This window comes from Canis lupus, chromosome 23 (assembly GCF_003254725.2).
Source record: "Canis lupus dingo isolate Sandy chromosome 23, ASM325472v2, whole genome shotgun sequence".
Lineage (NCBI taxonomy): Eukaryota > Metazoa > Chordata > Mammalia > Carnivora > Canidae > Canis > Canis lupus.
Window position 1 is genome coordinate 1,377,673 of NC_064265.1, and position 243,793 is coordinate 1,621,465.

The 243,793-nt window shown below is 45.0% G+C and overlaps 4 protein-coding genes and 3 pseudogenes across 18 annotated transcripts; 5 read left to right on the plus strand and 2 right to left on the minus strand.

Annotated features, from left to right (window-relative positions):
• Positions 1-17,079: 17,079 nt before the first annotated feature.
• Positions 17,080-19,025, minus strand: LOC112668894 (tigger transposable element-derived protein 1-like; annotated as a pseudogene).
• Positions 19,026-51,164: 32,139 nt separating this feature from the next.
• On the plus strand, positions 51,165-51,255 carry LOC112668947 (U4 spliceosomal RNA; annotated as a pseudogene).
• A 4,484-nt stretch (positions 51,256-55,739) lies between these two features.
• On the plus strand, positions 55,740-101,593 carry ENTPD6 (ectonucleoside triphosphate diphosphohydrolase 6). 9 transcript variants are annotated; one of them, XR_004808750.2, is made up of 15 exons: positions 55,802-55,937; positions 72,190-72,510; positions 74,339-74,415; positions 77,595-77,738; positions 78,859-78,934; positions 79,603-79,638; positions 80,536-80,624; positions 81,363-81,442; positions 82,061-82,125; positions 94,635-94,736; positions 97,227-97,367; positions 99,018-99,074; positions 100,266-100,378; positions 100,490-100,662; positions 101,139-101,593. XR_004808750.2 is itself a non-coding variant. In XM_025461511.3 (14 exons), exons 2-14 carry the CDS (start codon positions 72,219-72,221, stop codon positions 100,586-100,588), a joined length of 1,371 nt encoding a protein of 456 aa, XP_025317296.1. In that variant the 5' UTR covers positions 55,740-55,937; positions 72,190-72,218; the 3' UTR covers positions 100,589-101,593. The 9 variants fall into 9 exon arrangements, 8 of the variants coding, with proteins under 8 accessions (XP_025317296.1, XP_035561195.1, XP_025317297.1 ...); XM_025461511.3 differs by having other exon boundaries at positions 55,740-55,937; positions 100,490-101,593; XM_025461512.3 differs by having other exon boundaries at positions 55,787-55,937; positions 97,230-97,367; positions 100,490-101,593.
• A 19,954-nt stretch (positions 101,594-121,547) lies between these two features.
• Positions 121,548-175,291, plus strand: PYGB (glycogen phosphorylase B). 2 transcript variants are annotated; one of them, XM_049100043.1, is made up of 20 exons: positions 121,548-121,841; positions 136,881-136,982; positions 144,803-144,881; positions 148,100-148,203; positions 152,660-152,791; positions 154,618-154,729; positions 155,104-155,186; positions 156,525-156,668; positions 157,245-157,337; positions 158,496-158,642; positions 159,875-160,038; positions 160,908-161,022; positions 161,996-162,097; positions 162,808-162,955; positions 166,213-166,271; positions 167,995-168,136; positions 169,821-170,028; positions 171,394-171,528; positions 172,715-172,781; positions 173,979-175,291. In XM_049100043.1, exons 1-20 carry the CDS (start codon positions 121,599-121,601, stop codon positions 174,039-174,041), a joined length of 2,442 nt encoding a protein of 813 aa, XP_048956000.1. In that variant the 5' UTR covers positions 121,548-121,598; the 3' UTR covers positions 174,042-175,291. The 2 variants fall into 2 exon arrangements, with proteins under 2 accessions (XP_048956000.1, XP_025317290.1); XM_025461505.3 differs by having other exon boundaries at positions 174,071-175,291.
• On the plus strand, positions 157,742-157,867 carry LOC112668946 (U4 spliceosomal RNA; annotated as a pseudogene).
• Positions 175,292-176,908: 1,617 nt separating the features above from the next.
• Positions 176,909-243,429, minus strand: ABHD12 (abhydrolase domain containing 12, lysophospholipase). Of its 6 annotated transcripts, none has more exons than XM_035705305.2 (13): positions 243,354-243,429; positions 199,181-199,305; positions 193,479-193,584; positions 190,645-190,764; positions 187,850-187,880; positions 186,252-186,297; positions 184,150-184,279; positions 183,004-183,041; positions 182,500-182,579; positions 181,276-181,358; positions 179,401-179,479; positions 178,352-178,479; positions 176,909-177,457 (listed from the first exon to the last, which is right to left on the minus strand). In XM_035705305.2, the coding sequence occupies exons 1-13, from the start codon at positions 243,389-243,391 to the stop codon at positions 177,418-177,420; spliced, it is 1,044 nt and encodes a 347-aa protein (XP_035561198.1). In that variant the 5' UTR covers positions 243,392-243,429; the 3' UTR covers positions 176,909-177,417. The 6 variants fall into 6 exon arrangements, with proteins under 6 accessions (XP_035561198.1, XP_025317291.1, XP_048956001.1 ...); XM_025461506.3 differs by having other exon boundaries at positions 243,082-243,427; XM_049100044.1 differs by lacking the exon at positions 243,354-243,429 and adding an exon at positions 243,082-243,333 and having other exon boundaries at positions 179,401-179,497.
• Positions 231,876-232,267, plus strand: LOC118352144 (ubiquitin-conjugating enzyme E2 L3-like). Its single transcript, XM_049100047.1, has one exon. The coding sequence runs from the start codon at positions 231,902-231,904 to the stop codon at positions 232,265-232,267; it is 366 nt and encodes a 121-aa protein (XP_048956004.1). The 5' UTR covers positions 231,876-231,901.
• Positions 243,430-243,793: the final 364 nt, after the last annotated feature.

Consider the following 243,793-nt stretch of genomic DNA (forward strand, 5'->3'; position numbering starts at 1 on the left):
AGACTTCTTTATAGCCACAATGGAAGCCCAAAAGACAGTGAAATGATATCTTCAAAATCTGAGAGAGAATAATTGTCACAGAAAAATCTAAAATGGAGGTCTTTCCCAGAATAAGGGTTATTAATAGGGAAATTTCATCTGAGTGACCCATCTATATGGTTGGGCAAACATCTAATTGCCAAGCGTCTGCCCCTCTTATTGTCCTGTAAAACGCATTCCTTTTCTCTGAAATTCCAGAGTTCTCCTTAGTTCAGAATGACATATATAGCTCATTTTGCCTGACTGCTTTTGGAATTTCCATGACCATGTGGATTCCCCATATATACGCCTATTAAATTTGATTTTCTCTCGTTAAAACAAATAGTTGTCAGTCTAGCATTCTATCCAATTGATATAATCTTTCAAGAATGAGGACTGATTCAAACTGACATGATATTATATATATAAAACCCTGAAGATTACACATACACACACACATGTACACACATGTAAACACACATAGCAGGATAAAAGATCCAAACACAAAAATTAGTTATGTTTCTATTCACTAAAGATGTACATCTGAAAAGGAAATTAAGAAAAAATTCCATTTACAATAGCATCAAAAACAGTAAAATACTTAGGAATAAACTTAACCAAAAAGATGAAATGAAAACTTATAGATGAAAACTTATAAACTGAAATCTATAAAACGTTGCTGAGAGAAATGCAAGAACAAATAAATGAAAAGACATCCTCTGTTCATAGGCGGGAAGACTTAATATTGTAAGGTGTTCATACTACCCAGAGGGATCTATAGACTCAATACAATCTCCATCAATATCCCAATAATGTTTATGGCAGAAACAGAAATCCTAAAACTCGTATAGAATATCAGGAGACCTGGAATGGTCAAAAAATGATATGGGGAAAATTGGATATCCATATTCAAAATAGCAAAGTTGGATCCTTACCTTATATCATATAAAAAATTACCTCAAAGCGGATTGAAGATCTCAAACTCTAAAATTCTTAGAAGAAAACATAGGGGGAAAGCTTTGAGACACTTGATTTGGCAATAATTTCATAGCTATAACACCAAAAGCACAGGCAAAATACATATAATTCCCAGCCAGTTTAACATAAAACTTCACACTGAAGCCTATTTATTTATTCAGTTCCTATTCCAATCTCACTACATGTGGCAACTGATTACTTGTTTCTTAAATTTTCACCAAAACAAATTTGATGTGAAACAAACTTAGATCAATTTTTAAATTAAAATACAGATGATACATAGATAGATCAATTGCATTATTCTTAGATGACTGCAGATACACAGTCTCAGTGTTGGGAATGGATAAGGAGTGGTGGGGACTGGGATGAACCAGAGCACACATGCCTCTCCCAAGGGAGTCACACTTCTCAGCTAAACAGTTCATCATGGCCATGTGGAAACAAGGGCCTTGAGTCTATAGCTCTTCTGATCTCTCTGTAAAAAGCAGAAATCCATATTCTCACATAAAATCAACCTATTTTTCATTGTAGCTCAAAGGTTTGTTTTAATACACTTTGTATCAAACAAAACATCCCTGGAAACTGGATAGTTGCTGAGGGATGCCTCTGGGAAAAGGCATCCCTACCAGGTGATAGCTGACAGGTCATCTTGTTCCACACACACCTGTATAGACACACTCCTCTAATAAAGATCATAGCAAAGCTCCTATCATTGTATCAATCAAGTGTCTGCTGAAAACCTCAGAATATTGCTGACATCCTGTCACTGAAAACTTTGCACTGTACACTTAACAGAGGTGAATTTTATGGTGCATGAATTATACCTCCAAAAAGCTGTTATGTTTTAAAAATCCAAACAGGTGGGACGCCTGGGTAGCTCAGTGTTTGAGCATCTGCCTTCGGCTCAGGGCGTTATCCTGGATCCTGGGTCCTGGGATTGAGTTCCACATCGAGCTCCCTGTGGGAGCCTGTTTCTCCCTCTGCCTGTGTCTCTGTCTTCTCTCTGTGTCTCTAATGAATAATTAAGTAAAATCTTTTTAAAAATCCATAAAAATCCAAAAATGCTCAAATCTAACCCCAAACTTGAGGAACTCAGGTGCCTTCTACCAACCACCAGTCAGGCAACATCCAAGGCTTCAGTCTTTCCTTCTTCCTATGTCACATGGCACACTGAGTTTATACTGAGTTCCCATTAATTATTGATTTTTTTCCCCAGATAATATCTGTTAAAGAAGAATTAATACTATTGTTTAAGAACAAATACTGCCCAAATGCTGTCTTTAGTGGATTGTAATCAGCTTTACCCACTTTCCATCTAATCTGATTGAAGCAGATTTCGTATGAAGTCTTTTTTCTTTTTTTTTAATTTTGTTGCTATTAAAAGGTCACCTATTTGGATCTGCCTAAAACTCTTAAGTTCCTGGGATCAATTTATAATTATAAGTTCATAGACGACCTAACCAGGATTGAATTGCTATACTTTTAATTAAAATAGGAAAAAAAAGGGGAAAGGGGGAAAGCAGAAAGAGACACATTTTCACATATAGTGGAATCTGTGGGGAAATGTTGGGTGCATTTACTGAATATACTGAATATATTGTAGACTATTTTTCCTAGCTCTGTGTTATAAGTCTGTTCATCATAATGCCTTTTGACCCTCTGCACTTACTCCATCATAATTATCCTTTAATACTCTTATAAATGAACTTTTAGCTTATCTTCCATTAATTCTCCAGAACAAGCAAAGCCATCTAAATAAAGTGTTTAACCCTTTTGTGGTCTTCCTGTTCAGAGTGTCAAGAAGGAAATTCTCATCACACTCCTGTGTGGACGTGAACATGAACATGAACCATAGCTACCTGCCTCTCCTCTCAATCCCAAGCAGAAATTCACAACTTGTATGAGGAATCCAGTGAGTATCAACACAAAATGAACAAATCTTTTTTTTTAATTTAAAGAGAAAGGAATTTTATTCCAGCCCAAGTAAAGACAGCTGCCCAGGGTATACAATATTTACAAAGAAGAGGATGCTCCAGAGAAGGAACAGAGGTATAGGATTATATACTTTTTTACATCAAGAGTTATAAATCGTCATGACAAAGAACATTCTAGAAAGTTATAGACTTTATCTTATGTTTTAGTTTGTGCAAGGCTCTAGGACTTTATACTTATGGGAACCAGGGAGGTATCTTTATTTTTCTTATCTTTATGTTTGGAGTATTCCTTTTTGGTTGTTTTGTTTTGTTTTGTTTTGTTTTAAGAGCAGACATACAATGTGTGCTCAAGGCAGAAACAGAGCTCATGCTTTGAGGTTTTGTCAAGTCATTTTGACCTTGGTAACTGTTAAAGTATAGCTTCCCTGGGAGCCCAGAAGCAGGGCCCACAGACATTAAAAGTTGAACATTTCCTTTATCATGAATGAGGAAGACCTCCTGGCACCAGGTGTGAGGAAGGCTAACTAGGACAAGTGAGAACATGGAGACATTCAGCCACAGGTCATACCCCTAGGAACAAGGCCACTGCAGGCACGCAGTGGCCCCAAGATGGGATGGACTTGTCCATAGAGGGTGGAGACCTGCCCTTGCCTTCATAACATGTGGGAAAGCTCTGATTTAGACTCCAAGTAACTCAGCGGTGGTAGGACAAGAGCTCTAGGTGGGGTTGACTTGAGTCTCCTCTCTGCAACTTGGGGCTCTGCATTCCCCAGCAGCCAATGTGGGCTCTCACAGCCTTTATCAGTGTCCTCACCTGTGAAATGAGAGCAGTCTAGTGTACTCCACAGGTGATGGTAAGGATTAAAGGAATGAGGTGTTAAGACATAAGGCAACAAGCTCAAAACAGAGTCACTCATGCTAAGTCTCACATCACCAAACAAGACCTCATTTCATTACAGCTTCACCAATCCCATAAATGGAATCTTAAACCAGTCAGTCAGGAATCACCTGATTGGCACTAGCTGAGTATCTGCCTGACAGACGCCTGCCATCCCCTATAGGAAAGTAACTTTGCAATAGCCAACCTGCTTTTTGCCTGCTGTAACTTCTTTGCTCTTGCCCCCTTCTTCCTAAAAGCTTTTCATCTTGTGCAGCTCCTCCAATCTGGATTGGATGCTACCCTGTTCAGATTGATTTTTACTCAAATAAACTCTTAAAATTTTTAATATGCCTCAGTTTATCTTTTAACACAGGGCGGGTAGGACACATTATCAGTAGGATTCACCAGCCAGACCCCCTCCATTCCTGTATATGCCACAGGTGCTTCCTACCTTCAACCAAGAAAAGAGGCAGAGGTAAGATAAAACAAAAGCACTTATTTAGGGTCCCAGAATTGCAAGTTAAGGAGCACAGATAAGGGTAGCAACCCAAATTGCATCTCCCTAGGGGACAAAAGTAAGCCAAGGATTTTATTTTTTTTTATTTTTTTTAAATTTTTTATTGGTGTTCAATTTACTAACATTCAGAATAACCCCCAGTGCCCGTCACACATTCACTCCCACCCCCCGCCCTCCTCCCCTTCTACCACCCCTAGTTCGTTTCCCAGAGTTAGCAGTCTTTACGTTCTGTCTCCCTTTCTGATATTTCCCACACATTTCTTCTCCCTTCCCTTATATTCCCTTTCACTATTATTTATATTCCCCAAATGAATGAGAACATATAATGTTTGTCCTTCTCCGACTGACTTACTTCACTCAGCATAATACCCTCCAGTTCCATCCACGTTGAAGCAAATGGTGGGTATTTGTCATTTCTAATGGCTGAGTAATATTCCATTGTATACATAGACCACATCTCCTTTATCCATTCATCTTTCGTTGGACACCGAGGCTCCTTCCACAGTTTGGCTATCGTGGACATTGCTGCTAGAAACATCGGGGTGCAGGTGTCCCGGCGTTTCACTGCATCTGTATCTTTGGGGTAAATCCCCAATAGTGCAATTGCTGGGTCGTAGGGCAGGTCTATTTTTAACTCTTTGAGGAACCTCCACCCAGTTTTCCAGAGTGGCTGCACCAGTTCACATTCCCACCAACAGTGTAAGAGGGTTCCCTTTTCTCCGCATCCTCTCCAACATTTGTTGTTTCCTGCCTTGTTAATTTGCCCCATTCTCACCGGTGTGAGGTGGTATCTCATTGTGGTTTTGATTTGTATTTCCCTGATGGCAAGTGATGCAGAGCATTTTCTCATGTGCATGTTGGCCATGTCTATGTCTTCCTCTGTGAGATTTCTGTTCATGTCTTTTGCCCATTTCATGATTGGATTGTTTGTTTCTTTGGTGTTGAGTTTAATAAGTTCTTTATAGATCTTGGAAACTAGCCCTTTATCTGATACGTCATTTGCAAATATCTTCTCCCATTCTGTAGGTTGTCTTTGAGTTTTGTTGACTGTATCCTTTGCTGTGCAAAAGCTTCTTATCTTGATGAAGTCCCAATAGTTCATTTTTGCTTTTGTTTCTTTTGCCTTCGTGGATGTATCTTGCAAGAAGTTACTGTGGCCGAGTTCAAAAAGGGTGTTGCCTGTGTTCTCCTCCAGCATTTTGATGGAATCTTGTCTCACATTTAGATCTTTCATCCATTTTGAGTTTATCTTTGTGTCTGGTGAAAGAGAGTGGTCGAGTTTCATTCTTCTGCACGTGGATGTCCAATTTTCCCAGCACCATTTATTGAAGAGACTGTCTTCCTTCTAGTGGATAGTCTTTCCTCCTTTATCGAATATTAGTTGACCATAAAGTTCAGGGTCCACTTCTGGGTTCTCTATTCTGTTCCAATGATCTCTGTGTCTGTTTTTGTGCCACTACCACACTGTCTTGATGACCACAGCTTTGTAGTACAACCTGAAATCTGGCATTGTGATGCCCCCAGATATGGTTTTCTTTTTTAAAATTCCCCTAAGCCAAGGATTTTAAAAGACAAAAGGGAATGCTTGTTGCACAGTTTTCAAAGAATTTTGATTGGTGGTGGTGATAGAAAATTAATCTTGGCTAAATATGATTGGTTGCTGAGACTAACACTAAGTAAAGTCTGAACTATAGCAAGTTGCAGATGTTACTGCATAGTCCCTGGAATATTTGCTGTTTGGTCCAGTTCAAAGCTCAAGTTTCCACACAATAAGGTTGTACATGAAGCCCATTTCCTTAATGGCCCCTTGACTCCATTTTAAAACTCCTTGATATAAGTGATTCCATTTCATTTTTCCTTTCACACTGTGAACACCTCCTTGGGCATTTTTTTCTGGCCTGGGTACTTACCCAACTACTAGGAGTGCCAGAGACTTAATGGCCCCAGAAATAGCCCCCAGACAACAAGGGCAGGAGCTGATGAACAACTGCTCCACCTTCCTGCCCTCAGGTCCCACCTTTCTCACTGGTCCCCAGAGCTCCCCTCTGGGAAGAAGCTCTAGTCATTCACAGTGTATTGTCCCCATTGCCTGCCTCACTTCTCTGCTCCCTGACTGGGGTTTTCTGGAATCACCAGCAATAGTAACATGGCTATTTTGTCCTGGCCCAAGTTTCCTCTTCTCACTAACGCTGAGCCCTGCAAGTTTCCTCTACCCCATTTTCCAGCTTCACATCTGGTTTGCATCTATTATGCAGCCACCAATCAACCACCTTTGATTAACCTGCTTACCTTGGTCACCACCAAGTGAATTGCTCTGTTCACTGGAAAGGCTGAAAGCATCCTCTACCACCTTCTCCAGGTAGGTATAGCCACTGTCTAATGGGTATCTACACCATCTCAGCTCTACAGAGCCCCCACTCTGTGCCTGATCCTCAGGAGTTGCCAAAATTGTCCCTGGCCCCAGGGAGCAGGAGAAACCAGAATGTCTCAGAGTGGATGTCCTAAGCTAGGGTCCACAGAAGCAGCGCCCAGACAGGATCCACATGTCCATAGTTCAATAAGTTGTAAAACTTAGAAAGGAGGGAAGAAGCAGCGTAGGGAGCAGAGAGAAGCAGGAATGTGATCTCAGATGAAGTCTGGCTCCAGCCTAATCCCACAAGGACTCTGGAGCAGGGACCATGCTATTGGAATAGGAGGCAAGGGCTTTGTACTCCGATGGCCCCCACCGGAGCCAGGCAGTCAGAGGCTATAGGCAACCAGGTGCCAGGGGGTAGAGGCAGCCACTCCCGGGCAGGCAGCTTCAGCTCCCCCCAGAAGGTTCCACCGGCAGGTAGCAGGAATGAGACCCAAGCCCCAAGAGCAGCTGAGGAGGACACACCCTCTGACCAGAAAAGGAGATCCCAAGGGGTCTGGGCACTCAAAACATCTGCTATAAAGCCTTGAAGGTTCAGATAATAAGAGTTTGTCCAAGAATGCTGATGCTAAAGGTCTGGAAGTTTCCAGAAGATTCACAATTATCAGATGTCCAGATCAAAGGATGATCTAGCAAAGGAAACTTTCTGATTCAACTGTTTTGTTCATATGAAAACATTGCTTGTAAAAGATTACATGCAAATAAATCACACTTAGTTATACAGTTAAAGAACCCAATCTTACTGAACTGTTAAACTTCATGGAAGTAGGACTGTTCCAGGAAACCCCAACCAGCTGTGACTACCTGAGCTGGCAAGAGGCTTCCATGGAGAACCTGGGCAATGTTCATGAGAGGGGCACCTGCCTGGAGGGCTGAGACATGGGTGATCTCTAATGCAGCTGCCTGCTAATCCCAGGAAGCCAGTTACCCCAGTCAGGTGCTCCCTCCTTTTGATCATTGCTCACCACTCCTTCCCCTTGGAAAACCTCAGAGAAGCCACACTCTCTCCCACCTTGAACCATCTACACAACTATTCCCACCACTGGAGACACCCTCCTCTTCCTTACTGGCCAGCCCCCTCACATGGTTTGAACCTCAAGGTAGTCTTCTCCTTAAGAAAGCCTCCCCTAGACCAGCTGAGCTAGGCACCTTCCTCTGAAACCCCTTCTAACCAGAGAGTCTCCTAATCAGGTGCTGTGGAAGCATGAACACACTGCAGGGAGGCAGGCTAGTGTGATGATAGAGACAATGACCACCATAGGCTTATGCTCTGTACAAGCTGCGTGCACTTTGAGCGGTTCACTCAACCTTTCTGAGTTCCAGTTTTCTTCTCTGTAAAATGGAGGCAATAAATGTGCCCATTTTTGTTTTTTAAAGATTTTATTTATTTATTCATGAGAGATGCAGAGACATAGGCAGAGGGAGAAGTAGGCTCCCTAAGGGAGCCTGATGTGGGACTCTATCCCAGGACCCTGGGATCACTACCTGAACCAAAGGCAGACGCTCAACCACTGAGCCACCCAGGTGCCCCAAATGTGCCCTTTTTTGATATGCAGGCATACTTTGTTCTATTGGGCTTCACTTTATTGTATTTCACAGAAACTTTTTTTTTTTTTTTTTTTTTTTTTTTTACAAATTGAAGGTTTGTGGCAATCCCGAATCAAGCAAGTCTGTTGGCACCATTTTTCTTTTTTTTTTTTTTATAAAGATTTTATTTATTTATTTGAGAGAGAAAGAGAGAGAGACCACAAGTAGGGGTGGGGGCAAGGAGGGAGGGAGAGAGGGAGAATCCCAAGTAGACTTCCTGTTAAGTACAGAGCAGGATGTGGGGCTCAATATCACAACCTTGAGATCATGACCTGAACTGAAATCAAAAGTCAGGCACTCAACTGACTGAACCACTCAGGAGCCCCAGAACCAATTGTTTTTGTTTTTGTTTTTAATAAATTATTTTATTGGTGTTCAATTTGTCAACATACAGAATAACATCCAGTGCTCATCCCATCAAGTTGGCACCACTTTTCTGATGGCATTGTTCACTTTGTGTCTCTGTCACATTTTGGTAATTCTCACAATATTTCAAACTTTTAAATTATTATTGTATTTGTTATGGTGACCTGTGATCAGTGATTATGCCTGCAGGAGGCTTAGATGGTGGTTAGCATTTTTTAGCAATAAAGCATTTTTAATTAAGGTATATACATTGGGGTTTTTTAGACATAATGCTACTTGGTTAGACTACAGTATAATGTAAACACTTTTACATGCACTAGGAAACAAAAAAAAAATTCATTTGACTTTCTTTGTTGCAGTTGTCTGGAACTGAACCTGTAATATCTCCAAACATATGTCCGTATACATTGTTGTTAGTGTGTTTAGCACAATGCCTGGGTATTTAGCACAATGTCTAGACCATATAAATGACTGATAAACATGAAATGGAGTAAGAAATCACTAAAGGTACCTAAGACTTTCATTTGCAAAAGCTGAAAACATAGAACTGAGAAGAAGAAAGTTGTCAGAAGTTTTAAGTTAGCAAGTTTTATAGCTCAGGTAGGTAATCATGTCCTGGACTTTAGTTCCTCAGCACCACCACCACCACCATCCTGCAATTATTTACTATGTTTCATGTCATGTAGATAATGGATTCAAGGAAGGGAGGGACCTAAGGAAAGAGATACTTGGCCAGGTTGATGACCCAGAAGACAAAACCATGAAAAGGTCAGTAAGGGTGACAGCATCTAAATCCGTCAAACAGTGGTTACTGAACTGGAAATGGAAGCAAACGGAAAAGTGTAGGAATGATAGTCAGATGGACATGGTCAGATGGCTTCAACAATGTCTCTACAATATATCATATCTGAAACCCTTCTTAAGGGCACAGCAAGAATCAACCCCTGCAGATGAAGAATTTGTTCTTAGTGTGTGGAATCAACAGTTTCACGGATGATGGCTTATGAAGGCTTCACAGAGAGCCCTCTTTCCAGCCTAGCCTGTGACCTCTGCCCCCACATCCTATCGTTGGGGCATTCCCATAGAAAATGGGTGCAAAGAGCTGGCAGATGCCTCAAAAATCCCAACAAGCGATGACCAAATACAATACAAATTGGAAGAGAAATACAAAGAGAAATACAAATTGGAAGATCCAGATTACAGTCCCAACCTCATGATTCGCAGTCTGATCCTTCTCTGGCCTCCATTTTGAACATCAGTAATAGGGAAGTTAAATTAGATAGATTTGTACACTGTGTGTTTTAACTTTATTTTTTAAAAAGGAATAAAATAGAGATGATTCAAGCTTAAAATTACAAAAGGATATTCTGTGATAATCTCCCTCCCACGCCAACCCCACTTGTGCCTGTTTCCAGAGGTAGCTCATGCATTTACTAACAAACGCATGGGCCACTTTATTTATACAAACCTCCCACAGTGTGCATTTTTCTTTCATGACACACCATGGATTATGCCATGCCAGCTCACAAGTGCTGTGTCATTTCTTTTTCTTCAGGCAGCAGAGTCTCCCACTAAAGGGAGGCATTATAATTTTAGATAACTTTTTAGGCTCCCTTCCAGCTCAAAAATCCAAGTATCCATACAAACCTGCCTGTCACCCTGCCCAAAGTGGGCAACAGGAAGTCTGCCGCCCAGGAAGACTCACCTGTCACCCTCCCCAGAGGTGGTCTGGGGAGGACCCCTCCTGTTAACCAGCCCACTCCTCTCTTCAGGCCTGGGACTGTCATTGTATAGCTAGATGGCATGTTGATGGCAAACCAGGCCTGAGGAGGCTTTATCTCTGCAGGTGTGCTAACACACAAGAGGCGCAGGCTTCCATTACCAAACACTCAGTGACTTGGCCTCATTAAAAACTCGAACACATTCCAGAAAATGCCTAACCTCAAAAGACAGCCTCTGCCTTTCTCCAAAGCTGGTTTGGCCCCATGTGCCAGGATAATGTTCCCACTAGTCTAATTCATCCCCTAGAAAAGAGAAAGAGAATTGATTTCTGAAGACAAAAGAGTCTGCATCCTCCTTGGACCCCCTGTCCAGCTACAAAGTTATACGAGTGTTGGCCCACAGAACGTGTCCAAGGGGGAGGCTTGAGCACACCACAAGCATGCTGATGGCCTTACCTTCATCCTGGGAGACAGGCCAAGGTGGGGGGCTTCACAGGCAGGTGGGTGAAGAGGAATGGTCAAAGAAGACTGAGCCAACATCAAACACAGATGCTGGCATTGGATGCTGATTGGAGTAATGGAGAGGTCAAGGACAGCTGGAACCATCATGCCTGCAGATGGAGGGTGGCAGGAGAATGCCCCAGAATGCTGTGTAACAGATCACCACATGACTTTATGGTATAAAACAGCAATAATCTTTTTATTATCTTTCATGATTTCTGTGGGTCAGAAATTCACTAGGTGGTTCTCATTCTGGGTCTTTCATGAGGCTACAGTCAGACATCTGCCTGGACTGCCATCATCTGAAGTCTTGGCTGGAGCTTGAGGGTTCCACTGGGCCCCTCACATGGCTGCTGGGCAGTGCTGGCTGTGGAAGAGGCCTTAGCGCCTCCATGGGCCTCTCCCTTGAGCTGCTTGAGCATCGTTAGACCATGGCTTCCCTCAATGGGAGCTTTCCAAGAGAGTAAGATGGAAACTGCTATGCCTTTTCTGGTGGGCAGGTGGAGCCCAGCCCTGATTTGGTGTGGGAGGGACTGGCTGCACAAGAGTGTGGCTCCCAGGAGACAAGGATCACTGACAGCCATCTTGGAAACAGGCCACCACAGACGGAGACACAGCAGGCACCCAAAACAGGAGATCCCATGTCAACTGCACGATGTAACATTCCAGACTTGTCCTTTATAGTTTTCTTTGTATTACTTATGTGTGTATATAGGTATGAAATGGATTTCATTTCACAAGAAAGGTAGTTTCATTTTGTGGTTTCTTTCATCAACTGTATGTAGTGTATCATTGTTCTTCAAACTACTTTTTCATTTATCAACATCTTGAACATCAATCCATACTTATATATATAATAAATCTACCTCACTCTTTTTAACCACTGTGTGGCATTCATATTGTGGATGTACCATGGTTGTAACCATTTGCCTAATGAAGGGGATTTAGGTTGTTTACATTTTCCTATTACTAACAATGATAAGCTTTGTATATGTATCTTTGTTCAACATTTACTTTTATGCAGTTTAGTTCTGAGTATATATATATGTATATCTATATATATAAGCTTCAGTTTTCAGTTCTTAATTTTATTGTGTTGTGATCAGTGTGACCTATGTCATGGTTTCTATTTTTTAAATTTTGTTGACAATTTCTTTATGGCTTAACACATGCCCAGTCTCTGTGACCATGCTGTATATGCTTGAAAATAATGTAGATTCTCTGATGAGTCCATAGACCTAGTATCTTTTTTTTTTACATTTTTTAAAAATTTTTATTTATTTATGATAGTCACAGAGAGAGAGAGGCAGAGACATAGGCAGAGGGAGAAGCAGGCTCAATGCACCGAGAGCCCGACATGGGATTCGATCCCGGGTCTCCAGGATCGCGCCCTGGGCCAAAGGCAGGCACCAAACCACTGCGCCACCCAGGGATCCCAACCTATTATCTATCATATGAAGAAAGTCATCTGTCTTATTCAAATGCTCTGCTTATAATTTTATATTCTTGATCTCTGTTATTTTGAGAGATGTCCATTAAAAAATCTCACACATGATGGCGAATTTGTAAACTGATGGTTCCCAGAGGGAATAGGGTAGGGACAAGGGCAGAACAGGCAATGGAGATTAAGGAGTACACCTGTGATGAGCACCGGGTGATGTATGAAAGTGTTGAATCATTATAATGATCACTTGAAATGAATATAACACTGTATATTAACTATCTGGAATTAAAATTAAAACTTAAAACTAATAAATAAATTTCTCTTTGTATTTCCACCGGTTTTATGTTAGATATAAAAGTCATTGAAGTTTATTCACCTTCTGGTATGTGTCAGACCCCATGGTGAGGACCTTCCATACATTATTATTTCATCCTGTCCTCACAACCACCTAGGAGGGAAGCATTATTGTTATCCTTGTTTCTCAGGTAAGACATCCAAGGCAAAGAAGGACTCTAGATCATAAACATAGAAAACAGCAGAGTTCAATTGCTGGGCCATAGGGTAGCTCTATTTGTAACTTCTTAAAGAACCTCCACACAGTTCTCCAGTTTGGCTGCACCACTCACATTCCCACCAACAGCGCAAGATGTTTCCCCTTTCTCCGCATCCTCTCCAACATTAGTTGTTTCCTCTCTTGTTAATTTTCCCCATTCTCACTGGTGTGAGGTGGTATCTCATTGTGGTTTTGGTTTGTATTTCCCTTTCTTTGTATATTTGCTGTTATTTTATACACTACTGAGGGGGGAAAAGCTACCAATTTCTATGACACACTACTTTGTCATTGGAGAATTTTTACAATCATTTAAAGAGTTTTAAGACTTATTTGTAAATCATTTTTATCATACATTATGCTGCCCCTGAGTTCTTGTACATCTCATCCTTTGTTCCCTGAGGAGCACTGGCAATTTGGGATTTCTTTAGAAGTAAATCACTGTGGTCTCTAAGGTTTCCTTCCTAGGCATTTGCATCCATTTACATCAAAGCTGCTGCTTTGTTGATGTGCTCCCAGAAGGTCTTCGGATGATGACCTTCCCCAGTGGCCCTCATCTGGTTTGCTGATGGACATGGTGAGGGTTGCTGTCATCTATCTAGCCATTAGGAGTAACAGGTCAGCTTGTGTGTTCACAGGCAGTGACCACTGACTGGCCAATAGCCCTTGGAAGACATTCTAATCATGGCACATCCCCATTTTGGAAATGATAAGGATGAAAAGACATGTGTCTTGGACACATGTTTCAACTATAGTTAGATACATGAGGTTTGTGATATATTCTCTGAGTGGCTTGTACATTTATTAGTGTGAGATAGGTCTTTTACTGCTTTCCAGCTTAAACTCTAAGTGGAAAATATCATGTAAGAAATGCACTAAAGTTTGGTTTCAGTTTTTATATTCAGCCTAAATCTGATGTCTGTACCTAAACCTAACATGTGTCAACTGAAATGTGGACATGCAGTTAACCGGATAACTCTTATATAAGTCTGTCCACAAAGTGCATTTACTATGTTTTAAGCTCTCCTTCTGCTCTCCTGAGTCTCCCACAGCTAATCCCACATCATGTTTGAGTCTGAATAGTGAATCTGACAGAAGAAATATTTACAGAATGGGAAATCAGCCAATGAAAGTGCCATGCCAATTGCCACATAGAACAAATATGACCAAATTTCTGAGTGAATTATGAATCACAGACGTACGTTTTGCTCTCACTCTTCAGCTGTGCATTGAGGGAGGCCTTGGAGCGGCTGTGTCTTTACAAGCTGTTCAGACCAGATGGGTAGTTGCCCTGGGATGGCCTATGGTCCTTTGAATTGTGGAAAGGGTAACAATGTTTACACCAGACTAGCAGGACCAGGGGATGCCACCAAGGAAGACTTACCTGCAGCAAGTCAAGGCAGACACCACACTGTTTTGGTCCTTCATTAGGTTTCCAGTGCAAAGCGTGGTGTAGGAGACAGTGGCAAGAAACAGACACAGCATGAGCAAGTGCCCGAGCCACCCTTGAATCGTCGTTGTATATATTCCTGCTGCCCATGTGCCCCTGATGTAGAGAGAGAGCCTCACAGAGCTGTGATGGGCTGGACAGCTGGGATACATTAAGCAGGTACGTGAGTCCTGGTTCTTTCAGTGGAATGACTGGCAGCAGGGCACGTGTCTTCAGAGTTTTCCAACCATTGGTCCTCAAGCCTTCTATTTGAAGTCATTTGAGATCCACACTGCAATGGCGCAGCCTCGCAATCACTCTCCACAGCAGTTGGAGTGTTTATCCTCAGTGATTGCAAATAATGAAGACCACACAGCAATTCATGGGTGAGTACTTCAAGTATTTATCATCCTCCAGTTTAGAAATTCCTTGAGTCTAATCTAGTTTCTGCCACCTGCTCTGTCCACAATAGAGATGAGTAGATGAAGGTGTAGCCAAAATTAACAAGCTCTGGGAATGAATTGCAGAGAAGCAACTGCTTTGTCGTTTCATCTCTTCCCATCCGCCAATGCCTAACATCGTGATTTTGCCAAGGAGAATGCCTCCATCATTACAGAGATGTCTAAGATCTGTCCACAAATGTTTGAGTATGCACTGTTCCGGCCTAGTTCCATGGCAGGTCACAATGAAGAGAGGAAAATAGCCTCTGCCTCAAAGACAGTATGTTAGAATGTCAAAACTAAAAAGCATCCATAAACAGCATTTTAAGAAAAAAGCCAGAGTCACAATCATATTATTTAAGTAAAGTTTAATATTAATACTAATACAAAATCATAACTGCACAAATCATAAAAGTACCGCTCATTGAGTTTTCACAAAATGTTTACACCCAGATCAAGAAATAGAAATTATTAGAACCCTAGAAGCACTCTCCCCAACCTGCTAAGGATACCACTCTCCTGACTTCTTCCACCACAGATTAGTGTTGTCAGTTCCTAAATATTACATAACTGGAATTGTATGATGCTAACTCTTTTTCTTTCTGGATTCTTTCACTCATCATTATATTTGGGAGTTCATCCATATTCACGTGGGTAGTTGTGGTTCATTCATTAAAACTGTTGCTGTAGGGCAGCCCGGGTGGCTCAGGGGTTTAGCACTGCCTTCAGCCCAGGGCGTGATCGTGGAGACCTGGGATCGAGTCCCATGTCAGGCTTCCTGCATGGAACCTGCTTCTCCCTCTGCCTCTGTCTCTGCCTCTCTGTTTCTCGAATAAATAAATAAAATCTTTGGGATCCCTGGGTGGCGCAGCGGTTTGGCGCCTGCCTTTGGCTCAGGGTGCGGTCCTGGAGACCCGGGATCGAATCCCACATCGGGCTCCCGGTGCATGGAGCCTGCTTCTCCCTCTGCCTGTGTCTCTGCCTCTCTCTCTCTCTCACTGTGTGCCTATCATAAATAAAAAAAAAAAAAAAAAAGTTTAAAAAAAATAAATAAAATCTTTTTTTTTAAATAAATAAAATCTTAAAAAAAAAAACTGTCGCTGTATATTTCACAATCTATTTGTCCATTCTACTGGTGATGGGCATTTGAGTTTTCTCCAGTTTGGGACCATTACAAGTAGTGCTGCCATGAAACACATAGTGAACATAGATATATGTCTTTGCATAGCTCCCTAGCAGAGAAATCACTGGGTCATGGAGGATACACATGGTCAGCTCTCATGGATACCTGCCCAAAGTGCTTGTCCCATTAAATGATTCTTTGACTTTAGATTTAAATGACACTACCCCAATGGATGTGATAAAATACACATCCATTGAGCTCCTAATCATCCAGCCATGTTCCCAGGCTGAGCTTCCTTTCCTCCTCACAACCAGCCTTTTACAAGGCAGTGCTGGGAGTCATGGCTCACCGCAAAATGGACTTCCAAAGGGTTTAAGGAAAGTGAGACATTCATATGGTCAGAACTGCCTTTGAATATCCCATAGGGAACCATTATGTGGAAGACTTATATACCATCTTTCAGTAAACTAACAATGGAGAAGATTGTATGTCTAAGAGTATTGAAATTCTCTCAGAATGTCTCATGTATCTAAGAATATTAGGCTCACATTCAGCAATAACACAACTGCTGAGAATAACCAAGGGAAAGTGCCATCTCTTTGAGTCATGTGATCCTTTGGTGTAGTGCTGATTAAATGGCCAACATTATTTAAATTGTTGTTTCTAATTATTTCTGTCTTCCTCTCTCTGTCCTTCTCTCTGCCCTTCTCTCTCTCTCTCTCTCTCTCTGTCTGAAAACTTGTGTAACTGTATTTACAAAAGTCATATAATGTGACTCCATTTTATTCTCTTCTTAAGGATGACATACATCTAAGGCTCAGAGAGACTAAGTAACTTGCCCAAGATCACACAATATCCAAGTACAAGACATTCTAATCTATAAAAAATATACATATTAAAAAAAAAGACATTCTAATCCCACATAGCATGATCTTTCAGGCACACAAGCTCTCTTACAAAGCAGCTAGAATCATATTACAGGCATACCTCAGAGATCTTGCAGGTTTGATTCTAGAGCACTGCAAGAAAGCAAATATCACAATATAAAGAGTCAAATGAATTTTTTTATTTCCCAGTGCATGTAAAAGATATGTTACACGATAATGTAGCCTAATAAGTGTGCAATAGTATTGTCTAAAAAAACAATGTACATACCTTAATTTAATAACACCTTATTGTTAACCATCACCTGAGTTTTCAGCGAGTTGTAATCTTTTTGCTGGTAGAGGGTCTTGCCTCAGTGTTGGTGGCTACTGACTGATCAGGATGGTGGTTACTAAAAGGGAGGGTGGCTGTGGCAATTTCTTAAAACAAGACAACAATGAAGTTTGCTGAATCAATGGAGTCTTCCTTTCACAAACAATTTTACTGTAGCAGGGGACACTGATAACATTTTATGCACAGTAGAACTTCTTTCACAATTGGAGTCAATCCTCTCAAACCTGACTACTGCTTTACCAACTATGTTTATGTACTATTCTAAATCCTCTGTTGTCACTTCATCAATCTTCACAGCATCTTCACCAGAAATAGATCCCACCTCACAAAGTCCCTTTCTTTGCTCATCCATGAGAAGCAATTCCTCATCCATTAAAATTTCCTCACGAGATTGCAACAATTCAGTCCCATCTCCAGGCTCCACTTTTGATTCTAGTTCTCTTCCTATTTCCACCACATCTGCAGTTGCTGCCTTGACTGAAGTCTTGAACTCCTCAAAGTCTTCCATGAGGGCTGGAATCAACTACTTCCAAACTCCAGTTCATGTTGATATTTCAACTTTTTCCAATGAATTGTGTTATAAATAGGATCTACAACGGTATATCTTTTCCAGAGGATTTGTTTACTTTGCCCAGATCCATCAGAGGAATCACAATTTTATGGCAGCTATAGCCTTACAAAGTACGTTTCTTAAATAAGACTTGAAAGTCAAAACAACTCCTTAATCCATGGACTACAGAATGGTTGCTCTGTTAGCAGGCATGAAAATAACTTTAATATTGAGGCACCTGGGTGCCTCAGTCGGTTCAACATCCAACTCTCAATTTCGGCTCAGGTCATGATCTCAGGGTTGTGAGATCAAGCCCAGCATTGGGTTTGGCGTGGATCCTGCTTAAGATTCTCTCCCTCTGCCCCTCCCCTGCCTTTCTAAAAAACAAAAATAAAACAAAACGAAACAAAAACAATATTAATCTCATTGTGCATCCCATCAGAGTTCTTGGGTGGTCAGGTTCATTGCTAATGCACAGTAATATTTTGAAAGGAATCTTTTCTCTGAGTGGTAAGTCTCAACAGTAGACTGAAAATATTCAGCAAACCATGTTAAAAACAGATGTGCAGTCATCCAAGCTTTGTTGTTCCATTATAGATCAGAGGCAGAGTAGATTTAGCATAATTCTTAAAGGACTCTAGGGTTTTCAGGATGGTAAGTGAGCATTAGCTATGTCACCAGCTGCATTAGCCCCTAACAAGATGGTCAGCTTGTCCTTTGAAGCTTTGAAGCCAGGCATTGACTTTTGCTCTTTAGCTATGAAAATCTTAAATGATATCTTCTTCTGACAGAAGACTACTTTCATTTACATTGAAAATCTGTTGTTGAGTGTAGCCACCTTGCTTAATTATCTTCACTAGATCCGGATAACTTGTTGCAGTTGCTACATCACCACTTGCTGCCTCACCTTATGCTGGTATGATATGGAGATGGCTTCTTCCTTAAATTCCATTAACCAACCTTTGCAACTTCACACTTGTCTTCTGCAGCTTCCTCTCCTCTCTCAGCCTTCACAGACCTGAAGAGAGTTAGGCCCTTGCTCTGGATTAGGCTTTGGCTCAAGGGGATGTTGTGGCTGGTTTGACTTTCTATCCAGACCACTGAAACTTTCTCCATATCAGCAAGAACGCTGTTTCACTTTATCATTCATGTATATTCACTGGAGTAGAACTTTTAATTCCCTTCAAGAACTTTTTCTTTGTGTTCATAACTTGGCCAAGTGTTTGGTGCAAGGCCAACTATTTGGCCTATTTCAGCCTTAGACATACTTTCCTCACTAAGCTTAATCATTTTTAGCTTTTGAGTTAAAATTAGAGGCATGCAACTCTTCCTTTCACTTAAGCACGTAGAAGCCATTATAGAGTTATTAATTGCCCTAATTTCAATATTGTTGTGTCTCGGGGAACAAGGATATCCAAGAAGAGGGAGGAGGATGGGAGAATGGCTGATTGGTGGAGCAGTCAGAACATAAACAATATTCCATCAATCAAGTTCACTATCATATGGGCTCAGTTTGTGGCCAAAATAATTACAACAGTAACATCAAAGATCACTGATCACAGATCAACACAGCACATATAATGAAAATTTAAAAAGTTTAAAATATTGCAAGAATTACCAAAATGTGACACAGAGACACAGGTGAGCAAATGCTGTTGGGAAAATGGTGCTAATAGACTTGCTCCACACAGAGTTGCCACACACCTTCGATTTGTGAAAAATGCAGTATCTGCAAAATGAAATCAAACAAAGTATGCCTATATGCAGCATGTAAAGAGACTCTTACCACCAGTAAGTCTCATATATGTGAGCAAATCTCTTAGACCCCAGAAAGATTTTTGTGAGATCTGCATAGAAATTCTTTGTTCTTTCAGTGCTCATAATGGAAGAACATCTAGTTCTCACGCATATGCTTTCCCCAGTAAACTGTAAGGGTAGATTATACTCACCAGCACCCAGCAAATCAAATTGTTTTTTTTTTGTTTTTTTGTTTTGTTTTTTTTGCACCCAGCAAATTGTTAAAGAAGATTTTATTCAATGGTTTGTTTGTGAAGGTACACAGCTCACAGCTAACTTCTCTCATATGGCTTATAGGTAAAAAGAACCACAACATAATATTTTTAGTGTCCAAGCTATGGCTTTCCCCTGTCATATTATTTACTATCTGGCCTGAGTAAACATGTACCTTTCAGTTCTGAACATGGAGCTACAAGTAGATTTTTTCTCCTCTGAGTGGGTCTGGATCCCTAGATCTAGAAGAGTCCCCTAGAAGCAAGCAGGAATGCCTGCTTATCCTCTCAGCCTCCCTGGAAGCAGAAGAGAGGAGCAGAGAGGACTACTTTCTAAGCTGCTGCTGCGGGACAAGGTTGCTCCTGCTGACTTTCTTGGCTAGGAGAGGGGACAGCCATTGTTCCTGGGAAGTGGGGTCCTCCCCTCTGGGCAGTGGCATGGGGATGGCAATTCCACCATTGTGTTGCAACAGTATAAGTGCAATGGTATGAAGCATGGGAAATATCCTGATATCTCCAGGGACCCCAAAGAAAGGGTAGAGTTAAGTGGGTGTGATCTAGGATCTTCTCCCTGGAAGCATTCAAACCTTCAGGGGCTGGGCAACCTGGTAAGTACCAGCTTTTCCAATTTACATTACCAAAAATAATTAAAGATACTCTCACCTTTCAAACACAGAACTTGCACTTAAATCAAACTGTTAAAATATAATTAAGTTGCATAAATTTGATTTTAATTTAAGGCTTAGGTTTCTCAAATAGTCAGAGAACACTCTGTGACGAATGGTGGGAATTTTGTCACCAACTGACATTTGTTTGGAAAATCAAAGTCCCCAAAAGTGACTGTGACAGGAAACCTTCCAATATATCATCCTTAGCTTTGAATGCCGCTTATTCAACCTTTTCCTCTTACAAATTATTTTTCCTCCATGAATCCTGTGACATTCTTTCTTGTATCTTTCAAAGCAAAGGAAACCATCCTATCAAGCCTTCTGTAGGCTTCACCTGCATGAGCAGGTCATACAGTGTTTACTGCAACTTTAAGAAAAATTTTAATAGGAAAGGAATCTTCCTAAAAGCATTTCCTGATCATTGTTAAAGAATTCAATCCCTTCTTTTAGCTTAGAGATAAATAAAGTCCTGATTACCAGAGCAAAGTACCTTGAGAATTTTGAATTTATTCCCCTGATGACATAATCCTCCTGCCAATGAATTGACCATGTGATATACACGCTCCTGTAATGCCCACGTGTTAATGTCAGGGAACAAAATCACAATCTGATGTGATTTGGGTTTTGTTTTGTTTGTTTGTTTTTAAGGAAGAAGAACATGAAACAACATAATGCAACTACATAATCTTCGGACACAAAATAAGCTCTTTATCCGATTTTACATATGCTCACAATAGCATCTCACTTTTGAAAACTATAATTACTTTTTTAAATGATTCGTCTTTTTCTGATTATAAATGTCTGCATACTTGTTATAGGAAATATGGGAAATGAGAAAATACGATCACCCTAAGCCTGTGATCCACAAATAAGCCCTGCTAACATTTTTGGTACATTTCATTTAATACTTTTCAATGTTCACGTAACTTCACCACTCAATATCATTATTGACACAACTTGTACTGATTTTTTTTCACTTCATATCATTTATGTGTTTTAACTGTCATTAAAACATTTCAAAATCTGCAAATATACATGCTATACATACATTTTCTGGCATGCACATTTATTATTACAAAGAGATTATTTTTAAAATGAAAAAGATTGTTTTCCTGGCTATACAATATTCAGTCTTACAGATACACTCTGCTTTATTTAATCTTTACCAAAATGGCAGAAACCTGCCCTTCCCAAGGTCTTGGGAGGGGTTCCAGCGACATATTCACACATGGTCATATGTTTTTGTAAAATCTCCCACAATAAACTAGTATAACTGCAGGCGCTTGAGAACACTCCAACCTGCCTCCCTTACATCCTTATGTGTTGAATGGCACTGGGTGGTCAGAGGCATTTGGGGGAAGTTGAGTTGGGGACGCATCTATGTGACTCACATCACTCTAGTTGCAGCTAAGTTACTGCAGTCATCCTAGCATGGGGATGGCTTTCAGTAACACGCCAAATGTCATCAAACACACAACGACTTAAGAGGCTTCCGGGAAGCCAGCAGCAGTGACAAGTTTTGAATCTCTTTGAATCTTACACAAAAATAATATGGCAATTAGAAAGCAAAACAAAAAGCACACAGACAAATTCACAACAAAACTAGATGATAAAGTATCTGTCCTGAAGCCCCCAACTACAAACAAGTAGGACATCCACTGTGTGGCCAGAGCCCTGCCTAGTCTCACCACTGTTGGGTGGGGGTAGGAGGTGGAATGAAAGAAACAAAGGACTTGGGGAAGAATTCAAAATGAAAGAAAATCATCTGTGAAATGAAGGCAAACTTCAAGAAAATAAGAGCGAATAACAACAGTTAATGTCTTGGAAGAAATAGGAGGAATTTTTTTTTAATCATAAGGAAATTTTTAAAGAGGCAAAAAGGATTTTTCTAGAAGTGACAAGTATGCAAAAAAAAAAAAAAAGTCAACGTATGAGTAACAGGAATACCTGAAGAAAAAAAACAAGAGTAAAGAAACAGAACAAATTTTGAGCTCTGTAATTGTAGAAAACTTTCCTGAAACATAGGGAGTAAAAGAGATTTGGAACTACATATGGAAAGAGCACAGTGTGCACCTACAAATATCAATCCAGAATGACCAATACCAAAATATATCCTAGTAAAAGTACTGAACTTCAAAGCCAAATAAATAATTCTTTTGTGCAACTGGGCAAAAAGGGCATGAGAGGACATAATATAAAAGACACTGAAAATCAGATCACCATCAGCATTGACAGCAATGCTTGCTCCAGAAAGAACTGAAGAAATCTGTTTAAGATGCAAAGCAAGAGGAGGTGTCTGGGTGACTCAGTCATGTAGGCCACCAGCTCTTGATTTCAGTTCAGGTCTTGATCTCAAACCCCCATGAGGCTCTGTGCTCAGCAGGGAGTCTGCTTGAGGATTCTCTCTCCCTCTTCCTCTGCCCCTCCCCCTACTCCTGCTCTCTCTCAAATAGAGTAAATGTATCTTTTCAAAAAAAAAAAAAGTGCAAAGCAAGAAAATTTGAGCCCAGGATTTCAGTACAGCCAAATTGCTTCTAAATAAAAAGGTCACAATGCCAGGGACTTTTCTGGGTATCTCAGGAACCTTCTCAGCCCACACCCAGAGAAAGCTTGGAATCAGCAGGTGTACCCTCACTGAAGAGGGCAGGGAACCTGAAATTCACTCAAATGGCCGCTGAAGATCCTTGTTCATTGGCCATCTTCCTGTTTGTCTCACTTCCTTGTACTTCCCAAGCCTGTTTAGGGAAACACAAATGCAGAGACAAGTCCTGAGGGACTGAGGTCAGAGCACCAAGTACTCGTAGTCCAAGGAGCTCATCTCAGTGAATTCCATGGGGCTGTGTCTACAGAGGAACACAAATGGACCTTATTCAGGAAAGAGGGTTGAGGAGGGTCAAAAGGAATCCAGCCCACATTGGCCTGGAGCCACCACACAGAGTCTGACATCTGCTGGGGGGAATATGAGCCAAGAGGGAATTCCCTGGGGAGGCGAAGAGCCAAGCCAAGCAGGTGCCGGGAGGAGAGAGCCAAGTCAACACTGGAACAAGCTGTCTGTGGGGACTAAAATGTGCCCTTTCTACAGAAACACTAACATCCAGGACAACCATCTCCAAATGCTTCCTATTGCTGCATATTTTCCCAGGAGCACCCTTCCAGCAACAAGAGTGCATCAAAGCACACGTACATAGGAAATCAATGACATTTCATTCGTTTCTAGAAGTCTGACAATTTCACTGTGCTGCAGACAATGCAGATATCCTTGGGTCTTATAAAGTCGGGTCTCACATACCACGATGCCCCAAACCATCACTGTGTCTGCACAGTCACAGGAACAAAACAGCCAAGCTGGTTGTCAGCCGGCTTCCTATTTTTTTATTTTTTTATTTTTTTTTTAAATTTTTATTTATTTATGACAGTCACAGAGAGAGAGAGAGGCAGAGACACAGGCAGAGAGAGAAGCAGGCTCCATGCACCGGGAGCCCAACATGGGATTCCATTTTTAAATTGATAAACATACTTTTCAAAAGTTTGAAGTCATGAAAAACAAAGAAAGACTGAGAAACTGCCACAAACAGAAGATCAAGGCAACACAGTAACTAAATGCAAAGTAGTAACCTGGATTGGGTTTTGAAACAGAAAAAAAAGTGTTATTAGTGGAAAAAATGGTGAAATCCAAATAAAGTCTGTAGCTTAGTAAATAGTCTTGGACCAGCGTGAAGCTCCTAATTTAGCTACATGTAACATAGTGACATACGGGCTCCCTAGACTTGCCCCACGAGTCCCTCGGATAGTGGCTGCCAGTGATGGACAGTGGTTACGGTGCTGTTTCACGTTGTGGACCTGAATTCCAGGACAATGAGGGAAAATAAAGAGGTGACACTTTCCTGAACTTTCTCTGTACCTTGGAAAGAAATGCCCTCAGCAACAATCCTCAACACTGTTCTGCTCTCCACCTACTTCTGAACATGGAGACGTGATTGACACATTTGAAGGATTTCCCCCATCTTATCAGACCTTGCTTGCTCTGCAGGTCAGTGGTCATGTGCTTGGTCCTCCCACAGAGTTTTCTGACATACTCACAAAGCAAAGTCCCCACCCTGCTCTATAAACATGCAAATACAATAGTCTCCTTCAATCTAATATCAAGGCAAATGGTTGGTCCACAGAGAGCGGAGACTGACACAGGCTGGCATGCAGGCCTGGTTTGGGGAGCCATCCCAGGGAACAGGTGTACAGACTGGGGGATGACAATACTGGGATGCATTACTGAGTGGGTCACCCTGTCTGTGAGGGTGTCTAAAGGGTCTTGGGGACTGTGTCTGAGAACTGTCCTCCAGGAGGAAGGGCCCTGTGTGTCAGTTCCCCATAGGCACTGCACACCATGCCCAGGGAGCACCTATGGGAAGGCCAAGGCCTCTCCAGCACAGGGCCATGGGCCAGCATTTCAATTGCTCCTGGGCCAAGAATCACAGAGGAGAGAAGAATCCAAGAGGATGGACAGTGGAAGAAGGGGCACCAGCACATCCTCCAGACTGCAGGGCAGAGCGCTCATCCTCTCTGCCCTGGCTGCTCTTGCAGCTTTCAACCAGGGCACCATCAGGGACCTGATGGCAGGCAGGAGCACCAAGGAGCTAACATGCCCAGGCACAGCCCTCAGCCAACCAGGGATACTATTAGTGCATAAGGACCCCAGCTTCCTGCAGGCCAAACTGGCCTTCCCAGTCTCCCAGGGGTACCCTGCAGGCTTGAGGCCATGTGCCCATGGGAATGTGCTGGTCGTTACTGTGCCTTGCCTTGGCTCCCTTCCCTGTCTCACTTTCCCCATCCCTCACAGAGCTTCCCAGAGTCACCTCCCAAATCAATGCCTTGCACTAAATCCTTGTCTCAAATCTGCAGTGACTGACCAGAGTTTGAACCCAACACCACCAGATTCAGGGCCACCATCAGCTGCTGATGGAAAGGTCCATTACTGGGGGGGGTCCCACTCGGCATATTGCATCCTGTCACAGGACATTGGCATGCTCCCCTGGCCACTGAAGCCATCTTTCTACCCCCTGCTCCAACTGACACCTGGATGTAGTAGTCAGAACGGACATGGAGATCCTGGGCACCCACCTTGCTTCTTCAGACCCAGTCCCCATGTAGGAGGGGGATTGTTACGTCTCCATCCTGTATTTCTCAGTTAACCATGGCCCTGCTCAGCTTTTCCATGCCACACACCTTTCCTTTGGCTGCACACTGCTCTCGGCCCTTGCTTTCTTTATTTCCCCCAAAGAAAAATTACTTGTAGAGTTGTTTCCTTCACATGCATCTGGATTCAGTGTGACAGCCTTAGAGGCACAGCAAGTATGCAACAGTATCAGGAGGATGGCAACTAGACTCCAGGGCCTGATGGGTGTGACCTGCATGGCCAGCCCAACCCTCCTCAGGAGACTTGGCTTCTGGGCCTCTTCCTCCAGCAGGGGCTCAGCTTACCCCCTGCCAGGAATCAAGCGTATCTCAGGGCAGGGCAGCAAAGGGGCTTGGCAACCCCCAGGACAGAAGTGGTACAGTGCAGTGATGGCTAATTTCACTTTTTGTCAAGTGGCCTCAGCAAATTATGTATTTGTGAAAAACCCGAGGATGCTATCATTGTTCTATAAATGCTACCAGGGGCCCTTCTGTGATCCCCCTCCTTGAGAATGGCCACATGCATCCTAGCCCGGGCATCTCCCCTGGGAAGGTATACACCAAGGACACCAGAGTCCACTTCAGCCCTAAGCACCATGTCTGGATCCCCCTCACAGCTGCCTGAGGTGTGACTATTTCAGGGTCACAAATGGTGCATTGGGAGGCCCTGGGCGTCCAGCCAGGTGTCAGGTGCCTCCTGACAGAGGCTCGGGAGCACAGCCCCCCAGCACTTCTACCCATGCCCATGTCTGTCTTGCAACCGCACCCATCTGTCTAAGCAGAGCCCCCTGAAGACCTGCTCTCTGGGGTGCCTGCCCCTGCCTCATTTCCAGAGCTCTGACGCACACCATTTCTTCCCAGCTCTCCTACCCCAATTTCCCCTTTTTCATCTCACCCTTTTTGACAAGACACTCCTAAGGCCAACTCTACGGGATGAGCTCCCTCCACCACCTATGCCTGGCTCTCAAAATTGTTCTGTGATCTCATCCCCAGAAGTACTCTTGATATGTAGCCTTCTGGAGAGCTCTTCCTGGCACATTATGGGTCTTTGTTCATAGCGCTCTACTGGCTGGACCTCAGATGTCGGTAGCATGAATGGACTGGAGCCATGCCTGCAGTCCGCTGCACGCTGTCCAGCCTTCCCATGGCTTGGGCAATGTCCCCCAGAGGAGACTTCCAGGCAGTGCTTGGACGGCTGCTCTGCCACCTGCCCCAGGGAACAGACAAGTGAAAAGCCAAAGCTGGCAGAGAAAGAAGAGCTGCCGCTGGGGAGCCAGTGAGGAGGATGTGCAGCCCAGGCTTGGGCCCAGGCCACCCTGGGTCTGAGTCCCCATGTCAATGTGCTGGGTCCTTAGTCCTTTCAATGCCCTGGTTCCCCTGTCTCTGAAATGTGGGTAATAATATCACCTCGCAGAGCTGCTGTGGGGATGCAATGAGAGAAGTGTAAGCACTCAGCGTGAAACCCGGCCTGTGATAGGGTCTGTAATGATGCTATTGTCATCATTAACGATCATTTTTCATGTCTCTGAAGCCTCTTAGACAGAAAGCCAGCTGTTATTAATGAACACTTGAGAAAGGAGAGATTTTCGAATCAGCATGATTCAAAGAATTTTTGTCCAGCAAAAGTTGTTAAATACAGGAAGCCTCACAATTTCTTTTAAAAGAGCATTCCGGGGATTCCTGGATGGCTCAGCAGTTGAGCATCTACCTTTGGCCCAGGGTGAGGTCCTGGAGTCCCGGGATCGGGTCCCACATCGGGCTTCCTGCACGGAGCCTGCTTCTCTCTCTGCCTATGTCTCTGCCTCTCTCTGTGTGTGTCTCTCATGAATAAATAAATAAAATCTTTAAAAATAAACAAACAAACAAAAACAAACAAACAAACATTCCATAGCACCAGATTTGTGGTTTCTGAGAAAGAAGGGGAAAAGGTTTAGATTATTGCTCACGTTCCCCTGGAACCTCAATATCTTGATTTTAAGATTCCTCAAATCGCCCTAATTAAATTGTCTGGTTAATCCAGCTCCTCCAGCCCTCCCCCTGGCCTCAGTCCATCCCGGGCATTGCAGCCACTCCATGCACACATCCGAGCAGGGGACAACTCACAGCTGCCTGTTTGCAGATTCACCGCCCTTCGACAATATGCTGCACAGACAGACTGCCCTGCTCCACAGCCACCCCCTTTGTGCAAAGGCCAACTGGTAACAGGCAGTTGGAATGTCTTTTCAGCAGACAAAAGAGCTGCTCAAGTGTGCAAGTATTTGGGAACAGCCGCCACACCCCCGGCGGGTGGTTAGGGTCTGCGCTGCCCAGAGCCAGCTGCTGAGACCTAGGAGAAGAATAGACTGGGCATGTGGGCCGGACAAAAGCCACCGGCCCTGTGCCCTGGCCAACCTGCTGCGAAGAGCATCCTCAGCATATGGGTCCCCAGGGCTTCCCCTCATTTGACAATCATGACTTCCCTCTTCAGGAGACAACAATATTTGGAGACGTTAAATGGGCTGTGTGAGTAGCTTAAATTCCCAAGGCAGCCAGAACCAAGATGCTAATTGGCTTGGCTCAAGGTTCTTCCCCTCCATGAAACAGATTGGCTCATTTTTCAGGCCACTAATTATTAATTGAAGCCATGAATAGAAAAAGTGGGGAGGACCTGTCACCTCCCACTTGGTAAATGTTAAAGCTTTGTTATCTGCAGGCACAGTAGAGGGCTGGTGAGGTAGGGGTGAGGGTGGCACAAGTCAGGGATCCAGTGTGTTCGATGCGTCATATTGTTGATTTTCCTCTGTAAAATGTGGTGACAAGGCTGTTTGTGATGAACCGTCACCATCAGACAGGGTAGAGGGGCAAAAGGGAATAACGAGGCCATATCATGTCAACAACTTCTGACTTTGGAGACATCACCAAAGACTGCAGAGAAGTCTGTGTAAAGTAGAGTGTAATTCTGACTTATATTGTCAGAATTTAAAAATTAAAAAGTCGTTCATACCACTTTCAACCTGTGTCCCATTATGAGAATCTTTGATACTATAACATTTTTAACAAATCTAACAGTTATCTTTTTTCTTTTGTAAAACATTTCATTTTCAATATATTAACTATAAATATATAAGCTTCTCATGATATATATCTCTTGGGTCATCTAGTAAGCTATAATATTGTCCTGTTTGTTCACTAAGAATTCAAGAGGATGTAAAAAGGTTTTCTTCATTAAAACAAATCAAAGAACCCCACAAATAAAAACTATGGTACTTTTCCTGATAGCCTTTCAAACTACAATCATCATTTATTTTATTTATTTATTTTTGCTTTTTTAAAGCAACTTATCTTTGATATAATTCCATTCCATTTCTTTTTTTAATTAAATTCAATTAGCCAACATATAGTAACAGTTATCTTATAAATAGTACAACTTTCTTGCCCTGTATTTTGGTGCATTAAACGCATTTACTTGTTAAATGCAAACAACTGAAATATATATAGCTTTTTGGTAAACCGTTTTCCTCCAACATTTCATAATGAAAATTTTCAAATATACAGAAAAGTTGAAAGTTAATCCTTATTCAACCACCACATACATTCTACAATTGATAAAATTTTGCTAGACTTGCCTTATCACAAATCTATCCCTCCATCTACCTATCTATCAATGAAGTTGGAATCTTTAAGTTGCTGACATCAGTGCCCCTCCCCTAAATGCCTCAGCATGTACATTGTTAACCAGAGTTCAGTATGTGTTGGTGAAATTTTTAGGTAAAACATATAATGTTACACTTGACTCCAAAGTATACTACTCCACATCGAGGTGCACACATTTCATTACCTTAAAGATCTCTCTGGCCATCCCAGGCAATCTCATCCACCCCCAGCTCACCTTCACCCTCACCCCATAGACGGCAACTATTGATTTTTTTTTCTACCAGAGTCACAACCCACTTTTGCTAAGTATATTTTACTATTCCTGGAATCTCAACAAATAAAAGTGGTCTGGGACCCTCTCAACCTCTGTGAAGTACAAAGAACTACCTCAGTATTCTTTGTAACAATCACCAAACCGTCAATGCACCCCTCCAAGTCTAAGAAGGCAGAATGCAAACTCCAAAAAATTAACTGCTGTTAAGCCCCTGGGTATAAGACATCCTTGTCTTCTCTGCAAATAGAGAAAATCAAGCCTGGCTGATTTGGCTGTGGTTATGTACTACTTCAGAACAGGCAAGCCAATGCTCGATTGTACATGTTTTAGAGAACATAAAGCTCTTTGAATCTTTTGAATCAAAATAAAACCCTCCCAAACAAATAAAGGAATTTATGTGAGTCCGAATTTTTTAGGCAAAAATCATCAATTCATGGGCAGCCTGGGTGGCTCAGCGGTTTAGCGCCACCTTCAGCCCAGGTCATGATCCCGGGGTCCTGGGATCGAGTCCCACATCCGGCTCCCCACAGGGAGTCTGCTTCTCCCTCTGCCTGTGTCTCTGCCTCTCTCTGTGTCTCTCATGAATAAATAAATAAAATCTTTTTTTAAAATCACCAATTCCACCAAAAGGGGTGGAAGTTTGAGGATATTTACATAGTCTCAATGTATTCCCCTACAAGATACATATTAATTTTACAAGGAAATATAATACCTTGACAGCAGAGAAACCAGGCAGACATCACCCTACATCACCAATGAGTAGACAACCAACCCCACCTGCCTTCTGATAGCATACACAGAAAAGAAAGGGCATATCACCACTCTGTGGTTTGCCTGACAAAAATGCATAATCTGCAATTAATCATAAAGAAATATCAGAAGAAGCATAGGGAGAAGCATTTTACAAAATAATTTACTCTTAAAAATGTTCAAGGTATGAGATGAAAAACTGAAAAATTGTTCCAGTTTAAAGGAGATGATTGCAATACATGATCAAAGACTTTCTTTTGCTATATGAAGCATTAATGGAACAAACGGCAAATTCAAATTATGATATATATATGATAATTATGATATATAATAGTATTACATTAATGTGTTAACTTCCTGATTTTAATTATTGCCCTTGGTTGTAACGGAGAAGATACTTGTTATTCTATAAAAATTTTATTGAGATATAATAGATATAATTATTTATATAAAATATTATGATACATATGATATCAGATGATAAAATTCACAAACTACACAATTCTCCCTATTAAAGTGCAGTGGTCCCTAATGTATTCACAGAGTCTTGCAACCATTACTGTTATCTAGCTTTAGAACACTTTCATTACTCCAAAAAGAAAGCCATTAGCACTCACTCCCCATTCCTCCCTCCTACTAGCCTCTGGAAATCATTAACCTACTTCTTGTCTTCATGGATTTGCCTATTCTGGACATTCCATAAAAATGAAAACTTCCAGTATACTATGTAGTCTTTTGTGTCTTCTTTCACTTAACATTATGTTCAAGGTTTATCCATATCATGTCATGTACCAATACTTCATTCCTTTTTATGGCTGGGTAATACGTCACATTTTTTTCATCCATTTATCAATGGATAGACATTTGGATTGTTTACACTTTTGGCTATGGTGAATAGTACTATTGCGAACATTCACAAATAATTTTTTTAAATATGTGCTTTCAATTCTTTGGGACCTCTACCCAGAAATGGAATTGCTGGATCATTTTCAAGATATATTTTTAAATTTTTGAGGAGCTACCAGCCTGTTTTCCACAGAAGCTACATCATTTTACATTCCAAACAATGATATACAGGGGTTCTATTTACCCTACATCCTCATCAATATTTCCTTTTCTTTTTTTTTAAATTCTATCCATCCTAGTAGAAATGAAGTAGTACCTCATATGGTTTTGAGCTGCATTTCCCCAATGTCTAATGATGTTGAGCATATTTTCGTATGCTTGTTGGCCATTAATACAATTCTACATCTTCTTTGGAAAAATGTCTATTCAAATCCTCTGGCTATTTTATAATTGGTTGTTTAAGTTATAAGAATTATTATTATTATATATTCTGGATACTTGACCCTACATAAATATATGATTTACAAATTTTCTCTCATTTTGTGAGTTTTCATTTCACTTTCTTGATACTGTCTTTTGATGCACATTTAAAATTTTTATGACATCTAATGTATTTATTTTTTCTTTTGTTACCTCTGCTTTTGATGTCATGTTTAAGAATCCATTGCAAATTAAAAATTATGAAGATTTTTTTTAAGATTTTATTTATTTATTCATGATAGTCACACAGAGAGAGACAGAGAGGCAGAGACACAGGCAGAGGGAGAAGCAGGCTCCATGCTGGGAGCCCGATGTGGGATTCGATCCCGGGTCTCCAGGATCGCGGCCCGGGCCAAAGGCAGGCGCCAAACCACTGCGCCACCCAGGGATCCCAAAATTATGAAGATTTAAATCTATGTTTTCTTCTAAGCTTTGTAGAGTTTTACTTTACCTCTTACATTTAGGTCTTTGACCCATTTTGAGTTTTTTTTTTTTCCATTTTGAGTTTTTATACAAAGTATGAGGTAAGGCTCCAACTTCATTTTTTTTCTGCATGTTGATATCCAGTTGTCCCAGCACCATTTGTTGAAGAGATTTTTCTTTCTCAGTGAGTGGTCTTGGCACCCTTTCTGAAAATCAATTATCCATAGATATATCAATTAATTATTGGATGCTCAGTCCTGTGCCATGATCTATGTATCTATCCTTATGCCAATACCACACTGTTTTGATTACTATAGCTTTGAAACTGGAATGTGTGAATCTTCCAGTTTTGTTCTGTTTTTCAAGATTGTTTTGGCTATTTTGGATCCCTTTCAATATCAGATGAATTTTAGGATAAGCTTTTTTTATTTCTGGAGGGGGAAGGCTGTTGGGTTTTGGTAGGGATTACACGGAGTCTGTAGATCACTTTTGAGGCGTATTGCCATCTTAACAATATTAAATTTTCCAACTCACAATATTTACCCAAAAATACAAAACTACTAACTTAAAATAATATATGCACCCCTATGTTTATAGCAGCATTAGTTACAACAGTGAAACTATGGAAGTATCCCAATTGTCCTTTAATAGATGAATGGATAAAGAATATATGATATATATGTGGTATATATACACCATGTATATATGTATATACATATATGTACATGTACATATACATATGTGTACATATATGTATATACATATACATACACACAATAGAAAATATATATACACACACACAATAGAATACTATTCAACCATAAAAAAGAATGAAATCTTTCCATTTGCAACAGCATAGGTAGAGCTAGAGAGTATAATGCTAAGCAAAATAGGCCAGAGAAAGATAAATACCATATTTCACTCATATGTGGAATTAAAGAAACAAAACAAATGAGCAAAGAAAAAGAGAGAGAGAGAGAGAGAAGCCAAGAAACAGACTCTGAGCTATTGAGAACAAATTGGTGGTCACTAGAGGGGAGGAAAGTGAGGGGATGGGTTAAATAGACGATGGGAATTAAGGAGTGCATTTGTAGTGATGAGCACCGGCTGATGTATGAAATTGTTGAATCACCATATTGTACACCTGAAACTAATAAAACACTGTATGTTAACTGTACTGGAATTAAAATTTAAAATAAACTTCCAATCCACAAATACCAAATGGCTGCCTATTTATTTAGATGTTCTTTAATTTCTTTCAGCAATGTTTTGTGGTTTTCATTGTACAAGTCTCACACCTCCTTGGTTAAATATATACCTAAGTATTTTATTCTTTTTGCTGCTGTTGTAAATAAAATTGTTTTCTTAATTTCCATCTCAGATTGTACATTGTTAGTATCTATAAATTCAACTAATTGTGTATATTGATCTTGTATCCTGCAAATTTATTGAACTTGTTTATTAGCTGTAGTAAGATTTTGTAGATTCCTTAGGATTTTCTATATATAAAATCATGTTATGCACGAATAATGATTATTTTACCTTTACTTTTTCAATTCAAATGCCCTTTATTTCTTTTTCTTCTAATTTCTCTGACTAGAATGACCAGTGCAATGTTTGAAGTATTGAAAGTTGGCATCACTATTTTCTTAATGATATAAGGAGAGCTTTCAGCCTTTTGGTTTAAGTATGATGTCAGCAGTGGAGTTTTTCATCAACACCCTTTATTATATTGAAGAAGTTGTTTTCTCTTTCCAATTTGTTGATTGTTTTTATTATGAAAGGGAGTTGAATTGTGTCAAATGATTTTTCTGCATCAATGCAGGTGTTCATGTGGGTTTTCTCCCCTTCATTCTATTAATATGGTGTACTACATTAATTGGTTTTCATATATTGAATCACATTTGCATTCCTGGAATAAATCCCACTTGGTCATGGTGTATAATCCTTTTGAATTATGCTGTTAGCACCCAAAATCATAAGATACATAGGAATAAACCTAACCAAAGAGGTAAAGGATCTATACTCTAAAAACTACAGAACACTTATGAAAGAAATCAAGGAAGACACAAAGAGATAAAAAACCATTCCATGCTCATGGATTGGACGAAAAAATATTCTGAAAATGTCTATGCTACCTAGGGCAATCTACACGTTCAATGCAATCCCTATCAAAATACCATGGGCCTTCTTCACAGAGTTGCAGCAGATAATCCTAAGATTTGTATAGAACCAGAAAAGACCCCATTCAGGGTCTGAAAAGATTTGATAATCTAAAAGATAAGATAATCCGAAGATTTGTATAGACCCAAAAAAGACCTTCCAGAGGAATGTTTAAAAAGAAAGCCAAAGGTGAGGGCATCACAATGCCTGACTTCAACCTGTATTACACAGCTATGATCATCAAGACAGTGTGGTACTGGCACAAAAACAAACACACAGATCAATGGAACAGAAGAGAGAACTCAACTCTATGGGTTCTCAACTCTATGGTCAACTCATCTTTGACAAAGCAGGAAAGAATACCCACTGGAAAAAGGACAGTCTCTTCAATAAATGGTGTTGGGAATATTGGACAGCCACATGCAGAAGGATGAAACTGGATTATTCTCTTACACCAGACACAAAGATACACTCAAAATGGATGAAAGATCTAAATGTGAGACAAGAATCCATCAAAATCCTAGAGGAGAACACAGGTAGCAACTTTTTTGACCTCGGCCACAGCAACGTCTTGCTAGACACGTCCCTAATGGCAAGGAAAACAAAAACAAAATTGAACTGTTGGGATTTAAGATAAAAAGCTTTTGCACAGCAAAGGAAACAGTAGATGAATCCAAAAGACAACTACAGAATGGGAGAAAATATTTGCAAATGACACATCAGATAAAGGGCTAGTATCCAAGATCTGCAAAGAACTTATCAAACTCAATATCCAAATAACAAATAATACAGTCAAGAAATGGGCAGAAGACATGAACAGAAATTTCTCCAAAGAAGACATACACATGGCCAAGAGACACATGAAAAAATGCACAAATCAAAACCACAATGAGATACCACCTCACACTTGCAAGAATGGCTAAAATTCTTCTTCTCAAACCATGAGAGGTTAACAAGACAGGAAACAACAAATATTGGTGAGGATGTGAAGAAAGGACATCCCTCTTGTACTGTTGGTGGGAATGCAAGCTGGTGCAGCCACTTGGAAAACAGTGGAGAGGTTCTTCAAGAAGTTAAAAATAGCTACCCTATGACTCAGCAATTGAACTACTAGGTATTTACCCAAAAAATACAGATATAGTGAAATGATGGGACACCTGCACCCCAGTGTTCATAGCAGCAATGTCCACAATAGTCAAACTGTGGAATGAGTCATGATGTCCTTCAACAGATGAATGGACAAAGAAGATGTGGTCTATATATACAATGGAATATTACTCAGCTATCAGAAAGGACCAATACCCACCATTTGCTTCAACGTGGATGGAACTGGAGGGTATTGTGCTGAATGAAGTAAGTCAATCAGAAAGAATTATCATATGGTGTTACTCACATGGGGTAATATAAGAGCTATTGAAAGGGATTATAAAGGAAAGGAGGGAAACCAAGTGGAGAAAGCTTAGATAGGAAGACAAACCACGAGAGAATTTTGACTCTGGGAAACAAACAAAGGGTTGCAGAAGGGGAGGAGGGGTGAGGTAATTGGGTGACAGGCATTAAGGAGGGCACATGATGTGATGAGCCCTGGGTGTTATACTATATGTTGGCAAATGGAATTTAAATTTTTAAAAAAACTGATAAACAATGTAGGTTGGACTAATGCCATCTTAGCTTCAATAGTATCCAAAAACTCTGCTCCTATGCAGCTCCTTCTCTTCTCCTTTATGTTGTTAGTGTCATAAATTACATCTTTGTTTTTTTTTAAATTACATCTTTGTACATTGTGTGTTCATTAACATAGATTTATAATTATTATTTTATACATTTGTCTTTAAAATCCTATAGAATAAAAAATTACCAACAAAAAATACAATAATACTGGCTTTTATATTTCCCTACATGGTTATCTTTACTAGCATTCTTTATTTCTTCATGTGATTTTGAGTTACTGTTTAGTGTCCTTTCATTTTGGCTGAAGATTTCCCTCTAAGAATTTCCTGTAGGGCAAGTATACTCACAACAAACTCTATGAGGTTTTATTTATTTGGAAAAATTCTAATTTTCCCTTCATTTTTAAAGGACACTTTTTTCTGGCTATAGAGTTCTTGTTTAACAAGTTTCTTCTTTTAACACTTTGAAGATATCATCCCACTGCCTTTGGCCTTCATAATTTATGATGAGAAATCATATGTCAGTCTTATTGAGGAGCCATAAGAAGTTATAGGATTCAGAGCTGCTCAAGGAAAAGACAGGCCCAGAAGATACCAATATTTTTCAACAAGTTGTTTTGGACACTTGGATAGAACTGAATGAGAAAGGAAGTCCCTCATAACAGGAGACCTTCCAGAGACAGTGGCATGAGAACCTCCCAGAAGGAGGAAAAGGGTAAGGGAAACCCAGGAGAGAGGGAAATGTGGGACAGGGCATACATGATGACTAGGTGATGTTGTACAGCAGCAAGATGGAATCTCTGGGTCAAAGAGTTCTGAAGAGCAACAGTAGTTTGGGGACTTATATATACAAAGAGTTTGTCTTATCTTTGGTTAGCAGATTTGGGTGCAATTTTATGGGATATGCAAAGGTGACAGGCTCGACAAATGACTTTGGGGGGTTATACATAAAAGTGAATGTGACAGGGGCACCTGAGTGGCTCAGTTGGTTGAGTGACTATCACTTGATTTCAGGTCAGGTCATGATCTCAGGGCTGTGAGATAGAGCCCTGCATCAGGATCTGCGCTGTATGTGGAGTCTGCTTCAGATGCTCTCTCTGCCCCTCCCCCCACTCACATGCATGGTCTCTTTCACTCTCAAAAAAAGTGAATGTGACAAACAAAAAACAAAACGACTCACGACAATTAAGCCAGCTCTGCAAGAAATGTTAAAGGGAATTCTTTGGGTGGGGAAAAAACAAAAGCAACACAAACTAGAAAGGAACAGAGAACATCACCAGAAACACCAATTTTACAAGTAACACAGTGGCATTAAATTCATATCTTTCAATAATCACTGTGAATGTAAATGGAATAAATGCTCCAATCAAAAGACATAAGGTATCAGAACGGATTAAAAAAGCAATACCTATCTATATGCTACCTATAAAAGACTCATTTTAGACCTAAAGACACCAGCAGATTAAAACCATCCACCATGCTAAAGGAAATCAAAAGAAAGTCAGAGTAGCCATACTTCTATAAGACAAACCAGATTTTAAGCTAAAGTCTATAACAAGAGATGATTTATGTAATAATTATGGTCTATTTATCAAGATCTAAGAATTGTAAATATTTATACCCTTAACGTGGAGCACCCAAATATATAAACCAATGAATAACAAACATTAAGAAGCTCATTGATAATACAATAATAGTAGGGCACCTTAACACCCCACTCACAGCAATGGACAGATCATCTAAGTAGAATCAATAACAACAACAACAACAACAAAAATTGGCTTTGAATGACACATTGGATGAGATGGACTTAACAGATATATTCAGAGCATTTCATCCTAAAGCAACAGAATACATATTCTTCTTGAGCGCACATGGAATAGTCCCCAGAATATATTACATGCTGGGTCACAAATTAGCACTCAACAACTTACAAAAACATGTATATTTTCAGGCCACAATGCTATGAAAGTTGAAGTCAAGCACAAAAAACAATTTGGAAAGGCCACAAATACATGAAAATTAAAGAACACCCTACTAAAGAATCAGTAGGTTAAACAGGAAATTAAAAAAGAAACTTTTAAAAATACATGAAAGCAAATGACAATGAACAAAACGCCCAAAACCTTTGGGATGCAGCAAAGGCAGTCCTAATAGGGAAATATATTGCAATACGTGCCTACCTCCAGAAGAAATAAAAGTCTCAAATGCACAAACAAACCTTACACCTAAAGGAACTAGAAAAGGAACAGCAAATAAAGTCTAAAGCCAGCAGAAGAAGAAAAATAATAAAGATTAGAGCAGAAATCAATGATGGAAACAACAAAAAACAGTAGAACAGATCAATTAAACTAAGCTAGTTCTTTGAAAGAATAAAACTGATAAACCTCTAGCCAGACTTATGAAAAAGAAAAAATAAAGGACCCAAATAAATAAAATCATGAATGAAAGAGAAGAATGAATGAAATCACAATCGACATCACAGAAATAAAAACAAGAATAGAACATGATGAAAACTTACATGCCAACAAACTGGAAGAAATGAATGTATTCCTAGAAACATATAAACTACCAGAATTGAAACTGGAAAAAAATAGAAATTTGAACAGCAAAGAAATTTAGTAAATAATAAAAAATCTCCCAACAAATTTTCTAGGAAGTTTTGTTTGTATGGGGTGGGGTGTTCATTGTTTTTTTTTTTAACTTCTGATTACTAATTCAATCTGACTTATAATAATCTATCCAGATTCTTTCTTTCTTCTTAAGTCAGTTTTTGTAATTGTGTCTTTCTGGGAATCTGTCCATTTTATTGCATACCTAACATGTTTACATACAGTTGTTCATAGTATTCTTATAACCCTTTTTATTCCTGAAATTTGGTCATGACAAACATCTATTTATTTATTTATTTATTTATTTATTTATTTATTTATTTCAGAAGAGAGAGATAATGCACATGCCCATAGGGGAAGGAGTACAGGGAGAAAGTGAATCTCAAGCAGACTCCCTGCTAAGCATGGAGCCAATGTGGGGCTTGGTCCCACAACTCTGAGATGATGACCTGAATCAAAATTAAGAGCAGGATGCACGCTCTACTGAGCCACTAAGTGCTCCATGGTAATTATCTTTAATTTCTTATTTTAATAATGGGAGTCTTCTCTCCTTTTTCTAATGAAAAGGAAATGAAAGGCTAGTCTAATGAAAGGTTTATTGATTTTATGGCTTTCAAAAAATTAACTTTTGGTTTCCTTGATTTTGTCTTCTGTTTTTCTAATCTCTATGTCATTAAGTTCTAATTTAATGTTTATTAATTTCTCCCTTTTGCTTGCTTTGAATTTGATTTTCTTTCTCCAGTTGCTCAAAATGGATAGCTATTCATTTGAGATCTTATTTTTTAATACGAGCATTTACAACCACAAATTTCCAAGCACTGTTTTAGCTGCATCCTATAAATTTTTGTATATTGTGTTTTCCATTTTCATTCATCTCAATTTCTAATTTCTCTTGTGAGTTCTTCTTTGACCCATTAGTTGTTTGAGTATGTTGTTTGATTTCCACATATTTATAGATTTCTAATTTCATTCATTCCATCAAAGTCAGATAATATACCCTGTATGATTTCAATTCTTTTAAATTCATTGAGACTTTATGGCCTACCAATGGCCTATCCTGTGCATAAGAAGAATATGTTCATTGTGTGAAATAGTCTATAAATACCTAATGGACCTAGTTGGTTTGTAATGTTGTTCAAATTTTTTATTTCCTTTTTGACCATATGTGTATATGGTCCCTATTCATTATTGAAAGTTGAATATTAAAGTCTCCAATTATGTTGAATTGTCCATTTCTCCTTTCAATTATTTTAGTTTGCTTCATGTATTTTTTTTTATGATAGTCACACAGAGAGAAAGAGAGGCAGAGACACAGGCAGAGAGAGAAGCAGGCTCCATGCACCGGGAGCCCGACGTGGGATTCGATTGCGGGTCTCCAGGATCGCGCCCTGGGCCAAAGGCAGACGCCAAACCACTGTGCCACCCAGGGATCCCCTGCTTCATGTATTTTAAATTAGGTTATTTAGTTTGCTTCACTTATTTTTTTTAATTTTTATTATTTATTTATGATAGTCATACAGAGAGAGAGAGAGAGGCAAAGACATAGGCAGAGGGAGAAGCAGGCTCCATGCACCGGGAGCCCGACGTGGGATTCGATCCCGGGTCTCCAGGATCGCGGCCCGGGCCAAAGGCAGGCGCCAAACCGCTGCGCCACCCAGGGATCCCCTGCCTCGCTTATTTTTAACTGTTCTTAGGTACATTTATATTTATAATTCTTATATCTACTTGGTGGACTGACCCTGTTATCATCATAAAATGTCTTGTTTCTAGTAAAAATTTTTGTCTTAAAGTCTATTTTGCCTGATGTTAGTGCAGCTATTCCAGCTTCCCTTTGGTTACTGTTTGCATGTAACCAAAGGGAAGCTTTGGTTCATTATTTGAACCATTATTTTGGTTAAATTATTCCTACTCTTTTACTTTCCACTTATTTGTGGTTTTGAATCTACTATGTGTCCCTTATAGACAACATACATATTGGATTGCTTTAAGATTTATTTATCTGAGAGAGAGAGAGAGAGAGAGAATGAATGATGGGAAGAGGCAGAGAGAGAAAAGCTGACTCTCTGTTGAGCAGGGAAGCCTGACATGAGGCTCAATCCCGGGACCCAGAGATCATGACCTGAGCCAAAGGCAGATGCTTAACCAACTGAACCACCCACGTCCCCCACTTTAGATCTCTTTTTGATTACTTGAAATGGACTGAGAGATTACTGGTTATCTTCCCATTTTGCACATCTGATTCTACAAGGGTTTTTCTCCTTTGACTTTGAAATATTTAACAATATAAATTATGTGTTGAAATGCACTTGGATATTGTGAATATTTTTTTAAGTTTTAAGTTTTTACCTCTCTTTTTAAGCGTATTTCAGCATTTCATATTTGACTACATAAATCTAATTAAAATCTGCCTTTAAACTGGTTGTAAGATTTTACTTACAGTCTCTTTCATTCATTAATGAGTCAAATAGAGTGTTTGGAATGTGAACAATTTATATGTCTTTGAGAGTCATAATATTACCTTTCTTAAAAATCCTTTAACAATTTGGGATGTATTAACTGATACGCCCAATGGATTTACCCGAAGCCAGGTAAAATACCTTGCTAAAAAAATAAACTACATGGGAAACTTAAGCTCAGGCACCACTTTTGATGACTTCCACAGGTGACTTTCAAGCACAAGAACTTGAACTTTGCTGATTTGTCGTTTCTCTAATAATTTCCCCCTTCCCCTTTGATTTTATTGTGTTTTTGTTTCTGCTTTACTTATATCTGATAAGTGATTCCCCAGTGGTAACAGCAATAATTATGAATTAGTATTTTGGTCTGATCACATGGTGATCTATAAATGGGTTAATGGATTTATAGAGCTATATTTTCTATCGGGTTAGAGATGATAGAGAATTTAGCTTATCATTATTGATTTTTTTGCATATTTGTATTGGGAACACAGTAGCCCACTGGAAAATGCTCTTTGACATCAAGACCTATGAATTTTTATATCTTGTATTTTTTTCCTGCAGTTAAAATTGTATAAAGCTATCTCTGTGTGTTTATGTATCTGTGACTCAGAAAGACCTTTTCTTCTCATTATATGATTATACAATGTTGCCCTATCTTGAGAGAGTATTAATAAATAAGCGGGATCCCTGGGTGGCTCAGTAGTTGAGCGTCTGCCTTCGGCCCAGGGCATGATCCTGGAGTCCCGGGATCAAGTCCTACATTGGGCTCCCTGTATGGAGTCTGCCTCTCTCTCTGCCTATATCTTTGCCTCTCTGTCTCTCATGAATACATAAATAAAATCTTTTAAAAAAATAAATTATCAAAAAAATAAATAAATAAATAAAATAAAAAAATAAATTAGCTTATAAAGGAACTCTTCCTGTTTGGCTTATAGAGCAATTGGATCATTTTTAACCCATTCCAGCAATCCTTGCTTTTTTATTGGAATATTTAGTCAATTTATACTCCAAATAATTATTCATAAGGTAGGATTTACATCTTCCATTTTGCTATTTATTTTCTACATTCTTAAACCTTTTTGATTCTCCCATTATTCCTTGACTGTCTTTTCCATTAGGGTATTTTCTAGGGACACCTGGGTGGCTCAGCGATTGAGTGTCTGCCTTCAGCATAGGCCGTGATCCCAGGGTCCTGAGATTGAGTCCCGCATCAGGCTCCCTGTGAGGAGCCTGCTTCTTCCTCTGTCTATGTCTCTGCCTCTCTCTCTCTGGGTCTCTTATAAATAAATAAAATCTTTACAAAGAAAAAAAATATTTTCTAATATATCATTTAATTCCTTTTCTGTTTATTTTATTATATTTTTGGATGATTTCTTAGCAATTGCCCCAGGGATTATAATGAACATATTAATTTAAAATAATCTAGTTTTGACTAAGGCTAATTAATTTTAATAGTACACAAAAACTTCACTACAATATAGTTCTGCTCCCTGCTCCCTCATTTGTCCTATTATTGTCAAATAGATTACATCTTTATACATTAGGAGTTCATAAACACAATTTTATAATGATTGCCTATGGAGTGATCTTTTAAATTATATATGAAAGGAAAACACATACAAACAAAAATACAGAATAATCTATTTTATTTTTACCTGTATATTTATCTTTTTGGTATTCTTTTCTTTTTCATGTGGATTCAAGTTATTGTCTAGTGTCCTTGTGGGCAACTTGAAAGGCTCCCAAACATTTCTTGTATGGTGGGACTACTAGTGACAAGTTCTCTTGGGTTTTATTTGGAAATGTCTTAATTTCTCTTTCATTTTGGAGGATATTTTTGTTGAATATAAATTGTGTGAGGTTTTTCTTTTCACACTTGGAAGGCAGCGTCTTTCTGGTCTCCATGGTTTCTTTTTCTTTTTTTAAAAAAAAGATTTTATTTATTTATTCATGAGAGACAGAGAGAAAGGCAGAAACACAGGCAGAGGGAGAAGCAGGCTCCTGGCAGGGAGCCCGATGTGGGACTCGATCCCCTCACCCAGGATCACGCCCTGGGCTGAAGGTAGATGCTCAACCACTGAGCCACCCAGGTGTCCCAAAGTCTCCATGGTTTCTGACAGAGAATCCATTCTAGGTGATGAACCACTTCTCTCTCTCACTACTTTCAAGATTCTCTCTTTGTTTTTGGCTTTCAGCAGTTTGTTTATGTTGTGTCTTGGTGTAGATCTCTTTGACTGATTCTAATTGAAATAGTTTAGTTTCTGGGATACCAAGTGGCTCAGTTGGTTAAGCACTTGCCTGGTCCTGGGATGGAGTCCTGCATTAGGCCCCCTGCTGAGCAGGGAGTCTACTTCTTCCTCACCCTCTGCCTGCAGCTCCCCCTGCTTGTGCTCTCTCTATGTCAAATAAATAAATAAATAAATAAATAAATAAATAAATAAATAATCTTTAAAAACAAGAAATAGTTTAGCTTCTGAAATATGCAGATTAGTGTTTTTCATAAAATTTGGAGGTTCTTTTTACTATTGTTCCTTCAAATATTTTTTGTGCCTTTTTACGCCCTTTCCTTCTAGAAATTCCATCATGTGTATGTTTATAGGGCTGATGGTGTACCACAGGTCTTTTCAACTCTCTTGAATTGCCTATTTTTTCTTTCTGATCCTCAGACTGGATAATATCAATTGATCTATCTTCAAATTTGTTGATTCTTGATTCCATTAGTTCAAAGAGCTATTGAGCTCTTCAGCTGTTGAATGAGTAATTTTTCACTTCAGATACTGTCCTTCTCCAATTCTAGAATTTCTATTTGGTTCTTTTAAAATAATTTCTGTTTCTTTATTGATATCCTATATTTGGCAAGGCCTTGTTCTCATTTTCCTTTAATTCTTTAGTCATATTTTCATTTAGTTCTTCAAACAACAGCCGATTTAAAATACTTGTCTAATAAATCCAATCTCTTGGCTTCTTGAAGGATAATTTCTACTACTACTACCTTTTTCCTCTGTGAATGAGTCACACTTACCTGTTTCATCTCATTCTCTTTTATTGAAAACTGTACATTTTAGGTAAGATAATGTAGCAACTCTGAATACTTATTCCAAATCTATAGTTGCTTATTTGTTTATTGACTTGTCTACACTTTTTCACTGATGTCTATGTCCCCTCCTAGATGTAACCTTCTATGTCATTCCTCAGAAGGCACAATGTTCAGCACTTTCACAGTCACTTTGATCTCTCCCCTGTCCAGGGATGACAATGGTCTTAGCTGGACTTGCTTTGACTTCTCTTTCTCTGAGGAAAGGACTGTTGCCTTTTATATTTCTAGATCATCTGTCTCTACTGATATTGTAGCTAGAGTTAACCTCCACTAATTGCTAGCTAATTGTTCTATTGCTTTTGACAACATTCTCAGGCGTAAGTTGCTCTATAGTCTGATCCAATTAAATTTGGGGCCCTTTAAAGGAGTAGTCTTTGAATCAATATTTGAGATTCGTTCTGACGCCACTAGGGCTCTCCCTAGTTAACTTTTCCCCTAGTTCTATTGAAAGTATAGCTGGCCCACCATTTCCCTTGTTGCTATCAGTCTCCTCTTAATTGCTGACCACCAAAATCTCTATTGCTTTTGACAGTGTGATTAGGCTTGAGCTTCCCCCATGCTCTGTCCCTTGTAATCAGTCTCCTTGGGGAGAACAAAAAGCCCTTGTTATTCTTATGATCTGTCTCTTTCCCTCACTGAACTTCTGTACCACTACGTTGATTCTGGGAGAAGGGACGGTGGTCCCTTTCTCTTAAAATGATGGCCTGGCTTTAGTAGCATGGCACTAAGCAGAGACATAGCCCCTCAACTTTTTCCCAACTTGCCTTTTGGTATGGAATATCTATCTTATGAATTAGCCTTGGGTGAAGGTAATCAGACAGGTATTGGCCTATCATACCTGGAATATTGCTTCAGCCCATTGTGTGGGTGCTCATAGGTGTAAGAAGGTAGCCACAGGCCTCTTGGCCACTCTTGGTGGTATCCACCTAGAATAGAGCTTCAGGGAGTGAGAGGGGGCAGATCATGGTTCAGTGCCATAAACTCTCACTGTTCTTACCAAGAGTTAGTAGAGTTTCTTGAGTAAGTTTTTCCACATGCTATAGACCATTAGGATTTTCAGACTTTACATGGCTATTTCTCTTAAATAATATTTTCCAGTTTTAGCTGTTTTACTTGGGAAAGGGTCCACAGAGCTCATCACACACCATTTCAGAAATGCTTCTACTCTGTGCACTAAGTTTTGGGATGGTTTGTTATATACCATTACTGTGGCAAAGCTAAGTAGTACAACAAGCCTCTTTATCCTAAAATAACACCTAATATTTATTGTTTACTTTGTGCTACCCAAGGGTTAGGTATTACTTTTAATCTTCACTTTACATATGATAAGAGTGAAGCTCAACAGGTAGTAATTTCTCTGACATTGACATAGCAACTTTTTTCGAGATAGGTCTCCTGAGGCAAGGGAAACAAAAGCAAAAATCAACTATTGGGACTACATCAAAATAAAAAGTTTTGGGGCACCTGGATGGCTCAGTCAGTTGGGCATTTTGATTTCAGCTCAGGTCATGATCTCAGGATTGTGAGATTGAGCCCCACATCAGCTTGAGATTCTCTCCCTCTGTCCCTCCCCCCTCGAGCTCACTCTTTCTTTCTCAAATGGATAAATAAAATATTTTTTTAAAAAATAAATAAAAAGCTTTTGCACAGCTAAGGAAACAACCAATAAAACTAAAAGATAACATACTGAATGGGAGAAGATATTTGCAAATGACATAGTCAATAAAAAGTCAGCATCCGAAATATGTAGAGAACTTATATATCTCAACTCACACACACAAAAAAAACAAATAATCCAACTTAAAATAGGCAGAAGACATGAGTAGAGATTTCTCCTAAAAAGAACACAGATGACCAACAGACACATGAAAAGATGCACAACATCACTCATTATCAGGGACATACAAATCAAAACAATGAGATATCTCTTCACATCACACCTGTCAGAATACTAAAATCAACAACACAAGAAACAACAGGTGTTGGTGAGGATGTGGAGAAGAAGGAACCCTTGTGCACTGTTGGTGGGTATGGAAACTACTGCAGCCACTCTGGAAAACAGTATGAAATTTCCTTTAAAAAATGTAAAAAGGGATCCCTGGGTGGCTCAGCGGTTTGGCGCCTGCCTTTGGCCCAGGGCGTGATCCTGGAGACCGGGATCGAGTCCCACGTCGGGCTCCCTGCATGGGACCTGCTTCTCCCTCTGCCTGTGTCTCTGCCTCTCTGTGTGTGTGTGTGACTATCATGAATAAATAAATAAAATCTTTAAAAAAATGTAAAAGGAACAACCTTACAATCCAGTAATTACACTACTGGATATTTACCAAAAAATACAAAAACACTAATTCAAAGGGATACATGCACTCTGATATTTATTGCAGCATTATTTAAAATACCAAAATTATGGAAGCAGCCCAAATGTGCATCAATAGATAATGGACAAAGAATATGTAGTATATACATACAATGGAATATTATTCAGCCATAAAAAGAACAGAATTTTGCCACTTGCAATGATATGGATGGATCTAGAAAGTATGATGCTAAGTGAAATAAGCCAGACTGAGAAAGACAAATATAATATGATTTCATTCATATGTGTTCTTTAAGAAACAAAACAAAGAAATAAAAGAAAAAAAGAGACCAACCAAAAAACAGATTCTTAACGATAAAGAACAAACAGATTGTTACCAGAGGGGAGGTGGGTGGAGGGATGGATGAAATAGCTGAACAGAATTAAGAGTACACCTATCTTGATAAACACTGACTAATACATGGAACTGTTGAATCACTATATTGTATACCTGAAACTAATATAACACTGTGTTATCTACACTGGAATTAAAGTTTGAAAAAATGAAAACAAATTTAAAAAATTAAAAAAATAGTGAAGTTCAGAGAAATCAAGAAAATTCAGGAAATTTTCCCATCTGAGTTTCCTCTATATAAATACACTGCATAATCCTGACTCCATTGGGGGAGAGGGAGAAAGTTGACTAGATTGTTTCTGAAACCCCCTATCTACTCTAAAATCCTAAAAGCTCATGAAACAGGTTGGCAGGGCTCTCACTGATCACCCTCAGGCCTTACCTTTCCAGTATCAACTATAGGCAACCTCAACTGCCCTATGTGATCCTTCTGCTTGAGAGCTCTTCCAGAGCCTACATGCACAATAGGCCAGATATGCAGGGAAACTAAAGCTTAACAAGTGGCTGACAGGTGCTGAGGTATTAACACCTCAGGTCCCCCTGCCCCAGGTCCTTCTGGAGGACCTAAACCAAGACTGAGAATCTGGAAATACTACTGCAGAGGAAACTTGACCAAATGAAAGCTGGAGCTGTGCCAGGTGTACAGAAGGAGTATATGGCAAAGTATATGTTATGAACAGTTGGGGAAGCAAGGCATTGGTAGACCAAGAGCTTTTTAAGGGTTAGCAAGGGTGTGAGGGAAGACAGGTCAAAAGAATTGGAAGGAAGAACAAAGGATCAAGCATAAGTCTGCTCAGACAAGGCTTGGTGCCTGGGGGTGTCTAGCCCTCAGTGAACTTGGACATAATAGATAGGGAGTTATCTGTGAAATAGGTCTGTAGCTCTTGTTCATATGGCATTCCAAAATACAGACCAACTCTTTTTGTTCACGACTCAATTATGACAACATTTTTACTATGCTTCCACAATGCAAATCATGGATGCAGCCAAGAAACCAAGATTGGGGGTACATCAGGACCTCTCAACAAATACAAGGAACTTACTCTCAGAATGGGGATTTGGAATGATGTTAATCTCTTCTAGAGAACGAGGGCCAGGTCAGCACAAACTACCTCGGGCCATCCTTCACAAAATTATTCACAGAGTAATGTACCCAGCTCCATGCCGGACATGCTGATAAAAATGCTTAATCCATCACACCTCACCCTTCTAGTCATCCACATATTCCCAGCCTTCCAATGGTTTCCACAGGCCAAGCACATCAAGTCTTCCAGCCCTAACAAGCTCCTTCCAGTGTGGCAGCTATTGAATGTTTGCTTTGGTGCCAAAATAGCTGGGTTGGGATCCTGGCATATGGATATGACTTTGAGCAAGTTATTCATGTCTTTGTGCCTCAATGTGCTATCTGTAGAATGATGATAACAATAGAATCTGAGGAATTATTTTAAAGAGTGTCTGTAACAAAGTGAAGAAACCTAGCAGATACTATCTCAACCAAGTGATTAAAATTAACATCACCAATAATGAGCTGTTGTGGGCTCCTAACACAATGCGGTGAGAAGAACACAACATCACTTCTGTGGCATCACTACCCTAAACACACAATCTGAACTGAATCATGAAGACACATCAGACAAATCCAAATTAAGAGACACTCTACCAAGTAACTAGCAGATATTCTTCAAAGATGACAACATTATAAAATATAAGGAAAGGCTGAGAGATTGTTCTAGATTGAAAAAGACTGGGAGAGACAACTAAATTCAGTACACGATCCAGGATTATATCTTGGCCCAGAAAGGAAGAAAAGTAAAGGAAAGAATTTCTTATTCTGTTTTGTTTTTGCTATAAAAGACATTATTGGTACGATCAGTGAAACTTGGTCTGTATAGATTCCACAGTAGTATTGCATTAGTGTTTTCTAATTTTGATGAGTGTGCTGGCTATGTTGGAGAGTGCCTTAGAGCCTTAATAAGAAGGCTAATTACAGCTATTAAATTAAGCAATTAATCTACCCCATTAATCTACTATTATATATCATTTTGTTGCTTATCTGTTTAGCAGACAGATATTTGATCCTTGAGGGTGTTACACATTTGTAACAATCCTAAGATCTAATATATCAGCATACAAATGTGTTTACCCAATAGACACTGAATTAGATCTGAATTTGCTAGCCACTGGGCCAAGGACAGGAATGCAAAGACATGAGTCCCAGGTCCAGGCCCTTGGGATGTGTCTGTTCTAGTGGGAGAGGCTGAAGGTTGCCTTAAAGGGAAGAGCAGGAGGATGCAGGATACTAATTGGTGAGACAAGAACAATAGGAATTCAAAGAAGGGAAAGGAATCTGTATAAAGATAGAAATGAAAGGAAGACATAGCAAGATCAAAAAGGCCCTGTTTAAAATTACCTTTATGTATATAAGGGAAGGGAGAAGAAATGTGTGGGAAATATCAGAAAGGGAGACAGAACATAAAGACTCCTAACTCTGGGAAACGAACTAGGGGTGGTGGAAGGGGAGGAGGGCGGGGGGTGGGGGTGAGTGGTTGACGGGCACTGAGGGGGACTCTTGATGGGATGAGCACTGGGTGTTATTCTGTATGTTGGTAAATTGAACACCAATAAAAAATTAATTTATTTTAAAAAAATGAAAAAAAAATTACCTTTATGTGTTTTCTAATGAGGTGAGTTTGGGCTTGCCTATAAAGGTGAAAAGACAAGAGGTGGCACGTGTTCCAGGATAGTCAGTGTATCCTCATTTGTAATAGCAAATAGTGGAAATTCATGGCTAAATAAGTCACTTCCATACATCAGATTACCATGCAGCCATTAAGAAGAGTTGATCTTCTCCCTGTAAGTCACAGTTGTGGTAACTTGGAGGAGGTTGTGACTAGGAGGGGCAAGAGAGGCAGGCTGGGAGCTGGGATGCATTCTATGTCATGAGAGATCGGTGGTGACACGGGGCTGAACATCTGCCAAAAAAGCATCAAAGCCCCACACTTATGATTGCCCTTGACTATATGTAAACTATAGCATAATTTTTTTAAAGCTTTAACAAATTATCCTCTTTATATATTGATAAATAACTATTCCAGGGTACATTGTTAAATGAAAAATGTATATACAATAATGCCTGTAGAATGCAATCTGTGATGGGGGAGGGTTTTCAATAAAGGAAACATATACACTTAACCCTAACTTCATTAGAAGGGAGGAAGTGAGGGAGGCATTGTCACTAGAAGAGAAGAGAGGGGGTGGCCATGGACCTGGGGCTAGGACCACATGTAGAAAAAGTAGTCAAGGGAAGGGAAAATCTTAAAGAATGGGAAAGTCAGGATGCCCCCATTGTTACTTTAACACCTCAGATTATGTATGTTGTGTGGGTTTAAATCATTTGAAGAGAACAATTCTCAGGGATGAGATTTAGGCATATACATGATCTTGGAAGGCACGTCAAGGAATCTAGATTGGGAGTGGCTTTAAAATCGTGGTTTTTTTCAACAAACAGAAGTCCTATGTCAGATTCTATGGCTGCGTTTTGTAATAGATTTAAAATTCAACCAAGGGCAGCCCCGGTGGCTCAGCGGTTTAGCGCCACCTTCAGGGCCTGATCCTGCAGAGCCTGATCCTGCAGACCCGGGAGCAAGTCCCACGTCAGGCTCCCTGCTTGGAGCCTGCTTCTCCCTCTGCTGTGTCTCTGCCTCTCTCTCTCTCTCTCTCTGTGTGTCTCTCATGAATAAATAAATAAAATCTTTAATAAGAAAAAAAAAAACTCAACCAAGAACTCATTTATTAAAATTGGGTAGGCATTTACCTACACACCTATGCAGACACACATGGCCAGGAGAGCTCAGGAGACCTGTTGTACAAAGGATAACTATGTGAAACTGCTGTTTATTTTTGGAAAGACTCCCTCTCCACACACACATATACACACACAACCCACTCCTACCCCCACCCCCAGCCCACCTCTGTCGTCTGGTGGTATACTGCCACCTAATGTCCCTTCAACAAACTGACACCAGGGATCCCTGGGTGGCGCAGCGGTTTGGCGCCTGCCTTTGGCCCAGGGCGCAATCCTGGAGACTCGGGATCGAATCCCACGTCGGGCTCCCGGGGCATGGAGCCTGCTTCTCCCTCTGCTTGTGTCTCTGCCTCTCTCTCTCTCTGTGACTATCATAAAAAAAAAAAAAAAAAAAAAAACAGACACCAAACACATTCTCAGAAATGTGAATTCAGAGCAACGATGTCCACAAGTAGCCAAAATATGGAAAGAGCCCAGGTTTCTAACGACAGATGAATGGATAAAGAGGAAGAGGAATATATACACAGTAGAGTATTACTCAGCCATCAGAAAGAACGAAATCTTGCCGTTTGCAATGTCATGGATGGAACTAGAGGGTATTATGCTAAGCAAAATAAGTCAGAGAAAGACAAATATATGATTTCACTCATAGGTGGAATTTAAGAAACAAAACAGATGAACGTAGGGAAGGAAAGGAAAAATAAAACAAGATGAAAATTGAGAGGGAGGAGCTTTGCGCAGTGGCAATATCACAGCCAATGAGATTTATCTGAGGCGCGATTATTGCTAATTGAAAATTGAGAGGAAGGCAAACCATAACTCTAGGGAACAAACTGAGGGATGCTGGAGGGGAGGTGGGTAGGGGATGGGGTACTGGGTGATGGGCGTTAAGGAGGGCACTTGGTGCAATGAGCACTGGGTGTTACATGCAACTGATGAATCACTAAATTCTGCCTCTGAGGCAAACAAAAAATCGTGCTTTCTATTGGGAGTCAGGAGTGATTCAACTTTAAAATTTGACTTCCCAAGTTTACGAAATAACGAAGAAAATTCAGATAATTGCCTCAGTGGATTAATAAGATGCACAAAATAAAATTTGACATCCATTAACGATTTTTTAAAACTCTTAAACCAAATTTAAAACTCTTAAAAGAAAGTTTTCTTGGGACTCCTGGGTGGCTCAGTGGTTAAGCATCTGCCTTCAGCCCAGGGCGTGATCCCAGAGTCCCGGGATCAAGTCTCACATCAGGCTCCTTGCATGGAGCCTGCTTCTCCTGTCTCTGCCTCTCTCTCTGCCTCTCTCTGTGTCTCTCTTGAATAAAGAAAAGAAAGAAAGTTTTCTTAATCTGATAAAGAGTACTTTCATATTTAATGATTAAAAATATCATGGAAGGGAGAACACCAAATACACAGCTACTCAAGGAGAGAAACAGGAAAACCCATTAGTCCACACCAGTCCACCTCTACTCTGATAATTAATGCAATCCCCCAGAACACTACTCACCCTTGTTATAGGCTCATTCTTGCGGTCCCATAGATTGTCACTATGGTGCAGGTGGCCTCTGTTGACTATATATCAGGAAGTCAAAGGAGACCTTGTAATGGCCAATGTAGCCGCCAGAAATAATAAAAGCCAACCTCCTTGAGGCCAGAGGAAGTTTTCCCTCACATCTTCCATGTGTGTCTATATTTTGGAAAATGAAAGGCTAGCCGTGAGTGCAGAGGGGCTGACTTTTCTGGAGATTTTTTAAAAATAATTTGAATGGGAAGGCAGTAATTTGTGGTTACATTCTTCATGGAATCAAAAATGACTGAGATATTTTATTATCAAAATATCAAAACCTATGAGCAATGGGTGTCTTAGAACAAATCCCCCCAAGACAAATTCTGAAAAAGGAGTGTAAGTAGTTTACTTGGTATGTAACCCCAGGAAACAGTAGTAGAGCAGAAAAGTAAGACAGAGAAAGGAAGAAAGCCAATATGGGTCACCACTTTGGGCAACTGGGGCTCAATTCCACTGTACAACTTGCCAGAGTGTTGTCCTACTTGAGGCAAAGGATCTAGGGTACCCACCTGTCATTGGCCGAGGGAAAGCATTAGCTAGCTCCCTGGCACTTCCAGTTGTTGGGCATGCTTGGGCCAAAAGAAAGTTGTCATGGGGAAAATTTCCACTGATTGCACCTTGAAGGATACAGGTAGGGAGGGCACTTGTACCATCTGCTACCAGGGCACTGTGGAGTCCATGTCATCCTGTTTCATCAAACAGATTTGCAGCTGTCCTCCTGGACTGATGTGAGCAGATGGACAAATCTGAGCAAACATCTGCAAAATATAATGGGCTTCCTCTACTCTGTCCTTAGTCACATTGGGTAAACTGAGCAACTGAGTAACTCACCTACCTCTTCTAAAAACTTCCTCACCTCCCAAAAGCAGAGTCAGTCATGCCTCCCTGCTGTCAGAGCACTTACACACATTTTCTGCCATAGCCCATATTGTTGGTATCTGTCCCATTTCCTGCATGTCCAGACTAGGTGCCAATTGGTTTCCATCATGTTCCACCTGCAGAACTAAGCTGCTGCTTCTTAGCTGACCAGTGAGAACTGCAAAAGCACTGTAATTAACCTTTGCATTCCTTCAATAAATATTTATTGGGCATTGTCTTGGCTTGGGTTTCCCCAAAGGCAGTCTGAGATAGGAGTTTAGATGTAAGTAGTTTATTTGGGAAAGGGGGCCCAGGAAGAAGGAATAGTCCACCCAAGGGGCTGGGCATGACTGAACTGGTTACCACTGTGGGCAACTGATGCTCAATCCAACTCCCATAAAGCATGGAGGGCTGAAGCATTCAACCCCAATGAGTTAAGGGGTAACTTGCCTGAACTTCGGCTGTGCCTGCTCTCAGGGCTGCCAAAGTTCTAAAGCAAGCTCTATAAGAGGAGAGCAAAGAGCTACTTGAGGTGGCAGCATTTATGGGAGCTCTCCACTACCACCAGAGAGCTGAAGATAGAAGTGGGCTGAGGGAATAAAGTAACAATAGAGTTTCCTGCAGTTACCTACCACATGCCAGGCAGAGTGCTAGGGGCTGGCCATGCAACAACCATAAGGACAAAACACTTCCTTGCTTTCATAGAACTTACCTTGCAGTATGATATGAAGAATATACCAATGTACAAATCAGTAAATAAATAATGATGGGTTTGAAAAGCACTATGAAGTAAACAAAGAAAAGAACTACTCTAGATAAAATTGAAGAGATGACATTTGAGTTGAGTCTTAAATGATGAGTAAGAAGCCATGTCTCAGTCCATTCAGACTGTTATAACAAAAATACCATGAACTGGGTGGTTTATAAATAGCAAACATGTATTTCCCACAGTTCTGGGGGCTTGGGAGGCTAAGATCAAGGCACTGGCAGATTCTGTTTCTAGGGGCTGGCTTCCTCAGAGGGCTGCCTTCTCACTGTGACTGCACGTGACAGAAGGGGCAAGGAACTGTCTGGGGTCTCTTTTATAAGGGCACTAATCACATTCATCTCCCAAAGGCCCACCTCCTAATACTATCATCTTCAGGGGTATGATATGAACATATGAATTTGGGGAGTACACATTCAAACAATAGCAGTTTTTTTTTTTTTTAATAGCAGTTGTCTAAAGAAAAACCTGGGGGAAGAGCTCTCCAAGCACTGAATGGCATATGCAAAAGTCCATGTCAGTAAAATTGACAAATTCTAGAAACTCTAGGAGTGAAATATGGTGAAGGTGATGTTATTTTTGAGTGAGGAAGACAGAAGCAAGGCCACCACAGTTCCACGAATAGAGATTTCAAATGTTAGAATAAATGTAAATTGAAACTGTATATGAGAATTCTTAGAACAGTTGAATTGGCAAAGATCCAAAGGTTTGTAAAGATCTCACTGGTGAAAACACGGGGAAACCACGCTCCTATACATTACTGTGGATGTGTCAGTTAGGGCATTGTGTAAGGAGCAGTGTAGTCACATGTATCTAATATTTAAAGAAAAAGGGACAGAACATGAGAGAGAGAATCCTAACCCTGGGAAACGAATTAGGGGGGGTGGAAGGGGAGGTGGGGGGGGTGACTGGGTGACAGGCACTGAGGGGGCACTTGATGGGATGAGCACTGGGTGTTATTCTATATGTTGGCAAATTGAACACCAATGAAAAATAAACTTATATTGAAAAAAAAAAGAAAAAGGGCTGAGGGGACACATCCTTTACCACAGAAATTCTAAGAATTTCTCCTATAAGATATACCCACACATGCACACAATAATAGTCCTCCAGGATCCTGTAGCATTATTCATAATAGCGAGCAACTGGAACAAAGGACCACATGAGCAAACTGCTGTATAAAACAAATTTCAGCGGTTTGGCCCGGTGAAGGAGGGTAGCATCCGACCAGGTGCTCACGGTGACCACCTGCCGGGCGCCCACTCCTGGTATGTGCCTGTTGTCCCTCCATCCCGTCTGGTTGGTATCCACTCTGGTTAGCATCCACTCACTCTCACAAGTGCCACCATCCTGAGCACAGACAGGAGCAGAGAGTGGGTCAGGAGCCCGCTGAGTGGGTCAGGGGCCCAGGGGCCGGCTGAGGACCGCCCCAGGGTCTCCCCCCTCCTCCGCCTGCGAGTCCGAGGCCGGCCCACAGGAGGCACAAGCGCTGGCCACGGTCGCAGGCAGCCCAGCCGCAGGGCAGCGGGCACGCAGCTCCCGCCGGGGCACAGCCGCGGGGCCTGAGTGGAGGACATCTGGGAAGACCCACTCCCAGGACCCTTCAGTAAGCTGGGGCCTGCGTGGACGACTGACCCAAGTCAGGACCTGGCCACCTCGGCATCTCCTGTTAGAGTTAGGAGAATGGGGGTCGAGAACAGGAGATTCGCCGCGCACCTGTTCTGCCGTAGTTGCATTTTCTATCACTACCACCTTGTGGGGAGTGGGGGTGCTCCAGGTGTGCAAGGACCCCAGGGAAGTTCACGGCTGCTCAAGGTCGGGTGGTGAGGTCATGGGGGTAAGCACAGCACGCTCTGCCGCGCAGAGGGACCCCTAGAGCTGGGACAGGAGCGGAACGCAGCCGGCGGGGCCGCACTGCGGCACTGACGGCCCCGCCGGCCAAGACCTCAGGCCCAGCTGACCCCAGCAGCCGCCCCCTGACACTAAACCACGCCACCCAGCGGCGCGAAAACCACGGCCGCGCCTGCGCACCGGGGCTCCCCAGGCCCCGCCCACACGCCGCGCCTGCGCACCGGGGCTCCCCAGGCCCCGCCCACACGCCGCGCCTGCGCGGGCCCCAACGCCCGGCTCCGCCCTCCCCGGGACGCGCCGTGCACGTGGGCGGGGCCCAGGCTCGGGGATCCGCGGGCTGGCGGCCTGTGGGCGGAGGCCGTGGTGGCGCCGGCCCCGAGCTGGAGCTGCGAAGGTTCTTCGGTCGCCCTCCGGCTCCCGGGAAACGGAATTCCCTCCGCGGAGGGGCGGAGGGGACTGCAGGGTAAGGGCGGGCCGGGGGCGCGCGGGGCTGGCGGGGTACGCTGCGGGAGAGGGCTCGGGTGCGGCGGGTCGGGGCCGCGGGGTGCGGAGCCTTCCACCTGCCGGCTCCTCCGTCTCCAGCAGCGGGGCCCGCAGGCGCCTCAGGGTCGTTCCTGCCGTCCCGTCCGGGCTCCTGCAGTCGTCCCGGACCCGACTGTGCCGACCCGTGAGTGTCCTGGAGGCGGTGGGGGGCCGCAGGGACCCTGCTGACCTGCTGCTGCGCTCCTCCCCTCGGCTTGGCCGACCCGTTCCCAGCGCGGGGCCGGTTGCACGAGGTCCGGGAGGGAAAGGACGGGCGGCCCAGTGAGGGAGCCCGGGTAGCGGACAAGACAAGACCGTGTCCTCTGACAGGGCAGCACATGCAGGGACAGTAAGCTCTGGGATTGCTGTGCGACCAGGAGAGCGCACGGGGCGCTCGAGGTGGGCGCCAGCAGTGCTCCAGGGAGGGGCCCTGAGTGGACACAGCTGGACGCTGGGCTCCACGCCCTTCAGGAGAAAGCCCTGAAGAGTCGAGAGAGTAAAAGGGAAGGGAGAGATGAGCAGGGGGCCCTTGCGGGAAAGGTAGTTTATCTTAAGTCCAGCTAGGAGCCATAGAATGGTTTTAAAGGCTGGAAGAGGGGACCCCTGGGTGGCGCAGCGGTTTGGCGCCTGCCTTTGGCCCAGGGCGCGATCCTGGAGACCCGGAATCGAATCCCACGTCGGGCTCCCGGTGCATGGAGCCTGCTTCTCCCTCTGCCTGTGTCTCTGCCTCTCTCTCTCTCTCTTTGTGTGTGACTATCATAAATAAATAAATAAAATTAAAAAAAAAAAAAAGGCTGGAAGAAAACCTGGATTGTTTTTGTAGATCATGACGGGCACAGCCCCGCATATCCCGGGCATCCACTCAAAAGAGGTAAGTCACCCAGAAGTTCAGGGTAGCTCCAGTTGTCCTTCCAGACACATTCCAGGATCATGCATACCAAGCCCCACATCTTCCATCCTTCAGGATCCTGTGTAGGTCATAGCCCATAGCCCCTCAGTGAGGGAATCTGAAACTTTAGGTTCCTTCGGACGGGTGAATAGCAACTGTGATTACAAGGGCTTTCTGACCCACTGCAAGAGCCATGATGGATGGGGGATGAGGGTTTGTCCTGGGGAGGTTGTTCTGTTGACCCTACCAATACATGAACAAGGTTGGGGGCGGGGAGCATAGTAGTATAAATCCAGGAATTGTTTTCTGTCCCACTCCCCCTGCCCTCATAAGCATCAGTTGTCTAATATGATGTCTCTCCCTTGTGGAACCTCACATGAAAAACCAGAGGGGGACAGCCATGTAAAGAGATCTGCAAGAGCTTCCCCGCCCACTCTGTCTTGTGAAAAGGAAACAACTGGTGGTGTTAACTGGGCTGACTCATGTATGTATCCTTTCTCCCCCCCCCCCCCCCCCCCCCCGGAGAAAGAGATAAAAGCCCATTTAAACCTACCAGGAGAGTAAGTAGTGGTTTGTTAATGTTTAATTTTGGATAGGTTTTTAGCATATGTGGTGGTCATTTTGCATATATGGCTCTTTTATGTACTTAACTGAAAACCTTGAAGAAACTGGCCAACAGATTAGCCACTGATCCAAATCAGATAGAGCTTATGTTCCAAGAGCCACCTACCTTCCCCAGCTCCTAGAAAGCTAGCTGGGAGCAAGGCTTACCAAGCCAAACCTCTGTTGACCTTTGTGCCCCAGCCTACTCCCTATTCCCTGCCTGATAGCCTTGTTCTAGACTCTCTCTCTTTAAAGGACAAAAATCAAACTGAATAACAATTCAGGTCCTGAGTGGACCTCTAGGGAGGACCTGATCGACATATTTAGACTGTGGTGTTAGTGGTGCCCATGGAAATGCGATTTGCCCCTTCGTAAATTATCTTATAGTCTTAGTAGGTGAAACTGGCCTTTAGGTTTGGGCCTCCAGGTCATGGAGCCAGGTTGTTCCTGGCTCTGTGCTCCCTAAATGTTATTTTCTGTTTGGACTGTTTATGTTATGCTGAGCTTGTTGGTCTATAACTGTAACGATTATAGGCATGTAACTTCATGTATTTTTTTGGTTGTCTGAAGTAGTCTTAACATTAATAGAGAAAGTGAAGTGATGGAGCACATTTGATGTGGAGACAGAAGCCAGAAAGTCTTGTCTGTACCTTACCACATGCCAGCTGTGTGATTACAGACAAGTCTGTTTTCAAATATTCCTGGGCCTTGGCACTGTTGTATGATAATAAGTTGTTGCCTGTTGTGTGGTATAAGTGCCAGCCTTGTAAGCCTCTGCTAACAGGATATAGCTTATGTAAAGGATAATTTTTTTAGTTTAATAAAAAGCAACCTTTGCCTCAAAATTTGGTATATCACCTGTTAATCTGATCATGTAGGTCATGGTTCTTAAACTAACATTGAACAAGACAAAAGTTGATTATGTAAAAGGGTCTTAACAACTGTGCTGCACTGGCCCACTGGTTGCAAGGAACAGGAAAGCAAGCAAAAAAAAAAAAGAAAGAAAAAAAGAAGGGTCTTAACATCTTACACTGTCAGAATTGTAAGAAACATCTTACGCTGTCAGAGTTGTAAGATGTTAGTATTACTTTTGTGTTCTCATTGTTCATCCTTAGAAATAGCTGCTTTCAAACATTGTCTATAAATACCTTTTTGTTTAATGATCTCTTAGCGATGGAAAACTCTGGGATACAGTAACCTAATGAAAGGAGGCCTATGAGAGGACTAGTTCTAGAGTGAGTGCTAGATGCCTAGGATTGAGCATTCCCCAGGTTACATCTCAGACTCTGCTCGTTCCTGGGTCTTCTCTCTGTCCTTGATTTCTTCACTCCTGACCTTAGCTAATACCCCTTCGTGCCCAATTTCCCAGGTCCCAACCCCAAACCTGCTATCTCACAAGGGTCAGCTCCATTTCTGACCAAATGTCCTGCTGTCATTTCAAACTTAACATGCTGAAAACCTGGTCATTATTGTCTCCTGCCCAAATTGCCCCTTCCCAAATGCCTACTTCTGTTGGTGGCCATCATCTGGATCCTGAAGCATTGTTGATGGTTCCATCTTTCCCCGACTACAAGTGAGTTGCTAAGCCATCAGCTAGCCTCCTTTAACAGCAACTATTGACTGAATGGCTGCTGGGCTCTGGCCTTGTGTTGGGGTTGGAAGACCCAGGATGATGGAGCTGGCCCCTGCTAAACTAACTAGAGGGAAGGCTCAAATAAATAACTCCACATACTGCTTACTCAGGGAGTAGAAGTTTGTAGAGCACCAAAGAACCCAGGAGAGAAGCCTTTAGTTGCCAGGGTTCAGAGTGGCAGTAAGTATCTTGGGTAGATTTTATAGCGGTATGAAGAAAGAACCAGCAGAACACGATCTTTAAAAATATATATATATATATTTAAAGCAGAAGGAATCTCAGTAAAGCATGATCTGTTGCTGTTGTCAAGAGAGTGAGACAGGACTGAAACTTTGAAACCTTTGATGTGATGAGCGGGCTTCATCCTTCTCCTTCTCCCCCAACACTGCCTTTAGTCCTGTGCCCACAGAACTTATTTATGTTACCTACCTGGCCTCAGAGCCATTAAAGAATTTTTTTCTTGTGATAAAATATACATAACATAAAAATTACCATTTCAAATATACAGTTCAGTGGCATTCATTATATTCACATTGTCATACCATCACACTCCTCCATCTCCAGAACTTTTTCAGATCTTCCAAAACTGAATCTCTGCGCTCATTAAACTCTTCATTCTTCATTAATGCTCTTCATTCCGTGTCTTACCCCAACCCCTGGAACTACTATTCTCTCTGTCACTGTGGATTTGACTACCCTAGGTAATTCATATAAGGTGAATATTTATTGAGTTGTGACTGGCTTATTTCATTTAGCATAGTATCTTCAGGTTCATCCATGTTGTAGCATGTGTCAGTTTCCTTCCTTTTTAAGACTAAAAATCCATTGTGTGTGTACACCACATTTTCTTTATTCATTATCTATCAATGGACTTTTGGGCTATTTCTGTCTCTTGGCTATTATGAATAATGTGGCAGTGAACCTGGGTATGCAAGTATCTCTTCAAGACCCTGCTTTCAATTCTTTTTCTGATATATACCCAGAAATGAGACTGTTGGATCAATATGGTGATTCTATTTTTAGTTTTTGAGGAACCTCCATACTATTCTACAACTGTTTTATAATCCCACAGAGGTTCTAATTTCTCCACATCCTTTCCAACACTTGTTATTTTTGTTGTTGTTGTTTTTTTTAATATAGTGGCTATCCTAATGGGTGTGAGATGATACGTCATTGTGGTTTTGCACATTTTTTTAAAAGATTTTATTTATCCATGAGAGATGCAGAGAGAGAGGCAAAGACATAGGCAGAGGGAGAAGCAGGTTCCCTATAGGGAGCTTGATGCTGGGACTCTGGGATTCACACCCTGAGCCGAAGGCAGAAACTCAACCACTGAGCCACCCAGGTGTCTTGTGGTTTTACACATCTAATGATGAGTGCTGTTGAGCATCTTTTTATATTGCTTCTTGTCCATTTGTATATTTTTAAAGAGGTGTGTATCCAGATGCTTTGCTCACTTGTGAATTAGGTTGTTTGGTTTCTTTTGTTTGTTGAGTTTAAGTTCTCTGTATTCCAGATATTAATCCCTGATCAGATAAGATTTGCAAATATGTCCTCCCATCCTGTGTTGCCTTTTTTCTTTCTGTGGTTCGTGTCCATTGATGTATAAAGTTTTTAATTTTTTTGTCCCATTTTTCTGTTTTCACTTTTCTTGTCCTGTTCTTGCTTCTGGTACTCATCCAAAAAATCATTGCCAAATTTTTTTTTTTTTTCATTGCCAAATTTAATGTCACAAAGCTTTTCTACTGTATTTTCTTCTAGGAGTTTTATAGTTTCAGGTTTTTTTAGTTAGGTTTTTGATCCATTTTGGATTGATTTGGGGTTAATTTCTGTATATGGTGTAAGATAAGGATTCAACTTCAGTCTTTTGTAAATGGATATCCAGTTTTCCCAGGAGTATTTGTTAAAGAGACTGCCCTTTCCCTCATGAACAGTCTTGGTACTCTTGTCAAAGATCATTTTACCATGTACGTGAAGGTTTATTTCTGGGCTCTCTGTTCTGTTCCATTGGTCTTTGTGTCTGTATACCAGTACCACAAGTTGTAGCTTTATAATATGTTTTGAACTCAGGAAGTATAAGGCCTCTAACTTTGTTCTTTTTCAAGATTGATTTGTAACTTGTGGTCCCTTGAGATTCCTTATGAATTTTAGGTTGTTTTTTTGTTTTTTTTTTTCCCTGTCTCTGCAAATAAAAAAAAAGGTTGTTTGGATTTTGATAGGAATTGCATTGAATCTGGGGACCACTATAGAAGTATTGCTGCCTTTATCAGTATTAAATTTTCCAGTCCATGAACAGATGATATCTTTCCATTTATCTGACACTTAATTTTCTCTCAGCTATGTTTTGTAGTGTTCAGGGTATAAATCTTTCACCTCCTTGGTTAACTCTATTCTTACGTATTTTATTCTTTTTGATGTAATTGTAAATAGAATTGTTTTCTTAATTTCTTTTTCAAATTGTTGATTATAATGGATAGAAACGACTGATTTTTGTGTGTCGATATTGTATCCTGTAACCTTATTGAATTTATTTGTGCTAACAGTTATTTTCCTTTCCAATGGAATCTGTAGGGTTTTCTGCATGGAAGATCATGTGATCAATGAATGGATAAGTTTACTTCTTCCTTCCCAGTTTGGATGCCTTTTATTTCTTTTCTTTCCTAATTGGTCTCCCTAGAACTTCCAAAACTGTGTTGAATGGAAGTGTTGGAAACAGACATCCTTCTTGTTCCTGATTTTAAAGTAAAAGTTTTCAGTCTTTCCATTGAGTATGATGTTAGCTATTGGATTTGCATATATGGCCTTTATTATGTTGAGGTAGTTTCCTTCTATCCTGTTTGTTGTTTTCATAATGAAAAGGTATTGGATTTGGGATCCCTGGGTGGCGCAGCGGTTTGGTGCCTGCCTTTGGCCCAGGGCATGATCCTGGAGACCCGGGATCGAGTCCCACATCAGGCTCCCTGCATGGAGCCTGCTTCTCCCTCTGCCTGTGTCTCTGCCTCTCTCTCTCTCTGCGACTATCATAAATAAATAAATAAATAAATAAATAAATAAATAAATAAATAAAAGGTATTGGATTTTATTAAATGTTTTTCCTGCATCAACTGAAATGATCATATGGATTTTCCCCCTGTATTCTGGCATTTTTTTAAGATTTTATTATTTTTTTTGACTTATTTTCTTTAGAGAGAGAGTGTGTGTGTGTGTGTGTGAGCAGGGGGAGGAGCAGAGGGAGAGGGACAGGCAGACTCCATGCTAAGTGCAGAGTCTGATGCAGGGTGGGATTTCATGACCCCAAGATCATGATCTGAGCTGAAATCAAGAGTTGGGATGCTTAATCTACTGAGCCACCCAGGTGTCTCCTTTATTATGTTAATGTGATATATTTGCTTTGATGGGTTTTCAAATCTTGAACCATCCTTGCATTCCAGGAATAAACCCCACTTGGGCCCTTTGCTATTGAATTCAGTTTGCTGCTATTTGTCAAGGATAAATTACTTTTCATCTTGCATCACTATTCATAAGGAATAATGGTCTGTATTTTCATTTATTTATTTATTTATTTATTTATTTATTTATTTATTTATTTATTTATTTTTTGTATTTTCTTTTAGTGTCTTTGTCTGGCTTTGGTTTTAGGGTAATGCTGACCTCATAGAATGAGTTAAGAAGTGGTCCTTTCTTTTCATTTTTTGGGAAGATTTTGGAATTCTTCAAATGTTTGGTAAAATCAGTAGTGACCAACAAATCAGTATTCATTTGGTCCAGGGCTTTTCTTTGTTGGGAGATTTTTGATTACTGATTTAGCCTCCTTACTAGTTATAGATCTTTAGATTTTTTTTTTATTTCTTCATAATTCCTCTTCGTAGGTTGTGTGTTTCTAGGAATTTGTTGATTTCATCTAGGTTATCCAGTTTATTGGTTTACAACTGTTATAATACTCTCATTCTATAAAATCAGTAGTAATGTTCAGTCTTTTCATTTCTGATTTTAGTTAAATTTGAATCGTCTCTCTTTATTTCGTAGTGTAGCTAAATGTTTCAGTTATGGTGATCTTTTCAAAGAAACAACTCTTAGTTTCATGGACTTTTCTCTATTTTTCTATCTTCTATTTATCCTGCTTTAATTTTTATTGTTTCCTTTCTTCTAGCTTTGTGTTTAATTTGTTCTTTTTCGGGATGTCTGAGTGGCTCAGTTAAGCATCCAACTTTTGAACTCCACTCAGGTCTTGATATCAGGGTTGTGAGTTCAAGCCCCATTTTGGGCTCCATGCTGGGCATGGAGCCTACTTTAAAAAAAATAAGTAAATAAAAATTTAACATTTTTTAGCATAAATAAATCATTTGTTCTTTTTCTAGTTCCTTAAGGTGCACAGTTAGGTTGTTGGTTTGAAATTTCTTTTTTTTTTTTTTAAGATTTTATTTATTTATTCATGAGAGACACACAGAGAGAGGCAGATACATAGGCAGAGAGAGAAGCAGGCTCCATGCAGGGTGCCCCTTGTGGGACTCAGTCCCGGGACTCCAGGATCACACCCTGTGCCGAAGGCAGACGCTCAACCCCTGAGCCACCCAGGCATCCTGAAATTTCTATTTTAATGTAATCATTTACAGGTATAATATTCCCTATTGGTACTGCTTTCACTGCATTCCATAAGTTTTGATATGTTGTATTTTCATTTTCACTTGTCACAAGATATTTTCTGATTTCCCTTTTGATTCCTTTTATGACCGATTGGTTGTTAAAGAGTGTGGTTTTTAGTTTCCATATGTTTGGGAATTTTCCAGCTTTCCTTCTCTTGTTGACTTCTAGTTTTATTCCATCGTGGTCAGAAAATACACTTTGATTGTGATCTTTTAAAACATATTGAGACATAGTGTGTTGCCTGTTATGTCATCTATCCTGAAGGATGTTCCATGTGCATTTGAGAGGATCGTGTATTCTGCTGTTGTTGGGTGGTCAGTATGTGCCTGTCAGGCCCTCTTGGTCTTTATACTGTTCAAGTCTCTTATTGCCTTATTCATTTCTGTCTGATTTTTCTATCCTTTATTGAAAGCAGGATATTGAGTTCTCCTACTTTTATTGCACAACTGTCTATTTCTCCTTTCAGTACTGTTTGCTTCATATATTTAGGACCTCTGGTGTATATGTTTATAGTTATATTTTACTGGTAACAACCCTTTTATCATTATACAGTGTCTTTATTTTTTGTGATAGTTTTTGACATAGGCTCTGTTTTGTGTGATGTTAGTATAACCATTCTGCTCTCTTTTGGTTACTCTTTTCATGGAATCTTTTTTCATTCTTTTACTATAAGTCTCTATGGGCCCTTAGATCTCAGGTCTCTTGTAGAGGCATATGGTTGGATCTTGTTTTTTAATCCATTCAGCTACTCTCTGTATCCTGGTTGGGGAGTTTCATCCTTTTACATTTAAGTATTAACAAGAAAAGACTACTTTTGCCATTTTATTTTGTGTATGTCTTAGCCCTTTTTCCTCTCCACGGAAATCTTTAGTAAAAGGCGAAAGATTTATTTATTTTTATTTTTATTTTTTTTAAGGCGAAAGATTTACACTATGTGTCTTAGCCCTTTTTGTCCTTCATTTCCTCCATTATTGCCTTCCTTTGTATTTGTTTTTTTTCGTAGGGATAGTATTGATTCCCTTCTCATTTCCTTTTGTATATATTTCTAAGTTTTTTCTTTGTGGTTACAACAGATGTTACCTATAATATCCTTTTTTTTATATATTTTTAAAATTTTTTATTTATGATAGTCACACAGAGAGAGAGAGAGAGAGAGAGAGAGGCAGAGACACAGGCAGAGGGAGAAGCAGGCTCCATGCACTGGGAGCTTGATGTGGGACCCGATCCCGGCTCTCCAGGATCGCGCCCTGGGCCAAAGGCAGGCACTAAACCGCTGCACCACCCAGGGATCCCCTATAATATCCTAAAATTATTACAGTCTATTCTAAATGTTATCCCAGCTTAACTCAAATTGCATATGATAACTGTTCCTATATATCTGTATGGTCTCCCTAATTTATGTTTTTGATGTCACAGCATTTGTCTTTTAAATCTCGAAGAAAATAAAAAGTGGAGTTACAAACCAAATGTATAGTAGTACTGGTTCTTGTATTTGTTCATGTATTTAACTTTACTGGAGATCTTTATGTTTTCTCATGGCTTTCAGTTACTGTCCTGCATCCTTTCATTTCAGCCTTTACCATTTGTTATAGGGCAGGTCTCTTGGTAATGAACACCCTCAGCTTTTATTTATCTGGGAATGCCTTAATTTCACCTTCATTTTTGAAGGACAGATTTATTGAATACAAAATTCTCAGATGACAGATTTTTTTTTTCTTTCAGCAATTTGAATATATAATTCCACTGCTTTCTGGTCTCCAAAATTTCTGCTGAGAAATAAGTTGGTAATCTTATTAAAGATCCTTTGTACATTTCTCTAGCTGCTTTCAAGATTCTCTCCTCCCCCCAGCGGCCCCCCCCCCCCCCCCCCCCCCCGGCTTCGCAGCCCCCCCCCCCCCCCCCCCCCCGGCTTTCACCAATTTGATTATAATGTTTCTCAGCATGAGTCTCTGGGGTTACCTTTTTTGGAGTTCAACCATTATTTCTGTTTCTCTTCTCTTCTGAGACTCCTATAATGTGCCTGTTGGTCCCTTATGGTGTGGCATAAATCCCTTGGGCTCTGTTCGCTTATGTCTTTTACTCCCTGCACAAGCAGGGGGAGCAACAAGTAGAGGGAGAGGGAGAAGCAAGCTCTGTGCTGAGCAGGAGCCTGATGTGGGGCTTAATCCTAGGACCCTGAGATCATGACCTGAGCCGAAGACAGACACTTAACCAACTGAGCCACCCAGATGCCCCTGACTCAGTAATTTTAATGACATATTCAAGCTCACTCATTCTTCTGCACAGATTTGCTGTTAAACTCCTCTCATGAATTTTTCAATACAGTTACTGTACTTTTAAGCCCCACAATTTGTTTGGTTCCTTTTTACAATTTTAATGTCTTCATTGATATTCTTATTTTGTTGTCCTATATCATTTCCTAATTTCTTTCAATTTTGTGTTTTCTTTAGCTCTTTCAGCATACATAAGACATTTGTTTTAAGTCTTCATCTGGTACATCCAATGCCTGTGTTTCTTCCAGGACAGTTTCTGCCACCTTTTCTTCCCTTTGAATAGGCCATCTTTTTCTGTTTCTTTATATGCCTGGTGATCCTCTTTGTCATTGAAAAATTGAGCATTTGAGAAAACAGCCACCTCTCCCAGTATTTGCAGACTTAGCGGGGTATATCTGAGCCTTGGAGTCAGCCCAAGGCAAAGGCTTAAGATCTTCTCAGGATTTTTCCTGAACATGTGTTGTATGGGCCTATGTGTGTTAGCTTCAATTCCCTCCGTATATTATGGCTGCTTTTATTATTTTAAAGATTTTATTTATTTGACAGAGAGCATGAGCAGGAGGGAGGAGCAAGGGGGGGAGAGAAGCAGACTCCCTGCTGACCAGGGAGCCCGATGCAGAACTTGATCCCAGGACCCCAGGATCATGACCTGAGCTGAAGGCAGATGCTTAACCCACTGAGCCACCCAGGTACCCAGTAGCTGCTTTCAAATGCCTTAATTTTTCCAGCGGTTTCAGTCATGCTCCTTCTGTTGTTTCTTCCCTCACACACACCCCCAGCCTTTTCCCCAAGCATGTGTGGGTCTGTGGTCACACTCTATCACAAGAAAGTCTGCCTTCCATAGTTTTCCCCCATCTGAGCTCTGAGTTCTAAGTAAAGCAAAATAGACCTCTTTCAGGCAGCCCCAAGACAGGTTAGGATGTTGCCCTGTTCCCTTCAGTTTGATGGAAGGAGATGGACACTGGGCTGCTGCTGCCATTAGACCGTACTGTGTAGGGAGGAGTGTGGCAAGGGTAGATGAACACCACAGAACTTCCTACCATTCTGAATGTGACTTCTTGGTTAGGTATTTGCTTACAGATCTATAGGTCTTTGTTTTTCAGAATTCATAAAATATTTTAGCCAGTCCTAATTTTTTTTAACATTTCCATAGGGTAACAAGGAACCCCCCCCCCATTCCACCATCTTGCTGACATCCTCTCCATTAAAGGATTTGAAATGGGGACTTTTCTGTGTGTCTGGAAACAGTATGGGAGGTAGACGGCGGTAGAGGAGCATCCTCTACCCTTCTAGATTAGGGCCCGTGTTCTCAACTGAGTTACAGTGGCACAAACAGGGTAAGTCTCTGCCTTTGGAAGTTCATAGCCTAGAGGGTGACATGGACCTTTAGGAATTAATCCCACAAACTCTGGCATTGTTAGAGATTGTAGAGATGCCAGGTCAGAGGGGGGAAGGAAGTACAGAGAAAGCATAATGGGGTTGGGAGCTGTTCAAGTTGTGAGTGGTTGGGGAAGGTGGGGACAGTAACATTTCAGGTGAGCCTTGGGTAGGGGACAAGTTTGGCCTGGTTGGTGCAAGAACATTCTGGGAATGGATAACAGTGTGTGCAAAGGGCCTGAGGCAGAGAGGAGCTGCGTTCTAGGGACGGAAGGAGACACTAGGTTCTCAAAGCACTGTGAGCAAAGGCTAGAGAGGTGACAAAGCTATAGAGGCTGCTAAGGAGCTAGGCCCAGCCAGGGGTACGACATGATCCTGAGAGCAGTAGAAAGCCCCTACTATGTTCGGTGAGACCCAAGAAAGGCCCAAAGTCTGGTATGAGCAGGTGCAGAAGGAAGCTTACTGCATGGTCTTGCCAGCAGAGCCATTCCCCCAGCCTTGTGCATAGCAGATGCTCAGGGAGGGATGATTGGTCCTACCCCCTGTCCTAGTTCGAGGGGTAGGCCACTGGAGAGGCCTGTCCCGTAGGTAGGAACACAGAGACAGCCAAAGGTTTGGGCAATGCTGGTCAGGTCTGAAAGCATCCAAATATGCTGCAGGGCTAGATCCTGGAAAGGAACAGCCACAGAAGGCCTGGACTCTCTTCTCCCTTGCCCTTGCCCCAGGGGCTACTTTCATTCCATTTCTCCTCCGCCCAGGTGCCCTTGGGATTGACATGAAGAACCACCACAGGCGTGACCTCTGCACTTCTAGCCCTGACCCTCCACAGAGAGTGCAGTCACACTATCTTCCAGCATTCCTGCCCATTGCTGTCCCTGGTTCCAAGGGGATATATTATTTCCCACTGCCCTGCTGTCAAGCCAGCATTCAGTATATTGTTCTGTGTGTCCTCTTCTGGGCACGTGACACATCTCGTTATATCTCCAAACACTGTCACATGGTGGCTTTCAACCTTACAGATGAGGAGACTAGCCCCCTGTGAAGGTTAACTTGCCTGTGGTCACATGCTGCTGTGGGCAGAGCACGAACCCCTGCCCTGCTTTTTATTTTATTTTATTTTATTTTATTTTATTTTATTTTATTTTATTTTATTTTATTCAATTAATTAACATATAATGTATTATTAGTTTCAGGGGTAGAGTTAAGTGATTCATCAGTTGCATGTAACACCCAGTGCTCATTACATCATGTGCCCTCCTTAATGCCCATCACCCAGTTACCGCATCCTTCCAGCAACCCTCAGCTTGTTTCCTGTCATTAAGAGTCTTCTATGATTTGTCTCCCTCTCTGATTTCATCCTGTTTTATTTTTTCCTCTCTTCCTCTAAGTTCCTCTGTTTTGTTTCTTAAATTCCACCCATGAGTGAAATCATATGACAGTTGTCTTTCTTATTTCGCTTAACATGATACCCTCTAGTTCCATCCATGTCATTGCAAATGATCTCATTTTTTTGATGGCTGAGTAACATTCCATTGTGCGCATGTATGTATATGTGTGTGTGCATGTGTGTATGTACATATACATACATACACATATATGTACCACATCTTCTTTAGCCATTCATGTGGACATCTGGGCTCCCTCCATGGTTTGGCTATTGTGGACATTGCTGCTAGAAACATTAGGGTGCAGGTGCCCCTTCAAATCACTGTGTTTGTACCTTTGGGGTAAATACCTAGTAGTGCAATTACTGGGTCATAGGGTAGCTCTATTTTCTTTTTCTTTCTTTCTTTTTTTTTTTTCTTTTTTAAGATTTTATTAATTTATTCATGAGAGACACAGAAAGAGACAGAGGGAGGCAGAGACACAGGCAGAGGGAGAAGCAGGCTCCATACAGGGAGCCCGACGTGGGACTCAATCGCCAGCCTCCAGGATCACACCCTGGACTGCAGGGGGCGCTAAACCGCTGTGCCACTGGGGCTGCCTGGTAGCTCTATTTTCAACTTTTTGAGGAACCTCTATACTGTTTTCCAGAGTAGCTGTACCACCTTGCATTCCCACCAACAGTGTTAAGAGGGTTCCTGTTTCTCCATATTCTTGCCAACATCTCATCTGTTGTTTCCTGAGTTGTTAATTTTAGCAGTTCTCACTGGTGGGATCTCATTGGGGCTTTGATTTGTATTTCCCTGATGCCGAGTGATGTGTAATATTTTTTCATGTGTCTCTTGGCTATCTGTATGTCCTTTGGAGAAATGTCTGTTCATGTCTTCTGCCCACTTCTTGACTGGATTAGTTATTATTTGGGTATTGAGTTTGATAAGTTCTTTATAGATCTTGGATACTAGCCCTTCATCTGATGTCATTTGCAAATATCTTCTCCCATTCTGTAGTTGTCTTTTGATTTGTCTACTGTTTGCTTTGCTGTGCAGAAACTTTTTATCTTGATTAAGTCCCAACAGTTCATTTTTGCTTTTGTTTTCCTTGCCATTAGAGACATGTCTAGCTGAGGTCAAAAAGGTTGCTGCCTGTGTTCTCCTCTATGATTCTGATGGATTCTTGTCTCACATTTAGATCTTTCATCCATTTTGAGTTTATCTTTGTGTATGGTGTAAGAGAGTGGTCCAGTTTCATTCTTTTTACATGTGTCTGTCCAATTTTCCCAGCGCCATTTATTGAAGAGACTGTCTTTTTTCCAGTGGATATTCTTTCTTGTTTTGTCAAAGATTAGTTGACCAGAGTTGAGGGTCCATTTCTGGGTCTCTCTTATGTTCCAGTGATCTGCGTGTCTGTTTTTTTTGTGCCAGTACTACACTGTCTTGATGATCTCAGCTCTGTAATACAGCTTGAAATCTGGCATTGTGATGCCTCCAGCCCTGGTTTTCTTTTTAAACATTTCTCTGGCTATTCAGGATATTTTCTGGTTCCATACAAATTTTAGAATTATTTGTTCCAGCTCTGTGAAAATGTTGATGGTATTTTTATAGGGATTGCATTGAACTTGTAAATTGCCTGGGTAGTATAGACATTTTCACAATATTCATTCTTCCAATATGGATTGGAATGTTTTTCCATTTCTTTATGTCTTCCTCAATTTCTTTCATAAGTGTTCTATAGTTTTCAGAGTACAGATCCTTTACTACTTTCATTATGTTTATTTCCAGATATCTTATGGTTTTTGGTGCAATTTTAAATGGGATTAATTCCTTAATTTCTCTTTCTTCTGTCTCATTGTTAGTGTATAGAAATGCAACTGACTTCTGTCCATTGATTTTATATCCTGTCACTTTGCTGAATTACTCTCTGAGTTCTAGCAATTTTGGATTGGATCTTTTGGATTTTCCACATAGAATATCATGTCATTTGCAAGAGTGAGAGTTTGACTTCTTTGGCTGTTTAGATGCCTTTTATTTCTTTTTGTTGTCTGATTGCTGAGGCTAGGGCTTCTAGTACTATATTGAACACAAGTGGTAGGAGTGGACATCCCTGTCATATTCCTGACCTTAGGGGAAAAGCTCAGTTTTTCCCCCTTGAGAATGATCATTGTGGGCTTTTCATAGATGGCTTTTATGTTATTGAGATATGTTCCCTCTACCCCTGCACTGTGGAGAGTTTTCATCAATAAAGGATGCTGTATTTTGTTAAATGCTTTTTCTGCATCTATTAAGAGGATCATGTGGTTCTTGTCCTTTCTTTTATTAACATGGTGTATCACATTGATTGATTTTCAGATGTTGAACTACCCTTGCAGCCCAGGAGTAAATCCTATTTGGTTGGGGTGAATAATCCTTTAAATGTTGTAGCCAAATCCTATTGGCTAGTATCTTAGTGAGATTTTTACATCCATGTTCGTTAGGGATATTGGTCTGTAACATGTCCTGCTTTCAACCTGGCACTTTCCTGTCTCCTTATTCTAGGAGTATCCACTCCACTTACCATAACTGACAGAGTGAGGGATGGACAAACAGATGGACTTTCCCCAAGAATAGGGGATCCCTGAGTATCAAGTACCCTGCTTCTTGTCCTTTGAAGCCTCAGGTTCCAGCATGGTTCCAGAGGCTGCTAAGAAAGCTTGAATGAATGTTTTCTTTTGGGGGTGTGGGGGGCATTGAATCAAAGTTAGTGGTGCTGAGTTAGTTCTTTTGCTACTCGGGTAGGATTTTCATAGACTTGGAAAGCATACAGGCATCGTTTCCTCCTTGGCAGAGTATGCTACATGAGAGAAAAAAGACATCTCCTGTGAAACTTCCAGGAAAATGAGCTGCGTTTCTCAGATGTGGCTGGGCTCTCTGTCGTCTCCAAGGGATGAAACTTGAAGCCTTTTAGGAAGTGAATACCTGTCATAGAAGAGAAAGCAAGAATTGAAAGAGTGGATTGGACATGTGTTCTTGTACCTTAAAAGATTTGGGGACAGCATTTAGATGTGGCTTTTTAAAGTGGCAACAAGTCCCAAAGCAGCTTGTCTGTAACACCACTTGTAGGGGACCAGGCTCAGGCCTTGGTTGTGGGTCTGTGCCCCAGGTCAGCCCCTCGAGGACTTAACACCTCAAACAAGTTATCTACTCTTTGTAAACCCCGTTTCCTGCTCTTTTCTGTAAAATGGGCTCAAACCTTCTGGAAGCATTTTGAGGATCAAATGAACCTTCTGATTCCAGGGAGAACATCCAGACCTGTTTCTGGCTGAATGTTTTATCCCTGAGCACAGGGACTTCTGACTTGCCCCAGAAGCTTATAGCCTGACATGTTTTTCCTGCTCCTCCTCCCTTTCCACCAACAGCTGCGACACAGTCCTCAGCAGACAGAGAAATGAGAAAAATACCAAATAATGGGAACCTGAAGATGACAAAGGTGGCGTACCCCCTGGGGCTGTTCATTTGCCTGTTCATCTATGTTGCCTACATCAAGTGGCACTGGGCCTCCGCCACCCAGGCCTTCTTCAGCATCACTGAGGTGGCCTCGGGGGCCCGGAGGGGCCAGCAAGCTCACAGCCTCCCAGGAACAGCTGCACGTGGTCACGAGGTTTTCTATGGCATCATGTTTGACGCAGGAAGCACTGGCACCCGTGTCCATATCTTCCAGTTCACCCGGCAGCCTGGAGGTATGCTGGGCAGAAAGCCTTGGCCATTCACTACTTGGTTCTCCTGGCTCATGGCAGAGCTCTTGGGGTCTCTTCCACTTATAGACAGTGGTTTCTTAGTGGGTGGGCTGGGTGACCTGCCTTGGACTTACTTGGGAGCTTGTCAAAAATGCAGGTTCCCAGAGAGGCTGGCTCAGCCTTGGGTTGGGGCCCAGGAATCTAAATATCTCAGGAGCCTCAGACTGTCCTTACTCACACTAGTGTCTGGTGACTGCCTAAGGCCAGCTGAGATCCCCAAGGGTGTTCTGGCCTGTCCTGTCCCAGCATTCAGCAGCAATTCAGGTGGCTGGGATCATAACATAGGCCGGAAGCTGCACTGGGAGAATTTAAGGCAGGAAGTTGCCCCGACTAAAGCTTGTATGAGGCAGAGTCTGGGAAAGTCATGAACTAGCAAGGACCTGGGACCTAGGCTGATGTGGTGCTGCCCAGTGGGTCCAGTCAGAGGGGGGGTTGACAGATGAGAGTGGCCTCAGCAGTGAGTGGGGAGCTGGAGCTTGAGCCTCATTATAACCTGAAGGTAGGGGCAAGACTTCTGGCAGGAGGGAGGAGGGAGTTTGTATATGCTCTCCTGAGCTGCTCCTCTGGAGACATCCAGCCACTGCCCTGCTTTGTATGTTGTCCCTTCTCCTTTTGGTCTCCTTTCCTGGCCCCTGGTACCCTACAGCCTTGAGGGTCATCCTCTGGCTTCTGGCCATGAGTGTCCCACCCCCGCTCGACTGCTCAGTAGGTCCACTGGCCGCAGCTGGTTCTTTGTCGACCCTCGATACCTTTTGAGTAGACACTGAGCTGGTGCAACAGATTCCGTTAGTCACTCTCTCCTAAGCTGTCATACATGTCTTATTTACTTTTCATCTGCTTTATTTTTTAACTCAGTCCACTAGTTAAATTTTTTTTAAAAGATTTATTTATTTATTTATTTATTTATTTATTTATTTATTTATTTATTTATTTATGATAGACATAGAGAGAGAGAGAGAGGCAGAGACAGGAGGAGGGAGAAGCAGGCTCCATGCTGGGAGCCCGACGTGGGACTCGATCCCGGGACTCCAGGATCACGCCCTGGGCCAAAGGCAGGCGCTAAACCACTGAGCCACCCAGGGATCCCCCCACTAGTTAAATTTTTATATGCCAGACCTACCTACTTTCAAAAGTGATTTTTAAGCTTTTAAGACAACTTGTCAGCATGTAATCCTTTAATAGCTGTGTTCTGATGTTATATCTCCAAAGAAATGTCCTTTCAAAAAGTTCTGTCCCTGATTTTTCCTCTTGGGTCTTCATGTCCAGATTTGGGTCAGCATCCCTTGGCCACCAGTGTGCCTCTGAACACTCCCGTGCTGTATGCACATGGATTCAGGCCCCTCATAACTTAAGACACTTCTTTAAAAAAAGAAGAGAAAAATACATGTTCTTTAGAACATATACTATGTCCATCCCAGGATAGAGAAATAACTTTTATATTTGTGGTTTGGATCATCTACCCTGCTCCTCTGTTGATTTAATGAGAATTAACCATGTTAAAATTTAGCAGTTTAGATGGCTATAATTTTGTATGTAAATCATAGCTCAGTAAAGTTTTTTTTTTTTTTTTTTTTAACAGTTCTGACAAAAGCATCGGGTAGAACACTCATCGTGTTTATTTGAGCTAAAGAGGCAGCATTCCAGTCATGCTAGGATTGGTCTGATTTCAGATGTCTGCCTTTCAAAAGGGTCTAACCATAATTGCATTTATTCACATATTCATGTATATGTTCATAGCTGTACTTTTTTTTTAAACATGTTTTCTCCTTAGAAACTCCCACTTTGACCCATGAGACCTTCAAAGCACTGAAGCCAGGTCTTTCTGCTTATGCTGATGATGTTGAAAAGGTAATAATTTTGTCTCATGTCTTTGTGTTCTTCAGATTTGTCTTCCAACTGTGCAGTTTGTTAAAGCCAACTCCCTTTCTCTTGAGTACGTAGGCCTTCTTCACAGAGGAAAACATCTCTGATGGTGCTGCTCTGGGACATTTCCTGCTATTTAGGGTGGTCACATGAGGGAAACTGGTACAGTGCATGAGGCACTGACTGCTGTCTCTACACCAGGCATGCCACCCAGAAGTCTCAGTGCCATTCAAAGCACAAAGGCTACAAAGTGGCAAAAAGCAATATTTGAGAGTTGAACCTGTTTTTGTTTCAGTTCCTCCAATTGAAGATGACAAAAGTGACTAAAACAAAAAAATTGAAGTTAAAAATGTATTATGGAAAATCCACAAAACCAAATAAGTGTAAAAGTAATTTACTTAAACTGTCAAATAATGATTTTCATAAGTTTGTAGCTTTTATACTTCTCAAGTCCTTAAAGCTTACAGCTGCACTAATACAGGACACCTGTATTAGTATTTCTGCTAAGGCACTGATCAAACAGACCAGGTAGTAATATAGCTATAAGTTCCTTTTGATTCAAGCGTGTCTTAAAAGCCAATACATCGGGGTGCCTGGGTGACTCAGTTAAGCATCTGCCTTCAGCTCAGGTCATGATCCTAGGGTACTGGGATCAAGCCCCACCTTGGGCTCCCTGCTCAGTGGGGAGTCTGCTTCTCATTCTCCCACTGCTGTCTCTCTCTCTCAAATAAATAAAATCTTAAAAAGCTAGTACATCTTTTTTGCCCACAGGTTCATCTTGATCTCAGACAGTGAAGTCATGGCCTGCTTACCTGTGGCTTGGTTAAAAAACAAATTGGAAACAAAAATCGTGGGATGCGTGGGTGGCTCAGTGGTTGAATGTGCCTTTGGCTCAGGGCATGATCCTGGATTCCCAGGATCAAGTCCCACATTGGATTTCTTGCATGGAGTTGCTTCTCCTCCCTCTGCCTGTATCTCTGCCTCTGTTTTTGTGTCTCTCATGAATAAATAAAATCTTTAAAAAAAAAAAGAAAAAAGAAAAATTGAAATGAGTGATGCTAGAGTAACTATAAGGTAACACATGAGTAAATTAGATAGCTTTAGAATAAATTCATAGGATTTTTTAAATTATACTTGTAGGCAGTACACATTCAAGTGGGACATATTTCACAGCTTCACAAAGCAGATGGTGTGAAGTCCCCTCCTGTTTCAGTCTCCCCAAAGAAGGCTGAGGTCCCCAGTTTCTTATGTGTCCTTCAAGGGTTAGTTGACATACCTGTGAGCAAATGCATCTAGTCTTCCACCTCTTTATCTTATATACATAATAGAGTGGCATTCACATTGTTATGTTACTGGGCTTTTGTCACTCAACAATATAACAGATTATTATCAGAATGTGAAGAGCCTCCTTGATTTTTTTTTTTTTTTTTTGGCAATGATATTGCAGTGTGTGCGGGTTCATTGAATTTATGGAACCAGTCCCCTCCTGAAGGATGTTCAGATAATATCTAATGTTTTACTGTTAAAGGTATAGCAAAGGCTATAGTTGGTCACCTTATATGAACTTCATTACCCACACATGCTAGGGCATCCATCTCAGATGAATTCTTAGAATGAGATTCCTGAGTAAAAGAAATGTATGTTTTCTCCTTGGACAGACATTGCCAAATTGTTCCCATAGCATTGTACCTGGTGGTGATGTCCAGGGGAGTCACAGCTCATCTTTACCAAAGTTGTTACTCACCTCTGCACTGACACACAGGTCTTAGCCAGCTTTAGGATCCCAAGCGTTCTGGCAGGTATAAATGATTCCTCTGGGATTTTCACCGTGAGGAACCCCAGAATTCATTCATGATGTCCAGGGGAGTCACAGCTCGTCTGAGGTCACCAGTGGGGTTCTGGTTGCCAGAGTGTAGAACAACAGGACTCTTCTCTTTTTTAATAATAAATTTATTTTTTATTGGGGTTCAATTTGCCAACATACAGAATAACACCCAGTGCTCATCCTGTCAAGTGCCCCCCTCAGTCCCCGTCACCCATTCACCCCCACCCCCCGCCCTCCTCCCCTTCCACCACCCCTACTTCGTTTCCCAGAGTTAGGAGTCTTTATGTTCTGTCTCCCTTTCTGATATTTCCTACCCATTTCTTCTCCCTTCCCTTATATTCCCTTTCGCTATTATTTATGTTCCCCAAATGAATGAGAACATATAATGTTTGTCCTTCTCCTATTGACTCATTTCACTCAGCATAATACCCTCAAGTTCCATCCACGTTGAAGCAAATGGTGGGTATTTGTCATTTCTAATGGCTGAGGAATATTCCATTGTATACATAAACCACATCTTCTTTATCCATTCATCTTTCAAGGACACCGAGGCTCCTTCCACAGTTTGGCTATTGTGGACATTGCTGCTAGAAACATCGGGGTGCAGGTGTCCCGGCATTTCATTGCATCTGTATCTTTGGGGTAAATCCCCAACAGTGCAATTGCTGGGTGGTAGGGCAGGTCTATTTTTAACTCTTTGAGGAACCTCCACACACTTTTCCAGAGTGGCTGCACCAGTTCACATTCCCACCAGCAATGTAAGAGGGTTCCCTTTTCTCCGCATCCTCTCCAACATTTGTGGTTTCCTGCCTAGTTAATTTTCCCCATTCTCACTGGTGTGAGGTGGTATCTCATTTGGTTTTGATTTGTATTTCCCTGATGGCAAGTGATGCAGAGCATTTTCTCATGTGCGTGTTGGCCATGTCTATGTCTTCCTCTGTGAGATTTCTCTTCATGTCTTTTGCCCATTTCATGATTGGATTGTTTGTTTCTTTGGTGTTGAGTTGAATAAGTTCTTTATAGATCTTGGATACTAGCCCTTTATCTGATACGTCATTTCCAAATATCTTCTCCCATTCTGTAGGTTGTCTTTTAGTTTTGTTGACTGTATCAACAGGACTCTTCTTATGTGTCCCACCATGCTCCACAGCCAGGGGTGCTCTGTGCCAGCCTGGGCTCTGGGCCCCTCCAACACGCAGCACCACTTAACTCATTTTCTGCCAATTTGGAAAATTAGAAGAAAATGTATTTATAAGTTGATAAAACCAAAAGAGTTGGTAGAGCATTTGTGACCCTGTATGCTGAACTTTGACAGACCCTACTTTTACCATATTCACAGAGCACTTCAGGAATTCAGGAATTACTGGATGTTGCTAAACAAGACATTCCTTTTGACTTCTGGAAGGCCACCCCCTTGGTCCTCAAGGCCACAGCTGGTTTACGTCTGTTACCAGGAGAAAAGGCTCAGAAGTTACTGCAAAAGGTGATCTTACCTGTTTCCCCCTGGGGTGGGTAGCTTCTGATACCTGAAAACACCAAAGATTCAGCCAGTGTCTGAACAGTCCAACAGGCTATGTAGAAGCTTCCTGAAGAAGAAAATACATCAGAATGTTAACAGCAGCACCTTTAGCTCTTCCTGTTTTCTAGAACGAACTGGTGTTGTGTAATAACAGCAACTTTGTTTTAAGAATACACTGAAGCCTTTTGAAAGGCTTCCTTCGGTGCAAAGACTAGATGCTTATAGAGGGCCATGGAAGCCCAGGTTCCTGCCGCCTCATCTCCAGCTCTCCGTGTTCTCATGGAAACTTCTTTTGGTTTCTGGTTCTTCTTTTGCTCTGATGCACAAATATAACTACTGAGGAGGCCTTTGCCCTTCTTCTGCCCAGGTCTAGCCCTCACCTGGCTGGGATTGACACCAGGCAGCCCTGCAGAAGGGTTCTATTTCTTACAGGTGCCTGGATAGTTCTTACTGTCAGGCAAATGAGGGAAACTGCTTTCAAAAACACGGTCCCTCTCATGCTCTGCACTGTTTTTAAACTATGCAGCCGCTAAATGATGTATTGTTGCATATTGATCAGGATCCCTTGTGAGAGTTACCCTTACATGCTCAGGTCAGAGCGTGGGCCATAGTGCGATTGAGATGTGCAGATACCAAAGGTTCTTTGTGTCAGTACTTGCTCAAAATGGGGAAGCAAAGGCACCCAGAGGCAGCTGCTCACTGCTTTCACCTCCCTGCTGCAAGGTTTTCCTGGGTCCCAGGCTGAGCTCTGCCTTGAGGGGTTTCCAGTGCCTCATCTCCAGTCTAAAGCAAGGCAGTGTTTGGGGGCCCAGCACACTCAAGGTGCCCCTGAGCTCTTCCAGCCCAGTGTGGCTCTAAGGCAGGGCTCTTCAGAATAGCATCTACCTCTGCCAGCACAGGCAGTAGATAAGGATACCACTTGCATAGGACTACAGAACTATAAAAGAAAAAAATGAGCTTTGTTATTTCACAGCACCAGCTAACGCCCTCTGCTGTTTTGTTACGATCTGCTAAGAGCACAGTGTAATTGGGAGCCTTGAGTTTAGATTGTAAAATATAAAGATGTGTCTCCCTTTACATCTAGGTGAAAGAAGTGTTTAAAGCATCACCCTTCCTTGTAGGAGAGGACTGTGTTTCCATCATGAATGGAACGGATGAAGGTAGGATCTCCAGAAGCTCTCTGTTGTGATGAGGCTGACCTGGGAGATGGACTGTGTGCAGGGCTGCTGTTGGCATCCCAAGTGGGTGCTTTCTCCTTGGTCAGAATTGGGCAAGCAAGAACTAAAGTGATGGCCCTACTCCATTCACAGTTTAACTGTCTCAGAGGAGCTTTGGGGGACCAATATTAGAGACAGTGTCATCTTGACTAGCTCCAAATCTGGCACAGGTGAAGTTTCTGAAAACAGATGTTTTCAGCTTTAAGAAAATTTAGGGAGAATCTCCAATTGCTATACATTTAGAAGTTTGCTATTGCATTGTTAATGCTGAGAGAGAGATCATCAGGTTCTTCACCAGCCCCTGATTTTTCAAATATGACGAAGGAAGGGGAGAGCAACATTTGGTTCTCTTCAAAAAGAGGAAGTTCATGATAAAGAATAGGAAGTAGAGACATTTGGCAGAGTGCTGTAGTGTTTTAGTTTGGCATCTTCTGGAACAGTCTGCCAGAAACTGTTGGGTGACTTGACGACTGATGCCTCTTCTGTAGCTGGTCTGAGGGAGGAGTGAAGGACACTCACTTCGAACTCCTAGAACCTAAAAGTGGTCATTTGAGTGCATGTGTCCTTTACAGCATCTCAGGTGGTTCATTTGCTGTGACCTTTTCTTGTAGGTGTTTCAGCATGGATCACTGTCAACTTCCTAACAGGTACATTCTCCCCACCCCACCCCACCCCCAAAGCTAACAGTTCACAGGTGCCATTCTTGACAACAGAGGTCTCATATCCACTCTTTAAAATAACCCGCTGGGTTTCTCCAGTGTTGCTGGCCCAGTGTAGGGCAGGTAGGGCACACATCAACCTTGCAGATAAAAATGCTAGGAAAAGTAGATTCTCAGTAGGCCTGATTTTCTCCAGCATAACTCCTGCCCTTTCTTCTGCAGCTTCCTCTGCCAGGGACCCCATCCTCTCCTGTCTGAGGGAAGTCATGAATAAAACCAGTCATACCTTAGGTATTAAATGTGGTAGGAATGCTCGTCACTAGAATTGAATTCCTCTGCTCTAGGTAGAGCAGGAAACAGAAACTTCTGTTCTTGGAACAAGGTGGTAAGGAGTCATTTTTCTTAGATTATTCTCAGTATTGGTTGATTTTTGTCCCTTTATTGTAATCATGGCAAAGAATAATGTGTGTGTGACATATGTATGAAAAAGAAGCTTTGTAGCAGAATTTGCCCCCTGTGGGTTGGAGAGCCACGTTAGGGGACAGGTTAGGAGTGCGGTGCTGCAGAAGGCATACCTCTGGGCATGAAGGGACATCGGGGAAGTCGGTGTCTCTGGGGGTGAGCCGTGATATGGCAGGTCCCACGTCTCTGCTAAAGGTCAGTGTTGTCCTGTATTGTTTAAATTAAAGCCACAGCTGGTGGAGCCACGTTCATGTCCCTTAAACGTCTGTATCCTTCCATGAAGATTATTAAATACCCACAGCTGTTCTGTTTTTCTTTCCTCTGAGGTGGGGGGTTGGCTCCTGAACTCTTCACTTTTTCGGCTATTCTCATCTATTTATTAAAGTGACATTACTGTGTTGGTTTCTACTCACTGTGCTCCAGGCAGTTTGAAAACCCCTGGAAGGAGCAGTGTGGGTATGCTGGATTTGGGCGGCGGATCCACGCAGATCACCTTCCTTCCAAGAGTTGAGGTAACTGGCCCCTGCCTCTCCACTGTGGCTCCCCACTGTGGCCCCACCCTCCAAAGGCCACCTACCCCCCAGGAGTGTAGTCCCTCAGGAGAAGCCCGTTGACCTGGTGCGTCTAGACCTGTGCAGTCAGTTCTTGTCCTCCAGGCCAGATTCATTCACAGTTAATACGTTTCCACTTGATTTTAACTCTGCCCGGGGGAAATAAATGGACATTTTATTTTTAGTGGGGTGATAGATTAGATACTACCTGGAATCCTCAAGGCCATAGGATGTGAGATGCCCCTCCTCCCCCAGGGAAAGCCAAAGAAGGGGCCTGGCTCCTAGTCTGGCTCCCAGAAGAGGAGAGAGCCTCAAGCCCTGTGTGATAGGACATTGTGAAGGAGATGAAAACACTTCTAATCTAGACCATCTGCTGCTTTAAGCACAGTGCCTTCCTCACCCACCACTTTTTTATTATTATTTTTAATTTTCAATGGAAGAGCATTTAAATTTACTCATAATTGTCTTGCTTGGGCCATATTTGTCAGAATGGTAAATGTTACTTATAAGAAAAAACATTTCATTTTGGACACTTTTAGGTTTTCATTTTAGACATTTTATTTTTCATGGCTTGTTCAATCTCTTTTGCAACATGTCACTCAGTGAAAAACTAATTTAATTGAATACATCTATGAATATACTGGTGTTTTCAAATGAGAGGCCAACAGGAAGGATAGCACCCCCCATGTTCTTCCTCAGGACACCCTCCAGACCTCCCCACCTGGCTACCTGACGTCACTCCAGATGTTTAATCGGACCTACAAGCTCTATTCTTACAGGTTTGTTTTGGGAGTGGGGGTGAGGGGCTGCCCATACAGGAATGTGGCTCAGCTAGGCCTGTGCAGTAACCAGAGCCCCTGGTCAGGAACAGGCCAGTCCCGGAAACCCCCTTGCTTGAGACTCTTCCTCCAGCACTTCCTTCTCCCTTACGATACCTTCCTCCTCCTGCCTTCTCCCTGCTTCATTTTTCAATTCACCTACAGTAAAATTTCATTTCTTATTTTGTGTGTGCTTATTTTGCTCTGCTTTGGAGAAGGTTTCTCAAAGGTGGGAAAGAGGCCATGGATTGTGCAGGAATTTTCTGGGCCATCTGTTTACCACCTGGCACCTTCAGGACATTCTTGATGTAAAGCATACATACTCCATAAAGATGAGGGAGCATGTGTCCTTCACTGGCATCCACTGCTCCTAGGCAAGCTCCTGTCAAGTAATAAATGCCCAAAACTCCACAAAGGGAGGCTTCTAGAAACAGAAAATCTGCCTTGCCACAGGTTTCCCCTCTCTCCCACTTGTTTTGGATTCAGGCCAGGTGAACATACTTGAGGCAGAATTGAAGATATTACCAGGCACTTCCCATGACAGGCCAGCCCCCCTTACCCAGGATTTTCTTTCTACAGCTACCTGGGGCTTGGACTGATGTCAGCACGGCTCGCAATTCTGGGTGGCATGGAGGGGAAACCTGGTGAGTAGAATGAGAGTTCAGAGCCCTCCCTCCTTGCTCAGCAGGCTTGAGGAACCCCTCAGGAAAGATGTTCCTGCCTGCTACCGTCCCAGCAACCCACTGGGCCCTGGTTCACAGGACTAGGGGAGCCCAGGGGGGATGTGTGTGGAAGAATGTGCCCCACAGCTCGTTGCCACTATGATGGTGACAGATGGTAATGTTTTACCTGTGTGTATATGCTAAGTTATTTTTTAGAAGGAAGAGATGCTAGAGAATTCATTTCTCAAACACTGAGCTCTGCAATTTTAGCTACCAAGTAACTGTGTTTAGTCGTCTGCTGCATTTGGAGTGGACTGGTTCTTAAGGATCCAAAGGAAACCTTATTCTTCATGACAGTACAGGATGGGGCATGATTCTGTGGCTGCTGCCATGGAGCTGGGGATTGTTTTTCCCTCATTACAGTTATTCTAGTGTTGTGAGAATGTCCCTCCATTTTCTCTTGCTCTGTGAAAGGATCATTAAACATGGACTTGGCCCTTTCTACAGAGAACTAGACTAGAGACAGAGCCTATATCAGGTTAGGATGTTTACTTCCAGGTCTTCTCTGATCTTTCCTGACTGGCCTGGCTGAGGAGATGGTGCTGGCCACCAGGGTACATGAACTCGTAGGAGGTATTAGGGGATCACCGTGCCCCAATTTGGGAATAGGGAGCGCTGCTCTAAGGCTGGCATTGGCCTGTCGTTCCTGATAATGTCAATCCAAAGACTTTGACCCATGCCCCTGGTCCAGACATGAGCATGTGAGCCCATGTGTACCCTCCAGCCACATGCCGTTCCCTCAGGCCTGACTCTCCTTGCCGCACACCTGCTCCCCTCCACAGGCCTAGCACTTCCCTGCACTTCTTCCAAGGGCCTGGTGGTTCTGACAAGGTAGTAATGTTCAACCGGAATTTTTGTTTTTCATGTATATCTTCACTTATCTTCATGTATATGTTCACTTATTTCAAATCCTGGTATTTAACCTCATTATGGAATTCCCTCTGTTGCAAACCAAAAATGTCCATATCTCAGAAACATCTGCAGCCTTCACTCTGGGGCCAGAAAACCCCAATTTAGCCAGCAGGAAGAAGGCAGGTACCCATTTGCCTGTCCATGGCTAACCTTAAAATCCCATCAGCTGCATGAACACATGGGGCTGTATGTAATACCTGCCAAGAAGGGTATGGACAGCTTTCTGCCCCAGAGGAAACATCTCCCTGTTGTGTTATCTGTTGTTGCACAACAAATACACACCAAACTAAGTGGTTGAAACAGCAGTCATTTTATTACAGTATCTTGTGAGGGCACAGGCTTGAGCTGGGCAGTGCCTCTCCTGGGACCCCTAAGGTCTTGTGTAGTGACAGCTGGGGTGGCTGGGTGAATGTCTTATACTTCACTGCTCCTCCACGTGGCCTCCTCCAGCAGAGCAGCCTGCATTTTCCCTGGCAGCTTGGGAAGGAAGACTGCCCTAAAGTCACGTGCCATCATATCCCTGTACATTCCGCTGGTGAGAGCAGGCCCAGGCCAGAATCAAGTGCAGGCATAGGGACTCACTTCTCAGCATGCACGTCCTTGAGAGGTAGCATTGTGGGGCCAGCCTTGGAGGCCAACCAGCATGCTTCCTTTGTTATTTGTGGGGCCCCAGATTTTGTGTTGTGGGGTAGCACAAAAACATGGCATGGTGACATTGTCCGGGGCCTGCCAGGTTATTTGCAGCCTCATTCATCTATAAAACTGGGTGCTGTTGGCTCCCCTTCTATTAGAGTGGTTGTGACAATTGACCAAACAGCACTTGGCCCAATGACTGAACCCTGAAGCCCCCTCAGTGCATGTAAGTTGGAATTGGCTATGTCTCTAGAACTGAAGAGGCTGGGGTAGCTTCTGTGATAGAGAAAGGTTTGCCTCTACTAGTTGAGCTGGAATGTTTCCACAGGTCAAGTCTCATCTGGCAAAAAGGAAGTGTGTTCCTTTGGGCCCCCCCAATCTCCAGTACCTTCATTACTAGTTTTCGGGAGGAAATAATTTTCTCCTGCCCTTCAAGATTCTTTTGACCTGTCTATTAAATTGACATAAGACAGATTAATATAAGAAAAACAAATTTAATTCTGTATGTACAGGAGCTCCATAAGAATATGACACCCAAAAACAAGTCAGGCAATTGACGCTTATATGTTGTCCTGAACTAAGGGGTAGAAGAGGGGTCTAGGGCTTTAAAGGGGAGGAGGATAATACATAGTACAATAAAAAGAGCAGATGTTTGGTCATTAGATATTTGCCCTTCCATATAGAGGTCATTCTTAAAAACTTCTCTCTGGTAACAGCTGTCTTTCTGGGCCAAACCCCATATTTAAATTCTTTTAGGTAGTTCAGAGAAAGGTAAATGTTTTTCTTGAATCAGCTGGGTCTTGATTGCCTTTAGCTCAAAATAGTCTGCATCCCAAAGTGGCATATTTTGGGATGATGTATTCTACTTCCTCTCAGTCCTGTCTTTGAAATTTCCCTAAGAAATTTCACAGTCCAGGCACATGGGTGGCTCAGTGGTTAGGCATCTGTCTTTGGCTCAGTGTGATCCCGGAGTCCTGGGATCAAGTCCTGCATCAGGATCCTTTCAGGGAGCCTGCTTCTCCCTCTGTCAATGTCTTTGTCTCTCTTTCTGTGTCTCTTATGAATAAATAAATAAAATCCTAAAAAAAAAAAAAAAAGTCACAGTCCAGAAGTCAAGCTGCCAGATTGCTCCATCTCACTGAACCAGGCTCCTAGTCCCGATAATAGATGGGTTCATTTAGACCGTTGTGTCTCATTTCAGGAGGTGGTGATGCAGGAGGGTTCACAAAGTTAGGCCTCTGGTACAAGAAATCAGGTATTTAATAAAAAAATAATGGTTAATGATTGGAACAGATTATAATCCCAGTTACTGTGTTCTGAAGGCAGACATTTGGAAAGATTTCTAGATGTCTGGCTTGAAGCACCTTCAGACAGAGTGAGGGTAGGCAGTGGCAAACTGAAGGTTTTCCTGTTGCAGTTTGAATGTCTGGTGATCTTTCTGATTGGTCCATACAGCAGTAGGCATGAAGATTATCCATACATGAGCTGTTGTGGTTTCTCTCAGGTGAATATCAAATCATCCAGCCTAGGTTGCATGGCTTTGAAAAAAAGGCAATTTTAGTTCTCAGTGATTCCAAATCAAAGGGGAGGGAGAAAAACTGGAAATGTTAGTTTGGAGAGTTACAGCCAAATACCAGAGGAAAGTAAAATAATGAGGATCCAGTCCAACTTACAGGCAGAAAACAAAACCTTGAAGACAGCAGGAGTAGAATCTCATACCTATAGTGTATACTGTGGTTTCTACTGAAACAGTTTTTCTTTGCACAGTCACCCCATTTCTACCAAAGATAAGTAAGTAAGACTAATTTGTTTGCAGATTAAGTCTAGTTTCAATAAATTTGGTCTGATTACTTGCATAAGTGCAGCAAGAATAGGGATAGACTATTTAGGCTCTTTTAATCCTCTTTGCTGGAACTTTTCATAAGGAATCTCCAGTTGAAGTTTTTAAAAGCCTGTTGAAGCTAGAAAGTCAAACCTAGGCCATTAGACTTTACCTCCAATACCTGTAGATTTGAGTGAATTCCTTTCTTTAGATCTCCAAAAATATCTCTTGTGCCTGCCAGGAAACAACCTTTTTAACTCACCTGGTAAGAATGGTAGGAACCCTGCAAGCAAGGTACCAGGCTGGTTTTTCCATGGTGCTTCATTGGCCTCATAAAGTCAGCCTTGGTTCCTTCAAGCTGTCTGGTCATTTCTGAATTTACACATATCCTTCTCAAATATGACATTCCAGTCAAAGCCTTTGCAGTATAACCAGTGTTTCCAGTTGTGTGTGGATACACAAGAACAGATTCTTACTAAACTCATGCACATAACTGCGTTGCCAGGAGAATAAGAATATTCACTGAGTTTTCTTTTTTCTTTTTTTTCTAAAGATTTTATTTATTTATTCATGAGAGAGACACAGAGAGAGAGAGAGAGAGAGAGGCAGAGGCAGAGGCAGAGGGAGAAGCAGGTTCCATGCAGCGAGCCCAACATGGGACTCGATCCCGGGTCTCCAGGATCAGGCCCTGGACTGAAGGTGGCACTAAACCACTGAGCCACCCAGGCTACCCTCACTGGGTTTTCAAATTGTGGAAGGATCAGATAGAAAAAGTAAAAAATTTCCTTAAATCTGGAAAAACAAAACATAAAAGAACAGGCAGTGTTTCAAACAACTCATAAAAATTATAATCTTCCTACTCAGTTTGATCAGTTCTATGTACTTAATAATTGTTCCCCTTAAATCCAGTTTTCCCTTTAGTTCTAGAAATTCATAGCCAGCCAAGTTTTATGGTCTTTAAGGTTTTCAGAAACCTCCAGGTTTCTGACAAATTTTTGACAAGTTCACCTGTCCGAAGTCCTTTTCTTGAATCTCCTTGAAGAAAAGTGCTTTTGCAGGAACACTTTCACAAAACATCAGCGTGAAACAGTAACTGTAAGTTACAAAAGACTTAAAATGCCCATTGTAAAAGATCTGATGAGAGTTCACTGTAGCAGACCTGACAAGTCTGGTTATTTCTGTGGTATGCAATATTTTAAGTTAACAGCTAGAATTATGACTGATAACATTATACCAGGGCATATCAGAATTTTAGGAATTTCATAAAACTTCTATAATACTTATGCTAATTGTTGGACTGGTGAGACTGGGGACCTCAAAATGGCTGACCCAAGGCCAGCAACCTCCCAACAACTCCGCCCTACCCCCATCTTCCCGCCAACGCCACCTTGCTGCCCCACCCCCATCTTCCTGCCAATGGCGCTTGCCACCCTACCCTAACTTAGCTTATGAAACCCTAACCCTTGCCCTAACCAGAAAAAAAAAAAAAAAGACGGGGGTGGGGGGACACCAAAAACCTGAAAAACACCACCAAATAAGGAAACCTCGCCCCATATTTCCCTACCAACCCTCCCGCCAAAAACTCCTCATAAACCCTCCTGTGACCTGCCTGGGGGTGACTCTCCCGAGACTCCCCTGCTCTCTCTCTCTCCCCTGCGGGCTGCGGAACCTCGCCCCAGAGTGTATCCCATTAAAAGCCTTTTTCAATCAACTTTTGCCTGGCCTCTCTCATTTCACTACTAATCGAATTAAACCTGACACTAATAACGTTTACCTATATAGTATAACCTAAAATTTATCATCACTTTCTTGACATGCTTAATAGGTATTTAACATACTAGATAAACTCAGTGTAACATCTCTATAAAGAGAGAGCATATTTTTTATTTTTTATTTATTTATTTTTTTTTAAGAGCATATTTTTTAGATGTCCTAGGGGCCCTCTTGAAAATCTCAAACTGAGTTTAAGGCCATAAAAGATTTCATTTAGAATTTGATTTTGGAAATTTATCAAAAATTTCACGAGATTTAGACACTTGACTAAATAGGATCACAGATCATTATGCTTATCTATTTAACCAAAGTAACAAAGGATTTTTTTTTTGTTTATTCATGAGAGACACAGAAAGGGAGGCAGAGACAGAGGCTGAGGGAGAAGCAGGCTTCATCCAGGGAGCCTGACATGGGACTCGATCCCGGGTCTCCAGGATCACACCCTGGGCTGAATGCAGCGCTAACCCACTAAGTCCCCAGGGCTGCCCATGAAAAAGGATTTTAAGGGCAAATACAAAATGTTACACAGCTGTGAACAAAACTATTCAAAGACCTGATAAAACACAGAAAATTATTTTGATGAAATATCTGCTTTTTGAAGAATGGTTACTTACAAGGTGACAAAAAGCCTTTCACAGGTAGTCCCAGAAAACTGTCCTTTCAGCAGGTGAAAGAACATTTAATTTTGGCTTCATATAAGTACACTACTGATTGTAAAGCTTCATTTGATAACCAATGAAATAAATTCATTCAGTTTTAGCCAGCTTACCCACACAAGGTAAGATTTTTCTGTCTTTCCAGCTTTCCTTTTTTTTTTTAAAGATTTTATTTATTTATTCATGATAGTCACACAGAGAGAGAGAGAGGCAGAGACACAGGCAGAGGGAGAACCAGGCTCCATGCAGGGAGCCTGACGTGGGATGCGATCCCGGGTCTCCAGGATCACACCCCGGGACAAAGGCAGGCGCCACCCAGGGATCCCTCCAGCTTTCCTTTTAATCAGTCTTTATTCTCCTCTTTCCCATCTGGAAATAACCAGTTTTCTTGGGACAAATTTATTTCCTTAACAAAAATCCTCTTTAGGGGTGCCTGGGTGACTCAGACAGTTAAGCATTGCCTTCAGCTTGGGTCATGATCCCAGGGTGCTGGGATTGAGTCCCACATCAGGCTTCCTACTCAGCAGTGAGTCTGTTTCTCCCTCTGCCTTTGCCCCTCCCCCTGCTTGTGCACATGTGCATGTGCACGCTCTCTATCTCAAATAAATGGATAGAATCTTAAAAAGAAAGCCTCTTCACACCTCATACCTCTTCTTACCAAAAATAAATCTTTTGCATACAGAGTTGTTTCTCTTATATTACATTGTTTTTATTAATTTTAGTTACATATATTAACTAGAATTAATTCTAGAACCCTGGACTAAGAAGTAAACAGTAGTGAACTGTGTCACACCAGCATTGTTTAGAATAGCAAAATTAATTAATACATTTAATAATTCCTAGAGACATGCTTACTCATGATCCCAAAACCTTTCAGTTATTCTATAAAAGGAAGTAATAGTGTATAAATCTATGTTAAGCAATTAAAAGCGTATAAATCTATATCCTGTGCTTTATCTTATTTAGAGATGGTCTGGATATTTAGTGAATTTAACTTAATTCATCAGTTAGCAAAAGTTTAAAGTTTCAGTTTAGGGCAGCCCAGGTGGCTCAGTGGTTTAGTACCGCCTTCAGCCCAGGGTGTGATCCTGGAGTCCCCGGATTGAATCGCACGTTGGACTCCCTGCATGGAGCCTGCTTTCCCCTCTGCTTGTGTCTCTGCCTCTCTCTTTCTCTCTCTCTCTCTGTCTGTCTCTGTCTCCCTCATGAATAAATAAATGAAATCTTTAAAAAAAAAAAAATCTTCAGTTTATCTGAAAGATTTGGGAAAACCATTTTTAAGTACACATACCATAAAACATAATTATTGCTTTTAAAAAGTTCACCTAAGAAGCTTTTATACTAATGTCTATTGAATTTACTTATTCTTTTTTTTTTATATTTCAATTATATTTTAATGTTCTTTGGGGTTATTTTTTTTAATTTCTTTTTTATTGGTGTTCAATTTACTAACATACAGAATAACCCCCAGTGCCCGTCACCCATTCACCCCCACCCCCCGCCCTCCTCCCCTTCTACCACCCCTAGTTCGTTTCCCAGAGTTAGCAGTCTTTACGTTCTGTCTCCCTTTCTGATATTTCCCACACATTTCTTCTCCCTTCCCTTATATTCCCTTTCACTATTATTTATATTCCCCAAATGAATGAGAACATATAATGTTTGTCCTTCTCCGACTGACTTACTTCACTCAGCATAATACCCTCCAGTGAATTTACTTATTCTTAACAACTGTTAGACTGATCCGTGAGACACTAGACAGAGTCAGCCATTATCCCAAGCTATGTTTCTTGCTGACAAATTTTTGTAAGAGATAGCTTGAACTCATTTGACCGTTAGTAAACTGAGGTAGAATAAAGTATTATATTTCATACTGGTAACTTCTGAAGACATGCCTATCTTAAAACTTAAACTAGTTTTTATTTACTAAGGATTAATACTTGGAGATGGCTGGGTGGCTCAGCGGTTGAGCATCTGCCCTCGGCTTAGGGCATGATCCCAGGATCCAGGATTGAGTCCCACATCAGGCTCCCTGTGGGGATCCTGCTTCTTCCTCTGCCAATGTCTCTGCCTCTCTGTCTCTCTCTGTCTCTCTCTGTCTCCCATGAATAAATAAATAAACCTTTACAAAAATAAGGATTAATACTAGATCACATGACTTGAAAAACATTTGGGTTAGTTTCTTTTTCAAAAATACTTCACTTTTTCATTTTTTAAAGTAGACTCTATGCCAAAGTAGGGCTCAAACCCAGGACCCTGAGATCAAGAGTCACAGGCTCCACCGACTGAGCCCACCAGGTGTCCCTGGTTACTGATATATTCCTGAGAATTCAGTTTATATAAGCACTTAATTTCTTTAAAACAAGTACAGCTTCTTTTTACAAATTAGTTTTGTTGATATCATTTGGACATAGAAGATTGTACCCAACTTCAGTACATATATAGAATACATAAACATACTGACAGATGCAAACTGAGATCTTACAGCTTTTCCATACACTTAAAATTTCCCTTGAGGCTCAGTTCTAAGTAACCATTCCCTCTTTTTTCTTCTGATAAGAATTATCACCCTGAATTTTGTATTTTAACTTTTAAATCTCAAAGGCACAGGAAGAGAGCAAGTTAGAGGTCTTTTAAGATAAATGGGGGGGGGAGGAATTGGAACAGGTGAACTTTCAGCTGCCTCTAAAGCTGCATTTTTAATTTTGTAAAAATTTGTAAGATAAAGACAGTTGCTCTCAATTCCTTAAAAGAATAGGGTTGCAGCCTAAATGACATACGTTGATCCACTCATCCAACTACATTATCTTCAATGTGTTTTGTTTGTTTGTTTGTTTGTTTTAGAGAGTGTTGGGATGTTTTAGTCAATCCTTTTACAGAGGCTTCAGAAGGTTTTTCTTTCCCTCTGGGTACATGGTTTCATTTTAGCTTAAAGGAGGAGACCTAAAAAATCCTATCAGGCTCTGAATATCAGCTTCCAGTCTGGCCAGTCTCCAACCACAGAGCTATTTAAAAAACTCTTAAATATCTTGTCATTTTTCAGTCAGGACAAACGCAAATGTTTTGGGGGATTAATGCAGTATGTCTTTGTAAAGTATGTATAAAGCATTTTAACAAAGGCCTCGTTTTGAGTGTACATTTTAACCTTAGACCTTAGCCTTAGGAAGAAAAGCCTTTTTATCAGCCCCTAACATCAGCTTTCAGCTGATCATTTGTAGGAGGGCCTAGGAGAAATGCTAGTCATCTGTTTCCTCTGGAGTGGATGGGGGCGGGGGTAGAGGATAGTGTTGGTTCCAGAGGGCTGTCTGGCTTGTCTGATAACTACAATATAATCATCATCATGGATGAGAAGAACACACTCAACAAGGTCTCTATGAGTGGGGTTGTGATGGACATTGTTTAATTCCTCTTTTAAATTGGTAGGATCCTCTGAAAGTCAAGGTTTTTATGGTCTTTTAAGAGCTTTATAATTGAAAAAATCCACTGCTGTCTAGGTGACAGGAATTATTCAGGCCTAGGATATAGCTGCAGAGGACATTACACAGGAAGGCCTGAAGCTGGCAGAGCCTAATTATAGAGACCTGCAAAATGAGCCTTCTATGTAAACCTTATTCTCCCCTGTGGGTGCTTCTGTTAAATTTGCTCCCTGGCTTTTAGTAATTACATGAGTAACCTGTATATCCTAGGCTTAGAGGTCAGGCTGCAGTATTCTCTGTAAATCTTGTAGGGAAAGGGCAGCTAAAACAAGCAGCTAGGTGTTTAAGGAATTTTCTGGGGAAGTTTGGGAGTTAAGAGAATTTGCTGAGGAGACAAGGTGAGATTTTAAGAAGGGAAATTGATGTTGAATGGGGACTTTAATTTTTGTTCTGAGTCTAATTTGTTTTTCCCTCCCCCATCTTACTAAGAAATGAGTCCCTAAAGCTTACCTGTTATATCTCTCTATGTCTATTTTTTTTTAATTGGTCTTTCCATAGGTACCAATAAGACAGTTATTTAGGACGAGAGCTCTCAAACATATTTTTCTTTCTTTCAAATACTGTCAATTCAAAATATCCATTGTCTGGCCATTGGTGAGCAGGATCTTACATTAATCTCAAGAGTGGCACAAACCAGTAAGCCTTTTTATGGCTTAACCTTGAATTTAAGAGGTGTCCCAGAAGAGGGACAAAAAGATGCAACCCTTACAAGATCCAGAAAGTTTACTCCCAGAAATAGTCTAAGAAAGTAAAGCCCTTTGTTGTGATAGGCAATAAGAATGGTGTAGTGAAAACGCTCTCTCCAGTTTCCTTTTTTTTTTTTTAATATTTTATTTATTTATTCATGAGAGAGAGAGAGGCAGAGACACAGGCAGTGGGAGAAAGCAGGCTCCATGCAGGGAGCCCGACATGGGACTCGATATCGGGACTCCAGGATCACGCCTGGGCCGAAGGCAGGCGCTAAACTGCTGAGCCACCCAGGGATCCCTCTTCTCCAGTTTCCTGTGAGAATGTGAAGCACCTCTAGTCACAGACCTGCGAATCTGACACCAGGCAGGCACTACTAGAATGAGACTTCTTTAGCACTAACAAAACAGTGAAGGTTGAGATGACAAAAACCCCTTATGGACCATGACCCCTGTAACAAACTCCTGAGAGTTGGCCCAGAGTCAGGCAGAAGGTGCTGCTTAGGACTTAAAGTATTAGAATCCCAAGCTATTCAATTGGCCACCGAGATGCATATGATATGTACAGATAGAACATTCTCACTGGTCGTAAAGACAAGCTCTCAAGACATGAACAGGATGAAAGGAAAACCCCTTATAGGCATATTAACAGTTTTATTAGCTGAGCCTTTGGTGTCTCAGAGCCAAACTATACTGAGGAAGGATATGCTACTGGGTTGGAGATTGTGAGGTGTTTTACTGAGTACCTTGCATGGAAGTTTTCTTGAATTTGACAGGTGACCCAGTATCAGTCTGACCGGTTGTGTGACTAACTCATCCTAACACAGAAGTCTTTGGGTTAGGTAGGGAGCACTCTAACAGCTTTTAAGTGCTCAACCCATGCCCACCAGTTTTGCGGCTTTGGCTTCCAAGATGCCCCTTAGTGACTGCCCTCACCTCATGTGCACATTAACCCAGCAACATTTGTCTAAACAGTGGCCTGGTGAGAAATGTGCACTCATCAGTCTGTGAGTCCAGCTTGAACAGAAGGTTTATAGGACCTAGGCCTGTGTTCTATCCTGTGGTTTTCATTCTTATGACAAATAACACAACAGACAAGAGACAAAGCGGTGACCATCTCTGGGATGAAAAGCATCAATAAAAAAGTAAAGAGTGCTCACAACAAATCTTTACTAGAGTCATTATACCCTAGGAACTGGTCCCTCAAATATCTTCTGCTAATCTAAATTTAGAAGAGGGGAAAAAAAGATTCTCACCACTTGCTTCCACCAGACCCTGCAGGCAGAGATCCAGGAGTCTCACGTGGTAAGAATTCTTACCTTCTGTTAAGTTTTCTTTTAATGAACACGGAGAAAATTAAAGACAGCAGAGCCAGGTGGTAGGTTTGAGAGTGCTTTAATGGGGAGCCCTCCCGGGTGAGGTTCCGTGACTCGGAGAGGAGGCCTGAGTCAGGGAAGTCGCACCCAGGCAAACCACAGGGGGATTTATAAAGAGTTTTCCATGGGAATATGGGGGCAGGGCAGCATTCCAATTAGGGCAAGGGTTTCAGGTCTTTGTAAGCTAAGTTAGGTAGGGAGGTAAGGTGGTGTTGGCAAGAGGATGGGGGTGGGGCGGCAAGGCTGCGTTATTGGGAGGTTGCTGGCCTCCAGCCATTTTGATGTCCCCAGTCTCGCCAGCCCAACACCTTCTGCCGCACCTGTCAGAGGTCTTAGGCTCTCTCAGCTGCAGCAGCCCCAGAACAGGCAGTATGCAGCCAATGAAGTTTCTCCTGGCTGGCTCACCAACTGTTGAGGAGAAAAAAATTTTCTCCTACCCTTCTAGATTCTTTTGGCTGGCCTATTAGTTAAATTGACATAAACTTGCAATTAAACTTGCTTTTCTCCTATTAATACATACATACACACACACAGGAGCCCGAGAAGAGTATGACACCTAAGGGCAGGTTGGGTGATTGAGGCTGTGAGTCATCCTGAGCTAAAGAATAGGCTAGGGGTCTGGGAGCTTTAAAGGGGAGGAGGGTGATTCACAGTACAAAAGAACAGATGTTTGGTCATTAGATGTTTGCCCTTCTATACAGAGGTCATTTACATAGAAATTTATCTCTGGTAACACCTTTCTTTCTGGGCCAGACTTCCTATTTAAAATTTTTTTTTTTTAAGATTTTATTTATTTATTCATGAGAGACACACAGAGAGAGGCAGAGAGACAGGCAGAAGGAGAAGCAGGCTCCATACAGGGAGCCTGACATGGGACTCAATCCTGGGTCCCCAGGATCAGGCCCTGGGCTGAAGGCGGCGCTAAACCGCTGAGCCACCAGGGCTGCCCCTATTTAGATTCTTGTAGGTAGTTAAGGGAGAAGTAAAAACTTCCCCTTCACTAGCCTACAATCCTCTGTGCTACAGGCCTCCACTCAGCAGAATCCACATGTGTGCCTCACGTCATGGTAATGTGCCTCCTCCTTCTCTGTTTATTTCAGCTGAGGATGGAAAAGAGTTGGTCAGCCCTTGTTTGTCGCCAGGCTTCACAGGAGAATGGGAACATGCTGAAATAACATACAGGATTTCAGGACAGAAGGCAGGTACGGTGGAGTTCTCGTGTATCCGTGGTACGTAAGTCTTAAGAATGGCAGCCTGCCATCTCTCCCATACATTCAAAACACTTCTGAGAAGCAGGGAGACCGTTGCCAAACCTCATTCGCAGAGAAGCCCGTGTTTGCCCAGGAAATGAAAGTAGCTCTGGGAATTGTCAGGGCTGCAGGGGGCCCTTGCCAGAACACATTGAGAACCCCTGGCTCCCAGGGGGTCTCTGCACAAGGCTCCCTTGTCTGTTGCCACATACTTTATTCCAAAAGACTGCATTTCCTAACAAGCCTCCAATGAGGAAGGACCTGAACATCCTGCTGCTCCAAGACAAATGGCCAACTTAAAGCTATTGGCCCAGAAGCAGCATGTCAGTGTGAACACATCTCTGAATTGAGGGAGAAACAGTTTCTCCATTAGTGGAATCAGCGTCCCTCCACCCGTCACCTGAGAATGCCTGGTGAGCACAGGAAAAGCTGCTCTGCGCTGTGTAGCCCCCACCTGTGACACTGGATGTGCTGTCCCACTAGCTTGGCCCCTCTCACCCCACCTGGGTGGTCTTTGTTGCCCTGTATTCCTTTAGTTTTTGCTAAAAGAAACATTGAAATGTTTCCAGGCTGGGCACATGAGCAAGAGGTTTGTCTGCCTTTGGTAACAGAGCTATTTCTACTCACATTTCTAGCACCAAATGTGTGAGAGTTTCCCCACACCAGCCAGTTGTCCATCCCTGAATAATCCTGTTCAGACTCTCCCTGGAGTTAATGCAGACTGCATAGTTAAGGGCTCAGTCCCACAAGGCTCCCCCATCCCACCCACCCTCTACCTCAGAAACAGATAGCAAGTCCTAGGCCTCCTATATTTCTGACCAGCTGACTACAAATTGGGGGTTCCCACAAACACCCCCAAATAACTTGCCAGAATTGCTCACAGAACTCAGGAAGGCACTTTACTATCACTATTTTATTATAAAAGATATAACTAGAACAGCCAAATGGAAGAGATGCATAGAGCAAGGTGTTGGAGAAGGGATGTGGAGCCTCCACACCCTCTCTAGGCTCTCTAGGAACACCACTTCCCAACACCCTCCATTACCCACAAAGCTCACTGAACCCATCGTTTAAGGGTCTGGGACGCTTCACTACACAGACATAATTAATTAAATCACTGGCTCTTGATTTAACTCAATTCCCAACCCCCTGCTCTCCCTAGAGGTCAGAGAGTAGGGCTGGAAGTTTCTAACCCTCTAATCACATGGTTGGCTCCTCTGACAACTAGTGTCCATCCTGAAGCCACCTGGGGACCCACCAACAAGAATCTGCTCATTTCCATAAATTTAGGTATCCTTGAAAAGGTGCTCCTCCCATCCCCATCACTCAGGAAATTACAAGGGTTTTGAAAGCTCTGTGTCCAGAACCAGGAACAAAAACCAAATATTTGCTTCTTACTATCCATTGACCATGGAGGTCACTCTGACTCAGCCAGCCACTTGTGCACTTGTTATGCATCAGGCCCTGCTACAGCCACTGGCACACAGCTGACATTTCTGTGGGAGGAGTTGGTAAAACACATGAGAAAGTAACTTGAAAAAATAGAAGGGGGAGGAGGGCTGTCAGGAAGATTACAGTTTTAATTATAATGGCCGGAGAAGGCTTCATGGGGTGGTATTCGAGCCAAGACATGAAGAGATGGGGAATGAACCACCCAGATACAAATTAGCACTTTTCCAGACCAGAGAAGCAACATGTGCAAAGGCCCTGAAGTGCCGTTTTTAAGGAACAAGGAGGAAGTTGTGGAGCTGTCCAGACAAGGGAGAGTAGAGGGAAATAAAGCCCAATAGGCAAGGGCAAGGGGAGAAGTGGCTGGAGCTACCTTCAGACTGTGGGCAGGTCTGCTGGGGAAGATCGGAAGCTGAGTCCGGGGTGGGTCATAGCATAACAAAATCTGTTTACCTCTTGGGCTCTCTTTGTTATTCTTCCAAGCAGGTGTTTAATGACCATCTGTGTGAGCTTGACAAGCTGCCTGTTAGGCCTCTATTTCCTTAAAGGCCTTTCCATAAAGAGGGTGCAGGCCTCACCTCTAGTGTGACTGATGGGATGGAGTAGGGCCTTGCACATACAGAGCTCAGCAAGGGCTGGCAGAGAGTAAACAGTGTGAAGCGAACCCATTGGCTATCCCTCCTCCTTGTTCCTACCTGTGCACAACTGGAGGCTGGCATCCTTTAGGGTTGAGGGCCATGCCATCTCTAGCCCCCTTCACACTTTGGGTTTCTTTCCCTTGACCTGGGCCCGCAGTGCCATGGCTCCTAAAAGGTTGCTGTTGGCATGTCTGGTGTTGATGAGCACCAAGACACGGGGTAGGTGCTCTGCAGGCTTCTTGTCCCACCTCACCTTCCATGTGAAGTTCTCAAATCACTGGGAAGGGCTGTGGGGGCTGTGTGGCCCAGGGCCTGAGCTCCCTACCATTGTGTTTATGCTTTTCTTTTGCCCCAGTAGTGAACCTCCATGCGCTGTGTGCCAGCAGAATATCAGAAATCCTTCAAAACAAAGTGCACAGAACAGAAGAAGTGAAGGATGTGGACTTTTATGCTTTTTCCTACTATTACGACCTTGCAGCAAATGTTGGCCTCATAGGTAAGGGTGGGGCCAAGGTGTAGATTCTCTGGACACAGGGCCCACAGTAGAGAGTGATCATGTTGTCAGTCACTCTCAATAATGGAAGTAGAGGAGGGCAGGTATCTTGTCATCCATATAGAAAGTAGTAAGCCCTCTTTTTATAAATAATCAGGTCTTTGAGCCAGTTAATAAAGTTACGTTGTCACTGCAGGAACAGTTACTTGCTGTCGAGTTGTTCTGCTCTAAGGTAGAACTGACTCACCCATGTAACTGACCGTCGTGGTTCCTGCCCTGACCCAGGCCTCTGGCTGACATGGTCACATGGCCATCTTTTCCCATGTGGCACCCAGGTTGGCATGGGGAGGAGTCAGCCCATTCCACAGACCACCCTCAGGAGCTTATGGGCACTGTGGTGTCTCAGAGCTTACTGAGCCACCTGCTGCCTGGGCCCAGTGTGGAGTGCATCCAGCCAGGGGTGGGTAGGCCAGGTGGAAGGTGACCTGTTCATCCCTTGCTCAGGCCCCAGGTCTCTCTGGCACAGAGCAAGGTCCCTGAGGTGCCTTCCAGTAGCTGGCCCAGTAGCTACTTGGCCTGCCAGGCCTAAGAGCCCCTGTGGGGTTCCCATAGCTGGAGCAAAGATCTATTGATCTGTACTTTCCGGACTGTGCCACCAGCAATGGACGTACAATGCTTAGGGCCTGCTACACCCAGACTTGGCCTGGCAGCATGCTGGGGGCTCCAGCCTTTCAGGCTAGCTCAGAGGGACCCCTCCCCAGTATCAGCTCAGCAATTTGCAGCCCCTCCCCCTGGCTGAAGGTTGCCCTACTCCTAGGGGACTGACATCCTCCTAGAGTGACTTCAGGAGATAACTAGGCTGCTCAGAAAAGCTCTTCCAACTCCCTTTTGTGGTCACACGTGGCTCTGAAAGAGCTGCTTGGATCTGTTTTCAGAAATTAAATCCATCTTCAAGGATGACATTTGCTGACTGAGCAAATATCCAAAGTCAAGGAAAAGTCAGCTCACTGAGCAGCAGCTGCCTTATATGAAACATTAATATGTGGGACAGCTTGAAAGACCCTCTTTCAAATGAGAGTTTTTGGGGTGCATTGAAGAAACCAGTCTTGAGAGTTGGGGGACACTGCTTTCATGCCTCTCTCACTGGGAATGTCACAGAAGCCTAGGGCTCACCTTCTGGAGAGCTTTGTAAAGACCCTACCCATTAGATTTAAGACCTGACAAACTACTTGGCTTTTTTATAGAATTTTTTTTTTCCACATTCAGAAAATTGATGCCGGAATACCATTGCTGAACTCAGGGCCACAGCTCGAAGAAACATATCCAATTCTGTACTTTTGTTTTCTTAACTTAGAATTAAGAGATTATTCAGTCTGTGGGGTCCAGGGATCCTGGTGACTTTCCTGTTAGGGACCTAAGACCCATGAGTGTGGTAATGATCCCTGTGTGGTACTGCATGGAACACTTGCCCACCCCCAGCCACATCACCTCAGACATGTGATCAGTGCATATGGGGCTACTGCCCCACTTCCTGCCAGGCTTGTGGCCAGTCTGGACACACTACCCCAGGTCATCCTCTCATGGGTGCAGCCTTAGTGGCATTACTGCCCCAGGAATGCTGGTGCAGACCAGGTGTCTGTTTTTGTCCTGCAGATGTGGAGAAGGGAGGCAGCCTCGTCGTAGGAGACTTTGATATTGCGGCAAAGTATGGTGAGTGGCGGCTGCACTGCCTGGGTAAGAAAGGCCAGGGTAAGAGGCTGGGACCCTGTCCCACTGTGTGGCAGATGCAGCTTGGTGCTTGTGAGGCAGTACTGGGAGCTTCTGGATTTGGTTTCTGATTCAGCCAGCCAGACGGAGTGTTGAGAGGTGTGAGAGGGTACTTGGGGTCATTTGCTGGGCCCAGACCACAGAAATGCCATGTCCTTTGTGACCACAGCAGGGGAGGGGAAGCCTCAGTGTCCCAGCTCTAAAAGGGCACATTTCTAATCCTAGGGTAGTTAGGAACAGGCTCCCTTGAGTTCATGTTTTCTGATAACCTCTTTGCTTATAGTTCAGGTCACCATAACAGGGATTTCCCCTGAAAGTATCCCAACAAATGCACAGTCGTCACACGAACAACCCCTGCACAGCAGAGCCCAGCGTGTTGGGGGGTGAAGAGCTCTTACCCTTTGAGTTTGCAGGTGGCTGACTCAGCAGCTCCAGGGCTGCCCCTCTTCTTCTCCTTTGTCCAATCACAATTCAGCCAGATGGGGAATGAAATGAAGGCTGGTTGTAAACATTCTGCTCCTTGGTTGCTGTTCCCAATTACAGATCAAAAGAGTTAAACTTCATGTGTTTCTCTATAGAAAGTACCCCCCCACAAGTGGCTTTTTTTTTTTTTTTAAGCTTTCTTGTCACTTACAGGTTTGTCCCATGGACACTGGGTGTCATGACTCTTCAACAGGAAAAGGTTCTGAGCAGAATTTTGGGTTTATTCATCTGCCTCAAGAATAAGAGTAGAATCTCCTGAGATAGCTTTGTTGGTGTTTACATTCCCCAGAAAGCCCAGAGTCACACTGGGAGGGGTGTCCCAAGTCACAGATGCAGAGCTATGTCCTATGAGACTGGCTTTCGACTCATGACACCAAAACAAGACCTATGTTCTTGGTCTTGGAGGTCAGGCCCAGTGGAGGCTGGTTGGCCTTGAGACCCTACCTTTTGGTATACTCTTGGTGAATCACCTTCCTATTGTAGGCTGCAGTCCTATCTGAATCAGTGAGGATCTGGGGCTAACACAGAACCTAGCACAGGTTGGGCACCTGGAGTGGGTAGAGCCTGGTCTGCACAACACCCCTTCCCACTGCCCCAGCCCACGAGTGAACCACCTGGAATCTGACTGGGAAAGGGCTGTCTTACCCTCAGTGTGCCGCACGGCAGAGACCCGGCCGCAGGGCAACCCCTTTCTGTGCATGGACCTCACCTACATCAGCCTGCTGCTCCAGGAGTTTGGCTTCCCTGAGAACAAAGTGCTGAAGGTAAGGACAGTGTCTCGGGTGACCCTGTGCCTTTTGTGGCCTGACAGGCTGGGGGCACTGTGTCCAGCCTCCCAGCTATGCCCACTCCACCACTCCCTTTCTGTTTTCAAGCTGACTCGGAAAATCAACAATGTTGAGACCAGCTGGGCTCTGGGGGCCATTTTTCATTACATCGACTCCCTGAACAGACAGAAGAGTCCAGCCCTGTAGTGGTCGAGCCACTCTAGCCATCCTCGCAGAAGCGGCTCCATCTCCATGAGAACAGACCTTCGTGGAAGCCCATGGCAAGTTGGGGGGAGGCCGCTGTTCAGGCTGCCACCCCTCCCCCTTTGACCTTGCAGACCTGCCTCTGGACAGGCAGAGGGCTGCAACGTGACCCAGGCCCAGCGCCTCCTGCGTGGCTCCAGATGGGCAGTGAACCAGACAGGGCAAAGGTCACGTGCCAAGAGTGATGCAGTCTCACCGTCCCTGACCTGTCCCTATGTGCAGGGTTGGAGTGGCTGTAACATGTGTCTTTGTGATAGTCTTGTTTTATCTTCCTGCCCCTGTCTGGTCTGTCCTTGCATCCCCAGGACACACCTCACCTTCTCCCCAAAGACTCTGTGGGGAGGTTGTACAGGGAGGCTGTCCTGGCTGCTCTCAGGGTGGGCCGAGTGGCAGCCACCACACCCTCTGGGACAGTGGGTCTGGTGGACTTGAATGTGTTTGCCACCTCCTTGAATGTGGATGTGTAACGTCATTGAGAGGTTTGTTTTTTCAGGTTCTTGGATGACTTGGAGCTAACTGACAGAGTTGGCCCTATGAATAGGAAGAAAGGCTGGGGAAAATACCTCTCATGTGCCCCAGCTCTTCAGAGGAGGCCCAAATGTGAGCATGAACTGCTTACAATATTTATGGCTTTGCTGTGTGAGTGATGTCTCCGTTGTGCGGTGCTGAGTGTTTGTGTAGCTACTGTGTTCTGAGCCCCAGTGGATGTATAGCTACCGTGAGCCATTGCAGCCGAGCAGTGTTGAAAACGTACACCACCCCCTGTAGGTCAGGCAGCCTGTAGTCCCTGAAACTGCCTTCTCCTAGCTCTGCTGGGGTGCAGGTCCACACCCACTCCCACCCCCCCAAGATACAAGGAGCTGCACAGGACACTGGGAAATGGGAAATCTCCTGTGGGAAATGTAGGGTACATCGTGTGTTCTACCCAAAATAAACGGTTTACAAGGCTTTCTGCTCTGAGGACTCCTCTCAGTGAGTGTCAGCAGTGTTCATCCACCCCAGCACTGACAGGAGGAAAGCCCCTCAGGGCCCTGTTTACTGTAGCTGAAACAAAGAACCGCCCAGGCTGGGTAACAGGTGGCCCAGTAGGTCTTCTCAGCATGCTTCCTGAGGAGACAACCACAGAAGGGCCCACGGAGGACACCACATCCCTGTGGTGGCAGGTTCTGTGGAGGCTGAGGCTGTTCAGGGGAGCCCGTCAACTTCCCACCGAGATCCCTCCTCCCTAGGACTGTGACCCGCAGCTTGTGCAGCATGGTATTCCCCAGCACATGCCCCTCTCTTGCTCGCAGTGTGCTTGGTGGGGACTTGGTTTTAATCTGGAACAGCTGGAAAGGGGTCGTATGTCAGAGAAAGACTGGGTAGGAGCACAGGGTCTGGCCCTTTGACCACTTGGAGCTGCAGCAGGACTAGGGCGGATGTGACTGCCAAATGAGCCCACGAGTGGAGTCTGGTGGGGGAAAACGCTGGGCAGAATGCTGCAGGAGGTTGGTTTTACTCCTCCCTCCAGGGGTGGAAGCGGGGGGGGGGGGGGGGGTCCAGGCCTAAAGCCTTTTATATTGGAGAGGTGCTATGTGTACAGGACACAACAGGAGCAGTTCCCCCTCTTTCCTGAGGGTCCTCATCTGGAGGTCTGATCATCACTGCCCCAATTCCAGAAGGCTGGAGACCTCCCAGGACAAAAACCACTGACAAGACGAAGCCACCCACCCTCCGTTCACTGGTTTCCCCAAAACTTAAACCCTAGGGCAGATGTCTGGAGGTATTTATGTAACATAAGTAGAAACAACAAAGCAGGAAAGCTGCTTCCTCTAAATAAAAAGCCACCTTTGGGCTACAGCTAGGAAACCTTCGCTTGACAAGGGCAGGAGAATCCAGCTTCTAGCTCCTTGTCACTCCTGCCTTGACAGGGTCTCGCCAGCCTTTCCTTCCATAATATCTAACCGTTTTAAATATTTAAATAACTCCGGAGGCTGGGAATCAAATATGCATGAAGGTAAAAGTGAAAATTGATTTGGTCCATTTATAGGTTAGTGATCTCACGTCTGAAAAAGTGGAAACAACTGGAAGTTTCCCAAAAGTTCACCAAATAAGTCATGGAATATTTTCAGGCCCAGCAAAGTATGCAAATCGTTTAGTTCTGTCTTTTGTGATTATAGAGTAGGCTCTTGTTTTTTAAAAAAGTAGGTGCATATGCATATCCTAGCATGTAAAAGATGCCAACTAGGAATACAGTAAGAATTTTGTCACCTCCGTGTACCTCACAGAAGACATGTGCATCTGTGTGCTCAGGTCTTCCTGGCATGCCCCCTACACATGTGTCCTGCACCTTTCAGCCCTCAGAACAGCCACACTGTCAGTGTGCGCACTGAGCTGCCTCCACCTTGCCATGGCTAAATGACAGGACCCCACGGCATTGGGTTGTTTCCAGTGCCACGTCCATGTGCAGGGAGCCATCCTCACATTGCCAACGCCAAGAGCTGGAACATTTTAAATGGTGACTATGTTGTCAGTTTTAACTTCAACCTCCTGGCAGCTTCGGTGCCAGCTTCTCTGAGCCCTCCTCACCAGCAAAGCTACAGCCACACTGTTTGCTCTGCCTTAGGCAGGTAAACAATAACTGGTAATTTTACTATGCACAGATCTAATTCATCTTGTATGTAGGTTTAAGAGCATTTCCTTTTCAATGAAACATCTGTGTCCCATACTGATTTTTCTGAGAGACTGTGGTCATTCTCTTCTGGTTTTAGGAGATTTTTATATATTAAAGAAATTAGCCATTGTGATAGAATGTGTTGCAAGTTTTTCCCCATTTTATTGTTACTTTTTGACCTTATGATTTTTTTGCAATGCACAATTATTTTTATGTACTTAAATTTATTTAGTTTATATTTTTATACAAATTTATCATGATGACTTCCAGGTTTTGTGTCATAATTTAGAAAGGCTTCCCCACTGATAAGTTTTAAAAGTTAACACACTGTTGGTTTTTTTTTTTTTATGGTTTTGTTTTTATTACTTTAACAATTCCCAGCATGTGCTTATGAATACCCTCAGGCACAGCAAATCATTGTTTCAAGGTGGATTTGACTTGTAGGACCGTTTTAGAGTCACTGGAAGGCAAATGTGATATTCAAACTGAGATAATACCATTTTTAGATAAAATCATGGCTGGCTATAAAGTAATGAGGCAGTTTCAGAAGGGCTGTTTCAGAAGTGTGCAGAATCCTAGCCACATCAGGAACAGCCTAATAGGGAAGCCGCACTGCAAGTGCAGTGAGATAAATTTGTTTTAGTAACTTGTTTGGAGAGCATGAGGTATGAGGAATGATTGAAGCCCCTAGGGCAGTCAGTTCATCCTTGTGGAGAAAAAAACCTCTTCCTCCTCTGCTGCCCACTCAGCCCTCTGCTCTCAGGACCTCCCTCTGACACTAGACATGCAGGATCTGCCCCATGCCCAGCAATGCTGTGACATCAACTGGATGGCCTACAATTCAACCTGACACTGTCCACCTGGAGTTAGTGCAGGCCACACAGGTGCCCCTAACCCCCACTTCAGGTACCAGGCACAAGTCCAGGTTGGTTCTGTGTTTCTGACCAACTGGCTCTAAGTCAGTGGTTTCCACGACCCCCTTCTTAGATTCCATAATTTACTAAACAGGCTCAAAGAATTCAGAAGAAAAGTTTACCTTCTATTGTTGATTTATTGCAGAGGGTACAAATGAATAGTCAGGTGGAAGAGACACACAGGATAAGACATGGAGAAAGGGGTCCAGAGCTTCTATGTCCTCTCTGGGTATGCCATCCCTCCTCGCACCTCCTTGTGTTAGTTTTTTTTTTTTTTTTTTCCTTGTGTTAGTTAAACCAGAATGGGGCATCTGGCTGGCTCTGCTGGTAGAGCATGCAACTCTTAATCTCAGGGTTGTAAATTCCAGCCCCACACTGGGTGTAGAGATGACTTAAAATCTTAAAACAAAATCCAGAAGTTCTCCAAATCTCTAATTGGGATTTTTATGGAGGCTATATTATGTAGGCTTGATTAAATCATTGACTGTTGGGTCAATCTCCAGGCCCTCTCCCATCCCAGAGGTCAGGAATAGGGGAGGCTGAAAGTTCCAAACTTCTTTTTTTTTTTTTTTTTAAGGTTTATTTATGTTAGGAAAAGTGTGTAGGAGAGAATCTTCAGGCAGACTCCCCACTGAGCTTGAAGCCTGATGCAGGACTCCATCTCAACAGCCTATAAGATCATGACCTGACCGAAACAAAGAGTCAGACACTCAACCGACTGAGCTTGAGCCTTCTGATTACCTGAAGGCAGGTAATTCCCCTTGGCAACTGTCCTGCCACCCTTTGGTCACCTAGGGGCTCTCCATAAATCACCTTATTAACATAAATTCAGGTGTGGTTGAATGGTCCCTGAGACAGAAGACTAAGTATTATAATAAAAGCTGCTCCCTTTCCTCTAAATGCTTAGGAAGTCCCAAGGGTTTGAGGAGCTGAGAGCCAGGAACAGGGATGAATGCCAAATCTGTGTTTCCTATTCCGAATCACATGCAGTCCTGGAAAGAGGTTTTCGGGTGGATGGGACTCTGACAGCATCTTCAATATGATAAGGATTGTGAGACCCTGGCCTTGGTTGTGTTGCTGAAGAGGCTGCAGCTCAGACATGTGGACATAAGTTACAGGGACATGTTTTCAGGTTTCCATCTAACACAGAAAGGTGTCCTAAAAGACAGGGTCTGCATCCCTGCCCTGTCAGCACTGAAGGGTGCTTAGGAGGAGATTCCTCCCTAGCTGAAAGGTTAGAATCAGGCATATACAAGGCCTCTCCACACTCAAGATCCTTGGATTCACCTTGAAAATTATCTGGAATGTCATGACCAGGTAAGCATACTGGCAGGTAATATCCCTGAATTTTGAATTGAAATGACAGTAGCCTATGTTGTGGAGTGCACAGGTGATTGCATGGCACAGGTACTGATCTGGGGGGCCCCAAAGAGCTCAAGTTCAGCGAGTGAGGAGTGGATGGCCCCACTCAGACCCAGATCTGGAGGCTTCCAAACCCCAAACCAGTGTGCTGCATTGCCTTCAAAGTCAAAGATGTTAGAAGATTAATTTTTCCTGATGTGTCAGGCCTTGCACAGAGCTATTTACCAGAAGCAGGTCTCTCTGCTAAAGAATCGTTATCATGGTACTGTGCTCTGAAATATTTAGGAAAAGTAGTTACGCAGTCAAGAGAAATTAAAACTAACTCTGGGCCTAACTGCCCCTTATCATTTTGACAGCCTGATTCCTATTTTTCTGTGTTACTAATTGGTGGGTGGATAAAGGTTTCCGCTTAAGAGCTTAAGTGCAGCTCTGTAAATCTGCATGTCCACCTCAGGATTTATGTAGTTCGAAGCAGACACTCCCCTATATGGCATCCTGTGTGGAGAAGCCTCTCAAGGTCAGAAAAGTGCCAGAGCCACGTTTTATAGCATGGAATAGAAGGCAGTGGGGTGGCTCAAAACAGCTTCCAAAGTGTGAGGTGCTCAGAAAAATAAAACAGCTGCAGGGTTCCCCAGATCCATCTGGAGGTCACCTAAGGATCAGATCATTTTGCAAGTAAAAATGCCAAAGTTCAGAGGCCTACAGCGCTTGTCCTACAAGACGTGAGACTGTAAGCCAGGGTTTTCAGTTTGCTGGGGATAAAGAGATTTTAAGGACTATCCATACATTGGAACGTTATTTGGCAGTAAAAATGAATGTGCCAAACAAGAGGACTGTTGGCTGCCCAAGGAAATTTGGAGGGTGGGGAGGAAAGGTCAGTGTCCCCTTTCTCAGGGTTTTTCAGTTCTCCTGCTTTCTTCCAGGCAACCTTTAATTATTCGGTAGGCAATTGAGAGCCCCTCTTCAGGAGCCCAGAACTTGCAGGCCCCTGAGGTTCCACAGCAGACCTGACCCCTCTTGGCCCACAGGTCCAAGGGGTGGCCATGATGAGACTGGGAAAAGTCTAAGGCTGGCCTATTTTGTTGAACCCCTTTGCTCTGAAGAAGCCCTTTAGTTCAACGTAGCCCTGCTTGTTAATTTTGCTTTTGGAATCAGATCCAAAAGATCATGGCTAAGGCCAAGGCCAAGGAGCTGATCAGGCTGTTTTCTCCTGGGAGTTTTATGGTTTCAGGTCTGACACATGCTGCGACATGGATGAACCTTGAAAATACTAGGCTAGTAAGTGAAAGAAGCCAGACACAGAAATCATAGTATTACATGATTCTGTTCATATAAAATGTCCAGAACAGGCAACTCCATAGTACAGCAAGCTCATTGGTGGTTTCCCGTGGCTTGCATGAAGGGGAGAGAAACAGGGCACAGGGTTTCGGGGGGTGATGGGAAGGTTCTAAACTTAGATTATCTTGATGGATGTGCATGCACCTTTGCAGATGTACTAATAATTATTGAATTGTGCACTTTAAATGGATGACTTTATGGTGTGTAAATTATATCTTAATACATACAGCACTTTAAAAAATAAGGACTGGAGGGGCACCTGAGTAGCTCAGTTGGTTGAGCATCCAACTCATGATTTCAGCTCAGGTCATGGTCTCATGGTTGTGAGATGGAGCTCTGTATTGGGCTTCATGTTGGGTGTGGAGTCTATTTGGGACTCTCTTCCTCTCCCCTCCCCCACCCTTCTGTCCCCCCTCTCAAATACATAAATACATATCATAAAAATATAATTAAAAATGAGGACCAAGGGATCCCTGGGTGGCGCAGCGGTTTGGCGCCTGCCTTTGGCCCAGGGCGCAATCCTGGAGACCCGGGATCGAATCCCATGTTGGGCTCCCGGTGCATGGAGCCTGCTTCTCCCTCTACCTGTGTCTCTGCCTCTTTCTCTGTGACTATCATAAATAAAATAAATTCAAAAAATATTTTTTTAATTAAAAAAAAAAAAAAAAGACCAAGGAGTACCTGGGTGGCTCAGTGATTGAGCATCTGCCTTTAGCTCAGGTCATGATCCCAAGGGTCCTGGGATCAAGTTCCGCATTGGGCTCCCACAGGGAGCCTGCTTCTCCCTCTGCCTATGTCTCTGCCTCTCTGTGTCTCTCATGAATAAATAAATAAAATCTAAAAGAAAATGAGGACCAGAACTCCAAAAGGGCAAAAGCCTAAAACAGCAGGTTTTCCTTAAGTGGGTATAACTGACATATAACGTGCGTTTCTGGTGTGCATCATAATGATTTCATATTTGTATACATTGCAGAATGATCACACTAAGTCGAGTTATGATCTGTCACTATACATAGTTACAAATATTTTTTTCTTAAATTTTTTTCTTATGAGGGATTTTGAAATTCTCTTAGCAACTTTCAAATAAATAATACAGTATTATTAACTGTAGTCACTATGTTATACATGACATCCCCAGGACTTGATTATTTTATAATTCTTTGACCATACTCAAAGGTGGCACAGTGGTTGAGTGTCTGCCTTTGGCCCAGGACATGATCCCAGAGTTCTGGGATCAAGTCCCACGTCAGGCTTCCTGCATGGAGCCTGCTTCTCCCTCTGCCTATGGCTTTGCCTCTCTCTCTGTATCTCTCATGAATTAAAAAAAAAAAAAAATACACAGAGCCACACATACCACGTCTTCTTTATCCATTCGCCCATTTATTTATTTTTTTAATAAATTTATTTTTTATTGGGGTTCAATTTACCAACATACAGAATAACACCCAGTGCTCATCCTGTCAAGTGCCCCCCCCAGTGCCTGACACCCAGTCACCCCCATCCCCCACCCTCTTCCCCTTCCACCACCCCTAGTTCGTTTCCCAGAGTTAGGAGTCTACATGTTCTGTCTCCCTTTCTGATATTTCCCACACATTTCTTCTCCCTTCCCTTATATTCCCTTTCACTTTTATTTACATTCCCCAAATGAATGAGACCATATAATGTTTGTCCTTCTCCGATTGACTTACTTCACTCAGCATAATACCCTCCAGTTCCATCCACGTTGAAGCAAATGGTGGGTATTTGTCATTTCTAATGGCTGAGTAATATTCCATTGTATGCATAAACCACATCTTCTTTATCCATTCATCTTTCGATGGACACTGAGGCTCCTTCCACAGTTTGGCTATTGTGGACATTGCTGCTAGAAACATCGGGATGCAGGTGTCCCGGCGTTTCATTGCATCTATATTTGGGGTAAATCCCCAACAGTGCAATTGCTGGGTCGTAGGGCAGGTCTATTTTTAACTCTATGAGGAACCTCCACACAGTTTTCCAGAGTGGCTGCACCAGTTCACATTCCCACCAACAGTGTAAGAGGGTTCCCTTTTCTCCGCATCCTCTCCAACATTTGTGGTTACCTGGGATCCCTGGGTGGCGCAGCGGTTTGGCGCCTGCCTTTGGCCCAGGGCGTGATCCTGGAGACCTGGGATCGGGTCCCACGTCGGGCTCCCGGTGCATGGAGCCTGCTTTTCCCTCTGCCTGTGTCTCTGCCTCTCTCTCTCTCTCTCTCTCTCTGTGTGACTATCATAAATAAAAAAAAATAAATAAAATAAAAAATAAAAAATTTGTGGTTTCCTGCCTTGTTAATTTTCCCCATTCTCAATGGTGTGAGGTGGTATCTCATTGTGGTTTTGATTTGTATTTCCCTGATGGCAAGTGATGCAGAGCATTTTCTCATGTGCATGTTGGCCATGTCTATGTCTTCCTCTGTGAGATTTCTCTTCATGTCTTTTGCCCATTTCATGATTGGATTGTTTGTTTCTTTGGTGTTGAGTTTAAGAAGTTCTTTATAGATCTTGGAAACTAGCCCTTTATCTGATACGTCATTTGCAAATGTCTTCTCCCATTCTGTAGGTTGTCTTTGAGTTTTGTTGACTGTATCCTTTGCTGTGCAAAAGCTTCTTATCTTGATGAAGTCCCAATAGTTCATTTTGCTTTTGTTTCTTTTGCCTTAGTGGATGTATCTTGCAAGAAGTTACTGTGGCTGAGTTCAAAAAGGGTGTTGCCTGTGTTCTCCTCTAGGATTTTGATGGACTCTTGTCTCACATTTAGATCTTTCATCCATTTTGAGTTTATCTTTGTGTATGGTGAAAGAGACTGGTCGAGTTTCATTCTTCTGCACGTGGATGTCCCATTTTCCCAGCACCATTTATTGAAGAGACTGTCTTTCCTCCAATGGATAGTCTTTCCTCCTTTATCGAATATTAGTTGACCATAAAGTTGAGGGTCCACTTCTGGGTTCTCTATTCTGTTCCACTGATCTATGTGTCTGTTTTTGTGCCAGTACCACACTGTCTTGATGACCACAGCTTTGTAGTACAGCCTGAAATCTGGCATTGTGATGCCCCAGATATGGTTTTCTTTTTTAAAATTCCCCTGGCTATTCAGGGTCTTTTCTGATTCCACACAAATCTTAAAATAATTTGTTCTAACTCTCTGAAGAAAGTCCATGGTATTTTGATAGGGATTGCATTAAACGTGTACATTGCCCTGGGTAACATTGACATTCTCACAATATTAATTCTGCCAATCTATGAGCTTGGAATATTTTTCCATCTCTTTGTGTCTTCCTCAATTTCTTTCAGAAGTGTTCTATAGTTTTTAGGGTATAGATCCTTTACCTCTTTGTTTAGGTTTATTCCTAGGTTTATTTGTCTTTTTTGCTATTGAGTCGTATGATTTCTTTATATATTTTCAATATTAACTCTTATCAAATATTATTTGCAAATATTTTCTCCCATTCAGTAGGTTGCCTTTTTGTGTTGTTGATGATTTCCTTTGCTGTGCAAAAGCTTTTGAAAGACCTATACAGAGAAAACTGTAAGACATTGATGAAAGAAATTGAAGAAAAGAAATAAATGGAAAGATATTCCATGTTTATTAGTTAGATTAATATTGTTAAAATGTCCATACTATAGATTCAATGCAATGCCTCCAACAAGATTTCTCACAGAAAAAACAATCCTCAAATTTGTATGGAAACACAAAAGATCCCAAACAACCAAAAAGCAATCTTGGGAAAGAAGAACATAGCTAGAGAACAAAGTCCTGATTTCAAACTATGTTACAAAGCTATAATAATCAAAACAGTATGGTGATGTGGTTTGAACTGGTGGGATTTGGAGCCAGTAGCCAAGAAAGCATTCTTGAGACATCTTTGGTGCCAGAAGATGGTTTTATTAAAGCATGGGGACAGACCTGTATGCAGAAAGAGCTGCACTGGGGTCATGAGGAGCGGCTGATTATATACTTTCAAGTCAGGAGGGGGTTAGTTGTAACACAAGCCTCCAAGGTATTTTGAAAACAAGGTTTTCAGGATCCTGAGGGGGCTAGCTATTGTTAGGAAAAAGTCATCTATTACTGTTTAGGAACCCCTCACTCTTCAGATGGTATCAGTGGGCCATATGTTGGGGGATGATTGCTAACATTTATCAGGGTGGGGGTGGCAATGGGTAGAGATAAAGGAAGTTGCCAAATGAACTAATATATTAAAGTAGACTTACAGGATCCTGAGGTGTCGGGCTAAGATTGCCTTTTGCCCTTAGTGAAGTGGCAACATGGAGGCAGCTGAGCTCTAAGAGGAAGGTCACGCTCCCTGTTTCAAGGACTTGTCAATCAGCTGTGAGTAGGAAGGAAATTTAAAATGTCCATACTATCCATACTCCTTTCTTTTGCCTTTCTTTCCCACATCATATGGGACTGACACAAAAACAAAGATCAATGGAGCAGGATAGAGAGCCCAGAAAGAAACCTCCAATTATATGGTCAATTAATCTCTAAGCAAGGACAAGTCTATCCAATAAATGGTGTTGGGAAAACTGGACAGCCACGTGCAGAAGAATGAAAGTGGACTATTTCACAAGACATAAAAATTAACTCAAAATAGGCTAAAGACTTGAACAGAAGACCTGAAACCATAAAACTCCCAGGAGAAAACATAAGTCTGATCAGCTCCTTGGCCTTGGCCTTAGCCATGATCTTTTGGATCTGATTCCAAAAGCAAAATTAACAAGCAGGGCTACGTTGAACTAAAGGGCTTCTTCAGAGCAAAGGGGTTCAACAAAATAGGCCAGCCTTAGACTTTTCCCAGTCTCATCATGGCCACCCCTTGGACCTGTGGGCCAAGAGGGGTCAGGTCTGCTGTGGAACCTCAGGGGTCTGCAAGTTCTGGGCTCCTGAAGAGGGGCTCTCAATTGCCTACCGAATAATTAAAGGTTGCCTGGAAGAAAGCAGGAGAACTGAAAAACCCTGAGAAAGGGGACACTGACCTTTCCTCCCCACCCTCCAAATTTCCTTGGGCAGCCAACAGTCTTCTTGTTTACTCAATGGGAGTGCCTGACCAGGACTCCACCCAAGCCAAACAGTGAGGTTAAACTGTCAGCAAAGCAAATAGGCTTTCTGCAAGACTTCCTTCACTTCCCTCTTGAATGGTGTCTTCACAGTTGGCTCATTACTTCAATTGGAATACCTCTGCACAAAATGAATCTTAGAAGGAATTTGGTGCTGCTTCCTAGAGATCTAGGTTTGCAAAAGGCTGCCTATGTGATGGAAGCTATGTTTGATCCTGAAGATCTCTTTAGCTTTTACTTCTGACCAGTGAATTTTTTTTAAGAATATTTTTGTTGAGATATTTTCACGTAGTGGGATATACAAATCTTACATAAACAGTTCAGTTTGGCAAGTACACCCATATGGCCCATATCCCTATTCTGTTAGCCCAGAAAATCCCTAGACAATCCCCCCATCCTTGGCCCCTGGCAACCAAGGTTCTCATTTCTATCACACGTATTTTTGCCAGTTCTGGTATTTCATATAAATGGAATCCTACAGTATGTGCTCTTTGTGTCTGGCTTTCGGCTCAGCATGTTTGTGAGATTCACCAGTTATCAGTGTACAGATCAGTTCATTCCTTTTTCTGGGTGAACAGTAGTCCATTATTTCCATATACTCCACTTTACTCCCTCCTTTTCCTATTGATAGTCACCAGCACTGTTTCCAGCTTTAATGACAAGACTGTGAATATTCTTGCACAAATTATTTTGTGGACATGTTTTTATTTCTCTTGGATGAATACAAGCACACTTCATTTTATTGTGCTTTGCTTTATTGCACTTCACAGATGTTTGTTTCTTACAAATTGAAGGTTTCTGTCAACCCTGTATCGAGCACATTTGTTGGTATCATTTTTCCAACAGCATTTGCACACTTTGTGTCTCTGTCAATTTTGGTAATTCTCGCAATAATTCAGACTTTTTTCATTATTGTTAAATTTGTTATGTGATCTGTGATCAGTGATTATGACACACAGCTCCGATGGTGGCTCTGACTTTTTAATTAAGGTACATACATTTTTTAGACAATACTATTGCATACTTAATAGACTATAGTATAAGCATAACTTTTTTTTAAGGATTTATTTATTTGAGAGACAACAAGAGTGCTCAAGCAGGAGGGGCAGAGGGAGAAGGACAGACAGAATCTCAAGCAGACTCTGCCCTGAGACTGGAACCCAATGCAGGGCTTGATATCACAACTGAGATCATGGCCTGAGCTCAAACCAAGTGTCAGATGATTGACTGCACCACCCAGGCCCACAGACTCACAGAGAACAAGGCCCCAGACTTCCTCTTGGAGGACCAGTTCCTGAGACAGTCCTTGGGAGCTTGGGGGAGGAGGTGCCCACCAAACCTTTGTGGTATTAGCACCTGATCTGGAAGCAGGCAGAAAGCCACTGGCCTAAAAAAAGCCTCTGGAGCCCTAGTGGCTCTGGAGGGAGGAAATAGGATAAGCTGGGGAGGTAGCTGGTGGAAGGCCACAGGCTGCAGTGTGACACACACCCCCCCGTCACTGCACCAGGTCTGTGGGGTCCACCACACCCACAGATGCTCCCCACGTGGGGCTGGCTCCTAGTGTGCACATGATGAACTTTCACACTTGTTCACGCCACACTGCAATAGCTTTTCTAGACCCCACAGACTCACATCATTCCCAGTGGTATCTATCCCCAAAATTCAACCACTGTTCCTGGGGCTAATGTCCTAGAGGTGTGCCTGTTCTAGAACATCATGTAAATGGAATCATACAAGATGTGCACTAGTGCCAATTCCCTCACCCAGTATCATTCACCCAAGTTACTGGGTGTGGCTGACCATTCTCATCACTGTAGACTGTTCAGCTGTGGGAATATGCCACAATGTATTTATCCACTGCAATGTTCATGGACATTTGCATGGTTTCCAGTTTGGACTGTTTTGAATAGGGCTGTTACATTTTTGTACATGCCTTTTGGCATTCATTTCTCTTTAGTATTTTTTTTGGACTAGAATAGCTGGTTCTGAGGCAGGTATTTTTTTTTTTAACTTTCAGGAATACTAACAGGACACCTGGCTGGCTCAGTCAGAAGAGCAAGCAACTCTTGATCTTGGGGTCATGAATTTGAACCCCACGTTGGATGTAGAGATTATATAAATAAGTAAACTTAAAAAAAAAAAGAAGAAAGAAAGAAAGAAAAGAAAGAAAGAGTATTCCTAGTTTTTAAAAGTACCAACCCGTACGTGTTCTTGATGTAGAAACTAGAGACAGAGATGAGGTCAGCATCAGTAGGACCAGGGCTGAAGCCAGGGACCTGATATGGCCTTGAGGAACACCACCAGTGATGTTCATGGGTGTGTTTCTGGTAAGAGTGAACAAGGGTCTGCAGATAGAAACCAGGTGACCCTGGCTTTGGGCAGCAGGAGGAGCAAGAGCAGAGGGGTCCTGAGACAGTCCCACAGCATGGAGAGATGCCTGCAGGAATGTGGACTACAAATCCAGGACTTCATCCTTAGCTCTGCACGTTGAAAATCTCAGCTTATTCATTTATCCAGGGGTAAGGAGACAGCAGGAAATTGTCATGTAGCAGATCTCAGGAGACGCTAGTTAAGAAACAATTTAATGAGGGTTCCTGGATGACTCAGTCAGGTAAGCATCAGGCTCTTGATTTCATCTCAGGTCTGGATCTTAGGGTCGTGAGGTCAAGCCCTGTGCTGGGCTCCATGCTGGTCATGGAGCCTACTTTATTTTTTTGTTGTTGTTTTTTTTTTTTAATTTTTATTTATTTATGATAGTCACAGAGAGAGAGAGAGAGAGAGAGGCAGAGACACAGGCAGAGGGAGAAGCAGGCTCCACGCACCAGGAGCCCGACGTGGGATTCGATCCCGGGTCTCCAGGATCGCGCCCTGGGCCAAAGGCAGGCGCCAAACCGCTGCGCCACCCAGGGATCCCATGGAGCCTACTTTAAAACAAAAACAAAAACAATTTGATATATTTATGGTGTGGCATACCTGGTCCCCCAAAAGGCACTGGTTGTCCCTAACAGCCCCAGATAAGCTCACTCAGAATCATAGCACAGTCTGGAAATTCCAAGTCTGCAATGTACTGGAGGGGCACTTCCATTTAGCCCCATCACCCTGAGAAACTGCCCTCCCCCCTCCCTGCTCAGGACAGTGGCAGGGAGTGTGGGAAATTGTGATTCTTCACAACCCCCTTTCCAGTAATTTCCATCATTAAAAACTCTGAGCTGCACTTATGCCATAAGGTCTTGCTTCCTAAGGTGTGTTCCTAGAACACAGGAGCCTGTTTAAAATACATGCTGCAGCCACATCCCACACTAGCTGAATCAGAGCCTGTCTTTTTTTTTTTAAAGTAGGCTCCTCGCCAAGCATGGAGCCCAGTGCAGGGCTTGAACTCAGGACCCTGAGATCAAGACCTGAGCTGAAATCAAGAGTCAGAGGCTTACCTGACTGAGCCATCAGGTGCTCCCAGAACCAACCTTCTGACTTGACTCCCAGATGATTCTTGTGTACTTTCCAGGAAGCACCACCTCAGGGGCCCTGCTCTGACTGTAACCCAGATGAAGTGGGCTTCCTGGAGGCATGCCCCCACCTGACAAAGTGGAGATGGGACAAAGTGGAGATGGGACTAAAGGAGCCTTTACCCTTATGGGATTTTTACATAGCCCATCTCAAAGCATCAATGTTTGCCTTTGGCCAGCCCGTCTCCTTCCAGCCCCCCTCTTTGGGTTTCCTGTGGATGTGGGATACTTGTGTGGCCTGACTTGTGCACAGCAGGTGTTAAGAGTGCCAGAGACTTTGGGAAGCTACCACTCCAGGAGAGCAGGTGCAGTGGACCAGGTGCCTCCTTCTGCAGCCTGAGGGGCACCAGCCTGGCTCAGCCCCACCTCGAGTCTGGCTCCTCTCAGCCTCCCCTGTGGCAGCACATGGATTCACAGGGACATTTCTTTTCCAGGATGACTTCCACAGGTGGCTATTATCCCTCATTTTATATTAATTCAACTGTGCTGAGACAGACCCTCGCTGTGAGCTTAACATATTTCCTGGCCACAACCAGGACCTACCTGTGGACTGGAACCTTTCTCCATATGATGCCAGGAGGTCTGTGCTAAGTGACAAGGAGTAATCCTGAGACCCAGGATCCTTGAAGGGCTGATTTCCTCATGGGAGGTCTGACTCTGGATGAGCAGGAGTTGGCAGGTGCAGGTGTGCACATCAGACTTGCTCTCCTCCTACCTGGCCCTCTGAGCCATCCAGGATGATGGTTTGCCTAGCCACATGGATGAAACTGTGGTCCCCTAGCTTACTCTAGTGCAGCAGAAAGCCCATCTAGTACTCAATTCCAAGCTAATCCTAAAAACCACAAGGGCTTGTCCCTCAAAGTGAGGGAATGTTTCTGGCTTAGAGGATGGCAGTGCAATCACCCTGGAGTGTGACCAGCTTCCTGTCTTTAGCATGTTCACCACCCTATCCCTCACCAACACATCTGTGCCAGAGGAAGGGGCCCCTGAGTAAGAAGAACATCTTAAGCTGACCCTTGCTGACTTTAGACCTTCTTTAGTGATCTCACGATCACTTAAGAAGTAGCAAACCTTAGAATGGACAGCTACATGCAAAAGAATGAAATTATTTTCTTATACCATACACAGAAATAAATTAAAAATGGATTAAAGGGGCACCTGGGTGGCTGGGTTAAGCTTCTACCTTCGGCTTAGGTAATGATCCTGGGCTCCTAGGATAGAGCCCCATATTGGGCTCCCTGCTCAGCGGGGAGTCTGCCTCTCCCTCTCCCTCTGCCCCTCCTCCAGACTCATCCTCTCTCTCTTTCTTTCTCAAATAAAATCTCTTAAAAAATGGATTAAAGGGGCAGCCCCGGTGACCCAACGGTTTGGCGCCACCTTCAGCCCAGGGCCTGATTCTGGAGACTGGGGATGGAGCCCCACATCAGGCTCCCTGCACGGAGCCTGCTTCTCCCTCTGCCTCTGTTTCTGCCTCTCTCTCTCTCTGTCTCATGAATAAATAAAATCTTTAAAATAAATGGATTAAAGACCTGGGCACCTGGGTGGCTCATTTGGTTGAACATCTGACTCTCGATCTCAGCTTGGGTCTTGAATCAGGGTTATGAGTTCAAGCCCCATGTTAGGCTCTATGCTGGGCAAGGAGCCTACTTAAAAAAAAAAAAAATGAATAAACTGGATTAAAGACCTAAATGTGAGTCCTGAAACCATAAAATCCTAGAAGAGAGCACAGGCAGTAATATCTCTGACATCAGCTACAGGAACATTTTTTTAGACATGTCTCCTGAGGTAAAGGAAACAAAAGCAAAAATAAACTATTGGGACTGCATCCAAATAAAAAACTTCTGCAGAATGAAGGAAACAAAACTAAAGGCGACCTACAGAATGGGAGAAGATATTTTCAAATGATATATCTGATTAAAGCTTAGTATCCAAAGTCTAAAAACTGATACAACTCAACACCCCAAAAACAATTTAAAAATGGGCAAATAACATGAACAGACATTTCTCCAAAGATATACAGGTGGCCAACAGAGAGATGAAAAGATGATCAACAACACTGATCATCAGGAAAATTCAAATAAAAACCACAATGAGATAACACCTTACACCAGTCAGAATGCATAAAGTCAACAACACAAACAGGTATTGACAAGGATACGGAGAAAAAGGAACCCTCTTGCACTGTTGGTGGGAATGCAAACTAGTGCAGTCACCCTGGAAAACAGTGTGGAGGTTCCTCAAAAAGTTAAAAATGGAAGTATCCTATGCTGTAGTAATTCCTCTTCTGAGTATTTACCCAAAGAATACAAAAACAGTAATTTGAAACGATATATGCACCCCTATGTTTATTGCAGTGTTATTCTCAATAAAAATTGTGGAAGTAACCCAAGTATTATCAACTGTTGAATGAAAAAAAAAAATACACACACGCTGGAATATTACTCAGCCATAAAAAAGAATGAAATTTTGCCATTTTGCAGCAACATGGATGGATCTAGAAAATCTAAATACTAAGTGAAATAAGACAGAAAAAGACAAATGCCATTATTTCGCTCATATGTAGAATTTATGAAACAAAACAAACAAACAAACAAAAAAACAAGAAAAAAAACTCTTAAATACAGAAAACAAACTTGTGGTTGCCCAGAGGGGCACATACAAAAAAGATACCCAAAAGTTAGTTGGAATTCTGGATTTGGGGCTTTGGGAATGTGCTTGTAACAAACCCTACAGGGAATTCTCATCAGCAGGTTTGGGAGACAGCCTTAGCTATTATCTGTATCTCTAGAGCTGGGTCTTAGGTGTCTGCTATATTACCATGATATTCGTAGTGTACTATATTATATTCCTATAAGTGATGTTGAGTCCTTCTCAGTGCATTGGATCAGAAAGCACATAGTATCATTTTACCCCCTTATTGGTAATAAGGGGACAAGTTGGATCACTTCATGAAGTTTTTTCCACTGTAAAATGCCTTCCTTTTTTTTTTTTTTTTTTTAACTATTAAGGTCATCCGTGGGGCGATACTTAGAACCTTTGTCTGATAGTTCTAGCATCCACTCCTACATTCATTTGGTATTCTGTAGAGAAGAGCTCCTTTTTTTTTCTCCACATTCCCGTTTTATTTCCTTCTCATAGCACTCTGGTCTCAGATCTCTTATTAACATCAATGTGTTACAACACATGAATGTCACTGCGAGTATCTGCTTCATACCCTTGTGAAGGGAGAGCCCCCATTCCACAATATCATTCTAGCTGGGGGTCTTAATTCTACTGAGGTTTATAATTACCTACCTCTCAAAAATAATGCATTTATTGTTTGCCTCCTATTGTTTACCTCCCTGAAAGACCAGGTGTATGTTCATCTGCAAATACTCAATAGACCCTCCGAGATAGGCCAGTGCTGTTGCTGGGGTCCCAGGCCATCTTAACGTTAGCTTGTGCAGTCTCAACAAGGACTGGCAAAGCTTCCAAGTCACTCACTTAACCAGTATTTATTGAACTTTTATGATCAATGAGAGAGTCAAGAAGCTGAAGTAGGCCAAAAGTATCTATTTTCCACACATAATTTTTTCTAACTCCCACAGCATTTCATTCCACACGAGATATCTTTTGTTTCTGTTTCCAAGGCAGGGACTATCTATTGACAGTCTTAAATACCTATTTGAAAGAACTGTGAAGTTCTCCAACAATACAGAATAGCTCAGTACAAAAAAGTAACAGAAACCAGATCAATATCTATCACTTCTTAGTAAATGAATATTTAAAATGGTCTCCAAATGGGGCACCTAGGTGGCTCAGCAGTTGAGCAGTTGCTTTTGGGTCAGGGCATGAGCCCAGGGTCCTGGGATCAAGTCTCACATCAGGCTCCCTACAGGGAGCCTGCTACTCCCTCTGCCTGTATCTCTGCCTCTCTCTGTGTGTCTCTCATGAATAAATAAATAGAATCTTTAAAAAAAAAAATGGTCTCCTAAAAATAGGGAACCAGACAGTGTGTTACAAGGTGGCCTGACTGGTCTCATGACCATCTCCTGTTAAGTGAGGAGGTGCTCCCACCCAGTCATAGCTGAGGCCAGACTGCCAAAAAACCAGTCCTTTTCCTTGGAGAGGCAAAGCTGAGCTCACTTTCTTTCCATTTTGTCTGTTCCAAAGCCCTACAGTTTTGTTGGAAGATCCAGATTCCTCATCGAAGCTGATGTGGCCCCTTGACCTGGCTTCCCACTTCTAGTCTGAATCTACCCATTGTGCTGGGGAAGAAAAAAATCTTTTCTTCTACCTATCTCACGCTCTCGAGGTGCAGCCCTGTGAATTTGGCTGGCCAAAGACAGATTAACAAGAGAAAAACAAACATAAGCTTATCAGCATGTGCATTACAGGAGTACCCAGAGATGAGTAACTCAAAGTGGCGGTTAGACCTTGAGTTTATATATCCTCCTAGGCTAAACCAAACGAAAGGCGTTGGGGCTTCTAGCTAGGGAGGCAAGTTATGAGAAGGTGACCAGAAGTGTGGTAAACAAAAGTTGTTTAGTAATGTTTTATAGTCAGACCTGTCAGGAGAGGAAAGATTTCTACAAAGGGAAGTGCCCTTTTAAACCTAAGTTTCCTTTACAAAGGGAAAACTTGTACCCTATTTTTAAAGCTTTTCCTGCTTCTGCTGTTTTCTCAGTGCCCTTTAGCTCAAAATCATCTATAGGCCAAGGAGGCATTTTGGCGGCAGGGTGTGGGTGTGTGTGTGTGTGGGGGGGGGGGTGTCAAATTCTAATGCCCCTCAGCAGCTCTCTGCTCCACCTGCACTGGACTTGCTATTCTGTGAACTGTCCAAGTGGGTACCTACCTACCTCAGAACGTCTGTACTTTCTTCTCCCCCAGATTCATTACTCATTAGTATGTTTGTGGTCTCAGCTCAGATACCCTGTCACTGGTTGCTAAACGTGCTCTTCTTCGCAGCACTTGTAACTATCTAAAAATTACTTATCTGAAAGTGGCTGAGATGACCATTGGGTTCATTATCTATCCCAGTAATATTAGTGGCCACCTGGAGCAGGTGGGTTTGTGGATACCTGGGGCAGAGAGGGCATTCCCCACTTAGTGTCCTCCAAGAGGTATGCAGCTCGGAGAGGGTCCCGGTCAGAACTTTGGAAGCATCACACCAGAAGACTCGTGCATCTACTTTCAGGGCGTGTCCCGCGGGCAGATCTGACCTCCGTGTATTGGGGGATCTTCACAGCCCACCAGCCAAAGACTGCCCAGTGCAAACCTGCAGGGGCACAGAATTAGGGTTGCTGACCCACTGCAACGACCTAACTGCAGGCAATGGGGCCACCGGGCAGCCGGAGGACACAGGAAACGGGGGTCAGGATGAGGCTCCCCTGAAGCCGTATCCGCAGGCTCAGAGCACAGCAGCGCCGCGCGCCAGGCGGGCCCGGGGCACTTTCCTCGGGCCCGGGCAGCGCTGTCCGGAGGCCCCGTCTGGGCTCGCTGCACCCGAGAGGCGCGGAGGAGCCGCGTCTGTCGTTGTGACCCAGATCCTCGGCCCGAGTCGGGGGGGGGGGGCGGGGGGGCAGAGGGAGGGCCTGTGGCACAGGGAATGAGGGTTCGTCGAGACGCTCGCGGGAGGGCGGCGGCGGGCACTTCTCCGTGAGTGGTGCCTCCGGGGCCTCGCCGCCCGGGTCAGGACGGGGCCCGCTCGGCGTCCGCGGCTCCCTCCTCCTTACCCGGCCCCGCTGCGCCCCAGCCTGGGGGCCGCACCTCGGGACGCCGCACGGCCTGGGGCAGGGGCTCGGGGATCACGTCCCGCCTCCGGCCGGGCCTGGCCGTCGTGGGGCCAACCTCGCCGCTGCTTGGCACTTCTCCGCCTGGCTCACCCGGAGGCGAGGCTGGAGCCGGGCCCGCGCCTCCCCGCCGCCCGCAGGCCTCGCCCCCCGCAGGCCTCGCGCCCCGCCGCCCCGCTCCGGCCGCGGCCCCGGAAGGCGGCCCCGCCCCGGCTCACTGCGCAGGCGCGGCCCGTGCCAGCCGCAGCCCCGCGACGCCCGGCGGCAGCGGCGGCGGCGGCGGCGTCCTCCCCTCGGCGCTCGCGCGGCGGCCCGGCCCGCAGCCCCCTCGGCCGGCGCGATGGCGGCGCCGCTCACGGACAGCGAGAGGCGGAGGCAGATCAGCGTGCGCGGCCTCGCGGGGCTGGGCGACGTGGCCGAGGTGCGCCGGAGTTTCAACCGGCACCTGCACTTCACGCTGGTCAAGGACCGCAACGTGGCCACGCCCCGCGACTACTTCTTCGCGCTGGCTCACACGGTGCGCGACCACCTGGTGGGCCGCTGGATCCGCACGCAGCAGCACTACTACGAGCGCGACCCCAAGGTGAGGCGGCCGGGGGGGGCCCGCGGGGCGGGGCGGGGCGGCCTCCTGGAGGGGGGCCGGAGGGCGCCCGGGCCGCCCGCGTCGCCGGTGACCGCAGACCCCTTGCTCTGAGGGCTTGGGCTCGCGGGGCCCGGCCCGCGGCGGCATCTTCCGGCCGGTGGCCGCCCTGCGCCTCGGCGCTCGCTCTTCCCCGCCCCCGCGCCCCACCTTGTGTTCTCCCGCGGCTCTGGGGGAGAGAAAAGGGGACGGGGACCAGGCCTGGGCAGTTTCGTGCTGGCAAGGGGTGAGCCCAGGCATTCGCAGGGGATCGTGGGGCCTCTTCTGGCTGGGCAGCGATCGGAAGACCGTGGAGGATGCCTGCTCAAGCGGCAGGGCTCAGGGGCCGGAGGAGCAGCCCTGCGAGAAGGCGGCGTCTTTAGGGGTCCCACACATTCCTGACCAACACTGTTGGGTTAAAGTTCACGGAGATCACGTGATGGATCATGCAGATTGATTGTTGCTTTTCACGTTTTGCAGAAATTTATGCTTATGGCAGAAAGAAGCAGAACAGGCGAAAGTCTCTGATGTGACCCCATTACTCTAAACTATATTAAAATAAAGGTGCATGTCCTCAGATCCAGATTTTTTTTTCCAAATCCTTTTCTATTCTTAAATGTACATACATATTTTGAAAAGTATACCGCATCTACAGCTTTGTGATTTTTCCGTTTCATTCATGGACATTTGCAACTTTTTCAGTAGCTCCCCAAGTTAGTAGATACGCGTCTCCGATACCATTTGTAGTTTGATGGACCTGTCATAGTCTTGGCCACCCACCTTCTGCCCGTTTGTTTGGGGTTTTACTTCTTGCTCTTGACATACAGAAAATTGTCCTTTCTACGATACTAAGGTAGAGTGACTGGTGAACAAAGGACATACTTGCGTGCCTGGAACCAGTGTGCAAAGATTTGATTTGCAGTATACACGTAGGCAGTGGATAGTTGCTTTGTTGATAGTATTTTAGAGTATTTTCATGAGGAATTAAGAAATCGTTTACTAATTGCTAAGAGTGAGATTGGTTGCTTTTTCCAACTTACTCTGGGGTACTTTTTTTTCTTCAAAAACAGAGATGGTGAGAAGGACAGATTTGTTTAGAGCACCAGCTGGGCTGCGTCACCTTTAGTATGCAAGACAGCATAGAACGATGTGGCCCCAAATGGATAAAGCACGTTTTTACAGTAGGCGCTTAGGATGACTTTGCCAGGGACACTGGCCGAGAGGCAGTGAGTGGCTCCCCCAGAATTCCCTGCTGATGGCAGAGCTCTGGTTTGCAACATCATTTTTCTTGTCAGTGTAGCAGACGACAAGGGTACATCTGTGCCTGCACATTCAAGGACATTTCCCTGGACCTGGACCAGGACACACCCCAAAATCTTGTGGTTCCCGTTAGAGTGTTTATGTATGATTAGATCCTGAAAAGGACAGTGAGGCTCAGGGAGTACAGAAATGATCTTTCATGAACAAAATTAATCCCTCTAACAAAACGACTTTCCCAATCCTCAGTGAGAGGTCTGAGTGATTGTTTGCTGTGGTGGCTACAGGCAGAAAATTTTGTCTTTTAAAGAAACCACACAGCCTATTAGGGGAAGGTGGTTTGTCTGTTCTGGATAGGAAGGCCATTTTAAAAAGGAAAATTGGAAGTTAAGTGCTTCAGTCTGGCTGATTCACTTTGAAAAATAAGCTCCTCCTCTCCTTTTTCTGCAGAAGTTACATGTTTGCTTGGAAAGGACCAAAAACAAGCCCCATAAGGGTCAGAGCCTGATAGGAGGTAGGCTCTCAATAGAAATCCTGCAGAGCTGCACCCCAGCGTGGGAATGACCTCAGCGACTTGTACCACTGCACTTCTCATTATGGTAGCTGAATGATCAAAATTTAATAAATTAGAGTGCGTTTACTTAATTTTTTCTCTTTCAGGCAGTTACACAAGTTCTCATGATTATTGGAGGAAAAATTGGAAAACAGATAAGCAGGAAGGAAATACTTCATTTTAATCTCTCTTGACAGCTAGTAATAACATGATAAATGCTATAAACATTTTGTGTCCTACATCTTTTTTCTACACTGATAGAAACACCATTTTTATTGTACAAAATAGTATCATGCTGTACCTATTATTTCAGAACCTATTTAGCCTTCTATTTTTGGCAGTAGCAGAAGCAAATGAAACTTGTGTTCAGGGGAAGATTTTTCAGGCAACCAGCTTGGCAAATCAGGTAAAAAAAAAGAAAACCTGGCCAAATTGAAAGTTTAGTACTTGGCAGGAGGCAGTGCTTAGTTAATAAAGATGGTTCAAGGATTCTCTGAGGTGATGGCAAGGTCAGGAGTCTGGGATGATACTCTAGAGCTGGAACCCCACTCTAAATTCAGGAACGGAAGAGAGCTGGATGGTGAGGGATGACTTAATGACTAAAGCTCCTTATAGTCCTGTCTGTATTGGTTTAAGGATTTGGCTGGATTTCTTAATCTTGCTTGGCTTCAGTTTTTTCATCTTTAAAATGAGGGCGGTGGAATAAGGTAACCCTTCCTCCCTCCCTCCCTCCCTCCCTCCCTTCCTTCCTTCCTTCTTCTTCCTTTCTTTAGATTTTATTTATTTATGACAGACACAGAGGCAGAGACATAGGCAGTGGGAGAAGAAGTAATCCATTTCTGAGGTCCCTTGCCATGCTAAAAAGTTATGGCGTTGTGTTTGCTTACAAAATGTTTCCATTTTATTTTGACATTCCACCTGTACCCCCAGAATCAAAAATGCTTAGGCAAGTCATGACACAGAAGGTTCAAAGTAATAGAAGACCTCAAAGAGAAGGCTGGGGCCAGAGAGTAAGGGTAAGGAACAGGTTGCATTTGAGGGCAAGGTCAGGACACAAAGTGCAGACATTATGTTCTGGCAGCCAAAGCAAATGGCAGCTCATGTCCACTTGTGGGAGTCATGGGATCTCTGTGATAATTGCTAGAATGAGCAGGTGTGAGATATTTTCTGTGGGACTTTAAAGGGGATAGTATAGAATACGGACAGCTGGCCTACTACATTCCTGCAGTGGATGCAATAGTCTGCTTACCAAGGCTTTTTCCCATAAGCTCATGGCATAGCCATGGTGGTAGATTAAGGAAAGACAGCTCCACTGTGGGCTCAAACTGCAATCTGAAATCTTTCTTTTCTTTTTCCTTTTCTTTTTCTTTTTCTTTTCATTTCTTTCTTTCCCCTTTCTTTCTTCTTTCTTTCTTTCTCTCTCTTTCTTGCTCCCTCTCAGGTGTCTGATGCAGGACTGGATCATAGGACCTCGGGATCACGCCCTGAGCCGAAAGCAGACGCTTAACTGCTGAGCCAGCCAGGCATCCCTGAAATATTTCTAAAAAGATAATCATAATGAATATGATTAATTTTATGGCTTGGCTGGACCCACGAGTTAAAGGAAGGTGATCTAATTTAGAGCAGCATTTTTGCAACCTTGGCTTGCCCACACTTAACAAGATTTTCTTTTAGTAATTGGACCAGCCAGTGGAATCTTTTTAACACACCCAGTTTTGATGTTTCCACTTGTCTTGTGAAATTAACCTTGTATCCCATGAGCAGACTTCCCTGACAGTAAATAGTTATTTTCTCTGGCTAGAAGCTTGATGACAGATGTTTTGTGTTGCTGATTAACCTGACAGCTCACCAAGTGGAAGGTAGGATTAAGCCATCATTTTACGAGATTAAGAAGCCTCTCAGACTGTGTGCCATGATTTTTCGAACAAGACAGTATAGCTCTCTTCTTAGGAGCTGTGATGGTTTATTTACTGTGTCACCTTGTCTGGGCCACAGTGCCCGGTTATTTGATCAAATACTATTCTAGATGTTTCTGTGAAGGTGTTTTTTAGATGAGACTAACATTTGAATCCGTGTTAAACGGGTTACTCTCTGTAGTGTGGGTAGGCTTCGTCCAATCTGTTGAAGACCTTAATTGAACAAAGACATACCCCCTACCCTCCACTCCCACCCCTCCCCAGCAGGAAGGGATTCTGCAGGCTACTGCCTTTGAACTGCAAATAGAGTCCTCCTCCCTCATCAGATTTTAGTCTCAGACCTCCACGATTGTGTGAGCCAGTTCCTTAAAATAAATCTATATATACATATCCTGTTGATTCTGTATCTCTGATTAATATCCAGGTGCTATGGATGGCTGCAAGGACCCTTTGTATTTATGAACTACCGTAACTGACCTTGCTTCTGAATCCCAGCCCTTTTTAAATGACTTTTTAAAAAATTCTATTTTATATGACAGCAGACTTTTTTTTTTTTTAATTTTTATTTATTTATTCATGAGATAGAGAGAGAGGGGCAGAGACACAGGCAGAGGGAGAAGCAGGCACCATACAGGGAGCCCGACCCGGGACTCGATCCCAGGTCTCCAGGATCACACCCTGGGCTGCAGGCGGCGCTAAACCGCTACGCCACCGGGGCTTCCCAACAGCAGACTTTTAAAAATTGCAAAAATAATACAGTAAATTCCTGCTATTCATGCAAATTCCCAAACATTAAACATTTTAACACGTTTGTTATGTTATGTTTCTATACATATTAGTACATTTTTTTCTGTGAACCATTTAAAAATAAGTTGCAGACTTGATGCTCCTTTACCCTTAAAAATTTTGAGTGTGTGCTTCTAAAAATCAGGGAGACTCTTGGACAAACACCATGAATGCTTAAACCCAGGACGTTCACATTGACATGGTGCTTCTACCTACAGATCTCCTATAGCTTTGCTAATTGCCCAAATAATAAGAAATACAAATAGGAAAATTAAGAGAACTTTCAGATTGTACCTAATTCTTCATTAAAAAAAAAAAAAATCAAAGCTTTAAGCTATTTAGAAATCTGCAGATTCTGAGATGTGAAGCAGATAAGCAACAGGCAATAACTGGCTTTTTTCTTTACCTTATACAGGACAGGGTTCTTGGGACACCATAAAGGGAAGAGAAATGAAAACAAATTTAGGAAGATGATCAGATCACAGGAAAGTTTGGTCAGCAGTATCTTGGACAGGATCTCCTGGAGTAGGAATTAGATGTGATTTCAGTTTGAGCTGAGTATCTTCTCAGCCTCGAGACATCATTTAGAATGAAAGGTGAAAGTAGCTCAGTTAAAACGCTGACTAGGACCACACAAGTCCTCAGTCTACTTTGACATAGTCCAGGTCACTTAACATAAATTGATTAGGCTCTGGCTTCTCTGGCGGTGATACGGAGACTTCCATGATTGGTACAGGCCTGGGAGTGAGTAGATATTTTGTAGAGCTTCACAGCGTGGAAGACAGAAGGCAGAGGACTAAGAGCGCAAAGTAAAGCTGTTCCCTGCAGAGCTGAGTGATCTCTATGTTCCCTGTAAATTCTCAAATTCCATTATTTTATTACATTTTACATTTTCTAGGTTGACTTTGGGCAAACAGACCTGTGTCCTAGTCTAGGTACCAGTACCTAAAGTGAAAAAGGAAATCTGTGATCCACATTGAGATAAAAATCTGCCAGTTACTCATAAGAAGCCAAGGTTCCCTGGCACTTAATCCTGAAAGAAAGTGCCTGAGTGTGCCTTCATAGGTTGGGAGTTTAAGAGATGAGATAATGGGGATGCCTGGGTGGCTCAGTGGGTTAAGCATGATCCTGCCTTTGGATCAGGTCATGATCTCAGGGTCCTGGGATCAAGTCCCACATTGGGCTCCCTGCTGGGTGTGGAGTCTATTTGCTTCTCTCCCTCTGCCCCCTCCCCCTGCTCATGGTTTCTCACTCTTGCTCAATAAATAAAACCTTTTTTTAAAAAAGAGAGAGATGAGCTAATGCTCAGCATCCTTATGGCAAACACAGTAGTGGTTTCATAAAGCTGTTGTCAGTGTGAGACTCCAAAAAGCCCCTCAGAGCAGAATGGATGCTGTGACATGGCCAGTGAAGACAAGGATGAACCTCAGCTGTATGGCAGATGGGAGGATGGCTGTCCCCAGCCATCTTCTCTTTGGACTGGCAAGGGCAGGGTGGCCCTGGTGCCTTTGGAGAGGCTGGGGTGCCCAGCAGAGCCGACCTCTTGTTGGTCAGTGGGCTCTGTACCTGTGTCCCGTGAGGGCTGGCTCTGTCTGCCAGGGAGCTGGCAGTGTGCTGTGGCGGCCGCTCTGTGCCTGCTTAACCACCAGGAGAGGGCAAGGGCAAACTCTGATAGAGAATCAGAGTGTTGCTGCCTTTTCCTGGAGGCAGGATGACACGTCTCTGGCCAGAATCCCTTTCTTGGTGAAAACAGTTGCCCCAGTCTATGTTTTGTTACCCTGAATGTTGGAGAAGTTCTTTCTTTCCTTTTCCTGCAGAGCGTTCAGAGCCTTCTGTTAAACAAAGACTCTAAACAGCCTTTTTTGGAGAGGGAAAAGAAATCAGAGATCTGTAGGAGCCCAGTTCTGATAATGAATCTGTTGTGTAAAGAGCAAAATGAGGCTCTGCCTGTTGCTGTTAGGCTCCAGCGCCACAATTCGAGTTCCTTAACTCCTAAAATGTCTTTAGGAGATTACTGTGTTGTGTAGTATTTGTGTTGGTCATCTTTTCGTCCCTTTGTGTCAAAACAAATAAACCCAATAAAAAATAAATAAACCTGCCTTTAAGCCGTTTAATATGTGTGACAGTCGTATTGCAAGAAGGGACTGCACGAGAAAGATCCATGGCCCAGTTGAGCACCCTAGACACCAGGCCTCCAGGCTGCTGTAGAGGGGCTAGAGGAGTCCCGGTCTCTCTGAGGCCGAAGCAGGAGAGTGTCTGGTTTTTCAGCCTGCATTCCTTGAGCTGGGAGGCCCTGTCCACAGTTGTACAGATGCTGGCTGGGAAAGCCAGCAGGGCGACAGGGGTGGAAAGAGGCTGGGTCAGGCCTGGGATGGCCCTGGGCCTGTAGCAGCAACAGAGTTTGGGGACACCGAGGAGCTGGCCCTTTTGCAGGTGAGTCCCTACACTTACACCAAGCCTGTGTCCTCAGGTGGTTTTGTCCAAAATTGCCACCCTGCTAATTAGATTTCCTTACTCTCCCTGAAAATGTGGCCTGCAGAGGGATCAATATTGCCTCAGTCCAAAGCTAACCGTGTGTTGCACCCCGAGGTATACATGGTGTTTCTCAGAGGGGTGAAGGGATCCAGGCCACCCAGTGTGCGTGATTCAAAAGTGTTTCTATCGGGATCCCCGGGTGGCTCAGCAGTTTAGCGCCTGCCTTCGGCCCAAGGCGTGATCCTGGAGACCTGGGATTGAGTCCCACATCGGGCTCCCTGTATGGAGCCTGCTTCTCCCTCTGCCTGTGTCTCTGCCTTTCTCTCTCTCTCTCTCTCTCTCTCTCTCTCTCTCTCTGTGTGTGTGTGTCTCTCGTGAATAAATACATTTTAAAAAAAAAGTGTTTATATCTCCTTGGACTGTGACACTGGCAAGCCTTCTTGTTTGGTTTTACCCTGGACCATCTTTAGGAAACTGGGGAAAGCAATTTCAGCACATTTGAAGAAACTATAAATGTTCTTAGAACAAATCACACAGCAACAGAAAACAGCACAGGCCAGGTAGCAGAAGCTGCAGCAGTGCCTGGCAGGGCATAGCCAACTGTTGCCAGTCTACGCTGAATGGGTAATATCCAGGAGAGTGCCCCTATGTCACTGCTTCTTCTCCCCTCTTATGCGCAGGTGCATCGGGAGGCTCCCTGAACTTTCTGCAGAATTAAATAAACTACTGAGCCCTCACCAGCTGTGCTCAACTGGGAGGAAAAGCAAAAACAATGATTTTAAGACTGGGCCCAGTGTTTTATGCCTTGGTACCCATCCTTTACAAAAAGATAATCCAGCTGTTTTCATAGTGTTAGTTATAAGGTAGAAACTTTAGCAGAGATTGAAATACAGCTTTAAAAATATATATTTCCGGGATCCCTGGGTGGCGCAGCGGTTTGGCGCCTGCCTTTGGCCCAGGGCGCGATCCTGGAGACCCGGGATCGAATCCCACGTCGGGCTCCCGGTGCATGGAGCCTGCTTCTCCCTCTGCCTGTGTCTCTGCGCCTCTCTCTCTCTCTCTCTCTGTGACTATCATAAATAAATAAAAATTAAAAAATTAAAAAATTAAAAAATAAAAATATATATTTCCATGGGATGCCTGGGTGACTCAGTTAAGCATCCGATTCTTGATCTTTGCTCAGGTTATGACCTCAGGGTCTTTAAATGGAGCACCGTATGGGACTCTGCGCTGGGTGTGGAACCAGCTTGAGATTCATTCTCCCTCTCCCTCTTTGCCTTCCCCCATTGTGCATGCTCTCTAGAAATAAATAAATAAAATACATATTTCTCAATTAAAGGCAGCATAAACATAAACATAAAACATCTCGATCATATTCCTGAGCTGCCAGCTTGTTCTAAAGCCTCTTGGGGAGGACCTCAAAAGTAGCTGTGTAAGGAGACACAAGCCTTTGTGTGTACATAGGAAAAGGACATGGTTGTGCTTGAAACCTCACTCACGCGCCCTGCTGAAACAGCTGGGTTTCCTTGGGCTCCGTGTGTTCTCACGTGGCTGAGCCCAGTCTGGAGGGAGGGGCAGCACAGTACTCTGGAAACTCCATATGACAATAACTCAGTTCAAGTGCAGAGTAAATAGCATCCAAGAAGAAGCAATGGGCCATGAGCAGTGGTGACAGCAGCTGTCCTCAGCAAGGCTGTGGAATCACTCACTGCCTTATTTGTAATTGAAATGATACTGAAATTTAGGCCATAACTGTGAAGGCATACATTCAAATGATTGAAAAAGTGAGGGTAGCCCGGGTGGCTCAGTGGTTTGGTGCTGCCTTCAGCCCATGGTGTGATCCTGGAGACCCGGGATCTAGTCCCACGTTGAGCTTCCTGGGTGGAGCCTGCTTCTCCCTCTGCCTGTATCTCTGTCTCTCTCTGTGTCTCTCATAAATAAATAAATAAATAAATAAATAAATAAATAAATAAATAAAAACTTAAGAAAAAGAGTGAAAAAGTCTGTCAGAGACTGCACTGCGCATGATTTTTTTTTTAAAGATTTATTTATTTATTTTATGATAGACAGAGACACAGGCAGAGGGAGGAGCAGGCTCCATGCCCGGGCCTGACGCGGGACTCGATCCGAGGACTCCAGGATCGCGCCCAGGGCCAAAGGCAGACGCCAAATCGCTGAGCCACCCAGGGATCCCGCGCATGATTTTTTTGTACGAGTGCATTCTCTTTGAATTTGTAGAGTTAGCGATGTATAGAAAGTTTTCTTCCATTATATACTGAAAAATTGTTTTTAGTGTTTTATTTGGGTCCTTTACTTCGGGGATGCTAATTACGCAGATGTTAGGTAGTCTTTGTCTTGCGTATGGATGTTTTCCTCTCCAGTCTTTTTCATGCCTGTCCCCCATTTCGTTCACTTTTCCAACCAGGTGTTTGTTTACAGCTTTGTCCCTGTTTTGCAGCCAGTGATGCCTCCATTTCTGTGGTGGTTTTATCTCTTATCTATTTTACTTTGCCGTGTTCAGTGCTGTCCTTTTGTTACCTCATCAGTGTTTCTTGACATCTTGGATTAGTCTGTGTTAACAAATTTTATTTGTCCCTTGATAAATAGATGCTGGGTGTTCTTTGCTCATTTTATTTCTTTTTCTGTTTTCCTGTTGTATTTTTTTATTTTTATTTTTTTCCATGAAGCTCCAAAGGGACAAGTTTTCCTGTTTTAAATTTCAGGATGTAGATCCTGAGTTCCATCTCCCTGAGTGGAGGGAATTCTTCCTGAACCAGCTGTTTGCAACTGGATAATGGGGCAGAGGCCTGGAGAGTGTGTGCAGCCTGGAGCAAGCAGCCCTTCCTTGATTCCCAGATTTATGTGTGGGTAGGTGTGTTTGTGTGTGTCCACACGTGTGAGTGCATGTAAGTGTGCAGGTGTATATGAGTGCAGGCATCTGTGAGTGTGCATGTGTGTGAGTGCTTTATCCATTTCTCCCCTTCAGAAAAGCAGAGACCAGCAGTGGACAATCACCCTTGTCCTCCCTTTGCAGCTTGGTGGTAAAGAGGTATGAGGGCCAGTTTTCTAATTTAGTTCTCCCTGTTCTGACTTCCCATTAGTGTGTTTTAGGGAGAAGTGGGCAGAAACATTTTCATTCTATCATCTTTACAATTGGAAGTATTCTACTTGATGTACATTTATTTTATTGTAATTGTCAAAATTTTATACATTATTTTTACTATTTTTTATATATATTTTAAAGATTATTTATTAGAGAGAGAGAGACCATCACACACGGGGGTGGGGTTGAGAGAGAGAGAGAGAGCGCGAATCTTCAAGCAGACTCCCTGCTGTGTGTGGAGCCCAACACAGGGTTCCGTCCCATGAGCCAAAATCAAGAGGTGGATGTTTAACTGACTGAACCACGCAGGTGCTCCTAATATTTTATATTTTTTTTGGTAACAGCTTTGAGATAAAATTCAGAAAATTCAATTGAAAATTACCTGCAATTCACCCATTTAAAGTATACAATTAGGTGATTTCAGTATATTCACAGATTTGGGCCATCATCACCGCAATCAACTTTAGAACGTTTTCATTAAAAAAAAAAGAACATCTTCATTACCCCAGAAAGAAGCCGAACAGCTTTTAGCTGTTACCCATGCTAAACTCCCTATCTGCCCCTAGTTAAGCAGCTACTAATCTACTTTCTGTTGTTTCTATAAGTTTGTCTATATTTTATAAAGGAAATCATACAATATGTGGTCCTTTGTGACTGGCTTCTTTTTTTTTTTTTTTTTAAGATTTTATTTATTTATTCATGATAGGCACAGAGAGAGAGAGAGGCAGAGACACAGGCAGAGGGAGAAGCAGGCTCCATGCTGCGAGCCCAATGCAGGACTCGATCCCGGGACTCCAGGATCACGCCCTGGGCCAAAGGCAGGTGCTAAACCGCCAAGCCACCCAGGGATCCCCTGTGACTGGCCTCTTTTATCTAGTGTAATATTTTCTAGTTTCTTTTTTTTTTATTTTTATTTTTTTATTTTCTAGTTTCCTTCTTATAGCATGTATTGGTAATTAATTCCTTTTTATGGCTGAATAGTATTCCATGATACAAATGTACCACATTTTATTCATTCTTCAGTTGATGGACACTTGAATGGTTTCCATCCTCTGTCTATTATATACAAATTTTTGAGTGGACATAGAATTTCATTTCTTCTAGATACATGCCTTGGAGTAGAGCTGCTGGACCACATGGTAACTCTTTTAACTTTTTGAGGACCTGCCAGACTGGTTTCCAAAGCAGCTAAACCATTTTACAGCTCAATCTCCATACCCCACATATGAGGACTCTGATTTTTTAAAACTCTAGCTAACATTTGTTATCATTTGATAGCTTTTCTATTATAGTTGTCCTATAGTGGATGTAAATTGAAGTCTCATTGTGGTTTTGATTAGCATTCCCTGATGATTGGTGATAGGGTAGATTGGGTATCTTTTCATGTGCTTATTGACACTATTTTCTTTACTGAAACGTCTGTTCAGATTCTTTGCCCAACCAACCATTGGGCTGTCTTTTTATTATTAAGTTGTATATATGTTTTAGATATAAATCTCTTGTCAGTTATATGATTTGCAGATATTTTCTCCCATTCTGTTTCTTTCCATCCTTTTTACTTTCTTCAACTTATCAGAAGGTTTTTTTTTTTTTTTTAAGATTTTATTTATTTACTCATGAGAGACACGGGGAGAGAGAGAGAGAGACAGAGAGGCAGAACACAGGCAGAGGGAGAAGCAGGTTCCATGTGAGGAGCCCAACGTGGGACTCGATCCTGGGACTCCAGGGTCACGCCCTGGACCGAAGGCAGGTGCTAAACTGCTGAGCCACCCAGGGATCCCCTTATCAGAAGTTTTTAATTTCGATGAAGTCTACTTTATCTGTTTTTTCTTACTTGGGCTTTTGATGTCATACAGAAGAAACCATTGCATAATTCAAGGTCGTGAAGACCTCTTATGTTTTCTTCTCAAAGTTGTATGGTTTGGGCTCTTGTATTTCATCTTTGACCTACTTTGAAATAATGTTCATATATGGTGTGAGGGATACAACTTCATTCTTTTCCATGTGGATATCCAGTTGTCCCAGCACCATTTGTTAAAGAGATTATTCTTAGGACTGAAATATCAGGGCATGCTTGTTAAAAATCAGTTGACCATAAATGTGAGGGTTGGTTTCTGGACTCTGTTCTGTTGTCCTGTGTGTCTATGTTTATGCCAATATTACACAGTCTTACTATAGTTTTGTAATAAGGTTTGATATTAGGAAGTATAAGTCCTCGAAGTTTGTCCTTTCTTTTTTTTATTTTTTTTTATTTATTTTTTATTATTTTTTATTTTTTTTAAGTTTGTCCTTTCTTGTTCAAGATTGTTTTGACTATTCCAGATCCCTTGCATTTTTATCTGGTTGATCCACCTAATGAATCAGTTTATCAATCTGCAAGGAAGCCAGCTGGAATTTTGACAGGGATTATGTTGAATCTGTAGATCCATTTTGAAAGTATTGCCATCTTATCAATGTGAAACCTTCCAATTCACTGACATGGGATGTCTCTCCATTTTCTTAGTTCCCTTGCCTGTGTATTTTGTGAAATGGGAGCCCCTTTCTACCTTGGCTCACCCTTTGAGGATACTCTTGGTTCTAAGGGGAATTGTCTAAAAACTGCTGCATTAAGGGATCCAGGGTGGCTCAGTGGTTGATTATCTGCCTTTGGCTCAGCTCATGATCCTGGGGTTCTAGCATCGAGTCCCACATTGGGCTCCCAGCAGGGAGCTTGCTTCTCCCTCTGCCTCTGTCTCTGCCTCTCTCTCTCTGTCTCTCATAAATAAATAAAATCTTAAAAACAAAACAAAACAAAATCCTGCTGCATTAAAGTGTGAAGTAATGGTATGAACAGAGCTATAAAAACCCAGAGGACAACACTGCTGAAATAGTAGATGGCTGGCACACGGCCACAGAGTTTTCTCAAAAGATTTCTGGTCAACTGCTGGTCAGAATTCTAAATGGGGTATAAAAATACAGTTTAAGAGTGTCACTGCATAGAATGTGAGTCCCAAAGTGGCTCAGGCAGGTCACCCTACATGGGCATCCCAGTAAAACCCTGGCCCAACAGGCCCCACCAGCAGTCTATGAAAAGTGAATTCTTTCCCTGTATTCTGCAACCAGTAGGAAAGATGTTTTTTTTTTTATTGTATTTTGAAAATCTTAACCTGCAGGAAAGATAAACCATACATACCATAGTACAGTCCATACTTCCCTATGGATTCACATCTGAATCTGAGACACACACACTCATCCTTGTGCATGTGCACACACTCACAGACACACCCCTTTTCAAGGCCTGGTTTTGCTTTTTAACTTTTTATTTAGCAGCAACATTAGATTTGCAGAGGGTCACACAGATAGTGTAGAGTACTATGTAGCACTCACCCAGCTGCCCCTAATATTAATACCTTGCATGACCATAGCAGGGTTATCAAAATAAGTTGGCACTGGCTCAGCACTTTGTTCAGGTTTGTAACACTTTTTCCTCTAATATCTCTGTCCCTGGATTAGATTCAGGGTCCCCTAGTTATTATGTCTGCTTAATCTCCTCCCATCTGTTACAGTTGTTGGTCTCTCCTTGTCTTTCATGACCTTGGCAAATCTGATGAATACTGGCCTGGCAGTTCATAGAACAACCCTTAGTTGGGGCCTGTCTGAGGTTCTTTCCTGATTAGTCTGGGCTGAGGGCTTAGAAAGAATACCGCACAGTACCTTCTTATCACAGCGTATCACCACAGCTTGGCACTGGTGATGTTATCCTTGTCACCTAAGCAGGGTGGAATCAGCCAGGTCCCTCCCCTGCGAAGTAGTTTCCCCTCCCAGACTTTGTTTAGTAGATGGGAGTCGCCCCGGTTCAGCACACCCTCAGGGGTGGGCATTGGGACCACCTGCTGAGGGGAAGGATATCAGAGAATTTTTGGACATTTGTTAAAATCACCGTGGTAATTAATATTTTGGGAAACATATTGAAGGCTCTGCAGATACCCCTTTAGTCTAGAAAGCTGTGCCCACTGGTTTCAGCATTCAGCAGTGGCTGTTGGCCATGGCAGTTATACTCTGCTGTTCTCGTGATTTTCTGTCCTGCTCATTCCATCTGCATACATTCGTTGGAATTCTTCTGAAGGGGTATTTCTCGTTTCTTCCCCATTTATTTTACTAGGCCTTACTTTTGATGTCAGGAAGCAGCGTAGAGTCCTGTGTAAGAGCAAGACCGAAGGCCAGAGTGTGCCTCAGCAGCTGCCATCCCATGGCCCCCTGGGTTGTTGTGAGGAGTAACTGGTACCATGTGTGGGAAGGGCTTAGAACCCCACTCGGCTCCCAGTGAGTGTGGGTGGTCCTTCTGCTTGTTTATACAGACTGTTGCATATCCCAATCCCCCAGAGCCAGCCAACAGCCAGGAGTCACAGTTCAGACGTATACCCAGTGGAAATGGATATGTCCATCCATCCATCCAGTTGTGTTGACTGATGCTTACTGAGTACGTAACATGGGTGTCAGAAGCTGTTAATACTTGAAAGTCTCATAGGGGTTGTTTTATCCTGTGTTAAAGATGTAAAGAGGTCAGTTGCTCAAGGGCACATGGTTGGGGAGAGGCCAAGCTAAGTTCAGACCTGGCTCTGTCCATTCTGGGAGCCTTATTCCTCAATACTGTCCTGCTTTGCCTCCTGCTATTTGGGGGAGGCCACCTTATATCCAGCAGGGCAGTGAGCAGAGGCTCTGCTCTATATCAGAAGGGTCCTCAGTGGGCTATTCTTGGAAAGCTGAAGATTGGCCAAGATTTGGCAAAGAGAGTAAGTCCATTTGGGGGTGTATGTGAGTGGCCTAAATGAAACACTTAAATAGGTGCTCTTATGAATTTGCTCATCACCCTAATCCTCCTCATGTGCAGGAATGGAATGAGAAATCTAAGATGCTTTCTTTTGCCTCCTTAGCGCATCTATTATCTTTCCCTGGAATTTTACATGGGCCGCACACTGCAGAACACAATGGTGAACCTGGGCCTTCAGAACGCTTGTGATGAAGCCATTTATCAGGTATGGGACCTTGGGGCTTAGCTACTGGGTAGCTTGTTGTGGCACAGTAAGTTTTTTGTTTTTTATTTTTAAAGATTTTATTTATTCACAAGAGACACACAGAGAGAGAGACAGGCAGAGGGAGAACAGGCTCCACGCAGGAAGCCCGATGTGGGACTCAGTCCCGGGACCCCAGGATTATGCTGTGAGCCAAAGGCAGATGCTCAATCATTGAGCCACCCAGGTGTCCCAGCACATTCAGTTTTAATCCAAGGCCCACAGAGGTGAGCACTGACATTGAGATTTGCCACCATCTGGAGCCAGGAATGACTTATGGCATATTCTTTCCTACATGGGGGAGAATGAGTCTGGGTGACACTCCTTCTCAAGGGGAAAACGTAAGGATTGAATAGGAAGCTAATGCACGAACATGTGAGCACAGGCTTGTGTTGTGATGCTAAGGTTTCTAGGTTTCTAAAAGCCTTTGCACTCCTCACTCCCACCCCAGGGACAGATTTACCACAGGGCGGAAGTGGTTGGTAGTGTCCCATTTCTCGTCAGCTTATTGAACTAGTAACCCACCTCTGGTCCCCTCTTCCACTTCTAGGCAACCTCTTATGTTCATCTTACCCTCTTAGGCATAAAATTACCCTTTCTTTTCAACCAGAATAAAAACTCCTTTGCTTAAGGGTTCTTCATTAACAGTTATTCATTTGGATGCTAACTCCCATCCATAGTTTGTGGTTTTAGAGCAGAGCCAGAATCCATAATACCTGTTTTCTGTCTCCATACCCTTGTACCTGGACACCATCTTTGTCCTACACTGGACACTGAGTATACAATCCCTGTGGTGTGAATGTGCAGCACTACTCTACTCCTGCATGAGCATAGTAGGGTCCTCACCAGAGTCTTCCCTCCCCTAGCATCTTTCGCTGCTTTTGCTTTTGTTCAATTTTGTCATGGGAGGCACTCTCAGGGACCATGTTGGTAGTAGTATGGTAGGGACCTCACGTGTCTCAGACAGCCTCACATTTCTAGGGCTCCTGTATCCCCCTCTACAACTTAGTAGAGAGGTAGTTTCAATTGGCACAATAAAAATTTCGAAAAAAAGTTTAACTTCCCCAAATGGGAATTGTATTCTCAAAATTATCTAAAAAGAGACTGGAAAAAAAATAAAAATAAAAATAAAAAGAGACTGGAAGGGAAGATGGTTTGGAGTAGGAGGATCCTAGGCTTGTCTTGTCCCATGAACACCTAAATATTCCAGAAATCGACCTGAAGACTGACAGAACAAACTCTACAACTAAAGGGAGCAAAGAAGCTATATCAAAGAGGGTAAGAAGTGCAGAGACATGAATGTTTTGGGAGAGAAATTGGATCATGGCCACTGTGGTAAGGAGGGAGCCATGATTGCCAAGAATGGTAAGAGACAGGCTAGTGCACGGGGGAGCACACAGGGAAGATGAATCCCCACAGCAGTTGACTTGGAAAGTGAGAGGGACCGAATCTCATGACTTCTTGCAATCAGTGGGGCTTAAAGCCTGGAGTTTTAAAGGTCAGCAGGCTTGGCTAGGATAGAACTCAGAGGCATTGCGCTATCGGAGGCAAACAGCCTGCAGACGTACAGCATGGAAACAACTTTCTAAAGAGCACCTGGGGCATATAGTGTGGAGGTTTTTTGCTCATCTGGGAGTATGTTGCAAAGAGGCAGCACAGACTCTCCTCTGAGAACAAAGGAAGTTGGAGGCATCATTTCTGTCCCCTACCTCTCAGCATGAGCACAGGGCCACCTGTGGAAAACAGTACAGTGCCGACACTCACCAGGTAACTTGCTGACACCAGGTCCTCCCCCTGCCCTGCCTCCAATGGAATTGCCCTTCCTGGTCATGCTTGTCTAAGTCCCAGAGTGGTGGATCCCCTCTCACAGAAGACTGGCTCAGATCCCTGCTCACACCATGTCTCATGTTGTGGGAGTTTTAGGGGGCCACGATTTCAGCACTGGTGGAAACAGCTATCATTTCAAAAGCAGGCCAGAGCACACTTAGTCAAAACTTGGCACATTAAGGCCAGAGACTAAACACTACCCACAACAAAGAGAGCCTCTGCAGATGACTGGCCTGAAGGATAAAGTGGCCAGGATACAATTGCAGAGCACACACAGTGCACATTGGAGACAGTCCATGAAGTGCCAGGTTCTGGGACTATACTGTGGAACACTATAGAACCTCTTCTCCATAAAGCCATTACCCTCAAGAATGGGAGATGTAGCTGACTTTCCTAACACACAGAAAGAGACATAGACACTTAGACAAAATGAGAAGATAGAATTTATTCCCAATGACAGAACAAGATAATGTCACAGCCAGAGATCTAAGCAAGACAGATAAAAGTAACATGCCTGATAGAGAATTTAAAGGTATGCTCATAAAGATACTTGCTGGACTTGAAAAAATGTGGAAGGCATCTAGTGACATGATTAACACAGATAAGCAATAACAGACATAAAAGGTTCAGTATGCAAAATGAGAAACATGCACAGTGGAATGAACAGCAGGCTGGAAGAAGCAGAGGAATGAACTCAGTGACTCCATCAAACATAACATATATGGATCCCAGCAGAGAAAGAAAAGAGGGCAAAAAATTAAATTGAGGAAATAATTGCTGAAAACTTTTCTAATATGAAGAAGGAAACAGACATCCAGATCTAATAGGCACAGGGAAGCCCCAAGAGAATCAACAAAAGCAGATCCCCACCAAAACATACTGTAATTTAAACGGCAAAATGTAGGAATAAAAAAAAAAAATTAAGGGATCCCTGGGTGGCGCAGCGGTTTGGCGCCTGCCTTTGGCCCGGGGTGCGGTCCTGGAGACCCGGGATCGAGTCCCATGTCGGGCTCCCGGTGCATGGAGCCTGCTTCTCCCTCTGCCTGTGTCTCTGCCTCTCTCTCTCTCACTCTGTGTGACTATCATAAATAAATAAAAATTTAAAAAAAATTAAGCAGCAAGACAAAAGAGGAGAGTTACATACAATGAAAACCTGATAAAGACCTTCAGCATAGTTTTCAGTAGAAACTCCAAACTTAGAAGGGAGTGGCATGATATACTCAAGGTGCTAAAAGGAAAAAATCTGCAGCCAAGAATATCCAGCAAGGCTGTCATTCAGAATAGAAGAAAATAAAGTTTCCCAGACAACAAAAGAAGAATTCATGACCACTAAACCAGCTCTGCAAGAAATATTAAGGGAACACTTAAGAGTGGAAGGAAAAGACCAGAAATGATACTGTGAAAGTAGGAAACACAAAGCAGTAAAAATGAACATTTATGTAAAAAAAATCAGTCAAACTCACAAAGGATGTGAAATATGATACCATATACCCAAAACATAGGGAAGAAAGGAATAAAGAATTGGTTCACACTTAAACAACCATGAACTTAATATAAACATATGTGCAGAAGATGTTATATAAAAACCTAATAGTACAGATGCCCAGGTGGCAGTGGGTTAAGTGTCTACCTGGCTTGGGTCATAATCCCAGGGTCCTGGGATCGAGCCCTACATTTGGCTCCCTGTTCTTTGGGGAGCCTGCTTCTCTCTCCTTCTGCCTGTTTCTCCCCTTGCTTGTGTTCTCTCTCTGTCAAATAAATAAGTAAAATCTTAAAAAAACAAAACAAAACCTGATAGTAACCACAAATCAAAAACCAATAACAAATATGCAAAAAATAAAGAAATCCAAACATATTACTAAAGAAAACCAGCAAACCATGAAAGAGAAGAAAGGATCAAAGAAAAACTAAAGAAACAACCACGAAACAAGTAATAAGATGGCAATAAATACATACCTGTCCATAATCTCTTTGAATGTAAATGGACTAAATGCTCCAATCAAAAGACACAGGGCAGGGGTGCCTGCCTGGCTTAGTCAGAAGAGTGTGGAACTCTTCATCTCGGGGTTGTGAATTCAATCCTCACATGGGGTGTATTGATTATTTAAGGACTCAAATAAAATTACTTAAGGACTCCAATAAAATTACAAATGAAAGAGGAGAAATAACGATCGACACCACAAAAATACAATGTTAAGAGAATATTATGAAAAACTGTATGCCAACAAATTGGACAGAACAGAAGAAATAGATAAATTCCTGGAAACATAACTTACCAAAACTGTGAAGCAGGAAGAAATAGAAAATTTCTTTACCAGCAAAGAAATCAAATCTGTAATCAAAGAACTTCCATCAAACAAAAATTGAGGATCAGACAGCTTCGCAGACAAATTCTACACAACATTTAAAGAAGAGTTAATACCCTTTCTTTTCAAACTATTCCAAAAAATAGAAAAGCAAGGAAAACTTCCAAATTCATTCTATGAGGCCAATATTACCCTGATCCCAAAACCAGATAAAGGTACCACATAAAAAGAGAACTACAGGCCAATCAATATACCTGATGAACATGGATGCAAAAATCCTCAATAGAATACTAAGATCTCCCAACATCAGCCATAGCAACATATTTCTAAATATGTTTCCTGAGGCTAGGGAAATAAAAGCAAAAATAAACTATTGGGATTGCATCAAAATAAAAAGCTTTTGCACAGGAAAGGAAGCAGTCAAATCTAAAAACCTACAGAATGGGAGAAAATATTTGCAAATGATGTATCTGGTAAAGAGTTAATATCAAAAGTATATAAAGAACTTAATATTGCTCAACACCCAAAAAAACAATCCAATCAGTATGGAAGTTCCTCAGCAAATTCAAAATAGAACTTCCCTACAACCGAGTAATCACACTATTAGGTATTTACCCAAAAAATACAGAAACACTAATTCAAACAGATACGTGCACCTCTTATGTTTATAGCAGCATCATTTACAATAACCAAATTTTGGAAACAGCCCTAGTGTCCATTGACATATAAATGGATAAAGAAGAGGTGGTAGTATGTACAATGGAATGTTACTCAGCCATAAATAATCTAATCTTGCCTTTTGCCATGACATGGGTGGAGCTAGAGTATAATGCTAAGTAAAATAAGTCTGAGATAAATACCATACGATTTCACTTATATGTGGAATTTCAGAAGCAAAACAAACGAGCAAAGGGAAGAGCGAAAAATCAAGAAACAGACTCTTAAGTATAGAGAACAAACTGATAGTTAACAGTGGGTGATGAATGAGATAGGTGATGGGGACTAAGGAGGGCACTTGTGATGAGCACCAGGTATTGTATTCAGTTGTTGAATTACTATATTGTACACCCGAAACTAATACAACACAGTATGTTAACTATAGTGGAATTCAAATTTTAAAATTATCTGAAAACATAGACATTATCCTGGCAGGTGATTTGTCATTTTTTTTTTTTTAAGATTTTTATTTATTCATGAGAGAGAGAGAGGACAGAGACAGACAGAGGGAGAAGCAGGCTCCATACAGGGAGCCCGACGTGGGACTCCATCCTGGGTCTCCAGGATCATTCCCTGGGCTGAAGTCAGCACTAAACCGCTGAGCCACCTGGGCTGCCCATGATTTGTCATTTGAATTCTGTTTACTATGAACGTCAGAATGCATTTATAAGGACCACTGAACATGTTAAAGTCTCAGTCTTCAGTGGAATTTATTGTGTAGGAAGTGTTTTTTCTTGAATCTTTTTTTCTTTATATAATTATTACAGGTAGTAAAAATTTTAGGAAATGTTTATACCATAAATATGCCATATCTGTTTATAATTTTTATTTGTGAACTTATTAAAATAAATAAATTTATAAAAAATAAATCAATAAATAAATTTATAAAAAATAAATAAATAAATAAAGATTTTGTTTGTTTACTCATGAGAGACACAGAGAGAGAGAGAGAGAGAGAGAGAGACAGGCAGAGAACTAGGCAGAGGGAGAAGCAGGTTCCATGCAAGAAGCCCGATGTGGAACTCGATCTCAGGACTCTGGAATTACAACCTGAGCCAAAGGCAGATGTTCAACTGCTGAGCCACCCAGGTGTCCTTGTTTATAATTTTATTACACAAATAACATGTTAATTATGGAAGCTTAGAAAATGCAGGGTAGCATATATCCTTTTATATGTACATTTTTTTCTTAAAGGTGGCATTTCACTCACTGTTAAGCTTTTAATTAATCTTGTATTTGAAAGGTTTTCATGATGATCCAAACTTTAGTGTCTCTAGGTGCAGTTGCTGGGCCCTTCTTGTTGTAAGGTGGAGTGCCAGATGTTTTGAATGGGAACCAGATGATGACGTGCAACTTGGATGGGCCTCCTCCTCCAGACCCCCCATTTGTAATGTAGTGTGAAAAGTGAAACATGCCACTACTCTATTGTATGGGGCTGGAAAGTAGTTCTGAGGAACAGGTTACACTAAAAACTGGATCTTCAATAGAAGCAGCTCCCGGGCAGCCCGGGTGGCTCAGCGGTTTAGCGCTGCCTTCAGTCCAGGGTGCGATCCTGGAGATCCGAGATCGAGTCCCATGTTGGGCTCCCTGCTTCTCCCTCTGCCTGTGTCTCTGCCTCTCTCTGTCTCTGTCTCTGTCTCTCTCTCTCTCTCTTGAGATTTTCTCAAGTGGTCCACTAGGTCAGAACTATTTATTTTTGCTCTTTTATGACTATGCAATGAAGTTTTCCAGAGGCTCTATGAAGTATGGTATTTCAATAGGTTGAATGCTAAAGCAGAAAATTTATTGAAGAAATTTATAAAAATGTAAAACACTATTCTCAGTAACTTTGTTTTAAAAACTGTAGTTATATTTCATCAAATTACATTGTTTATGTTAACATTAATGGGTTTATATTTTTTTAAAATGAATTCACATAATACTTAAAAAACCTGAATCTATTTTAAATTTCTAACTTGATAAACAATTGATAAATGTAATTCCAATAAAGAATAGCTCTTGGATTTTTTTTTTTTAAGATTTATTTATTCATGAGAGACACACAGAGAGAGAAAGAGGCAGAGACACAGGCAGAGGGAGAAGCAGGCTCCATGTAGGGAGCCTGATGTGGAACTCGATCCCGGGACTCCAGGATCACGCCCTGAGCCGAAGGCAGAAGCTTAACCGCTGAGCCACCCAGGCGTCCTGCTCTTGGAGTTTAAAACACATTCATCAAGATAATTAACGTGAGCGGTTTGTGAAGTTTAACGCACTAAAGCCAGGTTAATGGAACAGTTGCCTATCCAAACCATTCTGGGATGGTTTCGAGTCAGGTGAAGAAGTTGGGACTTTGTTCCTTTCTTTCTGGTTTTTAACATTCCATACCTGTTTCACAGGATTGTGTGAATGCAGTTGGAATGCCACAGGAAAAGTCCTTTTAGGTTTTGGTTTAAAAAGATGTTACATGGGAGTTCCATGGAAGATGGCAGAGCAAGAGGACCCTAAGCTCACTTCGTCCCACAGACGCACTTAGCTGACTTGCACAGCAGTGTGAGTGACCCAGAAAGTGACCCGAAGCCAAGCACAACGGGCGTTCCACAGCTAAATGTAGAGAAGAGGCAAATAATAAATATAGCCAGTTAAAGCACTGGTTTCATTTTTAGGATACATATTGTAATCTGTTCACCATACATAGGTTAATAACCTGGCTATAAGTATCTTTGGCTGTTAAACCATGCCTCATTTTGATTATTGATTCTTATGTAGTTTGGCAGCTTTTGGAATACCTGGAAACTTTCATGCATTGATAAAATGTCAGATTTTAATATTAGGTTTTCAAGTCTAAAAGCAGACTCTAATCTTGGATTGATGTAAACTGACACTCAGTATCTTTCTACCTTTGCGTGAGGAAGATATTAAGTAATATTAAAATGTTGCCCCTGTTTTTATTCACAGCTAGGGTTGGACTTGGAAGAACTGGAGGAAATAGAAGAGGACGCTGGCCTCGGGAATGGAGGCCTGGGGAGGCTGGCAGGTAACCCCGCCATCTGGCTAGGTCATGGCCTCTCCTGATGTGGTGCCCTGGTTGCTGATCACATGGTGAGGCCAAGCTCAGCTGCATCCCAACAGCGGTTTGTTGGGGTAGATTGGCCCCTCTGAGTGGATGGGAGTGTGTGTCATACAGGTTGAATAAAATGCAAAACATTGTTTTCTCACATAAGGATGCCTCCTAATTATCATGAAGGCCAGGCTTGCCAGTGTTGGGTAGCTGGCACTGGGAGGGGTTTCCTATATACCGACCACTTTCCACAGCCAGTAATTGGGAGAAAGATGGATAGACACACACATGCACGCACATAGGCACACAGTATGCATACATGCACACAAACACACATGCACACATCTACACACATACACATGTGTACACACATGATTTATGAGTGCAGCCCAGCTGGCAGGCTCTTCCTGCTTTACTATGGTAAATGGATTGCCCCAAAGTAGCAGTTGTTCCTTTTGGGATTTTGTTTCCTTGGGCCATTCTGTGAGAGCATATCCAATTTTGTTTTGTTTTTTTCTGTTTGAGTTATTTTTGCTAGCCTTTTAGGGCAAAGGGAGCTGAGTGAAGGACTTAGAAGTGGAGGACTGCCTGGTGGGCTCAGTTGGAAGAGCATGTGACTCTCATGGTCGTGGGTTTGAGCCCTATATTGAGTGTAGAAATTACTAAAAAATAAATAAACTTTAAAAAACCCCAAGAATTTAGAAGTGAAAATTGGTTTTGCTGTGTGCTTCAAGGCTCTTGGGCATAGTGTTTCTATAACAGAAATAAGTCAAGTTTTATGCTGCCATTGTGTGGAGGGCATGGGAGGGTGGACTCAGGCACCTGTCACTGCATTATTGCCCCTTTGGGGAGTTACCATTTTGTAAAGGAGGGATAAGATGCCCTAAAATTTATCTGAGTGTGTGTATGTGTTTATGTTTTCAAATCTTAAGTTAAATTCTTCAGAAATTATAGAAGCAGAATATATTTCTCCCAAACAAAACAACATTTGGTTCTATATAAGGAAACAATGGCAAGGCCTGTCCCACCTCCTCCTCTTCATGTGAGAAGCCTGTGTGTCCCCTACATCTGCTCTCAAATGCAGGGATCTCTTTTAGTTTATGATGTGAGATCATCCCAGAGAGGAAGCTGAACCTACCCACAGATGGAATCGTGTGCCTCACTGATGGGCAGCATGCCCCCAGGGTGCAGCAAGGCCTTACGGCATCAGTCCCTGCAGCCCCCTTCACCCTTGATGGCCTTATGCTGCTCATAGCCATCTTCCCAGTCAGTAAAAACCAAGCTCAGGGGGAGGTTCTAGACCCCTTGTTCCCCTTCACAGCTCAGGGTTGCTACCTAACCTCTCCTATGCTGAGGCTGGTGACTGTCGGCCAGGGCAGTCCCATCCTTGGCCTTCAGGGTGTCTGCAGGCCACAGTCAGCTTCCTGTCAACTTCCTAGTCACCTTCCTAGTCACCTTCCTGTCAACTTCCTAGTCACCTTTCCTGCTACTTCTGTGATGCCACAGGTCTTGCCTATGAATGGGTGTGACCTCCTCTGGGGCCCTCTATTTCCGTGGACTCTTCTTCCCCTGTGGATGTGGGTAGCCCCTAGCCCACTGTAACTTGATATGTCCTGTGTCCCTCCTACAAGAATGATTTCTTCGAAACAGGAGCCCAGATCTTACATTTGTGGATATTTTTATTCCTTCCCCTTAACACAAGGTTGATAACAGGGATCTGGGCATGTTTGCTCAATTGAGGAAGTATTTTATTTACTGGTATTTCTTGTAGACTTTTTTTCTTTTTAATCCAGAAGTTTAATAAGGCTGCCTTTTTTTTTTTTAAGATTTTATTTATTTATTCATGAGAGACACACAGAGAGAGGCAGAGACCTAGGCAGAGGGAGAAGCAAGCTCCCTGCAGGGAGCCCAATGTGGGACTGGATCCCAGGACCCCGGGATGATGCCCTGAGCCAAACCACTCAGTGCTCAACCACTGAGCCACCCAGTCCCAATAAGGCTGCCTCCTGGATCTTTATTTTTTTTATTTAAAGATTTTTATTTATTTATGAGAAACAGAGAGAGAGCACGGCAGAGACATAGGCGGAAGGAGAAGCAGGCTCCATACAGGGAGCCTGATGTGGGACTTGATCCTGGTACTCCAAAGGCAAGTGCTCAACCGCTGAGCCACCCAGGCTTCCTCTCCTGGATCTTTATTAAAAACATTTTTTTTTCAGGGCGCCTAGGTGGCTCAGTCAGTTAAGCATCTGACTCTTTTTTTTTTTTAAAGATTTTATTTATTTATTTGGCAGAGAGAGCACAAGCTGGGGGAGTGGCAGAGGGAGAGGGAGCAGCAGGCTTTCCACTGAGCAGGGAGCCTGATGTGGGGCTTGATCCCTGGACTTCAGGATCATGACCTGAGCTGAAGGCAGACACTTAGCCCACTGAGCCACCCAGGTGCCTTGCATCCTACTCTAGATTTCAGCTCAGATCATGATTTCAGGATCGTGGGATCAAGCCCCGCGTTGGGCTCTGTGCTCAGAGCAGAGTCTGCTTTAAGACTGTCTCTCCATCTTTATCCGCCTCTCCTCACTCTCTCTCACCCTCTCAGATAAATATTTAAAACATTGGGTTTTTTTTTAAGACATTTTGATTGGAATAAAGGCTCCTTATGGTGACATGAGGCCACCTTCCTGCTGGCCTTGGGGACTTTGGCTCTTAGGTATTTGAGTCCTTATAGATGGCAAAATGTCCATTGCCAGCCCCATTCCTGTGCCTTCTTTGTTAGTGTGTAGTTATTTTGTGGTGTTACCTTAATGTCCAAACAGCTTGGATTTTAAGTGGAATATGCAGGGGTGGGGAGGCCTTACAGCCTTCATGAGGCTGAGACAAAGCAAACAGTGAGAGGACTTTGCATTCAGGGTTAGATGAGGCTCTCTGTGGGTACCTCATTTCTGCCCTTGTCCTCTCCCCCTGCCCCAACACTGAGCACCCTCTTGGCCCAGCCCTTCAGCTCTCAAGCTGAAGAGATCATAAGGATTTCCCTTTTCATTTTGTGAAATCAGAAGCAGACAGGTCACCACTGGATTGCCATCTGGTGCCCAGAGGCTGGATCCAAGTGCTTACTTCACATGGGTATCTAGGCTTTGCTTCCAGTGGGCCTCAAAGCTGATTGTCTTTGAACCCAAGAAGTGCTTTGTGTTTGGAATTTTCAGCCTGCTTCCTTGACTCGATGGCCACTTTGGGCCTGGCAGCATATGGCTATGGAATCCGCTATGAGTTTGGGATTTTTAACCAGAAGATTGTCAATGGCTGGCAGGTAAGTGAGTCTCCATTTCTTCCCTTGTTTCCAGCTCTCATACAAGAAAACACTTTCAGTTCAGCTTTTTATATGTTAAAGTCTTTCTTGGAGAGATTGTCTGCCAGTCCTGGGCACAGGTCAGGGCTATCCTGCTCCGTGCATCCCTCAGAGTTCTTCATGGGCTGTTGGAGGCTGGTCTCCTGTGTGAGCTCAGTGCACATAACTTCTACGTGAGCCTGGGAGGCCTGCTGGGTAGGATTCAGGGCCTGGCTGGTCTCACAGAAGCACCAGGGTTTGAGGACTGTGTTCTGGTTCCCACAGTGTGGAGCAAAGGGTGGCCCTCCCTGGTTCACCCTCCATGGGACGACTGACCCAAAGTAGTTAGAGAAACAGTTACTGTAGGCTTTGTTCCTACCTCCTGCATTCACTCCCTGACGCCAGTGACAGGACAGAATCCTGGGGGTTATAGGCCAGACTGCAAAAGCAAAGTAGTTCTGAGGAAGAATGGCTTGGATTCTGAAGCATCAGACCACAGATAAGTGAGGTGGCTAAGACTGCGTCAGTGGGAAGATTGAAACCTGAGTGCAGCCTCATTGCCCTCATTCAGGACTTCAAAATGGAAGGCACTTGATTGGAGAATAGTTTACGTAATATATAATGTGGGGCCTAATAGTGACATATAAGGCAGGGCTGTGGTTGGGATTAGAAGGTTTGTAACAGAACATGAACAGTGGATGCCTAGGGTGATGGCAAGCTCATGGATCATTTTGGGGCTTGAGTCACAGGCATGTGCAATTGCCAGAACTCCTCAAGAGTGAGTATTCTTCAGGTTTATACAGTTCGTTGTATATATATTGACCTAAAAATAATAATACAGGATGAACTGAACTTAATGATGTGCATGCTGAACTGTTCGTGGAGAAGTGCACAGATGTCTGCAACTGACTTTGAAATGCGTCAAGAAATAAATGAGTTGATGGTTGTGTGATAAATCAAGTATAACAACATGTTAACAATTATGGATCCTAAGTGGAAGGTGCACAAGTGTTCGCTGCCAATTCTTTTAACACTTCTGTATGTTTGAAAACACTCATAATAAAAAGTTGACAAATATGGCTAACAGAGAAAACTTAAAACAGATTTGTATCTCTTGCTTAATTTGTAGATCTACTCTCTCCAACCTTTTTTTTTTTTTTTTTTTTTACTCTCTCCAACCTTAAAGAGAACTTCACTTTTCCTCCTGGTACATTCTGGATAATTTAATGCACAGTTTCTTATGTGTGTGTGTGTCTATCAGAGGTACCCCAGCCCTTTGTACACCTACCTGTGCTTTGACCCATTCAAGCTCTTTACAGTTGGTGCAATGTGTATTCATTAGACAGAAACTCTGAGGCCCATCCTTTCTTATTTGATGTTATGGTTATAGGTAGGAAGGTTTTATTGTGTGTTGTCTTTTGCTTGCAGACATTTCTTTCTTCTGGTGTTCTCATTCCTATACCTCTTATCATCTTGCATAACAGCTTAAAGACAGTTGTGGGATGATAGATGAGTTATAAACTCACCCTCCTCCCACTCAGGTCTCATGGGAGCTGGTCAGTTTTTTGTTTTTTTTTTTTAAGATTTTATTTATCTATGCACGAAAGACATAGAAAGAGAGAGAGAGAGAGGCAGAGACACAGGCAGAGGGAGAAGCAGGCTCCATGCAGGGAGCCCAACATGGGACTCGATCCTGGGATTTCCAGGATCCCACCCTGGGCCGAAGGCGGCGCTAAACCGCTGAGCCACCGGGGCTGCCCTAGCTGGTCAGTTTTTAATTGAGTTTAGCTACAGCAGAATTAAATTTGGGCAGTGGTCAGACAGCAGTGTTGTTTGTCAGGGGGGCAGAGATGGGGGTCCAGAGAGAAGACCCCACCACCACACCACCTTTTATATTTGAGGAGATGCTGCTTCTGCAAACAACTCATGGAATTACTCTGCAGGAAATGGCCAGGCTTTGTGTTGGAGTGTGTGTACATCACTAGTGTACAAGGATGTGGTGCCAGATCAGAAGACACAGGGGTGGTCCCGTGATGAATAGCTGCCTGCACCAGGCAGAAAAGCCCAGCCAGGAGTATGATGGAGAGACATATGTGGAAGCAATAACCTCAGCCATGTCACAAACTACAACCAAATATTTTTTTCTAAAGATATATGCATTATTTATTCATGAGAGACACAGACTGAGAGAGAGAGGCAGAGACATAGGCAGAGGGAGAAGCAGGCTCCTCTCAGGGAGCCCAATACGGAACTCGATCGCAGATCCCGGGATCACGACCTGAGCCGAAGGCGGGCGCCCAACTGCTGAGCCACCCAGGTGTCCCCAAATATTCTTCTTGACTTTTTACTTCTGTGTAAGAACCATTAAAAAAAAAAAACAAAAAACAGGGTGGTTTTGTTTTGTTTTGTTTTGTTTTAAACCAAATCAGGATGCCTGGCTGGCTTAGTCTCAGAGCATGCAACTCTTGATCTTGGGATCATGAGTTCAAACCCTGCATTGAGCATAGGGCTTACTATTAAATAAATAAATAAATAAATAAATAAATAAATAAATAAATAAATAAATAAAATTTAAAAAATAAAACTGTCAAGGTAACATACAGGCGCACCTTGTTCTATTGCCCTTCAATTTATTATGCTTCACACATAACCGCTTTTTACAAATTAAAAGATTGTGGCAACTCTGCATCAAGCAAGTCTGTTAATCCCATATTTCCAACAGCATTTGCTCACTTTATGTCTCTTTCATGTTTTGGTAGTTCTCACAACATTGCAAACTTTATTGTTACATTATTCTGATGATCTGTGATTGGTGATTACAACTTGCTGAAAGCTCAGATGATGGTTAGCATTTTTTAGCAGTATTTCTTAATTAAGGTATGTAGATTGTTTTTTAGGACCTAATGCTATTGCACGCTTAATAGACTACGGTGTAGTGTAAACATAGCTTTCATATGCATTGGGAAACCAAAAAATTCATTTGACTCTCTTTATTGCTGTATTCACTTTATTATTGTGGTGGTTTGGAGCCGAACCTGCAGTATCTTCAAGGTATGCCTGTATATAGGGTTGCTTGTTAAATTTGAAAAAGGAAGGGGCACCTGGGTGGCTCAGTCATTAAGTGTCTGACTCTTGGTTTTGCTTTGGCTCAGGTCATGATCTCAGGGTTGTGAAATTGAGCCCCATGTTGGGTTCCACTGTGTACCCAGAGTCTGCTTAGGATTCTCTTCCCTGTGCCCCTTCCCCACATGTTTACGTGCGCTTTCTTTCCCTCTCTAAAATGAATAAATCTTAAAAATTTGAAGAAGACTCTTGTTTAAATTTTAATTTATAATTCTTTATTCACTGCTTACCAAATTTCTTTATTCCATTGCAACCCCACCAAATTCTTCTACTCAAAGATGGTTAGAGTCCATGGGGCTACTTTTAGCTTTATTTGCAAGGTTCTTTTTTGTGTATTTACTGATTTTGGATGCTACTGGGTGCAGGCTTTGAAAAATAAAGTGCTTTAAGGAAGGCCTAGCAGAAAAGCAATGTCTTCCAGTGATATGTCCAGGCATTCCTGCTGCATAGGCAGCCTTGCCCCTAGTGCCCACTCATTTGTGGTGTCCTTCTCCAAGCAGTAGGGTACCAGCGATTCTTTTTGTTTTTTTGTTTTTGTTTTTGTTTTTAATAACAGCTTTATTGAGATATGAAGTGGCTTTTAATATATTTACAAAGTTGGGCATCTATCACCACTGTCTATTTCCAGAACATTTTCTTTTTTTTTTTTCTTTTTCTTTTTTTAAAGATTTTACTTATTTGATAGAGCGCACAAGCAGGGGGAGCAGCAGAGGGAGAGAGAGAAGCAGGGAGCCTGATGTGGGGCTTGATCCCAGGGACCCTGGGGTCTTGACCTGAGCCAAAGGCCATCTTTCATAGACTGAGCCACCCAGGTACCCCTCCAGAACATTTCTCAAAAAGAAATCTAGCGTGGATTTGCAGGCACACCCTAGCGCCTGACAACCATTAATCTACCTGCTGTCTCGATGCATTTGGCTGTCCTAGACATTTCCTGTGAATGGAACCATACACTATGGGGGCATCTTTGACTCAACATGTATGCAAGGTTCACCCATGTTGCAGCACACAGCAGGACTTCATTCCTTTTTATTGTCAAATTCGGGTGATTCTTAATGTCTTTGTACTTTAAAGCATTTTTCTGACTTTTATCTAAGTTAGTTTCTTTAATAATCCAACATGTTAATTTTTGAACATGAGGCCTTGACTAGAACTGGAAATCTTTGCCTTGTAGATAGGCTGTAGTTTATTTCCATGTCAGGCAGCATCGTCTCAACAGTGTGGTCAGTGTGGGCTGAGGATGGGGGCAGCCCGGCACCCAGGACTGTCTCCCCCTGCTGCCTTGCGAGAGCTCCCCTCACTGCTGGCCCCTTTGCAGGTGGAGGAGGCAGATGATTGGCTGCGCTATGGCAACCCCTGGGAGAAGGCACGGCCCGAGTACATGCTTCCTGTGCACTTCTACGGGAGAGTGGAGCACACCCCTGAGGGTGTCAGGTGGCTGGACACGCAGGTATCCACCCTGGGCATCCCTGGGGCGGTGTGGGGCTAAGTGAGGTGACTGTTTCATTTTGTCACACCGGGTTCCCTTTGAGAGTGGGAGGTGTGCTCTTTCCCCAGAGAACCTGACTCAAGGTAAAAGCCTGGGAGGTTTTGTCCTCATACTCCCGATTCTTAAGCATTGCCAGGAGCTTCCCAGTGAAAAAGGCTCCGTGTGAAGCCACAGTCTTTGTATTTTAAGAGCCTTGTTTTGGAGTTGAGACCAGCAGTTGTTAAATGGCCAGCAGGACAGTGTTGTGACAGGGGCAGGGCACTGATTCCCTGGGGGACATGGCTGGCCCCTCAGCATCTCCAGAGAGCAAGCACTTGATAAGTGCGCTGACCTCCCACCACAGGCCATAGTAGTGTCTCCCGGGTTAAAGCCCTGGGCAGTGTGGGTGAGCAGGGTGGATGTCCCAAAACGGGGCACAGGCACTGACAAGGGGCCCAGGGCAAGAGCATGGAGAGTCCAGTCTAGGCTCTAGGATGGCAGAAAGTGCACATCTGGGTGGTCTTAGGGGTCTAAGGGAGGTCGCAGGAGAGCCTTCATGAGGCAGGTAGCTGTAATGAACAGTTCAGTTGTCTAGATGTGGGGAGGTGAGCCTGGGAGACCAGGGAAGTCCTGGGCAGGCAAAAGTGAATCATCTAGGTTTTCTGCAGCATAAGTTTTAAACAGAGTGCATAGGCTAAAGATGTCCAGAGCCATATTATGTAGGCCTAACATGCCATGATAACTTGTATTTACTTTGAAAAACCAGAGAAGGGGTCAGTTATCCCAGAGCATGTGCTTGTAGAAGACGAGCATATCAGTGTACATAGGGAGGTGTAGAGACCATTGGGGTACTTCAGAAAGAGTATGGCGGAGGCCTTCACCTGGAGGGCTTGGCCTTGGAGAGTGAAAGAGAGGTGGTTAGGGATGCTTTGCAGGGCTTATCACTGGCTTGGACAAGAATGTGGGGAGCCAAGGACAGGGGAAGGGAAAGGTAATAGGCTCTAGTGATGCTATCATGCAGTTCTTTTGGCTGTCAGAGTGGATTTCATCTCACAAAGCCACATAGTTGAACCCATATGAGCCCCCACTAGTGTGAGAAGCCCCATCGAGTGGTCTGAAGGTTGGAAGTGACCTTGAGGCTTGTACTGTCTTCCTGTGCTTGGTAAGAGGAAAGCAGATACTTGTGGACAGAGGGGAGGCAGGAGGGGCCAAGGCAGGCTCTGTGGGTGGAGAGTAAGCTCTTCCTTTTCTGTTGTAAGTGCAGTGTGTGCTGGTTTGGTTTCTCTGAGGGTTAGAAGTCAAGGCCTCCAACAGTAGGAGCCTTCTGCAGATGCTGAGAAATGGAATCAGGAATAGAGGCTGTCTATGGAGAAGTTGGTTGAGTCCTAAAATTACAAGCAGGGCCTAGCAAGAGGAGGCTGGTGTGGATAGCAGAGGACAGGGCCCAGGAGGTGCGGCTACTGACGGGGCCTGAATAAGGCTGACACAGTGGCCCCTTGAGCAGCTAAGGGGAAAGAATTCTTAAATCAGTGCCAGTGTTGAAGGAGGTGAGTCAGAGAAGACCCATGCGACCTCGCGAGTGTGGTTAGGGCCCTTACCCCGGGGCCTGGGATGCCCATGGGCTGGGCCACGGCCGATGCAGGTGAGTTGCAGGGCTTTGGGGCAGTGGGAGAAGAGCCAGAGTGTGGGTAGGTGGGCCATCGGCAGGAAGCAAAGCGCCACTGGGGGGTGGGGAAGCTGGGGACCAAGGACTGTGGACCAGAGACCGTGTCTCTGGCTGACCAGACTGCCCCTCTTTCCTTGGCCAGGTGGTGCTGGCCATGCCCTACGACACCCCAGTGCCGGGTTACAGGAACAACACCGTCAACACCATGAGGCTGTGGTCCGCCAAGGCGCCCAACGACTTTAAGCTCCATGACTGTGTGTTCTTCCCCTCCTGCTCTCTTTCGCGTGGCTTCTCCCAAACCTGCCCTGTGCAGCTTTTGTCCGTCTGCACTGTCACTGCTGTGGAGAGCATGAGGCTCCCACAGCAGAGGGTGGAGGGTGGAGGGTGGGCTCCTCAGGGAGGGCCCATAGGCATGGCCAGCGCTCGTGGGAGCTGGGCCTTCAGGAGAGAACAAGGGGTCTGGAGTCCCACAGGGTATATGAGAGCGCAGTGGAACCGTGGCTCTGCTACACCTGCTCAGGGATGCCCCTCACACAGCTCAGGGGAGGGAGGGAGAAACTGTAGGCACAGGGCTCACTGGGAGCCAGAGGGTAGCACCTGGGTCCTTATCTCATCGTCTTGCTCATAGTTAACGTGGGTGGCTACATCGAGGCGGTCCTGGACAGGAACCTGGCTGAGAACATCTCCAGAGTCCTGTATCCAAATGATAACGTGAGTAGCTCATGAGGTTTGTTCTCATCTGCTAGGGAAGTGTGCTGGGGGGACTGGGGCTCTCTAGAAGGGCCACATTTATCTGCTGAGACCACATAAGTGGCCACCAGCAGCCCTTGAGTGGCTCTATGGAGTGAGGGCAGCACCGCATGCTTGATGAAGCCTCGTAAGTCCAGGTGTGCCTGTTAGCATCTCCCCTTAGCCCTCTCCCTAAGGGGCTGCCTCAGGGGGGGTCTTTGCCTCTTCTCACGGCCCTATATGCAGCCATGCCTGAGAGCTGGTCTCAGCTGACTCCATACAAGGCCACGTGCAGGGTGACGTGTGGGGGATGTGAGCTTGTCAGACCTCACATGCGGCTGGTTTCTGCTTTCTGGGCACCTGATGCCACTTCCCCAAGAGTTGGGTGATCCATATCTCAAGTGGGGACAGCAGTCCCTATTTTTCAGTGATGCCCCGAGACGTATACCAGTCATATGTTTTGAAAAGCTTTTAGTATGTGTCACTACCCACTAGATGAAGTCACAACCGCAAGCTCCATTGCCACCAAATTTAGTGTCTGCTGGCTTTGTTGTTGCCAGACAAGAGCCCTGGAATTTGCCTTAGTGGGTTGTGTGTTTTCTATTTTTTTTTTTAAGATTTTATTTATTTATTCATGATAGTCACAGAGAGAGAGAGAGGCAGAGACACAGGCAGAGGGAGAAGCAGGCTCCATGCACTGGGAGCCCGACGTGGGACTCGATCCCAGGTCTCCAGGATCACGCCCTGGGCCAAAGGCAGGCGCCAAACCGCTGCGCCACCCAGGGATCCCTGTTTTCTATTTAATCAGAGTAATATGAACATAATAGTCGCAAAGTGCATTGGTAGTAAAAGCTTACGACCAAACATACCCCATTCTCCCCTCCTCCACCAAGATTTCAAGGAGATTCAAAAGCTTCTGGTGCAAGACCTCTTAATAATACTGACTCTTTGGAGCTTGTGCTTCTGAATGGCCCTGGCTATTGAGGATTGAGACCTGCCTGCCTGGTGTGCTCACACAGCGCAGAGTGACCCTTTGTTGGCCGCCTCCCTGTCTGAAGATCACACGTAGGTTAGGCCATCGTGACCTTCTGTCTGTGCCCCTGAGCTGCAGGGAACCTGACTTTGGGCATGGGATGATGTGGATGGAGGTGTCAGCACCATGCAGCACTCAAGGGCTTCTCCTCATGCACACATGCATCTCTGCAGTCCCTGGAGCAGGATTCCTCAACCTAGTGCCCTTCCTGGGTCTTCAGAGGGCCCTTGAGGGCTTCTGGTGGCCCGCTGACTATTGTTGGTGTCAGCGCTGTCCCATTTCCACAGTTCTTCGAGGGGAAGGAGCTCCGACTGAAGCAGGAGTACTTTGTGGTGGCTGCTACCCTTCAGGATATCATTCGCCGCTTTAAGTCCTCCAAGTTCGGCTGCCGGGACCCAGTGAGAACCTGTTTTGAGACATTCCCGGACAAGGTTGGTTTGTTAATGGGTCTTGAACCCAGTACGGAAGGACAGGCTGTTCCTATGCTCAATTTCTTCCTCAAGGCTGGGACTTAGGTAGGCAGGGGATGCACAGGACAGTAGCCCCCCTTATCCTGGTCTCCTTGTCAGGACTGGGCCCCTCCTCCCTGACCAGGGCCACACAAGGCACCCTTAGGAGCAGCCAGGGATACTGTAAAAGGCTCCCGCTGGCAAAGCATGATGCATTTGGCAGGCTGGGCTCAGTGATTTTAAACAAAGCCTAGGTGAGAGGAACATTCTGGGTCATGGAGAGCTGTGGGGAGCATGAGGAGGGCCTTGGGGGTGGGCTGAAGGTCCTGTTGCAGGCCTGCCCTTGGGGTCTTTCTGGTCCTTCCCTGTAGCCTCTCTGGCCCTGTTGCACTCCCTGCTTCTTGGCTGGTGTCGTGCTGGATTCAGTACCTGTGCCATGGTTTCATCTCCCTGTTGTCGGCCCTATAGACCAGGCTCCTCAGGGGTGGGCGGCTGCTGACCACTGTGGCCACCCATGCAGGCAAGGGGATTGAGGAGGATTGCCCTATTACACTGCAGGTTGCCATCCAGCTGAACGACACGCACCCAGCCCTTGCCATCCCGGAGCTTATGAGGATACTGGTGGATGTGGAGAAAGTGGACTGGGACAAGGTGAGCACTGAAGACAAGGCTGGGACCATGGGGTGAAGGTGTCCCCACAATGATGGGCGTATGTGATGACACTCTCCCTGCCAGAGCTGGACATAGGGAGTGATGGTATTCCCCACGGACCTGGGCACAACATGGGTGACAATGTCCACCCACCAGACCTGGGCACATGGGGTGACGGTGTCCCCTTCACCTTTGAGCCTGTCCCAATACAGTGGTGAGTACTGAGCTGGCCCTAGGATGCTGAGGAAGGCCTTTCCTGTGTGGCCTGGGGAGAAAGGGACATTTTCCCTGAGAAGATGGGGCTCCGGTGGACCAGGACATGGTATGTGGGGCATGGTGCAAAGGCACAGAAGAGCAGTTTTCTGGAAAACAGAAAAGGATTCTGACACTTCTTAGAGCTTCTCAGCTTTGCGCAGTGGCAGTATTGTAGCCAGTGAGGTTTATCTGAGGCGCGATTATTGCTGATTGAAAACTTAGAGCTTCTCACATACATTTTCTCATCTTAGAATTGTGGCAAAACCTCCAGAAGTATTAAGTGTAAATAAACATGTTGTTTACATTTTTATAAGTGCATTCTCCTGACTTATTTGGTCCTAGATACTAGAGTAACAACATTTTCTTGACGTAGTGTAAACCAACATGTAGAACTGTGAAAGAAGTTTCATGTCATTTTGTAGAATTCAGAGTCCCTCTCTGGTTTGGGGTGCACTTCCAAGGGGTGCTGGGCAGCCCTACCATGGTCCTGTCCACTCCTGGACAGCGAAGGGGCATTACAGTTTCCCAGTGTTCTTGGACTGGGTGTGAGATCAGTTTGGTGGGAATAAAGTAGAAAAGTGTTTGGTGCTCAATAAAAAATGGTTTATAGAAGAAAGTGAATGATGCCAGGTGGTGAGGTAAGTGTTACTCATTTATGTGTGTGCTCTGTCAGGAAATAGAGCATACGTGGTCATGTCAGGAATGCGAAAGGCATGGGGCTCACTTGTAGGCTTCGAGAAGGTTCTAGACAGGCCCCCGAGGGCAGAGACATGCAGCTGGCTGGGCCCCTTTCTGGTGGGATCTGAACATCTCCCTTTGATCCTGGACTTGCCCCTTGCCTAGGCAGCTGGTAGAAAAACTGTTTCTAAAGAAAACACATTGGAATGTTCTGGAATGTTGTAGGCCTGGGAGATCACAAAGAAGACCTGTGCATACACCAACCATACTGTGTTACCTGAGGCCTTGGAGCGCTGGCCTGTGTCCATGTTTGAGAACCTCCTGCCACGGCACCTGGAGATCATCTACGCCATCAACCAGAGGCACCTGGATGTGAGCATCAAGGGTGCAGGTGGCAGCTTGGGGGTGCTGCCCCTCAGATGACCCCTCCTGTCGTTGGGGGTGGAGATGGTGGGATGTACCTGCACCTGGCAGAAGTGGAGGGCCCTCCCGTCCCCCACATGGGGTCATCTGACCTGGGACACATTCCGTAATAGGACTTTGGAGTCCCAGGGCAGTCGCTTGGCAGAGCTGATGGCTTGTCCCCACACCTAGACCCCTGCAGTGTATGTGGGAGTTGTGGATTCAAGTCTTTTTAAAATGTTACCATTCCTGAGTGGGGCCTCACATGTATCTTTTCCTGAAATGCCTTTGTCCTAGGACATCATAGTGGCATTTGGGTGATTTGGAAACAAAGCAGCATCTGTTTTATCTCTGTTGCCTGGAGACAGCAGAATGGTACAAGAATAGGGCACCTTAGGGGCAGCCCCTGTGGCGCAGCGGTTTAGCGCTGCCTGCAGCCCAGGGCGTGATCCTGGAGACCCTGGATCGAGTCCCACGTCGGGCTCCCTGCATGGAGCCTGCTTCTCCCTCTGCCTGTGTCTCTGCCTCTCTCTCTTTCTATCTGTCTCTACGAATAAATAAACAAAATCTTTTAAAAGAAAAAGAAAAGGGCAACTTAGAATCCCGATGTGTTGTAGTTCAGTTTTTTGTTTTTTGTGTTTTTAAAGATTTTGTAATTATGGGAGAGAGCAAGCAGGGGCATGAGTGAGGGGAGGGACAGAGGTAGAGGGAGAAGCAGATTCCTTGCTGAGCAGGGACCTGATGCGAGGCTTGATCCTGGGACCCCAGGATCATGACCTAAGCTGAGCACAGACCCTTCACTGACAGAGCCATCCAGGAGCCCTTATAGTTGAGTTTTTTCACCTTTTGGTAAAAAAAAAGTAGCTGTTCACAACTGGTCAGGCTGTGGTTAAACCCTGCCTAGGCCAGGAGGGCAGCACTCTTGTCTTTTCCTTGTGAGTCACATGGCACACCTTAGCACCAAGGCCCTCTGACTGGCAGGACAGCTTTGCTGAGTCCAGTCCCGCAGTCGGCTCAGGCTCTTCCCTGGGTGGCTGGCAGCAGGGAGGAGCTTCCTCCTGCACTCAGGGCTCTGGGAGGTGCATCCTGGGAGCTTGAATGCACATCCAGGGTGCAGCAGCCTCGGGATTTCCTTGGAGGAGGTGGAACCAGCCGCACGGGCCCGTGGGCCTCCTGCTCACAGCTCTCTGTCTCGGCAATAGCACGTGGCTGCCCTGTTCCCCGGGGATGTGGACCGCCTGCGGAGGATGTCTGTGATCGAGGAGGGGGACTGCAAGCGGATTAACATGGCCCACCTGTGTGTGATCGGGTCCCACGTGGTCAATGGCGTGGCAAGGATCCACTCGGAGATCGTGAAGCAGTCTGTGTGAGTGGGGCCAGTATTTGCCCTGAGCTGGGTATGCTTCCTTCCCAACCCCACATCTGCCTCTGGGGATTGTTAGCCGCAGTGGCTGGGGCACAATTGCTCTGCTGCCCTCAGGGGCACTGACCGAACTGCGTAGGATGTATCAGTGGGTGCCTAGAGACACTGAGGCCTCCAGCTCAGCAGGTGATGTTGAGGTGTGGAGCCTTCTGTCACCAGTGCCCACCTCTGTTCTGTGTCCTCTCCCTCCATCACTGCTAGTCAGGTGCCAGAAGTGCCCCCTTCGGGACAAGGGCCCCATGCCTAGACAGCATGGAGGTTAGGGCAGGAAGAGCCAGGGCTCATCAGCGAGAGGAAGGAGGAATTCCCTACCCTTGCTTGGCAGGTTGTAGTCTTGGAACTCCTTCCCTCCATCCTTGACCCAGACGTGTATGGAGCACCTCTGTGAGCACCAGGTAGATGCCAAGCAGCTCTGTCCATGTGGGGCTTCTGTGTTCCTAGTGCTCACCCAAGGGTTTTGTGTTTGAGTCTTTAATTCTTACGGCAAAGCTCTCAGTGGGGTGTGTCCCCGGTTACAGATGAGGAAACTAAGCCCTGGTTCTCAGGCTCTGCAGCCTACACATCTCCAGTGTCACGGTCACTGTGGAAGATGGCCAGTCCATGCTGCCGCCACTGTGCTTATCACCATGTGGCCAGGTGTGCAGTGCTTTGAATGTGCTGTGGGCCCACTGTCCTCAAAGCATGCGGTAATGCTAACTGCTCTGTGCCCTTTAGAAAACAGCTTCATGATCTTCCAGGGGATTTCCTTATGTTCTCTTGCTCACCTTATTCAAAACACAGGGTTTGTGATCCTTGCCTGTTTCCTGTTTTAGCTTTAAGGATTTTTATGAGCTGGAGCCAGAGAAGTTCCAGAATAAGACCAATGGCATCACACCCCGACGGTGGCTGCTGCTGTGTAACCCGGGGCTGGCCGACACCATCGTGGAGGTGAGATCAGCTGCCTTTGAGTCTCCAGGCAGCTGTGGGCACAGGTAGCACCTCAGCTCTTGCCCATCACCAGCAGGTGCCAAGGGGATAGCGATCACTCCTTTATGTGTTGACCAGCAGTGGCTCTTGGCTGGGGACGAGTGGGGTCAGATTTGGGAGGCACTGGGCCAGGCTGGACAGTTAGTCAGTGACCCCAGGTGCTATGCTGCCTTGAGAACACAGTGGGTGGCTGCAGGGTGGCGTCTGGTGAGAGACTGCCACAGGGACGCTGCCTGTCCTTGCTGTGTATGTCAGGGAAGGCGTCCCTGGGAAAGGAAACGGGATGGCACAGTGCAGATCCAAAGGGCTAACAGGAGGGAGCTGGGAGCACTGAATCTCTCCTTGGGTGGAGGGCTGTGGTCTAGGACCTGGAAGGCCAGCAGTGCTCGGGACCTGGTGAGGCAGGCAGGAGGAAGACAGGTCTTGGAGATGACCAGGGCATTTGGAGGCCAGGAGTTTTCCTTATTATCCTAAACTAGCAACAGGGAGACTTAGCTGGGGACTTGATGAGAGGTGCATTTGGACCTACCACCCAATCAGGAAGTCGCTGGAGGGTGCAGGCCTTGGGGTTGGGTGAGGAGCCACTGGCCCCCCGTGGTCCCTCAGGTTTGTGGTGTGTCTGTGAAGGGGACAAGACAAGGGGTCTGCATGATTGTTGGGGATGTTTGAGCTTGACCAGACTGCAATGTCCAGGTTGGGGAGCAGGCCCAGGTCTGATTGAGAGATAGCCCCGGGTAGGGTGGCCTCTGGTGGTTGTGGCCATGGTGTGGAGGTGTTTCCTGACAGCCAGGTGTTGTAAGAGAGATGCAGGCCTGGGGCCAAGCCAGAGCAGATCCAGGGAGGAAAGCAGAGATAGGGATGACAAAATGGGAGGACGGTCTCCAGGTGAGTCCCACAACAAGCAGAAACCATGTGTCCCTTTATGATCCTGCAGAAAATCGGGGAGGGTTTCCTGACTGATCTGAGCCAGCTGAAAAAGCTGCTGCCATTGGTTGATGACGAGGCACTCATCAGAGATGTGGCCAAGGTGAAGCAGGTAGGCCCAGTGTGGGACAGCAGTCCCGTATCACCTGGGTATCAGACCCGGGTGTCCACCAAGTCCACCTACCCCACTCAGTGCTCAGGTCACGAGGAGGCAGGCGGGCAGGTGCAGATCCTAGAGCGGCCCAAGCACACCGTTGCCTCACACCCTGCCGGAAATGCTCATCCACGGGAGGCACTCCGAGAGTCCAGCCCGTCCTGGCATCTCCGCACGCGGCATGCCAGTGGGTTGCACAAGAGCCTCTTCCCAGGGCAGCCAGCCTCGCAGCCAGACCAGCTGGGGCCCCTGGAGCTCTCCAAACCTGACAGGTGGCAGCCATGACCAAGAACGTGGCCCCTCCTGAGCCTGCCTCTCTGGCTGGGCTGCCACATGGTATTAGGACCCAGAAATAGTCCCTCATCTTGAGTCTTCACGCCCTGCCTGCCCCATGTGTGTCCCTTTAGACCACACTCACAAGTCCCTTTCCTTCTGCTTTTCTTACTCTTCTGCTTCTGTGCAGATTTGCTTTTTGGTCTAGTTTCCCATATATTTCTGCCGCTCCTGGTGTGCGCCCACATTCAGAATCCCTGCCCGATCCCCCCATCCTCGGAAGGCCTCCAGGAGCTTTTGCTCTGCTTTGTGGCTGGATGAGGGACAGACATGTCCCCTTGGCCCTGACCTTGAGGACTTGGGGTTGGAGTATCCCTGTCCTTTCTTCTCCCCAGGAAAACAAGCTGAAGTTCTCTGCCTTCCTGGAGAAGGAATACAAGGTGAAAATCAACCCCTCGTCCATGTTCGACGTGCACGTGAAGAGGATCCATGAGTACAAGCGGCAGCTGCTGAACTGCCTGCACATCATCACACTGTACAACCGTGCGTGTCCCTGGGGTCACCCCACGGGGCTCAGGGGCTGGTTGATGTATTCAGTTTAGTGTTCAGTTCCGTTTAGTTGTTAGCTCTTAGACTTGTCTTGAGTTTTTTGGAAAGCTCTTACTTGCTAGAGACATTTAAAGTATGTTTACCAAAAGTGAAATAGTACATGTTGCTTTATGCATGTACCTTAAACTATTTCAGCAGCATTCAGTTACAGGGGCAAATAGGAATCAAAGAGCCCCTAAAAGTGAATATAAATATTTGCTAGGTTTATAAATAGAATAAAGCTTTAGGGAAAAACTTTGATTTTAGAATTTTGTAATTTAACGCAGTGACTATTAATTTTGAAAACCAAAGGAACCACAAATGCTCTTTTCAAGATATAAAGCTCCTCTCAAGAACATCAGAGCTCCCATTATCCGTAAATAAGACTTGGTCAGGTGCAGGAAGCCGCTTATGTGTGGACAGTTAAGTAACAGGATAGATAATGTTCCGGTTAAGTGTTTCTGATGCTCCTGCCTCCCTCCCTCCAGGAAAGGCCCCAGGTGAGGGCCCATCTGTGCACGTGGCTGAAGGAGGCGCTTCACGATGCCTCCCTGGCCAGAAGCAGCAGTTCACAGAGGCCTTGTTTTGTTTTGTTTTCTTTGCTATGGTTTTCTTCGGTGGTTGGGATTTTCTGCCTTTTCTTTTCCAGTTTCCCAGCGGTGTGCCTGGGCCTCTGTTGGAACCACTGTCAGTCCCCTGTCTGTGAGTGGCTGCGCACCCCTGCCCTCCCTCCCACGCAGTCCTAGGCTCTCTGTGTGGGCCTGTGGGCTTCCCAGTATGGGCCGCTTCTGGGTCCTGCAAGCCCCGCTCTTGTACCAGGCAGGCAGCTGGGGGCTTGTGCCGTTTCCACCCCATCATCTGTGCTGCTGTCCCTGTCCCCGACTCCGTCTCCGTCTCTTCTGTGGATGAACACATTCAGTGCTCACCACCAGTCCTTTTTGCAAAGCCCTTCTGCTTGGATTTCCCTCTGGCTTACTCCAGCCGCTCGTGGGAACTGCACTCTGAGTTCTTGCTTATTCAGGACATGTAGGACAGTTTGCAGGTGACATACTAGGCTTCACTTTCTTTATTGGAACATCTTTTAGGTCCGTCCCTGCACTGTCCAGAGGGTGGGACATTGGCATGTCGTAGTGTCAAGTGCATGTGCTGACTCTCTGTGCCAGGTGTTGTGGGTCAGTTTTCCTGGATGCTCAGGGCATTCTGAATGCATTGGCTGAGGTCCTGTATTATTTCTAGGAAGGTCTTTCTTTTTTCTTTCTTTCTTTCTTTTCTTTCATTTTGTTTCTTTTCTTTTCTTTTCTTTCTTTTTTTTTTTTTTAACAACAGATACTCAATTTCTCAAAAAGGTTGAGTTAAGCATCGCAGTGGTGACTTCAACCTCAACTCAGGGCTTAGTACTGATGGAGGTAATCTGCTTAACAGTCTCAGATCAGTGGGTCACCTGTGGATCCTCATCTGAAAATGATCCCAAGTCTTAGGACCTTCACCACACGGAATTTTTCTTGAACTGGTCCTTCATTTTGAGATTCTTTTCCTTCGTGCTCTGATGAAGTCAACACATACCTATTACAAAGATTTTACATTGCAGCTGGTTAGAGTAATTCTAATTCGGTGAATTGGCCACCTTTGGTTCCCTGGGTGTCTTCCCAGAGGCTTCCTGCCTGACTTGTTCCCTGGGGAGAGTGAACGGCAGTGAGTCAGGAACAGGAGTTGGGTGTCTGAGGCTCTGCTGTAGTTGCAACCGCGTCTGCCTCAAAGAGCTCCAGGAAGGTTTCTTGAAGGGTATTTTAAACATTTGTTTGGTGCCGCTATTTTGGTTTCCTCCTTCCCAGACTCCAGCGAGGTATGTGCTGGCTTCCTTCTACCTATCTTCTTCTTGTCTCTTGATTTCTCTCCAGACATTACCAAAGGTATTTCCTTTTCTGCCATCTTGTCCGCTTTTTCTTGTTTCCATCCTGTGTGTGTGTGTGTGCGCGTGTGTGTGTGCGCGCTTTAGTGTCTCGCCTCCCTCTCGGCGTCTTTTCACCTCTGTGTCCTGCAGGTCTCATTTCACGCACTGCCGTTTCCTAGCCTCCCCCTGGTATCTTGGTTGGGCGCTGTGGACTCTTTGGAGCGGATGAGCTGATGCCATCACAGGCTGCAGATTCTTACAGGGAGGCCTGTTCCCCTTCTCGTCCGTCTATAGCCAAGCGGCAGATTCTTGTTACTGGCTGAATCTGCACCGCCCAGGGCTACCAGCAGGGGCTCCATGGAGCCCAGGGCAGCCACCGGCTTCCTCTGTCTCCCCAAGCCCAGGCTGGCAGGAGGCCGTCTGCCCTGGCCCCTGACTTCTGGCTCCCAGGATGTTGGACCCTCCCAGCAGGTTTCCCTAGGGGAGAGGCCCAGGTGAGGTCTGCCTTCCTGTACCCCAGGACTCCGGCTGGCCCTGCTGACAGCTCCCCTGGGGGTTGGGTCCCAACATCCCACCCACCTGGGGAGTTTGTGTGTTTTTCTGAGTTTTGGTGAAAATGGAATTTGTGTTTTGTTTTTTCCTCATTTCCCCATTGTTCGTCTGATTGCCGGAAGTGGGAAATTTCAGAACTAAGGGACAGCCATGTTCTTGGTAGGACCTGGAGTCTGTGGTTAGAGCTCAGCCATGATTCTCACTGCTCTGGTTGGCTCCTGACCTCTGGTGAATGCGCTGCAAAGTTGCCTCACCCCTCTCTGTAGACACCTCGGCACCTCTCCGTTATACACTGAGGGCCAGGGGCTTGTGCCCTGACCCTCTGGCTGCCCCCGTGCAGGAGAGTTTCAGGGTCTCACTCATGCCCCTCAGGGGGTGGCAGTGCCAATTCTATGATCCCAGAGTCCCCTCTTTTCCAAGTATCCATCATGTGCAGAGGCCTTGACAGACAGTGACTAGACCCAAGCCACCCTCCTGCTTTGGGCTGTTGTGGGAACAGAGGTACAGCTTTTCCTGTGAGTCTTTTGGAAGAATTTGTTCCTGGGCTCCTCCCTCACCAAAGTGGGATATAAATGCAGAATCTAGGGGGCTTATACCCTTTTTGTAAGCAAGAGTTCCCAGCAGACACACAGGGGCCCGCTGGCTGTACCCTACCACGTGTATTGGGGTTGCTCTGACCCCCAACAGGAGGCTGATTGGCACACCACATCCCAGAGCAGGGCTTTGTCAGGCTTTAGTGCCTTATTTGAATCTCTCATTTGTCCTGCAGGAATAAAGAAGGACCCAGCCAAGGCCTTTGTGCCCAGGACCATCATGATTGGGGGCAAGGTGAGGTGATATCCTCTTTGCTCCTTGCTTGGTATTTAACTTGAATGCACAAACCACCATGCTTTTTATGCTAACCTGAGTGCCAGTTGCCTGGTGGGCCGGACACTGCAATGGCTCAGAGCCAGCACACACATGGAACACCAGAGGTCCTTACTTCCCCAGGTGTGCTTGTGGACTGAGGTGACTCAGTGTCCATCAGCTCAGCAATAGGAGGGAGCTGCATGGGCCCCCTGCCTGCCAAGCACATGAAAGTGGGAGGTCTGCAGCCCCAGGGGGCTTGCTGGCCTTCCATCTGATAGGGCAGTGCCATTCCTTGCATAACCACCACTCTTCTGCACCTGTGCCTGCTCTTAGGCCCCAGCATGCTGCCCACTGACTGCCTTGCACTCGTGTGCTGAGTGGGCGTAGATTGCTGGCTGCTCCATCAGCCAGATGTGCAGCTGCTGGGAGCTCAGCCTAGCTTTATTTCCTGTGTTCACAGTGGTGCATGCTTTTGGACATGCAATCGAGGAGTCCTAGTATGCTGCCGTGACTCCTTGGTGGGTCTCCTCTCCACGCTCTAGGGCCGGTATCCCCATCCTCTGCCACTTTTCCCCAAAAGCCTCAGCATCATCAGAGAACATGAGGACACTGTGGGGTGTTGCTAATTCATGAGTAGCTATGGGGCAGAGCCCGGGCACTGTGCTCCACCAGCTGAAGCACACATGAGGGTGGACAGGAGGTTTGAGCACCTGTCTGGGGCCAGCAGACGAGGGCACCTCCTTGGCCCCCAGCCCTCCCCCAGCACCGGCCATTTCCTCAGCCCAGGGTGCGGGCTTTCCAGCAGTCTTTTTTTTTTTTTTTTTTGGCTTTTAAAAAAAATTTTATTTATTTATGATAGTCACACAGAGAGAGAGAGAGAGACAGAGACATAGGCAGAAGGAGAAGCAGGCTCCATGCACCGGGAGCCCGACGTGGGATTCGATCCCGGGTCTCCAGGATCGCGCCCTGGGCCAAAGGCAGGCGCTAAACCGCTGCGCCACCCAGGGATCCCTCCAGCAGTTTTTAAAATATTCATTACTAAGATTTTTCAGCTTGGAGAAAAGTAGAAAGAATGGTAATAGTATCCATACACCTATCCCAGACTCCTTCAGGACCATTTAAGAGTTGGTTCCAGATGTAGTATCACCTGTAAATGCTTCACCCGTGTTCCCAATGATATTTTCCTCCCAAACCACCGCAGATACAGGCTCTTTCTACCACCACCACATGATAGGGTCTTCACATGTAGATGGCAAAGTCCTAAGTATCTGGAGCAGTTTGTTTGGCTCTGGACCCTGGCAAGGGCCTAAGCTGGCCACTGCTTGCTGTCTGCTGAATCTCATCATCGGGAGCTTCCCACATGCCTGCATCCTCTCTGTCTGCAACTGATTTGCTATGGAGGTTGGGTTGTGTGTCTTCCCCAGACACCCGTCTGGCATGTCCTAGTATGTTCCTTAGTTCCCGGTTTCTGAGAAGTGGGTAGTTCTAAAAGTCCTCCTCCTTTGATCTCATTTCTAAAGAACTGACGAGTCAGAACAGGTTTGAGGCTGACAGGTTTCAGCACAGGCTGAGGTAGCACATGTGGCGGGTAGCCCCGGCCCAGCATGACCACAGTGATCAGCACAGGCCCCAGGACCCTCTGAGGACCCTGTGCTGCCCTGAGCACAAGTGTGTTCATGCTGAATTTCCTGTCCGTGTCCAGGCGGCCCCCGGTTATCACATGGCAAAGATGATCATCAAGCTGGTCACATCCATCGGCAACGTAGTCAACCATGATCCTGTTGTGGGCGACAGGCTCAAAGTGATCTTCCTGGAGAACTACCGAGTGTCTTTGGCTGAGAAAGGTAGGCCCTGGGGGGCTGCATGAGGCAGGAAAGCCCGCTCCTGCCCGAGTATGAAATGGGTGGTCGCTGCTGGTCAGGCAGATGAACGCTGCCCTGGCCACCAGGCTCTTCTGGCCAGCGGTGACCTTGGTTCTAGCAGTGAAAGGCTTTGGGGGACCTCCCTGCCCATCACTTAAGTGCAGAAAATGATTGTCCACCACCGACATCCTTTGTTTCTATCCTTCCTCACTTACTGTGACCTTGCTCCTCTCCTGTCCTCTGTTCCCCAGCATTCTTTCCTGCTCTTCCAGCTTGTTCTTGCTGGCAGGATATGCTTCCAGGGTGGGCCTCCTCCCACCCCCTGAGGATGCTTCTGCTGTCAGCCTCTGTGTGCTCTCAAGGGCCTTGCCAGCCTCCGATCTGGGCTGGCATCTGCCTCTTCCAAGGCAGCTGGGGCCTGGTGTCCCACCCCATGTTGAGAGTTTAGTCTGGGGCTGTCCTTCAAGGGCGTATGCTGCCATCTGGGGCAGTTCCTGCAACCAAATATGCCTTGGAGTGTGACTGTCCTGAGCTGGACAGGGCTTTCTAAACTGGCCACTCCCTGAGGCCCTGGCAGGAACCTGGAAAACCTGAGCCTGGAATCCTGGCTCAGAGCAGTAGGCACTTCTGTAACTCCCCAGCTGCTGCCCTTTGCACTGAATAACTCTCCCCTCTCAGGCCAGCTCGGCCGGGTCATCAGACGGTCTCTGGTCCCTCAGCTGTCACAGACCATACACGGCTTAGGGTCAGTACTGTGGTTCTTCACTGAGCTTCTGAGGTACCTTACAGCCCTTTGCTGCCTGGAACTCCTCCCTCCTCGCTGTTCTCTGGGGCCAGCTGGCTCCCAGGCACCTTTAGAACCGGCCTTGGGGTTCCTGGTGTGGAGTCTCAGAGCCAGGGTCTGGATCCCCCAAGTGCTCCCCAGCTCTTGAACTTGCTGCAGCAGAGGGTCTGCTGTCACGTCAGCTCATGGGGGCTGGAGATGCCCGTATCTGCCTACCCTGGTCCTTGGCCTTGAACAAAGGCTGGACTCTGACCTTTGCTGACCCTGAGTGCCAGCCACATCAGCTCCACGAACACGAGGAGAACGTGGGGGCAGGGATGCCAAGGCAGAGTAGGACGAAGCCTTAAGGCCCAGCATTTGGGTGGTCATCATGGCGGGCTCTGCCCAGTCTGAATACAGCATAGGGGGGCTTGTGTGCATGTGAAGACAAGGAAATCACCCCACTCTCCTACTTCTTTGGTTCTTTAAGAGTCTAGATTCTGAAGTGCCCTGAGGAGCCTTATGGGCTGATGGCAGGAGACAGAACTACTGATGTGGTAAAAGGGAATGATAACGCCCAAGGCCAGAACCACAGGCCCCTAGACGATGGTTGGGCCTGGTCCCTGGAAGCTTTCAGAACACAGGTCTTCTGCTACCTTGGGTCTTCTCAGGAGTCACCATCTTGGCCTCAGATGGCCCTGGATCAGGAACGGAAGTCCTTACAGGCCAGCAGGAGTGAGCTGCAGGGCTCAGGCCCATCCTGGAGTGGACAGGAGGTGGTGCCCGCTCTGGGAACACCAGCCATGGGCTGGAGGAGGGCGTGTGGTATCCCTACACAATTCCCCTTGCTCTTGTGCTGTGAGCAGCCTGTGATGACGTACCTTCTCGTCCACCTGCTTGCAGTGATCCCCGCGGCAGACCTGTCACAGCAGATCTCCACGGCGGGCACCGAAGCCTCGGGCACAGGCAACATGAAGTTTATGCTCAATGGGGCCCTCACTATTGGCACCATGGATGGCGCCAATGTGGAGATGGCCGAGGAAGCCGGCACTGAGAACCTCTTCATCTTTGGCATGCGTGTGGAGGATGTCGAGGCCCTGGACCAGAAAGGGTGTGTGTCTTTCCCTCTGCCATTGAGGGCACAGCAGCATCCTGGGCACTGCTTGGAGCATGGGGGGGTGGGTAGTGGGGGTGGAGCTGAGAGGGCTCTGGGAGCCAGGCCTGCACTTGCTGGGGGAGAGGCCCGCCTGGTGGATGGGTGGCTGTGGCATGGTGGCCGAGCTTCCCCCCGTCCAGAGCTCCCATGGGCTGTCCCAGGAGGCTGGCTTGGGCGGCAGCTGGCTGCTCTGTGCTGGTCTCCACTGGCCCAGTCTGGGTTCAGAGAGAGTTTTTAAAAGGGCAGAAGACGCCCGTCTCTGGAGGGAAAGCCTTGAGCACTCTGGGCCAGTGTGGGGATTTGGGGCTGGCCTACTGCTGAGATTCCCTGGCCAGATTCTGTACAGTAACCCTATGGTCTTGGAATAATTTCAGGTTTACAGAAGAGTTGCAGAGAGAGCACAGAGCTCCGTAGACCCTTCTGCTAATTCCCCTGTTGCTTACAACTTCTAGAGTGGAACATGGTCAGAATGAGCTCACCAATAGTGGCGCAGTGTCATTTATTAAAGTTCATGCTTCATTCACTGCTTCCCCACGAATATCCTTCTCTGTCCCCGGTTCGCGTCCAGGGCACCCCCGTGTTTTGACGGCAGGTCTTCTGTCTCCTTTAGTCTATGACATGTTCTCAGCCTTTCCTCATGTTTCATGACCTCCGATACTCTCGAGTCTGGCCCCAGCTTGATTCTGAGCAACAGTTGAAAAGACAGAATTGCCTAACTGCCTAAAAGTTCTCAGGGAAATTGGTGAGGCCTCAGGGACCAGCTGAGTGAAAACCCAAATGTCACCTAAAGTCACACTTGAGAGTGAGCCAGATGGCTCAACCTGAGAGCAGCACACTCCCCCCATGTGTCCTTTTCCACCTGCTTCTCATTTGGGCTCTCTGCCCTATCCCATGTCCTGGGAACTCACATGCTTCCACCCCCCAGACTCCCTGATAGCTGTGGCCCTACAGGTGAACACCTGGTTTTCCTGGTCATTGTCATGGCGCCAAGAGGCAGGGTGGTGGCAGGGAGCAGGGTCAGAGGTAGAGACGGCGTGCAGCAGGCAGGTTCTCAGGCAGCCTGCCGCCATCAGAGCATGGTGGCGGTGCACGTGCGACCGCAGGTCTTCCAGTAACCGCGTTTCTGTGAGCCGGGAGCCCTGGGATTCAGTCTGCATGTCGGGCGCATTGCTGCCTCTTCAGGGCCCAGCAGTGCGTGTGGCCGGGCTGCCAGTGCAGGCCTCCCAGGCCTGGAGCCATCTGGGACCAGGGGTTGCGTGCCCCGTACAGACACGCCGCCCCTGCCCGCAGAGGCTGACACCTGGCGCCCCCTCCCTGCAGGTACAATGCCAGAGAGTACTATGAGCGCCTGCCCGAGCTGAGGCAGGCTCTGGACCAGATCAGCAGCGGCTTCTTCTCTCCCAAGGATCCACACTGCTTCAGGGATGTTGTCAACATGCTGCTGAACCACGACAGGTTCGTTCTTATGTCCCTTCCTACCGGCAGGTCACACAGGTGGGTCATCTTCCTGGTGGGTGGTAGGCTGTGCTTTAGGGGTGACCCCCGGCCTCCCAGCCCAGCCTCCCAGGCAGAGGCTCAGACCATTGACCTGGACCGGCTCAGCCACAACCAGGGCCTGCAGGGGCCTCTGCAGGTGCTTAAAGGCAGGGGCACCCTGGCGGTAGGGATTGCCAGCTCATGGTCCACCCTTGCCGGCACTGGTTGGCCCCCCAGAAGGGCATGGTGAGCAGAAGGTGGCTTCTCGTGGGGCTGGTGGAGGCAATTCCTGAGCTCTCTCTTCCCCAGAGAGAACGGTGGTGTGGGCAGGATGCCCCAGAAACTTCTGGAAGGCGGTAGGGCAGGGGGCTGTGCTTCACAGTCCCAGCTGAGGCAGATGTTGGGCAGTGTGGAATTACCCTGTGACACAAATTACAACGTAGTTAATGTTTTGTTACAATGTGTCTACACGTGGTTATAACGTCCCTGCAAGTCAGCAGTGCTGCCTGTCCTCCTTGACGGTTCTTTGCTCCACCCTGTTGGGAAGAGCTGAATCTGCTAAATGCTGAGAACTGACCTGTTCCACTCTCGGTTGCCTTTGGGTTGGTTTCCTCTGTTGCTCTTCAGTGAGGGCTGTGAGCAGGTGTCAGACCAAATGGCAGCCCCCCACGTCACAGGGCTAGGAGTGTGGCCCTGGCTCAGACTGTGATCACGGAAACATTGTTCATGGTTTCGTGAATTGTCTGCATTTCCTTGTTCCCAAGTCCTACAGTTTTGTCCACCACATCCTTTCCCTATAGATCACCAGGTCTCGGCCCAGGTGGGCCCTGGGAACAGATGGCTGCTCGGAGCCTCGCTGTCATCCTGGGAGGTGGGGTCAGCAGGAGGCCTCTCCGCCTGTGCTGTTCAAAGGGACCCCAGCCCCCAGCCCCACCGGGGACGATGCATTGTTTACAATCCCTTCTTTAAAGAAACGGCTTACGACAAGGTTTTTATAGGACAGTATCCCCAGATCAGAAGTACTACTCATAGAGCTACTCTGCGGCCTGATAGACGCCATCATCCCGAGGTGTGGGAACTGGAGTGGCTGTAGTCTGGTGGCCCGTTAGCCAGTCTCTGGCTTGTTACCTACCACGGTGGCCTAGTCTCCTATCTCCCGTTTCAGGTTCAAGGTGTTTGCAGATTATGAAGCATACGTGGCATGCCAGGCCCAGGTGGACCAGCTGTACCGGGTATGACTGTAGGGCCCCGGAGCTGGTGGGGCAGCCTAGCAGGGGAGCAATGGGCGACATCTCTGAGGTCCAGTCCTGGGAGGCCACGGTTCATCCTGTGGCCCAGGGCAGGGTGGCTGGGGGTTTGTCAGGCTGAGGTGCCTCGTGGACGCGGGCTGGCCAGGGCTGCTTCATCACTTCCTGCTCAACCCCTGGGGCCAGGCTGCCATCCACGCTGGCATCTGCGTGGCCAGTCACACCAGCACAGAAGGCAAGTGAGTGGGGCAGGAGTTTCCTTTGTGCGGACGGCAGAGGCAGCCCCAGCCCATGGTCTGAGTTCCCCTGCAGCGTCATCGGGAGGGTGGGGGGGTGGGTGCAGAGCCACGAAGACGTGTGTGCACAGAAAAACTGGTTTAACTGTGAGAATGCCCGCTTCCTAGAAGGGTGCAAGCTTCTGTGTTAAGTAGAGGGAGGGACACATAGCCGTAAGGAGTGGCCTTTGTGAGGCCAGGCCGCCGCAACCAGCTCCCTGCTCCTTAGCGAGGTGGACAAGGGCCCCCCTCATCCATTTCTGTGTGGAGCATGTGCCAGCCTGTACCCTGAGGGATTGGGCACATCCATGCGGGGTCTCGTAGTCATAAGGGCCTGAGCCTGGGAGGTGAAGGAGGGTGTCCGTCCCTCATACCCACTGCCTCCCCTTCCTGGGGTTTTCTGGACACCCAGCCCGTGCGCCTCACCGGGGGTGGCAGTGGGAGAACTCTGGCTGTGCGCCGAGTTGTGAGATGGATTATTAACCAGGTTCTTGGATGAGGCCTGAGGGGTGTGTGTGTTCCTGATGCTACGGTCCTGGCCCCCCCACCCCACCCACAGGGAAGCTGCCTGCCCTTGGGGACCTGTCAAAGAACAGGGGATCCCGGGAAACCAAGTGACCCGGCAGGGCTCTGGGGGAGCCTTTGCTCCTGACATGGGCCTCAGCAGTCTGCCCTTTCTGGAAGGCTCCTTTCAGTGCTGGCTCATTTGGGGGCGGGGGGGTGGTGAGCTGTGGACGGGAGAGCCCCTGGATCCACTTGGTGGTTGAGTACTTGCTTGCTGGTGTTTGTCACACCAGCCGTGCCCTGAGGTTGTGGCACATTTTGAGGCTCTTTGCCCCTCTATCTAGTCATTTGGTAGCTTTTCTGGTCAGCGAGGGGTTGATGGCCACTTCCCTTTGTTCATCAGGCTGCCTGGAGGCTGAGAGCTCATCCGGGAATAGTCCAGAAGGCTATCCTGTGTGGTGCCTGAGATCACTCAGCCTGTCCTTCCCTCTGCAGAACCCCAGGGAGTGGACCAAGAAGGTCATCAGGAACATCGCATGTTCGGGCAAGTTCTCCAGCGACCGGACCATCACGGAGTACGCCCGAGACATCTGGGGCGTGGAGCCCTCCGACCTGCAGATCCCACCCCCCAACCTCCCCAGGGATTAGCCCCCTCCCGGCCACCGCCTGCTTGTTGCAGGGTTGTTTCTGGAGAGCCTTGAGGATCGTGGTCGTGGCTTAGGGTGAGCCAGGAAGGAAGGGTGCAAGAAGTGAGATGCTCCCCAGTGTCCTGCAGGAAAGCAGAGCGCACAGCCCCGGCCAGGGTGCCCCGCAGCTATAGCTCACCTACCTGAGGAGGTGGGGAAGTGGGAGCCGCGGGCTGGGCTCCTCTGAGAACTTGCACGCACCTGGCAGTGAGCTTGTTTTTAGCTTTTTTTTTTTTGTGCATGTGTGTGTTTTTTTTGTTTTTAGCTTTGAGCCTCTGGATTCTGGGGTCTGGGCAGGCAGCTGTGGCCAAGCCCGGGGAGCTGGCCACAGCTGTGGCCTCCTGGTGTCTGCAGCCGCGGCATGGGTGCCCTGGCCCCGGGTTTCCAGACTGATAGATGGGGGAGGACACCCGCGTCTGGCATCTGGGGGTCCTTGGCTAGGACGAGGCTGGCTGATGCAACATTAGGTTTTGCTTTTTCAAGAGGAAAATCAACTTCATGGGAAAACGAAAATGGCTAAAACCTGTTTTTGTTTTAGTAACTAAAGATTGTACTTCTGAAGTTTTGTGCTTGAGAGACAATGCCAGGATGTTTTGCCCAGCCTGGGGCCCCGGGGGTATGCCCCTGCCGTGTCCTGGGGGCTGCGTCTCCTGTCCTTCACTCCAGGCCAGCCTCCCTCGCCCGCCCTTTCTGCCGGCATGCCTGCCATGGAAGGGACGGAGCAGGCCCAGAAGGGAGCCTGCTTTGTACTCTGCCTGGGCGGAGGCTGGTGGGGGCAGCACCCCCAGCACCCTCCCACAGGCTCTGCCCTCACTCCGGGTCCTGACTGCTCACAGAATCGGCCCACAGACGACCTACTCACGTGCACGTCACCAGAGCTGCAGGTCTGCTGGGGAGGCCCGTGTTCAGCGCCTGTGGTCACCCCCCCACCCCCTCCTGCTGTCCTGTCTCTTGGGCCATGTGTGACCATCACTGTGCCACTTACTGTTACTGCCTTGTGTGAGACACCGATTAAACCTTCCTGCCTGTGCTTGGCCGGCCTGGCCCGTGTTCCATTCTGCGCCGTGGGCAGGGTGGGGGCTCATGCCAGGCTCAGGCCTCAGAGCCTCCCTCGGAATGGCCTAGGCCCTGGGATTAAGGACGGACCAGGTTCTCCCACCCCGGCCATGAGAGGAACGTGGAGTATGTGCCAGAATCACCAGCTCGTGAAAGGAGCCTCAGATCTGCCATCAGGGTGTTAGCACTGTTGGTGCAGACTCATTGCTGCTTTTGCATGTCTCTTGTCACCCACTCCTGGCCCTGGGGACGAGGGCACATCCCCCTGGAGCCGTCTGGGATCTGGGGGCGCCTAGTGGCTCCCAGGACACACATGTAAACCACAGAATTGACGGCTGTGCGTGTCTGCATCTGTTCCTTCTGTTCCCCCCTAAGACTGGTTCTGTATCGTTGGGGGTTACAAATGCCACAGCCCACGGTTCGGTTCAGGCTTCGTTAATCACTGGGGGGGGGGGAGGGGCTTGGAACTGATGAACCGCCAGGAGCGAGCGAGGGCCCCGTCCCTGCTTCCTGCTCCTCAGCCCGCCTGTCAGGCCTGTCAGACCTGTCAAAGTACCGCAGCCCAACTTCATGGCCTGCCTCGCCCCCAGGAGGGAGCTGGGGGGGCTCACACAGACTGACGCGGCTGCGCAAGCGGCCCTACCTCGAGGCTTCTGTCACCCGGCACAACAGTTACTGGGGAACACGGTGTGGGGGGGCCATGCGTCTCCCTGAGGATGGGGTGCGCTGCCGCAGGCAGGGCTCGTCCCCAGGGGAGACCCAGGAGGCGGCAGGGGCCTGTCCAACAGGAAGCACATACACCTGGCATGAACACACCTCGGGGGAATCTGTTTCAACCCATTTGTCAGAGGCCTGGTTTCCCGGATGTGAGTATCACTGGGGGCAGCTTGCAGGTGCCTGCCCCTGCGTCGGCACCTGGGCCCCCAGGCAGGCTGAGGGCGAGGCCCTCCATGCCCCGGGGGAATCTGCGCCCCCTCCACTGGAAAGCCCCAGAGCCTCAGGACCTGGAGCAGTCGCCGTTGGAGCAGTGGGTCTAGGGGGTGGGGGGTGGATCCTTGCTCCGCCTTCCTTACCAGACCCAGCGTCCGTCCCCTCACTCCTCAGGTTGCACGGAGCTGGTCCCACTGGGCACAGGGCCACCGGGCAGCAGGGTCTGCAAGGGCGGCCGAAAGGCAGGGAGGCTGCTTTGACCAAAGGTTTGAGCCCCCCCCCCCCACTCCTCTCAGTGGGTGAGCGAGGCCGTGCTCGAGGGCCAGAGCGAGAGATCCCACGCTCTGCTGCCCCAAGGCTCTTCACAGACCGGTGCCAGGGGCCAGCCTGGCATCTGTGGGTGCCACCCCAGAGCCTGCTGAGTGACACCACATCCTGCAAGCCTGCTCCGGGTGAGGTATTTTTAGGGAAACCCCCTCTGTCCCATCTGGAGAGCTGGCCCCTCACAAACACACCTCGCCCCTCCTTGCACAGGCCTCCCCATCCAGAAGGAGAAAAGGCAGCTCCAGGACGTCCGCCCTTGTGGAGCCGCCCCTTCTCCCATGGGCTGGACCCTGAGCAGGGCCTGGGGCAGCTGGAGGTGCCACCAAGACATGACAGATGGATCACCACCACAATTTTATTCTTAAATAAACTCAGTCCAAGGCCAGGTTAGGTGGACAGGTGGGGAGAAAGCAGAGGAAGGGCAGGTCGTGGACCCATCCCCCACTGTGAGGCCCCGGGGAACAAAGGGTGCTGGGGGGAGGGCTGGGACCGCCACCATCTCACGCAGCATGGTCCCCAGACCCCACACCCCCGCCCCAGGACCCCTGGGCCCAGCTCAGCCGGTGTGGGGTCCAGCAGCGGGGGGCCGGCCTGCATGGTCACCGTCTGCCCGACAAGAGCTCAGGTTCAGGGGCAATAAGAGGGATGGGATCACACGCCAACAACCTGTGCCTTCCACGGACAGCCACGCTCCCAGCTGCCCAGGGTGGGCGCCCTGGGTCAGCTGGGCCTCCTCCGCCCGCCCCAGCTGGCATTCGGGTCCTCTGTCCAGGAGCATCCAGGACGCCGTGCGGCCACAGCAGACGGGGAGGGCAGAGGTCTTCATGCTCCTTCAGGCAGCAGGACTCAGTGCTGGCGCCCGGGTTCTGACTTCCCCAGGAACTCCCTAGACAGGACAGGACAACCGTCAGCAGCCACCAGGGTCCTGTGGCCCATGGTCTCCGTCAGCCCATCCCAGGAGGACCAGCACCCACACAGAAGGCCTGAGTGACAGACCCAGGGCACCAGCGGAAAGGCCTGGTCAGACCCCGACCCTGTAGGGGCAGAGACCGGGTCTCGGGCTGCTGTCCTTCGTTCTAAACTCTAGAGCTACACTCCAGGCTTGATTTTCTGGAGCGTGTTCCTCTTGCGCTATGGAAATCCTAGCCCTAGAGCAAAGCCATACTCCTTCAGCCCTCAGGGCCCTGCTGAGGTGGCCACGGCGGGCTGACGGGGGTAGGCTGCCATCAGACTCCCCGAGGGCCGGTCCCGGCACCCCAGTGCCAGCAGCCCCATGAAAGCACCCTGCAGGCCACCGGCACAGCGGGGGCTGCCTGTGCCTGGGATGGGGGCAGGGGGTTGGGCCTCACCCTGTCCACACTGCCCTTGGCCACTGTCTTGCCCTCATGCTTGGGCTCCGCACGTGGGAACGGGATGGGTGCCCACAGCCCAGCCACAGTCCCAGCCCAGACTGGCCGCGGTGGTGCAGCCAGGAGCACAGCCTCCCTCCAAGAAGCAGCTGAGGCCAGACAGGCTTCTGGGAGCTGGCCCGGGGTCTCCCATGTGCTATATGTCCCAGGCCGGCCCCAACAGCTGTGTGGGCACCACAGGGTCTGGCGTGCCCCCCGAGGTGGGTGTCTACGCAGCCTGCACAACCCACGCCTAGGGGAGTCACTGCCCTGTGTGACTGTGGCAGCAGTCAGCACGCAAGCCCTCTGTGGAGATGGAAGGCTCTTGAGTGACAGGAACGCCTGGCCTAAGCCTGCACCACCCAGTGAGTCCCAGGTGGGGGATATCTCACCTCAGTATCCGTGGAAGCTCAGGGCTCCTGTAGATGTACTTGTGCCTGTAGCCAAGGTCTGAGTGAAAGGGGATAAACTGAACTTTGAAGTCTCGGAAGCTTCGAGATGGAGCAGCGATGTTGTAGAGCTGGCACAGGGGAGACATGACGGGTCAGCACCCACAGGCACCTGGTGGTCCCCCTGCAGGCAGGGAGGCCGCTGCCCGGGGAAGAGAACCGGAGCACCCCACCAACAATGCTGCTACCCTGCAGCCAGCCTGGCCAGGGCTGCTGATGAGCACCCAGCCCCCAGCACCTCAGCTAGGGACCCATCCTCACGCCTCTCTCCCAGGTGGCCCTTCCTCAGGGGCGGCCGGCCGTGAGGGGCGCGCTGGCCTGACGGCTCACCCCGGGGCCGGGCTGAGGCCCAAGCAGTGCTGCTGGGAGGCCTGTGCCGGCTACAGGGGGCTTTAGGGGAGGACACCTGCCCGCTGGCACCCCCAGCCCTCCACACTCGCCCCCCGGCCCCAGCATCGCCACACCAGGCAGAACGTCCCCCACGACACTCACCGACACATCTAACGCTGTCTCCAGGCAGCAAAGGCAAAGCAAACTAGCAAAAGCAAACGCGGAGGCCTCACAACACTACGGTCCCCGACAGCAGTCCAACCCCCAAGGTTGTGTATCAAGTGTACCGACTGCGACCCCGTGCTGCGGCCGGGGCATCCTCTCCCCTGAGAGTTGTCTCCCTCTGGCCAACCACCGTGAGCCCTCCTGGCTAAGCAGCTAGTGGTCAGGCTCCGTCAGGCCAGGACCCCTGCACAGGGGCCAGGACCCCCCCTACTCACCCTCTCATCTCCTTTTGCCATCACCGAACATACTGGTCAAGAAGCCCACACCCTCTGACTGCTCTGTGCTCACAGGTGTCACCCGTCGGCCCCCACCCAAGTCTCCTTCAAAAGGGGCACCTGCCAGCAGCAGAACCCCTGCACATGCACGTATGCCCGGCCTGGCCTCAACGGGAAGCTGCAAGCCACCCGCCCGCACCAGGGGCAGCACCTGACACCCACCTTTCTGCCAAGCTGGAAGGGCACGACCGGGTCATCCTCCGCGTGCAGGATAAGCAGGGAGCAGGAGATGTGCTTCACACTGCGGGAGGACATGGGGCTAGACCACAAGCCCAGGAGAGGACTGGGGCCTCAGGCCTGCCTATGGCAGGCACCTGACTTCAGGGCGGGCTTCGCCAATGGTGCTCACGGCTAGAATCCCACTGGCTTTCAGTAGAGAACTAAAAGTTGATTTTTTTTTTTTTATTCATGAGAGACACAAAGAGAGGGGCAGAGACAGAGGCCGAGGGAGAAGCAGGCTCCCTGCAGGGACCCAGGATCACGGGACCCCAGGATCACACCCTGGGCCCAAGGCAGATGCTCAAACGCTGAGCCACCCAGGTGTCCCTAAAAGTTGATTTTTTAGATGTTTGTAGCACCATCTATTCAGTCAAGTCTAGAGATCAATTCATCCACCAAATTTGCCCCCTGTGTATTTTCTGGAAATTAAAATGATTATCTCTGCCACTAAATATATTCTTTGAAATTTACAAAACAACATAATTTAGATGGGCCAAGAAATTTATTGCAAATGAATGTTTACTAAAAAAGCCCACACCCTCTAACCTTTGTTAAAAATGACATTCAAGGTCACCCTGTTTACAAATAAATTAATGTTTTCAACAGGTTCACAGATCCAAGCCCTCTAGCAAACCACAGACGGGCCTGGTTCTGGTGGTTCCAGACTGATCTGGGGGCTCCATGAGGGCAGCACTGGGCAAGCCTGGCACCTGGCAGGACCTGGGCCAGGAGACTCGTCACCCCACGGACACCCGGCCTGTCTGGCACTCTGTGCTTCTGCTACTGGTGCACATACCTTGCCCTCTGCTTCCAGGGAGGGGCCTCTCTGCTGTGAGGGTCACACTTTGACAGTGGAATCTTTTTAGGATTTCCACTGTAAACAGTACATCCTAACCTTTACCCACCTCTAGAGAAGGCCAAGTTCACCTGATGTCACCTGCTGTCACCTCAGAGCCGCCCATGGAGGGGCTTGTGACTCCCAGTGGGGGAAGCACGACCAGCCCCCCAACTCTCAGCCAGGAGCATGGCCGAGGGGCAGCTTCGGGGGGCCCAACACTCACTGTGGTGCTTGTGGTTGGAATCCAGGGTTTTTCAGATTATTCTTCTCTAAGTTCCAAAACAATATTTATAAATAAGCAGGTTTTGTGCCTATGTCTACTCAAATTTTAGTTTTAGAACCAAAACACATAATTAAGGGGAAAAATATTCCATTTTTCACATTTACTTCAAAGTGTAAATTCTTAAATGTTAACTGAATATTTATTGTTTTTTAAGATTTATTTATTTTAGAAAGCGAATGGGGAGGGGCAGAGGGAGAGAATCTCAAGCAGATCCCAGCTGAGTGCAGAGCCTGACATGGGGCTCAATCCCCCAACCCTGAGATCAGGGCCTGAGCCGAAACCAAGAGCCAGATGCCTAACTGACTGAGACACCCAGACACCCCAAGAGAAATATTTTAATAGTGAACTTTGTAACATCTTTCTATACCAAACATATGTCAAAAGGCTGAGGCAGCATCCTTCTTTGAGCGACAGTTCCTGTTACTGCTCTAGAACCTGTGGGGAGCTCTGGTTCTGAGGGACTATTGTCAAATAAAACCGCCATACAGACATGCTGTCTCCCTGTTGCTTTACCACCACTACAGTCTTTTCAGATCCCTTCTCTCCCATTTGCAGCTCACAGCCTGATGTGCCCCCTACAAAGGCTGGATGGTTAGAGGAGAACCCCAGTATTCAGAATCTGGTGAGGGTGACTGGTCCTGGGGGTTCTCAGTGTTTTTTTAAATTGAAAAATGAGGTATTGTACTGCAGTACTTACTTTTCATCATTTGCAAATTTAATTCCGCTGCTTGTAATGGGGTCGAGGAAGAACCAGTCAAACCCAGGGAAGTATCGATATATCTGAAGGCGACATGGAAACAAGAGAGGCAGAGGCACCGGTTACAACAGCCACAGAGAAGGCTGGGATCAAGGGTTTAGACAGGCTGCCGAGTGTCCAAAGGTCTCCCCTGCTTCCGAGTGGACTGAGCTGAGGCCACACCACCCCTGCCACTGGACCACAGCCTCCCTGCTTGAGAGGCTCCTGGACTGGCCTGGCATGGCTGTCCCCAAAACAGGCTCCCATGCCACAGGGCAGCAGCTGGGCAGAACCGGCTCTGAGACAATGCTTCCCACAGACACTAGGGCCTCCAGCCCTGGGAAAAACGAGTCCATGTGACTTGGGAGTAAAGCAGCATCAGAGGAGACTATACAGGACTCCTCTGGTCGCCAGGACACAAGGCCTACAAGCACAGCGGGACACAGAGAAGACTCTCCGGGCCAGGCTTGGAAAGGGAGTGTCCAGGGCCTCAGTCTCAGCATGTAAGGAGGGCCTGATTCACCTGGAACCCCCACCAGCGTTCACCCTAGGTGTTAGCTGGAGCCACACCTGGGAGAGCCTGGCTGCCGAGCACCATCCATGTGTGCAGGGAGCTGGGCACCCACCAGCTCCAGGTCTGAGGAGGCAGCCACCGGCCTGGGCAGAGCTCCGGGGTCAATGAACCCTGGTGGGGGTTCCAGGGAGGCAAACCACGCCAGAGGCAAGGCCTCGCAGGGGCCTGTTGTCCTTGGACAGCCCAACTGTGAACCTGTGCTTGTGCCTGGCCACAGAGTTTTAAAATTCCAGGCAGCTCCGTATTCAGGCCAGTGCCCTGAACTAAACAAGGATTACATTTTAACACAATCTGCATTTCTCCAAATATTTAAATGATAATTCCTATGATTTTTATTATTTATTTATTAAAGATTTTATTTATTTATTCATGAAAGACAGAGAGAAACAGAGACACAGGAAGAGGGAGAAGCAGGCTCCCTGCAGGGAGCCTGATGCGGTACTCGATCCCAGGACCCAGGATCACGACCTGAGCCAAAGTTAGATGCTCAACTGCTGAGCCACCCAGGCGTCCCCCTATGATTTTTATTTTATACTTACTTTCTTAAGAGTTACCCTTATAGTAATCATTTTAATAATAAAAAGTCAATTTTTAATAAGATCTGTACTTGCCACTGAGAATGGATGACTCTTAGCTTCCTCACGGATATTAGTGAATGGAGATTCCAATATAAGGGCATCTGGAGGTGTCTCTAGATAAATACAACAAACAGGAAGCTATGAGGTGGGCAAGGCACCCCCACAGAGGCCCATGGGAGACACTGCTCCCCCAGACTTTGCCCCATCGGCCCCCCCGCACCGTTGGTGTGTGAAGAGTGCTCCCAGGGGACTCTTGGGTGGCTGTGATTTGCTCCCTAGAGCCACACCTACTGACACCGTGTATCGGGAGCTCAGCCCTGAAGAGGCTCTGCCAGGTGCTCTAGAATCCGGAGGGAATGTGGGCGTGGGTCAGTCGAGGCCTTACCCAGACCCTGGCCTCAACGCCTGCCCCTGGGGCTCCGACACGACACCAAGCATGGCTGCGTGCTGCTCGTCCACCAGCATCCAATTCCCAAGCACCCACAGCGGAGCCCACACCCACGCAACCAGGACTCACATGTCCACACAAGCCCCTACCTCGCTCACAGAGGCGCCGCACCAGATTTGTCGCCACCCTGAGAAGGGAAAAAGAAACAGTTCAGGTGAATGACGACGGAAGCTGTTTGAGATGAAACCAATCTGGTCTTCAAAGTGAACAAGAAGCTGTTGGACCTGTGGGGCGGTTGGTGGGGCGTGGGGGAGGGTGTGGACACAGATGCCCTAGGACGTGGGTGGGCCCTACCGCCCCTGCCATCAGCCGCCCCCCCTCAGCCAAGGATGGTGCTGACACCCCCGGACCTCCCGCCACCCCAGGACTGCACTGGGAGGGTCCCGTGCAGACCGCCACAGCAGGACGGCCTGCTCCTGCTCTGCCCGGGCTCCTGTGGCAGGCTCCACTCACTCTCCCCGGCACCACCCAGCCCGCAGCCCCCGCCCCGACTGCCGGGTGCTGTCCGAGGTACGCAGCAAGGGGAGGCAGCAGCTAGGGTCACTGCCCCCAAGGAAGCCCCGCTGGAAACAGGATGGGTGCCAAAGGTCTCAGGACTCTGGGCAATGACAGCCCCGCTCCTTTTACAGACACCTCTGGACCTTCCATCAGCAGAGGCAATTCAGGCGGCCCCAAATGCAACATTAAACTGTTTTCCCATCTTGGCAGATGTAGGAAGGGAACTACCCGCTGCTTCTCCCCCAGGTTCTTTCTTGGGTGAGCCAAGCACAGGCTAAGTGGCCAACGCTGTTTACAAACGTGCCCAGTTTGCATGTAATCAAGGCCCAGCACTTGGGCATCCGAGCCAGCACCCACCCTCCAGAGCCAGGAGGTGCAAAGTCTTTGTGCATCCAGGACTCGAGCCCCATCTCACGCTGCTCTAAAGACATCTCTCTGGGTGCACCCTTGGAATGGAGGCAAGCGCGCCTGTCTCCCGGCAGAGGGCGATGGCCTCCCCACCACTGCCTGGGTGTGTCTCAGATCATTTCTTGGGTTGAGGAGTTAAAGTAGCTCCAACTCTTTATGGGTTTTGTGGTGCTTCATCCCCTACCCTCACCAGGGGAATAAGGGCTGAGGCATTTTGGGACTCATGGTGTCATGGATCCAGAAGCCACAGGGCACTCTTGGAGAGACTGGGTAGAAAGTGGCCCCATGAAGACCTGCTCCCCCAAGGCTCCACCATGCTGTGAACTCACCCAGTGCCTAGGGAATGACCCCAAATATACACAGGGTTGTCTCCACTCCGGGCTTTGATCCAGTCAAAAACATGGAGTGCATCATAGGTCATGCCTCGCTCTGATGGGGTTCCTACTGAGTCACCCCAACCTGGCAGGGGAGAAACAGCAAGAGGAGGAAGTCAAATCCAGCCTGTGGAACCTCCAGAAGAGCAGACTCAACCCTTCTTTCTCAACACGCAGCCCGGGCCTGTCGGGGACAAAGGAAGTCTCTGCCACCATCATCCACAACCCCATGCAAGGAGTATCTGGGCAAGCCCCCTCCTACTTCTCCCATATCCTCACCCCATTACAATTCCTGAACCCAGCCACCCACACACCCTTGTCCAAAGTCCCGATGAACAACTGACAGGACAGACCCAGATTCCTCCAGGCAGATGGCTCGCTGGTGGGTGGCCAGCGTTGACGGGTCAGCGAGAACCCACCCTGTCCAGGGGCCTCTGCAGGACAGGGAGGGGAGCCCACGACCAGCTCAGCCCAGCTGAGGACAGATGTGGGGAGTCAGGCTGGAGGCAGGGGCAGGATTCCAGGCTCAGGACAACTCTGACCCAGAAAGGGAAGGGGGTCCTAGAAGAGTAGAGGAAAGCTAACCATCTCTGCTCCTAGACCACATCTTCCCCCAGAGCCCTGCCCCAGGCTCTTGGAAAGGACAAATGCCACTGTCGTTTCTAGCAAGTCAGCAGTGAGTCATCATCAAGTGATCTGAAAGCACAAGGCTCAGAAAGAGCCAGTTCTGCTGCATAAGCACACCCACAGTTAGTGAGCACAATGAGCTGCTTCCCCTGGGCACTCTGGATGCCAGATTAGGGGAGAGACGAGGCCTGATGAAAGGCCCAGGTGTGGACACAAGGAGGGACACAGGGACGCAGACATGCAGAGCCCCCAGGAGAACTGGAGTAAGGAGGTGCTACAGAGGGGCACAGCTGCCTCTCTCTCACCGCGAGGTCTCTAGCCCCCCACAAGAGCAGAACACCCTGTAGCACGGAGAAAAGAGTAAGTGGGCTACTTTCTAGATCCTTATGTGCAGTTTTTCCCAACCCAGAACTTTCAAACGCTTTTCCATGAAAGAACCTTCCGTGCCACAGGCAGAGTAAGGCCCCCAGAGGTCCCATCCACATGTCTGGAGCTGGGGACTGTGTGAGATTATGTGGTTGGGGGAGGGTGAGGATTCAGGCCGCTGATCAGCGGATCTGAGATGGGCAGCAACGGCTCTCAGGCGCCGGCACAGTAGTCATATTGTGAGTAATCACATTGTCTACACAATGCGTGGCAGAGACAGAAGCCAGGGTCGGGGAGCCCAGGCCCAAGGACAGCTCTGAGAAGCTGGACAAGGTAAGGGACCTCCTGAAGGGACTGGCCCTGCCAGCACTTGGACATTAGCCCAGTGGCTGAAGATTCTGGACTTTTGGACCTCCAGAACTGCAAGATGAATCTGTGCCCTTTTAAGACGGCACGTTTGTGGTAATTTGTTACAGTGGTAAGAAGGAACTAACACAATGCCCACGCTCACTGCCTGAAAGCGTGGACACCACCACCCTCGCCAGCAGGTCGAACCAAGCCTGCTGCCGCTGAGACTCCAGGAGGCTGCTCACAGCCTACGGGAGATGGTCTGTCATCTCTTCAGCACCAAGCCCTCTAACTCATTCAAGAAAGAAAAATCACTCGGCCGAGGAAGAATCTTCCTTCTTTCTCAATAGTTCTTTTTCCCGCTTTTAGAACTTCAACAAGACCAGCTCCCCTGCCCATAAGTCATGTCTGATGACCAGCTTTGGAGGAGTCAAAGTCCAGGAAAGAAAACCCAGCCTTTTCTGCACATAAAACGTGGCCAATAGAGACACGTGCAAGGGCTCCAGGCACCAAGGCCTCCCCTACAGGAGGGGTGCCCCTGGCGGCATGCAGGACACACACAGGGGCCCGTGTTCCCCCACGACCCCCATACTCGCCATCACTGCAGGGCAGGGCACCGCCCACTGCCAGCACCACCTCGGCCTCCCAGGGGACACCCCCTCAGCGGACCCTGCCGTGGGAGGCGGGCTCAGATTCGTCCCTGCGTTAAGACTCACCTCTGTAGTCAAAGGTGACCACGTGGTAACCAAGGGAACTCAGCACCTGTAGAGTGAAAAATAAATACCTGGGCAACAAATCCACACGTCCTAGATGGAGGGCCACTGGCCTCTGATGACCCCAGCTTGACCTTGGTCTCCATGCCCCGCACACTGTGCCAGCTGAACAAAGTCTGCCCCTAGGCTGCCCCATCCTGTAACCGCACGTCCGCTGCTGCTGCAGGGCACACAGACGCCCTCCGCCCCGGCGGGACACGGAAAGATGGTTCTCTGCAGCTCAGACCAACAGTGCACCCCCGTGCCCTCACGGGCTCATGGGCAGCCGCCTTCCAGGAGAGACACCCAGAGACCAGGGACCCAGAAGGAGGGCTCTACGGTCAACCCAGCATCTCAGACATTAAGCTTTTTTTTTTTTTTTTCCCAGACATTAAGCTTTTGTCAAATCTTTCCTTATAAAAACAAAATCCCCCTAAGACCACATGATCTCCTGGGTTAGGTGATAGAGTCCCCGCCTGAGCTCTCCTGGGGTGTGTCCAAGGCCAGGTGAAAGTGGGCAGCCACCAGCACCCCCAGAATCACCTCAAGGAGGTGGTGTGCCTCCTCCAGGACCTCAGCAGGGACCACAGCTCTGCAAGCACATGCCCGCCCTGACATGAGCCAATTCTGCCGGGGAACAAACCCTCTACAGCCCATAGCAGCCCTCACCCTTGGTGCAGGAGGGACAGAGGACAAGACGCAGGTGCTTCCTGGCATTCCGTCCCTCTCTGTTGGCTTAGCCACTGCAGGCGTCCCTTCTGTGAGGGAGGATGAGGAAGATGGCCCTGGGGCCACAGTACCTTTCCAGCTCTGACACTCGAGCTTCCAAAAATGATCACCAAACAGCAGCGAGAGTCTGAGCGCTGGGAGACCCGCGGCCCCTCCGTGGTGGGCCTGAACCCAGGCTCCAGGGAGGGACCTGGCCGAGCGGAGCTCCAACCTGCAGCGAGCTGCAGGACCGCGGCTCCCTGGCCCTCGGTGCTCTCCAGTCGTGCCAGAGGAGAAATGCAGCACGTAACAATTTCATTGCCAATATCTGCTATATGATCCCCAATGTCCCTCATTCTGCTCTGGAAGCTTTCCCTGGAGCAGCATGACAGGGAAGCAGTCCATGGCAGAAGCGGCCACGAGGCATCGCCATCAACCCTCTCACAAGGGCTGAGGGACCCCCTGCCGTTCACGACTCCTGCAAGGGCGGCGGGGAAATAACACTGTGGTGACGTGCTTTCCTTCCTATACCACGTGCACACCGCGGGCCTGCCACACACACTGTGCACGCGGCTCTGCCCTTCCTATGCCCTGCGACCACAGATTTGCCCGCCAAGCACCCTGCGAACGCCGCTCGGTCCTACATTATGTGGATACCACTGCCCAGCATCACCCCACGCTCTCTGCCCTCCCGGCAGCATCAGCCCTCCCAGCATCACCCACCCCACCCTCCTGGCATCACACTGTGCACACCACTCTGCTTGTCCTATACTGTGTGGACACCACTCTGCCCCCCCAACACAGCCTGTGGACACCACTCTGTCCATCATACACTGTGTGCTGTCTTCACCTACCTTATAAAGCTCCACCCGATGGTCGCCTCCTCTAGAGCGTCAAGGAAAAGGAAACAAGAATGGGTGTTAGCACATCTTCTCAAAAAGGCAGGCCCCAGGTCAGCACTGGAGTGTCTGGGTCCTTAGTGACTTGGTCCCCAAATCCATACAGGGAGGGTCAATGGTGGTCAGGTGACCTCCTCTGCAGGGCATCATCGTGGCTCTATGCTTGTTTCTGGCAATACTGAGACAAGCAAGGGATAGTCTTAGCACTTTGGGGATATTTCTTAATTATTACCTTCTCCTATTTTTGACCAGGTGATACACAGGTACAATAGAAAACCCAGAAGACACAGCAAGAAACACTCCTGCCCAGCATGCAGCCCCCCAGCTCCCCAGTGACCAGCACGTAGGCAGAAGCGAAAGTGCTTCTTTACTCAACGCACACTCACAGGGACCTGCCACAGCCAATTCCAGTACTCTTTTTAGCAGTGGTTCACTTTCCTTCTCTTGCAGTCAATCTGGCTCTTTCCTGCCTGCTGTGAACCTAAGTTTTGCTGCCACGGCCATACCCTTCTGCATATGTGCGCTCCACGTGTGGGATGCGTTCCTACACATAGAACTGCTGGGTGGAAGGTGTATGTGATTGTAAGCTTGACGACTGCTGCCCAGGCATCTTCAGAGGGGTCCTGGCCCATCTCCCAGCCTCACACCCACAGATTAGACTATGGTGGGCACTTGTCACAGACCTAAACAGGCTTCTATGGATCCCAACTGTTTTGCGTCTCTACTTCTTTGTCCAAGGACTATCTATCCCTTCTCACACTTTGTCTAGTTGTTGGGCAGCCATTACTGTGGATGGACAGCAAAGTGGGGACGAGGTCACCTCAGGCAGGAAAGCCTGTCAGCAGGCGAGCTCACCCTCTCCAGACTTCTCAGTTTTCCTTCCCTAGAGTGAGCACCATGGCCACTGCGGGTGTCGGCAGGGGCAGACAAGGAGTGTCCAGAGAGAGACAGGAATGAGACAAAGGAGGAAAAGCAATGCATTGTGCCACAGAAATACAAGGGAATGAGTTTCAGGACGAGAAGGAAATACTGCAAAATGTTTCCAGTGATCTTTGGAAAAATTCCTGCTGGCTCTCGTTGGGATTGTTCAAATTTCCTACGTCAAGCAAAAAGAAGAGAGTTTAGCACATGACTCAGTGCGCAGCAGTAGCCGAGGACCGGCTCTCGGGGAGTCAGGGCCGCTGCAATCCTGCCAGGCCTGTGGTGGGGAGTGGGGTATGGGGGAAGGGGAAGCACTTCCAAAGTCACAGTGTTCCTTCAAACTGAAGTTTCAGCTGACTTGGTCTTTTTTACCATGTGACTGGTATTGCTTAACTGAATCTTATTCCCAGGAAACTAGAGAATTTGCTCATTTATAGAAAGATGCTACCAGAGCAGTTATAACCATTTGCTCTTTGAAAAGCAGAAGAAAAACCCACTGTGGCTTATCCCAGAAAGAGAAGAAAGCAAACTGCCAAGTGCTTGCATGATTCCACTGCCAAGCACTCTGCTCACCAGGCACACCATCCGCATGAGCCGCACTTCCCAGACTCCCCGCAGTGTGCAGCCTCCCTGCCCTGACACCACCATGATCTCCTTGTTGGTTCTGCCTATAAAATGACCCCACGCCGAGCCTCCCACAGTGGCCAAGGCGCCACACTGACCCTTATCTGGGCCCTGCAGTGGCCCTGTCTCCTGCCAGCTCCTGCCGGCTCTCTCTCATGCATCCCTAAGGAAGCTGCAACAACGGTGACCCTCCTGGGGGTTTTCAGGCAATGCTCTGTTCAGAAAATGCACCTCCTCCCTCACCCATGCTGTGCTCCCACAGATTCTCCTGAACAAGGTCGACCATGTGGGTAGAAGAAGCCAATTCCCAGCTAACCTGAAGGACATGCCATTAAAACCACTCTTGAAAAGCATCTGGGATAAACCTGAGCAAGGGCATGGCCTGCCATAGACAGTGCGTGCCTCAGCAGCAGCCCAGCAGGACACACTGGCATTGCTGGCTTCCAGCTGAGAGAGAGAATTCACACCCATCACCAACCCAACAGCATGGCAGGGCAGCCAGTGTGGCTGAGCTTATCTGTGTGCACTCAGCTGGGATACCTCTGCTTTTAGCCGTCCCACCTTCAATGTCACCTGACTCCTCAGCACTCACTGCCTCTTGCCAGGAAGTGTGCCTCTTCCCCCAGAAGGGCATGCCTACCAGCATGAAATGCCAGACTGCCTCGCCCCTCAGATGGCATGACAAACCAGCCAGTGAACACGAGACCACACTCCCCAGTGGCGCTGCGGCCCTCAACTATCACAATGACCCCTCACTCACCGGGAACCCTCATTCACTGTGTCATAGGCCCTCCCTCTACCCGCCCCCAGAGACGTCAGGAAGAAGGGACCCCCTGACTCTGGTCAAGGATCTGGGTCACAATGACAGAGATGCAGCCTCCTCCGTGCCACTCAGGTGCAGCGAGCCCAGATACGGGGCCTCTGGATAACGCTGCCCACATCTGCTTAACACGGGGTGGGGGGGTCCCGAGGAAAGTGTACCGGGCCCACCTGGCAGGCAGCTCTGCTGTGCTCTGAGCCTGGGGATATGGCTTCAGGGGAGTTTCACCCTGACCCCTTCCCCACCAAGCCCCTCTGCCTTTTCCTGTGTTCTTGGGATGCTTCACAGCCCCGCTGCCTGCACATTCCCTCACTGCAGTGGGTCAGCAGACCCAACCAGGCCAGCACTGCAGAGACCACACACCACGTGGGGTCCTCTCCCTCACCTGGTGCCTGCATTCCCATGGAGGTACAGGATGATAGGGTGGCTGGAAGCCAAGGCATCCTCGTACCACATCTGGTCCTTTCCTTGGGCGTCCTTCCACCAGACAGCAGGGACAGTGTGCCTGGAAACAGAAGCAGCATGGAGTGGCATGATCAGATGAGGGTGACTGCTGATAGACACAGGATGAGAGTCACAACCAAGCAGAGAGCAGGACGGGTGGGCCAGGGAGGCAAACTGCCCCCATCACCAAAGGAAAGAACTACAGAGCTCTCAAGCTCTAGAGCTGGCTGCTGACAGCCTAGGTAGATTTTCTGATTTGTACCCAGGCCCCTCTGGGCCACAGAAGCTCCCCCTGGTAGCAGTTGGCCAGGGGTGGGGGTGGGGGTGGAGTTTCTCCCATGTGAACTGGACACTCTGTAAGGTAAGATCTAACCTGGCTTGGTCACCAGGCCTTCACCCAGGCCTCCCACAAAATGAATGCTTAATAAATACTAGCTGAATAGCACCATCCCCCCTCACACATACCCATATTTTTAAGCTATACACAATTTAATTCACAACATACTTAAGATAGTTCAGGCTGTCACAGGTGCTAATTCAGCAACACTGATCTTTACAAGCTGGATCAGAAGCCTGGAAATCCTTAAGCACCATTTCTAATGTATAGCACATTGCAGAGCCTGCTCACCAGGCATCTGGGAGCAGACCTGTCTCTGTAGGAGGAGACACTACAGGCGAACATGCTGCGTGAGTGAACTGGCAGTCAGCCTGGCTCATCCCACACCTGGCCGGGCAGGTGCACTCTGTCTCTCTAGCCAGAACTACCCCTCAGAGAGATGCTCCAGTGAATCTGAAGTCAGTCCACACCAAATACTATTAATCCCTGGGGAGGGTCTGATTTAATGAGGTTTTTCTATAAAATATAAAACACATTCACATTTATTAGCAAGAATTCTTGCAAATATTAAATGGCCATTTTAAAATTTTCTAGCTCTTAAGTTTTGGCATTTCACTTATTTGTTTTGGTCAGTGGGTGGGGCAGAGAGAAGAATCTTAAGCAGACTCCACACCCAGTACGAGCATGATGTGGGGCTCGATCTCACAACCCTGAGATCACTATCTGAGCTGAAACCAAGAGTCAGATGCTTATCAACTGAACCACCAGGTGGCCTTGGCATTTAACTTCTAATGTTTCTTTGACCATTTCTAGAGGATCGCATTTTGGGTGGTTCTGATCATAATGATCACTTCTTCAGCAATTACAAACCCATGGGACCGAAAGGCACATTTTAAGGTCTGGAAGCTGATGCACTGCCAAGAGCCAACTGACCCTAAACCAGGGCTCCTAACATAGGCCCCAGAAGCTCCAAGCCAGAGGAGAGGGACCTGTTCCCAGGGCTCTCCTGCCCCCTGCCAGGTGGAGAGTTTACGCCCCCAGAGAGGCAGCTGAAGGCAAGACCTACTGCTGCCCCAGGGCTTGCACTGTCCTCACAACAGCAGAGGGTGCAGACTTGGGCAGGCAGCCGGGGCCCAGCAGCACACAGCCTGGTGTCAGTATGTTGAGTCTCCCCATTGTCGTCACTAAGTACAATCTTCTTAGGTGACTGCTGTGAGAGCTTTCAGCCTAAATATCCACAGCACACACACCTCTCTCAGAGTAGACCACCCTGAGCACTAGCCACGGAAGAGGTCCTCATCTTCACCAACAATCCCTGTCCCATCTCAAAGCACAGACCACACTAATCAGTGGGAAGGCCGACTAATTCCCAACCAACAAGCTCTGAGCAAAGCACATCATGCTTCTGACCGAAGACATGAAAGCAAAGTGTCCCAGGTACACACATTGGTCACTAAATACAGGACTGAATTAAACCAGAAATAACAAAAGCCTAATCCCAGCATCAGCTCCTACAGCAGTAGGAGCATTTAATGTTCTCTACCCAGGACCACAGATGTGGCTACAACCCTTCACAGCCCACAGCACTTCACCTTGAAGCGTCTCCCATGCACAGCACTCTTCTGTGAGGGCAGAGGGAGACGTCGCAGCTACTGAGAGAAACCCCGCTAAAGGGGTATGGATGCCAGGCTACCTCTGAGAGAAGACAGAAAATGAAACAGAAAACTTGGTCATTTTTAATTTAGTAGCAAAAACATCCACTTGTCCGTAGGGAAAAGCAAGAAAACACATTCCAAGGGAACAGAAAGAAGTCATAGGACTTAAGTCCCACTTAAATTTGTGACTCGGGGGATCCCTGGGTGGTTCAGCAGTTTAGTGCTTGCCTTCGGCCCAGGATGTGACCCTGGGGTCCCGGGATCGAGTTCCACATCAGGCTCCCTGCATGGAGCCTGCTTCTCCCTCTGCCTGTGTCTCTGCCTCTCTCTCTCTCTCTCTCTCTCTCTCCCTCTCTCTCTCTCTCATGAATAAATAAATCTTAAAAAAAAAAAAAAGCTTATTTAAAAAAATAAAAAATAAAAAAATAAATTTGTGACTCAAAAGAGTCAATACAAGAGGCAAAGGCCACATTATCAGTGGCTGGAAGCGCTGCATGCAAAGACACTCAGCTGTTCTCAAGGTCCAGACATTCCCTTGTCTGAGGAGACAGGGGCTCCCGTGCTCACATTTCTTCCTTCTCCCTGGAAGTAAGGCTCTTGCCCACAGACAACCCGGTTCACACAGCCCTCGCTGTCTCAAAGCCTCAGAAGAGCTAGTGCCATCTCATCGTGCTCCATTATGATCAAACTTAGTCAAGATCTCTGCTTTGGAAACAGAGGGGGAGGGTAAAAACGGATGGGCAATCGTCCTGGGCAATCCTGGCCATGCTGCCGCCCACTCACCAGACTCCAATGGTCACATCTTCCTCTGGCTGGAGGTAGTAATTACACGTGTGATTCAAACCTTGATCCTGTGGTTTTTTCAAGTCAATGAAATAGGGAACCCTCACTGTGGAGGACAAAGAGATGGAAACCAAGATTAGTGGGGGCAGACGGACACACATGTACATGCACAGCAGATGCCAAGCTCTCAGGAAGTGCTGAGTCCTTTCCAACCCAAGGCCGCCCAGTCCACACAGCCCTCCGGCCTCAGGTGCAGGGCTGGCAAGCAAGCACAGGAACACTGTGAGCACGCCGGCACATCCCTTAGCAAGGGCGAGGTCTGAGCACAGATGGACCCCCTGATGGTTACGGTTGTGTGTGTTTTTTTGTTTTTGTTTTTGTTTTGTTTTGTTTTTGAGAGAGAGTGAACATGTGAGGAGGGGAAGGGACAGGAGAGAAAGAGAATCTGAAGCATATTCCACACCCAGTATGGAGCCTGACATAGGACTCGATCTCATGACCCTGAGATCATGACCTGAGTTGAAATCAAGAGTCGGGTGCTTAACCAAGTGAACCAGGCACCCCAAAGATTGAAAAACTTAAAAAAAACAAAACCAAAAAAGTTGAGGTGACATTTACTCACTTTATAAAATGGCAACTCCCAAAAGGGCAGGATGGTCCTGACCTCTAGCCAATCCCACCTTACATAAGGGAGTCACACACATCAGCATAGTTTTCTCTGGCAAAGAAAGTAGTTTCACTACGTAACTGCACATATCCACATGGCACAAAAGCCAAACGTGCTCATCTCCTACTGCCGTCCCATTCCTGAGCCACAAGCATTGACCTCCCACCTCAGGGCCTTTTTGCACTTACTGTCCTCTGCATCTGAGTACCCTCCCGCCACATTTAGCTCTCATTCCTCAAATGCCCACTGTAGCTCGCTACACGTCTGCTGAAGAAATGAAATACCCACTCATGAGGACATGGGGATGCACACATGCTCATTCCCCAGAAATTCCCTGAGCATTTCAGACCATGCAAGGAAAGAAATCCTTCTACGAAGGTGGTTTTTGTACCTCCAGCTTCTTAACCCACCTCTTCCCCAAGAAGAAGACTGAATTTTTTAAACTTTATTACTTTCTCCAAAAAGAAAAAGGGCCATAAAAGGAAGCGGCACCACATGTCCTGGTGCTTCCCACCATTCCTGCGCTGTGCGTGTGTGCCCTCTCGCAGCACCTCCTGTGACAAACACACCACCTCTTCCACTCTATAGCTCCGTTAGCCACCAGCTCACACATCACAGGCCTGGGACTTACATGCAGGCGGCCTGACTCCACAGCCCACACTCCTGACCCATCACACAGGAAAGAAGGTAATGGTAAATGATCCTGACTGGCCCTCATGTCCTTCTCAGGACGTTGAGGTGTGCCCTCCCCAACCCCAGGATACACTGCAGTCCCAACCTCCAGCCCATCAGAATGTGGCCTTACTTGGAAATAGGGTCTTTACACAGATAATCAAGCTAACATGAGGTCAGAAGGTGGACTCCAATCCAGTATAGGTGGTGTCCCTATTGACAGGGGAAATTGGGATACAGACAAGGACAGACGAGGACAGTGTCAAGACAGCAGGAGAGAGCTGTGTGCGGACAGAGGCGGAGGCTGGAGGGGTGCAGCTAGAAGCTGAGGGACACTGCACACTACTGGCCACCACCAGAGGCCAGGAAGAGGCAAGGAAGGACTATGCCCAGAGTCTCAGGGAGCCTGGCCCTGCTGATACCGTCATTTCAGCTTCCAGGCTCTAGACCTGGGAGACAAGAAATTGCTATTGTGTTAAGCCGTCTAGTTTGTGGTATTTGTTACAGCTGCCTCCAGGGACCAAAGCAGCCATGTATGGAGGTCAGATTTTACTCTGGCAACAGGACTCAGAGAAGCTCCTGAGCAGAGAGAGCGCTGGCAAGGGCCTCTGTTTCCCATGCTGTTTCAGATGCAGGTACCTCCTCCCACAGTGTCCATTCTGGGACACTGGGCCATGCTGTGGAAGCTGGTGGCTGCAGCCTCATGCGTCTCATGCACCAGCTCATCATCTGACAACTGTGAATGAAAGGACGTCCTCCATACAACTCTGAAAACCCAAACCCGGCCCCAGATTCCCTTAATTCCACTCCTGAGACAGGAGTTATTCACCTCATGTCTCCATGCCAAACAGAAAGTGGGCGTCATCAAGGCTGAGGGTACTTGGCTTCCACCAGCTCAGTGCTCGGGCCTCAGCCTGTTCTATGTTGGGGGAGAAGGTGGCCAAGCTACTTCCACACTAGCCCAGAGCCCCCAAGAGGACCCCCTACCTGTGAACAGTGTTCACTGAGGATCAGCAGCTAATTCCCAAAGCTTCCAGGCCTGAGGAATTTAGAAACTGAGAAGCTGCCAGATTCTACTTCAGGAAGACCTCATTCCACAAGACTTGTCCTCCCATTCACTTTTATTTCCATTTTAGAAATAATTGTGAAAAAGAAGGCAGTGAATGTACCAAGTCCAGCAGACTTGGTAACAGAGGAACCTCTGGCCTCCAAGTGCCTCTCTTCTCATGGGGCCCCTCCAGAGAGTAGAGGTCCGTGGTCAGTCCTGGGGGGTCAACTGCAGAGACTTGTGGCCAGAGGAACCACTGGCAACCACTGGTCTAAGCAAGCAGAATGCCACAAAGGGATGGGGTCAAGGAGTGCAGGGGTAGGGTTAGATTATATGCCCAGGCCAGAACACACCTCACTCCTACTGGCTGGTAACAGCTGGGTACCAGGGCCCTCTGACCTCCTGTGCTATCCTTTGGCCAATGACCCTCGGGGCCCCGCTTCATTCACAGCGTTGGAGCAGGGACACAGCACAGGGCACACCATAGGGCACATGGCAGGGACAGGAGTGAGGAGTGTGGGACAGTGACCTGGCCCCTCACTGTTAGCTATGCAAGTTCGGCCTCACATGCAGCTAAGTGCACACAGCCTAGGAACCCAAAACACAGGCTGCTGTGCCTACAGGCCAGCAAGACCCATCCAGCTGCTTCAACCCCACTTCTGGCTTTTCTTCCTTCCCTTCTCCATTATCTACCCTCCAACCCACAAACTATGGGCATGATTTAGAAAGGATCTTGCACAAATGGTCTTCAATCAATAATAGTGAGTCCATGAATAAATGGAAAACAACCCATTCTATCATCCCTTCTTTAGTCCAGTGTCACTTGTACCTCCAAGTCCATCTGCAAATGCACAATACGGTGAGAGGCTACAGCTACTTAGTCACAATGGACACTTCTGACCATCTGGGGATCTTACAAATTGGGGCACCCCCTCATCCCAGTCACAGGTGCACTGGAAGAGGGGTGGTGCCAACAAAAGGAGGGCCAGAGGGCTCTCTGGGTTTTATCAAACTCTAACACTGTGATGGGGGGCTGCTGGGCTTCCATAAAAAGAAAAGGAGTAAGAATGAGTATGCAAGTTCCTCAAAAACTTAAAAACAGAAATAACATATGATCCAGTAATTCCACTACTGAGTATTTACCCAAAGAAAATAAAACACTAATTTGAAAGAATACATGTATCCCCAGCAGCCTTATTTATGATAGCCAAGATACAGAAAAAACCCATGGCTAGACAAATGGATAAGGACAACATGGTACACACACACAACTATTACACAGCCTGAAAAAGGGACAATCCTGCCATTTGTGACAACATGGAGTGAAGTAAGTCAGACAGAGATAGACAAATACCGTATGATTTCACTCATATGTAGAATCTAAAACAAAAACAGAAACAAATGAATAAACAAACAAAAAGCAGAATCAGACCTGTGCAACATCCTGCCATTTCATTAAGAAACCAACCAGCAACATTTGTGGGCTGTGTCTAAAGTACTCCAAATAATGGATTAGAAGAAGACCAATTCCATTCCAATATTTGTTGGGACCCCACCATGTGGCAAAGGCACCCAGAGGCCAGCACGCTTGGAAAAGGCAGTCAATGTCCATCCTGAGGGGTGCCATCAGGCTGTCTGCAGCCCCATAGCTTCATGTTTAATGTAAACCCAAACTCCCTTCTGTGCTAGACTGTGGACCTGTGGACATTTAAGGGTTAAAGTCAGAAAAATCAAAACTCCCTTGATTTTAGTTATGTTGTTGGTTCATTTAAAGTTTGTGCTTCTCACACTAGCCAAAACTCAAGTGGATAAATTCCTCCAGGTTCAGGTATGTTTCTGTTAGCAAAATCAAATGCCTCTTGGTATCCTACAAGTATTTTACACTCGAAACACCAAATAAAAACAGTTCAGATTTACAAAGTATTAAACACAGACTTTACTATTTTTCCTCTTCCTCCTAGTCCTCTTTGAGCAGAAAGTCCCTTTTTAGCAAGTGACTCCTAAGTTCCTGTGATCAAGCTCACTGTAGATTTAGCAAGCCTAACTCATCTGTACGCCCAGGTAGTCATCCTGCCAGCCCCAGTGCCACCCCTATCGCCCTGCTTGTCCCAGGCCACAGTCACACACGGGCCATCTCAACACCTGTCTGTCCTCCCTGCTCACCTCCCTGCTCTTCCCTCTCCCTCCTCTCTATTGGCAACCCTGCTGCCTCCTTCCAGGGAATCAAACCCAGCTTTCAAACCCCTCCTCCCAAATACACAAGGTTCAAACGTACTCTTTGCAAACCAACAACTAAGAGCATGCACACAGCCCACCTCAACTGGTTCAGATGCTACCCACCCCCGAGCTGAAGGCCATCACTTATGGAGTACCTGCTCTGTGTGCCAAGCACCATGCTCTATCCTCAAACTAATACTTGCACACCCAGCCTCTTCCATCCTAGCCTCATCTTGTAGGTGTAAAATGATGCTCCCAGCAATTATGTACCTGGGAGCCCTCTGCCTTCTATTTCCTAAGCTTGAGACTTCTGGACCTTTCTCTCCCACTTGCACAAAAGTAAATACACAGTGTGAAAAAAAACACCTTTGGAACACACAAGGTCTAAGTTAACTCAGGGAGACTACAACACCTATAAAGCCAGCATATAATTCCACAGAAACCAAAGCATGTCAGGCTGATTCCCTGCCCCCCCTCCCCCCTCAAAAAATGTCCTGGGCTACTTGGGTAGCTCAGGGTTAGGCGTCTGCCTTCAGCTCAGGTCACAATCCCGGGGTCCTGGGATGGAGCCCTGTGTCAGGGTCTCTAAGTGGGAGTCTGCTTCTCTCTCTCTCCCTCTGCCCCTCCCCCTGGCTCATGCTCTCTCTTGTGCTCTCTTTCTCAAATAAATAAATAAATAAATAAATAAATAAATAAATAAATAAATAAATAAAGTCTTTAACAAAGAAAAAAAAGAAAAAGAAAAAGTCCTAATTATTTTTTTAAGGTGATCACTTTTCAGTGGTCATCTTTTCCAAGGACAGTGAGCCCCCTAGATGGCACAAGGGCAGACCACCTGCAACACAACCCTCTTAACATCCTTACCCACAGCAGCTGAAGGACCCCAGCCGTGCAGGAGTTACCTGTGCACCCAAGGGTCAGCCCTGGAGAGCAGCACAGTCACTGCAGCAGCCTGGACCTGAGAAGGGGCACAGGGAACTTTCTGGGCAATAGAAATGTTCTATTTCTTGATCTGGGTGGTAGATATATAAATACATAAATCATCATGCAAATGAACTCTTACTAAAGTTAAAGGCAAAGTGGGCACATGGCACTTACCAAAATTCAAGAAAATCAGTTTGGCCTGTATCCCAGGACACAGTTTGATGAGAAATGGAATGGCAACATACAACCCCAGAACACAGAGAAGTATCTTCTTCATTCGGAACCATAGGCCCTTTCGCCTGCAAGAGAAGAGCAATTAACAGGTCAAAGACTGTAGTGCAATTTTGCTACCGTTTATTAATAGCATTATCAAAATCACTAACCAAAATCCACATGCAGTGTTCCCCATAATAATTATGCCAGTAATAAGACTCCCACCTGCTTTTGTTAAAATTATTATTTTAGACAGTCTTTCCATTTGAGCTTAGAACTCTCTATTGTGGGGGTAGGGGAAGGGTACGTATTTTTCTCCCCAAAAGCCAAGGGACTGGACCATCTTGATGATTTTCTATGCCCACCCTGGGATCAGAACACAGCACAGACATTAGCTCCTCAGCAAGTGCCCAACCTGACGTCAGATAGTAACCGCAGTTTCATCTCCAGAAAGCGGCCAGCCTTAGGCTGCGTGACCACTGTCCTTCCTGTAAGCCAGCCACAGGCGTAGGCTGCCCACTGCTCCTTGTAGGAAGCAGGAACATGAACAGAACCTGCCCAACCAGGTCTGGGGAGGGAGCGAGGAGGGGCAATAAGACTGTGGCCTGTAGCTGACACTCCCTGTCCCTGTGTTCCAGCCCATGTTCTATAGGGCACCACGGGACGGAGGTCCCTTTCCCAGTCACTGTGGGCCAGGTCTCCAGACCCTCTTCTAAGCTCACCAGGCTCCAAGGTTTCCTCATCCTATTCCTGATGCCTTTTCAAAACTGCCCCAAGTCCAGAGATTCTAAACTTCTTGGACTAAGGATTTCTCTACAACTAGAAAATTGAAGCCCCCAAAAAGCTTCTGTTTACATGACTTATATTTATTACTATTTGTCATGCAAGAAGTTAAAACAGAAATTTTAAAAATATTTATTCATGTATCTAATAACAAGAAAACCATTAAATGTTAATATAATTAACACTTGTTATTTAAAAAGTGATTATATTTTCCAATTCAAAAACTTTTCATGAGAGAATTTACAAATTTTTTTAAGCCAGCCGCTTAACAGAAGACAGATGGATTCTACATCTAATCTGTTGTGATACGACATGTTAGGTAGCATCTGGAAAATTCTGAGAGAATGAGTGAAAAAGGCAAATACCTTTGGGTTATTATGAAAATCATTTCAACCTTTTGGACACTCTGGAAGGATCCTGAGGAGCACCCTTGGGAACCACTGCTCTAACTTGTGAACCACATCTAAACTTCAGTGGAGCCAGGTATTTATTTCTGGACTGTTTCCAAAATATTTAAGGTGGTTTTAAATATAGATCTAGAACTGCTGACACATGCAATAATACAGATGCATCTCAAAAGCATTCTGATAAATTAAATAAGACACATACAAAAGACCACATATTGTAGGATCTTATTTACCTAAAATTCTAGAAGAGACAAAACTATAGGGACAGACAAAAAGAACAGTGGTGGCTAGGGGTTGGGGATGCATGGAGATTGCAAGGGGCACAGGAAACTTTTAGAGGAATCCAAATAATTTTATCTTCATAAAAATGTGTGGGTACACATTTGTATTATAAATAATACCTTGACAAACATGCATAAGACAAACATGCATATCTGAGAGTATAATCCATTCACTCATTCACCTGCTTTATTTGATGCTAGTACTCTTTGGGCAGTAGATACTAGGGGAAGAAAAGGAAGGCATCTGCATGCATGCTATGTTCCCAGTTCAGTGGGGCAGACACAGAGCTCTGAGAGAGGCACCTGGTGTAGGGTGATCTGACCCAGTCTGGGCTGCCAAGGAAGAGGCCACTGGGAAGAAACACTAAGTTAGCAATACAGGAGTTAACTAGATGATGTGCAAGAAGAATTTAAAATGACATCTTAAAAAATAAAAAATAAAAAATAAAAAAAAAATAAAATGGCATCTTAGGGGTGTGTGGGTGGCTCGGTCTTCAGCTCAGGTCATGATCTCAGGATCCTGGGATGGAGTCTCACACTGGGCTCTCTACTCAGCAGGGAATATGTTTTTCCCTCTCCCTCTGTGCTCACATGTGTATGGACACACACTCTTTCTCATTCTCTCAAACAAACAAATAAATCTTTAAAAAAAATAAATGACATCTTAAATTCCATGCACAATCTGCCCTTTCAATGATGAAGAGTGTACAACATTGTGGGTAAAGGTGCTGGGTCTGAATTCAGATGAGCTAGATCAACATTTAACCTACCACTCACTAGCTGTGCAATCCTGGACAAGTTACTTAACCTCTCTCAGCTGTGGTTTCCTCCCTGCACAAAGGGCGTAAAAGTGGTACCTCCTTTGTGGGGATTACACATAGAGTGCACACATGAGTTCCACGTCCACAATATCTAAGCTGTCATCACCATCTTCTAATTCTCATTAAAGGAAAGAGCAGGGACTGGGCATAGTGAACAGCCCTGAAAGGGAAGGTTGAGCACAACGTGGTAAGTCCAAAGAGGCCAAGAAGAATTTAGGACGTCATTCTGGGAGAAAACAGAGAACCCATAAAAAAGAAAACAGCTTGCAATCAAATGCACAACCATCAACTGCCAGATGCACAGCTCATGCTTGGGTCCTCCACTCCAGCCACACTGGCCATTCCTATGTCCCTTGCATAATTTTGGTCACTCACCCTCCAGAGCCTGCATAAATGTGCAGTAGCACATTAGTATGGTGTCTAGGCAGCATGGAATTTTATGTCCTCAGAGAAAGGAAAACATAGGACCATACGAAGACTTGATCAAAAACATTCACAGTGGTGTGAAGCCTGGGTGGCTCAGTGGGTTGGGCTTCTACTCTTGGTTTTGGCTCAGGTTGTGACCTCAGGGGTCATAGAACTGAGCCCCATGTCGGGGGCTCTGCGCTCAGCATGGAATTTGCTTGGGGTTCTCTCTCTCCCTCTGCCCCTCCTCATACTCCTCTCTCTAAAATAAAATACCATAAAACAACCAAAAACATTTAAGAAGGTTTTATTCAAAATCGCCATTGAGATAATGCAAATGTCTCTCAGCAGGTGAATGGATGAACAAATAATGGTTTGTCCTTAGAATGGAATACTACATGGCACGAGAAAGGAGTCAGCTACTGATATATGCAAACACATGGATGAACCCCAAAATAATTATGCTGAGTGAGGGGCACCTGTTTGGCTCAGTCGGAAGAATGACCCTTGATCGCAGAGTCATGAGTTTGAGCCCCACACTGGAGACAGATTACATAAAAAAATTAAATTAAAAAAACCCAAAAAACAAAAAACCTATGCTGAGTCAAAGAAGCCCAACAAGATGGCCATGACACCAGCAGACTTCTGCTGTGATATATCATTTCACCTAAAAAGTATTCCTGTTCATCAGTAAAATCAGTATTGTCTTTTCTGTGCTGTTTCAGGGTGGTGGTTCCTCCACAGACAGTGGCTTTTCATCTTCCTTATATTTCAAAATAGTTTATATAAGATGGAAACTGTCTGTTTCTTATAAAGTTAAAATAATCTATCAAGAGAAACAAGAGAGAAGAGGATATAAACAATGTCAGGAAAAATATATAATTTTCTTCATTTCTTCTTAATTATACCTACTTCTTGTGACAATTTTGTTAATTTTCTCAGAAATTCCTTTAGTTGCAACTCTCACTATTGCTGGTAGTATTGCTACTTATGTAGTTACTCCTTGCTAGAAGCATTCCCTGTTCTCCATCACTGATAAGAATGAACATATCCCACACAGCCGAGGAAAGCGTCACCTCTAGGTGCTAAATAGCACCTGCATGCGACCTGGAGTAATCCTGGAGGCCCACCTTTCTCCACACTACACATATCCCCATGCAGAGCAACAATTTTTGCCACAGGCTATATATTCAGTGTGTTTGTCTTTAAAGGTTATTCATATTATCAGTACCATAAACAGATAATCTGAATCCCTTGTTAAGAAATAGAAAGGAACTGTAAAAATAAATGCAATGAATGGACTTAGGATGCAGCCCATCACTTGCATTTTTGGGCATTTATTCCAGTGAAATGAAGACTTATTTTAACACAGGAATTTGTACATGAATGTCTACAACAGCTCTATTCATAATAGCTCCACCTCAGTTGCTTCTCAAGAGGTGGATAAACAAACTGTCCCTATTGGCCATGGAGCACTAATCAGCAATAAAAATTATTGATTGTGCAACAACTTGGATGAACCTGGGAATTATGCTGAGTTTAAAAAGTCAATTAATCCCAAAAGGTCACATATTGTGTGAGTCCATTTATAAAAATGTTCTTGAATGATAAAGTGAGGGGCGCCTGGAGGCTCAGTTGGTTAAGCATCTGTCTTTGACTCAGGTCATGATCTCAGGGTCCTGGGATTGAGTCCCAAGTTGGGCTCCCTGCTCCTCTGCCTCTCCCCCTGCTTGTGTTCTCTCACGCAAATGAAGTAAAATATTTTTAAAAAGAAAAAAAGAAATGCCAAAGTGACAGATATGGAGATGAGTTTAGTGGTGCCTGGGTTTAGGGATGGGAGGGCAAAGGTGTGGGTGGCAATAAAGTGGTGGCAGGAAGCCTGATTAGGGTGGTACATGTGGTACCTATATCCACATGCAAAACAATCTAGACACAGACTTACATCCTTCACAGAAATGAACTGATAATGGCTCACAGAGCTAAATGTAAAATGTGAAGCTATAGAATTCCTACAAGATGGCAGAAGAAAATGTAGGTAACTTTGGGTGGGGTGGTGACTTATTGGATACCACATCGAAGGTTCAAACCATCAAAGAAACAATTGATAAGTTAGACTTTACTAAAATTAACAACTTCTGTTCTGTAAAAGACAGCATTAAGAGAATGAGAAGAGGGGATGCCTTTGGCTCAGGACCTTGTCATGATGTCAAGGTCCTGGAATCAAGCCTTGCATCAGGCTCCCTGCTCAAACAGGAGCCTGCTTCTCTCTCCCTGCCCCTCCCCTTCACTACTCATGCTCTCTCTCTCAAACAAATAAATAAAATCTTTTTTGGGGGGGATCCCTGGGTGGCTCAGCAGTTTGGCGCTGCCTTTGGCCCAGGGCGCGATCCTGGAGTCCCGGGATCGAGTCCTGCGTCGGGCTCCTGGCATGGAGCCTGCTTCTCCCTCCTCCTGTGTCTCTGCCTTTCTCTATGTCTATCATAAATAAATAAATAAATAAATAAATAAATAAATAAATAAATAAATAAACAAACAAACAAACAAACAAATCTAAAAAAATAAATCTTTTTTTTTTAAAAGAGAACATGAAAAGAGAAGCCAGACGGATCCCTGGGTGGCGCAGCGGTTTAGCGCCTGTCTTTGGCCCAGGGCGCGATCCTGGAGACCCGGGATCGAATCCCACATCGGGCTCCCGGAGCATGGAGTCTGCTTCTCCCTCTGCCTGTGTCTCTGCCTCTCTCTCTCTGTGTGACTATCATAAATAAAAAAAAAAAAAGAAGAAGAAGAAGAAAAGAGAAGCCAGAGACTGGGAAAAAACATTTGCAAGAGACGTATCTGATAAAGGACTAGTTTTAAAATATACAAAGGATTCCTAAAATTCAACAATGAGAAAACAATCCAATTAAAAGAAGAGCAAGAAACTTGAACAGATACCTCATCAAAAAAGATATATAAATGAGAAGCATATGAGAAGATGCTAAATATTATGTCATTGGGGAATTTCAAATTAAAACAATAAATTACCACCAGACACATATTACAATGGACAAACCCAAAATACAGTGCCAAATGCTGATGAGGACATGGAGAACAGGAACTCTCACTCACTGCTGGTGGAAAGGCAAAACGATGCAACCCCAATGGTGCTTTCTTACAAAACTAAACATACTCTCACCGTGCCATCTGGTAATCTCACTCCCTGGTGTTTACTCAAATGAGTAGAAAACATGTTCACAAGTAATTATAGTAGCTTTATTCATAGTTGCCTAAAGCTAGAAACAACGAAGATGACCTCCAGAAGGTAACTAGATAAACAAACTGTGGTACAACCAGACAACAGGATGTTATTTAGCTTAAAATGAAATGAGCTATTTAGCTATGAAAGGACTTGGAGCAAACTTATTATCAGTCAGTGGAACTTACTGCTCCTTGTTGTGCCCAAGATCGCGAATCCAAGAAACCACCAAGGAGCCGACACCGATGCAAACACATGAGGGTTTATTGACAAGCTCGAGCTTGGGTCCAAGTATATCCAACACAGGGGAGCAGGGACTTGGACCCCGAGACTAAGAGGGGTAGCAGCTTTATAGGGACCAGTGGCCAATGGGATACGCAGAAAGTTGCACAGTCATGTCGGTCCACACGCAGGTGGCCAATCGAATTACATCTTACCCTATAGTATCCATTTGAGCTGGCCTATTACTTTGGTAAGAATCAATGCGCAGTTGTGGCGGGCACAGGGCGGGGTTACATTGTTGTGAGCCGATTTCCGATAAGGGTGTGTCCAGCGGCCTGACTAGGGTGGGGCAGCGCCTTAAGCAATAAGCAGGTCATGTGGGGGTCATACAGGAGGTGGCAGGTGCAGCATAAAATGGAGTTAGTTCTGCTCTGCTTGTCCAGGGGTAGGGGATTTTTGTTAAATTTTCTGGGTCCCACATCCTGAGTCAAAGAATCCAATCTGAAAAGGCTACATACTATATGATCACAACTACATGACACCTTGGAAAAGACACAACTACGGAGACAGTAAAAAGATTGTTGGTTGCCAGGGGTTAGCAGGATGGACGGATGAACGGGCAGAGCACAGAGGAACAATTGTGCATGGTACCACGACAGTGGGGATATGTCATCACACAGTTGGTAAAATCCCCAAATGTACAAGTTGAACCCGAATGTAAACTACGGACTTTGGGAGGTGATGATGTGTCCCCACGGGCTCATGACTGTAATAAATGTTCTATTATGGCGCAGGACATTGGCAGTGGGGGAGGTTCCCTGTGTGGGGGCAGAGGTATACTTGGAAGTGTCTGTACGTTCTGTTCAATTATGCTTGAATCTGAAGCTGCTCTAAAAACAGTTTAAGATCATCAATCTCACAGAATCAAAATAGAATGGCGGTTGTCAGGGGCTGTAAGGAGTGGGAAATGAGAGTTATTAATCAAATGCACCAAGTCTCAATCATGCAAGACGAGCAAGGTCAAGAGATCTACCATACAACACCACTCCTACAAGTAACAATATCCCTTTGTACACTTCACACATCTTACTAAGAGAGTAGGTATGCTAAGTGTTCTTAGGAAAATAAACTAAAACTTAACCTCTTGCTCTTGTTTTTAAGTGAACAATAAAAATGTTGCTTGTAGCTATCAAGTGTTTTGGGACTCCCCAGGAAACCTGAAGCCAAGGGTGGAAAATGAGGCCAGTGCTGGAGTGATAATTAGTGGTTAGTGACAGCAGATGGAACCAACAGTAAAGAGCACAATAAAGAAATTCACAGCACAAGCAAAAAAAAAAAAAAAAAAAAAAAAAGAGCTTTTGTTTCAAAATCTCCACCGCTCTTATATTAATTAGAAAATGTATACCATTCTTATAATCAGAAAGTTCTAGACTTGTAAATAATAGGTTCTGCAAGAGTTCCATAACTAAAGGAAAAGGTTTTTGTAATCTAGAAATACAAGGCCTGCATGGTGTTCTCAGCATGCTCCTTCCTCCTTGTCCCCCAACTGCAGTGGTGCCCTAGTTGCCTACAAGGTGTGCCTGGGTAGCTCTCTGGGGCACGCTTCTTTCCTTCTCATCCTGAGAGACTCTCCTTATACATGACATGCGTTTCTAGATTTCTGATGCTATTTCTTTTCCTTTTTTCTTTTAAAGATTTTATTTATTTATTCATGAGAGAGAGAGAGAGAGAGGCAGAGACACAGGCAGAGACACAGGCAGAGGGAGAAGCAGGCTCCATGCAGGGAGCCCAACATGGGTCTCGATCCCGGGACTCCAGGATCACGCCCTGGGCCCAAGGCAGGCACCAAACCGCTGAGCCACCAGGGGATCCCTCTGATACTATTTCTTGATATGAATACAGGCACATCTCATTTTAGCGCGCTCTGCTTTACTGTGCTTTGCAAATATTGAGTTTTTTACAAATTGAAGATCTGTGGCAACTCTGCATCAAGCAAGTCTTCTGGTGCTATTTCTCCAATAGTATCTGCTCCCTTCATGTCTCTGGGTCACATTCTGGTAAGCCTCATAATTTTTCAAGCCTTTTCATTATTATTATATGTGTGATGGTGACCTGTGATCAGTGATTTTGACCTGCTGAAAGCCCAGATGATGGTTAGCATTTTTAACAAGTATTTGCAAATTAAGTTACATACCTTTTTTTAGACATAATGCTATTGTATACTTAATACACAAGAGTATAAACATAATTTTTATAGAACTACCTTTTATATGCACTGGGAAACCAAAAAATTTGTTTGGTTAGCTTTATTGCAGTATTTGTTTTTATCAGTGGTCTACAACTAAACCTGTAACATCTCCAAGGTATGCCCATATTTAATAATTAAGTATACGTTCTTTTAATACCCAAAAGTGTAAGCTCCCATAATGAAATTTAATTTCTCTAGATCTTATTTCAATCAGTGCTATGGTCGGTAATGAATCTCGTCAGGAAGCTTGAGTCTTTTTAAAAGGCGTACAGAGAAAAAAAATCTATTACCACTTGCATAATCAGCAAGATAAAAATATTTCGTTTAAAAAAAGTTCAAACAGAAAAAATACAAAACTGATTAACAAATCCAAGAGCTGTTTCTTCAAGAAAAAGCAAGAAAAAAACCAGCGACTTCTGGGCTAGAAAGAGAATATACAAAATTAGGGATCAGAAAAGTGAGGTAACCCCATATGAGATAATCTCTTTTAATAGAGAATATCACATACTTTGCTAAGCTAATAAATTTTTATAATTCAATTATGACTATTTTGTAAGAAAACATAGTGACAATCTTCTCAAATTGTTAGGGAAAAAAAATGAATGAAACCTAGAACTAAAGGAGGTACTGGGTAAAGCTATTGAAGAAATATATCCTGAAGGACACTGAACCCAGAAACACCAACAGGCACTCCCCCCTAACTTTTAAGAAATAATTATCAAATCATACCGTTAGCGGCAGAACACGGGAAACCAGAGAGAATGTTCAAAAGCAAAGCTGGTTTTAGTATAATCGACAAATACAATCAATACAGTCCCACAAAGAAAACTACCAATGAATTTCAAAGTACAAAGAGATGCAATAATCTTGGTAGTATAAAAGCATATTAGGTAGGAATGTAAAACAACACAGCTGATATGGAAAACAGCTTGGTAGGTCCTCAAAATGTTAAGCACAGAATTACCATATGATCCAGCAATTCCAATTCTTGGCTAAATACCCCACAGAACTAAAAACAGGTACTCAAGATACTGCAGACCGATGCTTACAGGTGCATTGTTCACAGCAGCTAAAAGGTGGAAGCAACCCAAGTGTCTTTCAATAGATGGATAAACAAAATGTGATACACACATACATAGAATATTATTCAGGCATAAAAAGGAATGAAATTCTGCTACAATTATACAACATACACGAACCTTAAAAACATTATGCTGCATGAAACAGGCCAGACACAAAAGGACAGACGCCAAGGACAAATATTCTATAATTCCACTTATAGGAGGCACCTAAAAATAGTCAAATTCATAGAGAAAGAAAGTAGAATTCTGTTCGCCAGGGGCTAGATGATGCATGGGGTGGGAAGGAGGAGCTATCATTTAATTGGTACAAAGCTTCTGTTTGAGATGATGGAAAAAATTCTGGAAATTGATAGGGGTGATGTCGCACAATGTGAATGTATTTAGAAATTGCCAGAGAATAAAAGAAAGGTATTAAAAGATTAACAAAGTTCAACATGTAGTCCCAATAACAAATATTTAATTAAGGACATTCCCTTAAGACCATATTCATACCTACCTCAAACCAGTAATTAAAAACAAGCATTACTGATACGAAAGACACTAGACAGATGATGTTCACTATTAGCATGATTTAATACTGTTCTAGAAGTGTAATTTAATAAAGCAAGAGAAGATACAAAGTATAACTATAAACACTGGAAGAGAAAAAATACTTGATAGTTGTCTTCAGACAAAATTCAAAAAACTACAAAAAACTAATGAATGAGAAAGTGGCCATTTGCCAAATAAACTCCAACAGCTTTCTGCATACCAAAATTTACAAATTAAAATGTGCATTGGAAAAGGTCCACACCACAATTAGAAGAAAGAATGTTTTAATTCTCCAATAATTGTCTTCACAGGAAATGAGAAAATTATGGAGCTATTTTATAGTCAGGGGTATGAAGTAAGATTTGGTATAATGATGAAACTGTTATGGGTCCTTTATGAGAAGATTTAATATTTCAGGGTATCTTTTCTCTTTTTGATGCTACTATAAATGGAACTATTTTCTTGACTTCATTTTTATTGTTCATTGTGAATGTATAGCAATACTACTGATTTTATGCAGTTGGGCCCTGATCCTTTTGTGTCTGGCCTGTTTCATGCAGCATAATGTTTTTAAGGTTCGTGTATGTTGTATCGTGTATAATTGTAGCAGAATTTCATTCCTTTTTATGCCTGAATAATATTCCATGTATGTGCGTATCACATTTTGTTTATCTATCTATTGAGAGACACTTGGGTTGCTTCCACCTTTTAGCTGCTGTGAACAATGCATCTGTAAGCATTGGTCTGCAGTATCTTGAGTACCTGTTTTTAGTTCTGTTTTTAGCCTTACCAATCCCCTGTGCAGTCAAACACCTGATATAACTTGGGGGGGGGGGTGAAGGGGAGAAGGAGTGGTAGGAGGAAAGAGAGAAAGAGAATCCCAAGTAGGCTGCGCTCCCAGAGCGGAGCCCAACATAGGGCTAGATCTCACCACCCTATGAGACCCTGAGACCATGACCTGAGCCGGAATCAAGAGTTGGACGCTTAACCCACTGAGCCACACAGGTGTCCCTAATCATAACTTTTTTTAAAAAACCTGATAACTTTTGGCTCCCTGAAAAGTTAGCTATTAACAACCTACTGTTGACCAGAAGCCTTACGTATAAAACAGTCAATTAACCTGTATTGTATACATTATACCCTGTATTCTTACAATACAGTAAGTCACAGAAAAGGAAATATTAAGAAAATTGTAAGAGAAAACAGAACTGTACTATAAAAAATCCATGAATAAGTGAACTCACACAGTTCCAACCTGCATTGTTCAAGGGTCAAGTTCATACTGATCTTATATCCAATAACCTAGCTGAACTTACAAGTTCTAATAGGTTTTCAGTAGATTTCTTACGGTTTTCTCTCTGTAAGACCATGCCATTTGCAAAGAGAAACAGTTGGGCTTCTTCCTTTCTGGTGTGAAGATAACCTGTCATTTCTTGCCCAATGGCCCTGGCTGGAACCTCCCACTACAATGATGAATAGAAGTGGTGAGAGTAGACACCCTTGTCTTTTTCTGGTTATTAGGGGGAAAGCACTTAGTCTTTGTCATGTATGATGTTAGCTATGCAGTTTTTTGATGTCCTTTATTAGACTAAGAAGTTCATTCTATTTCTAGTTTTTTGAGGGTTTTATCATGGAAGGGTATTGGACTTTGTCAAATGGTTTATCTGTGTCTATTAAGATGATCATGTGTTTTTTGTCCTCTATTAATATGGTGTATTTCACCAATTGATTTTTGTATGTTAAACCAGTCTTGCAGTCCAGGGATAAATCTCACTTGTTCATGGTGTATAGTGATTTTCTGTACTGTTGGATTTAGCCTGCTAGTATTTTGTTGAGAATTTCTGCATCTATATTAATAAGAGATACTGTCTATAGCTTTGTTTTGCAACGTCTTTGCCTGATTTTGGTATCAAGGTAATGTTAACCATATAGAATAGGTTGGGAAATGTTTCTTTATATTCTTTTTTTTTTTAATTCATGAAGAATTGATATAAATTCTTTAAATGTTTGGCAGAATTTACCAATGAAGCCACCTGGGTGTTGTTTTGTTGTTGTTTTTCCTAATTCAATCTTCTTACTTGTTACAGGTTTACTCAGAGTTCCTGTTTCTTTTTAATTCAGTTTCAATAATTTATGTGTTTCTAGTAATTTGCTTCTTTTTTTCAAAGACTTTAAAAATTTATTTATTTGAAAGCGAGTGAGAGAGAGCACAAGCAGGGGGAGGGGGCAGCAGGAGAGGGAGAAGGAGAAGCAGACTCCCCGCTGAGCAGGGAGTCCAATGCAGGGCTCCATCCCAGGACCATGACCAGAGCCAAAGGCAGACACTTTCTTGCCTGAGCCACCCAGGTGCCCGGAATCTATTTCATCTATGCTATCTACTTTAGTGGCATACAATTGTTTATTCTTTCACAATCCTTTTTATTTTTGTAAGGTCAGTAGTGCTGTCCCAACTTTCATTTCTGATTTTAGTTATTTGCATCTTCTTCTCTTGGTCGGTCTAGCCAAAGGTTTGTCAGTTTTGTTTCTCTGTTCAAAGAACCAACTTTCGGTTTTGCCGATTTTCTCTACTATTTTTCTACTTTTTTATTTCATTAATCTCTACTCTTATTTCCTTCTGCTTGTTTTAGATTTCGTCTAGTGTTATTCTTTTTCCAATGTTTTAAGGTAGGTTAGCTTACTGATTTGAGACCTTTTAAAAATTTTGTTATTTACAGCTATAAATTTCTAAGTAGTGCTTTAGCTACATTCCATAAAGTTTTGGTATGTTGTGTCTTGAAGTAGTTTCTAATTTCCCTTGTGAATTCTTTGATCCCTTGATTATAAGGTGTCTGTTTCATGAAACTGACCCTCAATATAAGGAATGCAATTTAAATACATGAAACACACTTTGCCGCTCAGCTACTGGGAAGCTGAAGATGGTATCTGCTTAACAATGTCAAAAATCCCTTTTGAAATTCACTGAATTCATTTTATTATGCACTCATGGGCTGACACCTGCAGTTTCAAAAACAACTCGCCATGTTCATAATGTCAACATGGGTCAGGGCAGAAAGAGAGAAAGACTAGAGAGAAAGCAAGGAGCAGAAGCTGCCCCTGGGAGTGGAAGGAGGAAGTCTTAAATAACTGATGCAGCCTCAGATGTCACCAGGGACCAAGCAGGGAAATGGACCTACATGAAGTGGTCTCTTCTCAGATCATGGGGAGAGAACATGCTCTACTTAATGGCAGATATTTCCACCCTAAAGTAATCTTTACATCACTTCTGGTGATTATCAATCCCTACACTGTACTGCTTAACACGGCTCTGGAACTAGGGTGCCCATGCCCCTGCAGAGGAGCAGTGCACAGCCTAGGTACAAGTAGCCGGACATGTGTGCACTTTTGACGAAACGGGCAAGCATGTAAGGACTTGAGGACCTGACTTTTTTTCCTTCTTTAAACATGTTTTCAGATAATATCTGGACCAGTCTTCTCCCATTGCTTTTGCTATCTCACTCTCATAAGAATTTTTAAATTGTGTATCTCTTTGCACATTTAAAAGTTGACCCCTAAAATTTGTTATAAGTTTAAAGGGGTGCTTGGATGACTCAGTTGGAAGAATATGCAACTCCTGATCTTGGGGTCATAAGTTCCAGCCTCAGGCTGGGCACAGAGATTACTTTAAAAAAAAAAAAAAAAAAAAAAAAAAAAACATAGATACATACATACAAACAATTTAAGTTTAAAAGTTTTGGGGCACCTGGCTGGCTCACTTGGAAGAACATGCAACTCCTGATCTCAGGGTTGTGAGTTCAAGCCCCATGTTGGGTGTAGAGATTACTTAAAAATAAAATCTTAAGAAAAATCAAGGGTGCCTAGGTGGCACAGTTTGCTAAGCGCTGAACTCTTGATTTCGACTCAGGTCATGATCTCAGGGTCATGGGATCAAGCCCCACATTGGCTCTGTGCTCAGCAAGGAGTCTCTTTCTCCCTCTGACCATCCTGCCCACCACTCTCTCTTACTCTCAAACAAATCTTAAAAGAAAAGTTTTTAGGGGTGCCTGTGGGGCTCAGTCAGTTGGGTGTCCAACTCTTAGTATCAGCTTGAGTCATGGTCTCATGGATCCTGGAATTGAGCTCCAACTCGGGATCCCAGATCAGCAAGGAGTCTGCTTGAAGATCCCTTCCCCCTGCCCTTCCTCCTACTCGTGAGCACTCTCTTGCTCTCTCTCTCAAATAAATAATCTCTAAAAAATTTTTAAAATTAAATAAATAAGTTGACACACTTAAATAGGAAATAATTTTTGATATACAGTAAATACTGATCATTTAAAGTATATAACTCTCTTAAGTGTATGCAACAGAATCAAAATACCATAGTGACTTAATACCTACTATCATCCCCTCTGAAAATACATGAATATGCTAATTGTTAGGTCAGAAACCTGTGCTTCCTTTTTCCCCTTGAACTTACATTCCTATTTTGCTTCCCACAGTATAATCCTAATGTAGTATGTTTTATACTTCAAACTATTTGTTGATATTCTTGTTATATCCCTCTTGAACAAAAATGCATAACAGAAATAAAGGGGATCCCTGGGTGGAGCAGCGGTTTGGCGCCTGCCTTTGGCCCAGGGCGCGATCCTGGAGACCCGGGATCGAATCCCACGTCGGGCTCCCGGTGCATGGAGCCTGCTTCTCCCTCTGCCTGTGTCTCTGCCTCTCTCCCTCTCTCTTGGTGACTATCATAAATAAATAAAAATTAAAAAAAAAAAAAACAGAAATAAAAACATTTTAATTTTTTTTTTTTTTTTTTTTTATTATTTATTTATGATAGTCACAGAGAGAGAAAGAGAGAGAGGCAGAGACATAGGCAGAGGGAGAAGCAGGCTCCATGCACCGGAAGCCCGATGTGGGATTCGATCCCGGGTCTCCAGGATCGCGCCCTGGGCCAAAGGCAAGCGCCAAACCGCTGCGCCACCCAGGGATCCCAATAAAAACATTTTAAATCTCTGTAGCAATAAGATTCTACATTAAAACTTTCTTTCTGGGGATCCCTGGGTGGCACAGCGGTTTGGCGCCTGCCTTTGGCCCAGGTGCATGGAGCCTGCTTTTCCTTCTGCCTATGTCTCTGCCTCTCTCCCTCTCTCTGTGTGACTATCATTAAAAAAAAAAAAAAAAAAAATTAAAACTTTCTTTCTGGGGGATCCCTGGGTGGCTCAGCAGTTTAGCGCCACCTTCAGTCCAGGGCATGATCCTGGAGTCCCGGGATCAAGTCCCACATCGCGCTCCCTACATGGAGCCTGCTTCTCCCTCTGCCTGTGTCTCTCTCTCTCTGTCTCTCATGAATAAATAAATAAAATCTTAAAAAAAATAAAACTGTTTCCTTTTGGATGAAGTTATTACAATTATTAATATACACAGTAATCAAGATGACAAATATATTTTGACAAATACACCTGTAATGAGATGGATTCCACTACTTTTCCAAGTGCATCATGTGTATAGATGTATGTAATTTATTGACAGAATAAAGGCAGGGGTTAGCATCAATTCTATTTGTTTTTGTTTTTAAATTGTAAGTGCTAGGGACTTCTTCAATCAATAAATGGGAACTGAAGTTTAGTATTACCACCACTTCTTTTAATTCCTTCAGGGTTATATGCCAAAAATCAGAGTGAAAAAATTGTTTTTGATGAACTGGTAGCTTAATTAAGCCCTCTTTAATATTTGTTGACAGCCAAGAATTTGATACCACCTAACTTGTAAAATATTTTTACGCCATTAGACATTCCCTTACTATTTATTTCTCAGCTTTTAACAAGATCTGAGCCTCTTGCTCACTTGGAGTCAACCTTGGTCTGCCCTTAGCATGGATCCTCCCCCACCCTGATAACTGATCAAGCCTCTCATCCCCTGTTTTTGATGTCTCAGTCCTTGTCCTGCCATTGGCAGGAATTAGGCCAATTTAGCAAGAATTGCTCTACATTTGATATGTCCTCTTAGTAAATTTCCATCCACTGATTTCCTTAAATCTGCTTGTTGGCTATAAATCCCAAGCTGTTTCCTCAAACGGATTCCAGACGGGACTGCACAAGGAACTGACCTTTCCCACCTGGCTCCTCCTTCTGCCTCCTCCAGCCCTCAGTCCACCCCCTAGACCTCTCCCTTCCCCGCAGTCAGTAGGACTTCAGGGCCTGCCTCCATCAGGGGCTCTGAAGGGACTCGGGGACCAGCAAACGCAAACCCTTGAGGCCTAAGAGAATCAGAAACAGGCTGGATATTCTACCCCCTTGGTTGAGCTATGGAAACACCTGGACTGCTGCTTGGTGTTTCCATAAAGTCCCTCACCCAAAATTACATATCAGGGGAGACAACAATCTTAAAAGCCTCTCCCACAAATATCAGCCCTCATATTAAGTATCTTAACTTGCTCCATCTCCCAAAAACACAATTCAGATAAAACCATCCAGCAGGGCCAGGAACCAACCCTTACATAAGCTACTGAGTTTTTTTATTAGTGTGTTTATGCCTGACTCATGGCTAGAATTTCAGAATGAAAGCAGTAAGATCTTTATTTGCATTGTTGGCATTTCATGTATGTATGTATGTATGTATGTATGTATGTATGTATGTATATATGTATATACACATTACCTATATGTGTTATTTTCCTACCTTCAGATGGTATTACCAAATTAAGTTATAAAATCCCTTAAAGGAGCTCTCTTCTAATTGGCTTAGAGAGAAATAAGCACTGATATAAATTAAATATTCCTCAAAATCTCAGAAATATAGGAACTAATCCAAATGTGCTTCAAGTTCACATGTAAAGATCAGTTTGGTATTGTCAGTTTAATAAAAACAGGTACATCTTCTGAGTTATCAGCATTTAAGTATACTATAAGCATAGATTGTAATTCCATTTGAGTAATAAAATAATCTCTCTACAAGTAAATCTACCAAGTAAATTTGCAGTAAAAATTGTCTGATATCCATTCCTTCATGCATATATTAAGCACAGCAATAAAACATAAAAAACATGTATTTAACTTTCTTAGGGTTTTTGCTTTTATAATTTTTTTGATACCTGCCTAACATGCACATGTTATACAGTTAACAGGGAAATAACTTTGATGATGGCTAGTTTTGCTTAATGTCTTATGGAATCTTTTCAGAACAACCCAAGCATAATTGTTAAGAACACAGATATCAGGTTGATATAAGTGAAATAAATATATTATAAATGGGTTTTTTAACAATAATTATGTTTCATAATATATATGCCTAAAAGTAGTTTTGAAAATCTTTACGTTAGGATAGGTTAAAGAATAAATACTCCTTAACTATCTAAATTAATTCTAGGTAAGAAAACATTAAAACAATCTTTAAGCATAAGTTTAACGTTATATACTTTTACCTTTTTATATTTATACAGTAAAGATGCTAAAAATAAGTATTTGAGATTGTTAATAAACATGTCCCTTTGGTCACACTGAAAAACTGTACTGTGAGGAAGCATTTACCTATAAAAACTGAAATGGTATATTCAAAAAATTTGCTAATCTGCTACAAAATGCTGGTATATGACAGACAATTCACAATCATTTTCATTTTCCTCTATAAGATAAAGATTAATGGTTACAAATTTTAACCATAATATGTAAATGAAACCATTAGAAATAAGAGTGAAAGGCAACTTTGCATGAAAAATATACAAGGAACACAGAATGTATTTTTGTTGAGAAAAATAGATTTTACACTAAAGTAAAACAACTTATTTTTCCAGAATAAGAAAAAGGGAGAGCAGATGGATTCAGAAAGTTGCAGAACTTTTGTCAAAAAGAATTTCATGTTGTGTGGTTAAAGCTGGCTAAGACTGGATGAATTTATCTATAAGGTTTTGTTTGTTTTGTTTTGGTTTTTTTTTTTAAATAAGCCTTGGTATCAACAATACCTATGTAAAACTAGAGTTTGGTTTCTTACTGTTAAAATTTTCTTAGGCAATAATTATGCCCTTAGAAGGAACTATAAAAGGTTTTTTCTTTACATTTTAAGCTATCTGCCTAGAAGACAAAGACTCTATGTCTTACCAGAATACTTTCCTGTGCCTTATTTTAATCTTTATCACGTTTTTGACTATTTAACCAAATATTCTCACTTTTAAAACACCTAGGGTTGTTTTGTTACAATCATATTATTTCCTACAGCTACTTTGAATTCTTTTATTGTCAATTTGCTTAAATAAGTAGCTATGTATTCTTTCACAGTGACCTAGGATCCTAGTTAGCGAAGCGTTCAAACCTTTTGACATTGTTGACAATTTGCGATAGTCTGCCTTCCTTCCCCATATCAAATCCTAATAAAACCTTCATCTCAAACTGACCTTGGGATTTCCCAGAAAGTCCCTGGAAAGTCACAAAGATTTGTTCTTTATCTTGTGAAAAGAGAGATGTTAAAAATAATTAGGTTTCTGGGATGTGTGGCTGGCTCAGTCCATAGAGCCTGTGACTCTTGATCTTGGGGCTGTCAGTGCAAGCCCCACGTTGTGTATAGAGATTACTTAAAATAAAAGCTTAAAAAAAATTAGGTTTGATATGTTGAGTTGCATATCAGCATTGTCAAATAAGAGATGTTCAACCTCCCCTAGGTTATATTTACATGAGAAATATCAGTAATGTAAGTATTTCAGAAATTGTAGGCAGTTCCTAGAAATGTGTCAATGCCCTTACTACCCATGATATGTATACCTGGCATAATGTAATATATATGCCTAGTATAACCAGTCATAACTCTGGTTAAGATTTAAAATGCTATCTGTCACAGAAATAACCAAATTTCCTTGACAATTGTTTTTTTATAATGAACTCTCATCAGATCTTTAACCGTGGTCATTTTAAGTTTTTTGTCATCCACAGATAGTTGTTTTACACAGATTCTTCCCTGAAAGTGTTTGCAATCCATTACAGTTTATAATTTGAGTGGAGTGTCATACTTGGGAACGATGCATACCATCACATATAATCAGACAGCTTTAAGGAACTAACATCTACTTTTTGGAGCCACTGCTTACAAAGAAGCTCTCTTGGAAAAACAGTCCTGGTACTTGACTTAAAAGGTCCCAGCCTTACTTACAGGTAGGTCACTATCTGGCAGTCCCAATGACCATAAGATATTTTGGGGACTTCAAGACGAGAGGAGTTCCATCCAAATCTACCAGTACTGCACTTCCTGGAGTGGCTTCCTAGCTTTGAGTGGTTTTTATTTTTTATTTTTTTAAAGTTAATTTATTTTTTATTGGTGTTCAATTTACTAACATACAGAATAACCCCCAGTGCCCGTCACCCATTCACTCCCACCCCCCGCCCTCCTCCCCTTCTACCACCCCTAGTTCGTTTCCCAGAGTTAGCAGTCTTTACGTTCTGTCTCCCTTTCTGATATTTCCCACACATTTCTTCCCCCTTCCCTTATATTCCCTGTCACTATTATTTATATTCCCCAAATGAATGAGAACATATAATGTTTGTCCTTCTCCGACTGGCTTACTTCACTCAGCTTGAGTGGTTTTTAGAAGTTTAATCTGAGATCCCTTATAAAAAGTTCCAGCAACACAGACTTAAAAACACCTATGTGTTCAATTGGCAATCTTGCTGCACTTTTGTAAATAATCAGGCCAAATCTAATGAGAACTATTTTGTAAAGAAAAATCATCTTACTTTGATTATCCTTGATCTAAAAAGGAAGTGAATGTATCAAAAAATTTTATGTTTCAACAAAAAACCACGTGGGTTATCAGATTCTGTTTCTGTTCATTAACTCAGAGGTTTTATTATCTACTCATAAACAGGACTGGATCCTGCCACCTTGCACATTTTGTCAGAGCCTACTAAATTCTTGATTCTTTCAGTTTCCTTCAAAGGTTTTAAGTAATCTCTCCACTCAATGTGGGGTTCCAACATACAACCCCAAGATCAAGAGTCACATTCTTTACCAGCTGAGCCAGCCAAGTACCACCCATTCCCCCTTGCCTTCAATATCTGGTTACAACCTTCCAATGCAACACTTCTGATTTTTTGCCCAGCTTCCTGACGTGGGGTGACTGAAAGCTACAACTTGGCTGTCCAGACCCATACTGGGACTCCAGATTGTTTTGTAGTTTCCACTTTCCCCAAGGATGGGAGCAGTCTTGCAAGTTGAACCCAGTCAACTTGATGTAAACTCCAAAGGGCTCATTACGGTAACAGGGTGTAGGACAGCATTGCCAGAGATACTCACTTCAAACCAGGGAATCCTTTGTGTTGTCACTGCCACTCTCACTCCACCACCTAAAAATATGTCAAATTCAGTGTTTAAAAATCCTCAACTGACTGCCCTCTGGACTCAGATGCTGGCTTCATAATCTGCTCTAGCCATTCATCTTTGTTTTCTGTTTTACTTCCTTGTTCTGTATTTTTTTTCCCTTTGCAGATCTGTTATCTCAACCTCAGTAACTAAGTCCTCCCTGCAGCAACTAACCACCCCATGTTTGGGAAACTGCCTGGGAAGTTGCAATGAGGGGAATGTGGGGACTGATAACCCATCAGAAACAGCTTAAAGGTCACCTCAAAGTGAAAACATCTGAGCTACAACTTATACAGAAAGGAATCTTATCTCAACTTTCCCTCTCTGACTGGAGGTTTATAAGAGTCAGTTGCCACAAATTGCCCTTCCAGCAATGCCTCCAGTCAGGGAGGTGACTGACCCTTGGCACAGGGACATTATGAAAAAACTGTGTAAAGAGGGCTCATCAGAACCTTCCACCCTACAGAGGTTAATCCTAATCCTGCCCCTCCCTCTATTAAACTAGTATATAAACCTTTATATAGCTGTTCTGGGAGCTTCTTTCTCCTTAGAGTATTCCTACATGCATAATAAACTTTTCTCCAGTTACTTTATCTATTCTCAGTTAACTCACAGGCCCAACCATTCAAATGGTTGGTAAAGGAAAGCTCTCTTCTCCAACATGATGAACTCATTCTAGCACAGACTTTGTCTTTCACCTTTGTAGACGCCATCAATGCCATGCCTAGTTTGTGCACCACTGAAACCTTGATCAAAGAATTACTGTCCTATGATCATTAAAGCAGAAAAATCAGAACCATCAGCAACTTTTTCCACTGCCTAAGATTTCCACAATTTTTTCCATTTCACAGTCTGTGCCTCCAACCAAGCAACTACACTAAAAGTTACTCTAATGACAGTCACTTGGTTGTTTATTAGACTCTTCCGGTAAGTTCACAAAATACAACTGACTAACAAAACAGGTAGGCAATTGCAATAAATACATGTCTGTCAATAATTACTTTGAATATAAATGGACTAAACACTCCAATCATGGGATCCCTGGGTGGCTCAGCGGTTTAGCGCCTGCCTTTGGCCCAGGGCGTTATCCTGGAGTCCCGCATCGGGGCTCCTGGCATGGAGCCTGCTTCTCCCTCTGCCTGTGCCTCCGCCTCTATCTCTCTGTCTCTCTCATGAATAAATGAATAAAATCTTCATTAAAATATCCCATTTATAACTGCACCAAAAAGAATAAAATACCTAGGAATAAACCTAACCAAAGAAGTGAAAGACTTGTACTCTGAAAAGTATAAAACACTGATGAAAGAAATTGAAAATGAAACAAAGAAATGGAACAACATTCCATGCTCAAGGATCCAAAGAACAAATACTATTAAAATGTCCATTCTGCCCAATCTACATATTTATTGCCATTCTTATCAAAATACCTCAGCATTTTTCAAATAGCTAGAACAATCCTAAAATTTTTATGGAACCACAAAAGACCCTGAATAGCCAAAGCAACCCTGAAAAAGAAAAACAAAACTAGAGGTATCACAATTATGGAATCAACTAATATTACAAAGCTGTAGTAATCAAAACAGTATGGAACTAGCATAATAAGAGACACATATATCAATGGAACAAAACAGAAAACCCAGAAACAAACTCACAATTATATGGTCAATTAATCTTCCCAAATAAAGATATACAATAGGAAAAAGTCTCTTCCAACAAATGGTGTTGGGAAAACTGGACAGCAAAAAGACTGAATCTGGACCACTTTCACCATACACAGAAATAAACTCAAAATGAATGAAAGACCTAAATGTGAGATCTGAAGCCATAAAAATCCTTGAAGAGAACACAGGCAATAAGACATCAGCTATAGCAACATTTTTCTAGATATGTCTCTTCAGGCAAGGGAAATAAAAGCAAAAATAACTATTGGGACTACATCAGAATAAAAAAGCTTCTGCACAGAAAAAAAACACAACTAAAGGGCAGTCTACAGAATGGAAGAAGATATTTGTAAACAACACATCCAATAAAGGGTTAGTATCCAAAATTTATAAAGAACTTATTAAAACTCAACAAACTGATGGAGAGCAAACTGATCGTTGCCAGTGGGCAGATGGTGGGGGATGGGCAAAATAGGGAAAGGGGAGGGGGAGGTGCAGGCTTCCAGAAGGACATGAGTAAGTCACCGGATGGAAGCTGCAGCACAGGGAACACAGTATGGTTAACAGTGGTGTCTGGTAACAGATGGTAGCTACACTTGTGGTTCAGCGAAGTACAACCTACTGAAGTTGTGTGGAATCACTAGTTGCACTGAAATTAATGTAACATTGTGTGTCAACTATACTTCAAACAAAAAGATAACCAACTCAAAACACATGCTTGAGAATATGGTAACTTCTTTATGCACACTCAGAAATGCAGAGTCCAGAGGGGGAAACGGAGCCAAACCGAAGCCGGTCCTATGCATCCTCTGTGCTGGCCGAGCAGCGGCTGGGTGCACTTCAGAGCAGGACCTGGGAACATTAGTTTCTGTCCCTGGAAACCAGACCCAGGTCTCCTGCTGGAGAACAACTGTGATCTCATGGAAGTTGAGGAAACAAGGATATTTGGCCTGGATCTAGAGACCATGCCAGCCAGCAGCTCCCTGCAGACCTCAGGCCTGGCTGCCCACTTCACCTGCAGTGCCTTTCCATCTACCTGAGGAGTCAAACTCAGTGCTGACCCTTGTCTGTGCTCAATCAATATTTCATCAAAGAATGACTGCCCTTGGGACGCCTGGATGGTCTAGAGGTTGAGCATCTGCCTTTGGCTCATGGAGTGATCCCAGGTCCAGGGATAGAGAGTCCCACATCGGGCTTCTTGTAGGGAGCCTGCTTCTCCCTCTGCCTATGTCTCTGCCTCTCTCTCTGTATCTTCCATGAGTAAATAAATAAAATCTTTAAAAAAAAAATAAAGAATAAGAATGACTGCCCTTAGGAGCATCGAGGTGGCTCAATCGGTTAAGCCTCCAACTCTTGGTTTCAGCTCAAGCCATGATCTCACAAGTTGTGAAATGGAGCCCCACTGGTCTCCTCACTCAGCAGAAAATGTGCTTGAAGTCTCTCCTTTTGCCCCTCCCCACCACCTGTGTACATGTGCTCACTTGCCCTCTAAATAAATCTTTAAAAAAGAAAAAAAGAACGGCTGTAATCATTAATGTGTTGCCCCCTGAATCTCCGAGTTTTAATTGGTATCTTCCTCCCCCAGCATTAGGAAGGGTGCTGAGGATGACTGACTCTTTCACCCCTAGTCTCTGTGTAACCTGGGAGGGATGGAGAATTTGGGGACAAAGAAAGTCTATCCTAGAGTGGCCAAATGAATTCTTTAATCCTTTATCTCTAGGATCTAAAGTTTCTTATTTTCAAGACTTAAACCATAAGCAAATAAACAAAAAGGATAGGAGTTTCTGGCTTCAACAAATCAAATAAGTTTAATAAAGCAGGACGTATCATTTGGCAGGAAGCAAAACCTAATAACCAGAATTTGGCCCAAAAGGCTGTTCCGACCTGCAGTGCCAATCCACAGGCCTGACACAGGGGTTCCTGGCAGGTAGAAGGGTGTGGGTAGAGCCTGAAGCAGGAAGGGTCAGGAAGGAGGTTGCAGGGGTGCCTGGGTGGCTCAGTGGTTGAGTGTCTGCCTTCGGCTCAGGTTGTGATCCCAGGGTCCCATGATAGAGTCCCACACTGGGCTCCCTGCAGGGAGCCTGCTTCTCCCTCTGCCTATGTCTCTGCCTCTGTGTCTCTCTCATAAATAAATAAACAAACACATAAACAAACAAACAAATTTCTTTAAAAAAAAAAAACACAAAAAAACAAAGGAGGTTGCATTGTACCTACTGGCTCCTACTGCCAACAGCAGGAGGACCTTCAAACTGGACTCAGCTCTGGCACCAGAACATGGCCTTCCACTGAAGTTTACTCACACTTTACAGCTCAGAACTTTTTTAAAAGATGGACAGATTGACTGATTTGAGAGAGAGTGCCTGCCACAAGTTGGGGGCGGGCAGGGAGAGAGAATATTTAAGCAGATTCCCTCACTGAGCGCAGAGCCAAATATGGGGCTCCATCTCATGACCCATGAGATCATGGCTAGGTGCCCAACAGTTCAGAATCTTTAAGCATCTGGTTTTTCAGCATCAACTGCCAGGCCTCATGCCTTCTGAGCTAAAATGTTGCATGTCACATATTACAGATGAAAACTACAGCTTGTATATAAGAGACATTGTCCATGTGGAAATGAACGCAGACCATTTTTGCTGATGTCCAAGACAAGGATACTCTTGGGTCACACCATTTATACAGATACACAGGATCTTATGCAGTCTGGGGAACATGGCAATACCATAGAAGTCTTGCAAGTCAAAAAATTAAGTCCACAAAATCCTATGCAAAACAGGACTGTACTGTCAGAAAAAATTAACTTTTAAAAAATATATATACATACATTTAAGTATATATAAAAAATATATATAAACACATATATAAATATACATATATATATATATGAACTTGTCTGGTCTGCATAGTTTTTGCCCATCCTTCCCGCTTTCTTAGGCTGACAGTGTTCAAGCCTCTCCAGAAGCTCAGAATTAGAAACCTGCCTCAATCACATGTCTGTCTCTTACCTTAACCCGACTTTGTTTTCTCTTTCCTATCTTCTCCTTCTGTGCCTTCTAAAGAGATACACAAACATAACTGAACAATGGAGACGTTATTTTTCTCTAAGAGGTCTGAGTTGTCCAAGACTTTGTACTTGGACCAGGAGATAGAAAAAGTAATGGTACAGTCATTCCCAAAAGGCCCCCACCCTCATATAAATGCTATCACAAAAAAAAAAAAACAAAACAAAACAAAAAAAGAATAAATGCTATCACATTCTCTGAGCAGCTATAGCTGGGTATTCTGAGCCAAATGGTATTAGGAAGTGAGTCTGTTTTAGACTGTTAGGACTAGCAGAGCCTTATTTTCATTATCTGCTATCATCTTTCACAAGGAAACTGGAAGATTTTAAATAAATGAAGCTATTAAAACACAGATCCCTGTCCTCACTTTTAATGGCAATACAGAAAAAAGAATGAGGCTGAGTTTGTCATGCTTAAGGAGAAATACTGTCTCTCTGAACTCAAGCTAAGGAAACTCCTGTTGGATGAAGTTATCATTTGTTCGTTTTAATTTTTACCATTTCCTGGTAAAAGAGCAAAATATTTTCTTTGAGAAAATTCAAAAGGCATTATTTTTTAAAAGATCTCTGATTGCATGTCACGAAATAAAAACTGTCATACTTTAAGGAGGCAGTCTCCTTTTTCCCCACTCTGAGCTATAAAAGAGGGTAATAGTATGAGGTACTGATGGTGGATAAAGAAAGTCCTCCTCCTGAGAGAGTAGAGCCAAATCCAGGAACCAAGGAAGCCCCACAGATGAGGAAATCTTGGGTGACTGAGCTTGCTTATATACATGCAGTTCCTGCACTTCGAGCTGAAAAAGTAAAGTATAGCTTAAGGGTATTATCCAGAACCTTCCAGTCAAGTAGTATTTGCAAAACATCCAAGGGAAAATGACCCCCAAGGTCAGGATCCCCCAGTCACTCCTCCTGCTGGTTCCTTTCTGCCCCTGGTACTCAAACTGCTGAGGTTTGCATAGTCCATGGGCCCCCCACGGGGCAGCTGGCACATGCCCTCACACTCCCCTTAAGATGCCACGAATCAATCAACACCCAGCACTTGCAAGGTTCTCTATTCAAGTCACACCTGTGTGCTGCCAGATGGTGGTTTTCCATATTGCAATGACACCCAAGCATTTAAAACTGTAGGGAATGTGGCTGCCCTGGCCTTCCTGGGGGTGTGACTTCAGCCAGCCCCTACTGCCCCAGACTGCTCACCTCCCCACAATCAGGACCTTTCATGCACTGCACTGGGGAATGACTCCACCTGCACAGGCTCCATAAACATCCCTCAGATGCACCACAGATGAAGAACACACACTGCCTTGGTAGAAGGGCCAAGCTACCTTCTCCAGCTGTGGGAAACCAATGACAACTGGGCAGGCCCTGCTGAGTCAGGTGCTACAGGAGTGCTGCCTGCTTCCCCTCTGGCCTCCCAATTGATAGTGATTAGCTCTTCATCTTACTATTCCCAGGATAGATGTTCAAACAACCTGCCCTGATTCCTCTACTAGGGGAGGGAACAGACTTGGCAAAGACCCAGAGAGAGGCCCCCAGTTAAGCCCTCTCAGGCAGCTGGAGTCTTAGTGTGTTGTGATTCCTTCTGGGCGGACACTGCACCAGAGCAGGGCTGAGCTGGCTTGTCACTCAGAGCCCAGAGCCCTGGGCAAACCAATATGGACCCTCAATGTCCTCAACTGTAGGGGAATCTGCCTATAAGGCCCATTGTGCAGAGTAAACGAGCAAGGAAACGAAATGCTTAACTCAGTACCTTGCAGTTGGAGCAAGCAATGTTAAACTGAATGGAGAGGGCCTCTGTGGGGCTGGGAGTGGGTGGACACATTCTGAGGGCCACATCTGACCCTGACAGGGGCCCTTTCCTTGGCCAAATTGTCCACCTGAGCTCTAATTTCTTGCTCTGGTAGCCTAAATTACAATTACTCTTTAACCACACCAGTGTTCGAAAGCAGTAGTTTGATGCAGAAATGACTCCAGCAATGCCTTATGCAGCATCAGAAAGGAAGTGAGGCCAGACCAGGTACAGGTCTTGCTGTGGGGCCAGCAGGCTCCTCAGGGTGGTCTCTGTCCAGCTCTAACAAGCTGATAGTCGGACCCTTGGGCCTGAGAATACTTGAACCTTCTACTGAGTCAAAGGACCTTCCTTGAGGAGAGTTCTTCCCGAGTCCCCCTGGGGCATGCCCAAACCCAAAAGAAGGCCAGGAGGGCACGATGTTCTCTGCTATGCATGCCGGGTGCTCCCCCACTATCAACTACTAAAGATGGCAAGCCCATGAGCCCCCTCTGCAGAATTACCTGCAGTCACCAGTGCTGCTCACCAATTATCTCTGGTTCTCCGCCCACCCACCGGGTCATGGTAGGATGGCCATCCCCATCCCTTTTAAAGTTAGAGACTGAGGAAATGTAAGCGAGAAGAGACTTTAGGAGCAGCAACCTTGGGCAAGATGGAGGAAGGGAGGAAGCCCCTGCTCTGGCCTGGCTCCCCAGGTGACCTCAGTGAGGCAAGCCTACAATGGACATACGGCTGGACATGTAGTGGGAGTGAGACATACCTGAAAGCCAGGGGTTCTGCAGCATGACCTGGTCTGTCCTCACCAAAATTCCTCTCCCTGCCAGAGGGCCCTAAGGTAAGACCCAACAATGTGGAACCTGAAGGACTGAATGGTCTCCTCACCATCTCCATTTGGAGTCTCACAGACCACTCAAATTAGCACCTCCAAAACCAAGTTCTTGATCTTCTACTCCCAAAATCTGCTTCTCCTCTAAGTTCTCCACCTCAGCAAACACCATGTGCCCAAGACCCACACAGGCCCCCAGGAGTCATTCCTGACACTAGTCCCTCACCCCTACCTCCCTCCACTTCCAACCTATACCAAGTCTCCAAAACACATCTCAACTCCATCTGCCTCTAACCACCCCAAATGCTGTCTCTCTGGGGCAGGCCAACAACATACCTTGCACAGAACAGTGGGCCCAAACTTTTGTGACTATACCTTCCACCAACATTTTTTGCAGCATGCCCTCTGTATGTATGCATTTAAAATTAAATTATACGCATGTATAATTGGTCTGCATGTGTATGTTGGTTAATTTCAAATATGAATATAATTGTAAGTTGCAAAATTTCCTTCCCATACACCATTAACTATGTTTCATATACTCTCTGAACACACCCCGCTTTCAGAGCAATACCCTGGCCTTCCAAAAGAAACGTCTAAATGAAACCTCCATCTCACTACCCTCCTATTACACATCCAGAGAGACCTTTTTCTTTTTTTTTTTTAAGATTTTATTTGGTTTGGTGCCTGCCTTCGGCCCAGGGCATGATCCTGGAGTCCCGGGATCAAGTCCCACATCGGGCTCCCTGCGTGGAGCCTGCTTCTCCCTCTGTGTCTCTGCCTCTCTCTCTCCCTGTCTTTCATGAATGAATGAATGAATGAATGAATGAATGAATGAATTAAATAAATTTTGATGTCTGTGAGAAGGAAAGGGAAAAAGGGAATATACTTGCAAGATTCAACAGGGATTACTTTTTCAGACCTTTATGAAAAAAGCTGATTAACAGATAAATGTAGAAAATTTGCAAAGTTGTCAACAAAGCATTAAAAAGAATAAAAATCATCTCGTATCATATGATCCTAAACAAGCACTGTCAACGTACTAATGTAGTATGTCTGCATAAGCTCAATTCCATACTGACTATATCTTATAAAGTTAGGGTCTGTGGTGGAGACACAATGGGCATGGAGCCCATTGTGGTGCTAAAACTCACAACCCTGTGATCAAGAGCTGAGCTGAAATCAAGAGGTGGTCAGAACCAACTGAGCCACTCAGGCATCCCATACTTTGAATTTTCCTATCCGGGAAGACTGAGTTTCCAGGATCTATTAAAAGAGTGTACATTGATAACACAGAAATCATTACTGGAGTTGACTACAGGTATCCTGGACAGATTCATCCTTCAATGTTCGTGGTCACTTATGCTGTGAACTGGAAGGTCCCCTTGACTCACAGTCACTGACCAGACAGCAGAGGGGCTAGCAAGGTGAGCTTCATGCAGTGCTTTCCCTGGAGGTCTGCTTTCCCCACAGCCTCTGCAGCAGGTATCCAGACCCTGCCAGCCACTCTGGCAAAACTGATAAGATGGGAGCTGCTAAACTACTGAGAAGGTCCCAAAGGAGGCCAAGCCTCCATCAACTCTGCACAGGCTTGTGACCTCAGGAGCCCACCCCTTAGCACTCTGTAGCTCCTTCACCTACCTTCCTTTCGCCCATCATCAGCAATCACCAACTTGCTAGATGCTGTTTTTGAAAGACAGGGGAGGCTGGGACACAAGATATGTAGGCTGATCAGGAAGACTGCTGCTTTCAAAGCTTTGCAAACACAGCGTTCCTACTGTTGAGGGGCCTCAGATCAAGACCTGGTGTGGTAGCCTCAGCTCCTACACAAAGGTCCACTGAGTGGACACAGGCATTAAGTACAGTGGAACCATACTGCACACAAGTGGCAGCCACCCATCAGATCTTTCTGTGGCCAGCCCTCATATGCAGTCACAGCCTGGAATCAGCAGCAGGCTTGATTCACCTCTCCAGAGGTGGCTTCTCCCAACCTACCCCTACCTGTCCCCCACTATGCAAATGCGTGTGCACGCGCACACACACACCAAACACACACACCAGTTCCTAGATTTTTGTAAGCTACGAACTAGCAAAATTTTCCACAAAGTGAGGACTGACACAGTGTTAACCAATTTTTTAGTTTTACCAAGCGAGGATTTCAAAAACTAGCTAATCTGATAACATTTTAATACCAAAAAAGATACAAAGGACACCGTCTCAGTATTCAAACACTACATAAATTTACCTTTATAAGATACTTTCTATACTGTCCTTATTCTTTCATTTCTCTTCCATGCAGCAAAAATTTACTTCAAAAACTGCCATGGGCCCCCTAAGCCAATATTCAGGATTCCTGCTTCTCAGGAATGGTACCACAGATTTCTTCCATTTTTCCTGCCTTCCTCTTCACACCTGTTGTCCCGTTTTCTGTTTGCTTTGTACACAAGAGGGACCTCATTTCAGGGCAAAACTCGTTCCAGAAACCCCCAGATCTCACTTCAGGGCTCTTGTTCCTATATGCTTTCTTTCGTTTATGGAAGCAGTACTGGTTACAGGCAAGAAGATAAAATTCTGGCCTCACTCCTCAAACGGAGCTAGCATAATGACATCTCTTTAGCATCTAATATGGGGTTTTGCTCTTCCTGGCCCAGTCAGGACAGCACAAGTCCTGGATTTTCGATGGCGGTAAGAGCTAATGCACAAATGATAGGAAGGTTTATACTGGCAAAAATCAATACACTGCTTTCCTTTTTTTATACACTGCTTCTCTATCTTATCAACAGTGCAAGTACAGAAAATAATTTTAACTTTCCTCATCCCTAATAAAAATAAAGCCGTCTCAAAGAAAATGTGGTTATGTACACACAATGGAATATTATTCAACCTTAAAAAGGAAGAAAACTGTGACATATGTCACACCGTGGATGGACCCTGAAGACGTTATGCTAAGTGAAATAAGTTAGACACAAATGGACAAATATTCTGATTCTACTTCTATGAGGAACCTGAAGTCATCAGAAGGTTTAACAGTTGTCATTAGGGGCTGAGGTTGGGAGTGAAGAGTTAGTGTTTAATAAGTACAGAGTTTCTGTTCGGGAAAATGAAAAGGTTCTAGAGACGGAGAGTAGCAATGGCTGCACAACTTCTGAATGTGCTTAATGCCATGAAATTGTACGCTTACAAATGGTAAACTGTGTTACATGTATTTTCCCACAATAAATATTTCCAAAAGGCTGTCTCATTTGGGAAATTAGTTTAGCTCCTTTTTCATTTAGCTGTTCACTCAAGAAGCATTGTTTGTCTTGCTCTAGAACTGTTTATCAGAACTAAGTACTTTTTACCAACCAGAACAAGAAAGTACCTGCTTTCCAAACCTACTTTCACACCAAAAAAGGTATCTGAGAAAGTTCTGAAACCTGTGGCAATGCAAAGCAAAAATATAAGAACTGAACATGTATTAGCAACATAAGTAATTTAATATCTCAAAGAAGTATATACATACTGGGAAAACAAACTAACATGTAAAATAGATGTCTCCTGTGAAGTTCTTTTAAATTGACAGAAATGGTAGACTAGACAGAGAGAGAGAAAAGCATTATGCCACTTTATACTTGTTTAATGCTGATCTGATCTTGTTGCAATCTTAGCACAACTGAGTGAAGCAGGCAGGACAGTGAACACTCCCAGTATAGAGATATGGAAACTAAGCTCATAGCTATTAAATAATTTGCTCAAGATAAGGCCTCTGCTGGGGACTGAGCTCAAGTCCTTGGACTGAGCTCAGGTCCTTGGATCTGGTCCACTCTTCCAATCCAACAAAATCCTCATTTGGAATGATATCTAGAAAATTTTTAGAATGAAAGAGAATAAAATTCAGTCCCCCTGGGTTTTCTCCTTAGGGTTTCTGATCACCCAACCATGCTCAGAATCCCCAAGGCTGGTGGCAGCCAAACCCACAGAAGTTCTGGGTGGTGTCAAGTACACAGGTGAGAATGAAAGTTAGGGAAAAAAAAAATTTTTTTTTGTTTCAAAATGCTCACATAAAAGCTCTATAACATTTGTTTTATTTTTTAAACAGCTTTGAGATACAGTTGATATGAACTGCACTTGTTTAAAGTTTCTAATTTTATCAATTTTAATACATGTGAACACTTTTGAAGCCATCACCACAATCAAGATAGTGAACATACTCATCATCCCAAAAGTTTCATCTTGTCCTTGTTAATTCCTCCCTTCTGCCCCTCTCTGGTCCCCACTCCCCACCCCAAAAAGTCACAGACAGGGAAGCCTGATGCGAGACTTGATCCCAGGACCCCAAGATCACAACCTGAGCTAAAGGCAGATGCTCAACCACTGAGCTACCTAGGCATTCTTAATATTATTTTCTTATCTCTAGCTTACTTTATGTAGGAATACAGTACATAATACACATAACATAGAAAATATGTGTTAATCACCTGTTCATTGGGAAGACTTCTAGTTAACAGTAGGCTACTAGTTAAGCTTTGGGGACTCAAAAGTTATATACAGTTTTTTGAGCGTGTGAGGTTGGGTACCCTCATCCCCCATATTGTTCAAGGGTAAACAGTATGTAAAATATGTATGTAATATATAATATGTAAACATTTCCATAACATGTAAAGCCAGGATTCATTCCCCAAGACTAAGAGTTGGTTACATTTTTCTTAGTTCACAGGTGGAAACCTGAAGAACAATCTTCAAAATCTTATTCGAACACAGGGAGTAACGGGGCCAATTTCACTCAATAGAATTGAAAACATTAAGGCCTTGGGCAGCCCAGGTGGCTCAGCGGTTTAGCGCCGCCCGCAGCCTGGGGTGTGATCCTGGAGACCCGGGATCAAGTCCCACATCAGTCTCCCTGCATGGAGCCTGCTCCTCCCTCTGCCTGTGTCTCTGCCTCTCTCTCCTTCTGTGTCTCTCATGAATAAATAAATAAAATCTAAAAAAAAAAAGAGCAGTACCATATCCAAGACGGCGGCCAGCAGGAGGCTGATGAAGGAGCTTGAAGAAACCCGCAAACGTGGAATGAAAAACTTCCGTAACATCCAGGGTGATGAGGCTAATTTATTGACTTGGCAAGGGCTTACTGTTCCTGACAACCCTCCATATGATAAGGGGGCCTTCAGAATCGAAATCAACTTTCCAGCAGAGTACCCATTCAAACCACCGAAGATCACATTTAAAACAAAGATCTATCACCCGAACATTGATGAAAAGGGGCAGGTCTGTCTGCCAGTAATTAGTGCTGAAAACTGGAAGCCAGCACCCAAAACCGACCAAGCAATCCAGTCCCTCAGAGCACTGGTGAATGACCCCCAGCCTGAGTACCCACTTCGGGCCGACGTGGCTGAAGAATAAATACTCTAAGGATCGTAAAAACACTGAAGAGCTTACAAAGAAATATGGGGAGAAGCCACCTGTCGACTAAACTCTGCCACCACCGATTCCAGTGGGCGGGAGCGGAGACCCCGAGCAGCGCATTCAGACCCCCCGCAAAGCAGGACTCTGTGGAAAACTGACACGTGCCGCCGCCTGGCCTTTGCTTGCGGCAGTTACTAACTTTCTACAGTATTCTTAATCAAAAGTGGCCGAGGTAACTTGTAAAGAACGGATTAAAAATTTAAGATGTTCTAAAAAAAGAAAAAGAAAAGAAAACATTAAGGCCTTAATAAAATACACAAGAACAATCCATAAATGTTTCTTTGTTCCCAGAGAAGAAAACAAAAACTCATGAGGATGTTGGCAGAATTGTGCTGCTGTGAAAAGGCCTTATTCTCCTGCCAGAGACTAGAATGTTTTACACTACAGTATAGTTTGTTTTCAGGTGCTTTACACACAACTGCATTACCGATTGTTACATAAAGCCAAAAATTCAACGGAGTGCATTTTAAAGATCTTATTGGCTTTATTCAACAATTCATGACTCAGCCAGCATCTAATTCAGCAGACAGAAAGGAGCATGGAAGAGCTATACAAAATGAAAGGCTTTTACAGGCAGAAGTGAGCATGAACAAGGAAGTTACAATGGGCAAAAAAGTGGATTGTTTTTTGTCTGGTCCCTTTCCTTTAAGGGATGGCAGGGGCCTGTTAAGGCGGATTAACTCACTAGTGCTGATCAGGCATTTCCTGAACAAGTGGTTTAAGATTCCATTTTTGGGAGAGCTGAAGCTATAATTAAGTTAGGTCTTGGTTTGGCAACGTACGGCTTAGCATAAGGGACTCCATTTGAGGCCTGTTGTCTCGTGTTTAACACCGCCTTGTTTTATTTTTCTTTATACCAACTTGCACCCCTTCAATTTTACTGCATATTTAAGCACTGCCTTTTCCGCTGCCTTTGTCCTTCATGACAATGTAAGCTCTGTAAAGGCTGGGACCTGTCTGGCTGTTGTGCATTTGTCCATACCCCCTTGCACATAGTAGGGGTATGTGTAACAAGTATTTGTCAGATGAATGAAAGAAGAAGCATGCAAGCAATACTGTTAATACTAATTATCTAGGGAAATTCCACTTTATCATTATCTACATTGTTTTAAATTTTTATTAAGGTATCTTTATTACTTTTATTATCAGAAAAAAAATTTAAATGAGGGATCCCTGGGTGGCGCAGCGGTTTAGCGCCTGCCTTTGGCCCAGGGCGCGATCCTGGAGACCCGGGATCGAATCCCACATCGGGCTCCCGGTGCATGGAGCCTGCTTCTCCCTCTGCCTGTGTCTCTGCGCCTCTCTCTCTCTCTCTGTGACTATCATAAATAAATAAATAAAAAATTAAAAAAAAAATTTAAATGAGAGACTAAGAGAGGGAAAGAGAGGGTTCCGTGGGGACTGCCTTTCACCATGGTGATCACCATCCCCTGGGATAGGGTCACATGTGGAGATCCTTGCCTTGGTGACTGCAGAATCTCCCTTGTGCAGTCTCCGAGGCCCCGGGGCTGTAATGGCAGGCTCCCAGCTGGCCTATACTGTTCTAACAGTCCCTTCCTTCTGGAACCCTAAGCCAAATATCAAATGTCCTGTCTTATTTTCCTTCCCACAGGTTCTGCCACGACGTATCTTATTGAAGCATGCTGTGTCCCCAAACTGTGAGAATTTCTTTTCTTATACCTACAGAAATCTTAGTATGCCAGGGATGCATTGATAGGATGTACTACATCCTGTCAATGAAGTGAGAGCCTGAAAGATGAGATTCTCTGAAGATAAATCGGCACACACAAAAAAAGTCAGAACAACAAAAGACAAAAGTGAGATCAGACTCACCATCTCCTGCCATGCCTGCATTTTGTATTTACTGTAGATATCATTAAAATATTTGAGCGTAAGAACTGATGGCTGCTATAAGAAAAACTGACAGACAATGAACTCCCCAAGAATACGTACTGTTTCCTTCCATCTTCACATTCCCAGTGCCTAGCATGCATGTGACCAACAACCCAAGTAATATAACTATGTGCTGAATAAAACAACCTATGGGCATCCATTTCCAGGTAGAAGCAAAATGATCTTCTAGGACCAGGAATGGCACAAGTCAAGGATGAAAGAAGAAAGGGTAGGAAGTCTCTGTTGTACACATGACCAGGAGAAGAAAACAGTTAAAAGCCATATACGTCTCTCAGGGACCCCTGGAACTACTACTACTGCATCAAAATGGCCTGCTTCAGCCCTGAACATTCCTCCCTTCCCATATGAATAGTCTAGTTAATACACCTAAACCTTGCATGGAGATCCCACAAGTTTGGTAAGAACTGAAAACAATCTGAACTTTCTCTTCTTACCCTAAAGCTCAGGGCAACTGTTTTCAAGCTTCAGAAACAGATCCAAAAGTCAAGCATTCCTGAAATCTGCTTGTATTCCTTCTGTGACGCCTCTTCTCTATCTTCATCTTTGCAAAACGAAGAGTCTTACTCTTCTGAAAACTATTCACATGGACACTCATCAACCTTACCCTCTTTTTACGCTTTTGGACACTTCCATAACAGAGCACAGATATTACGACAACTCCACAAGTGCCATCTCAACAAATTCTACTCAAAAACAGCTATTTGTGTATTAGCAAAACCTGAGAGGTAAGGATTCTGCCTGAGTCCCACACAGTCACTCTATGTTGACCTCAGTTCATGCTGTTCCTCTTCCTACCTCCACCTCTAATCCAGCTGTAACCCCCTCATCATGGGGATGTGTGCAGGATCCCTGTGGAGCCACTGCCCTCCTGCTCAAGGCCCCCGGAATAGGCAGCACTCAAGTACAGGAACAAGCGTGGTTTCTCAGACACGCAGCTCACTGCTGAAATGACTTCCCGTGACAGCCACTTCTGAAATGTTACATGTCAAAAAGAAGAGTCCCTGCTAGGTAGCATGATTATTCACATTAATGTTTAGCAAATATGGTGGAACAGTGTGTTTAGGTCAAGGACAAAGAACTAGGACCATCCAGGTGGAGAAGTGAAAGGGAAACACCTGCAGCGCCTCCGCCCCCACTAGCCCTCAGTGGATAACAATGCTCTTATTTCACAGAGAAAGTAGAAGCACGCAGAAGACAACTTCGAACACTCCCTCCACAAATCTAACCACCCCCCTGCACCTTCATGGGCTGCTTGGCCAATTTTCGTGTCTGGTGATCCTCCACTTAGCCTTGGGGTACTGGGTCCCAAAGACACCATGCCACCAGTGTCTACAAGGCCAGCCTTTCCCTACTGGACCATCCCACTGAGCATGGCAACAAGCTTTAACAACAATAGCACTGGTCAGAAGCCTCTCCCTTATCTTTGTTCTCTTTTATAGTAAAACTCCTTTTAAAAAGCTATCTGCATTTCTTCTCTCCACCTCTCCCTTGAGCCACTCTTTCAGGTTTTTACCCCCATCATTCCAAGTACTCACTCTTTTCAATCACTCAATTCCATGTCACCAAATCCAAAAGCAGATCAACTTTCTCTGCAACAGGCTTCTCTTCACCCAGCTGCCGCCCATCCGAGTCCTCTTCCTAATCCATTCTTTTGCTTCTTCCAGGTCTCTTCTTCTCCCAGCCCCTAACCACTGAGGACCTGCAGCCCAGCCCTCAGACTCTGTCATGATTCTAAATACCTTCTTCAGGTAACAGTCAGAAGTCAGCCTAACTCCCTGGATCTCTGGCTCCTCCTACCTACTGAATCTGCAAGAGGAGACACCACAATATGCCCCAAACCAAACTCATAACCTCCCAGAGCACTTGCTCTTCCCACAACTGCCCCATCTCAGCACATGGCAGCTCCTTGCCTCTGGCTGCTCAAAAGAAAACTGGTGAAGCATCTCTGACCGTCCTTGCTCTTTCACAGTAAACTACTGCAAATCCTGTTGACCTCTCCTTTGCAAGAGATCCAGACTGCAGCACTTCTTCCCTCCACAGCTACTGCCAGCTCCAGCCCCCATCTTCTATTGCCTGGATGACTCCTAACTGGTCTTCCTGTTCTCTCTGGCTCTCCAGTCCATACCTGTCACAGGTGTCAGAGTGACACGGTAATGACACACATCACATCAAGGCATTTCTCCACTCTAAAGAAGCCAGTGGCTTCCATTCAAATGGCCCTTATCAGAAGGGACTCCTGCCACCTATATCATGTTTATGTCACAGGTGCTCTTTATTGGCCTACTTTTCTCCTTAGAACCCCAAGCACCTGACACAGCTCGTTCTCACTTGTTTGTTATCTGCCTCCCCTATCAGAATGTAAAGTCCATGAGATGTGACCCGCATCCACTGCTATGGCCTCAGCACTGAGAGTTACTCTATATAACACTTAGCAGAGTACTCAAACTCTGCTAAGTGAACAGGTGAAAAAAGTGTTGAATAACCCAACAGTATTGTTACAAATGTTGTAATAGCCACAGATACATTCACAGATCATGATTCACTGATCATGATTCACTGATCACTGATCATTCACTGATCATGATCATGATGATAACTGGCTGGGAAGACATACTGAAATAACTTGGGGGCAGAGAAGAGGGGGGTAAATTCCTCCTGACCTAAGTTAACAGAGCTTTCTCAGTACTCCCAACTAACAATATTAGTAATAATCCTGGGGGTGACCAAAGTAGAAGGTGCCACTGACTCAATGCTCACCGTGCACCCAGCTCTTCTGTACACCTGAGCTTCACCTCAATCCTACAGGGAAGGTATTTCTAGCCCATTACAGAGGAAGAAACAAACTCAAAAGGTTAAACAAGTCTCCCCAAGCCACAGAACCTGAAAACACACTTGGGACTTCGTCATCTATGTGGGCTTTCCTTTAAGATATCAAATGATACTACAATGAGGAGGACCGGGCCCAAATAATGGGTCTATTGGCTAAATGGACATCTCAGCCAAAGCTTCCTGCTACTGTTCTTCCCTGTGTCAGCATCCCCCATCCTAAGTAATCCTTCAGTTCAGAACAAGATGATTTACCCACTCCTGGTGCTGAAAGAGCCCTCTGTCAAAGCACAAACCCACCCAAACCCAAGTTCTGTTGCATCGTCTCTGGGAGAAGAGCACGGACTTAATCTGCCAGTTTCCAATATCATATTACAGTAAAAATTTTTCCTGTAGACTTCATTTTGGAAAGAAAAGTGCCCTAGTGGGTTGAGGAGGAGGATCACAAGTCTGGAAAGGCAGCCTATCTCCACTGCTGTCAGTATAACCCTGACAAGATGACCCATCTTGGGCAGCCTGGGTGGCTCAGCGGTTTAGCGCCGCCTTCGGCCCAGGGTGTGATCCTGGGGACAGGGGATTGAGTCCCGCGTAGAGCTCTCTGCATGGAACCTGCTTCTCCCTCTGCCTATGTCTCTGCGTCTCTCTGTCTCTCTCATGAATAAATAAATAAAATCTTAAAACAAAATTTAAAAAATGACCCATCTTCTACACCTCTCTCCAAGGCTACCTTTATGGTAATGTCTTCAGGAGCCTTTGATCTACTCAAAAATATCTCCAACGTATGAGCAGTGTTTGCCCAGTTACAAGACAGACACTCCCTTGAGAAAGGAAAGTATGCATTGGCTAAAAAGGAACTGGAAAGGAAGCAAAGATACAGGGCACAAAGTCCCACCAAAGAGGGAGACATCAGAGAAGCGCTAGATCCCAGTGTCCTGGGTCCGGAGTTGGAGTGTGGCCTTGAGAAGATAAACCACAACTGGGAAGAGATGGACCCAGCTGGGGGCCCTAGCTGAGGTGCCATAAACAAAGCCTGCCCCCTTGCTTGTCCCAGTCCAGGCACAGAACGTACTCTCGGGAGTGGAAGGAGAAGGGGAATGGAACAAAGTAAACTGGGCAGCCTGGGTGGCTCAGCGCTTTAGCGCCACCTTCCAACCCAGGGCATGATCCTGGAGACTCAGGATCGAGTCCCGCATCAGGCTCCCTGCATAGAGCCTGTGTCTCGGCCTCTCTCTCTCTGTTTCTCATGAATAAGTAAATAAAATCTTAAAAAAAAAAAAAGTAAACTTAAACTGCAAAAGCTAGCTCAGAACCTTCTAACCTCTCAGTATACAAAGAGATACCATGCGAAGAACTTCTGGGGTGAGCTCAGGAAGGCTGATGTTGAAGGAGATGAGTATTATTAACCTCAGCCACCTGCCTTTCTGGATACAGTGAAACCATTAGCAGCTGGATGAAGTTCCTTGCTTTGGGTCAAAGAGGGACTGAGGGTGATGCCTCAGGTTCCCTGTATTTACATGCAAGAATCAGCGGCTATGAAATGCAGCCTCCCATGCAGCCCACTGACCTCAGTCACTGGCAGAACCACTTATGAGCTGGGGGTAGAAGGATAAAGACTAGTTCACTGAAGCATGCAGACCCATAAATCTCACTATCACCTTCCTAGAGTCCAAATTAGACCACTTAGGCCTTTAAAGCATAATCCCCAAAACTCCAGGGTTACTGAAAAAGAACAGGAAAGGCTCATGAATCACTTCTTTGCCAAAAATTACCAGATATTGTACAAAATTAATATCTAGTCCTTCCTCTCAGGAAGTCCAGGGTCAACATATGAGTTAGATAAACATTTACCTTTAAAAACGACCAATCCAGAAATTTTAAAAAACAAAAAGTGTTTTGTTTTATTCCCAGGTTATTGTTTTTATCTGAATTAGTTGCCAATGTTTACAAAGTTTGAGTTCACACATACACACACAAACACACAACCAGCTACTCTTCTAGAGAGACTGGGTGATCTGGCCATCTTAGGACCACGTTTCTTGCCAGGGTCAGTGACAGGAGAGGGTGCAGTAGCTGCTTTCAGACAGATGTTCCCTCCACTTCTCCAGAACCCTCAGCAGCATCCTGGTCTCCCAGAATTAATTAATAAAAAAATATTTTCTTTGGGAGAAGAAATTTCAGTGTATATCTCTGTATTGATATACCACTCGCTAGACTAAATAATCAAGAGGGGAAAAAGCATATAAGCACACAAAATTAGGGAACAGCCCCAGATATAGAGGAAAAAGTTAGATAAAACAGATGATTTTCTATGAATGTATAAATCACCAAAACTAAACCCAGAAAGAGAGCAAATCTAAAAGAGCACCAGGCTTAGGTAGTTTTACAGGACAATTTCACCAAAATTTGAAAAAACAGATCATTTCAAAAGCATTTAAACTGGCTAAAGCAGAGAAAAGAAAAAGCTTTTAATAAAGCTAAAGAAAGTACTAAAACAACTTGATAAGGATTACATTTAAAAACAAAATTACACACTAGTCTCACAAATGACAATGTAAAATGACTAAGTTAAATATTAATACAATCTGGCTACACATTAACAGAGTTTTCAATGATGATTCAATAATATAAAAACTTACTAGAATTCATATTAACAGGTCAAGGAAAAACATCTACATGATAATTTCACAGACACTAAAACAGCATTTGATAAATTCAAGAACCATTTTTGATTTAAAAAACAAACAGCAACAACACACCCTGTAGTAAAATAACTAGTGTGGCAAAAATATTAAAAGTATTCTCAGTAAAGTAAGGAACAAGACATCATCCCTTGTATATATTCTGTTCTAGAAATATAATGCAACCAAAAATGAGAAACAAGAGATATAAAAAAGTAGAAAACATGGGATGAAATTCATATTATTTGTAACTGACATATGATATCTGAAATTCCAAGAGAACCAACTGCAAAAACAACTAGAAACAATGATTACATAAGTTGCTGCTTACAAAATTAGTAAATACAATAATAGAAATATGTAATATAAGGAAGGATTCTATTTTCAACAACAAAAAAGATCAAGTAATTAGAAATAAATTACAGGATTTTTAAACAAACCACATTTTATTTTATTTTTTAAAAAATATTTTATTTGTTTACTCATGAGAGACACAGAGAGAAAGAGGCAGAGACACAGGCAGAGGGAGAAGCAGGCCCCATGCAGGGAGCCCGATGCAGGACTGGATCCCAGGTCTCCAGGATCACACCCCGGGCCAAAGGTGGCACTAAACCACTGAGCCACAGGGCTGCCCAACAAACCATATTTTAAAAGACATTTCTGAGACAACTGGAGAAATGTGTATGTGTATTGGGTATTAAATTACTAAGAGGCAATAAATTGTTAATTTTGATAAATATAAAGAATTTTTGATAAATATAGCAATGAGATTATATATATTTCAAAAGTCCCTATTTAAGCTATACTGTGAAGTAGCTATGTATAAAATTGTTTTAAAATATTCTAGTCCCCCATCCTACAAAAATATGGAGGGAGGAGAGACAAATGATTCAAGATCAGCAAAAAATGGCTGTTTAAGAAGACCTGATGGATATACATCGAGGTTCATTATATTGTCTTCCCTTTTGTTTATCTGAAATGTGCCAAACAAAGGCAAGTCATGAGAGACCCAAAGGTATACAATAGGCTTATAAAAACACACAAAAATTGCCACCTAACAATTAAAAATGCAAATTAAAGCTACAAATCAGATGTCATTTTCATCAATCAGGTAGAAAAAAAGATTAAAATATTTGAGAACATTAAGTATTGACAGGAAGGGGAGGCAATTGACACTGCTGGGGAAAGTACCCATCAGTACATTGGAGGGCACTTTGGCCTCACCTTTCAAAATTATAAACACACACTCCTTGGTCCAGCAATTCCACTTCTTAGTTATCTACTCTACGTATACTATTTGAATACGTATTTTCTGCCACCTACTATGTTCATGCACTGGAGACAGAAAAATGGAAGAAACAATGGCCCTGCTCTCTTAGGGCTTCCATTCTTATAGGGGAGGAGACAACTAATAAAGCAAGTCAAGTACACAGACAATTGCAAGGTCAAGAGAGAGAGATAAAAGTGTGATGATAAAAGCAAATAGAACACGGGCGTTGGGAGTGGCAAGAAGTCTATTTTGAATGGGCTGGTCTCAGGGAGGGCCTCTCTGAGGATGTGACAGTTGAGCAGAGACCTGGGTGAAGGAGAAAACAAAAGGAGACGAATGTCCAGGAGAGCATTCCAAGAAATAGGGAAGGAAGACATGGGGTAACACAAATTTGGCTTTCCTGCCATCTGCTTTTCTTTTTATCACCTAAGAGCCCTTCATTCCTCCAAAGGATATGAGTACCAATTGAATGTCTTTCTCCTGATACAAAAAAACAAAAACAAAAACAAAAACAAAGCATATCATTTTAATACCGTACATCTTTCCAGGAAGGTACCAGGCCAGCACTGTTTCCCCCAAACACTAATGTGCCTAACAATTTCATTTCTTCAAAGAAAGAATTCCCAAACTTATCTAGGTGTTAGATAAAAACCGATTAAACAAACAAACAAACAAAAAACCCCACAAAAGTACATCAAAGCTACTTATGAGTCTTTAGTGCAGATAACCTTTCCACAAAAAGAGAACAAATTAGTTTCACAAAAGACACTGAGCAGTGTAAAGATAACTTTACACACACACACACAGACACACACAAATACTGTCAGTTCTTGCCCTTCAGGAAGAATGTTAACAGAGGAGAGACTACAATTCGTTCCATGACTTTTTAAACAATGAGGTTAAAATATTAAAGTGTCTATTTGGATACATATTTCTATTTTTTTCAATTTCATGATCTTTTAGGCAATGATATTTTTAGGGACTATTTGGATAAATATTTGACACTGAAGCAGCCAGCGTCAATTAAGGACATTCCAGTTGACCCCAAAAGAAATGACTCTGCAACACCTGAGAACGTTACATACTAACTTCTTCAAAACCGTGAAAGATCCAGATTTCAAAACTGCCTTGAATGATACGTTCTGAGAACAGCCAGATTAATTATGGAGCCAGCATACGGGGAGAAATTTGTCCCTATGAAATACACTACCTTAGTCTTGAAATCAACTCTACCTGGACACATTCATCCCCTACTCAGAGGGAGAAATCAAAACGCTAAAAGACTTCCAGATTCTCCAACTCTAGATTCTCCGTGTAGACAAATTTCAAGCACCACTAGCCATCCGCACACCCACCCACAGGTTTCCCTCCAACAGCTGAGGATGCGGCATACCCTTGGCGACAGCACACCATTTAACCTTTCCCCCAAAGGCCTCATTAGTTCTGGGCAGAGAATGCCACTTCTTGACAACTAGTTACCGGAGAAACTCAGCAAAGTGAGAACCGGGACCAGGTAAGCTTCCGCAGACGCCAGCCCAGCGCGAGGGGCGGTGGGTCCTGAGCTCCCTGCAGAGCTGAGGCGAAGGATCCCAGCTGCCCGGATCTGCAGCCCACCGCTCCGCGTCCCCCCTTCCTTGCGGGGCGTCCGGGGGCCGCAGCAGGGGCGCCCCCGGGCCCTCCCCCACTCCTCCCCCGCGCCGGGTGGCGACCGCCCGCGGCTCGCAGCCCCTGGGAGGGACGCTGGTCCAGCCCGCGGACGGGGTCCCACTGGTCACCCGGGAAGGGTAGGGGCGCGGCGCTGGGCTCCACGGGGGGCCGGAGGGGGGCACCGGAGGGTGGAAGGACGGTCGGGGCGCTCCCGCAGGCAGGTACCTGAGGGAAGGATGCCCGCGGGCCACACCTGCGGGCCAGGCGAGGGAGAGCGGCGGAGGGAGGCTGGGAGAGGACGCCGGAGGGTGGAGGGTCGGCGGGGGGCGCTCCCATCAGCAAGAACCTCGCGGAGAGGCGGGGGCCCAGGGGCTGCGTGCCTGCCAGGTCTGGCCGGCCCCGGCGCCCCACCTCACCTGCCCAGCGCCCGCTTCATGCCCGCGTCCGCGGCGCAGCGCGGCTCCGAGGGCCCCTTGCCCGCCAGGCGCAGCTTCTGTTTCAGGCGGCAGGCGGCGTCCAGCGCCGCGGCGGCCGAGCCGGAGGAGGATGAGCCCGAGGCGGCGCAGCGCTCATGCTCCAAGGCGACGGGCTCGGCCCGCTTCCTCATCCCGCGGCCGACACGGCCAGCTGCCGACGGTGCCCGCTCGCTTCGCCCGCCCGCGCCGCAGTCGCAGTCGCCGCCACTCACGGGAGCCGCAGCCGCCGGGAGCCCGCAGCCCCTAGCATCCCAGCCCCAGGCCGCGGCGGCGGCCGTACGGACCGGCGCCCGGGACGGGGCAGCCGCGCCGGCCAATCAGCGCCCGGCTCCCGTCGGCCCCGCCCCCGCCGTGCTTCCGCGGGGAGCGCGCCCCGCGACGCCGGCGCACACCTGCGGCCATTTTGGAGAAGGGCGGCCGAAGCCTTGCAGGGCGTCACGGTGCGGGCAGGGCCAGGGGACCAGTGATGCTGGCGGGGATGGGCTGGTGGGCGCAGGGGCGGGGTTGCCTGAGCCGGGGTCCCCGGCGCCGCGAGCGGACGCGCCTGGCTCTGCCCCGGGTCGAGGGCCCGCGCCGCGGGGACAGCTGGCTCTTCCATCTCCCGCTCTGGCTCGGGTTCACTAGGGCTGGAGACCCAGTGGGAGGGAACCCC

Coding starts and splice junctions, on each gene's coding strand:
- ENTPD6 (XM_025461511.3), top strand. CDS start 72,219: ATGAGAAAAATACCAAATAATGGGAACCTGAAGATGACAAAGGTGGCG. Junction 72,511..74,338: donor GTTCACCCGGCAGCCTGGAG/GTATGCTGGGCA, acceptor TTTTCTCCTTAG/AAACTCCCACTTTGACCCAT. Junction 74,416..77,594: donor ATGCTGATGATGTTGAAAAG/GTAATAATTTTG, acceptor CCATATTCACAG/AGCACTTCAGGAATTCAGGA.
- PYGB (XM_025461505.3), top strand. CDS start 121,599: ATGGCGGCGCCGCTCACGGACAGCGAGAGGCGGAGGCAGATCAGCGTG. Junction 148,204..152,659: donor AGATTGTCAATGGCTGGCAG/GTAAGTGAGTCT, acceptor GCCCCTTTGCAG/GTGGAGGAGGCAGATGATTG. Junction 162,956..166,212: donor CATCATCACACTGTACAACC/GTGCGTGTCCCT, acceptor TTTGTCCTGCAG/GAATAAAGAAGGACCCAGCC.
- LOC118352144 (XM_049100047.1), top strand. CDS start 231,902: ATGAAGGAGCTTGAAGAAACCCGCAAACGTGGAATGAAAAACTTCCGT.
- ABHD12 (XM_049100044.1), bottom strand. CDS start 243,272: ATGAGGAAGCGGGCCGAGCCCGTCGCCTTGGAGCATGAGCGCTGCGCC. Junction 186,298..187,849: donor ATCGGGTGGAGCTTTATAAG/GTAGGTGAAGAC, acceptor TTCACTCTACAG/GTGCTGAGTTCCCTTGGTTA. Junction 177,458..178,351: donor GAGCTTCCACGGATACTGAG/GTGAGATATCCC, acceptor TGTCCTGTCTAG/GGAGTTCCTGGGGAAGTCAG.